Genomic DNA, 228133 nt, shown 5'->3' on the forward strand with positions numbered 1-228133 from the left:
TGTGTGGCGACATGCCACGGCACAAGCCTCGCACGTCAAACCGCGTATAGTGAGGGCGGCTACTACAGTACAAGCCTTCCAGTCAACGGCACAATATTATCGTGTTAAAGCGTGCAATGTCGTGTGGCATTGGTATGTTGCGTTCCGCCATGCGCGAGGGCCGGGATGGATGCAGGGGCTTTCGGCGGGGCTGCAGTCCCTGAGCCTTGGATTTTAAGGGCTCCCCACTAAAAAAAACAGTTCAGCTTTATAATGATTGCAACGCAGTGCCTTAATAGTACTATAATGAATTCAATTGTGTACTTTAGACATTTATGCCATAACATCAGTGTGTATTACGACCAGTTACAGTAAGTGCAGAATTTTAAAAAAATATCTGTCTTGGTTTGACTTTGATTTAGCTTAACAATTGGTATACATTTGTTAAGTGCTCTGACCATCGACAGGCCTGATGCACAATTCGTATATCATATTGTAAAATCGGAGCTGTCATAACCAAGGTGAATAACAAGAAAGTGTTTGGCAGTAATACGTACTGTACTAACAATTATAATTACTGTGCTTACAGTTTTAAGTACTATACTAACAGATATGTACAGACCTGAATGAAAGAGATGATTAACCCTAACTTTCGATGATGATTTGTTGTGCCATCTTTCCTAGTTTTCACCTGTTCCACTATTACTGTGCTATTATTACCTGTGCCACTATTACTGTGCCATTATTACCTGTGCCACTATTACTGTGCCATTATTACCTGTCCCACTATTACCGTGCCATTTTTACCTGTCCCACTATTACCGTGCCATTTTTACCTGTCCCACTATTACTGTGCCATTTTTACCTGTCCCACTATGACTGTGTCATTTTTACCTGTCCCACTATTACTGTGCCATTTTTACCTGTGCCACTATTTTGTGCTATTTTTACCTGTCCCACTATTACTGTGCCATTATTACCTGTCCCACTATTACTGTGCCATTTTTACCTGTGCCACTATTTTGTGCTATTTTTACCTGTCCCACTATTACTGTGCCATTATTACCTGTCCCACTATTACTGTGCCATTTTTACCTGTCCCACTATTACTGTGCCATTATTACCTGTGCCACTATTAACGTGCCATTTTTACCTGTGCCACTATTACTGTGCCATTTTTACCTCTGCCACTATTACTGTGCCATTTTTACCTGTGCCACTATTACTGTGCCATTTTTACCTGTCCCACTATTACTGTGCCATTTTTACCTGTCCCACTATTACTGTGCCATTTTTACCTGTCCCACTATTAACGTGCCATTATTACCTGTGCCACTATTACTGTGCCATTTTTACCTGTCCCACTATTACTGTGCCATTATTACCTGTCCCACTATTAATGTGCCATTTTTACCTGTCCCACTATTAATGTGCTATTATTACCTGTTCCATTTTTACCATGCGATTTTTTTTTTAGCTGTGCTCATTTTATTCGTGCCATTTTACTTTGCCATTTTGTACTGTACCATTTTATTTTCTGTGCCGTCTTTACCGGCCACCCTGCATCACCATGCAGGGTTGGAACCTACGCCGTTTGCTATCTGTGCCTGTGAGATGGTGTCCTCAGCACGGCCCTTTGAAGTTTCCCGAGTAACGTATTTCAAGTGCATAAATTAAGTTTCACGCTCTGTGAACACGTGTCGCCAGTAATTACAACTAGCTTCATCAGGCGACAGCCAGATTTGTGGAGAAGTCTTCCTGTTTCGTTCCTTATACAGAGGCATGGATGTGGTCACCACGCTTTCTGGCTGTCGCCTGATGAAGCTCGTTGTAATTACTGGCAAAACGTTGTTTGTAAATGTTGTGGCTTGGCTCTCCAACACACCGGTGTGCTGTACTCGTGACGAATTGGCCACGTTCTGTTTACCTGACAACCCTTACTAGTTGGCTTTGTCGGGCGGGGGCAGGTTTCAACGACACATTGTTACATTTACATGATCTAACCCAAAAAACTCAATTATGGAGCGCAGAATTGTTTTACGGTCGTTCAAGGACAAAACCAACCAATTCATATTACATCTATGCAATGCTCCATTTAGCCACATTGGCGACTGCAGTAATCGCTGTTAGGGAGCTCCTATTAAGACCAGCTTGGCACATCATGTGGCCAGCACCATGCCTGCCCGCTTCGACCTTGAGGAGATCCAGTAGCCTAGGTCATTCTAGATTTGCCCACTTCAGCAATTGTTTCTTGCTGTGGTTGACCCACCTGATGACGGACGCTTGTGTTGCGCCCGAAACGTTGTGATTTCATTTATTTTATACCTACGTGACTTTACCGAAAGAACCAAAGAGTATGGAGCCTAGGTCATGTTATGAAAACAATTCTACATAACTGGGCTGTTGTTCGGGTGTGCCTTTGGCGCCCCCCGAACAACCACAGCCTGCGGCACCCCCCAAAAACCACAGCCTGCGGCACTCCCCAACAACCACAGCATGCAGCACCCCCCAACAACCACAACCTGCAGCACCCCCCAACAACCACAGCCTGCAGCACCCCCCAACAACCACAGCCTGCGGCACCCCCCAACAACCACAGCCTGCAGCACCCCCCAACAACCACAGCGTGCGGCGCCCCCCAACAACCACAGCCTGCAGCACTCCCCAACAACCACAGCCTGCAGCACCCCCCAACAACCACAGCCTGCGGCACCCCCCAACAACCACAGCCTGCGGCACCCCCCAACAACCACAGCCTGCAGCACCCCCCAACAACCACAGCGTGCGGCACCCCCCAACAACCACAGCCTGTGGCACCCCCCAACAACCACAGCCTGCAGCACTCCCCAACAACCACAGCCTGTGGCACCCCCCAACAACCACAGCCTGCGGCACCCCCCAACAACCGCAGCCTGCAGCACCCCCCAACAACCACAGCCTGCAGCACCCCCCAACAACCACAGCCTGCAGCACCCCCCAACAACCACAGCCTGCAGCACCCCCCAACAACCACAGCCTGCGGCACCCCCCAACAACCACAGCCTGTGGCACCCCCCAACAACCACAGCCTGCAGCACTCCCCAACAACCACAACCTGCGGCACCCCCCAACAACCACAGCCTGCGGCAACCCCCAACAACCACAGCCTGCAGCACCCCCCAACAACCACAGCCTGCAGCACCCCCCAACAACCACAGCCTGTGGCACCCCCCAACAACCACAGCCTGTGGCACCCCCCAACAACCACAGCCTGCGGCACCCCCCAACAACCACAGCCTGCAGCACCCCCCAACAACCACAGCCTGCGGCACCCCCCAACAACCACAGCCTGCGGCACCCCCCAACAACCACAGCCTGCAGCACCCCCCAACAACCACAGCCTGTGGCGCCCCCCAACAACCACAGCCTGCGACACCCCCCAACAACCACAGCCTGCAGCACCCCCCAACAACCACAGCCTGCAGCACCCCCCAACAACCACAGCCTGCGGCGGCCCCCACCAGGCTGGTCAAGTAAATCCTTACGATTCACTCGCACAGCGTGCGGTGGGCCTTCATCCAGCAGTGGTTTTAAGCACTTAAAACCTTCACTCTACATACCTTTTTTGACGATCCCGCGATGTAACTTTAATGTGAATGAATGAAAATGTACTTAAACTTTAGTTGTGATATTTACATTCACTTCGAAGAGCTATGACTTATTAATCACTGATTATTTGGAAGGTCTTATCTTAAGGGGTCTGAGGAAGTGGTGGGGGGGGGGGGTCCCCCTCGCCCTCAACCCCCACCCCTGGGGGCTCTGGGGTGTCAACCTCCGGTCACGGGGGTGGGGTGGAAGGCCCCTGAGCGTGCTGGCAGATCAGCTGCCCACAGCGCCTTATTCCGGTGCAACATCACCTCGGGGACGTACATGTTTGTGAGGGGCGCACCTCTGGTTGGCTGCTTGCTCGCGGTCACGTGACGCACTTCAACCAATCCGTGCCGCGTTAATCACACAATGACAGAATCACAGAATGACAGAATGACCGACCTGGGTGTTTATATATATTTATATATATGCATGCATAATGGAGGTTTTTTTGGTTTGGATCGCGTAAATATATAAATGTCGTTAAAACCCGCCACTAACCCTACACAGCCAACTAGTAAGGGTTGTCACGTAAACAGAACGTGGCCAATTCGTCACTAGTACAGCAAACCGGTGTGTTGGAGAGCCAAGCCACAGCATTTACAAACTGAGTACGACATTTCGCCAGTAACTACAACTACAGTGAGGTAAAAAAGTATTTGATCCCCTGCTGATTTTGTACGTTTGCCCACTAACAAAGAAATGATTTGTCTATAATTTTAATGGTAGGTCTATTTGAACAGTGAGAGACAATAACAACAAAATCCAGAAAAACACATGTCAAAAATGTAATAAATTGATTTGCATTTTAATGAGGGAAATAAGAATTTGACCCCCTCTCAATCAGAAAGATTTTTGGCTCCCAGGTGTCTTTTATACAGGTAACAAGCTGAGATTAGGAGCACACTCTTAAAGGGAGTGCTCCTAATCTCAGCTTGTTACCTGTATAAAAGACACCTGTCCACAGAAGTAATCAATCAGATTCCAAACTCTCCACCATGGCCAAGACCAAAGAGCTCTCCAAGGATGTCAGGGACAAGATTGTAGACCTACACAAGGCTGGAATGGGCTACAAGACCATTGCCAAGCAGCTTGGTGAGAAGGTGACAACAGTTGGTGCGATTATTCGCAAATGGAAGAAACACAAAAGAACTGTCAATCTCCCTCGGCCTGGGGCTCCATGCAAGATCTCACCTCGTGGAGTTGCAATGATCATGAGAACGGTGAGGAATCAGCCCAGAACTACACGGGAGGATCTTGTCAATGATCTCAAGGCAGCTGGGACCATAGTGACCAAGAAAACAATTGGTAACACACTACCCCGTGAAGGACTGAAATCCTGCAGCGCCCGTAAGGTCCCCTGTTCAAGAAAGCACATATACATGCCCGTCTGAAGTTTGCCAATGACCATCTGAATGAGGACAACTGGGTGAAAGTGTTGTGGTCAGATGAGACCAAAAAATTGAGCTCTTTGGCATCAACTCAACTCGCCGTGTTTGGAGGAGGAGGGATGCTGCCTATGACCCCAAGAACACCATCCCCACCATCAAACATGGAGGTGGAAACATTATGCTTTGGTGATGTTTTTCTGCTAAGGGGACAGGACAACTTCACCGCATCAAAGGGACGATGGAAGGGGCCATGTACCGTCAAATCTTGGGTGAGAACCTCCTTCCCTCAGCTAGGGAATTGAAAATGGGTCGTGGATGGGTATTCCAGCATGACAATGACCCAAAACACACGGCCAAGGCAACAAAGGAGTGGCTCAAGAAGAAACACATTAAGGTCCTGGAGTGGCCTAGCCAGTCTCCAGACCTTAATCCCATAGAAAATCTGTGGAGGGAGCTGAAGGTTCGAGTTGCCAAACGTCAGCCTCGAAACCTTAATGACTTGGAGAAGATCTGCAAAGAGAAGTGGGACAAAATCCCTCCTGAGATGTGTGCAAACCTGGTAGCCAACTACAAGAAACGTCTAACCTCTGTGATTGCCAACAAGGGTTTTTCCACCAAGTACAAGTCATGTTTTGCAGAGGGTTTCAAATACTTATTTCCCTCATTAAAATGCAAATCAATTTATAATATTTTCGACATGCGTTTTTCTGGATTTTGTTGTTGTTATTCTCTCACTGTTCAAATCAACCTACCATTAAATTTATAGACTGATCATTTCTTTGTCAGTGGACAAACATACAAAATCAGCAGGGGATCAAATACTTTTTTTCCCTCACTGTAGCTTCATAACCCTTACTAGTTGGCTGTGTCATGTTGGTGGCAGGTTTTAACGACACATTTATATATTTACGCGATCTCACCCAAAAGACCTCTATTACGGATGACATTGGTCGTGAAAGCCCACGTGTTAAACTGGTTTGTACATGGATTAAACCTGAGTAAAGGATACACATATAAATATACTGAAATAGTTACATCCCTTTGTCAATCCACTGCTATGTCAGTCATGGGGGTTCAACCATACTTTGTCACGCTGGTCAGTGCGAGGAGTTTGTTAATGAGACATCCATGGCAGAATCAGATATCACTCACCATTGATGTCAGCTGTCTTCAGGAATCAACTCGTCGCCAGGTTAGTAGTGCAGTTGTACTAACCATTGTTCCATATATGTGTGTGTGCTTACGTTAACACAACAGTATTTGTGTAGAAAACAGCTGTTGATATTTTGTAAAAATTATATATATAATGCTGTGGACTAGAAATTACTGAATTCTGATTAACTGTTTGTACGAATAAAAAGGTCCGCTATATTGTTTTAATCAAACACGTTTTGTGAAATGTTTATGTTGCTGCACTTCACAAGATAATAAAAATAATAATACATTCATCTTTATTTTGTTAGCCCTGTTGTGGAAATGTGTATCCACCTATTCTTTCCAACCGTGGTATTTTAGATGAATACAGCTTGCCATTTCCACAGAATTAGAATGAAAGCTGAGTTTATTTTGAAATTGCGCCTTAATAGGCACTACTCACCGCTAGCCTATGAGCATGAGATATGAGTGTCCAAGAACGGAGAGCACTTACAACGAGCCGTGGAAAAGGTATTCTCCTACAATTTGTGGGGAAAGGCTATAAGGACACGCGCCATGTAGTCTATTTTTTCACCATCGTGAGTGGGCTACAGGAGATATGCGTTTGCAATGCGGTGTGCATGTCTGACCTTCCACGAAAAGGATAGTATTTCGTGTGAATTCATATTCAAAAGCAACACTCACTTCTGTGTTTTTTTTTTTATATTTCAGAATTGACAATCGTGTCATTGTGTGGAGCAGTAGTGCACAGTGGTAAAGTGCAACGCGAGTTTGATTCCCGACCACGGCCAACATCAGTGGCAAGCGACACGATCAGAACCGGTGCTGGTCTCGCTCCCCCTTAGCCAACCCGCACTTGACCAGCGTGGTAAAGTATGGTCAAAAAAAGATCCCCATGACTGATATGGTGTGCAAGAGACCTTCCATCCATTGGCTGGAATGAAATGGTGGAATAATCACGTACATCAGCGCAATGGTGGGTATTTTTTGTTGTTACACCATTTTGTAATTGTGCACAGAAGAAATGCGACGAAGATTTCAAACTATACATTTCACTCCTCGGCTTCACACAAGCAGCAGAATTCAGCTTAAATTAGATGTGGCCCAGCACCTCTGTGGGCAGACTTATTTAAACCGTATAATTTGTCAGGAGTGAATTCACGCCTTATCCACATTTTCAATCCGTGCAGCGGTAATGCCATTCTGTGTACATACCATTGGTAATGAAATGGAATTAATACGGATTTTGTTAAGCCCGATGAACTTTCTCTCTGGGCTACAGTTTATTAAATGTGCCATTTTTAAGCTATGCTGCTTTCTGCTTTGAAAATGGCTCTCTTTTTTGGAAATGCAAGACGTGTTATTAATGAAGAAATATGATTACAGGCTACTTGAATAAAACTGCATCTTCTCTGTTATTCATGTTAGGGATTATATAATGCCGCGTCTCAATCTACGTCAAAAGAAAATAAATTAATGATGAATAATGAACCTTATAATCACATTGAATTCAAGTACCCATGACATTCAATGAAACATCTAATGGCCATCTTTTTGGAAGCTGAATCGCCACCATGGCTCCATCGTAATGAGGACACCTTAGATGGCACACAAAAGCCCATTGAATCCCATTTTTTTAAGACATTTCGTTTTTTACCGTAAAAAATGCGTTTTATTGTTGCAATTTTTTTTTATCAAACATGGAACGTTAATATACCATCAGCGTTATACTTATCCGTGGGAGGCATTTAAGCATACTTCATCACCTTCGTCAATGCTGGTTGATGAAGACGGAAAGCATGTATGTGTAATAGTACGGTCCAACAAACAGTAGATTTTTCTGCACAGCCATCTGCTGTAGCCCACCGTGTAGCCCGCGGTAGCCTATACCAACGTGCTGTGCATGCTGGTTCGCCATCTAAGCATCGTTCAGGCTCAATATACCTGCTTAGCTTCTGAGATATTACACAACAGCGCTGCAGTACATCACATAGTAAAACTCAAAACAATAACCCTTTGCGCTTTGGTTCTTTCGTTAAAGTCATCGTAGGTAGAACCAAAAAGTTTGGATTCCTGCAGTCACGAAAGCTTCAAATCAGGAAATAACCCTTTAACATACTTTTTACATTCCAAATATAATTAACACATGCAACACTATATAAAAAACAAATCCAACATTTTTCCACTGCATTTTTTTTTAAACCAGTCGTTTAGTTTACTTGTTTTTTGGACCCAAAGCCTTGAAAGTGAACGCTCGGCATTGTCAATGGCATCTGAAATAATTCCCCTTGCCCAGGCGGACTTGGAAAATTTGCTTTCATGGACGTTCACAAGCGGGGATGCGAGGAAGGAGGGGAGGGCATGCACTTTGGCTGCGATAGCGGTCATCATTTGATCTTTATTTCCTCCCGCCTGTAAAAACCTCCAGCTACTGATCCCACAGTGATAATGGTTATAAACTAAATGGAACAATTCCTTGTTGAGGCCCAGACAAACACGTGTCTCGTATTACAATGCCACTAATGATTTACTCGAAGCTGAACTGAGCTCGAATGCAGTTGTTTGACAAACATGCCATCCCTGAGTGACACGTTAATTGCAAACAAGTCAGGCAGTGTTCATTTTTTAATTCCATTTTTGGAGCTGTTGTTCGATATTTTTTTATATTTTTCAGGCACTTAAGGAACCAGACGTACATTCGTCAAGTACAATCATCCATTATCAATCCACTGCTGGATGGAGACCTACTTCCTACAATCGAGTCAATCTCATTGCTTCTGCATTATATATAAAACATTTCCCCTTACTAAAATCTTTTTTCGAGCATTATTCCCACATTTAATGTGGGAAATAAATACATTTCTGTTTGCTTAATGGTCGTATTATTTTACTCTACACGGATAGTTTTTGACTATTTTACTAGGAGACGAGAACAAGTAATACTTTGGCGTAATTGTTGTCATTTAATGTGTTATAGTTGCGCGCAAGAAGCTGCAAATACTCTGATCTTGTATTTGACCTTCAAATAGTACAGGCTGCTTCCATGCAAGTCACTGTGGCTGCGTTTGTGATGAAGTGCAAAATAAGGATGAAAAAGCCAACGCATATGCCTGGCTTCTGTCGCACGTTTCAAATTTGTTTGTCTTCAAAAGGATTTACATTTTTCCGTATTAATGCCCATTCTTTGCTATGACGTGTGGATTACATGTAATGACATTGACGAAGAAAATTGAAAGTGTGTTGCTATAAGGTACTTGCCCTAAAAACAACTGGTACAAAATTGATCAAGAGGGTTGCCAAACCTTGGCAATACTCAAAATAGAGGAGTTTTTTTGGCTTCGATCACGTGATTATAACTGTGTCGTTAAACCTGCCACCATCTGACACAGCCTATTTGGTTAGGTTTGCCACGTAAAAAAAAAACGTGCCAATTCATTACTAGTTCAGCACACCGGTTGTGTGTTGGAGAGTAAAATAACCTACGAGAACATTTAGAAATCGAGTGTCGTGACGTTTCACCGGTAATTACAACCAGCCTCATCAGACGACAACAAGACTTGTGGATAAATCCTCCTCCTGATTCAGTCTTAAATAGAGGGATAAATGTGGTGCCGTCACTTGTGAGCCAATCAGGTGCGAAGCGGGGAGGGGATTAATGTATGCATATAAATTGCAATGGATATTGATTACCCGTTAGGTTATTCTTGGCAATACATTTACATTGTAAGAATTTCCCTCCCATGGCGATGACGTCACAGACGTGCAACGTTCAAGCGTTAACCTTTTAAACCTTTGTTGGAAAGCGTTAAAAAGGTGTTTGACCCACGGCCGCCAACAGGTTTGGAAAATGTTTGCCATGCTCATATATATATATCTGTTTGCCTTTGCTATGTGGCGTTCGCTTTGTATGAGGTCACATTTTAGTGAATGGTAAAGGAAAAGTAATGACTATACTCTTTGGTTCTATTGGGTAAAGTCACGTAGGTGAAAAAAAAATTAAAAAAAATCACGACGTTTCGGCCACAACACAAGCGGCCTTCATCAGGTGAAGGGACGAGACTGTCTGGAGGACAGCGCTGGAGTGGGAGCTGTCCTCCAGACAGTCTCGTCCCTTCACCTGATGAAGGCCGCTTGTGTTGTGGCCGAAACGTCGTGATTTTTTGTTATTTTATTTTCACCTACGTAACTTTACCCAATAGAACCAAAGAGTATGGATCCTAGCAGTCACGAAAGCTTTAAATCTAGAAAAGTAATGACTGCCTGTTTTCATACAAATTTTTCGTTGGTAAAGGGTGTAGCGATATTTCCTACAAGTCATAATTAGGTATTTCAATTGTAACTTGTTTTTTACCGAATACCAATATGTACAGCAATTCCACAAAGTGCTATGTTCTGTATGCATGTAGTTTTGTAATATAGGTCACATTGAAAAAACACAATTCCTCTAATGGTGTAATTAAGCTTACTTGCAGATTATTATTTTATTTCGCTATTTAATGATCGTACATATATGTCCCAGCTTTCCCATGAATGCTTTGATGATATGAACATCAATGCAGGGAAAAAAATGAATACATGATTTAACAGCCGGTGATGTCAAAATGCAGCACAGTATGTCTGTGCATTAATTTTCTTTCTGAAAATCATCTACTGCGAATGTATTTTTTTTATTCAGTGGCTTAAAATCAACTTCCGTCTTTTAAAAAAATATAATGAATGCGATGCACATGCAGGAGACGTGCTGTAAATTATAGACACGTTAGAGGGGCACGCACATAACCAATCCCTTCTCTGACAACGTAAACGGATGACCAGTGTTGCCGGTGTATTGCTAGGCAAGCCTCTTAGTGCTCAGGGAGATATAGTGTTTTAGCACAAGTTTGTAAATGGTTTTGTGGCTGAACTAAGGCTGTCGATCTGTAAGAACATGTCTTTCGCTGCGGCCACATTACGTGAAAGAAAATGAGAACAAATTTACTCCAGTCCTGAGTAAAACCTCACAATGCAGGTGTAGTTATTGATCTCTATACAGCTTTGCAACTTTAATGTTTTTTTTTTAATCTGGCGGTCCTTAATTGTAGCCTGCATCTGTGCATGTTAGATTGACTACAGTAACTGCATTGTTGAGAATGTTTGTGATAATAAAAAAATGGTGGTAAAATACACAAACGCATCGCCTATATGGAAGGGAACGCACCTGACACGATCTCCAATATGGAGATGGGGCGATGAAATTAGTTCGGGTGCAGGGGCTAGGTGGATTCTGAAATCACAGGAGCATGAGAGGTAGCAGCAGCTTGGGAGGCCTTCAACCAGCTGTGGATTAACCATGGCTGATGATAATGACGACGACAATTACATGAACATGTATCACAAGCATCTGTCATTACTGCGTAAATGCAAACGATGCTAGGTTTGCGTTGGGGTCTAGGGGCCAGGGAAATTGAATGTTTAGCTTACCTCCTGATTTTTATCAAATCGCCACAAGGAGACTTGCGGGCGATCCTGGTGTCTTTGTGCAGAACGTGAAAAGCCTTGTCCTGAAATTTAATCCATTAAAAGCAAATCTGATGCCCCTGTGTGTCGCTTACACCAGGAAACGCAATCTGTAAAGATTTTTGAATGCTACATTTAATTAAGAAAGACTTGGCCTTTGAAGAATAATATATTTAGACATTGGCTCAGCCGTCTACGGAATGACTTGTCTTATTCTTCTCCAACATCTTCAATTAATTCAGGAAATGCACCGACTGTAATTTTGAAGGCTGTCTCTTGATTTCATTTTTAAAAAGTAGAAAAAAATTGGTAAGCATTTCGATTTGCTTGTATTCCATAAAACTTAACCAAAATCGTATTACAACCCTTTGTCAAGCCACTGCTGTATAAAGGCCTATTCATGCCATTTTGGATATGGGGGGTATTTGGCCATACTTCACCATGTCAGAAGTGCATTGGTGAGTGAAAGATGGGGAGGAAGGGGGTTATGCCACTCCCCCCCCCCCCCCCCAGTATTCATGCATTAATTTAAAATACAAAAAAATTCAACTGCATTAGTGATCAACACTATCTTGTAACAGAAATACAAATGTAATAAAATTATATTTCAGACAACGGTCCTTCAGAATAATAAGTGGTACTTGTCTTATCAAATTGGAATATATTTATTGCCCTAAAAGAAGGGCTTCTGGCCGTCATAATAATAATGGCCTTAATTTATCGAGGAAAGCCTGCCTGAATTTCTAGACATTTTCACGAGGTTCCTGCATTGTGAGTGAAGCTTGGCCACTTGCATACAAAATCTATATGGCAAGTGGGAGAAGAGTACAGTACTCCGAGGCAGCAACTCAGATAAGCTTTGCACCGATAGATTCAGAGCCCACAGCCGTCCTGCCATCTCTTGGACATCTTGCAGCCAAATGCCTATAACACCTAGGGCATTGTGGCACTCCCCCCTCCAAGGCTCAATCGGTTTTCGGTGTCGAGAACTGATGAGATTTCACCAATTCTGGGAGATTTAATGTTTTCCCCATTTTAAAATGTTTCTGCTCTAAGGCAGTGTTCATGATGAACACTGTTTGTGTGTTTCTTTAAAGTAATTATGCTTTGTGGCTTTTGCACCACTTTCAGAGCTGTCCCTTAATTCCCTGCACTTTCCAGGCCCTCAAGCCACTGAAAAAAAAAGACTGCGTTCACGTCTAAACAGATCACATACAATTGTACGTGTTTATGTAATTCTATAAATTGTCATCGGATATGCACAATTACCGCGTTTGTGCCTTTGCATATACACTGTGTGAATTTTTAATTAAAAGTTTTTGAAGAGTCAAACAAATATATAATCTGTATGCGTGTTATCATCATTTGTTTTTTTTTTTAGCATGAACAGAGGGATGCTGCTGCTGGGGTGTAACGGTGAGCACACTGCACAGAGGTCGCCCGCGCGATTCCATATTCAGACGCGGCAGCTAAAAAGACAGGGGGTCATGGCCACCACATGTGTGGAGCGATTAAATCAGCTCAGGTGCAGGAAGTGCTAGATGTAATGTACATATGTTTGTTGAACTTCTTTCGCACTGTACGTAGCCAACCGTGCTCAATCGGAGGTGCGGATTGTTGCATCGCAAGACGTGTAACGTGATGATGGCACTTGGATAACTTCATCTAGCAGTGGATAGAAAAGAGAAGCTGATGATGATCATCATCATCATCATGTAACTTTACACATCATGCTACTTAATGGCCATCACATATGCCGTATGCGATGGTCACATACGGCTAACGTGACCAGGGCATTCTTGGGTGGTGAGAACCCGACGGGCATCCAGATTTTCATATCCCTGTGCCGCTGGTGTGTTTACTTTAAGAACCAAAAAGTGTGTTTACTATGTTTTGTTTATATGTCCCACGCTTAGCTATGCATGCATATGTGTGTGTGTGTAATGGGTGGGTGGTTTTTATTTGTAATGACTTGCATTCGAAATATGATTCAGAAACGAAATAAATAACCGACAGGTAATTTGGAGTACATTGTTGTTGTTGTTGCCGTGCGGATTCCGCATATGTCGCGAAAGGATCGCTGTTTGGATGGACAGCCCTGCCGAGATAGATTTCACGAAGGAATAAATAAACAAAACACAGTCGTCACATGGGGTAAACATGAGACACGATCTTCAAATAAGAACTGATGCGTTTCCGTTGAAGCTTTAAGTCTCAGGTCCCGCGTGGCCTGCGCGCTGTAATGACGATGCTGATGAGGATTTAACACGGGACTGAAACATTCAATAAGCACTCCCCTCAGATGCTGGAGGAGCACGCAATGAATTACCGTTGACAGAGAGGGCGGGGACTCTTTTTTTATTCGCAGAATTGTTGAGCCGCAGTGTTTATCCGTGCTCTTGAGAAAATGTTGACAAATGTGCTTTAAAAAAAAACAAATCGTCCCCAAATGAGTAAGGCATGCATCAATCGTGTCACCCTTTTACTGTGCCGTTCCTGATGAAAAAAAAAAGATCTAAAATCCGATCTCGATATTCAAATTGTAAAAATGGTGGCGGTATTTAGATGATTTTTTTTACTGGTCGCAGCGGCTTTGAATAGCTGTTGTCAAAAGCGTATCCGAAAAAAATGATGGTTTTGATTTCACGAGAATGGCTGAAGTCCTTATCTGAAATTGTTTTGGCTAATGTAAAATGGCTGTGTGGCTTTTCTTAACAATTTCTTCATAAATGGTGTTTAGGAGAGAGAGAGAGAGGAATGAGCTGACTTTTTTCAGTTAGAGGCTGAATCGAACAACATTCACGGACTCAAATGGTTTAATAAAGACAAAGCGTTGGCCGTTAGGCATTTAAGGTCACTAAGGGAGACAAATGGTCAAAGATGAGGCTGAGCAAACACACTTTACGGTGAGATCGAAACAGAAGAGATCTGGAACTTATTGATACAATGGAAATGTAACTTCACGTGAATATGATAAATGTCATACATTTAATTGAAAAATGTAAAATCGTTCGAAGGACAACCAGCCCAACCTCGACATTGTGCACACACACAATCTGTATTTCTCGACACGACATGCATTTCTGTATTTCAGCAAAGTTGCATGATCACGTAATCGCATATCCGTGCTGATGAACAGTGCTTCCACGAGTGCAGAAAATTATGGATAAGGGAAAGTTTTCAGTGTCGGTAGATGCATTTTGAAAGCTTCATAAGAAGCACGTTTTCATTCGTTACGCAAAAAAAAGTGTATGAGCAAGAGCGTGTCATCACAGGTAATGCCGGAGCAAATGTAATTGAAGCTCACGATGGTGGGAAACAAAGCGAGGTTGTTCGTGGAATCCGCTGATGAAATGCTGCGCGTCGAAACTGGTCCAGTGGTTGCTTGCCTTGAATCAATGCTGTTGAAATGACGCACTTGCAAAAGTCCGTGCGGTGCTGACGGGTTGTATAAGAGCATGTTAATAAAAAAATTAAACAAAAAATTATTTCTACCTACGTGACTTTACCGAAAGAACCAAAGAGTATGGATTCCTGCAAGTCACGAAGGCTTCAAATCAAGAGCATGTTTGTATCGTTTTTGTGGAGCAACGGAAATTGAATGGGGACATTGTCTGCTTATTTATTTGGTTTCGAATTTTAGGGTTATGTGGCGAGTGAGATTAATGTTCTTAAATAAATTTATCAGTGGTCATTTCTCATGAAATATTTTGCTTTTTAATTGGTGGGGAGGAGGGGGTAGACATGCATAGTGGTTTTCCACTCCAGCAATCACATGGTCGCATTCAGCCCTGAGTAAATGGTGGACATTCCACTTTCTTATTATCGGGGTGAGTCATCTTATAGGAGCTGAACACCGCCTCAACGCCTATTTTAGCAAGACAATCACTTCGCCTTGACGTTTTTACATTCCCATAAATTGGTACCAATTTTACCGACCTCCGAGGGATGAAGGGCTCAATCGATCCAAGGCCACAATTTGGAATCGAACACTTCCAGTTGTAAGCTGCGTGCTTTATCCACTGCTCCCAACACCTGGCTGGGTTGTTTATTCTTCTGATGACACAGGTAAAAGTGTCATTCATAACATAATTATCAAATCACGACTTAAAGAGCAGCAGCTGTTGTTGTGCTGTTGGTCGGTCACGTTTGCTCACCTTTATTTAGGATGGTGATCGAAGACAAGGTGACCACAATGCACTTCTTCGGGAAATGCTGCACAGAGGGTGTGTGTGCTTTTTAGCACACTTTTGTGTCTTGTTTGGAAAAAAAGAGACATACAGGGTTGACGTGAGGTTATTCGGCGGCTGGAAAGCAGCTCGTAGAGACGCGGTGGGTATTTGAAGACTGGAATGTCGCGGCACATTCCCAATGTCCCTTTGTTTGCTCTGAGTCCAGAGGCAAATTCCGTTAGGTATTGATAAATGAAGTGCAGCAGAGCAGTAAGAGTGGATTGCCGAGAAGAATAGAAATTTCAATGTGGAGAATTCTGGATTTTTTTTATTATTTATCCATAGCATCAGAAATTATGTGACCGTGTTATTTCATGAATTCAATGTACGGACGATGTCCACATTGGCTGTTAACAAATTAATTTATATAGAGCCGTTTGTATAGAAATGAAATACACTTGAGGTTATCGATAAGCCATGTTTTTAACAGTGCCATGTGAATGCAGTGACTACGTTATATGGGGCATTGTTTTATATATGTGTAGTGACTCAACTCAGAGACGATATGACTTGGAGGCACTTTTATTTAACGAGCACATTCAGTATAACACACGACACTACATGGGTACACACTATCACTGTTGCTAGCCTATACACAACACTACGTGGGTACACACTATTACTGTTGCTAGCCTATACACAACACCACGTGGGTACACACTATTACTGTTGCTAGCCTATACACAACTCCACGTGGGTACACACTATTACTGTTGCTAGCCTATACACAACACCACGTGGGTACACACTATTACTATTGCTAGCCTATACACAACACCACGTGGGTACACACTATTACTGTTGCTAGCCCATACACAACACCACGTGGGTACACACTATTACTGTTGCTAGCCCATACACAACACCACGTGGGTACACACTATTACTGTTGCTAGCCTACACACAACACCACGTGGGTACACACTATCACTGTTGCTAGGCTATACACAATTCTACGTGGGTACACACTATTACTGTTGCTAGCCTATACACAACACCACGTGGGTACACACTATTATTGTTGCTAGCCTATACACAACACTACGTGGGTACACACTATTACTGTTGCTAGCCCATACACAACACCACGTGGGTACACAATATTACTGTTGCTAGCCCATACACAACACGAACCGTCTAACACTGACGGCGCTGAACCGAGACAGCCGACAACAACTATCTAGCAGTGCAATGTCGAGTGAAGACGACAGCGACCTTGGCGACGATCTTGAGCAGCACGACGGGGATCCCACTCCAACAACAGCCACGAGGTCCATCTCTTATCCTCTCAGCGTGGCCTTGCTCCGCCCCGGCCACGCCCCCTTTCTGGAACCTACTAGTGGGTTCCCGAGGCTTCCCAATGGGCCCCCCTCTGTGACCTTTCCCCTCGATGCCCCCCTCTCGTGTCTATCATGGCCTGCTGACTTCAAAACAGGCCATATAACGCAGTTCCCATTTTTCGTCAGCAGCTGGCACTATGCCACTACATCTGTATAGAAGGCAGCAAAGCCGTAACAATGTAATAATTTAAACAGATGGCTATTAGAAATCTGGGATGTATGATAACCAATTTTGTTTGAAATACAAAAGTGGCAATGATATTAGTGACACTAAGTAACTGTCCTATATATTTCATCCACAATTGTCAACAAGTATTTAGGGTTCCTGCTGTGGATGTGGCCGGGTAGCTCAGAGGTCAGATTCCTGGGTCGACATGGATGAGAATCCTGGTTTTGAATCTGGGCAGCTGCACTTGATTCAACCGGATTCTCAAGTGTAGAGAGTTGATGGTCCAAACGCATTCAATGACTGCCCAAATGCCCCATAATGTAAACAAAATAATGTTTAGAATTAATTTTGGCCATATTCCACTTCTCAAAAAAATATTGCTCGACTGTTATGCGACCATCCCATTAATCAAATCTGTAAATGACGGGAAAACACTATCATAACAGCACGCAACAAAAACGTGGGGAAAAACACACAGCCTCTGGTCAAAAGTAAGTGCATTGTGGTCTCTTGTGTTCGTTCGCATTGAAAAGTGTATGGCAGAGCACAGCGCTTAGTGTGTAGAATATAAAGGCCACTTCAAGTATTGTTGGGAAGAGTCCTGTGAAACATTGGCCTGCGCTCTGACACATGGACGTGCTGGCGTTGCTCTGCGACATTTCTGAATTGATTATTTGTCTCAACCCGAGATCGTTGATAGCGCATCGGGGAATAAAATTTTGAAATAGACCAAGACATATTTGTAAGAATACACATCCACCACTCGGCCCTGTCACCACCATATCATCAGATCAAGCAGTTGGTCAAAGCTGCATCCCATATTGGTAGAAAGCTGTCGTCATTTCACCATTACACTTGCAGCACTGGGAGTGAGGGAGAATTGTTACAGCAGCGCAAACAAAAGCCAGAGCAGCGTAAGCCGGTGCCAGACCCAATCAGGCCAGTGAGGAGGAGTGTGGGAACACGTCGATCAGCAGAAGCGGGGCAGGGCGGAGGCGTCTTGCGTACAAGGAGAAGAGGCCTTAGAAGGTGATGTGAATTAGAGGAGGTGGTGTTTCTAAATAGGGTTCTGTCACGGTTTGCGAGTCGCGAGGGAGTGTTCTGAAAAAAGAATGCGGAATGAGCATTGGCTCTCAGCTTGGGCCAGAGATACTTATCTACGGGACTGTTTTGCCAGTAGCATAAATGATGAAAAACAAGAATAGAAATTATTGGTTCTTTCGGTAAAGTCACGTAGAAGGGAAACAATAAAATAATTTTAAAATGTATTATTGTTTTATATTTTTATGTTGTTTCCCTTCTACGTGACTTTACCGAAAGAACCAAGACTATGAATCCCTGCAGTCACGAAAGCTTTAAATCAAAATTTAACAAGAATAGATGTTACCCTTTCTGGCAATAAACAGGTCTTAAGATGTTCAAACACAAAATAGATACCTTTTGCAAGGCATCAAGTCTGCATGAAACACACATACGTGTGGCAAACGTGCAAACAAATATGCCTTGCAGGAGGTGTTTGAACAGCTTAAGACCTGTTTTATTGCCAGTATACTTATATCCTGACTAGGTCTTTGCGGGTGTGCTCTATCGCTCCCTGAATTATTTTCGGGTTTAAAGAAGCTTCCAGAAAGGTGGAGCGAAGCATCCTACATCGTCCCCCGAACAATGTGCGGTGACAACCCTAAAACAAATCGCAGAGCTAAGGGCAAAAGGGGATGTTGGCAAAACGGAAAGAGCAGCACGAAAATGATCAAGAGTAGCCAGAATCTTCTTCAAGCGGAGAAGAGGCGAGCGTGCACCGTCATTCTTGACTTGTTGGGTCAAGCACAGAGATTACTCTACAACCGACATGAATAAAAGTGTTGCAGTTTATTATATTCCTCACCCTCCCCCCCATGATTGGACTGAGCATTGCAGCCACTGTGGACATATTCCCAGTGGAGTCTGCAGTCTGCAGACCTCAATATATTTTTAGCAAATGTCAGCTTGCTACTCTAGAAATTAATAGTTTAAAGTAGAAGGATGTGGTTGAGCAACATTGTTTTACAAACACGAGTGTTCCACAATCACGAGTGTTCCACAAACACGAGTGTTCCACAATCACGAGTGTTCCACAAACAACAGTGTTTCACAAACACGAGTGTTCCACAATCACGAGTGTTCCACAATCACGAGTGTTTCACAAACACGAGTGTTCCACAATCACGAGTGTTCCACAATCACGAGTGTTCCACAAACACGAGTGTTTTACAAGAACGAGTGTTCCACAAACACGAGTGTTTTACAAGAACGAGTGTTGCACAATCACGAGTGTTCCACAATCACGAGTGTTCCACAAACAACAGTGTTTCACAAACACGAGTGTTCCACAATCACGAGTGTTCCACAATCACGAGTGTTTCACAAACACGAGTGTTCCACAATCACGAGTGTTCCACAATCACGAGTGTTCCACAAACACGAGTGTTTTACAAGAACGAGTGTTCCACAAACACGAGTGTTTTACAAGAACGAGTGTTCCACAATCACGAGTGTTCCACAATCACGAGTGTTCCACAATCACGAGTGTTCCACAAACAACAGTGTTCCACAATCACGAGTGTTCCACAATCACGAGTGTTCCACAATCACGAGTGTTCCACAATCACGAGTGTCCCACAATCACGAGTGTTCCACAATCACGAGTGTTCCACAAACACGAGTGTTCCACAATCACGAGTGTTCCACAAACACCACTGTTCCACAATCACGAGTGTTCCCTTTCAGGGGGTGCGAGACGTAAGCCAGATTTTATCTTTTTTAGAAGGTAAATCGTCAAAACACAAATTAAGCACGGCCACGTTACTTTGTTCCGTGAAACCCTCTGTGAACTTATTAGCATTATACTTGTTTAACGATTGAGAATCAAAGGAGTGCAAGGCTGCAGCTACGGTTAAGAACCACTGCTCTAGTCCATAATGCGTTCAACCGCCGCGTTACAAGACAAAACACGATTTATTCCTCCTTGTCACCCACCCCCGCTTGCAACTGCCCAGCTTTGGAACTCTCTCCCATCGCCTCTCTTCCCAAGTTTCCTTTAACCTCGCTCAATTCAAAATACGCATTACACCTTATCCACTGTACTGCCAATTTGCACTCTGCGATGCACGCTGATTTGCATCATAGGCCGTCAGTTGCTCAGCAACTGTGGTTTAAAGAGTCAGTCGATAGCATTGCATCACGCTAAGTGTATAGAATGCACAAGCAACGTGTGGTCGTCTGATTAATTTTAGTCTCCGTGAAATACGTTCTCCTTCCCCTGAAACATGCATGTTTATTAATGCCGATACCACATTATGTAGTTATTCAAATAAGATATCACCTTGTTAATTATTGTCATGATTGACACGGTCATATTTGCATAATATGAACTTCGATTCAAAGTCATTAATAATTAGCCGTTTGTATGGGCATTCCTGGTAATTATGCAAGAACATATGCAGAGTGCAACAAATTAATAACATCTGTGGTGTAAATTTGTACAATTGTGATCGTGGACTGCTTGAAGGCTGCTGCACCACAATGGGTTATACAAAATAAATGTGCGATTGAAGTTAAAACTTCAACCATCGCCTGTAAACCGTTCTTGAAAGTGTGTCCATTTAAGAAGTTGTCAGTGGCTAACAAAAGGTCTTGTCGATAAGAAATTACATTTTGTTTTGATGGGGGGGGGGGGGGGGAACATAAATCCCTTTATCGGTTTGGTCCATTCGTACCATTTGTAAATTGTCCCTTGTGGACGATAATCACGCCACCACTTCCCGTGGACTGATTACAAGAAGTTGGGAAGAAAACATAAGCTACTCTAAAATTATAAAATATTGCAGGTCGTTCACATTTTCAACACCCAACGTTTTTAAAACAGCAAGAATTCCAGAGTTTCTTTGATGAATTTGTTTCAAAGTAGACGTTCTTAATAAGAAAGTATATTTTAAACATGTGTTGTATTTTGGAAATAATGTACTTTTAGGGCGCTCATTAAACATTGTGCACATGACAATGGTAGAAAAACACGGCATTCTCCGACAATTGAAAGATACGTTCTGAAATTTCACATTTTTCGACAGCTGTACATCGCAAAACCAGAAAGGCGGTTGAGCGAGTAATAAATACGTTGTGCGTTGACAATCGCGTGAGGCTGCTATTATTTAGGGTTGGTTTAGGGCACACCAATTCTGACTCCACATTTTCAGAGGCCTATACAAATGACACAGAAGGTATTTTCATTCTCTGACATAAACCAATTATTATTAATAATCCACTGCAGTGAGGTGGAACAAGGTGTATGCTAATGAGTCTGCCTGTTTATATGTACAATTAATGACACGCATATATCAATTGCTGGAATTATTCAAGTAAAAAATATATATATTATACGGTTACGTGTAAGATATTTGTCTGCACATGGCGTGGTATTTTTTTAGATGGATTACTGCAGTTATGAAACTTGATGAGGTAGCAAACCTGTTCCAGATGCACCAGCAGGGTTAACGTGCAAGAGCTCCTTGCCCTGCAACCCAATTATGGAACACGGGGACAGCCAAGTGGCAGGTAGCGACCTTCCCCTAATACCCTGTGGGCGGTATTCCATGCACAAGAAGAACTCCGTTGGCAACGAGCCTTGTCCATTTTTTTTCTTCCAAAACTTTTCCTTTCCTCGGACGATTTTGTTGGAATTGTATCGCAGAGCAGTGCACCACTTCTGCATTTGCGCAGGTGGGTGGCTTACAGTGAGGGGAAAAAAGTATTTGATCCCCTGCTGATTTTGTACGTTTGCCCACTGACCAAGAAATGATCAGTCTATAATTTTAATAGTAGGTTTATTTGAACAGTGAGAGACAGAATAACAACAAGAAAATCCAGAAAAACGCATGTAAAAATGTTATAAATTGATTTGCATTTTAATGAGGGAAATAAATATTTGACCCCTTCTCAACAGAAAGATTTCTGGCTCCCAGGTGTCTTTTATACAGGTAACGAGCTGAGATTAGGAGCACACTCTTAAAGGGAGTGCTCCTAATCTCAGCTTGTTACCTGTATAAAAGACACCTGTCCACAGAAGCAATCAATCAATCAGATTCCAAACTCTCCACCATGGCTAAGACCAAAGAGCTCTCCAAGGATGTCAGGGACAAGATTGTAGACCTACACAAGGCTGGAATAGGCTACAAGACCATTGCCAAACAGCTTGGTGAGAAGGTGACAACAGTTGGTACGATTATTCGCAAATGGAAGAAACACAAAAGAACTGTCAATCTCCTTCGGCCTGGGGCTCCATGCAAGATCTCACCTCGTGGAGTTGCAATGATCATGAGAACGGTGAGGAATCCGCCCAGAACTGCACGAGAGGATCTTGTCAATGATCTCAAGGCAGCTGGGACCATAGTCACCAAGAAAACAATTGGTAACACACTACACCGTGAAGGACTGAAATCCTGCAGCACCCGCAAGGTCCCCCTGCTCAAGAAAGCACATATACATGCCCGTCTGAAGTTTGCCAATGAACATCTGAATGATTCAGAGGACAACTGGGTGAAAGTGTTGTGGTCAAATGAGACTAAAATGGAGCTCTTTGGCATCAACTCAACTCGCCGTGTTTGGAGGAGGAGGAATGCTGCCTATGACCCCAAGAACACCATCCCCACCATCAAACATGGAGGTGGAAACATTATGCTTTGGGGGTGTTTTTCTGCTAAGGGGACAGGACAACTTCACCGCATCAAAGGGACGATGGAGGGGGCCATGTACTGTCAAATCTTGGGTGAGAACCTCCTTCCCTCAGCCAGGGCATTGAAAATGGGTCGTGGATGGATATTCCAGCGTGACAATGAACCAAAACACACGGCCAAGGCAACAAAGGAGTGGCTCAAGAAGAAGCACATTAAGGTCCTGAAGTGGCCTAGCCAGTTTCCAGACCTTAATCCCATAGAAAATCTGTGGAGGGAGCTGAAGGTTCGAGTTGTCAAACGTCAGCCTCGAAACCTTAATGACTTGGAGAAGATCTGCAAAGAGGAGTGGGACAAAATCCCTCCTGAGATGTGTGCAAACCTGGTGGCCAACTACAAGAAACGTCTGACCTCTGTGATTGCAAACAAGGGTTTTGCCACCACGTACTAAATCATGTTTGCAAAGGGGTCAAATACTTATTTCCCTCATTAAAATGCAAATCAATTTATAACATTTTTGACATGCGTTTTTCTGGATTTTCTTGTTGTTATTCTGTCTCTCACTGTTCAAATAAACCTACCATTCAAATTATAGACTGATCATTTCTTTGTCAGTGGGCAAACGTACAAAATCAGCAGGGAATCAAATACTTTTTTCCCTCACTGTACGTGCATGTTTTTGTTTGTTGCGGTTGCACCCGATTCAAGAGCCGAATGGCTCACAGGGCTATACCAAATAAATGAAACTGAAAGAAACTGAAAAAAAATGTTGAAAGGACGCGGGCATGGATAAAATGCTGCCTGTAATGCGTGTCAAACAGGGATATGTTGTGCGCGATCAATTAAAAGGGACCCGTTGAGTATTGGTAGACACTAATTACCTTTTCAATCACGTCCGTATTGATCAAATTAATTGGGGTTTTGTTTCGGCTCATTCCAGCTTAAACCTAATGGAGCATAAGGTATTTGTGTGTAAATGTTTGTGTTTACCTTCTTTATGGTGCAGCATATTTTAAAATGAAAGTGATCTTGTTACTAAGCGTGTGAAAGCCTCTTCACGATTGCACATTGCCGTTGTTCAAAGGACGACACTTCATTGGTTGTGATGGCGAATTATTGTCTTGTTATATTCTTCAATTTAAAAGCAATGATTTGCCGATGCATTGAGTTAACCACAAATTCAAAATTAAATAAGTGCATTTAATTTAAAAGGACGAAACAAATTACAACGTAATATTAATTACAAAGAGGAATCACTTTTCCAAGTAATGGGAAGTGTATTGTCTAATCTAATTCAACGTTTTAATTTAACCCTTTCATAAAATATCATCTTCAACCATGGTCAATCTGCTGCTGGATGAAGGCATCCCCATCTGCCACCACCTCTCACAATCCCTGTAAAAATCCACACACAACATTTAGAAGAAGAAGAAACCCATGCCACTTAGCATTCGCCCACATCAAAACAGCAATGCCCACGTCCAATTTTGCTCACGGTAGCATCCGTGTATCAGACGAAAGCTAATTTTCAGCAGGGCATAGGTTTGTGTGTGTGTGTCTACGCGCAAGCGCCCATTTCAGCTGCCGCCTTCTTAATGTTTGATTTTCTGCTGCTGCTGCTGCTACATGCAGTGACGAGCAGGTGGAATTCATTCGACGTTGAAAATTGCTTTATGAAACGTCCCTCAGGGAGGTCTTTTTTTTCTTTCTCCCGCCAGTTTGTCAGAGGTTGGTGGGAGCGGTGGAGGCCCGGGAGGATGGCCGAGAATTCTGCTCGTGTCACTGGTGCTGCTGCCACTTGCTGCCACTGCTGCTGCTGCTTTCAGTGCAAACTCCTCAACCCTAAAGTAGGTGTCATGGCGAGGGACCATGGCTTTGCGATTCAAAATGGTACGCATTATTACAAGGCCGTAATTATAATATATATTGGGGGGGGGGAACACATCCCCCCCCCACACTATATTCAAATATGCTCAAAATGTCCCCCCAATATTTTGAAAAAAAAAATTGCTATGCTATGTAAATAAAAACAATTTGCTAAACCTTGGCCACAATATCTGGACTTGTCTTCATATAAATCAATGAATAGATTTATGTTCATATGATTGTGGTTATGGTTGTACTTTGTTAATCCCTAATCTCTGCCATTACATACAATGAAACAAGAAATGGCAAAAAAGTAAAAACAGCAATTTAATACAATAACGCTATCAGACAAAATTGAAAAAAAAAATAAAAGTCCATCCCATGTGTTAGTGAATATTTTAATATTTTAAGCAGGAAATGAGTTTTAAAATTTAGATATTTTTCTGAGTTGGGACCCCCAGACACCCTGGAAGATTTGGTCCCCCCCAATGTGGACTCCATGGCTACGGCCTTGCATGATTCTTTTTATTATTATTATTTAAAAGGTGGCTCAACGGCCGCAGAGCGGGCGTCTCGGAATCGGAAGGTTGCGGGTTAAATCTTCGTTTTGGGCGGTTGACTTGGCCCATTGTCGCTACGGGGTCAATGAATTGCACTTTTTTGCGAAGTCAACAGCAGTTGTCCTAGGGAGAGACTCGCCCCCCCCCACCCCCCCCCCCCCCCAAGTGGAACGCGTCATTTAAAACAGGGAAAGAAACAAAAGTGCCATTATGGGAACCATGGCTGCAGTGAATGTGCCGATTGGCTGGGTTTTAAGAACAATTCACTTCGGTCATCAGAATGGTCTACATCATAAACTCTGAAGTGGCACGGGGTAATTTTTTGGTGATTGCTGTGTAAGAGTAGTTTTCGGTATTAGCTTGCAAATAAAACAGAACATTGGAAAGGTATTCATCATCACCAATCATGGTCTATCAACCGCTGGATGAAGGCCTCTCCATGTCATCACCGTCCCTTATGATTTTGCAGTGCCAGTCCCATCATACTCGTGCAGATGAGCAGATATTATCACTCCATCTCCCCAGTGGTTGTACTCACAGGCGTGCTCTCACCTTTGGCTGCGATTCACAACACCAGCCTCGTCCAACAGTCAAGCTTCTCTTCTTAGCGATTTGTCCTTCCCAAATCTGCTTGGAAACTCTTTGCATTCAATCTAATTTCAATTATTTTCATTTGTTCTCTGATCCACGTATTCCTCTTTGTCTACGCCTGAGTTCCAAGCACACGCTTCTCCAGATTTTCCCATAATAATTTTCAGCTTTGTGTTCCATTTTCTTTGCCGTTGTACATAGTTCGTATCCATATCATAGCAGTGTAATATGCACCAATTTGTTACATTGGTATGTTGCTTTTCATTATGAAAGGTCATGCATGTGACAATTAAAAACAACGTGACATGTTTTGCCCTATTTGCAACACAACGCCTATCCATGCTGATGTCACTTGCCATGACCCTGATGCAGCGATCATTCTCACCATAAAAATGTGCCCTCGTTAAATCACTTCATCTCCTTGCTCCATGCGTGTCCTTTCTCTTGGCTGTCACTTCACTGCCGGTTTTGTCCATCGATTGTCATTCCACCTCCTAGCGATGTGTCGTGCGCAAGTCAATTTGTATCTCTTAATTATTGTAATGTCTCGGATTGTTATTTTTTTTGGTTTCCTAATCGCTGTGTTTCTCGGCCACGCTCTTGAGTAATTTCGGTCGTGCATCTTCCCGTTTGTTCCTTTGTGTGGTCGGGTTGTAGGATTTTTCTTGCCAGTGACTTTGCCTCCGATCCATACATAACTGCCGGCAGTACACATTGATCCAAAAATATTCTCTTCGAAAAATGTAATTGTTGTGACTGCATTCATTACATGCAACATGTCCCGTAATTATACATCCCATCAATAGGTGCACATGTCCATAGCAGTGTGTAGTTTGTATACGTTATAGAGCGTCATCGACATAATTAAAACAATTACACTTTCCAAAGTACATGAACACAATTGTCGGTTCAATTAACTTTTGCATTGACAATAGTGGACTTCATGTGGAACTATAGTAATGTGAGGATAACTACATTATTGCGTGTGCTGTTTATTTTTGTGTGTTTGGCGGGAGTGGGGGCACAGTTAGTTACCACACTGCACTATGAATCCGATAACCTGAATATCATTGCTGGCTACAGCTAACATCAGTAACAAGTGGTATCTGAACCAATCCTGGGCCTCCCATAAGTCTTTTAAGCCCTGGTCTCGGCTACACCAACCCCTCATGACATTGTTCAGACATTAATAGGTGCTCGCTAAGAGCTATTGCCACAAGTCTATGAAGTTAGACGGGGCATATTTGTACCCAGTACATTATGTGGGGAGCAGCTATGAACCTGGCAACCTTATTTCGATTCCCTGGCATGGCTAACGTCAGTGGCAAGCTGTGTCCGAACCTGTTCTGAGCTTACATTACATTTTGCTTATTCTTAGCTCTTTCGGTAAAGTCACGTTGAAGGGAAACAATAAAATAATAAAATATATATAAACCAATATATTAATTGTTTTTTATTGTTTTATATATCTTATTATTTTATTGCTTCCCTTCAACGTGACTTTACCGAAAGAGCTAATAATATGAATTACTGCAGTCACGAAAGCTTTAAATAAAAAAAATACATTTTGCTTGTTTTGTTTACCCAGAAAAGCGTCACTAAGTCTATTCAGGAGGAGCCTGCCAGATTTTTTCAGTAGGGTGGGGGGGGCGGCAATGTTGCTGTATAATCCCAATTGAGTATTTTGCAGGAAATGTTTGGCCAATACCAGTTACATATTTTTTTTAGCGATGGGAGGAAACCAGATAACCTGGCAGAAACCCATTACGAACAGAGGGAGAACACACAAACTCCACACAGAAAGATTCCCGAGTCGGGAATCGAACCCAGGTGATTCATGCTGTGAGACACAATTGTTACCACTGTGCGAAACCTACCGTAAAAAAATAGTACCTTGTATAGTGTGCAAACAAATGATAGCCACACCACTGTTTCATGCAACACTTAATGTTATGAACTATAGCACTTTCCCCAACAGTGTGTATGGACAATTAAGGAATATTTCAGTGTGCAGTACTTTGCATATGAAATTAATTCAAACAGAAATATTAACATTTTCATCCAGTCCATGCGGTTATACATTTCTCAAACAATTCACGAATATGAAAAACAAAACATACGTAATGCATTCGAGGGTATTTCCATAAGAGATGTAGTGATGCAATCAGCTCGTGTGCAGGCATTAAGTGGATTACTAAATCGCAGGATCGCAAGTGATGGTGACAATTCGGCAAGGCCTTTATCCAGCAGTGGATCGACCATGGCCTATTATGCCTATATGTCCGTTTGTAATGTAATGCATTTGGATTCTTCTATCTTGCGCTCCTGCACAACGTGAAATGTTGCATACTCTCACGAGTTTGATTGAACAGCGTGTGCATCCCAACGTGATGGATCGCGTGGGAGCCCCATCGATAGGATTGCGAGTCCTCCTTCTCAGCCACCAGCACTTTCATCTGTTCAATGAGATTGGGGGTGGAGGGGGGTGGGGAGTCAAATAAATAAATATATAAGGCATACATTCAAAACGTTCACTCAAACTTTCATACACACGTCTTATATTTAGATTGAGAATCTTCATGCATTGGTGGAGATGAGAATGGTTGTATTTAGATTGAGAATCTTCATGCATTGGTGGAGATGAGAATGGTTGTAAGTTCTTGTTTTCTATTATATTCGGATTGTCTTGTCACCTCCATGTTGCATTCCATTCATTCACGAAGACAAGTGGGCTTGTGCTGGAGACGTCACTCGACTGGATGGTGGCCAGTGGTCAAGACTAACGTCTGTGTGGCAGCCAAGCGAGGGGGAACACCCTTGAGAGTGAGTACAAACACCGGGGGGGGAGATGGAGCAATCAGATCAATTAAATCGGTTCCATGTGCAAGTGCGATATGAACCGCTGCATTAGCACGACCGTGACAGATAGCAGCAGCTTGTGGAGCCTTGCATCAAACAGTGGATTGATCATGGCTGATGTTAACATCTTGAGAAATACATACCGAAGGTAATGTACTTTTCACAAGTCTTTCTTTCAGCACGGTTTGGGACGTGACAGTGCCAAGCATTGTACCGGCGTGCCGCTGTTCGCCGGCACCAGCACGACACATTCACGTCCTTTGGTTAAGCATCAATAACGTTTGAGTAAACCGCATGGTGATGTTACGGGCCTATATTTCCAGTAATTGGATTGCATTGCATCAATGTTGCAAGCAATTTTCAGTTAAGCGTTTGAATTTCGGGAATCGTCAGCAGCAATGTCCTCAAGAAGGTGACCCCCCCCTCCCCCCCACCACCACCACCCACTTGCGATCGATAGCTAAATGTCACGGTTTATATTGTTCACTCGTGCGGAAATGTAAACCGTTTTTGATAAAATTGTACGAGAAAGTTCGAATTGCTCAGCTGTGCCCGTTCCCGCAATCGGTTTTGCTCTTGCACGTGAGCTGATCTCAAAATTCCATCTCACAATGGTGGACATCCTCGCGTTCAGCGATGTTCTGTAGAACAAGGGGAGCCCACAAACGGGTTCATATCTCACTCGCTACTCACGCCCAGGAATCAAACTTAGGCAGCCATGTGTAAAGTGCGATCCACCTAAACAATTTCCTGCTGCACTCACTCCCTTTGCAAATTATAGATTACTCTTTGGTTATTTCGGTAAATTTCTAGATTTGAAGCTTTCGTGACTGCAAGGATTCATACTCTTTGTTTTTTTTCGGTAAAGTCACGTAGGTAAAATAAAATAAATGAAAACAACTAAATTAAATCACGAAGTTTCGGAGGCTTGTGTTGCCTCCGAGGCTTGTGTTGCCTCCGAAACGTCGTGATTTAATTGAGTTGTTTTCATTTATTTTATTTTACCTACGCGACTTTACCGAAAAAAAACAAAGAGTATATTTCGGTAAAGTCACGTCGATAGAAAAATAACTAATAAATGACGACGTTTCGATAGCGACACAAGCCATCACCGTCTTCAGGTGAAACAACACAGCAGGCGGACTGCTGAGGCAGGAGGAAATGTAGCAGGAGAGAGCCATCGCAACAAGAGGCCACGTACGCCTGTGGTGGGCACAACCCAAGGGCAAGTGGGCGGGGCTAGGGATGGAATTTGCAAGTGAATGCAGGATCGCAGAGCTCGCACACCTCGGCCAATCCGAGGGGGGGGGGAGAGGGAGGGGAGGGGGAGGGGCCGCCGCAACGGGCGAGAGGGTGGGGGTGACATTTACAGAAGGAGAAATGTAATGCAACTCAGAGAGTCGACCAACACAACAGTGAACACTTTTCCTGGTTGATCAACGTCCTTACAAAGATTGCTCAATTTTGCATCCATCTTCTCCGTTGAAGTCATGTCTGAGTTGTGTGGAAATCCTCCCCGTATATGGGGAATTCTTGCAGTCACGAAAGCTTAGAATCAAGATTGAACCGCCTCTACGAAGAGGATTTCCACACAACTTAGACTTCACATCAACGGAGAAGATGGATGCAAAATGTGGCAATCTTTGTAAGGACGTTGATCAACCAGGTAAAGTGTTCACTGTTGTGTTGGCCGACTTTCTGAGTTGCATTACATTTCTCCTTCTGTAAATGTCACCCCCACCCTCTCGCCCGTTGCGGCGGCCCCTCCCCCTCCCCTCCCTCTCCCCCCCCTCGGATTGGCCGAGGTGTGCGAGCTCTGCGATCCTGCATTCACTTGCAAATTCCATCCCTAGCCCCACCCACTTGCCCTTGGGTTGTGCCCACCACAGGCGTATGTGGCCTCTGGTTGCGATGGCTCTCTCCTGCTACATTTCCTCCTGCCTCAGCAGTCCGCCTGCTGTGTTGTTTCACCTGAAGACGGTGATGGCTTGTGTTGCTATCAAAACGTCGTCATTTATTAGTTATTTTTCTATCTACGTGACTTTACCGAAATAACCAAAGAATATGAATTCCTGCAGTCACGAAAGCTTAAAATCAAAATTATAGATTGTCCAAAATTACCTTTTTTCTTTAAATGAAATATTAGATTATTTCTATTTCAGGTATTATATTTCGAAAAAAAATGTCATTAGTTTTTTTTTTATATATTATAAATGGAGAATGTCGTGAATTGTAGTTACGGTAAAAGGATTTGCTTGTCACCTTTAGTAATTATGATTAAAATAATGTCATCAGTGTTAATATATTGTTCTCATAGACAGAAAATTGTATGTACATTACATGCAATGCCTTTAGTAAATTACCTAATTACATCCTTTATACATAAAACATTGCAACATTTCAATGCGTAATTGCACGGTAAATACCAGTCTAGCAAATGAATGTCACCGATTTCTATATTATAATTTATATTTTACCACTACTAAGATCTGTGCCGATCAATGAGCAATTAGTGAAGTGTGCCATTTATCTCTCACTGTTGAACACCTTGCAAACCTAAGCAACGTAAAACTTCTGCAGAAACTAATTTCATACCATTGACCTGGCATCTTGTACTAAACAAAGATGTATACCGCCTTAGCTAATTGAATCCAAGCACTGAAGCACAGTTTTTTTATATATATACAAGTACTGTAGATGTGTTTTGTTCTCTCGTTAGTGACTAAATGAATTGTATAAATGTCAGCATCAGATGTTATTCATGGAGAAAAGATAATGTATTTGATCTTTTGCCTTGAAATTATAAATGTCCTGGCCCATTGCCGAGGGAATCTTGCATGCAATGAGAAAATATCAGCCTGCCATGACTCTAACCCATTGGATGCAGTTCTCTTAATTTCTATTTTTCTTTAAAACATTCCGTTTCTAAACTTGGCAGTGTCCTAAATGGAGCAATGCCACGTGCAGATTAACCTCTTATCAGGAGCCCTTCGGGGGTTTGCACTGTTACCATTGGGGGTGGCAAACAACAAAGCCCTAAGGGATGCCGGTTGCTTCATGGTCATCCGTTGACACCTTTGCAGATGGGGCTAGTTGACTTCAGGTGACAAACTTCACCGGATCACAGTTGCAACGTTAGCAAACGGGGCTAGGTTAGCAAAGTTAAGACTAATACTTATAATTATAGGTCTCACTACGTTACGCTTCCACATGTCGAGTTCGACTTACAATCCTGGGGCTCACTGATCACTGTCCTCCTCTATTACACCTTTAACTCTCGTTACCCGGATCACTGTCATTCTGTCTCTGTGTCTCTCTGTGTATCCCTGTAACCATGTCTCACTAGGTCTCTAGGTGTCTGTTTCGGTGTCCCTTACTCTGCCGCTATACCTCTGCCTCATTCTGTCGCTATTTCTCTATCTCACTCTGTCCCTGTCTCTTTGTGTCCAGGCCTCTCTGTTCAACAGCATTGGAACAACTAATGCTGCATCGCTAAACAATTCACGTCAACGCACACTCAAAAAAAGATTTCCGCAAGTCCCAGGGCCACAAGTCGGCAAGAAATTTTAGAAATTGAAACTCCAAAGAATCTATGCCCCGCATAGACTGGGTTGAGCAGCGCAGGGTTGAGAGAGGGTTATCCACAAAGACCAAGAGGGAGTATAGCTCTTGGTCGTTGTGGATACATCTTAGAGGCAGGGTGCCCAGGCAAGAGTAGGCTGGCCACGTGGCGAACAGGCCGCATCACAGCACGGTCAACGATTTCCTTTGGAGGGTCGGCTTCTTGATCGGCGGGCGAGGATCGCCTCCTCACTATTTTTTTGCAGATATCTTGAGGCACCTGCCTCACGTGTATGTACAGTAATATTTTAACTTGAACCTTTTGACCCACTTCATCAAGCCCCAGAATCAGCATGTGCTGCCTCCATGCTCTAGCCCCCCCCCCCCGTTCCATCTTAAGCATCAAGCGTCCTCCTTTAACTCCTCTCCGCCTCAATGGGGTGGAAGCGCTCGGCCCTGCCTGACTCTCCGTCCCTCTTCTTCTGGACTGTGGGGGACCCACTCGGCAGGGAAGGGAGGAAACGAGGGGGGCGGGTGGTCAGTTGAAGGAGGAAGGGAAAAAGGGCGATGAAGAGTCCTGGGGTCCAAGTGGCCAGCCCGCACGGCCGCCACAATTTTCTCATTTCATGACGTTGCAAGGGGTACCACTGACGTGTAACTTGAACGCAAATTAAATCGGCCTGCTGTATAGATAATGTCCGGCTAAAAGTCAGTAATTTTCAGCAGGTCTCTGTTCATAAACGGAGATGTTGCAAACACCTTTCACCACGCACCACCTTTCAACCAGGTCGCATATTGCCGTGGCCAAAACAAAATTTGCTGCTGCAATGAACATAACATTGTGTGGCATACACTTGAGGTGCGGTCGGCACGATGGTGCAATGGTTAGCGGGCTGCGCCATAAAACCTGCCACCTGAGCTTGATTCCCACCCAAGTCACGGCTGACATGAGTGACAAGTGATATCTGAAATGTGGTCCAGGGCACCCACTTTGCAAGTACGTATCAAGCATCAACCCCGAGAACCAACATGGCTTGCGGAGGCCTCCATCCAACAGTGGAATTTTAAATAGTAAACTTGCAATGTCATCTGACTTGGGGGCTCGTGCGGTCTCTTTGGTAGGAATCAGGCTTTTGCAACATTAACGTCCCATTGGTCTTGGTTTAGATGTTTGGACAAAGTTATAACAGGTCGGTATGGTCATGCCTACTCTTCAACATGAATAATGCTCTTGTACAGTGGTACTCAACTTTGTTTGGCTTCTTTGCCCCCTGATGAATTTTGTTTCAACCAAGTACCCCCTTGCCTGACCCCATATGGTTCTGAGAAATAAATGTATGAATAATGAACATGAATATTTTAACCAACTGGCCATTTTATGAGGTATCCTAACCAGCTAGTAATTACAAGTGAATACAACAAAATCAATGGACGCTGTGCATGCATGTTATAGTTCGCACTCGCTGGTTACTCTTGGAAACCACATTGTTTGCTATGAATGAGTTTAGAAAGGTATTTTATATCGTTCAAGGTTATCATTTGGATTAATATTTATCGTAGTGATTTTATATTGGCAGATTCATACGAGATTATTCACCAATGATTTATGTATAATATAATTTCACACATTTAAAAATCACCTCACTAACACCCTGGGAAATTGCCACGTTACCCTCAGGGGTTCAAGTAACACCAGTTGAGAGCCACTGATCTAGCACTTCACAGGCCTACAAACATAAGAATGTATATTCTACATGTGTTTAAATAGCTAAGCACAAGTGGAGCGCCGTTTCATTCATAAGTGGCTCGGTGGAATGTAAATGTCTTCAACATGATTTTGTGACATTTAGTGCTCGTGCAGTGACGCCAACACACGTTCTTGCTTTACTAAGGGCCTTTCTTTTGGACACAAACACTATTCCTAGTCCCGGGCTTCAGTTGAAGATGATTGGACTTCATCTTCTCTCCAACCGTCTCTTGCCCTTGTGCTCTCCCCTTTTACATTCCTGGAGCCCCCTGTCTCGAAGGTTTGCTCACCCCATTTCCCTCAGCCAATCCTCGCCCTCCTTCTCTAACGGTCGTCAGCCGTCCACCCCGACAGTCCACCCTCGTTTTCCCCGCCTTTTACGTTTGAATTTCTCAACCAATCAGTTCAATTCTCTGGCCCTAACCAATCCTCTTTGAGGCCCCTCTGCACCAATCAGAGGCTTGACACACTTTCCCGACTGTCCGTTTGTATGTGTACTGCGTCAGGTAAGCGGTCTGTTGTTTTAGGTCTTTTACACTTGTAAGAGTACGTCTCTCAATCCGTGTACTATTACAATTTGTATGTCGGAGTGAGTCTATTTAGTGGGTTGGTTTGCACAGCACAACACCTTGCGTGCAACACAGACGACAATGACACGATTCACTCTGTATATTGCTGCAGATATCCTAAAAGTTTAATTGAAAAGATCGTTTTATTGGTATTAAATAAAATAATTATTACCATAGCATTCGTAGTTCTGCAATATTAGCTCAATATCCTCCGTTTCAATGGCCTCGCCGGAACGATCCTTATTCATAACCTACAGCCCATTTAATAATAGGGTTTTTCCCCTTTTTTTCTGGCAACAAAACTGAAACCTTTTTTTTACAAGGATTCATGTCTGCATTAACCACAATACCTGCATTCAAAATGCAAACAAAAAACATACTATGATAATATATGCATTGTCCTTGAAACTGATTGGTCCATTGGTCCACACCAAGGGACGGCTTTCTTTTGAGCCTCGACCCAATTGGTGCTCGACCAGATGACGCCATTTGGCGTCAGCTGTACGCCTTTTGGGGAAAAACCCTATTATTATATTTTGGTACTGGCAAAGGAGGTCTAATGATACAGCCTATTTGTCAATCCACTGCTGAGATGAAGGTCTCTCTGTACTGTGTCGGTATTGGGGTTTGTTTGACCACCCCAATCAGCGGGGTCTGGTGAAGGTGCCGGGGTAGCATGATTTCGAGGGGGGTGGAGTTAGTCACTTTATTTCAGACTAGCAGGTGTACCCGTTCTTCGCACGGAAATTAATAGTTTAGTCCTAGTTTTAAGTTTATTCAATGAACGAATATAGATGATTATCCCCCCCCACCCCAGCCGTGCAGTTGTGCGGGATACACGGCCTACGCGGAGGGTGGCGGAGGGGATGCGTGACGTCAGCAGGTACACTGCGTGACGCTGCCGCATGCGGGTGACATCACAGATGTGACGTCACCGCTCACTTGCGCGCAAAATATATCCATTATTGCGCCCCCCACACCCCCCCCCCAAAAAAATATATATACTAAAGTGTATTTTTATACTTTTTGCATTGTGTACAGTCTGGAAACTACCCACATGCCAAATTTCAAGTTTGTTGCATGTCGGCAAGTATGCTAAACATTTCGAACAGACACACATTCACAAATTTCCATTTTATATATATATAGATAACACCAAATTGAGCTAAGAAGATATTCTTTCAATGAGTGTGACCGGTTCAGATATCATTCCATTTTTAGCTTTAGTCAGGAATCCAACTCAGGTTTTCTGACTTTTCGAGTGCAGTTCAATATAGACGTAAGCGGTCTCCATCCGCTCCTATGAAATAAAAATGTATTCTGTCCACTTTGGAAGACAGAAACATTGACTGTCACAAAGTCTCAACGTGAACCACGGTTAGAATATTGTTATTGAATCCTGAGAAGATATATTTAAAGAGATTACCCAAGTGTATGGATTTAATTTGGTTGTTTGCACTTTAATGGTCCTTTCGCCCAGCTTTCTACAGGGAAAAAAAACATCTGCAGCGATTTTCAAATCATTTTTTGTCATTTAATTTGGATTTGTATGCTGTGGTATACGGGTGGTTATTAGAGCAGTACATTTCAGAGTAAGCCATAATGCAGCAGACTTCTCATTGTGTATGCCTTTAATGCACTGTATAATGCAAAACAGATTTTTTAAAATATATATTCGTTTTAGAATTTGGACTAACATTTTTGGGGGGTTTTACGCATTAAACCACATTAGCACGCGTTGCAATCATGATTTGTCGATTCATGCAAATGATCAGACATTGATAAATGTCATAGCTTTTACTTATTAAAAAGTGTGGAATCACACAAATACTTCTCATATCAGCTTCTGTTTTTTTTTGTTATTCTCAGTTATAACTTGTTGATGTGGTCGTTTTATATGAACAGCACCGTCATTAATCATCGCTGGTGTATTCCTTCACATTTTAGACAAAAAGTTGCATAATCGCTGGATAATGAAGTGTCAGGCAGGGGAAAAATAGCATGAATAGTTAAAGTTACATCAAGCACCACCTATACATCAGCATCAGTCACGATCAATCTACTGCTGCATGAAGGTCTCCCCAAGCCACGACTGCCTCTCATGTTCCTGCGATGCAACAATCCGCCTGGCGTCAGTACACCATCCGATTTATGTGCTCCATCTCCTCGATGCCAAACCTCTCAACATCATTATTCTTCCATAATAACGATTATTTTTTTTAGTTACATCGCAAAAAATAGTCATGTGTCGTTAACCCACCACCACCCGACACAGCCAATCAATAAGGTTTGCCACGTAAACACATTTATTTTTATGCGATATCACCCAAAAAAACACGCTATTGTGGATATTGGTTGCGAAAGCCTACTTGTTAAACTGATCATTATTCCTGACATTCGGCCATCCTTCAAGCAATTATGTCCCGACCAAGACTACTTTTCTCGACTGGTATAATGATGTATTTAACCTGTCCATTTTTTTTAATCCACATGGTTGTCTGTCTCTCGGTCTAATTTTAACCTACTTTTCTCCATGCATCTTTGCACAACTTTTCAGTTTTTGTAAAATTTTCTCTGCCAATTATCATGTTTCATATCCGTATGTCATTGCAGACAATCTGCATTTATTAAAAAGTTTTCGTTTCGTCGCATGAATATATTACTCATAATACAGCTTGTAATGTGCACAGTTTTGTAAACCGAGGGTCATGACCCTTTACTTGAATGCGCAATCACCTGGTATTGAAAGGATTAAAATAAAACACAGCATTTATGTCACGATGTTTGAGTCATGCTGAATCTCATTTTTGCATGCAAGGATTTTATAATGGGGAGCAGCAATTATGATGCTTAAATTCTAGGCATGGTAACAATTCCCCCGACTGGTGATTCAAAGTTGAAATTAGATTTGAGTCAATAGTGACTTTTAAATCCTCATTGCGGTGAATGGTAGTGCCTGTAGTGGCTGCCGGGGTGATGTCAAACCATTGAAGTCCATGCGACGTTCTTATTCGATATTTCCCATCCACGAATCTCTAGTAGCAGTCCGTCACTGTTGGCAATCATATCCCATCCCTTGCTGGTGTACTGTGTCCTCCTTTTCACTCGGTTCTAAAGCATCCTCCACTCCCCTCAGTCCATATCTGCCTTAAGTCGTCCTCTCCCTTAGTTGCCATTGCTCTCTTTTCTGGATTCATTTTAGCTGGCATGCAACCCGTACAAATTGAAACGTGTGAAAGTTTTAACCCTGGGCACACCGCGGTATGGGGAGTAGAGTTAAGGATTTCGATTTAAAGCTTTCGTGACTGCAAGGATTCATCTTCTTTGGTTCTTTCGGTAAAGTTACGTAGAATGAGAATAAAATAATAAATTAGTAAAATATTAATTTTTAATAAAATATTCATTTTACTCATAGAAGAGTGAATCCACAACATTTACAATTTTTTGACTACGACGTTTCGCTGGTAATTACACCCAGCATCATCGGGCAATTTACCAGAATGGTGAATCCCTCCACTTGCTCCCGGTCTTAAATAAAGCAGCAGGGTGGCGTCATCATTTAACCCAAAAAACGTTTCTTATGAATAATATTGGTCGCGAAAGCCTACGTGTTAGTGTACATTTGTTTTAATTGACTTTAAGAAGGTGGGGGTGGTGGTGCCGCGTCTTCAGTGGAGGGGGGGGGGGCTCACCCCTGCCAAGCTCCCTGTCGCCCACAGGGCTGGCGTGTACAAACCGAACATCTAAAGTCTTGCCGATTCGCCCCCCCCCCCCCCTTTGGACCGTCACGCTTGGTTGTATAAAGCATTGCGTGTGTGGGTGTGCCACGTTAATAGTAGCCAAAGGCATTGTTGTGCATTTCATGTGTTTTATTGCATTTTTATGATATTTTTGTGTTTTATTCATTTAATAAATAAGACGTCAAACTAGTCGACGCTTGTAATTATACATCGCTGTGCATTGTGATTAAGAGTGGAATTTATGCAGCGTTACAAATTTCACTAAACAGGCACCAATTTGCTGTTTCACCAACTCGGTGGTTTAAATGTATTCTTTATTTTAATATATTTTGCCACAGCGCCTACATTGTACCGGGCTTTTTTGTAGACATGTTGCACGGACGATGCGATGCCTTTCATTTATATAAATGCATTTCTGAAACATTTTATGCAAACGTTATACGGGTAAATGGAAATGCAAGCATCCATTGTTTTCATCATAACAACAGCAACTCATAACGGCATCAGAGGGGATGGTGGTGGGAAGGGACATTTCATTGTCCCATATTCTCAGTCTCTGATGCGCTTCGTAAACATTTTGAACTGACAAAAGAGCTTACTGACAAAAAAACACAGTTTTATTCAGAGCGCTTTTTTTTAATCAACAGAAGCTTAGCATTTCAACAGATGGCAACAGCATCCAGGGAATTTGTAGGGCAAGGAATTTGGTTTTCTTGGCGGCATGAAGGTTAAGCACCGCATATAAATAAAATAAAACTCTTAAACGGTCAGCGAACACTTTGCCAGAAATAAAAAAAATAAGTGCGTCCAAACGGAATTGTTTTCCGAATTACTCTCGGAAGATAAGAGGCTTATCTTTTCAATTCCAACTAAATGGTGTTGAGGATCGTAATTTTGATGTCCAATATGTCTGTTGCACTGTGTGCGATCCTAAATTGTTATTGAAATTAGAATAAGGTTTGCGATATATGACATCATCGCTATGATGTTGTTGCAATGAGCTAGAATTGTGCTGAGCACCTTCTGAATGTGTTGAGAGCGAATATTCACTCTGATTCACTGATATGTGAATTGTGCTTAAAGTACATTAACAGTGAGCGTTTTGATATTCTGGAACGTCTGTTTTTTTGTGTTTTAGCTTCAAACATTACCAAATGTCACTTTTAAAATTCAAGAAACCCCTGGCCAACGTGTCGTTATCGAACACGCGGTATACCTCATGAGGTCTGTATTGCCGGAACACAAAGGGTGATGTTTAAAAAATAAAACAACAAAAATCACGACGTTTCGGCCTTAAAGGTCGCGGTCTGAGCGTGGCTGTGTTTCACTCCAGCGCTGTCCTCGAGACAGCCTGATACCTTCACCTGATGAAGGCTGCTTGTGTTGTGGCCGAAACGTCGTGATTTTTGTTGTTTTATTTTTTTTACCTACGTGACTTTACCGAATAGAACCGAAGAGTATGGATCCTTGCCGTAACGAAAGCTTTAAATCTAGAACCTACTCGGTTTGACGGTGCCATGATTGCCATCTTCGTGTCGAAAAATCGTGACGTCAGAGCGCTGCTTTCGTTGGAAGGTTTTGAATGAATTGACTGTGAGAACGATGTATTTGCCGTGTATGTTGTGTGTGTGTGTGCTAATAGAACACATTGATCAACACGCGCAGCTAACACAGGGCACACGTTCACCGATTGCCGCACGCATCGAATCATCCACTCGCCGAGGACGTCAGCCAGCAGACTGACGCCGAGATGACGAATCACTAAAGATCCAAGTGACAGTGTGGTGGAGGACGAGCGTTGGGCAGGGGAATTCAGTATCAGGGCGGTCAGGCATGGGGGAAGAGTAATGGAGACGGGGGTTCCATGTTGAGGCGATATTCAAAACTAGAGTACACACACACACACAAGAAATGTAGTGCGATGCAACATCCTTGAGTACAATAACAAGCGTGGAAATCATGTACATTTTAGTTAAACAAAGAGGTGGTGATAATTTTGGACCCAGGAACAAAACCCAATTTTGTTCATAAGGTCTATTATTTGTCGAATGCGGCTCTGCATACATTGATCAGAGTCTTTCATGAAAATTAAAAAATAACCAAGAGACAAGCAGACACGATGGTTTGTGTTTTTTTCTTTCCAATATTGTATTTATATTAAAACCAATGAAGGCCCATTGCCTTGAATGTGTGACTTATTTTCAATCAATGTTTGTTTTATTAATAATTTTACTCAATATCTAATAACCATCCTTTTCTACCGAATGGGGTAAATTTGATGTACCTGAACAGAATAAATCAGGTATAGCATGGCAATATTTTTGTATGACAATATATCTCCACTGCAACATTTTCACGGGATGAATTCCATTCAAAGATGGTAATTTGGCTTTTACACCGATTTCACTGACTTTTTTTGTCACGTTCAAATATCAACTCTGGCTGTCGCCTGATGACGCCGGTTGTAATTACCGGCGAAACGTCACGGTACTCGAATTGTAAATGTAGCCCAAATGTCGGCAGCATGGGCGGGGCAGCTAATGTTAATGTAGGTGATGAACGGCGACCGCGAAGGTGGTGGGTTTTCCACCAATTAAAGGGCTGCCAGGTAAAAATTAGCATGTACACCAAGATCGGTGAGCGGCCTCCAGGACGAGCGCGCTGAGGTGGCTATGTTAATGTGAGAGATTAGCGTGTTAATGTGAGATCGCAGAGCTGCCGCCACGTCTAGGTCAGCGCGCAGAGGTGGCTGTGTTGGTGTGAGAAATTTAACCTGTTAATGTAAATTCGGAGAGCCGAAAATAACATCGGAAGGTGGCAGGATGGGAACATCACAGCCAGTTATGACTTAAACTGGTTGATAACGTCCTTCCAATGATTGATAAGTTTGTACCCATCTTCTCTAGAGCTCGATGTATTTCCTACCATCATCACCGAGCCAGTGAACTGGAACATGTACACTAAGCTCTCAAGATGAATGGATATACAGACTACACAATCCGTAAAGCTATCACCCCAACCGTTGGGAAAGAACCATCTGAGGAGCCAATCAAAACCATCACCTTGCCATACATAGCAGGGGTTACCAAAAAGATTTCCAAAATCTTGAGCAAACACAAGATCCAGGTTTTATTTAACACAGTACATAAAATTCGTGATCTGGTCCCATCTGTGAAGGACGTGATCCCTGACATGCAATACCCCGACGTCTACAAACTAAGCTGTGTCTGCGGCTGTAGTGACATTGGGGAAACTAAGCGACATGTCTCGGACAGTGTTCGTGAACATAAGGCAGATCTGAAACACGGTAAGAGCAATACCTCGGCCATGGCTGATCATTGTTTTAATGCGGTCCACTCACGAAATTGATTTCTCTAAGACGAAGGTACTTTGCAAACCCACTGGCTATCAACAAAGATTCGTTCATGAAGCCATACACATATATACAGACACAGACACAATTTTAGCCGCCCCCACTCCGCTAATTGTTGAGCGCATCGCTCCTCTGCCCTCCATTGTTGTTGGAGGACGACTGCCTCCAACTGCCCATTAGCGTCATTCACGATCCTCCTCCATAGAGGCTGAGCTTGACACCGCTGTTATCAGTCGTCGGCAAGTCCACTCAGCTCTACAACCTCTTGTACTGCATCAGTCCATCTCTTTCCCAGCCCGTGTCGTGCCCATTTAGCCCCCTCTATCCAGTCAAACAAAAGCTGCTTGGGAATGCGGTGGCTGGGCATGCAGGCCACATGACCCAGCCTTGTCCGCCAGAGGAGCTCACTGATGGGAATGTGTCCAGATATTTAAATAATGTGAGCTCCTCACACAAACCAGGCTGGTTAAATTCAAAATGGATCGTAGGCAAGCCAACCTGAATGTTTCTAATCCACATTTCACAATTATAGATAAGGGTGAGCATGACTGTGGCTGAGAAGACCCAAAGCTTCGTGTGGAGCTACAGACCAGGTAACTTCTACAGCATTACACAACCGGTGAAAAGATCATCTTGCCCGACTGATTAGGAGTGAGACCTCTGCTTTCAAACCGGAGCTAATCATAAGCACACTGCCCAAGAATGGAAACCTCTCCACCCTCTCCACAACTGAACCGTCACCAATGGGGAGTTGAGGGGTGGAGTGTTTGATGGCACAAAATACCCAGTTTTGGTGGGGCTGATGGTAAGATCACAACACAAGCGGCCTTCATCAACTGATGAAGGCCGCTTGTGTTGTGGCCGAAACGTCGTGATTTTTTGTTGTTTTATCTTTTTTACCTACGTGACTTTACCGAATAGAACCAAAGAGTATGGATCCTTGCAGTCACGAAAGCTTCAAATCTAGAACTGATGGTAAGACCCTGCCGCTTAGTGGCACGATCCAAGTTCAGCAGCAGCTCCTCCAACTCCTCCTCTGAATGAGCAGCAATCACCAGATAATCAACATACATAATATCGTTGACCAATAGGGAGCCATCCTCTGACCGCACCCGTGCATCGATCAGCCTCATTGTATCTGTACCAGATGGAAATTCCTCCATTACAGCCATGAAAAGTTTCTCAAACTATGTGGTCGTAAATTATGTTAAATAATGTGGGATCCAGAGGACATGCCTGTTGCACCCCAAGGTGAACAGGGCTTTGACTTACGACCACACGGCACACACAGACAAATTGAAACAGAGACAAAGTTGAGACAAAGGAACAGGGACAGAGACACCGAGTCAGAATGAACCAGACTAATACTGAGACAGTATAAGACATAGAGACATGGAGACATGGTGAGGCAGAGAAAACAGAGACAGAGACATATTTAGACAGAGAGACATTGAGAAATAGTGTAACAAGCTATAACAGAGATACAAATGTAACAGAGAAGTGACCAGCGAGCATCGACTTACCTGTGTGACAGGTAAGTCTGCCAGGAAGTGTCTAACTGTGTTGTTGGCCTGACTGGATGTGCTTCACATAATGTTTTTTTCAGGTTTGTTGAATTCTCGTCTCTCATCTTTTTGTTGTATTTACCTCCGTGATTTGTTCTTGACACCTGATGAAGATCGCTTGCGTTGTGATCGAAACGTCGTGATTGTTTTTTGTTTTAATATAATTTTATTGTATTTCTACATATGTGACTTTACCGAAAAAAACAATGAGTAATTTTATGCAGTCACGAAAGCTTTAATACTTTATTGTGTGACAGCGATTCAGGGTCACAGTGACCAGTGAGCACCAGGACTACAAGTCAGACTCGACCTACCTTGTGACTGTGATCCAGAGACTCAGGGTGACAGCGAAACGCAGAGTAACAGTGAAGCGGTGACTTCAGCTAGAGGCTAACCGATTGCCCAATGCTACACCAACGGAAATTGCAATCCTTTCGCCTTTGTCCCAACGCGTCCACCCCCACTCGCCGACCCCACTAGCCAAACCCTTGCCCGCCCCCACCCCCAGACTCTCCGGAGTAAGGCCACCAGCCAAACTCCAGAAGCCCGACGTGAGAACAGCGGCATTTACTGGGGGGGGAGGGGGGGGAACAAGTTTTTTACCAAGGTACAAAACCTATTTTTTCCATTGCAATGTCATCGTCCTCAGTTATTATACACATTTAGCCACACGTGGCAAAGCTGGCGCGCCAACGGAAGAACAAAGAGAACTAATCCACCACCTTGCAGATTGCCTCTCAGGTTTTAGGGGGGCTGGTGGCCGACACCCCTGTATAGCAACGAGCGATGCAATCATTCAGCCAGAGGCTGGCTTTTCCCCAAACGAAGGAGAGGGGACAGTTAGAGGCAGAGAAAGAGACCAAGGGATAGGGTTGATGGTAAGGAAAATCCGATGACTGAGGAGGACCTTCTGGAAGGTTGCAGAAGGGATGGGGAGAAGGATATAAAATGGGCGGGGCAATGTGGGAAAATGGCTGAGTTGACAAGAGAGCTTGCTTTGAGTCTGTGTGTTGTGTTGCTGGAACAGTAAACTTCCTTGACCATTTTACCTGTAGAGTGACATTCATTTTTTGCCACTTACGCGGATGGCGAGCTTTCAAATACCATGAAGAAAATAGCTAACTCCCCAAATTGCAATTGGGCTGTACCGTACACTTTGTTAGCAGTAAAGTACGGATTGGGGAAGGGTGATTTTTCTCATTTCACAGCCGTCAGTTTCTGAAGTATAGTTATTGAGAATGTCGACGTGTATGCAACTTGGTTCAAAGCAAACGGGTAACTGAAATGGAACTTACAAGTCTTAGCAGTACCCATGACAAGTGTGAAGCCATTCACGATTCCCTAGACTTCTCAAGAGATGAAGTGTTGACATCTCTTTTGGGATTAATGTTTCGTAGTCATCACCCGTTCCAAAAATTATTTAGAGAATAAATGAAATGTGAAGCGACGATGCAAAACACGCACCGTTTTGTGACATATAAATATTCTGTAATTGTATTAAACCCTCTCTTCTTTGTGCTTGTGTTAGGGAAATTGCACCTGCTAATGCACTATTCTGGATTCTGCCGTAGCGTAATAGTTATAACACTGGACTTGCAATCCAGGGGTCTCCAATTATATTCCATCTCCAGGCGCGGCAATTGAAATCAACGGTGCACATTTATTAACCGCCTCTGCGCACCCAACAGTATACATGGCTACATCCGCAGTAAGTAGATTGGCAGATCCGCATGTGGTGGGATTTAAAGTGTGAATGTTGTCACCTCTGCTGAAGACGTATCGCCAGCGGTGAATGCCTTGAAGATTAAGAGGGAGCTCCCTCTAGCGGAGGCTCTTCCGCCCAAAGTGGCTCGAGGACGCAATGACAGCGCTGCTCCTTTACCCAACTAATATTGCACATACTCTTTGGTTCTATTGGGTAAAGTCACGTAGGTAAAAAATAAAATAACAAAAATCACGACGTTTCGGCCACAACACAAGCGGCCTTCATCAGGTGAAGGGATCAGGCTGTCTCGAGGACAGCGCTGGAGTGAAACACAGCCACGCTCAGACCGCGGACCTTTAAGCTGTGTGCGAGCAAACAAGGTGTCCTGACAAAGGAATTTACCTATTGATGGTGTGAAAAGGGAATTTATAAGAGCTGCGAAAGTTTGGGGTACCACTACTTGAAAAATATACTGTACCATTGAAATTAGTTTAATGTTTAGTTCGATTTAGAGCATCTTTCCAATGGTTGCTTAATTTGAAACCATCTTCTCGGTTGAAATTGTCTGATAAAAACCCGTGGGTTTGCAGAGAACCTTGGTATCGGAGAAAATTATATCGTGATCACCCACAGCGTTGTAACAGTGATCAGCCACGGCAGAAGAATTCGTTTTGCCGTGTTTCAAATCTGATTTGTGCTCGCGAATAGAATTAATATTGCACACCCCATTGCTGCCTGGTCACGTGTTCCATTGCTGCCTGGTCACGTGTGCCATTGCTGCCCGGTCACGTGTGCCATTGCTGCCTGGACACGTGTGCCATTGCTGCCTGGTCACGTGTTCCATTGCTGCCTGGTCACGTGTTCCATTGCTGCCTGGTCACGTGTACAATGAACGCCACCGTGCCAATTAGACAAAGTACCAAACAGCGGCGCTGGTCATGGATTGTGCGCCAAAACGTCAGTAGGTCATCCCATCAGCCCACGCCCGGCACACTTTATTTCCGTTGTACTCTAGGCACGGAGCCATTTCTTATTTCTTGTTGTTGTTTCATCTTATTAAGGCCGTTGCAGCATTCGGCAAACTTTTATTTTCTCCAAAGAAAATGTTTTAACCAGTTTTCTGCACAACAACGAGCTCATGGTTAAAAATAGAACGCGGTGATGCAACTGCTGAGATATTGCTTGTGTCCTGTAAAAGCGTGACAATATTGATCGTCCAAGCAGTATAAGTGCTTTGTTCTTGTCGCCTGCGAGCAATATAGAATTTTGTTTGAAGGCTTTTTTGCACATTTATAGATGAGAACAGTTGTACCATATCCAATGTTCTTTGCCGGTTTTATTCTCCATAATTATTCCCCAATTATGAGAATAGGGTTTCCCATATTTTTTCTGGCAACAAGACAGGTGTTAAGATGTTAAAACACCAAACTGAAATCTTTTACAAGGAATCATGTCTGCATTAACCACAATACTTGTGGTCAGAATGTAAACAAAAAACATACTCTGATAATATATGATTTTTTTTCGATTTAAAGCTTTCGTGACTGCAGGGATTCATCTTCTTGGTTCTTTTGGTAAAGTCACTTAGAAGGGAAATAATAAAATAATAAAAATTAAATATATGCATTGTCTTTGAAACTGATTGGTTCACACCAGAGACAGCTTCCTTTTGAGTCTAGTCTCAAAATGTTATCAGACCAGAGGACGCCAAAAGTTTCCATCACGTGTGAATGTTTTGTGCTCCTGTTGATTTCGTTCTTTGTATTGTCGCGCAACTTTAAATAGTCCAATTTGGCAATCTGTTAATATATAGAGTGATCCGTTTATAGCTACCCAACCGATGTGAAACGACCCTGGTCTTGTGTGGTACGTGATTTTTTTCATGAGGCATTCGTTAGTTGCATCGGCCGAGGTGGAACATCCTCCTCGCCCCCACGTTCTTCGCCAAACATAACCAAGGCCACGTATCTCGGCCTCGCTCTGCGTTGTGTTGCAGAGCTAGCTGAGTAGATAACCTCGCGTTTCCAATAAACCCTCAGAGCCAGGGTGAACATCTGCCTCCGAACGTCATTTATTGAAATTGAACGGTAGAGAGAGAGGTAAAAAGACAATGCTTCCCAAAGTCCCACAACGGTTGCTGCAGCTGTCTTCACGGAGCTGCGATGTGTGCCGCCATCTTGAATTCTGTTTTTTAATGGCCGACGCCCGCGTGGTTCAGCGGAAATCTAAAATCGCAACTTCCTGGTCACGTGACCACCCCCTATTTCAAAAACAGGAAATTCCTGTGTACACACGCCCCACATCTGCCGTGAGGCAAGACACTTGCCGTGAGGCAGAACACTCCCCGTCTGGTATCTAGGAGATACCACCATTTATTTCCTATCTCATAAACAAGTGTATAACAACTTCAACGGGTCAACTTATTTGTCCATATCTTTGCGAGAGAGAAGTAGTACTGTCTCGACTATGGGCCTGAAGAAAGTTCTTGCGACACCTTGCTTCGCAATCATAACCTCGACTTTTCAAACTTTTCCATCAGCACTTGGAATCGACTTGAGGATGCGGCCCATTGGCCACTCATTCCGTTTGGCTTGGTTGTCCTTCAGTAGGACGAGGTCGCCTTCTTGGATGTCTGGTCTGTTAGACTGCCACTTGTTGCGCACTTGGAGTGTCGCAAGGGACTCATTTTTCCAGCGACGCCAGAACGTGTTTGCAAAGCTCTGCACTTGTCTCCATTGACGTCTGTAGAGGTCTGCAGTGCTGGCCTCCTCGGTAGGTGCTGTGAGCACGTCTATCTTCTGGGTAAGAAGTGTAGCAGGAGTCAAGATGAATGGTGACTCCGGGTCAGTTGAGACGGGGATCAGGGGTCTTGAATTAATTATTGCTGAGACCTCGGCCATGAGAGTGGTCAAGACCTCGTGAGAGAGCTGTGTGGACCCGACATCACACAGCATGGAGTCGAGAATGCGTCGAGCAACCCCGATCATGCGTTCCCAGGCTCCACCCATATGCCAAGAGTGAGGAGGATTGAAGATCCATATGCAGCCTTGGTCACTAAGGTATTTCCTGACAGAATCATCTTCGACATTCTCTGTACTGATCTTAAGCTCTTTACATGCTCCAGTGAAATTGGTTCCACAATCAGAACGGAGTTGCTTGGCTGGCCCTCTGATGGCGAAGAATCTCCGGAGTGCATTTATAAAGCTCGAAGAGTCCATGGACTCGATGACTTCGATGTGCACTGCTCGTGTACTCATGCAGGTGAACAGCACTGCCCAACGTTTGCTGTTCGCGAGCCCTCCTCTGGTGCGGCGGGAGATGACTGTCCATGGTCCGAACACGTCAATCCCTACAGAGGTGAAGGGAGGTTCTACACTGAGTCGATCGGCTGGGAGGTCTGCCATTTTCTGTTCTTCCTGTTTTCCACGTAGCTTGCAACACCTGATACACTTGTGGATTATGCTGGCGACGCATCTCTTTGCTCCAACGATCCACAGCCCTGGAGATCGGATTGCTCCTTCTGTGAAGTGCCGACCTTGGTGCTTGACCTTCTCGTGAGAGTGGCGCACAAGTAAAATTGCAATGTGGCTCTGACTTGGGATTATGAGGGGGTTCCATTCGTTCTCATCTAATTTTGCATTCCCTAGCTGACCACCGATCCTGAGCAAGCCGTCTTCGTCCATCCTAGGGTTTAGCTTCCTGAGGGTGCTGACCCTAGGAAGGTCTTCTCCCTTGTTGATGGATCTGATCTCACTTGCATAAGCTGCCTGTTGCACACAGCGGAAGATTGATTTCCTTGCTCTGGAAAGCTCATCTTCAGTGCGTGGCACTGTGCAGTGATGCCATCCATTGCAGCTACCAGTGGTGCCTCTCATCGGGCGATGGAAGCAGTCTGCGTTATGCGTTAGACGTGCTATCGCTCGCACGACCGTCGTCCATTTCGAGAAATGTTCAAAATGGTGTGGACTCAGTGGACTTCTCGGTCGTACATCTGTTACGAAAGTTGTCACTTGAGGACGAATCTCCTTGTCGGACTCGGGCTCTATGAGTCCAAAGGTCTCTTTCGTAGTACATGGGCCACCGTCACGTCGTAAGAGGAACGCTGGACCCGTCAGCCAGATGGTTTGCTTCAGCAGAGATGCAGGGACGGACCTAGTTGCGAGATCTGCTGGATTCTGGTCAGTTGGAACATAATTCCATTGCTCCGGCTGCGTCGATCTCCTGATGCGTTCCACTCTATTGCTGATGTAGGTGTAGAACCTTCTGGTTTGGTTGTTAATGTAGCCTAGTACGACCTTACTGTCCGTGTGGAACTTGACTGCGTCCAGTTTGATGTCCAATTCGTCTAAGATCAGTTCCGCCACTTCCGTAGCTAGAACGGCTCCACACAGCGCGAGCCTTGGGATGGTATGTTTCGGTTGTGGGGCCAATTTGGCCTTGCCCAATATGAACCCAACATGCTGGATCCCTTCTGCGCTTGTGGTCTTTAGGTAAGCTACGGCTGCTACGGCCATCATAGAAGCATCTGCAAACACATGTAACTCCTTCCGTTGGGTTACGGAAAGGGATGTGGGCGTGTAGGAACGTGGAATCTGCAGCTGCTCAAGTGCCTGTAAGGAATTTCTCCAAGTTTCCCATTCTTGTCGCCGTTCCTCCGGCAACGGGCTATCCCAGTCTTGTGTATCAGCACAAAGGTCTCTGAGTATCCAACGGCCTTGAATGGTGACCGGTGCTACAAATCCTAGTGGATCGTACAGACTGTTTACCATCGACAAGATGCCATGTCGCGTGTAAGGTTTCTCTCCAATTGATACTCGGAATGTGAACGTATCCACTTTCAGGTCCCAACTCAGTCCGAGGCTGCGTTGGATTGGTGGTGTGTCAACGTTAAGGTCCAAGTCTTTCAAGTCTTTTGAACGATCGTCTGAAGGGAGCGCTTTTATTACTTCTGCGCTGCTGGATGCTATCTTGTGAAGTCTCAGGTTAGCAGTTGCTAACATTCCTTGCATCCTTTGGAGCAGATCGATGGCTTCTGAGGCCGTGGGCATTGATTTAAGTGCGTCGTCAACGTGGAAATCTCGCTCTACAAATCGCTTGGCGTCTTCCCCAAACTCCCCTTCTCCTGCCTGCGCGGTCCTCCTAAGTCCATAGGTGGCTACCGCTGGGGATGGGCTGTTGCCGAAGACATGCACCTTCATTCTGTATTCAACAATTCGATCATCGACATTGTTATTGCGGTACCACAGAAACCTGAGATAATTTCTGTCATCTTCTCGGACAATGAAGCAGTGGAACATTTGTTGAATGTCGGCTGTTACAGCGATTGACTCGTTTCTGAAACAGGTGAGTAACCCTAGGAGACTGTTGGTCAAGTCTGGTCCGGTGAGCATTACGTTGTTCAAGGAAATGCCCTTAAATTGAGCACTGGAATCGAACACCACTCTGATCTGATCCGGCTTCTTTGGGTGTTACACGCCAAAGATTGGTAAGTACCAGCATTCCTGTCCTTCTTCTAGAGGAGGGGCCACTTCAGCGTGACCACTGTCAAATATGTTTTTCATGAAGGACACAAAATTATTCTTCATCTCTGGTCTCTTGTCCAAGGTGCGGCGCAATGAGTTGAGCCGTGAGAGGGCTTGCTCTCTATTGTTGGGTAGCCGGCATCTGGGATTACGAAATGGCAGAGGGACAACCCAACTGTTTGACTCATCTTGGAAGAACTCTCTGTCCATTATTTTCAAGAATTCTTTATCCTCTAGCGATGGAGCAGGTTTGTCGTCGTCCTTCGTTGTTACGAACACCGTATGTCCAACATCATCTTTCAGCATAGAGGTTTCTTCGTCGGCCTGCATGGTACAGCCTTGACTTCTATCGTCGAATTTCTCTTTCAGCGTGAAGTGGTTGGGGCACGGTTTGAAGAGCGACGTGCGTCCATTCGTGAGCACACTCGTTCTGAATGTGCTTATGTGGTCTGGTTTGTGTGTTCCATCCAGACAGACATCACCTACAATGACCCATCCTAGGTCGAGTCTCTGGGCGTAGGGAGCGTCGTGAGGTCCGTTGCGTTGATCACGAACCTTGTGGACTCTCAGCATGTCCCTGCCAAGCAGAAGTAAAATCTGTGCCGCGTGATCCAATGGCGGGATGAACTCTGCTATGGGTTTCAGGTGTGGGTGGTGACGTGCGACTTCGGGCGTGGGAATCTCACTCCTGTCGTCCGGTATCTCATTGCACTCTGTCACCGTAGGAAGGGCTAGCTTCATGGTGCTATCCATGGTTTCCACCATGAGGCTGCTCCCTCTTCTTCCCGCTGTCTCCATCAGTCCTGAGCATGTTCTGAGCGTGTATGGAAAGGAATTCCCACCTACGCTTAGCTGATCAAAGAACTCTGACCTTGCCAAAGACTTGTTTCTCTGGTCGTCCATTATGGCGTACATCCTTACTGCCCTTTCAGGATGTCCTTTGGGATACACTCGGACGAGGCATATCTTTGAGCAAGATCTTCCTTTGAAGCCTTCTCCACAGACTTCTGTGCATTTGGTTGTGATTGACGAACTGAGTGCGGCGGTCTCGCCTTGCTCCCCGCCGTGCTCTGCTTCGGGATCGGAAGCCTTAGTGCCACTGGGTTTGTAGTAAAATGTGTGCAAAACAGTTGCGTGTTTGTCACTGCCACATTCCTCGCACTTGATATCTGCCTTGCAATTCCTTGCAAGGTGGTTTGTAGAAGCACAGCATTTGAAGCACACTCCAAATTCTTTCAGAATGTTCTTCCGCTCTTCCAATGGCTTCCTCCTGAACTCACGGCATTTCTGGAGGGAGTGAGGTTTATCATGCAATGGGCATTGCTTCTCTGGATCCTCTATCTTTTTCTTTCTGGTGGTTGTCTGGACGGAGTTTGCGAATGTCATAGGAGAGACCTCAGTCTTGTGTACAGAAATTGGCACTCTCGCTGTTCCTCGTTTTGCCATTGCTCTTTCCATTTTTGGGAGATCTGGACTGGAAATCCTCGTGGTGCCAAACATGAAACTCGGGTCATTTCTGGTCTTAGCCAGGTTGCGGATAAACTTTGAGAAAAAAGAGAATGGAGGGAATGCAACCTGATGCTCTGACTTGTATCTTGAACCTGCTGTTCTCCATTTTTCCTGCATGTCGAATGGCAATTTCTCTACTATGGGGTTCACGCCATGGTAGGTATTCAAGAAAATGAGACCTGGTAAATAGGGGTCAACCTGGGCTGATTCCAGCTCCATCAAAAGATCTCCAAGCTCTCGTAACCTTTTATTGTCCCTACCAGAGATTTTTGGAAAGTTCTGCAACTTCTTGAAGAGAGCCTTCTCAATAGTTTCTGGGCTACCGTAGCACTCCTCGAGCCTCTCCCACACCGCATGCAGGCTTGAGGCGGGGTCGTCAATGTTTGCTGCCCAGATCCTCTTTGCGTACTCTGTAGATTCGTTTCCTAACCATTTCACCAACAGGTCGAGTTCTTCACTTGCAGAGATGTCTGCATTTCGAATTGCATTCCTGAAGGTAGATCTCCAGGCTCGATAGTTCTCAGAGTGGTCATCAAACTTAACGAGTCCTGTGTTGATTAGTTCGCGGTGAGCCAGGTACCTAGCAAAGTCCCCTAATCCTGCTGATCCAGGGTGTGTCCATACTGGCGCTTGTGAGGTGCCATTATTGGCTGCATTGCCTTGCATGCCGTCATTCGCGATGGTGTTGGATTGTGGGCCCAAAAGGTTTCGATCACGTTGGTTTGATCCCCTTATGTGACTGTCTGGAATGTGGGTCTGACGTGATGCATTCATTTCTGATCCCACATGTGCGACGCTGAGTCGACGACTAGCTGCCAGGGCAGGATATGCATTTCCACCATTCCCGTAGACAGCATTCGTGTTCATTCGGTGTGGAGATGGCGATGCCTGAACGTCCACCATTTGTTCAGTATCGTTTGGTGGAGGAGCATTGATGCATTGTTCAGACCAGTCCAAAATATTTTTTCTGGTGAGTTGATCACGGTCCTTGACAGGTATCTGAGTGCCAAACTCACTCCAATTCTCTTCCTTATCCAGATTGGCTGCTGCTTGGAGCAACTCTGCTTGGGCCCTTGCAGCAGCTGCTTCTTTTTTGAGCTGTAGGGTACTTAACTTAGCATCCAGCTCAATTTTCTTCCGTGTGGCAGTAGCCACTAATATACTCTCTTGCTCTCGTGCGGCAGCAGTTGCTAATATACTCTCTTGCTCTGCGTGCTCTGCTTTCCTCCGTGCGGCAGCAGTTGCTATGCTTGCTTCTTCTTGTATGCGGGCCTTTTCAATTAGCATGGCTTCCTCTTCAGCCATGTAGGCAATACGGGCATTTGCTGCTTCTGCTGCTGCGCGTGCCTGAGCTGCTGCCATACTATTAGATGATGTCTTTGAGTGTGCTGAGCCTTTAGATCTTGTGGTGGACCTGGATGAGACAGAGTGCTGAGATCGGGTCTCTCTTAAGCCCTTCACACGGTCTATTGCATCTTGTATCACTGCCTGTACATTATCATCGAGCAGTTCGAGGAAGTTCTCTTGCGTGCGCACTCCCTCAAGGCCCTCATCTGTTTTCATCTTCATCAGGAGGGAGATGTATTTATTTGCCAGGAGCTTGTAGCTTGAGCTGCTCACCTTCACTCGCTGGATGGCCCGCTGAATTGAGGCCACTGTGTCTGAGGCATTTGCAGCTTCAGATATATCAGCTTCAACCCGGTCCTATGCCCTTTGTATCCTGGCATCAAGGTCTTGCTTCTCAGCATCATAGCTTTCCAAGGCCCGTTGTGTCAGCCTGACCTCTCTTTGGGGCCTTGAACTTCCTTGGTCCTCTTGTGGCTGGATGGGAGGTCCTGGATTGCCTAAATCACCTTCTTCAGCATCTCTCCCTGCTGAACTGTGGCTTTCCATGCTGAGATGCTTGCAACACAATTTTTAATGTAGACTCGTTGCGGAGCTCCTTGCTTGCTGCAGGCTGACTGCTTGAGAGCTCGTTGCTTGCTGCAGGCTGACTAGCTCCTTGCTTGCTGCAGGCTGACTGCTTGAGAGCTCCAAGAAGAATGTCTTTTTACTATCTCGGCCTCGCTCTGCGTTGCGTTGCAGAGCTAGCTGAGTAGATAACCTCGCGTTTCCAATAAACCCTCAGAGCCAGGGTGAACATCTGCCTCCGAACGTCATTTATTGAAATTGAACGGTAGAGAGAGAGGTAAAAAGACAATGCTTCCCAAAGTCCTACAACGGTTGCTGCAGCTGTCTTCACGGAGCTGCGATGTGTGCCGCCATCTTGAATTATGTTTTTTAATGGCCGACGCCCGCGTGGTTCAGCGGAAATCTAAAATCGCAACTTCCTGGTCACGTGACCACCCCCTATTTCAAAAACAGGAAATTCCTGTGTACACACGCCCCACATCTGCCGTGAGGCAAGACACTTGCCGTGAGGCAGAACACCACGTGTGTAGGTCCGTAACAAAACCTTGAGATATCAGACCTCAGCGTATGCATCATCATTGAATGCTGTAAGCAAATAACACCAACTGCATTGGACAAAGCGTATGTAAAGTGTTAAACGATGTAATACGTGAGATTGAAATAACATGTAGAGACTGAAATAAAATGTTTTCTTGATATTTTCTCCACTTTATGTTAGTGGCATGTCTACACATGAAGGGGAGCTGGCCACTCTGTAATGGTTTGAAAACTGCACCTGCAATGCAGAGCTTGCCGGCAGTTTAAACGAAAATACAGGTTTCCTAATTCGCACCACCGAAGTCCCACCCAGCAGTGTAAATGAGTGCACCGTAGTTGAAAAGTTGGCCAAAACTACCCTCCAGAGGGATTCTCTTGGAGGACCCTCTGTCAGCAGTGGTGTGGACAAGTAATTGCAAGGTTGCACCTTTACTTATAAATGGATCAGCCAAAAACACGGACTTGTTATAACGTTGGTCTAAAAAAAAAAATATTTTTACACAGCGGTCCACGATTCCTTGCCAATGAAACAACATGAACTTGAGAATCTAGACCTTCAAAACCTCCCTATTATGAAGATCACACGTAACTTGTTGCAGACGGTGTGAATACAAATGTAATGGTTCTCTTCTCTTGTGCTGTCGCCATGGTGAAATTTTGACTTAAAACGTTCGTGACTGCAGGAATTGATATTCTTTGGTTCTTTCGGTAAAGTCACGTAGATAGAAAATGTAATAAATAATAATAATAAAAAAAGTCAATCAAAATATCACGACGTTTCGATCGCAACACAAACGGTCGTCATCAGGGAAGAGGGACCGCTTGCGTTGCGATCAAAACGTCGTGATATTTTTATTTACTTAATTTGTATTCTTATTTTTTCTATCTACGTGACTTTACCGAAAGAACCAATGAATATTTCTACATGGTGCTTAAGTACTAGCCTGTTGCTGCCGTGCCTATTTTTTTTTACAGACGGTTCCAAGTTTCAACGATGCATAACTCAACTTTAACCACGTGTGAATGTTTAACGCATTACAAATGTTAAGTGTACCTTACCAGATATGAGGTTACAAAAAACAATCGCCTCCGCTTTATTTATTGTGAGTTTTGTCGCCTTAATGTTTGCTATGCGATGTTCGTATTTATGTCAGGTTTATGATGCTGGGTGATTTGGGCGTTTGTTAAACACCTTTCACTATGTTGCTTTGTGTCTCAGATCTCCCATGAAAAGGAATTTTGGTCTCAGTGGCTCTACGCCTGGTATAAAGGATAGAGTACATCAGGGATGTGAGGTCAGGGGAGGCAGGGGAGGCAGAGCCTCACCTGTCATACTCCAATAAAAATAGCTGTTGCGAAAAAAAGAATAATCAAATAAAATCAATATTAAGATTTGTCCACTGATCTGTGTTATAAATGTCATTTCTGTATGATTACAATCATTTTTATAATCAAAATCGCCAAATTTGAAAAGCTCCGCTGCAAATACAGGAAGAGACGAGAGGTGAGGCAGCGACGAGCTCAGCCTCCCCTCTGATTGTGCAACCCCTCAGTAACTGGATGGAGCGCGGGCAATAAGCGCGTGCCTGTTACTATCTCAGCATGTCACCAATGTCATGTTTGTAGACCCCTTCATTTCATGTCCTCGCCTTCCATACTCCAGGTAACTTACTTCATGTAAGTGTATAAAGATATTTAGGCTCGCTGGTCTCGTCATGAAACTGCAATGAAAAAGTACCAGGGGAGGCAGCTATCACATCTGCCTCACTGAGGGGGACGTGTCTAACACGCCCCCCTCCGTGAGGCCACGCCCCCCTCTGTGTGACTCTGGCTCTGACACTAGCCAGTGCCTCCCCAGCCATTGACCTCACCGCACATCACTGGAGTACAGACAGTCCCCGGGTTTTGGAAGGGTTGGGTTCCCGAGAACAATCCGTAACCCACATTTTCCGTATGTCGGAATCTGTAAATGTTTCCCCCAAAACCAAGATAATTTCGACTTATCTTAATCTGTGTGAAGCTCGAGTGAGGCGTAAGGCTGCCCGCATTACGCCTCCTCGCTCCACGGTATTCATCCACTACCTCACCGCTCCGCACTACTTGTGCTTACGTAACTAACGCAAAAATAATTCCGCATATTAAATTTTTGACATGATTTATGGGAGCATTTCCCTAAGTTGGATATTCCCCAACTCGGGGACTGTCTGTCCATACATTATTATTATACATACATAAAATCATATTTTTGAATGCATAGTGGATAAATATGCGAACACGTCAAAAGGGATTATGCACAACCTGTCTAAAAAATATTTTATTGCCAATGTTGCCCATATAATTTTTACAGATCTGGGCGTTTGGTATCGTTCAGCTGTGTTAAGTCTTTTAGCGATTGGTTGGGGGAGTTTATAGTTCCGTGAACTCTTGTGACGTGTGTCCCTGGCTGGACATAATATTTTGAAGAAAATTTAAAAGCTCACAATATTTCGACTCGTTTTAGAAGAAGGGACGATGCACATATCCAGCACAACAAGTACTCTGTGACACCTCAATACAAAGCATACAATGGCATCGCAATTAATTCCAAGTAATCTGCTAATTTTCAGGCACGCAAAGAAAACGAATACAATAGTCAGAAAATTCGAGATAATTACACATCAGCTGATAGCGGTTACCAAATGGTGTGCCTTGCACACCATTTTTTTTTATCATTGTTTACTGGGTATTCACCAGCTAAGGATGTAATAGAATGACCCTAACCCTTACCTCTGACCTTTAGCTTTATGCACTCACCAAGAATAACCTTTTGATGTTCAAATGTTTAATGGCATGCCCCATGGTATGTATAGCCGAGCATTAATTATTATTTGATATATTTAAATGTTAAGACGATGGTTTAAGCAAACGTTAATATGCAGTTACCAATTTATATGTAGTAAAATGACACTGTTAGTGGAAACACGTAAAAAATTGGTACTAAGACTAAATATACTGTACACACATTATATAGCGATGCTACCCGGGTGCGTTAGCACATTTGATTTGTTATCAAGTTGAAACAACGGGCACATTTATAAAATCCTTCTATGAATAAGTGGAATAGGAGGGCAAATACCATCAAGAGGGGCTTCTGTAGAGTTCCCTCTCTCGTGTTAGCAAGTAAATGCAAGGCTCCAAATTTACCTTTACACATTATGTATACACTACGCACAGTATGTGTTATTATAGCTTGGAGTACATGTTCGCATTTATACACTGCAATTAGTTGAACACATTGGCTTTCGATAATTGTTTTTTTACCCTTTTTATCTGGCAACAAAACTGACACCTTGTTTACAAGGAGTCATGTTTACATTGACCACAATACCTGCGGTCGGAACGCAAACAAAAACAACTCTGATAATGTATGTGGCACTGTCCTTGAAATTGATTGGTCCACACCCGAGACAGCTTTCTTTAGAGCCTCGTCTCACATGGTGTTGGACCAGAAGACGCCAAAAGGCGCACAACTCAAAGACAATGCACCATCAGAGTATGAGAGCTCGGGGTAAGCATTTACACCATTGGAAACCTCATTTGCCAGTAACAAAATATGATAATTGGTTTTTTACCCTTTTATCTGGCAACAAAACTGACACCTTTTTTACAAGGACAAACTAAGTATCATTTATATTGTGGTCAATGTAAACATGACTCCTTGTAAAAAAAGGTGTCAGTTTTGTTGCCAGATAAAAGGGTAAAAATAACAATTATCATATTTTGTTACTGGCAAATGAGGTTTCCAATGGTGTAAACATTGGCTTTCGTTAAAAATAGTATTCACAATGAAGGTTTTGGGGTTAGATCGCGTAAATATAAATGTGGCATTAATACACCACCACCCAACAACGAATTATTAAGGTTTGTCACGTAAACAAAACGTACCAATTATGTACTACTTTAGCACGCTGGTATGTTAGTTACTACTTCAGCACACTGACGTGTTGAAGTAGTACGTTTTGTTTACATAACCAACCTTATTAATTGGCTATGTCGGGTGGTGGTGGGTTACCGACATTTAAATTGACACTGCAATTAGATCATTTTGCATTTTCCATATTTGACAAACTAAGTATAATTTGTATATATTATTACTCTAATATCATTATTTTTAAGTTTCTGATATATATGACTGCCTTTCATGTATGCATTTCTTCTGCTCCGTAAGTGCTATGCTAATCGGAGGGCATGGTGATAAAGTAAGGAATTCCTATTGTCTAATGCACAGTACCATGAATTTTTCCTCTCTAATAGGAATATGTGTCCCAAATAAAATACTCAGTGGTCAGAACATTGAGCTTGCACCCCCAGATCCTGATCGAGTAGACTGGACTGGTTACTCCAATACTGTTAAAGAAAGTGAACAGGATCAGCCAATTACCGCACATAAAGACACATAACCTGAACTGAGAATATTGCAACTGTGTGACTTGGACATTTCAGTTATATATTTCATGAAGAATCTAATATTTGCAGGGGGTTGAAAGTTGTGTTCTCGTGTTAATAAGGAGGCCTATTGAAGTTATTTCAGAATCAAATGAAATCAAATAAAAGCGACCGATGCAATGTAAACAACAATAAGAATGATACATAAACAAATGGCGTAACATAATAAATTAAAAGTATAATAAGAAGCATAATGAACACACAATACGAGCATCGGAATTAAAATCCATTCTAATAAGGTATGTTTAAAATCTTCGTTCAAAAATTCAGATTCAGAAGTAGTCGTTACATCATCTTCCAGGGTGATTCTCTGACACAGGGTATTGCACTGCTAGCTGCAAGCTTCCAAATGGTAAAATATTCATGTCGTGACGTGAAGCTGAGCTGCGTTTTGAATTTAGCTTGTTCTTCCCCTGCACCTCCGATTGGCACGGTTGGCTATGTACGGTGCGAAAGACGTTCAACGTACAGTACAGACAAGCCCATAACCCCATGGGAATGTAATTTAGGGAAAGAAAAGAAATACGTGAATAATACATTACAGTACTTATAAAAAGAAAGATCATTTTCTCCGCATTTGTATAGGGAATTTTCTCAAGATGTGGACTCTTATTCCGGTCTAACCACCAGACGACACACAACTTCCACTGAGCCGCACCACAGAACCAAAGAGTATGGATCCTTGCAGTCACGAAAGCTTCAAATCTAGAAGTAAAGCACTGTTTACTCTCAGAGACCTCAGACTTTATTTCAGCCGGTAAGGCCCATTTGGTATCCATACATGTTGAACCTCTGTCACACCGTACGTAGCCAACCGTTCTAATCGGAGGTCGTTGTGGTGCTTAGCACTTTAACAGCTCTCTCACAAGGACGACCACAGCCCAAGAGACGTCTGCAGTGACCACAGTTGCAGGGCATTGCATACTGAGGTTAATGTGCGAATTATTACTTTTATTTTCGTTCGACAGTATCTCATTTTTCAAGATGGGTGGGGGAGAGGCGGGAATGTATAAAACACTGCGCATATCAGATAATTTGTATACTACATGACACATTCACGTGAAAAGTATATTCGTTGGTATCATAAAAAACACAATTCTAGGGTGTTCAATATCTAAACTTATCTTTCATTTTGGCTCGTGCCTTCACCCTTATCTCACCTTGATATGTACTCATTGACAGCAAGAGTTCATCATCTGCTCTCACGTGTGTTGCACCGTGATAAGGCGCTGTAGGCAGCTGAGCTGCCACCCCGCTCACGGGCCGACAGGGGGCAGCCGAGAGAGAGCGAGGTGGGTAGGGGTTGACCTAAGGTCAAGCCCCCGCACGTCCGTGACCGGAGATTGACACCCCGGACCCCCCCCAGGGGCTGGGAGCTAAAGGGGATGGGGGCCCCCCACCACTTCCTAAGGCCCCTTAAGAATTAAGACCCTCTAAGACCTTCCAGAACGTTCTGGAGATGGGGGGGTCATGAGGGGGAGGGGTGACCCCGACCTGGAGATAAAAGGCCGGCCCTCTGAACGGGCCGGGCAGTGTTCGTCAACTCAAGCCTGAAGACATCCGAGACCTGAAGACTGAAGCAGCACCCGGGGACCCTCAACCGAGGCTCTTGTTAGAGCCGGGTTGCAGCGGACCAGAGGTGGGACCCATACCCGGGCTGGGTCGGGTCGATCAAGCCTCCCTTAGCGGCCGTGGCAAGGGACGGGTGTGTAGCGTAGCCCGTAGTGTGTAGGGCGCGCTAGAAGGGAGGCTATCCTGTTAGAGTTGCTTGTTAGAGTAGAGTTGTTATAATAAACGCGTTGCTTCCAGAAGACGTCTCCGTGTGGTTTGTTATAGACACAACACATGGATTCCTCAGGAAGATAAACTTTGTGTGTATGTGGTTACAGGGTTATGGTGACCAACTTAAATAGTTTCATTTACATCCTTAGACATTTGTAGCTTTGGCATTACGCAAACTTGTTATATATCGAGCTGAAAAGTGTCCGTGAACGTTAAGGTACCAAAGGCATATGCTGTTATTTACGAAATCATTACAGCAGAATTTTCCAATTGTTTACTAGAATTGTTGGAATGCTGCACTAATGTCGGAGGTGTGTCCAATTATCAAGGTGACAGAGGTTTGGCTTTCTTTGCGGATCTAAGGGAACACACCACCGGGCTCGTCTTTAGTGCCCGGTGCTTTGAAGTCCGCAATGGAGTGTCGTGATGTCACGTTAGACATTTGCGGGTCCATGGTGGGTGGATTGTGAACGAGACCGTTGTTTGTGAATTGTCCGTGCTCATATTTCTCTGCACGTTAGAGTCAATCAGCATAAATGTGCTAGAACAGTTGCACAATCCAGGCAACCATATAGTTTTAATTGAAATAATACGCACATTGTGAAATTTCGAAGGTGATAACATTTTATTGTGGATTATTAAATCAATGGTTTTACAAACACATCAAACAGACCACAATTCTAATTGGTTAACATGCTATGCCCAGGTGAAAAAAATCCACTTCACTATACTTATGATTACCTGTTAGTATAACCACGATTTTTTTCACATTTCCCGATTCCCCACGGGATTTACGCACGGGAAATGAATTCATTTCCACAAGAAATGAACAGATGCCGAGCAGCAGCCATTACTCTCCACAGCGGCCACTGGGAGGGTGCCCTTCTACGTTTGAGATCTGATGTAAAAGCCACTGCTCGTGTGTAAAGAGCTCTGATGATGAGATGCTATATAAATATATAAATCACTTTTTTTACAACCTAGAGGAAAATTTATATAATTATCGAGCGATACATTATTGTCGGCGGACAGTTCAAGTGATCATGAAGTCTGTCCAATTATACATTCATAATATGGCATTGCCATCTGACTAGGAAGGTTGAAAGTCCAAATCCTGGTGAGTGGTTGACTCAGCCTATCATCTCTCCAGTCTTTAAAATCAGTACCACTTCGTGGGAAAGTCAAGTGGCTGCCCTATGGATAGCCTCTCCCTCAACGTATGGCCGTGCAATTTACGCACACTGGTTCAGAGCTGTGAGCAGGAAATTAGTACTCCCTCAATTCTCACGTGAGTATGTTTCAACATGGAATTGGAACGATATTTTACGATTTGAAGTTCAGTTCTGTTCATCGAAAGCACGAAACCTTGCATCCAAGCGGCTTGGTGAACTTCTACAGCGCCAGGGGCTTTCATGGGAGTGTGCATGGTATCTTTACAGATGTCACAATTTATGGTATCTGCAACCAAGGCACGACATGTCATTGACATGACAAATGGAATATTTTTTTTCCCATTTCGCTCTTGTCAAAAAGCCATATACTGTTGGAAACATTCCAGGCAAGGCATTGTATGGAGCTCTAATTATAATTCAGTTCAACAGGACCATAATCACAGGGTGCGAGATGAATCGCAGTAAATAACGTCACAATGGTTTTAACAAAAGAATGTGGCAAAATCGTGGGTAGTGGATTTAATATATCTGCAAAGGCTTTCCAAACAGAAGGTCATGTGAGCATAGATACAAATAGCTGTGTGTCTTACAATATAACGTGAGATTAGTGTTTTCGGTACATTATACTGAAGAGACCCAAGTAAAGTGTTTGGTTGTTTCAGAATAGAAGAAATTTCCCCCAAAAAATGTATAACTTTGTGCCAGTAACCACATCGGGTGAATAGCAAAATAAATACGCGGACAATACATTTCCTTCATATGTCCGTCTCTCCATGTAAAAAAAACAACAACGGTGTTTGTTACACAACCTGTCGGCCGCAGAGCCTTCTGGGAATGTTTTCTTTCAAGAGTGTCCATCCAATACAAGCAAACGATAGATGGGTTTTGACGTGCGGTGTCTCATCAGCAGTCAGGTTTGCTTAAATAAATGCTGGTAAATCTTGACTTAAAGCTTTCGGGGACTGCAGGAATTCAGACTCTTTGGGTCTTTCGGTAAAGTCACGTAGATAGGAAAATTAAATAAAAATCACGAAGTTTCAATCGCAACCCAAGCAATCGTCCTCAGGTGAAAACATAGATTAAGAGAACTGCTGAAGCAGGGTGTTATGTAGGCCTGAGATGAGTGCAGCCCAAGGGTAAGTGGGCGGTGTTAGAGAAGGAAGATCGAGGGCAACCCAAAGCTGTTGGGCTGGCCGTTGTATTGTGAGAGATTAGCTGTGGCTGCAGCAGTAGTTACATTGGGGAAACTAAGCGACATGTCTCGGATCGTGTTCGTGAACACAAGGCAGATCTAAAACACGGTAGGACCAATACCTCGGCCGTGGCTGATCATTGTTTTAACGCTGTGGGCACACACAAAATTGATTTCTCCAAGACGAAGGTAACTCTGCAAAACCTACTGGCTATCAACAAAGATTCGTTCATGAAGCCATCCAGATATATAAACACAGACACAATTTCAACCGAGAAGATGGGTACAAACTGAGCAATCATTGGAAGGACGTTATTAACCAGTTTAAGTCATAACTGGCGGTGATGTTTCCGTCCTACCTGCCGATGTTAGCAGTTACTTCGGACTCTCTGAGTTACATTGCTCGATGTGGGGGTGGCTACATTGACACGCTGCTAATCTCTCACCAATACAATGGCCAGCCCAACAGCTTTGGGGTGCCCTCGATCTTCCTTCTCTAACCCCGCCCACTTACCCTTGGGCTGCACCCATCTCAGGCCTACGTAACACCCTGCTTCAGCAGCTCTCTTGCTATATTTTTTCACCTGAGGACGATTGCTTGTGTTGCGATCGAAACTTCGTGATTTATTTTTAGTTTTCTATCTACGTCACTTTACCGAAGACCCAAAGAGTATGAAATGCTGGTAAACTACCGATTTTAATGGTAATGATCCTCTCTTTACGATAAGCGGCCTAGTTCGATGCAACATTATATAACACACAACTCAAAATAATCATGAGCATTGTGCGGTAAAAAATTTTAAATAAGCAGACTGCACGTTTTAAACTCTACAATAAATAAAATAAATTAAAAATAATAAATATGCAGGAAGAATTATTTTGTGATACTTAAAAAATTGCATTAACCATTCCTTATTGAGGCTTACATAATACTACCATTCTCTACTTTTTGGTTCTTTCGGTAAAGTCACGTAGGTATAAAATAAGATAAATCACGACGTTTCTGGCGCAACACAAGCGTCCGTCATCAGGTGGGACAACCACAGCAAGAAACAATTGCTGAAGTGGGCAAAAGGGCTGCTTTTGACAAGAGGCTATATAGGTAAGAGAGGGGGGAGGAGCCAGGGAGGAGAGATAGAGAGGGTTGGGGGTGTGGGGTAGGGGGAGTGGAGAGCTGCAAGCTCCGAAACAAGCACGACAAAATGCCGGGGCTGGGAAGTGAGCGGGGCTGGGGGTAGGAGCCTGAAGAAACTGGAGATGTTTCTATGAAGGCAAACTATAAAGCAGTTAAGGTTTTACCTGGTTCATAACATCCTTCCATCTTCTCGGCTGAAGTTATGTCTATGTTTATATATCTGGATGGCTTCATGAACAAACCTTTGATAGTAGCCCGAAGGTTTGCAGAGCACCTTGGTCTCGGAAAAAAACAATATGAGAGCCCACAGCGTTATAGCAGTGGTCAGCCACGGCGGAGGAATTGGTTCTGCCATGTTTCAGATCTGCCTTGTGCTTGCGAACACGCTCCGAGACATGTCGTTTCGTTTCCCCAATGTAACAATCACCACAGGTGCAACTTAGTTTGTAGACTCCAGGATATTACTACCATTATACGTATAAAACGTCGAGTGGTGTTAATTGTGTTTTTAAAGCCAAACCAGGTGTAATTATAATGATTTCTTTCTGGAAACATAACGTGAACTGAAAATGTTAAGCAATCTCATACAGTCTACTCGATCAAGATCGCACAGCTTTGCCATCTAATGTCATCATTAAATTTGATCTAGAATAATTAGATTCAGAATAAATTTGTGTCAACCACCATTCTTTATATTTCTTCTTGAATGAAGTAATACCTTGACGTGACAAAGTATCTTAAGAGCCTTTAAAGGACCCGAGTAGTTCTCCAAGATATGAGCACCCACACCACACGGATACTTGGTGAGAAGCGAGAAATAATGATCCCTTCATAATAAAGGTTTTTGGGTTAGATCGCGTTTATTTATAAATGTGTCGTAACCCTCCACCACCCGACACGGCCAATCAGCAAAAAAAGTGTCACGTTGACAAAAGACAAATAATTCACTACTTCAGCCCACCGGTGTGTTGAAGAGTTAATCCACATTTACAGTTTGAGCACGACGTTTCGCTGGTAAATACTTCCAGCATCATCGGGCAATTCGCCAGAATGGTAAAGCCCTCGCTTGCTCCCGGTTTTATATAGAGCAGCAGGGTGACGTCATCACTTAACTCATCAGGTGCAGTGATTAGAGGCGGAGGGGGGGGGGGTAATGTAATTATATAATCGATTAGTAATCAGTCATTGGTTATGATTAGTAATGAGTTGTAGATTAGTAATTCTTTAAATCAAAATGTAATGTGTATTATTTAATAATACGCTTCCAGGCCGCACTAAGCCGGTAGCTGTCAGAGCGATTAAAGTTATTCTTGTTCCTCTCAATTTCAATGGATTCTCTAATTAGTCTTTGCCAGTAATAATTAGTTTTACACACCACTGCAACATTGTCAAAATCAATTGAGTGTCCTTGTTGACAAGCATGTTCTGCCACTGCCGACAGTTGTGTTTGAGATAATTTAATATTTCTCTGATGTTCTTTTAGTCTTACGCTGATGTTACGTCCCGTCTGCCCAATGTAGCAGCTGCCACATGAACAATTAATCCGATATACACCTTCTGTTGATAGTTTAGGTAATGCGTCTTTAGTGCAAGATACTAGTTTTTGAATTTTGTGTACTGTACCAAATCTTACTGTAATGTTTTGCTTTTGCAAAACGCGGGCTAATTTGTCAGTTACTCCTGAGATATATGGAATTTTTATTGTTTTAACAATCTGGTCGCTTTCAGTAGTATTGCTTTGCGATCGTGATTTGGCATTCAGTGCTCTGTTAATTTGAGCATTATTGTAGCCATTCTGTCGTAGTGCATCTTTAACGTGTTTAATCTCTCTCACTAGACTCTCACCATCTGACACCGTTTTCGCCCGATGTACGAGCGTCTTGATAAGAGAGGATTTTTGAGCTGGATGATGATGTGATTCTGCATTCAGATAGGCATCAGTGTGCGTTTGCTTTCTGTAAACGCTGTGTGTTATTTTACCGTTTAGGCCATGTCCAAGCAAAATATCTAGGAATGGGAGTGTGTTATTCACCTCCATTTCCATGGTGAACTGGATGGCCGGGTTTTGTGCATTGAGATGATTTAGAAAATCATTAAGTGTATCTTTACCATGTGGCCAGACAACCAAAGTGTCATCCACATACCTAAACCAAAAGGATGGTTTTAATGTGCTCGAGGCAAGTGCTCTTATTTCAAAGTTTTCCATGTACAAATTTGCTATAGCAGGGGATAAAGGAGAACCCATTGCTGCTCCTTCCTTTAATTATTACTGGCAAAGACTAATTAGAGAATCCATTGAAATTGAGAGGAACAAGAATAACTTTAATCGCTCTGACAGCTACCGGCTTAGTGCGGCCTGGAAGCGTATTATTAAATAATACACATTACATTTTGATTTAAAGAATTACTAATCTACAACTCATTACTAATCATAACCACTGACTGATTACTAATCGATTATATAATTACATTACCCCCCCCCTCCGCCTCTAATCACTGCACCTGATGAGTTAAGTGATGACGTCACCCTGCTGCTCTATATAAAACCGGGAGCAAGCGAGGGCTTTACCATTCTGGCGAATTGCCCGATGATGCTGGAAGTATTTACCAGCGAAACGTCGTGCTCAAACTGTAAATGTGGATTAACTCTTCAACACACCGGTGGGCTGAAGTAGTGAATTATTTGTCTTTTGTCAACGTGACACTTTTTTTTGCTGATTGGCCGTGTCGGGTGGTGGAGGGTTACGACACATTTATAAATAAACGCGATCTAACCCAAAAACCTTTATTATGAATAATATTGGTCGCGAAAGCCTACGTGTTAAAATGATCCCTTCACTTACCCGCAAGTCAACACTCCTCATGACCAAGTTGCCTTACAGCACAGCCTCCAATCCCGGCTGCTATGGTTTTCACCAGGCTGCTATTGTTTTCACCAGGCTATGGAAGTGAAGATGTAGAGGGTGCTAAGCTTCACTGAATACATTCTGTTTTTGGCAATTGCTAAATCCCGCAATTGCCAATCAAGGCTTGTTGAATTGGAGACAAGAACTGAAATAAATAAATTGGGGCAGAGAGAGTTGGACTAAGTGATGTGAGAAAAGTCCATACGTTTAAATTGAGAATTTTTTTTTTATCCAGGAACGATGACAGTAATTACAGAGTAGTGAGGTATTGCCAGGTGGTGGTGGCCACACGCCTGCAATCCAGCGCTGTGGAGACGAGGGTTGGTGGATGACACAAATTTTGTTAACTCCCTTCCCGCTTGTCTGGCTCACCGTGCTTTCAAGTCGTTCTCTCTCTCCACGAGAGTAAACGAATAGTGAAGTTGAAATTATTGTCACTCTCTCTAGGAATCAAACATAAGAGTTGTAGGATTCAAGAGTACGCCTGAGAGTTTTCCCGGGCTAAAACTAAGGCAATTCAAATCAAAACCATCTATATATATAAAAAAGGAAATTTGTGAATATGTGTGTCTGTTCAAAATATTTAGCTTACTTTCCGACATGCAACAAACTTGAAATTTGCCATGTGGGTACTTTCCAGACTGTATACCATGCAAAAATTATAATAAAAAAAAACTTTTTTGGGGGGGGGGGGGTGGGGGGCACAATAATGAATATATTTGCACGGCAAGTGAGCTGTGACATCACATCTGTCATGTCACCCGTATGCGGAAGCGTCACGCACTGTGGCTTCTGATGTCACCTCCCCCCCCCAACCCTCCGCGGCTAAAGTGAAATACAAATGTGTTGCAGGTCTAAGGCGTTCTTCGCGCAGCATTGCTTTATTATTTCAGTCGTTTACTGCCGTACGCACCCTGAAAGTTGTGTGTCTGCAGCAAGCGCGTGTATGTGTACCTATGGACGTGCGCGCGTGTGTGTGTGTGTGGGAGGAGCGGTGGTGTAGTGGTTAGCGCGCTGCGCTACGAACCCGGCGACCCGAGTTCGATTCCCGCTCACGGCCAACACCGGTGACGATTATTTGAACTGGTCTTGGGCCTCTGCTAGGTCGACTTAGCCTCAAACGAGTAACTGGTGTGGTGTGAACATCGCCACTGGGGAGACAAAGGCGGCCGGGCGTGGTGAATCCAAGTCCTGGGCGAAGCCGGGTAGTAAAGCGAGTCGAGCAACGAAGTTCTCTCACAAATATATTTTCAGGAAATTGTAATCAGTATTCGCCGTCTCTGATTTGCTGACTACATTTACAATGAATGCAAATGAATGAAAAGCAATTATGAAAACCTTAACAAATAAGGCTGCAAAGTGGGACAAACTGTAAATGAGCAAGACACGTTCAAGTTCTCTAAACGATAGAACTGGAAAACTCAGCATGTGGGTAATAACCCTTAGCCAATCATTGAAGGTGAAAGGGGATAAAAATGATGTGCTTTTGACTTTTTTAAAATTTAATCATGAAAAGCAACATACCAGTGTCCCTGAATAAGATTTAGATCCATGCATTTTACCCACTTCAGTGTCATCGTGGACCAGAAACATGGACACTCGATAAGATAAATATAAAACAAAAAGCGTGCAGAGGTGCACTTGGAATTACATTGAGATACAAAACGAATAGTGCATGGTTCAGAGAAAAACAAATGCACGGTAGATACATTCTGTTGACAATGTAAAGCGGCGAGGGCAGCACAAAAGGGATGATGGCCAGTGGATGATACTAGTGACAGAATGATAGCCTAACAGAACATGCCAGAAAGGATGACCATGACTGAGATGGAGTGATGAGATCAGCTCAAGAGGGTGGTGGTGGTGGGGGGGGGGCGAGATGGTTTGTGATTGCGATTGTGTGGGAAGGCCTTCATTTAGAAGTGGATAGACCAATGGCTGACGCAGAGGTAAACATTGCTACTCCCTTACAATGCTTAACATTTGCAGGAAGCAGAATTTAATGAAAATGTACTTGTGTGTGCTTTCATGTGGGCGACTATATTACATTTGTGCACGAAATATAGACCTTAATTAATGATATTGTGGTCATACACTCATGCCCCGGCTTGTTTTCTAGCCATAGCGAGATGGGAGAGAGGTGGATGGCATGTCAAGTAACTCATCAACATGACGAGGCCTGCCCCAAACTGTTAGCTTTGTGAATCATTTAGTTTAAGCAAAGCTGTTCAATGCCCCTAGTTTAAATATATATCCGTATTCATATTTTCCACATTACTGTCAAGACCATTGTTTCACAGTGGTCATCTTTCCAGAAAAGAGGTTATTTTTATATACGTTTTTAGTAAACATATTTCCAGGATATTGGCATTGTGTATCTTTAGAAATGATAAAGTGAACTTGGACAACTGATATTTGTCCCCAATGTCTATCAAAATCAACAGGCTGCATTCTAATATTTTTGTAAAATTGAGTAAACTCTAATGGGCTTTATTAATATATATTACATACTTTGCATTGTTTATTCCAAGCTGTCGCTATTGAAAACAATAAAAAAAATTGATTTGCATGGCACGAATTGTTTCCTATATTACAGTTATCAGTGATGGATATAATATCCTATTCAGTATCGAAGCATCCCCACAGGCTATGTAGTGTGGCTAAATAAATTGAACTTCAAATAGCCGCAACCAATTATTAATGCTGGAAGCGTGGCCACTATCACTGCAAGATTCAAAGGTTGCAGAATTTATTGTGCTGAAAATACTATTTTAAAAAATCTAGTTAAATGTGTTCATAAACGAGCCAATATTGTAAAGCTCCACATTGCAAATTTAACAAAGTGTGAACGATTATCAAATCATCGGATATTAAAAGTATTCTGTGCATTAAAAGTTAATATAAATTTTTGAAAATTGGTCCACATTTTCCATAAAATGTAAACAAGTGAACGCATCATAAATTTTGATTTAAAGGTTTCGTGACTGCAGGGATTCATATTCTTGGTTCTTTCGGTAAAGTCACATAGAAGGGAAACAATAAAAAAAAAATTCTAAAGGGTTTTTTCAACAGGAAAATTAGCATTTCTGACTGAATTCGCGAACACGAATCAGATTTGAAACACGGCAGAACAAATTCTTCGGCCGTGGCTGATCATTGTTTCAACACAACAGGTTATCATGACATTATTTTCTCCGATACCAAAGTACTATGCAAACCTCCCGGTTATTACCAAAGATTTGTCCATGAAGCCATCCAGATATACAAACATAGACACAACTTCAACCGAGAGCATGGTTTCAAATTGAGCAACTTTTGGAAAGATGTCATCAACCAAGTTAAACGTTAGCTGGGTTATAATTGTACAGCCGTTTCCGTTTCTACCAGGATGGTGCTTGCTCTCTTGCAGCACGCCATCACCCTCCCCCCGAACCCCCTGCAGCATAACAAAAGGGGGTTTTATCCGCTTTCTTGCAGTGCACCACCGCTCCCCCCAAACCCCCGGCAGCATAACAAAAGGCGGCTTAACTTAGCCCCCCCAACATATATAATCTCGGGTATTCCAGAGCTGTTCATTTGTGGATACAGCGAATTTTGCTGTCTGTTCCACCTGAAGATGGAAGCTTGTGTTGCCTCAAAAACGTCGTGATTTAATTTAGTTTTTATTTTATTTTACCTACGTGACTTTACCGAAAAAAACAGAGTAAAAATGAGCATAGTTCTCTCACCATGCAATCGCAAAATTAACATTCCTGTACTCACCACGTGGTAAAGGATCATGGATAATCGATAATGAACAATTGGTAAATATAATTTAAATAAAAAAAATTACAGACTGGTCTCAACAGTGATATGTTGCCAGATGGCTCTAGGCAAGAGCCATAATATTCAGACCCATCAGCACACACTCCCATGCTGCAGGAAACTTGTTGGATTCATGACACTGTCAATTCCGAAATAACGAATTGTACAGTCTTCTGCATTTTGGAACTGTATTGAATGCAGATTTCAATGAATCTCTGTAAATTACAACATTCAAAATGCACTACCAACCTATTTTCTCGAGCCCTTGATAATGGTCCATCTGTTCTTTAAATATATATTTTTAAAAAATCCTTTTAAAAAGGAGAGTCATAATTGCACATTTCGCATTTATAAATAGATTTCAGACAATGCACCATTTGTAATCGGGGGGAGTGGTGGTGGAGTGATTAGCGCACTGCACTATGGTGTTGGCACCCCCCCCCCCCTTTAACCAACCTCCACCTGACCAACACGAGGTTAAGTATGGTCAAAAACACTTCCCATGACCATCCAACAGTGAAAGAATTCAGTACAATCACACAGAAAAGTTATGATAACCAAAGGCCTTTATTATGAAATCAGAAAAGAGTGCAATTTTTACAGCACACATTTCGTGGCGTCACCTAGTGGTTGCAAATTAAAAGTCAATTGGAAATGGTTCACAACCAAACAAAATCTAACTTTACCAGGAGATAATTTCGTAATTAGAAAAGGTAAGTCACAAATTCAAATGCATTTAATATTCTACACAAGAGAAATGATAGTAAGAAATATTCTAATATGTATTATCATGTATTAGCAAGCGATATATTTTTTTCTGATAAGCATTCAATCGGAATTCTACATTACCGTCATTAGTGTTGGTTAACGATAAACCTTGCCGTTATTCTTTCCAACATAATCACAAGCTCAAAAAGTTAAATTAAACATGTTAATCTTATGTGCTGGGTAGCTGATCAGCATGCAACTTTTGCACCACCTCATGCCACGGTAAAATTTCTTCGCACCTTACAACTTGGCATTCTGCTTCAAAATATCCTCCAACTTTTGACTCAACATTATGTTCCCTTTCACCTTCATCTTCCCAGAAAAGAAAGCCTGGTAAAAAAAAATTAAGTAAACGTTGTAACACTGTTATTCTACCAAGACATACAATGATATGAATAACAATGTAAAGACAAAGTATCTTAATAGGTGATGATTGCTTGTGTTGCAGTCGAAACGTCGTGATAATTTTATTGTTTTATATTTTTATTATTTTATTGTTTCCCTTCTACGTGACTTTACCGAAAGAACAAAGAATACCTTAATAGGGTTTTTCCCCTTTTTTCTGGCAACAAAACTGAAACCTTTTTACAAGGATTCATGTCTGCATTAACCACAATACCTGCAGTCAAAATGCAAATAAAAAAACATACTATGATAATATATGCATTGTCCTTGAAATTAATTGGTCCACACCAAAGTACCTTTTGTGGATTAAGCTTTCCCTGGACAATTTCAAGGAAGTCTTCGTCCGAGAGAGTGAAAGTGGTGTCAGCACGTCCCTTTCGAGGATTCCCTTTGTAGACTTCACCAGGGCCAGTCTTGAGGTCAATAGCTGCAGAACAACATGCACCATTGAATACTTTCACTTTACCCTAAAGTGAAAATTGCACAAAATCCATGGCGTGAATGAAAAAAATATTGAATTACACCAATCTTGCACATTGCCAAACTGGTATATAGTTTTAATATCTTGGATTTGTACTATACAAAAGCAAATGATTTTAAAATGGTGTGAAAATAAGAACTGCAGGACACTTTATTAAGCAAAGACTTGAATCTTAATTTATAATCATCATCATGGGACCTCCTTTGCCAGTACCAAAATATGATAATAGGTTTTTCCCCTTTTTTCTGGCAACAAAACAGGTGTTAAGATGTTAAAACACCAAACTGAAACCTTTTACAAGTAATCATGTCTGCATTAACCACAATGCTCGTGGTCAGAATGCAAACAAAAAACACACTCTGATAATACATAATATCAGAGTGTGTCAAATGCAACATTAAAGACAGTTGCATAGCTATCGAGTGTGCAGATGGTGCAGATGCAAAGGGGCCCAGATTCCGAGTTGGGAGGTGGGGGGTGGCATTTGTCAGGGGTCTCCACTTCATTCCTTGTCTCAGGGCCCATGCCAACCGCACTACGTGCCACTCACTGGTTAAAGAACATTAAACAACTAAGTAACTTACTCCACTGTGCCGCAGTCTTGCCATCCTTGGTGATTTCCCACTGAAAGATGGCATTTACTTTCTTCACAAAGTCTGAACCTTTTTCCTTTATCCGGTTTGCAATTTCAGAAAAGACAAGCTCACTCTGCAGCCCAGTGGCCTAAGTGCACACAAGAAAAGAAAGATCAATGTAGTATAAGTACAACAACAATAAATAAATGTTAGAAACTGTGGCCAATTAAAATTGGTCTCATCAGATATGTCGAGAATGTCAAACATTTTAACATGCCTACCAGGTAACTGTTAAAACAGTCTGATAAAGACACACAGGACACAAATTAACTTTTTTCCCATACCGGTCCACTTCCTATGGTCTTGCTTCAATATAAATCCAAGTAAGTATGTTATTATTCAAAATGTTCAAAATGACCAAAAGCAATGCTTTCAGAAAAGAGCAGTCTCTTGGAATGGTGCCACCGCAAACCCTGAGGTCTCCTTACTTCTTGAGGCTGTGGAGCAACAGTCGGAGTGTCATCACCTTTGAGGTCCACATAAGCATTGGCCAGAACCACTTCTCCGGTCTCAACCACCTGAGGACAAGGATAAACAATTATGAAAATAAACACAAACTGGAAGCACCAAGTAAGATTTACCTACCCAAAGCATGCTGATCATACTTTTTGACTTAAAACTTTCGTGACTGCAGGAATTGAAATTCTTGGTTCTTTCGGTAAAGTCACGGAGATACAAAATAAAAATAAATGAAAAATTAAACCAAAAAACCACGACGTTTCGATCACAACACAAGCGGTCTTCATAAGGTGGAGAGAAAAGAGGGGGCAAGCCTCCAAATGCAACTGCTTATAAGGGCTTTCAAAGTGAGCAAAGCTGTGCGGCATACACGGCATGGGCGGGGCAGCCAGCACCAATGTAGGAGTAAAGCACCCGAAGTAGGAGTAAAGCCAGTGTGTTAGCCAATGGGGGGAGGGAGGAGGCAGAGACAGGGGGAGAGAGAGAGGGGAGGGTAGAGATAGAGGTGGAGCTGAAGGCGAGGGCACAGTCCAAGTGTGTTAGCCAATGGGGGGAGGGGGGAGGGAGGAGGCAGAGACAGGGGGAGAGAGAGAGGGGGGTAGAGATAGAGGTGGAGCTGAAGGCGAGGGCACAGTCCAAGTGTGTTAGCCAATGGGCGGAGGAATAGGGTAGAGATAGGGGGGAGGAGGGGGGGGTAGAGATAGGGGGAGAGAGGGGGTAGACATGTGGGGGGGCATTGCACCTCGCTACACCCATCCACACTGCTGATCATACTTTCCACAAAACTTTAATATCTGATATCAGGGGAGGGAAAAAATAAATGTCACAGTACACATTGCATATTGCAATCTGTTACAAAGGTAACATTTTCAAATATACTTAGCTATACAACTTCAAATAAATATACAAACCCAAAATTACACAAACTTGTATATTTATTTTTCAGAACACCACAGACAGGCTTGTACATGTATATAAAAAAATGTATATTAAGTCTTACCATTAGTGATTTTATGACATGGTTAAGTAGGGGTGTAAACATTTAAAAGTTCATTGATTACTATCTAACCTTAACCTGATGCAACATTACCGAATATTGTTCGTAAGAATCTATGTTTTTAAATCCGAATATATTGCAGTCATTAGTTTACGTGACCCTGCAGCCACAAGAGGAGCTACCATCACCACAATGTTAATGGGTATCTTTTTGTAAGTTAATAATGTGACAGACAGGGTTATCTTTGCTTGACCCACCTTGGTTTGGAAGAAAACACGACTGCCTTCCTTCCACATATCTGTCTGCAAAGTCTGCCCTGGGAGAACCGGCTTGGCAAACCTTGCCTAAAGAGATGGGAATTCATTTTTCGTTCCATTAAAAATTCAGAAACGCTATCAAAAGTGTGGTCATCCAATGTTGAAACATGTTCAGATTTTACAAAATAAAAGTGTCACAATAACAATGTGCGCCAAAGCTGGCTTGAAAACTATAATGCAGATGTTTCAGTACGTGTTTTAAGGAATTAACGATCAGAACAATCAGACCAGTACCTTAATGGCCTTGAACTTGCTTGTGTCATTATTAGCATATTGCTTGAGCACGTGACGTGCTGAAAATCCAAATGAGCACAGCCCGTGCAAAATGGGCTGTTTGAAACCTGTGAATGCAATCCCGGTGGAAGTCACATCATGTCTTATCCATTAATTCATTGAAGAACAAACATAAACCAAAGCTTATTCATCTATTCTTTAGACTCCAAAAAAGTTAAACGACTTTAGTTCAAGGAAAATTAAATGGGTATGGGATATTTATTTCTACATTGGTCATTTAAAAGTAGTGCTTTCGCAAGTAAAATTTTGCAAGCAATGTAGATCACAATGATTCTTTGATAATTTGGCCCACAAACAACACTACATTTTTACATTCTGTGCGCTAATGTGATTCGTGAGTGACCCAACATAATTAATACTAGTTCCCTCTGCTGCTTTCCTTGTATAGACAGTGGAAGCACTTGCCTACAACGGCTGAAAATTCTGGATCAATGTGAAGGGGATTCCAGTCACCGCTCAACCGATACAGAGCAGCCTGAGAGGAAAAAATACATAACATACAAGAAATATATACACAAAAAGCACACAAAACAGAATACATTTTAAAATGCATGCGGATACATCTATATAAAGATTGAGATGTTAAAAATGTATTCTACAGTATTTTTTGTAACCAGTGGTTGAATCCACCCAAATAATTGTGCACATGCAACGTGTTAATTATATCAGATAGGATCACTTTACTTGGTCCAAGCTGGTCTTGTCTGTAACGGATGCATCTGGAGACCTCTTCGGAATAGCCACAGTGGGCTGTGGTGTAGAAACACAAAGGAAAGGGTTTAAAATTACTTTTGAATTCACTACTTAAAAAAAAACTGAACAAAGCACTATTAAATCAAGGATGCATAAACACAAACAACACTGCAATAACAAAGGAACCACTGCAAACGCACTAATTAACAATGTGACAACATCGCTTTCCAGTAATTAAGGCTTACCTTAACTTTGTCAGATGACCGCTTGCCACCAAAGCCCCCTGCACCGACCACGAACACCGAGAACTGGTTGAAGCAAATTGGCTCCTTGTTCTCGTTGTAGGTGTACACTGTCAATGCAGGAGGAAGGTCATCTGTACATTTGCTTGTCATCACACGGTAAAAAGAGAATCATTGATGCACATGTCAATCCACTGCTGGATGATGGCCTCCCTACATTCGACAGGTTGTGGGGATGATATGAGCATACTTCCCCATGCTGGCCAGTACCGGTTGGTATAAGGTGGAGAAGCGTAGGTATGGGAGCCAAGAAGTACAGGGGAAACAATATATTTTGTTGCACTTCCCTCTGCTACCCAGAACATAGTACAGCAGCAACTTGTAGCGCCCAGTTGTGCATGGCCGTGACCCATCCAAGCACTATCCAGGCTCAACTCTGCTTAGATATGGAGATTTGATGAGATCAGATGCATACCAGGTGATTTAGTCATAAGCAGGCATGAACTTATTCACTTTTAAATGACATTGCCTGAATATGCTATGCAAATAATTGGTAATGATATAAATAGTGCATGTCACCCTGTACACCATTTCCAAAAAGGTTTTTTTTTCCCTAAATTGTCTTAGAATATGATCCTACTCATATTGTTTTAACTGGGAAAAAAATACATTAACATTTACCATCAAGCAGGAGCAAGCAGCCAGATCCTTTGTCCAAAACGTCTGCAATGGTCGCTTCTACAATCATCTTCCCTAGAAAAGAGCACTCATATTTATGTGACACGTGCATGGGAAAGGCCATATTTGTCTGGCAAAAATGTACTATTAGTACAGACATTTAAAGCAGCATCTCGGAATATAATTACCTGATGTTGGCAAGGGCTTGAAGATTTCCAAATAATGTTCTCCATGTAAAGACTACACAACAAAAATAAGAAGTTTTCTGGTAAGTGTATCTTTTGACCCCAAATACTATTTTTTTGCAAAGTAGCAACTTAATATAGTAAAGTACTTTGATTTTTCCCCATTTAAAAAAGATAATTGGGCTCAGTTTGCCCAGGTCAAGAACTCTAGTAAACAATACAAACATGTCAGTGATTTATTTCACGTTATTTCCAGTTCATATAAGTGCTTCAAATTTAACAATAGGCATTTAAACAAGTTCCATCAATTCATCAGGATGACACATTCCAAGTTCGTGAAGACGACAGCGGTCACTCACTTTTTCTGGTTCGAATGAGAGACCTGGCACATTGCTCAGTTGCCCATTCATCAAGATGGCCTGGGCCGGGATCACCCCGAATGTGGGCAAACAGCTGAAATCCTGGTGTCCCTCGTAGAGGAAAACCCTGCCACCATCATAACTTGTGGACATCCCCACCCCCAGGGAGTACAAGATGGGCTGCAGCCAGGTGTACTCGTACACAAAGGGTGGCATCTTAAAGCCCACAGCTTGTCCCTTTAGGAGAGAAAACCCAACAATGTATGAATGTGATCAAAGTACACCTTTCCTGTCCGTGCACGAATCAATGTGGAGGATGAGCTAACTGAACAGTGAGATGCAAATGTGTTTCTGTAAATGCAATTTAGTGAATTCGTTTAATCTCAATTTCAAACATAAACAATCAAAGAAACAAGAATGTCAAGGTGTACATGGAGCAATGAGAAATTCGTTGTTGCTTTTGCTTTGTAAAAGTAAGTTTCAGTGTTTAAACAGCAAGGTTTCATATTTGCTACTGCCCTGGAATTAATTGCTGGATGGGTGTCCACACATCGCTGACTTGTATGCACTGAATTGTCACTAATTACATTGGATAACCTGGTGTATATCCCTTTGAAGACACAACTCATTAATCAAATCAAGCAATGTAAAAGTGACTCCGAGGACCAATTAATTTAGAAAAATCGTCTCTCATTATATGCAGCAGTGTTAAATTTTGCATTATTAAAAGCAAATGATAATGGAAATTAACACTTACACTTTATAAAAGTGTGTACTTTTGACTCCATATTTATCATACTACTCATGCATTATAACAATGTATCTATTTGAACAACCCAGATAAAACAAAGCACAACTACTTTCATATAAAACTGTAGAAAATATTGTTGATACCAGAAAGAATATTAACAAAAAACAGGGCAGTGTATTTTGGGTCATTACTCTGGAACCTTCCATAAAGATATTAGGGTTGTCATACAGGATCAATTGCCTTGCCAACTGAGGTCCCACTGGCAGGTACAGGGGAAATTCCTTGTTGCTCATCAATCTTCCGAAGCACATCCAAGTACATTATTGTAGATTCTGAAAAGGATAATCGAAATATAATATGCATTACAAAATAAATAAAAACAAACATCTAATATCACGTTATCTTTGCAAGTCTTTTTATTGAGTATGTGGAAAATGCACAATAAACCTGATATTAGAAACCAACGAAGAAATTAACCAGTTAATTACTTTAATAAACAATGACACATTAGTGCAAGAGTAAAGTGAAAGCACAATGTTTGTAGACCAACATTGATGGTACATGTTTCCATTAACGCTAATCCTGCAAGTGAAGACATAGCCAAAAATGCTTTTAAGCTATTAAGTCTCGGCTTCAACTGGGGTCAGACCCATTAGCTGCAAGCAAACTGCACAGCAGAGAAAAAAGGAAATAAGAGGTTTCTATAGGCACAAGCCCATAATTCAAAATGTAGACAATGGAATCAAGTAGACGAAGAGACATAAAACACGTACATTACCCTATTTACAGTGTGACATTAAATCAGTTGTGGTCAATGCATACATGACAAGAGAACTGCCATGCAATCCAAGTAATGGTAAAAATCAACGGCCTTTAATTTTATTAAAAGGTGTTCAAAAGCCAAAGTGTACACATCCCACATAATGCATGCACAAAGCAGAAAGTGCCCCTCCAGCAACTTAAATAATTAAATGGCTAACATGTATTCTAAGTGACACCATTTTACAGAATACTTTCTCCCAGGGGGGGGGGGCTGGGAAGGGGGGTTGGGGTGCTTAGGAAAGGGAAAAGGCAGCTTGACAGAAGACTCGGAGAGTGGGGAGTGTGATACACCAATATGGCTCTGAGTGACACCGTGTCCTCTCGTCTGAAACCTTTCCATGCCATGCCCTCCCTGGAGGACAATCACAGGTGACAGTGCTCATGACATAGTTCAAATTGCACAGCGATTTGTTATTTTGAAAGTAGTAGTGGGTAAAGGATTCACGGGTAATGTGGTGATAAACAAATATAAATATTCTTGATTTGAAGCTTTCGTGACTGCAGGAATCCATACTCTTTGGTTCTTTCGGTAAAGCCACATAGGGATAAAATAAAATAAATCACGACGTTTCGTTCGCAACACAAGCGGTATATATTGTGAAGCTGATTCAGTGCCCGCTTGTCTGCACCAAATTAAACGCTATTGTAGTTTCTTCCTCAGTGCTCAACAGATATAAATAAAAGTTAATTAAGATGGCATTTAAAAGGAAAGGGGTCAATGATTTGACCTGTGGAGGTTGATATGTAACCCGATAAGCACTTGATTATTATAATAGGTTTTTCCCCTTTTTTCTGGCAACAAAACAGGTATTTAGATGTTAAAACACCAAACTGATCCTTTAACAAGAAATCATGTCTGCATTAACCACAATGCTTGTGATCAGAATGCAAACAAAAAAACATCCTCTGATAATATATGCATTGTCCTTGAAACACCAGAGACACCTTTCTCTTGAGCCTCGTCTCAAACGGTGTTAGACCAGAGGACGCCAAAAGGCACTTTATTATTCTTCTTTGTCAAAATGTCAGCAATTGTTTGAGATACTCAAGACTATGAAAATAATGATTAGTGCACAGATTAACACTTGACCATAGTAGTGCCATTCTGAAAAATAAAGGGGATAGCTCGCTTGTTTTATACTAAGAAGGCATTTTATAAGAAGAATCTGATCATATTCACTGGGAATTTGGTTCACTTGCCAGTATGGATGTTGGTATAATTCGGAACTGTAATATAGTTGGCTGTTTCCAGGACAGCAGGCTTGTCCACAAACTGCCTTTAGAAAATTAATGCAACCGAGTGAGCAACACCACTTTTTCTGCCTTTAACATTGAATGTCACAATTAGATGTCACCTGGAAAATGTAGAATAGTTCAGTGCAAGTGAATGGGCAAGTACTTCAGTAGCAACGCATGCATGAATTTGCAATTAAATACCATCCCATTTGCTAACCTCATAAGTTTGCGAGTCGAATGGGTCACTGGGCTATACCAAATAAATGAAACTGAAAAATGAAAATCTGAGTCCTTACCCACCTACCCAGTGATATGTGCTTGGCTCCCTGGACAAAGTCCACAGAACACAACATGCCCCCTCTTGACATGTCATACCGCACTGGCAAAACATTACTGAATCCCTGAATGTCGCCAGTCAAAAGTGTTTAGCGTGTAATATAAAAGTGATTTCATGAATCTGAATAACAAATATAGACTTTCCCATGTATTATTTATGGTGGTTTAACATGAGGTTTTTTTAGAGTTGTCCAATATCACACTCAAAAAATGTACAGACCTTCCATAGGAGTGTAGGAGACCTAAGGTAATTTTGGGATCTTAAGCCAAAGCATTAAGAGACCAACACCTGCATGAATTACCAAAATCATATTCCTCTGCTTTGCCATCAAAAATTGCGGGAACCTTTAACTGCATCATTACCAATCAGGCGGTGGTTTCAAAAGCCAAATACACTCACATCAGTAGGCGGAATTTTTCAAAATTAAAATAATATGCATAATCCATGTTTGCTGTCTCATATCAACTAGTCAAATAGTGTTTTTAGATGCAATATGGTTTATTCTCATGCATGCAATGCTGCCCCCTGCCAGTCTTCTCATTATCGCTTTACCTTGAGATGACTTGGGATGTGTGCTATCAGTAAAGTCACAGACTTTACCCCAGTTGTCCCGCACTGCTTCGGGTGTCATGGGTTTGCCTTTCGTCCGCAGAATTGCACCGTTTGACCGCTCCCAACGCACTGAAAACAATGACGAATTATACAACGCAGCTTGCTCAATGATGCAGCTAAAAGATTCATTGAACTGTTCGTGCAAATAGAATTTGCCCTCATTTAGACAGCAGCACACCGTTATTATATTGTGACGTAAAATTACATCTAATACAATGTCACTTCAACATGTGATGAAACAAGTGTTACTTTGAATTCTTGAATGTTAATCAGTCTTAGCAGTGCACGACATTCCAGCATGTTGATAGTGCCACCGTGTGTCTTACTCTGTACACTGCAAATTACCTCGTCCATACGCATGGTATTTAAGAATGTCCTCTTTATTTTGCGGAATGTTAATAATATTAATCCTCTTAGCTTGTTTTACTGAATAGATTGGCTAGATGACCAAGGTCTAAAAATAAATCTTAATACGTTGAAAAATTAAAGCACTTACATTTTCCAACCCATCCAGCTCCAACCTGAAGTGACAGATAAAATAATACCAAATATTTAGTGCACACTTTATGTCAAAGTAGATAAAAGTCAAAACACTGGTGTGTAGAACTGATTTAAAAAAAAGAAAAACTAGCATGTAAGACGGTACATTTTTGTGTTTAGTTTTGTTGTCCTTCCCCCGCACCTCAGATTTGAATGGTTGATTACGTACGGTGCACAATATGTTCAACAAACATACAAGACAGCTAAATTAAGTCAGGTTGCCAACAAAACCAATACAATTCATGTAACCATAATTTTCTTCCTTCTACTATATCCTAGAGTAGGGAGGAAAATTCAACACCCAACGCACAAAATGCTATGACAGTATCCTATCTGAGTTTAGGGCTTCCCCAATGCTGGGCCTATTTACCAGTATTTTTCCAAAATCAACACCAAACATCCCAAATTGCAAACTTGAGTCACATTTAATAAATTCACCTCAAAGATGTTGCCGGTATCCTGACAGCTCTCATGGCAGAGCCACAGAATCAGTGGGGCCACAAACTCTGGCTTAAGGGCGTCCACAAGTTCTAGAGAAACAGAAGTGTCAGTTACCCCCTCAGATACACGTAACATTACAACATTTCCTAACACAATCACAAGCACGTGCATACAAAATTATTGAAATTCACAGTACAAGCACACTGGAAACTGGGTGCATGAAGGTTAAAAACTGCATATAAGTATACATGTGCACACTTACACGTTCGTATCAAGAATGTATCCAAAAACATGAATTCCATGATCAGTATGTTTGGCAAATCATTATAAAAACAGCAATTTGCTAGGTGGCTGGGGGACTAAAAAGCCCACTGCACTGAGCTGGCACCAGTGAAATTCTGGGTTTGAATCTAGGCAGCTACCGGTAATTAAAATGGGTTCTCAACCCAGTCACCAGGGAATGCACACAAAAACCCATCACGTAACATTTGCTTCTGAACTTAATTTGCACAAATGCCAACTCTGAGAACTAAAGTATTATCTGACAGTCATGCAATGAGAATCATAATCAATTTAAAGAGAGGGTGAGAAACGCTGCCCTCTACTGTGTGGATCAGAGGCCGATTAAAGGGATCTCAACGGTAGCCCTGATTATCCACTTCTTGAGCCCTTCTCTAACACAAACAGATACTTTCGTCTCCTGACATGACACAAATAGCATAAACAGTATACATTCTATTTATTAAAAAAAAATCAGATTTTTCAATATTACAGGGCTTTAGGCGATGAAGAAAAATGAGGCACGTGCAGTTTGGCAAGTCCCGTGCACACACCCTGAGGCATGACGGACTGGGTGAGTCGCGAGCCAGCGGTGGGCGCCACTGTGTTGCAGTGCACATTGTACTTCTGTCCCTCGATCGCGATGGTGTTGGACAAGCCCAGCAGGCCCATCTTAGCTGCACTGTAATTGGCCTGGCCAAAATTTCCATAGATTCCCGAAGATGAGGATGTCATTATGATTCTACAGACATATCAAAAGAGAAAATCCAGGTGGGAGAGGGGTGAAAGTTGTAAGCATTCAGCATGACTGTATTATGACCACGTGTTATCAACTTCATCAGCCAAAAATCAATCCAAGCCTGGATGAAGGCTTTCACAAGTTGTCTAAATCTCGGACGGTTCCGGGATGCAAAGGTATTATGACTCTTATGCTCATCATTTGTCTCCGTTGCAAAACTATTGCAAGACATGTTTAATTCATGTGTTATTTGTTTTAATTTTCAAATCATACATGTGCAAAATAAGAAAAGCATAGCCTTCGGTGCCAATTCCTTACCTGCCATATTTTTGGTTTTTCATGTGGTTCCATGCCGCTCTTGTCACCAGAAATGAACCCCTGAGGTGAACTCTCTGAATAATATCTAAAAATAAAGTGTAAATAAAAATATCAAGGGTACTTGTGCATATACACAACTATTAATCACGTTCATAATTAAGGTCATGATGGTCTCATTGTTTCTTACCCCAGTCCTGATCGCTAATTCGAGGAAAAGTGCGGTCCCGCAAAATTCTATTAAAAAAAAATACAATGTTATTTTTTGTCACACGGCATTGACACAAGAACCATACATATTTTTTTAGAATATGCGTGTAACTGAAGTTGGTGAATATATATGTGACTTACCCAGCATTATTGACAACTACATCTGTAAAAAAAAAATCACATCAATGTACAGCTTGCTGAAAATGGGAAATATATATCTTACAATTAAACTTCAGTAACCAAAAAAAACAGCGCAAACAAAAATTGTGACTTACCTATCCGCCCATATGCATCCAGGGCACTTTTAATCAGTTTTTCACCATCCTCCACAGAATCTGTTTGGTTTGAGAAGAATAATGAGATGGATCAGAAATGCAGCTTTTTTGTGACATACCAATCCATAATATTACTATACCACTGCTATGTACTACTTCAAGAGTAAATTTTGGCTAATCATTAGAGCATGCTAGCAAATTAAAGGGGCGGGCATGTTTGTGTAAGTAGTTCAAATACACACTTGAATGTTCTGTGGGTAAACACGTTGGAAGGCCTTTGCAATTGTAGACAAAATGCATTGCAATGGACACAACGATGAACACACCATACCGTGATTGGCAACAGCTTTGCCTCCTTTCGTCAGTATTTCCTGAACCACCTTGTTAGCTGCGCTTGTACTCTTTCCTTCACCTTTTATATCCCCACCCAAATCGTTCACTGTTAAAAAACAACAACAAAAGGATGATTACAGCATAGACATTACCAATTATCGTGATCAAAACGATGCGTAAATATATCTGTAACATTTGTCAAGGTAGCATTTAAATAGTTTTTATGTTTTACATGGTTTAATGATATTTCGTAAGTTAACTCGGTCTGAAATGTTTACTTTGCGATACATATCGACAGCAAAGAACAGATTGATGTCTGAACTAACCAATACCCCAATTCCCTGTTGGATCATTTAGCTCAGTAAATGCTCATAACATAGTATAAGGAGGATATAAAGTCAAATGAGGGAGGACGGTGCTTTGAAATTGTTTTCTATTCTTGGCTATGGGAGATATGGACCACATAGTAAAAACATTGTAGTCTGCACTCATTATAATTGTGCAATACATATGGATTTACTTTTCCCCCGGTAGTTTTTCGGTTTATACGTATGTGTGAACTTGCACATCCACAACTTAATTTAGGTTCCACTTTGTGGTATTTTGCCACTTTACTTACCAACCACAAGCGCGCCTCTTTCCGCAAATGCCAGTGCATATTCCTTTCCTAGTCCTGTAAAAGGAAATAAGACATATATTTAAAATAACAAACTGAATTTTAACACGGTGACATTGCAATGTGACTGCAAGATGCCATACATCACATGCCCGGTGTGAGCAAAGGTTCGCATTTTTTGTTTCAGTCAACATTTTTTTGAGGAAAGTTTGCTCATCTGTCATCACATACCGCCGACAATGTATAGAGCAGCAATGGCAATGCGGTAATAAGCCCTACGTACAGTCGAATGGTGCTTTAATCAATGTTATCATGAGTTACTTCACCGAGCAAACTTTAATGCAACCGCAGATTTTAGTTTTGAGCGACATTCAGGTTTTACATAACGCTCTAGATAAGGCTGTTTTCCCACTGTCACTGCCCTTCATATCTTCACTTGCTATCACTGAACTTTGTACCATATGCTTGTAGGTCAAAGCACCAATGTCCAAGTTTCCAAAAGCGGTAAAGGAACGTACACGTCCCAACTCCGGTGCAAGTTCAACTGCAGCATCTTACATAAGAACAAAAAAAATAACTCCACCACAAGCCCTGCTTTTTTAAAACTTTAATTTTTACTAAACTGTACTGTAGGTACAGTGCAATAAGCCCCAACACGATAGGCCCAAAGAGAAATAACGTTCAGGGCACAAACGAGCACGAAAGCATCGGCTACAACATTTACGCCTCGACACATATGATAGGGTTGCCGGCAATCGCATAAACGTTACATTCAATGTCAAATGAATCCGTTAAGACTCAAATCATTATACAAAACGCAAATAATAATAAAAAAAAACTTTTGATTCCTATGCCATACCTCCACCGGCTCCCGTCACCAGCACGACACGTCCGTCAAAACGCAATTGTGCCATGATTGCCTTTGTTCGGGCAGACTTTTATACGATAGACTTTTAGAGGCTGCAGCGTGGACTGCGTCGGTCTGCCGCCAGACGAACGCCGTCTGCCCGAAACGGAACGAGAGGTGGGCACAGGTCGAGCTGATCAGCTGGAGACGACGTCACAGGAACAACACACTTCGGAAAGAAAAGTGTGGGGGGGGTGTGTGTTTGAGAGTGAGGATTTTTTTATATTTAACATTTATAATTACGAACAAAAATCGGCCTGATTTTATTTTTTATAAATAAATTACGTGTAAGGCGTATACGTATTTTTTTTACGGTAAAGTTATATATGTGAGAGGTTGTAATGTCTCCACCGCCCCCCCCCCCCGTACCGTAAAATGGATTCGTCCGCCAGCCTGCACCATTACTCGGTGCAGAGTCCGGCGTTCAGTCAACGCGAGTTCACCGACACTGGAATCGGTGCAGAGATTAGTCTCCTATACCTACTCTGTTCATTATCATAATCGACCGTGGTCGGTCCACTGCTTGATAAATGTCTCCCCAAGCCGCCGCAACTCCTCACAACCCCTGCGATGTAAATAATCCACCTCGCAACCTGCACCCCAGCCCATTGAACCTCCACACCGGATTTCATGCAAAGTGCATGAACACCGGAATCGGTGTCGATGTCGCCTTGCACCGACACCGCAATGAGTGTAGCAACGGAGTTCACGCACATTTCAATATATGACAAGTGTTCCACAGAAAAATGAAAATAAATTTAATTTTTTTTAAACAATTATTTTGCTGGATGTATGTTGGACTTCTTTCGCACCGTCCTTAGCCAACCGTGCTAATCGGATGTGCAGGGTGGAGAACAAACTCATATCGAAACAATGGTCAAGTTTCTCTTGTCTACCCAATTAGTACTGTATCATGGGTAACACCAGTCGAACAGCAGGCAGGTTTAGATTTTAATGTGGGTTTATATTGGCACAGGTGTAAAGAAGCTCTTTCGAGACGTCCTTTTTGTGCAAGTAGAATCTTTATTTCTAAGGTCAACGTAATTACACAACTACGAGCGTAATAACAAGTTCACTCGTAATTTCTACTGCTGTCAGATCAGCCCCGATAGTTTCTTCCACCTAGTTGCTCCACGACCAGTCGGCCCCGATGGTTTCCCACCTTGTTCGTTGACAGCCCAGACCGCAGGCCTCGCTCCCCTTCTACAGGTAGTCCCCGACTTACGATGGAGACGCGTTACGACGACCCCGTCGTAAGTCAGAAAATATCGTAAGTCGAAGATGGCCTAGCCTGCCCAGGAGTCTTAAAGAATGGTGATAATTTAGCAAAAACAGAGCAATTTACAATATCGTACTGCATAAACTATATACTGTATGTATCTATTCATTACAATACGGTATTGCAGAGTAAAATGTAAAGTAAAAAAACAAGGTACAGTACACGCGCTAACACCGAGACAACTTAACTCCGTCGACCGCTGGGTGAGAGTGAGGCATCACCACACAAGGCGGTGAGACGCGTACATCCCGGCAGCGTCCCAACGCACAGTATCGTACCTCGTACGCTGCTGCGTTTGCCTGCCGCGCAAAATTTAAAATATTTTACAATTTTGTCGTATCGCTATCGCCATCGTAAGATCGAAATATCGTAAGTCGGACCATCGTAAGTCGGGGACTATCTGTATACCCGCTGGGCCCCACCCATATCGGAAAGTCTTTACAGTACCTTCCGGCCACCTGCTCCTAATTATCTGAACGTGTACCCTCTAGCACTTCGTCTTTACCGTCCCCTACACCTTCCCCTCGACGAAAAATAGCCATCCCGGCTATAACTCAAATTTTAACAATAGGGGACTTAACATTGTTGGACCATGGGATCTCACAAGGGAATTTCCATGGGAGTATGGAATTTTTTACATTTTCATCTAGTCCAACGCTTAAACATAGGCCCTCTAAACAAGGGGTGGAAGGCGTAATGACCAACAATGACCTCTGCCTACAGCAGGTATGGTCAATCAAGCTTACCCTTACATTTAATACTCTGTTAAAAGGGAACATTTCTACACATGGAAATACACAACCAAGAGGTACACTCTCCTCCACCATCGTTTAAATGTATGTTTATGTATGTGTAGTGGAGTAGATAATGCGCATAGGAATTGGCCATATACAGTACATACAGACAGACAAGGAGAACGGGTCACACGAGGTCGAACAGGTGGTCGAGTCGCGAGTGGCGTAAACAAACCAAAGTAATTAAGGGAGTCGTGGCACGAGGGCTGTGATTGGTCGAGAGGCTGATAGCGTTAAGTGGTGGCGTCTGAATGTCTGAGGAAGGGGACAGGTGCGGGCTGGCGGGAAACGGCCAGCGAGCCACGTGGCAATTAATTAAGGCTAATGCGAGAGGGGATAAAACGCGAGGTGGTTTGAACGGAGAGGGGTGGCTGCTGGCGAGTTGCTGCTGGCGAGTTGCTGCTGGCGAGTTGCTGCTGGCGAGTTGCTGCTGGCGAGTTGCTGCTGGCGAGTTGCTGCTGGCGAGTTGCTGCTGGCGAGTTGCTGCTGGCGAGAGGTGAAGAGATACGAAGAAGACAGCTGGAAATGTTAGGGAAGAATAGATAGAGAGCCGGACCCCAAAGACAGTAAATAGCGATAGGGAGAGTCAGCATTAGCGGAGATAGATAGAGTCACTGTGTGTGAATAGATGGAAGTCACTGTGTGTGAATAGATGGAAGTCACTGTGTGTGAATAGATCGAAGTCACTGCGTGTGAAGAGATAGCGGCGATACTGTGTGTGAGGAGATAGAAGACGAACCACTGTGTGTGGAAGGGAAGACACTGTGTGTGAAGAGATTTGCGAAGAAACACTGTGTGGAAGGGGATGCACGGACGATGCTGAAGTAAATCGGAGTGTACGAGTTGGCGGAGCACGGAGAGAATTACTGTGTGTACGGAACGATGGAATAAAAGTGACGGCGGAAAAAGAGACGGTTGTCGTCCGAGTGAATTCACGGCACTACATGTGTGGTCGAACGACACGCTCGTCCCAGCGATGCTCCTTCCTGGTGTTTGCTCGGATGACTCCATCAGCCTCCCCCATCCTCCTGATCTTCATTAGGGTCATGCCTGATTCTTTCTTGTGAAATTCCACGTTGTTGCTCGGACATGGCTTGCTTGTTTCGAGTCCACTTCAACCTGGCATCCTCTTGCGATGTGGCCTGGCCTCCCGCAGCAGTAGCAGTTGATCTCGGCTCGATTCCGGGTCGCTCCGCGGGTCTTCCATGGTCGCTGCTATTGTCGATCGTGCCTTGGACTGTAAAATTCACGGAATGCCGCTGCCATCTCCTCCAAGGTCATTTGAAGATCATTGCTCAGGCTGGGCCCGGCGGTGGCCGCCGTCGCCACTGCTCCTGTCAGTTCCGTTGGCCGTCTGGTTCCTCCGCTCTCCCGTACAATAGGTAGCACAAGGCCAGCACATTCCACGCCGCGTTATCTATCCGCGGGAATGCTACCTTAGCAAACGCCAACAAGGCGCTACGGTATGCCATCGGCGGTTCATTGTCTCCTCGCCACTGTAGGCCTAGTCAACGTCAGGTGATTTACCCTTTTTACCGGGTAAAAGGGTAAAGGTAAAAGGTAAAGGTGTCGACCATGCCAAGGGGTAAGGTAAAGGGTAGGGTAAAGGTAGCGTGGAAGAATTACCCAGTATGGTAAAGGTAGCTCGAAATATTACCCGGTATATACTGTGCCTTGTTTACCGCTCGCTAATAGCTCCGTGGCGCAGTCCGTGGCCTCCATTTGGAATTGGAATCATTGATGTCAGACCACATGGAGATTGACCTCGTTCTTGAGGTAGAGGATGAGGTCGAGAATGCCAGCAACGGCATTTCCAGGGTCACTGCGAACAGCAATCAAAAGAGACAGCGGCATGCGTTCCCGTGGGAGCACACGCATGATTGGATGGAGGGTGTTTCATGTGTGCAACAAGGAAAGTAGCAGTGCATGCACTGCCGCAAGTGGTTTTCCTCCCACACGAATGCATCGGAGTGCAAAGCCCACCTAAAAAAATACAATGTGCCCGCCACAGGCAGCGAGGTCGGGACGTCGGCTTCGGCGATCAAACGCTGAGCCGGCCAGCAATCCCCGATTGCCTACTGGTAAAGTTTGAGAACACGGTGGTTGATTTTGTTATCCAAGGTGCAATCTCTTTGCGAGCCGCTGGCAGCGACAAGTTCAAGACCTTGGTCCACACATTGACGCAGGGATACGAGGGCCCGTCGACCCGCATCATCATTCGCAGGATTGTCCAGCTTCACGCCATCATGCTGCCCATCGTCGGGGCGTTATTCTCCAACCCGGATGTCGCCATCTCGCTCACCATCAACGGGTGGTCGAACCGCAACCTGAAGGGATTTTGGATGGTCACGGCGCACTGGATCGACACCAAATCTGGTGCGTCTAAATCAATGCTGCTGACAATCCTTAATTTGCAGTCCAGAAGGGGTGTCGGCAAGTGCATTGGCACCGCTCTGTTTGAGCACCTCCAAAGCCTCGGGCACAATGTCTCGACCAAGCTGCTCGCTGTCAACAGCGACAATGGCTCCGATGCGATCAGTGCTGTCAAGACGCGGACGCCAGATATGAGCCGTTGCGGGCTTGCCACCATATTCACTGTACGGATCATTCGGTCCAGATTGGCGTCCAAGTTCTCAAACTGATCAAGTCGACCAATGCCGAACTGCACGAGGCGCTCGTCAATATCATGCGCAGCAAGGTCTTCCGGCAGTCGTACCGCCGCGAGGCCGAGATCGCCAAGCTCGTCAGCAAGGAGCTTTCGCACCAGGATTCGCCGACCAGGTGCAATTCAACGTTTGACATGGGCAACGACGCCATCAAGAAGCGTGTCCCATTGGACATTATCATGGCGCGCTTCCAGGATGTGATCGGCGTCGGTGCATTCTCTGAACAGCAGTGGGCAAACATCGAGTATAAAGAGGCCAGGAGATTGGCCAGGGGATTCAAAGGGAAAAGAGCGGAAAAGAATGGTCAGACAAAGGAAAAAACAACGGTAAGGGGTGGAGAAAGAGGTGAAGAGAAGTTTGGTGAAGAGGGGACTTGGGCGGAGGTTCGAGGAAGATGTTAGTAGGTGGGAGGGAGAGAGAGGAGATATACTGGTAGGAACGTCCTGGTTACACCAGCCCACAGGGGATTATTGTGTCCGTCCGTCGTGCATCCAAAAATGGGAGGGGTGGGGCTGTGTTGTATATATAGGCCTTTTTCCAAAATTGATATTAATGATTTTGCCAATATTTTTTTGAAATTATAATCGATAAAATAAATAAATAAAACACCCTCAAACCCACTACCTCCCACAAGCACCAAGCATCTGGAGGTCGTAAAAGGCCATTAAATAATAAACCCTGGGACAAAGAGAGGTTAACGACGATCAGCAAAATCTCCAGATTGCCAAAGGACCGCATGCCATGACCTGCTTGGCGCTTTGGACAGTTCACAAACAAATATGCAGAATCACAGGTACGGACACAGAGCACAGGGCAAACGGACAATATAATTTTTTTGTACAGAAAAAGTTGTTGAAGCTTGGCTATAAGAGTAAGTCGACATGATAGACTGCAGTCTATATTCGTGGCTTTATTGTTACTTATTTTATTTCACCCTTATTTAACTCATATTGTTTCTTATTGTATATTTCTATCTATGTAACTTCACCAAGAGAACCAAGGAATGTGAATTCTGGCAGTCAAGAAAGTGAGGGCTTGGTTATATCTCCAGCCTCGGGATATCAAAATATAACTCGAGAATAAAACACCGATCCCTTGTGACACAGACTTATAACAAAGCTTGGCAAACCCTTGAAATACCGGAGGTAACAACTAGTGGTCCATTACAAATCTTGGTTAAACATAAACCAAATAATAATCACTAGAGATTAGACCTGGGGTAACTCATTAGAGGTACAAGAAAATAGGTCAAACACACACGACCAGATAAATGTATTCCATGAAATCAGAGCCTCCCCGGCCGCCTTTGTCTTCCAACAATTTGACACAAGCAGACACCACGAAGAGAGGGTTTGGGAGTGCAAACAAACACCAATTTGATGTAAAGCAGCCCGCCTGCCCGCCCGGGGTCACCAAGAGAAGAGGGGAGGGGGGCAATCAGGCGCGGCCACGGGGGGAGAGCATGACGGAGTAAGCATCTGTTTTTTTTTTCGCAAGAGACGCACAGAGGGGAGACATTTTAAGATATAAACAGCAACACGACACACACATTTTAAGCTCGGCAAGGGACAGCTCGACACAGCAGCTCGGAAGAGGACGGCAAGCCAGCTCTGGGGCATGGCCTCAAGACATTAGCAATGGGTGCTGTGTCTCGCGGAGAAGAGGGGCGAGGTGATGTTAGGTGCTGAGTTCGGCATGGACCGACAGAGTATCGTTTTATTCTACATTCATCCTGATGTTTTGAGTCGCTCGCAGAATCGAGGATTGCGATAAGCTGTATCGTACTAAGCTATCAGAGTTGCGTAAGAGGTGTGCAAATACAATTTTCAAGTTTTTGAGAGCGAGTGATCCAGCCGGCGACGAGCAGCTCACAGCAAGAGCCCTCCTGGAACGAGGGTGAAGAGCACGAAAGTTGAGCAACGACAAAGCGCAGCCCTGATGTAAGGGGCGGGTGTCCGTGCGAAGCTGGCAGCTGCACGATCGAGGAGCAAGAGAAATGAGAGAGAAAGAGTGCCGAGCGACGACAAGCACTCGACCTGGAGAAAGGGCGGAAAGCGCCAAGCGTCGACCAGGCCAGCATCACAGAGAACCAGCTCCACCGAGCGAGGGTGTCTGCCACCAGCGAACGAGCTGCACGTGCAATCGAGCATCGCCAGAGAGAGAGAGACGGAGCAAGAGAGAGCGCGCAGCAGCGCCACCAGCGCCACCGAGCGAAGGGTGTCAGCTGCCAGCAGACAAGCGTTGTGCCGACTCGGCTCATCCAGCAGGGGAAAGAGCCTGACCAGCCGCCCGTGAGCGAGAGTGTCGGCGCCAGCGAGCGCGCCGTGGGTTCGGCCCACGCACACCGAGCGGCACCGGCCGGGAACCAAGACAAGAGTGAGGAACGGCGACCAGCGGATGAGCTGTGGGCGCTATCTGACGACGGATCATCGCGCACCGTCGGCGAGCGTCGTGCCGACTCTTCCAGCCAGCTGTGGACCGAAACTGTGGCCGCCCCCGAGCAAGAGAGAGAATGAAGCTAATTCGATTATCTCTATAATTAGCATAATTTATGCGCATAATTACATCGCTTAACATAATTTCGGACAATTGCGCATGTTCCCCAATTTCATTTAATTTTTATTATTTTCAGTAAAATTTCAATACCCGGCATATACAACGGCTGGGTGGAGAAGGAAGGGTGGGGAGGGGCTGGGTGGGGAGGGTGGGGCTGGGTGGGGAGGGGCTGGTCACCCCGTGGTGCCCTTATAAAACTCAACGTTTAACCTACTCACGCCGTCTCGTCCTTCACCTGATGAAGGCCGCTTGTGTTGTGGCCGAAACGTCGTGAGAATTGTGTTATTTTATTTTATCAATTTATTATTTTATTCTCATTCTACGTGACTTTACCGAAAGAACCAAAGAAGATGAATCCTTGCAGTCACGAAAGCTTTAAATCGAAATGTAACTGAACGTGTCAGTTTCCAAAGTGCTCACCGGAATTCTCGTTTTAATGCAATTCTGGTCAGGCCCACAGTGTACAGTTCAGTCTCCAACTCACAATCATCGTCTCTATCTGGCCTGTGTCCTTTCAAGAAGGGCCATTTCCCAAAACGTCGCCGATTATATCGTTTTTATTTTAATACCACGGTGTTATTGATGAATGTGTTGAGCTTATATAGATATATATCTGGTACCGTCGTGCCACTGTTGAGTTTTACATATACACAGGACGGAAACTGCGGTAAAACTTAAAAATTGCGTAAACACGCCACAGGGTGTCGATGAAGGAGACGTATGAACCAATGGAAATGCCTTTCGCTTGGTGGTTTGGTAACAGTTGACGTCAAAAGGGCATGGAATAAATTAGTATTACATTTATATCGTCTCACGGCCATTGGAAGATGGAACCCCCCTTTTAAATGCCTATTCTCGAAAACAAAATGGGAATCGATTCTCTCCTTCGCGATTTCTCATTTAGTGAAATCGATTCCTTCCGCGGGCGACTCCGCGCGGAACTTTCACGTTTCGCCGAAGCAATCGGATCGGCGAAAAGAAAAAAAAAGGAATCACGTCACCGCGGAATCGAATTGCGTCTCGGATCGATCGAGTGTGTGTGTGTGTGGTGGTGGTGGGGGGGGAGGCGCGCCTCCGTTTCAGATGCTTGTTGGGGCTTTTTGTTCGCGTTACCGAACACAAAGGGAGCGGGCGTTGTTGCAGCCGTCGTCCTCAGCCTTCCGGATTGATTTAATTGCAAAATCTTCAAGGTACCAGAATTGTCCCGGTCGCAAAAGAGTAGGGCCCCGTCTCGCAGCTGCGATCGTTGTGTGCGTGTGTGTTTGTGTGTGTGTGTGGAGGTCTTGCACGCGCCTCCTTAGCATTCTGCTCTGCACGGTGAGTACGTATTCCCCCGTGGAGATGTCATCGGCCGAAACGTCGCTCACTAGACCACGAGATTTTCGTTCTTAGGGCCGCGGTGTAACGAGCGAATGTGTTGAGCGTCTCGTTGTCTGTGCTTGCCCGCCGACTGCAAACGCAGTATCGACATAAAAAAAAACAACCACACACACACACGCGACTTAGGCGTTTAATTGTGGATGGTTGCATACGCACGACAATGCTCTTTGGTATGGGGGGGGGTGTGGTGTGGGGAGAGTGCGATGCGCTAACCACAGCGCCACCAACTCCGACCCCAGTGCAAGTGTAACGCGTCCCGAGTTTTGAGCCTTCGGGGGGTTTGGATTTGATCAATTTTTAACGTTTGGGCCGTGTCAATTCGCGACCGAGTAAGGGGGGTGGGGAAGGGGATCTGGCTATTCAGCCCAGGGTCAGGTTATTGTTGTACCGCATTTCTATGCTCCCATGTACTCCGCTCTTACTAACCAGCACTGACCAGCGTGGTGAAGTGTGTGAAAAATAAGCCCCAAATACCCACACTGCGTAGTCAAGCGCTCATCCAGCAGTGGATTGGCAAGAGGGCCCTACTCGTACATGGAGGTCAGGTTAGCTCATTAATTTCAGGGTCCGGTGTTACACGGTTGGGTCATTAATTATCCCACTATCAGGTGATTATTAATCCCAGGGGGTCTGCTCATTCACCCCCAGGAGTCGGTCGATGCATATTCGGGTCAGCTCATTAACCACTTGTAGTTGTTGCTCTGCACCTACACCAGCCATACGGAAGAAGACTTTAACTTTATAATACATCCAACTACAAGAGATAACAGTCCAAAAAAAAACGCGTACATTTTCTTAATTTAACTCGACGTGTGTAACATACAGCACTTGCCAATGTTGGAAGTATTTTTTTGTTTTAATATATATAAACTCTTCATGTGTTTTGCATATTTTCCCCATATTCAAGAGTTCGAACGGCTCACTGCCCACGATGGCCACCACCAGCAAGCAACCAATACCCACCAAGAAGACAGAGCCAGAGCTGTCCAATATCGGAGCGCTCCCAGAAACCAGTGGAGGTCCTCCGAGCAAGAAGCCCAAAGTCGGGGCTACGAGCAAGGAATCTGATGCGGGCACCACCGCTGCACCCACAGGTACGATTACTGAGCAGCCTCCGCTGAGCACAGTGACTTTACCGAAATAACCAAGAATATGGATCCCTGCAGTTATGAAAGCTTTAAATCAAAATTTAGACAAAAGGCGTTCACATAACGTTGCGTTTTTAACCAACCCGAAAGCCATTCTTTTCAGGGAACCTCTATTTTATTCGGGGATTCCTCCATATATCAACTGCTGTGGCCATGATAACATCTTGGTTCTTGATTCCTAGATTATCTTACAATAGCACCTACGATTAGCACGGTTGGCTACGTACGGTGTGAAAGAAGTTCAACATACATCATCACGCACATCCACGTAACTTTGGCTATGTATCGTCAGATATGGCCGATGATGGCTCTCCAGTGTCTGCAGATTGCACCGTATGTTCTTGGGAATTATGTCCGTCCAACGTTTCGCTCCATGTGCTTCACGTATTGGGAGCTTCTTTATTCAGTTCCTCAAGAAGATCCAAGCACGTGGAGCAATGTGCGTCGACATCATGCTGAATAACAGGGTTTCGACAACACCACGACAAAAACCTATGCAGCATTGCCAGCGAAGTTGTCATTAACGGAGATGATTGTACACTGCAGTGTGCACACAAACACGTAAAGCACATACAAATTGACACGACACACGTATTTTAAAACAAACATATGTGTATTATAGTTTCATTTATTTGGTATATCTCTGTGAGCCATTCGGCTCACAGGGCTATACCAACCGCAACAAACACAAAAACAAGAACAAGAAAACATCTTAAAGTGACTTTGTGCATGTGCAAACATTATAAGTGGATGTTATGCGTGTGCGCTTACACCTACAACAATAGCCGCCATTCACGACTGTGGCGGTGATGTCACCACACATGTGCATACGCACACATGTTGCTCGCATCAACGTACAAACCCCCTTCTAATGAATATATGCACTCTACACATTCTGGTACGAGTGTACGTCTACAATCGGGTTTTTTTTAAATTATTTTTTACAAGTAAATAGAGCTTGACATCTGGTATTGGTAGATTGTGAATGAAGTTTTTCTGCAGTTGGTTTTGAAGTTTTGCTTTTTTAAATGTGAAGTGTACCTAAAATAAACTCCTTAAAAAAAGTTTTTTTTAAAAACAACGGTTTTATTCACAAATTCGTTTAACTCACGGTCGAGAAGTACGTCAATGATGCGGCGCCTGCTCCCACATCAAGGCTTGAATTAATTTGTTATTTTATAAATTAATCTTCAATGTACAACTTTTGTTTGTGTGGAGTGGAGGGTGCCCGTAACTCGTTGACACGGAGCAGGCGCGCCTGAGACACGTGTCGCCTGCTTCTTGGGCGAGGCGATTCAAAAGTTTGGGAACTGCGGCATTTTTGACCTACACACAAAGATATATTAATAATAAGGCGTCCATACAAAATATTAATTGCTTTAAAGGAGCCAATTAATTAATTGATGCTGATTTTAATACAGGCATGCATTGTCACCGGATCTGAGTACTGTGCAAAATTTGGAATTGATTGCACAACAGGAAGTAGACTAAATTTTGATTACAAGATTTCACCACGACACAGGAGTCAAGTTAAGTAAAACCGTTGAAAAATGGATGGACATGTGTAATATTTCTTGACAATAAGTATCCTATGGGCTCATTTAATGAGCAATATTTCAGCAATTAAAAAATGCATTGATGAGACGATTGCACATCTCTAGAGTATCACCCCAATTAACCATTTGACTTGTCTTGTTTAGCCTTGTCAAGTCTTTTCTACCGTGACTTGCCAGAAATAAAATGTGATTTTTAACAGTCAGTGGGGGATAATGTGATAGCCAATTATATTTTGATCTATTGTGTGCAAGTGTGAAGGTGGTGTGAAATTATTTGTTTACTGGAACCAGGGATGCAGTGAACTGACATGAACCTGGGTGAATGTTTCAGCTGAACTAACTTTGAAAGTGAGTGAACTAATGTGACCGGAAACAATGTCCAAGGCCACCTAAGTGCACTGGAGATATGGCAACCATTAGTCGGTGTACTTTGAGCAATAGCACCTCTTTGCAATAGCTCTTCTTTACAGCACATAAGAGTAGCCTATTATATACTTTTTCTTTTTAAGGCAGCATTATTGATAATATATTTCTTCCTGCCTCAGCAGTCTGCCTGCTGTATTTTTTCACGTGAAGACGATTGCTTGTGTTGCGATCGAATTTGAGTGATTTTTATTATTTAATAGTTTTTCTATCTACGTGACTTTACCAAAAGACCCAAAGAGTAAGAGAGTATTATTGACAATGTAGATTTTTATTTATTTATGCTTGTGCATCACTTACAATAGTTTCACCAAATAATTTGTCCTAAATATGATGAATTGACATGTTTAAAATGAGCCACGTAAGCAAAAGGTTGAATTAAACTTCATACACACTTTAATAAATGCATTTAAGACACTAATTTCCGAATTGACGATGGGAAATCATGTGCTTATCGCGACTTACGATTGTGTTTAAATTGTCCTCGTGGTTGGTGAATGTGGTAGGAAGTGGAAATTTTGAAGAGCAGATTTCCAAAACACGTGCAGCTTTGGCGTCATCTGTATTGGAGTTCCGCTTCAACAAGAAAAGGGTACGCGCTGTGTCTAATGCTGATGATATGGCCGCTAACGCAAGTGGCATCTTATACTGGATGTCACGTGACCAGCGTGTTCAAGGTATGTCCTTTCGGCTTGCTTACCTTTTTACAGTACTTCAACATTGCATTTAAATAAATGGGTCACAAAATGCCAATAATTTGCTGACCAATATTAGGTATATTCATTACAGCTGTTTACATTAAATAAATGTTGGTTTTGTAAGTTACATTTGAATTGAAATATTTGGACGTGACATGCACAAGGCTGCAGATTAATTGGCTAACTGCATGTTCAGGAAGCCTAGTTGAGAACTATATATTAACACTTAAGGTATAGTGTCGGCAGGAGTGTACTGAACATGCACAAAAACTCACCATCATGAGTATACTGCTTTATGACAAAGCAATACATTCATAATAATTAAATACATTTAGTATTGCACCATTCTTATAGAAAATATGCTGTCATGAAGGCACTTTCACATGGATACAGTCGGCCGGTAGGGGGCGATAATTGCTGTCGATATAACCCAGTTACGTCACGATCACAACTGATATACGAGTGCTTTGGATTACAAACACGTTTCCGGAACGAATTATGCTCGCAATCCAAGGTTTTACTGGTATATGCTTGTGCACCACTTACAATCCAGTTATAACGACAGCTTTATCAATTAAGATACCTCCTTTGATTCTTCGGGGGGAAGTTGTTTTAAGTAAAGACCCTCTTCACTTGCCCAAAATGTGATTTTCTGTTATGAGACACTGTGAATGATAGATGTGAAAGGGTTTTTTTTAACGAAGAACCTTTCCTCTCACGAAGACAACTGGGCACTACTTTATGCCCAGCGGCTGGCCCTAAAGCAGAGGCTTCCACTCTACGTCTGCTTTTGTCTGGTGCCCAAGTTTATGGATGCGACTATTCGACACTTTGGCTTCATGCTTCGAGGCCTCCAAGAGGTTGAAAAGGTACACGCAAGTCATATTAATATGGCTTATGTATTACGTGTAATTGCATCTGACATTCTCAGTAATGTTAGTTTTTTATGATGAATAAAACTCAACTTTATCTGTGATGCCTATATTATTTAAACAACATTCGTCTTTTGTAAGTAGACTAATAAACTATACAAGTATTTTGCAATTCAATTGTCACGATTTGGGTTTACGATTCAATAATCTTTTTTTTTGTAGTTTTGTACTTTCCCTGTCTCTTTTTCAATGTCTTGTCTCGTTTGTACTCTCGTCCGTACTTTCACATTTTGTCTCCGTGTGACCATTAGCTTAAAGTGGAAATGTGCACAAAACTATTGTGAAAACAAATTAAGATTCTTACATGGACAATTCAATGCACGTCATGTGTAAAATTATTTATTATAATAGTTGATTTTCATGAACAGTTACATATGTATGAAAAGGCACTTTTTTTTTCCAGGAGTTCCGCTCCCTCGACATCTCTTTTCACCTCCTGAAAGGCTATGCCAAGGATGTGCTTCCTCCATTCGTAAATGAGAAGAATATTGGTGCTGTTGTGACAGACTTCCTTCCTCTCCGTGTGCCCAGGCAGTGGGTGAAAGACTTAAAGAAAGCTCTGCCAAAGAATGTACCTTTAGCACAGGCAAGTGTCTATACAATGAACTGTACTGGTTGTACTTTGTAATTGGCATACATTGTTAACTGTACCTTTAAATTCTATTAACAATATTATTGATTTATCCATGAAAATATCACTGAGTGTCAAGACACTTTTTTCAGTAGGGTTCTGTACCAGGATGTCCTGCCCACCATGTAGCCCTGTACCCTATAACAATCATAGTGAGCACATACCCACCCAAGCACCTTCCCTACGCTCGGCTATGAAGATTACTTTTTTGATTGAGACCGACCTAGCTTTGTGACAAATGTGTGTATACTCTGCAGGTGGATGCACACAACGTGGTGCCGTGCTGGGTCACGTCAGACAAACTAGAATACGGAGCGAGGACGATTCGCAGGAAAATACATGACAAGCTGCCACAGTTCTTCACTGAATTCCCTCCAGCGATTAAGCACACATATCCAGCCAAAAGCCTGCCAGAGGTAACTTGTCACATTCAGATATTGTCCATATTGACAATCTCAATTTGAACGCTTGCCAAACCGGTGGGGGGTTCATTTGTTATTGTGTATATATGTAAACATAATCGTAGCATAATTAATTTTACAGTGCAGCCCTGAAATTTCCTGCTCATGCCACTGCTGGAAGAGGGTATTTGGCTTACTCTTGCAAACTGACAAAAAGTCTTGGAAGAGGTGGAATACCACACTTTACACCACCACCTGCCGATGGTTTTTAGTATACTCACATTTATATTGCTGGGTGGACAGCGGTGGGGAGGATTTAAGAAAGTTTCCCTATTGTTTCTAATTCCATTCCGGAAATTTAACCAGCGACCTCTGCATTGCAATATTAAAATTACAGTTTGAAAGATGCAGATTGTGGGCCCAATTCTAATAATTAATCAAAGCACCTTTAACCAAGCACACAGTGCTTCGGTCATCTTTATTGGTGGTGCTGAGCCAGGAGTGGATATTCCACTTATTTCTGCAGTGCTTTGTTATAAATAGTCATAGCTTGAATATACTGCTCAGTACGACGCTCGTGTCGGTGCAAACATCTGTTTGGGAATTGTGCGCGGGGTGCGTAGCTGCCGCCAGATAACGTTAAAGCTACGTGCGGTGAGAGGTGTGCGACAGAGCTGCCAAGAACGTCATGTGCTGCTGTGTTGCAGGAGACAGACTGGGAGGCGGCATGGCAGTCGTTGGAGGTCGACCGGAGTGTGGGCGAAGTGGCGTGGGCTCAGCCCGGCACATCAGCGGGACTGGAGATGCTCAACTCCTTTATAAATGAGAGGCTGAAGCTGTTCAGCACAGATCGCAATAACCCCAACAGCAATGCACTCAGCAACCTCTCACCGTGGATTCACTTTGGTGCGCAGAGCAAGTCCCTCAGCAGCAGACTTAGTGTCATATGCATTCAAGTGAACAACTACATATTTTAGTAGCTTTTATGTGGCAGTTTGAACATTTCCCTCCCTCAACACATATTTGGCAACGAAATGACAGTCATTTTGTCTCGTCAGCCGAATGTCATTATACATTATTGCACAAAGGTGCTTCTAATGCTGCTAAACATTTTCAATAAAATCTTTACAAAAACAAATAATTGAAATAAAAAGTATCAAAATAAATAACTTTATGTATTCGTGGTGATGATGTGCAGCTTTCAACATGACTGCTTATTCATAATAAAATGCCTCCTTGTAACATTTTGTGTGTAGGTCAGATCTCCGTTCAGAGGTGTGCTCTTGAGGTCAGTAAATTGAAACCCAAGTACCGCGAGTCTGTTGACATGTACATTGAAGAGGCAATCGTGCGACGGGAACTTGGTGACAACTTCTGCTTCTACAACAAAAATTATGACAGTCTAGATGGTGTGTGCACTTCAGCTGTCACTGAAACATAATTTTACCTTCCATGTATTGCTTCAAATTCTGCATGTACCGTTTCGACGAATTTCTAACTTGTTCACCAACGATTGTAATTGTGTTTAGGGGCATATGACTGGGCTAAAAGGTCCCTGGATGCTCATACACAGGACAACAGAGAATACATTTATTCTCTGCAGCAACTGGAAGAAGCTAAAACTCACGACCCACTTTGGAATGCAGCGCAGGTACAGTTCAGTGTCTGAATGCCCATTTCTGTTTATTGGCACTTTTCTTTAATCCCGGTGCATCTGTAACTGGAGCAATCTGTTTTGTTTGATGGTAACAGCTGCAGATGGTAGTTGAAGGAAAGATGCATGGGTTTATGCGCATGTACTGGGCGAAGAAAATCCTGGAGTGGACGAGCTCCCCAGAGGAGGCCCTCCGCATTGCAATCTATCTCAACGACCGCTACCAGCTGGATGGAAGTGACCCAAACGGCTACGTTGGTAAATGCAAACACCTAATACCACTGTGTAGGTTTTATGGTTGCGCCGTTTATTTATCTGATGTCGAGTTGTACCACATGGTATTCGGCATGTCCATTTCTCTCCATGTGCTGTTAATGGACCTTTCACAGTGTGCTATCACCCTGGTATGGACGATGATGAGCTTTATGGTTTCACCACATTCACAAGTAATGAGCATGTAAGCACACCCGACGAAGTTCATAAATAACATAGGCCAGCCTAAATCAAACTTCCAGTAGCAGCTGCCAACTTTATATAAACGACGGAGAACCGAAGCTGCTCCATTTAGTTAATGTAGCTCCCAAAACATGGAAAGAAATATCACACCAAATGACACGTGACTTATCCTAAAAAAATATCAGCTTAGTGCTTTGTGTTGACACTTCCAGCTGTTCAATTTCGCCTTGTAACAGTTGGCTTGTGCACGTAATTTTCCGTATAAAAGGTACAATATAATCTGATTACGATGATCTTACAGCAGCATGGCAGTAACTTGTCGTGATATCATTGATGTCTGTTGAACTTCTTTCGCACTGTACGTAGCCAACCATGCTAATCGGAGGTGCGGGATGTGCATAAGTCTGATTTTCGTTTTTCCTAGTATTTAGCACACGTGCTTCTAATTTTTCCCAAACCTTTTATACCTGCTATTGTCACTAGAACTTGTATTTGTACATTATGCATGCAAGTGTCTCTTTCCTGGCTAGGTTTCGTGCAAGGCAAGTTTAACACGTTCATGATTTTGATTTTTTGCTAGGCTGCATGTGGTCCATCTGTGGCACACACGACCAGGGCTGGGCTGAGCGCGCAGTTTTCGGCAAGATCAGGTACATGAACTACGCAGGCTGCAAACGCAAGTTTGACGTGGGTGCATATGAAAGCCGTTACAGCTCGAAGAAGCTGGGCTTTCCAGCTCCAGCAGAGTAAGAGCCCACAGGTATAGAGACGCTGTTGATGAGACACTAACTGAATCGAAAATAGTATTTTAGATAAGTGACAATATCTTAGTTTATCATGGCCTTTACATGTTTACGTTTTACCCTGGTAAAGCGTTAAGCTTTTTATAACTATCACAACATGTTGATGTGCATGGTTTGTGTACAACTCATAATATATTATTTTGTGTATGCTTTTAGAACGTAATATCTTAACGACCGTTACATTAAGTGGTTACCACTTTTTAATGTTAGTTTCGTAATATTTAAAAAAAATATTAGAATGTGAGTGCATGTCGGTTTGGAGTGTTGAAAATAAACATGCACACAGTGCACAGCTTGTATGCTGAAACCGATGTCAAGTTTGATAACATCCCAATACATTGTATTGATATGATCACACAGGACGTCATTCGATATTGAATGGAGACGTTTTCATTTACCATTTTGAGATTAAATTTATTGATCAAACATATGTCACATTCAGCTAAATTCCTAACCATTAGTATGAAACTGGTAAAAAAAAGAAAAAGCATTCCTGTACAGCACATATAATAACATTACAAAAAAAATGATTAGTATATTGCTAATAAAAGCAATTCATTAAATTTATTGCTTAAAATGAAAAGGCCAAATGGGGAGACGATCCAGAAGTGATCGTTACAGACTAACTGGCTCCTGGTCAGAAGGGCTGCATATCATGCCGTATTTTGTCAAAGGCCAAGGCACCACTGCGTTACAGTGCATCTATTCCTCATGGGAGAAAGAGCATTATGCCAGGAGCTTGTGATTCTTGTAGACATCACACAAAATCGATGAAGAAATGGTGGTGGTCAACCACATACTGTGTACAAAACAGCACTGGGAATAATAACAATGTCATGAAAACATCAAGATGGTTTCTAAAATAAAACCTGGTTAGGCAGTAAAGTTCTTCCATGAGGTTTTCCAAATCATAGAGTAGTAGCCCTGTAACTATGAGGTCTGCATAACTTGTGCTTATAGCTGACCACTGGCCAAAACATTGCACTAAGTATTGTACGCCGAGGAATAAATCAACTCAGATAAAAATGTGATTTCATATTGTCACCTGGAAAGACATCTTACTTGCGCTATTCTGCGCTGCACCCTGAGAAGTTTGTGCGGAGCGGCGCGATGGTGCACTCGTAGCGAGCGTGCTCAGAACGCGAGCGAGCCGACCTCCGCAGCTGCTTGGCGGCGTGACTGAGCTGGAAGGCAGCATCAGGATGCGTCTTCTCGGGCAACAGCGAACACTCCCGCTCCAGCAGCTCCGCTACGCCGGTCAGCAGGTCCTGGAAGCCGAATGCCAGGGCAGCCTTGCGCAGCCGATTCAATTCCTGCACGTGCCACATTAGCACAAACGCCATGGTTTACTCAAGCGTCCTGGTAAGGAGAATTCCAACGGGATAGTAAATTGCCTCGTGTTATCCCCACCTTGTAGAAGGTTTGTGTTTTTTCTGGAAGTTTCCTGGCATTTCTCAGAATCTTTTGCACATCCGTCTGTTGGAAAAAAAATGATCAAACTTGACCTTATCCATGAACTTAATTGTATCCAACAATGACATTCTAATCTCCAATTTTCAATGCATTTAGTATGGTGACACCGATGCTAATGAAATGAATGTTAAATGTAGGCTCACCTGGAGGCCACCTTGCTTAATCCACACCACAACGTTTTGAGCATAGCTGCGCTTTGTGGCTGGGATCATGGGGAATGGTGTCCGAGTGTCATCCTCCCCATATGGGTTTTCTGCGAAATCTGAAAACAAGACACGTATCTAACCAGAGCCGTCACAGCAGTGAGGCAGTAATACTTATCTAATTATCCTGATACAATTTGTGTAAAAATGCACTGCACACCAGAGATGGGGCCCAGCTGTGTGAATTTCCCCAGCCATGGTAAGGTATCCAAGCCAGGTTCAAAAACGGACATCATCAGGTTTGACTTCTTTTTGCTGTCAGCTTGCGAGTATAGCATCCCGAACCATGCCGGCCTGGACAAACAAGCAATTAACACCACACAACATACAAGCATAATTTGGAAAATACGGTTGGTTGTTGAACCTAAATCCTAACCATCCAAAGCTGTGACATTTTAGCCATTAGACTATGTATTGATAATCCTTTGAAAGTTTTAAAAAATGTTCATTCAACCATCTAAGGACAATTGTTTTTAGAAAAAAATTAAATAAGCCCAAAACAATTATCTACAAATCTTAACATTCAGCATACAAATGCCTAGTGTAAATATTTTAGGCAAAATTATCCATGAAATACATTAAAAAGGGAACTTTTACGTGGCACATTAGGAATGGACCACTCTTTTAATAAGTCCTTATGTGCTGTGCAGTACATCAATGCACGTGTGTACACCAGCATGTGATGACTGAGTTGGGCCTGTGGGGGGCTGGCAGGGTTAATGGTTAACCAGACGTGTACACCAGTCACGTGGTTAATGGCGACTCGGTGACGATTGCTGTGTGTGACACGTGCTGTTGCATTCTACAGGCAAAGGACCCAACGTTTGTTTTTGATCGTTATAGAAATGTTCTAGACTTCAAGCTTGGCTTTGAATTGTTAGTTTGTGATGTATTCAATTGGAGGGGTTTTAGCACTGTGCATCGTAAAGGATGACGTACTGTAGTTAATACTTGTAATTCTTAATTCTCTAACGCTAATACTGTTTATTATATAACCATGCCCATGCACCCAGAGTATGACTACTTGCAATCTAATTGAGAATAGAACACATGTAAAGTAGTAAGTTGTACAATGGTGACAAATACAGTATGTATACTGTACACATACAGTAAATATAATGGGTGTAAGATGCCGATATAAGTGGATGGTATAGATAGACATACAGCTTAGGTTTAAGGTAATATTCGAATAGTTAAGTGCAAATGTTATTGTCAAAGACAAGGATGGTTTATTAGTAGTAGAAGTGTGTTTAAGAGAAAACTGTTAATGATTAACCGGACGTGTACACCAGTCACGTGGTTAATGGCGACTCGGTGAAGATTGCTGTGTGTGACACACGTGCTGTTGCATTCTACAGATTAACCACAATAAATGTGTTTGCCCTCGATTTGGAGCACCTGCCCAACGTCCTTCATTTCGAGTGTGCAACATTTATATTTGTAAAAAAATGTCATGGAGGCCCTCTTAATAGACTGGCTTTCCAGCTTGTTTTTGACTTGACAACTCACCCAAGTTGCACCAAGGCCACCATGCCTTCCACCTTGAGGCTACCGTGCAGGAGGACACAGAAAGACGGCCTCTTGCCAGCGTTCTGAGCACTTGGGTCTTCATCAGTTTCCTCTACGCCACCTGCCCCACCATCCTCTGACTCTGCAGTTTGGAGAATTTCAGTTTGTCCTCTGTAAATGCTGAATCAAATACTGTTGCAGTTTACCACAATTTTAAATTTAAAACACCATATGTATCAAACTAAAACCTAAAATGTATTACGAAATGTGACTCCATATTGCACACGCTGATTACAGTACCACATTTAATGTGTGTGTATGTTATAAACAGCAATGCATATCTTCCTATAATTTCATAGTTTTGAAAAATGCCTTCAATGCCATACATTTAACCACAGAAGTGGTTATAACTGGTCTGCATTACTTTTAATCCAATAATATTTATGTATTCTGTAATTGCCAAGTGCATCAGCAGCCCAAGTCCAGACGGCCCACCTTTACTGTGTCCAATTGGCAGCACCAGGTGGCGAGAGATAACGGGAGGGCTGCACACATCGTTAATGTCCAGGAAGCCCACAATCTGTATTTCTGAAAGAAAAAGAAACACAATGGAACGCAGTTACATTGCCATGAAAACCATGAAGAAACTAAATGGCGAGATCACTTGTATACAGTTGATCATCGATTATCTGGCTTCCGACGTTATCCGGCGGTCCCGAGCTGAACCGGTAAAACCGCGGCGATCTGCACCATGCGAGACCAGAAAAAAAATAGCTATGCTTGACTTGTGTGTCAAATATTACATGCAGTACATTATACACTGCATACAACTTGATGAAAACACTGCACGTATATACATTTTTCATGTCTAATAACTGCAGTATTACAAACAATATGCAGTGCAATCCAGCGAAAAGTGCGTGTAAATCGGCGTTCGCATCAGTCCTGCGATCGTCCAACATGTTGAGACAAGAGCGTAGTACGAACATCGCCCCATGCAGAGTCTTCGAGATTGGAGTGGTAAGTACGGTACAGTAAATACAGTAGCTTATTACAGAAGGAGTTTTATTGTTCGTCTATTTGTATGTTTATGCAAATTTCACATAGTAAACAAATTTAAAACAAAAAAAATATAGACGCCTAAAAACATGTGATGCAAGAATGTGCAAACATAAGCTATTTTAAATCATGATGCGATAATCCGGCACCCCCCTTCCCCCCCGAAGCCGCCAGATAATCGATGATCTACGATCAACTCAAGAAAAATAGGCATAGTTTTATATATATTGAGAATGATCTCTTTTTGCACTCAATTTGCCATGCAACTTTTCTTAAACTGCTCAAGTATTTATTGACTGAAATAAGCCATTTGTAGAAAAGATAAACGTGAAGAAGATAATGTTTGTAACACGTGAATAATAAAATCAGCTGGCTCACCAGGCAGGATGTTCCTTGTATCTCCCTCTTCTTCCTGAAGGACTGGCTCTGGGCGTGGAAAAATCTGCGCTTCTGATGCCAGGTGACCGCACTTCAGGACCGTGTGGAATGATGAATATCCCTGCTCTATCAATTTGCTGTCAGCACACAGATGTTCATGTTTGTACAATAGTATTTTTTTCCCCCTGGAAAACGTTAGGGACCTCCTTTATTTGAGTAAGGTCCTCAAAAATGGAAGTGGACTACATTTTGAAATAACCTAATTTATAACCGTATAGATTATCTCCGGGTGTCAATTAAAATAGATGAACAGTCAATTCAATATAACTCTATGCACAGAATACAAGCAATCTACAGTTACAAATTAATTCAACCATTTTATAACAAAAATATAATTCGATGGACTCATTGAATATTAGAGCTTTAGAACTTTGTTTTAAAAGTTCCCTTTTGTATGCCAATTTTTTTCACAATTGTTTGTGTAATTTCTCTTTTTTTAAATAAAAATATGCTTTTGGTACAGGATATCCATGTACTCAATACATTCAAGCAGTAAAATGGCAGGCTGCCTTTGGATGCTGTTATTTTTGCATTTTCACAAAAAAGTATTCATCACTGAAAACATTTCCAAAAAACACATCTGCTTAAATAAATTGATCCAATGATTCTGCAGCGTCTAATGTCAGTGGCAGTAAGAGTGCAGGCCATTCGTATATCAGCCAACATGTCGAGTAATGGCTGCACCAAAAATATAACAGCCTATTCTATCACACCTTTGTAAATTAAAAAACATGAGGTCCCAGGCATTTTACAGCCAATTATGGAGGAGTTTAAGTACCTCGGGGTCTCTTTTGCGAGTGATGGTAAGTGGGAGCAGGAGATCGGCCGGCGGATCACCGCGGCGGCTGCAGTGTGGCAGGCAATACCGTTCCATGGTAATGAAGCGGGAGCTGAATTTTCAAAACAAAACTCCCGGTTTACAGGTCGATCTACGTTCCCACCCTCCTCACCTATGGTCATAATCTTTGGGTAATGACCGAAAGGATGAGATCGCGGATACAAGGGGCCAAAATGAGGTTTCTCCGTAGGGTTGCCGGGTTCACCCTCTGTGATCGGGTGAGGAGCTCGGTAATCCGGGAGAGCCTCAGTCGAGCCGCTGCTCCTCCGCATCGAGAGGAGCCAGCTGAGGTGGTTCGGGCACCAGGTAAGGATGACCCCCGGTAGACTTCCCCTGGAACTCTACCGTGCACGTCCCACTGGGTGAAGACCCCGGGGCCGGCCCAGGACACGCTGGCAGAACTATGTCGCTCAGCTGGCCTGCGAACGCCTAGGAATTCCCCATGAAGAGCTAGAGTCTTTCGCCAGGGAAAGGGAGGTCTATACTGCCCTTCTCAACGCGCAGCCACCGCGCGACCCTCACCAGGACAAGCGGACTGAGAAACGAACGAACTATAATAAACGTAATGCTTACCTGAACATGACCTGCATATTTTTGGTGGAAAGGGGACCCTCCATATAAAACACTTTGCCGTGCCCACCATTCCGGTCCACCAACCATTGTAGGTTTTCCAGAGAGCCCTGGGCCAGCTGCACAAAATAAAAGATGAGATCAGAATCTAAGAGGTGATGTCTTATTATGATGGCGCCCACCTGTACTACAGCACTTTTGAGTGAAACTGCCAACCCAAGGACATTCAGTACATTAAGCTAATTTATAATATCTGCATTTCATCGGCATGCACGGGTTTTCTCCTGCATGCATAAACACTCATGAATGCAGTTGGCCAAACATCCCGATATAGGACCACAGAGCTTGGGAAGTTGTTAGGACCAATTCTGGCTCCTTCCCGCTTGTCTGTAGCTTCACGCGCCTTTGCAAAAACTGTGCGTGACATATACGACAGCGCTGAGACGCAGTTTGCATGAACATTGATATTTTATCGTAACTACATTTGTTTACCTAGAAAAGTCTCACCGAGGCTCAAGATTATCTTTTAAGGGAGTAATGTTGATATTTATGTAATCCTAATGGAATAATTTAAGGTAATATTTCAGCATTTAGATGTTTGGCCAATACCAGATATATTGTATGTTTATTTTAGCAATGGAAGGAAACCTGAGAACCCGGAGCAAAACCCATGCAGAACAGGGGAGAGAATATACAAACTCCACACATAAAGGCACCCGAATCAGGAATAGAACTTAGGAACTACTTGCTGTGAGACACAAGTGTTAGCACTGCAGCACCCTGCCACCGATATAATTACCTTGGGTAAAATGTGTCCACCTTATAGTAAAATAATTCTAACTAATACAGTGCTAATTACATCATAAAACAAGGTTGCTACTCTATCCCAATGGAAATCATTTTCACAGCATTTACATAACTGGCGCATTTTTTTTGCAGATGACGATGGTGACAAAAAAAAAAAACTTCAGCTGCACATGGTTTTACCACTTGATTTTAGAGACAAGTGTTAGCCTACGCATCCAATAAGATTCACTTTTGTTCTTACATGGTCTATATACTGCTCACCTCCTCCAGGGTGGCAATACACATTATGTATAGCTTAGAGGGGAAGGGGAATGGGAGGGGGAAGGCACGATCGTCACCACGCTGTCCCAGAGAGGCCAATGACTGCCTCAGGGAGCCCTTGCCAATACCCATGCAGCCATCTGTCACCAACACCACCTGTTCACCACACACAATAGCATAATCTCATACACTGCATATTTGGGCACTTCACATGAAATATTTTCATGCTGAAAACGAAATGAATTAACTCGAGCAGGGCAACATTTAGCTTGCAGTTTAATCTTCAATAACAAATTAATAGATACCAGATAAAAGGGGAAAAACCTATTCTCAAATTAATAGAGTTTAACAAAAACACAACCCCAAAATTAACCTTGATGCATGTCACAAAAATGTCACCAAATGTTATCATCACCTGGCAGATGCTACCAACTCCCCACTCTTCCTGCACGATTGTGCTCACGGTTTTAAGTGCAGCCTCTAAACATGTTTTGTCTTGGTCTTCGACTGTGCTCAGTCCCTCCTGAAAAGTGTCACACGCATAGTTATTTCACAGCTGCAATCAAGGGTACTTTTCACTCACCTCATACATTAGTAATGTTCCGTACCAAGCATGTAGACCAATATTGCAACAACAACAACAAAAGCCAGAATTAAAGCATCCAAACGTACTTGCAGGGAGCTGTAGTCTCGTGTAAAGGGTACAATCATTCTGCAGACGGAGGAAAAGGCGAGGAGGGAGGTAAACTCAAGCCGGTAGTGTGTGGCCAGGTGATCCAGCAGAATGCGGACACCGTGGGCTGCCAGATGCTTCCTCTGCTGCTCTTCCTCGGCACCTACACCAGACCCGTTGGTGCCACCGGAGGGCCGCACCATCGACAGTGATGCATCCAGGAGCACCGTGGTCGGCATTTTGACTCAGCTGTGGCAAGTGCACAAAGACAATTAGCACGGCTGCCTATGTACGGTGCGAAAGACATTCAACATACACACATATAAGGATGAATATCCACCGTATAGCCTTAGACATTGGGGCAAGTGCTGTTGGCAAGCACCTATGAAGCTGGCACGGCACATGAGAGGGTAGGTGGCCAGCACCACACACGGCCGCCCTCGTTTCCCGAGTGGAATTATTTACACACTGCACCAGGTACTCATTTGAGGCAGAGTATACCTAGGGGAGGCCCAGGACGGTTCAGAATAATCGTCACTGGTGCTGGCTGTGAGTGGGTATCGAACTTGGGTCGCCGGGTTCGTAGTGCAGCGCACTAAGCGCGACACTACTGGCAAGTCAACAATACACCAACTGAGTTTAACACGTAGGCTTTTGCGACCAATATTATTCATAATAAAGGTTTTATACACCAACTGACACACGAAATTGCAATGTGGAGCACTGTAGAATTATCCAACTTATATATAACATCCCATGGTCTGCAGTGCTTAATGCCATCGAAAGATGATCATACATGAGTTAATATCAAGTATCCTGCATGCTGCATATATAATGCAGTATGTACATATATAAACATTAATACCGAGAAGCATTTGATCTATTTGTTGACCCAAGTGACCCATAAACCTCAAAGGCCATACTATCAAGTCCGTTCAGCCGGAGACAGTGCGTACCCTCTTTGCGTTATTGCTCTGAGACTGCGTTCCCCGCCCGGACCAATTGTAATCGGTTAAAGACGCCACACTGCTCGTCGTGATTTAATTATACATTTACATTGCTCACGTGGGGACTGCGACACTCCTAATTCACCCACCCTCTTGCATGAGGCCAGTCCATAATTTTTTTGGAATGTGCAATGCACAAGGATGATGCCGTGCTTGTAAATGGATGTAACAAGGGAACATCTTTGTCTCGTCTAAACAGCAGAGCAGTGAAGCCTTCTCCCCACCGAACTACTTTTCCCATCCCACACAAATACACGGGGGGTTTCAAGTGGCATGTTTATCACAGTGGAAGTGATGTGTTATAATGATGCTGGTCCTCACACACAAGTGCAAATTTCGCATTCGCCGACTTATTTGTACCACGGACGGCACTCTCCAGCTGGTGCTCAATACACCGCTCACGGTGTTGACAGGAACGTTTCATTCCCACAATGATATCGATGCTCAAGATCCTTGACATCACCATATTGACGATGATGAAAACGCTCTTTGACGATCATATTCCGGTGACCAAGGTTATTATGACCGTGGTCATGGTGAATTTGATCACAATGGTGAGCAATGCTGTTGATCACATATTAAGAATAATTCTAACGTCTTTAATATGTATTTTACAAAAGAGGCTGTCTATATTTTAAGTGACACCACGGATTAACCAAGCGGCCTGACGTATGTGAATGTTCAATGTTGTATTTCATTTGGCAATCTATCTTGGTGTTTAATTCAACTGTCTTGGTGTTTAATTCAGCCCTCGGTGTTTAATTCAACTCTCTTGGCGTTTAATTCAAATCTTGGTGTTTAATTAAACCATCTTGGTGTTTAATTCAACTCAACTCTATTGGCGTTTAATTCAACTATCTTGGTGTTTAATTCAACTCTATTGGTGTTTAATTCAACTATCTTGGTGTTTAATTCAACTATCTTGGTGTTTAATTTCATTTGGCAAGTTTTCTTGTGGTTGTTGTTTTGACTTGCATCCCACTGGGATTTTTTGCACACAGCGTTGGTGTACGGTGCTTTTTTCAGGAATATTTTGCTGGGTTTTTTTCCATGGATTTTCTGTTTGCACAGTCACATAGTCACTTTAAGATGTTTTTTCTTGTTCATGTTTTTTTGTTTGTTGTGGTTGCACCCGATTCAAGAGCCGAATGGCTCACAGGGCTATACCAAAATAAATAAACTGAAACTGAACCTGAAAATATGGTCAGGAGTTAGACGCCAATGTCGAGGTCCGCTCGCCACGACGAGAGGGCTTCAAGGATGGAATTCGTCGAGTTTTGCTGTTCCTCTTCCGTTGGAGGAGCGTGGACTACAGTGGTTTTACCCTATGGCCCAACGTTCGGATTGAATGGCCACAATCGCACGAGTGTGGCTCGTCTTCCAATTGTGTCTATGTATCTCTATGAGTCTTTCGTATCGCTACGAGCCTCTATCTATGTGTGTTGAACTTCGTTCGCACCGTACGTAACCAAACCGTGCTAATCGGGGGTGCGGGCGAAAGGCAACTACACATAAAAATCAGTTGGAAAGAAATGAGTGAATGTATCTCTATGGTATCCCTATGGGTTTCCTTTATGATCCATAGTTTGGGTTGCATGGCCACAATCGCACCCCAGTGCCTTGTCTTTTAATATTTCAATTTATGAAGATGTACCTGTGAATAATGCATCAATTTATTTCGCGACCAATATCCATAAGAGGTACTCAGATTGTAAATGTTGTGGCTTGGCTCTCCAACACACCGGTGTGCTGTACTAGTGACGAATTGGCCACGTTCCGTTTACGTGACAACCCTCACTAGTTGGCTGTGTCGGGCGGTGGCGGGTTTTAACGACACATTTATACATTTACGCGATCTAATCCAAAAAAGCCCTCTTATCAATAATGCATCAGTACGTAAATACTAGCAATTTAATTAAACACCATAAGGGTTTCATGAGGGTTTAATTACACACCAGGAGAAAGTTGAATTCAGTACCAAGATAGTTAAATTAAGCACCAAGATAGTTTAATTAAACACCGAGGGCTGAATTAAGCACTAAGAGCGAGTTGAATTAAGCACATAGATGGTTTAATTAATCACCAAGAGAGTTTAATTAAACACCAATAGAGTTGAATTAAACACCAAGATAGTTTAATTAATCACCAAGATAGTTGAATTAAACACCAAGAGAGTTGAATTAAACACCAAGATAGTTTAATTAAACACCAAGAGAGTTTAATCACCAAGATAGTTGAATTAAACACCAAGAGAGTTTAATTAAACACCAAGAGAGTTTAATTAAACTCCAAGATTTGAATTAAACACCAAGAGAGTTGAATTAAACACCAAGAGAGTTGAATTAAACACCAAGATAGTTTAATTAAACACCAAGAGAGTTGAATTAAACACCAAGAGAGTTGAATTAAACACCAAGAGAGTTGAATTAAACACCAAGAGAGTTGAATTAAACACCAAGAGAGTTGAATTAAACACCAAGATAGTTTAATTAAACACAAAGATAGTTTAATTAAACACCAAGATAGTTTAATTAAACACCAAGATAGTTGAATTAAACACCAAGATAGTTGAATTAAACACCAAGATAGTTGAATTAAACACCAAGATAGTTGAATTAAACACCAAGATAGTTGAATTAAACACCAAGAGAGTTTAATTAAACACCAAGAGAGTTTAATTAAACACCAAGAGAGTTTAATTAAACACCAAGATAGTTTAATTAAACACCAAGATAGTTGAATTAAACACCAAGAGAGTTGATGTAAACACCAAGAGAGTTTAATTCAACACCAAGAGAGAGTTTAATTAAGCACCAAGAGAGTTTAATTAAACACTAAGAGAGTTTAATTAAACACTAAGAGAGAGTTTAAACACTAAGAGAGAGATAATTAAACACTAAGAGAGATAATTAAACACTAAGAGAGATAATTAAACACTAAGAGAGAGTTTAAACACTAAGAGAGAGATAATTAAACACTAAGAGAGAGTTTAAACACTAAGAGAGAGATAATTAAACACTAAGAGAGATAATTAAACACTAAGAGAGATAATTAAACACTAAGAGAGAGATAATTAAACACTAAGAGAGAGATAATTAAACACTAAGAGAGAGTTTAAACACTAAGAGAGAGATAATTAAACACTAAGAGAGAGTTAATTGAACACTAAGAGAGTTTAAACACTAAGAGAGATAATTTAATACTAAGAGAGAGTTTAAACACTAAGAGAGAGAGATAATAAAACACTAAGAGAGAGATAATAAAACACTAAGAGAGAGATAATTAAACACTAAGAGAGAGATAATTAAACACTAAGAGAGAGTTTAAACACTAAGAGAGATAATTAAACACTAAGAGAGAGAGATAATTAAACACTAAGAGAGAGAGATAATTAAACACTAAGAGAGAGATAATTAAACACTAAGAGAGATAATTAAACACTAAGAGAGAGATAATTAAACACTAAGAGAGAGATAATTAAACACTAAGAGAGAGATAATTAAACACTAAGAGAGATAATTAAACACTAAGAGAGAGATAATTAAACACTAAGAGAGAGATAATTAAACACTAAGAGAGATAATTAAACACTAAGAGAGAGTTTAAACACTAAGAGAGAGATAATTAAACACTAGGAGAGATAATTAAACACTAAGAGAGAGATAATTAAACACTAAGAGAGAGATAATTAAACACTAAGAGAGATAATTAAACACTAAGAGAGAGATAATTAAACACTAAGAGAGAGATAATTAAACACTAAGAGAGAGATAATTAAACACTAAGAGAGATAATTAAACACTAGGAGAGAGATAATTAAACACTAAGAGAGATAATTAAACACTAAGAGAGAGATAATTAAACAGAGATAATTAAACACTAAGAGAGAGATAATTAAACACTAAGAGAGAGATAATTAAACACTAAGAGAGTTTAAACACTAAGAGAGAGATAATTGAACACTAAGAGAGTTTAAACACTAAGAGAGAGATAATTAAACACTAAGAGAGATAATTAAACACTAAGAGAGATAATTAAACACTAAGAGAGAGTTTAAACACTAAGAGAGAGATAATTAAACACTAAGAGAGAGTTAATTGAACACTAAGAGAGTTTAAACACTAAGAGAGATAATTTAATACTAAGAGAGAGTTTAAACACTAAGAGAGAGAGATAATAAAACACTAAGAGAGAGATAATTAAACACTAAGAGAGAGATAATTAAACACTAAGAGAGAGTTTAAACACTAAGAGAGAGATAATTAAACACTAAGAGAGTTTAAACACTAAGAGAGAGATAATTGAACACTAAGAGAGTTTAAACACTAAGAGAGAGATAATTAAACACTAAGAGAGATAATTAAACACTAAGAGAGATAATTAAACACTAAGAGAGAGATAATTAAACACTAAGAGAGATAATTAAACACTAAGAGAGATAATTAAACACTAAGAGAGAGATAATTAAACACTAAGAGAGTTTAAACACTAAGAGAGATAATTGAACACTAAGAGAGTTTAAACACTAAGAGAGAGATAATTAAACACTAAGAGAGAGATAATTAAACACTAAGAGAGAGATAACTAAACACTAAGAGAGAGATAATTAAACACTAAGAGAGAGATAATTAAACACTAAGAGATAATTAAACACTAAGAGAGATAATTAAACACTAAGAGAGAGATAATTAAACACTAAGAGAGATAATTAAACACTAAGAGAGAGATAATTAAACACTAAGATAGTTTAAACACTAAGAGACAGATAATTAAACACTAAGAGAGAGATAATTAAACACTAAGAGAGATAATTAAACACTAAGAGAGAGTTAATTAAACACTAAGATAGTTTAAACACTAAGAGACAGATAATTAAACACTAAGAGACAGATAATTAAACACTAAGAGACAGATAATTAAACACTAAGAGAGAGAGTTAATTAAACACTAAGAGAGATAATTAAACACTAAGAGAGAGAGATAATTAAACACCAAGAGAGATAATTAAACACTAAGAGAGATAATTAAACACTGAGAGATAATTAAACACTAAGAGAGAGATAATTAAACAGAGAGATAATTAAACACTGAGAGAGATAATTAAACACTGAGATAATTAAACACTAAGAGAGATAATTAAACAGAGATAATTAAACACTAAGAGAGATAATTAAACACTGAGAGAGTTTAAACACTAAGAGAGAGATAATTAAACACTAAGAGAGATAATTAAACACTAAGAGAGAGATAATTAAACACTAAGAGAGAGATAATTGAACACGAGGAGACTGCTCCAGCCCCCTTGACGCGCCATCAGCCACCAACTCACCAACTCATCAGCCACCAACTCACCGCGCTGCACTTGGTCTGCGCTCTCTCGCGCCGCGGCTAAGTCGAGGGGGAAACTGCGACCATCTTCATCACGAACAAAACGAGACGAGACGCGACGCGCAACTTTCGCTGTCGTTTAAGGCGACTTTCGCACCACAGAAGGTTCGCCCGCTGCCGTGGTCGTAGTGGGCCTGTGGCTGGTGGCTACAGGCCGCGTGACCTCTCACCCCGCCCCCTCCCCCAGCCCCCGCCCTCTCACCCCGCCCCCTCCCCCACCCCTCCCTCCCCCACCCCCCCGCCCGCCCCCTCCCCCACCCCCCGCCCCCCGCCCTCCCCCATCCCGCAACGCACCACGTGGGGCATCCCCCGGCGGTTGAAGGCGCGGACGCGATGCCAGTCACAGAGGTTTTTTTAAAATTTAACCTCCAGATGGTCGCGTGGCATTATCAAGCAACTTGCTTGTCGATTTGTGAATCTTATGTGCATTGGTGGTGTCATCACGTGCGGTGGGGGGGGGGGTGTTAATACGGCAAAGCCCCTCACCGAGTTGAATGTCTCCTTTTTGTTGTTGTTGTTTTTAAAGAGGGTCATGTTTTTGTTTTGTGTTTGGGCCAGCTGTTTGTTTTTGTTTCAGTGCGTGCGAGTGCACCGTTGTGGGAGGGCATTGGGGTCGACTCGGCCTCAAATGAGTACCTGGTGCGATGTGTGTAGTCGACATCGCCACTGGGGAGACAAAGGCGGCCGGGAGTGGTGCTGGCCACCCACCACCCTCGTGTACCCTTACCGGCCTTCATAGGTGCTCGCTAACAGCACTTGCCCCTACAGTCTGTTAAGGCTACACGGGGGATCTTTGTCTTTGGAGAAATCCCACTCCGAGATGAGGTCACTCAAATTCCCGCACAGATGGATTCATTAATTTATCTCCTGGACAACTTTAGCTTCGCGGGCTAATGATATTGCAAGCGTGAACCTGCACTGGTAATTAATACGGAATTCGCGAAAGTGTTTATTAATTTACAAACCGCTGTTATCGACTCCCCGGCACGCGTTATTCCATAGGAACGTGGAATTTTTCATTTAAAAAGAAACCAGTACACATTCCGTAACCTCAATGGCACACCGTGTCACATATCTCTGTTTTTCAACGTGTTGCCACCGGATTTTACACCAATGTTGCCCTTGCTTCGTGCGAGACTTGCTGCTGCTGGTGCTGCAACACAGAGCGACTACAACAAAACATCGCCGATTCGTGTTGTGCCTCGTCTGTTCGGTCGATAGGGGGCACTCGAACTCCGCTGTGCAGTGTCGCTCTGTGTCCATGGCTCCAGGCTGCGTTTGTGAAAGACTTAATGTTCTACGGGTTTAAAGCGTGTTTGCGTGAATCGATATAACTATTTCCCGCCCAATTTTTAAATCGTGAAGCGAACACGCCGGACATTATCGTGCCCTTGTGTAAGGGCACACAGGCGGCGACTTGACACACTTTTTTTTATGGACTTAGATGTTAATATGCGAATGAAAACTTACAAAAACAGAAGATTCTGTATTTTCAGATGAAAGGGGATGCTTGTTCATGACAAACGAATGTGAAAGCAAAGGGAGAGCATGTTTTAATCATTTACCTTACTCGCAATGGATGAATTTTGATGAAAAATTGCTAATTTGAAAGGTGCGATTGAAAATACACGTTTATGTTGACCTATCCTTGACCCCAAAAACATACACACGGCCTGCATACATGTTTTCAGTGTTCCTGTGGAAATTTGAGGACGCACAAATATAACTTGAAGCCTTTTGTCCATCCACCGCTGGACGAAGGCCACCCCACGCCACGTAAAATTGACAACCGTGACCCCAATAATAATAATGAGTATTATTGAAAACTGCGTTGTGCGTGTTTATATTCTACAATAACCAGTCAAGTCCATAAAATAAAGCAAAAGCACTTTAATATATCCGTTTATAGGCGTTGTGGACGAATGCGTTTCGAAAGCATTGTATTTCTAGGCAAACCTTGGACGGGTTTCTACTTTCTTCGTCTCATCAGCAGTCAGGCCTCTTAAACAAATGCTGCTGGATTGCAAGATGCTGGGGAAGAAATACATTTCCTAACAGTGGGGGTCTGTTTAGTAGCAAATTGTACATTTGTGGAAATATTCATGAACCCATTATATTCCATCTATGAGCCTATATAAAACCGAATAACATATAAATGAGCAGTGCAAATTACAAAAAAAGTATTTGCTTGCTTCATGAAAGAGTATGTGAAGGTGGGATGCGGTAAAGCTTGTGTGTGTGTATTTATTCTTAGCATATTCATTGTCGTTTTGTTTCCTCTTAAGTCAATAACAGCTCACCAGCTAAAGTAGCCGGGAAGATGCCTCATCATCATCCATCCGTGCAGACAAGAGGCCAGTAAATCCGCCCATTAATTTATGGGGCACGAATGCAGTCATCACATCACAGTGCGCTGCGGCAGCATCCCACTGTCTCGCTCCCGCACTCCTAACAGCGGCAGTACCAGCATCATCATGATCATCCCAACCACCCCACCCACCAACTCCTCCTCCTCCTACCCCACCACCAGCAGCAGCACCACCACCACCCAGCCGTCCCCCATCCCTCGCCCCCGTGTGATGAAGTGATGATGATGAATCGGCAGGCAGCACGCATCCCACCCGCTATGCATCACGCGCAGACGGAGCGCGTGGAGGAGCAGCACGCCGGGGTGGCGGCACGGGAGGAGACCGCGTGCGGGCGGCTCGGAGCTCCCTGCTGTTCCTGCGCCCTGCTCGCTCCGTCGTGCGGAGCGGCGCACTCCCCGCCCGCGACCGTCGGCCAGTGCGGACCATCGTGCACGCGGCGCTAAAGAGAAGACGCTTCCTTCTTCATACATATGGAGCATTAATATTCCGGGCGGGTCTCACTGCAGTCGGGAAGGCATCGGGAGCTGTAAGGCAGCGCCCCTCGGTATTCATCTGCGCTCTGGACTTTCCCACCCACCCACCTCGCCACCACCCCCTGGCGCAAAAACCCCAACAGCCTTGTGCGGTCCCCGTCCGTCTGTCAGTCTTTAGCCAGCAGCAATACCAGCAGCTCCAGCCAGCGCAGCAGCCACAGCCCAGCAGAGCCCGTCCTCCTACCCCAGTCCGTCCGTCCGTCCTGCCGAGGGACCACAGGCATCGATCTGTCGCCGGGAAGGGCGAGTCAAGGGCGTCTACGTCGCCGCGCGGCTTCTCCATCCCGACCGCTCATCATCATCGTCCCCTCCTCATCGCAGGAGGACGGAGGGGAGACACCAGAAGCCACGCACAGCCACGCCGAGGAGGCACCCCACAGGTACGTACGTACGCGTGCGTGCGTGCAGGCGACGAGCCGCACTCACCTTGGGGCTGGGGGGGGGGGGTCTCCGACCGGCACGCCGGCACGCACGCAGCCACAAATGCGTAATTGCGCATGGGAGGATGGCGCGGGCATTTTAATGCGTAATCGTGATAAAGGGCGTCCTGTTAATTGGGCGTGCGTGAGCGTGTTGTGTGAGTGTGTGCGCGTGCATACGTGTGAGTGTGTGCACGTGCATACGTGTGTGTGAGTGTGTGTGCCACGCAGCCCGGTCGGTGTGAGTGTGCAGCGGTTAGCGCGCTGCGCTACGAACTCAGCGAGCTGATTTCTATTCCCGCTCACAGCCAACATGGGTGACAAATACCTGTACCGGTCCTGGGCCTCCCCTGGGTCGACTCAGCCTCAAATTAGTGCCTGGTGCGGTGTGTAAACATCGCCACTGGGAAGACAAAGGCGGTCGGGCGTGGTACTGGCCACCCACCGCCATGCGTACCGTGCCGGCCTTCAACAGTTGCTCGCTAACAGCACTTGCCCCAACACTCTGTTAAGGCTACACGGGGGATCTTTGCCTTTGTGTCACGCAGTCCGGCCGGGGCTACGCGAGACGCCTTATCGGTTTGCATGCGATCACCTTCGCGGTCTCGATTGAAGGGTATCTCGTGGATGCTTTGGGTTCGGGGTTGGCACAAGCCAAGGGGTGCCGTGCGTGTGCTCTCCCACCGACCTAGGGTGCCCTTGCTTTGTACTGCTGTGTGTGTGTGTGATGGTGTTCGTGTAGTTCGTGGGGGTTTTACGCAGTGACTCTGTGCGTACGTGTGTGTGTTTGCCATCGGCTCTGTGTACATATCACTATAGATGATGATCATGACAATGATGATGACGTACTAATGGCTCGCAGTGTTTCATGTTTAATTATGATGATAATTATGACGTTATATAAACGACTATGCTATAGAAATGCATTCGAGTATTTTAAGAATAATTCGTATGATTTCACTGTATAGATGATATCAAAATGCACGATGGTGTATTAAGAATAATGGTGGTGGTGATGATGATGACTGTATAGATGATGATGGTGATACTCAAAAGTATGACAGTATCATTCATGATGTCGCGGGATGGTACCACTGTGTATTAATGATGATGGAAATGTAAGTATTGTGATAATATGGAACACACTGTCTGACATTGAACATGACGCTGTGCTTACACACAGCTCAACGTATATATGTAGCACTATAGGTTGATGATGCTTGCATGAAGGTGCATTATTCTGAGCCTACATTGTAGACGAAAAATTGTATACGAATTTACGTACAACTGCGCGCGATCCAATTATATTACTAAAACGCATATGCCCGCTTTCCCCGGCCTGCTCACTCAACAACATCAACGGCAAAGAGTAAGCTAATAAATAACTACAATTTGACAACGCAAGGAAGAGCACGCGCGCTAACGCGCACACACAAAAAAACAATTCCGGGGGTACCCTAATGTGATGTGACTTTTTCAGAGATGGCAATGCATATGCAGAAAGCGCCCTCTGTCCGGGAATGCGGTGCTCACGGTAGAGACTGTGTCGTGTTGGGGGGGGGAGGGGTATGCCATGCCAATTCGCCGTAGATTTGTGTTTGTTAATGACTGCATTAACTTTCTATGGGTGTTTTTTGTTGTTGTTGTTCATTTTAATAAAAAAAAGTGCAATGTGAAAATTGTGACGGCAAAAGGTGGGATAACACAGTAGTAATGTAAGACCACAATTTGCCCCAAAACATGTCCATGCTTACAACGTATTTATTGATTTCTGCACATTATTCACGCTTGTGCCTGATAAAAGAATAATGATTGGCGTGATTATTATTGTTATTAATTACCAGCAATAAAACGTTAACGACACAGCAAAGTGCTCGGTAAATATCAATGATAATAATCTTTGTTTAAAGCTAGAGGGGATGGGGGGGGCTGTATTCTGAGAGCAATCTCGAGATGGAAAATGTATTGCAAATGATGAAGGGGAAACTTGAAAATATTTTCTTTACCTTGACCTTGACGAACGAGCAACTAACTTTTTTTTTTCTAAAATTGAGTGTCGATTTTGAGTTGAAAGTAGAGAAGTTTTTGGTTTCATCTGGGTTATTTTTATTACGCTTCGTAACGAACAGCAGAACCAAATAGACTCCCAAATCAATACAACACCGTGAAGAACAAAAACTAATTAAGATTCTCAAATTTAATGTCCGTGCCCTTATTTTTACGGTGTGATTTTTTATTGTTTTCATTATCTGATTTTGTTTTAATTATTAAAACCGCACTGATTGATGTTTGTCTCAGACAAATGTCGGTGCAGTCACACAGTATACATCACCATCACCCTGCAGGTGCAACTTTAGGATAACCATCTTAACACAAAAATATAACGTGACTACACAAACTAGAACAGCCCTTAATGAATACCTTTGTGTCTACACTGTATATTACCATTAAGTCTATTTGGAATTATTTATCTGCATGATAAAATACCCATCAGTTTTAACACTTTAAATTTCTACCCAAAAAATATACACACACACGCACACCTGTGCTAAGCCTGACCACCCTCAATGTTTTACCCTCGTGTCTTCCAAAGGGATAATTGATTGCTCATTGTGAGATTAGCTGCCCATGGCTTCCTTACCCAAGAGACCACTTAATACCATTCAATTGAAAGTGTGTGTAAATGTCATTGTGAATGTAGAGAACCGGCTACCAGAGCAGGTGGCTCTAAACCACTCCAGGTGGCCACACAGATAGGCAGCACCGTGCACACTGTACCGCTTGCCAGAGCGCTAAATTACACGTTAGAAAAGTGCACTGTGCAACTTTGGCCTCCCCTGCCAATTACTTACATTTATTGCTCATTCGACATTGCTAAATGTGTTACTAATGTTTTAGTCAATTTACTTTGACGTTATTCTTTTTCCTTGGCAGTTTGACAGCGACAGTGTATGCTACAAATGCCTGCTAATTAAAGTGATGGTCCTGTCCTGCTAAGCTGGGTATTGCCAAGAGATCTTATAGGGTTCTGTCTGGAGGAGTGGAAATTCAAGTGAATCCCATCATTAGTCATCAATCACCCTCGTGTTCCTTCTTGACATCAGACGTGGGCACAGAGTAATTATATTTACGGGTCCTGAAGGATCTGAACCACCGATGGGAGCCATCCTCCGGCGAGCATTTCTGACATTTTCGCCCGGCAAATGAGTGGAAGGGCTGACCAACACCGCTGTCTCGCCGATTTGTGCTGCGTGTGGATTGCATATATTTTGTTCAGGCAGTTTCACGCGGTCGCTGGTGGAATTCCGGAGGTGATGGCGCACGGGAGGAGGAGGCGGCTGCGGCTGTGCAGGGTGCTTGGCCTCGTGGCAACCCTGCTGGTGGCCACCGTGCTCTCGCTGGCGTACAAGGCGGCCGGCCCACCCGCCACCGTGCCCCTCGACTCCAGAGGCAACGGCATTTTCCGCACTCGAGCCCTGCAGAGTTACGAGGGCAAGGCGGCTCCACGCGAAGTTCTAAAACCGACGGACGCCTCGTTGAAAAGCAAAAGTGCGAACGTGGTTAAACTCGACGAAAGTGGGAGAAACTCGATAGACGAAGGCGGAAAGGTGTCAAAGAGCGAGGACGGGACTCCTTATTCCAAACTGCACAGTGACGGATGGGACAGGAAGCCCGCCAGCATGACATCGGACAATAAAGATCCTCTAAACTCCACGCAGTCGACCAAGGAGATGAACCAAACGGACTCGCACGAGCAACTCGATTACCCGAGGGACTTATTCACCCTGGAGCAGCGGAAGCGCGGTGCCGTGGTGCTGCACATGCTGGGCATGATCTACATGTTCATCGCGCTTGCCATCGTGTGCGACGAGTTCTTCGTGCCGGCGCTCGGTGTCATCACCGAAAAACTCGCCATCTCCGATGACGTCGCCGGGGCCACCTTCATGGCGGCCGGAGGCTCGGCACCTGAGCTATTCACGTCCCTGATCGGCGTCTTCATCTCGCACAGCAACGTAGGCATCGGCACCATCGTGGGCTCGGCCGTCTTCAACATCCTGTTCGTGATCGGCATGTGCGCCGTGTTCTCGCGCGAGATCCTCGTGCTCACCTGGTGGCCGCTCTTCCGCGACGTCTCCTTCTACATCGTGGGGCTCAGCATGCTCATCATCTTTTTCCTCGACAACCTCATTCAATGGTGGGAGAGCATGCTGCTGCTCAGCTGCTATGTGAGCTACGTGGTGTTCATGAAGTTCAACGCGAAAGTCGAGTCCTTCGTGAAGCAGCGCCTGAGCATGGACCCTCCGGCCAAGATCCCCGGAGGCATCGACGAGGGGGACAAGGTCAGCCCAGCCAAGCCACACACGTGACCCCCCTCACTGCCATCCCTCTCTTCTTCTGGTTCATTGAAATTTTTCGGCCCATTTTCTCACGAACCGTTTATTTTCATTTGCGACGGCAATTCCGCTTCTTTCTGTCCATTGCTGCATCTATCAACTGATGTAGCTTCCATCTCATCCAGCACCTGATGTATCCCTCTCATATCACTGCTTATTCACGCGCGAGCATACGTGCAAATCCCACTCCATTCTATTTAATGGGATTTACTAAAAAAAAATTAGTAAACTAAAAACCCGCACATTCTTTTAACATTTTTAACATCCGTCCTTCCGTCCCAGCCAGCCAGCAAAATGTTTGTGATATCATACTTTATTGGTAGAGAGCCTGTTACTCTGTCATTTCCATACTCTTCTCACAATCCTGTACTCGGGGCACCAAAATGTATCAGATTTTTTTACGTAATACATTGCAAGGTAATAGGTATTGTGAGTTAAAAAAAATATTATTTAGGATTTAAAGAATATTTTGGCGAAAGGGTAACATTAATAGGAGCACACATTGAAACGTTCCAGCAAATTGAAATGAACCGTGTCAGTCTTCTGTATTTGTTCCTCGCAGCTATTTGGTGTCGCTGTATATCACGTCCTGTGAACTTCTTCTGCTGTTTCAAATTTAATGCAATGTTTATTTGCTGCACAGATAATCCCGTTTAGCCAGTTGCCCAGCTAGTTTCGGTGACAGCCACTAGCAATAGAGTTCCCGTTCGGGTGGAGAGGAGCCCGGCCAATCCTATCTCTCTCTCTCTCTGCCACCTCTCACCCTCGCTCTCATTATTCCCACCTCTCCACTTTCCCATCACAATCTCCCTTGCCTCTCCATAATCCTCAACCTCCCACTGCGTGTCGCTTTCCTTCACTTTTTGCTCTCTTTCCTCTCCGTTGCATGCCCTTTCACCCTCTCGCCGCCCCTCTCTTCTCTCTTCCTCTCCATCTGTTCCTTCCTCCTCTACCTCCTTCGCTCCCCTCTCTCCTCCGTCGCATTTGTGCGGGATACACGATGCATGCACCCAGCTCAACACTGTGGAATACGGGTGACGTCATCACGCATATGTGCGTGGTGAAGTCATGCACTGCGCACGCGCACTTGCGAGCCAGCCTGCCAGGAAGACAGGAATCCAGGCAGGAAGCCAGCCAGCAAAGCTTTTTTTTCTGATATACGGTAGTATGACGATACGAAGGTGCAGCCCTGCAATAGCTTGCCGAAATGACTGCTGGCAGAAGATCCTCGACTCGAGGGAGCTCTCGAGAGTTGTTCTCCAGAGGGTAATTTTGGCCTACTCTTCCATACTGGCCAGATGCCTTAGAAGGAGTGGGGGTACCCACACTTGATCCCACCACACGCGACCTGCCAGGCGACTGTTTTGTACCTCTTTGTACTGCTGGATGGACAGAGTCAGCGGGGGGATTTGAAACCAAATTCTTTCAACTGCCCCCCATTAGGGGAACGAATCAAACCAGGTGACCTCTGGTTTGCAAGTCCAGCACGCAAAAACCATTACACCAAATCGAGTCTGTGTTCGTATAATGCTTGAGATTAGATATTTACTTTAGTCGCAGAGCTCCGAGGCTTCGGTCAGGGTTGCAGGTGAGACCGTTGACAGAGGAGCGGTGTCTCGTCCACTTTGCAATGCTTGATATTGAAGTGTAAGTAACTGGTTTCAAGTTTAGGAATACTATATATTTTTTTATATATATAAAATATGAAACGTCAAATAAGTTCCATCTGAATCTAATGGCCACGAAGTACCAATACACATTGAACATGCATTTCTATTGGGTTCTTTTACGGGTAAAACATAGGAAAGGGATAAAGAGAATAACTAAATGCAGTGGTTAGCACAACTGTGTTGTGATCCTGGAGTTAAATTCTGGGCCACAGCTAACACCAGTGGAAAGTGATATCTCAAATGATCCTAATGCAGAATCAGAATCTTTGTTTACCCTGGGGAAATCCGATGAGCTATGAAGCTCTTTTTCACAGATGTCCAGTAGGGGTGGGGTCAGGAAATTATAACAATAATACAAAAATCGATAGGGGTGTAAAGTATAGGAAACGTAAGCAAATCAATAAATATGAATACATAAAATAAAAAGTATATAAAGTCAAATTCAGGAAGTGCACTAATTCCCAATCTTGGGCAAGGCAGCAAAACAACATACAAAACAGTCCCTCTATAAAATTAAAAGTCTATAAAATTGCACATACAAATGTAACTATCGATACATGAGTAAGGATGAAAGTTACAAATCACATTTGCAAATGCAGTTGTATCCAGCACTAATCTCCTTTTCCAGCATATTTTTAAAAGGAAAATTTACGATTTTAAGGGAGGAAATAGGGTTGTTCTAAAACATTGGTGCTTCAACGGCAAAGGCTTTGTCACCTTTTCCTCTTCTTGCTCTTGGGATAGTTAAAAGGCAATTAGATGGACGGCTTACGTTTCTTGGGTATGACAATGAGGCTAATGATTTACTAAGTCTAGCACCAACCTGTACTGACTAGCATGGTGAAGTTTGGTCAAACTGCCTCCACGGCTGACTTTACAAATGATTGTTACGTTTAAGCATTCATTGTGGTACAAAAAAGAGTTATGTAGAAAACAGTATTAAAACGACTCACAAGTACCTATTAATTTTTGTATAGCAGTCCAATCAGCACCTACCGTTACATTTCTTATGATAAAATTACGTTGCAGAGATGGAGCTAAACAAAAGTGTATTATTACGTAAATTTGTATGATTCTTGCAGGACTGTTTTTATTATTATAATCACCAGACCACACTAACCAGCATGGCGAAGTATGGTTAAACACCCCCCCCAACCCCCCATGGTAAACACAGCATCAGGGGAGGCCTCCGTCCAGCAGTGGATTGACAGAGGACTGAACATTTATGTTTAATTGTATTACTATTATCTTCTCGTCGCATTATTACCTCCACTTACATATCAACGTTAGGCTTACCATCATCCTCATACTGGATCTTTATTAACTCCAACTCTGTGATCAAAGAAACTAGCCCTTGTGCAAATTACTCCGGTGAACTGCGTCTGTCCTGTATGCAATAGACTCGAGCTTCGTGCGTGACACTCGCATATAATGGGCCGCCTGTATAAATCATGCATGCAATATTGGGAATTTATGTCAGGCATTGCTCATAAAAAATGAATAAAGAAGTAAAACAATATTGTAGCGTTATGACGGCAATATAAATTATACCAAAATATATTCACTGCTCGTTTAATTTGTTGAAAATGGCTGATAAATCACGTGAGCATTTAGCCTGCCACTGGTCTGGGCGGCTGAGCAGTCGTGTTCTGCATCTGGTACTTCTGACATCTGTTCTGGCCCAGACGGGGGATTTTACAACTTCCCCTACCCTGAGGAACAATATTTACAGTTATTAATAGGTATCAGCTCTCTTCGTAAACGCATCGTTTTTTTTTTAAATATTCCTATTCAAACTCGATTTGGCTTTCTTGATGCCTTTAATATTTAAAGCAGAATGAGCAACACTTGCCAGATTATCCACAGGAGGATAACAAACATTTGTGATACAGTAAAGGCAGAGGTAGTCAAGGACAAATAACAACTCAATACATTCGTCAATAACACTGCTCTGAAGAGGGACACATTTCGGCCACGCTTTGGCATTGTCCTGTCTTCATAACGGAGAGATTTTCAACGCATTTATTTCAAAACATATATTTGGTTTTATAACAAAGACAGCCCAAACATCCACAACAAGGCATAGCACAGAAACACATCTGGGAGTCCATCTTTCAATGTTCCGTATTGTGTGCCGGCATTTGTCAGCGATGTCCCAAGCAATGCACTGAGAACAAAAGGAAAAGGCAGGGAGAAAGATGGAGAGAAGTAGTTTGCTGGCCCACAGAGGTAATTCATGTGGCCTTGTCCTGGCATCCCCTTGTATTTGCAGGTGAGGTCGAATAGGAATTGAATTGAAATCATATTTGATAATATCAATAATCTTGCTTATTCAAGTTGCTCTTACTAAGTGTCCAATTAATGCCAATATATACAACCTACAAGTCCACGAGGGCACTTATGGCAGTTTGTGGTTCCTCCAAGTGTCAATATTAGTCATGCAGGCCATTGTGTTAAATTTACATAAAAATAACTTTCTGGTGCCAGGGCAGATCCGAAAGGCATGATGGCATCATTGAAGAGAGAGTCGTGGCATTTATAAAATAAAATAAAAGTATTGTCCCTTTGGAAAATCGGCACATCCAGATGGGATTAAAATGCACATCCATACGTTTGAGCCATACTATAAGGGCATCTTTACAAATTAGGAGATTTCACCAACTCGAATGTTACTCTGCACTGATTCATGAGACATGCCGTATGCAGAATTTTTTTACTGAGAAAGTCTTAAGGGAGCAGATGTGAAACCTCAATATGCATCTCTGTAAATAGTGTTTCCAGTGCGTCAGAATAAGAGAGCACCAAAGGGCCTCTGTGTCCAGCCTTGCAGGTCTATTGAGTGCCTATCTATTATTATATTGCTCTAAGAGGGATTTTGATCGTTGGCGGGAAGACGCCCCACCTACACTACATCCACCCCTATAAGCCCAACCCCATGTCCAGAGGAAGGGACGGATCCTAAAGCGGAAGGGACAGGTCCTAAAGAAGCAGGGGCAGATCCTAAAGAATAAGGGATGGGTTCAAAAGAGGCAGGGGCAGATCCTAAAGAATAAGGGGCAAAGGCCTACAGAAGTTGAATGTTTGAATTTGCTCTTGATTTAAGGTAACAGAAGCGTACAGTCAAATATGTGCAGAAGGCTGCGTTTCTTTAGAGCCGCAGATGTGGCCACAGGCCAACTAGTTTCATTTTATTTCTGCAGAACCTGAACCCATAGTAAGACTGATGGGGTTCAGTTCTATGAAGGCACACCTAGAGGTCCCCAGGGTACTGCAAGTCTGGAGGCACTTATAGAAACATTTGCCGTGAATGTGGCCGAAACGGTTATTTAGGTCTTGGAAAGGTTGTGTCGGCTAACGTAAACACATTTAAAAAAACACGTTATTGGTGTTCCTCTTTGAGGGTCAGCTAACGCTGACTCCATCAAACTACGAAAGGAGGAGTTGTGCAAGATAAATTTATAACATCCTAGTGACACTAAAGTCGAGATATAGAAAAAAATATATATAGATGTAGTGAGATAAGAGAAATATAGACAAAGAACAGCATTGTCGTGAGATGAGATGACAGAAATATAGACAGGATAATGATGACAGAGATTAATTCGATATTTTTGTTAATTAGCTTATTATGTTTTTTTTTATTTGTATTTGAGATGATAATTGATGCACCCCTGTTATTGTCATGAATCAAGGGCCCCTTGAGCTGCTTGGGCCCGATGGGTTTTTTCTTAGTTTGCTTGTGCATAGTGCCCCAACAGCTTGTGCACCTCCACAGGACATCCCGTGCACCCAAAAAGGTACATGCCCCCATCCATAGCGGCCGAAGTAGGTTGGTCTTTAGAGTGGGAATTGATTATATAAAGCTTTCCGAGGACTGTCGCAAGATCCATCCTTTCTTCCCAGGATTTCTAAGTGGAATGGCAGCTGTTGTCCGATCAGAAGCGAATCGTGCCATGCCACCATAGCCAGGAACTATTTATAGAAGTCACGGAGAGCTCGGCACCCCATAACCTTGGGGGAGGTCAATGAAGCGTAATCACTCTCGGGGACCTTATGACACCAAATAGCAGAAGAATGATTGGAGTGCAATTGCAACATAAATTAAGAAATAGGTTGCAATCATTGAAAAGAGATGGAGTCATTGGAAGTATATTAATTTTCTCGACTGGTTAAAGGAATAGGGAATGAATTCCAAAACATTGAGAGAGGAGCGAATTTCCTCAAATAATTGAGTGGGGATGATTAGCGGATCAAGCTGTTTAAGAATATTCGATATTAGGACCCCACGTTATATTCAATGTTATGGATTTGGCAGGGATTTTATTTTTTACTGCTTTGAGGTTCTTTTCCCTCATGCTTTTCCCAACAATTGAGTAGAGGGTGAATGTTCAACACGTTTCATAATGATGATTGTTTTTTTACCCTTTTATCTGGCAACAAACTGACACCTTTTTTACAAGGAGTCATGTTTGCATTGACCAAAATACCTGCGGTCGGAATGCAAACAAAAAACATAACTCTGATAATGTATGCATTGTCCTTGAAATTGATTGGTCCACACCCGAGACAGCTTTCCTTAGAGCCTAGTCCCACATGGTATTGGACGCCTTTTGGCGTCATCTGGTCCAACACCATGTGAGACTAGGCTCTAAGGAAAGCTGTCTCGGGTGTGAACCAATCAATTTCAAGGACAATGCATACATTATCAGAGTTATGTTTTTTGTTTGCATTCCGACCGCAGGTATTGTGGTCAATGCAAACATGACTCCTTGTAAAAAAAGGTGTCAGTTTGTTGCCAGATAAAAGGGTAAAAAAAAACAATTATCATATTTTGCTACTGGCAAAGGAGGTTCCAATGGTGATGACGTTTCATAATGTCTATGTTTAAATGTCATAGTCATGTTAATTGCTGCAGTATATTTAATAATATAGTGCTATGGCTGAAATTGTAATTATGCACAGAGAAAACATTGTGGAGGCTTTTATCCAGTAGTAGATATATCAAGCTCTTGCTTGACACTGTAGAGTTTTTTATATTTATTTTTTAGTCTTTTTTGCAAGTTGCGAAATAATCGCACGCATCAGCAGAAAATTGCTGAAAATAACATTCAAATTTCATACACAACCTGTCACAAAACAAACAGGGGAAAACTGAGATGTGCGCAAAATCACGGAGAAGTGCACATTAGGAATTACATTAAAGGACAAAAAAATAAACACATCTATTATAGAACGTACGCAGGTAATGGACGTCATATTGACTGTTAATAAAACTAAGTGGGCTTGAGTCGGACATAATGACAAGAAGGAATGGTGGCCAACAGTCAAAAATAGTTACAGAGTGGCATTTAATGGGCTTAACAGCTCCAAGAGTACCTGCACCGAGGAGATGGAGCAATGAAATCAGCCCTATATTGGTGGGAAGTGGATAACTACATCCGCAGGGTCGTCATAGACACCGACGGCTTGGGGAGGGGCCCTTATCCAGCAGTGGATTGGTCATGGCTGATAATAATGATGAGCATGTCACACTGATAACGCAGCAATAAATAATGCTTATGATAATTTACACTAGATGGTGCCCAGTGTGTGCGTACTGCACACAAATGCCGCTCGAAAACATTAAATCAATACGGAATTTAGGATTTCCGCATGCTCGACTGCTTCGCTGGACTGTTTGGATACAGCTTGCGCTGTTGTTTATTGAAGCTGGCTGTCAGTATCGGTTGAGGCTGACTCAGCCAGGTCCTCGCAACAGCCTGCGGGCAGGTAGCGATGCTCAAAGCACACAAAAGACAAATACGGGCACGCGTGTTCGTCCTCCGCTCGCGATCGGTGGGGACATCGTTGTGGGAGTTTGTGGCGCCAGTAGAAGAGGCTGTGGGTTGTACGTCCACCGCTGTCCTCGGCGTGCTTCCAGCATCCTATCGCTGATCTAACCACACTTTGATTTTCACACGCGTCATCTGTTTTCTTGCCTATCTGCAAGACCCGGGCCACTTTCTCAAGTACAGCCAATGCTGTACACCAAATCTGACGCATCGGGGACTGAGGGAGTGAGATTAATTCACACCCTGCTGTTTCGGGGGATTTTCTGCTGACCTTCCGAGGAAGGTGATATTATTAGGACAGTTTTTTTTTAAAGAAACCCTGTCTCTGTCATGCCGTATGATTTGTCCACGTCCTGGGTGTTTGAGTGCAGTGCGCACACTGACTCACGGTCCGCGCCACGGAGGAATTCTGTAAATTGGTGTTGAATGAAGTGTGATAGCAATTGTAAGGTTCAGTTTTGTGTTGGACCGCTTAGTATTTTTATTTTACCAGGTAAGGCCTACTGAGCTATATAGCGACCTGGCCACAAATCAAATCTCAACTAAGTGGCTTTTCACGTGGACATTTATAGTAGCCAAATACTCTAAACGCATGTTTCTAAGTGTGGAGGAAAAATCCGCAGGACCCGGAGAAAAAAAACCACACGACCACGGGGAAAACGTGCAAACTCCAAATATACAGACGTCAGTGTTGGGATTGAACCCATGCCTTCTGGATACCAGGCGAGAGAGGTAACGGGATAGAATATGCTGTGATGCTATTTATTATCTAAAATCATTATAACCGGCCTGGTGGCTTGACAATTGAGTGAACTCACGTGTTGGAATGCTGCGAGTTCAAATCCTAGTTGGTCGATAAACCAAGTAACACTTTGTAGGGAAGTCATGTGGAATTACTTGCCCCCGCCATTGGAATGTGTAGCATCCATCACTGGCTCAGGACTGTAAACCAGAGATGAGCACAGCCGCAATGCTCATTGAGCAGGAATTCACTTTGGTTAATATACGTACATATATACACTGCATAACTCAATCAATCATTAAAAAAAAAATTGTCCCGTCGTTGTGCACTTACATTTCCAGTTGAATTGGATGTGCTTCATCAAAGCAAATTGGAATTGAAGCGTTCAGGTTTGTAATGGAAACACAGGAGCTTCCATCTAAAAAAATTAAAATCACAAGCCTTCTCAATAAGATAAATTACATTTCAACTGTATTTGTCGCTGCAATAGCATGAACTAGGGTGACCTTCCCGTTTATTCACGGGACAATGACTGAACACACGATGCTGCCCCACTCGCATGTCACAGTCACGTGCACCGAACGCTTACGGAACCTTTGATTCATGTGAAGTCACTTCTCTGCAATTGGTTTCTTACGCCACTGCTGGCAGAAATGACTCCACTAGAGGGAGCGCTTAAGAGCCCCTCTATTGGGTATTTGGTCTACTCTTCCACGCTAGCTAGCAAGGCATCTTGGAAGGAGTACCCACATGCGACGTGCCGATTGACAAACTGTGGTACGTCCATTTACCTTAAACTGCTGGGTGGAGAGACGCGGACAAGGGATTTCAGAAACTTGCACCATTGCTGCAACTCCCACATCGCGAGAACGACCCCGTGGATTGCAAGTCCAATGCATTAACGATGACACCACGGGGCAGCTGCTTAGACCATGCAGGCCGTAAAGAAATGGCAATGGTACTTTGCAGGTCACCTCAGTTCTCTGCATATATTCTTTGTGATGAGGGTTTCACATTATCACACGTGCTGGGAGGTTGCATATTTAGATTTAAAGCTTTCGTGACTGCTAGGATCCATACTCTTTGGTTCTATTGGGTAAAGTCACGTAGGTAAAAAAATAAAATAACAAAAATCACGACGTTTCGGCCACAACACAAGCGGCCTTCATCAGGTGAAGGGACGAGACTGTCTGGAGGACAGCGCTGGAGTGAAAAAAGCCACGTTCAGATCACGACCTTTAAGCTGTGTGAGAAGAAACAAAGCGCCTTGACAAAGGAATTAGCATATAATTTAGCATTGAAATGGCTCATTGAAATAGCTAAGTTAAAGTATACACATCCGCAGAGGCACCCCTTGACAAAGGAATTAGCATAGAATTTAGCATTGAAATAGCTGAGTGATTAGCTTGTAACTGGTCACAGAAATAGCTATGTTAAAGTCAGAGCATATACATTCACCGAGGCACCTAGTACAAATCAAACAGGAGAATTTAGCGAAACACAACCACGCTCAGACCGTGGACCTTTAAACTGTGTGCGAGCAAACAAGGTATCCTGACAAAGAAATTAGCATAAAAATTAGCATTTGATTGGCCGATTTTAGAAAAGAGGTGGTGTACGTGCCGGTGGACTTGCCGTTTGGCGCGGGGGGGGGGGGGAGTTTACCTATAGATGGTGTGAAAAGGGAATTTATAAGAGCTGCGAAAGTTTGGGGTACCACTACTTGAAAAATATACTGTACCATTGAAATTAGTTTAATGTTTAGTTCGATTTAGAACATCTTTCCAATGGTTGCTTAATTTGAAACCATCTTCTCGGTTGAAATTGTGTCTGTGTTTGTAGATCTGAATTGCCTCGTGAACAAATCGCTGATAAAAACCCGTGGGTTTGCAAAGAACCTTGGTATCGGAGAAAATTATATCGTGATCACCCACAGCGTTGTAACAGTGATCAGCCACGGCAGAAGAATTCGTTTTGCCGTGTTTCAAATCTGATTTGTGCTCGCGAATTCGGTCAGAGACATGTCGTTTTGTCTCCCCGATATAGCAATCACCGCAGGTACAACTCAATTTGTAAACCCCGGGGTACTGTAAGTCCAGCGCTGTCCTCCAGACAGTCTTGTCCCTTCACCTGATGAAGGCTGCTTGTGTTGTGGCCGAAACGTCGTGATTTTTGTTATTTTATTTTTTACCGATGTGACTTTACCCAATAGAACCAAAGAGTATGGGTTGCATATCGCCCATCGCCATTCAGCAAAGCCCCATTGGCTCGGCCTCTTGTAGCTCATTCATGGTCGTGATCATCATCATCATTACAGACATCACGGTAGGGACCATCACCTGAACGTGACCAATCGTGTTACATCTCAGAAGCTAAGCAAAGTGGAGCCTGGTGAGTATTGTACGTGGCTGGCTGCCTGCCTGGGAATTAACCGGGTGGTGTAAGGTGGTAAGAATATGGTGGTGCTGAGCGCCACCCCAAAGCATGCATAGATAAAGGTGTCTTGGGTTAGATCACGTAAATATACAACATTTACACGTATTCTTGGTTCTTTCGGTAAAGTCACGTGACTTCACCGAAAGAAGTCCCGTGACTTTACCGAAAGCACCAAGAATATGAATCCCTGCAGTCACGAAAGCTTTAAATCGAAAATGTAACATTTACACGATCAAACACCAGTTTAAACATGTTAGATCGCGTAATTATTTTTTAAAAAATGTTTAAATATTTACGCTATCTAACCCAGAAAATCTTTATGATAATGCTAGTCGCGAAAGCCTACGTGTTAAACTGACTGCAAGTAGGGTGACTAAGTGTGTCAAGCGTTGTAGACCTTGGTTGTGAGATGACCAGGAGATGGCGGCAGAGCAATCTGTTCGATCTGCGAATAGATTCAATGGATGTGGTCTATGTGCAGATTGAATTGCTCTTTGCGGCGCTTTTTTCATTTCATTTATTTGGTATAGCCCTGTGAGCCATTCGGCTCTTGAATCGGGTGCAACCGTAACAAACAAAAACATGAACAAGAAAACATCTTAAAGTGAGTATGCGCAAACAGAAAAATCCAGGAAAAAACAGCAAAGTCTCCCAGAAAAAGCACCGTACACCAACGCTGTGTGCAAAAATCCCAGTGGGATGCAAGTCAAACAACAACAACAACAACCACAAGACAACTTAAGAGTTATCCCGACAGATGCGTGAGGTTTCTCCTGGGACTCAGATTTCCTTCCACATGCCACTCACAAAGTAAATTGGCCAAACATCTAAATGTCAAGACCCCCTCTCTTACGTATATATTTGCCTCGTGTCACAAGCAGCCTCCCTTTGCCCGCTTCAGCAATATTGCTTATTGCTGTGGTTCTTTCCACCTGATGACGGGCACGTGTGTTGCGCCCGAAACGTCGTGATTTAATTTATTTTGTTTTATACTCACGTGACTTTACCGAAAGAACCAAAGAGTATATCAGGATCCTACTGAAAAAGAGTCTTTAAACTCAGTAAACCGGGTAAAGGATCATTATAATTGCATGGTCAGAGTCAGGATAATAATGTTAATAATTATCAAAATCGTTATCAAAGCTTTAGAACTAGGCAATAATCCATTCAGATAACTTCATCTATATTTTAAAGGGGCATCCTGAATCCATTCATTCTCCTGAAGGATGCTGTCCCATGAGCCCTCCACTCATTAAGACCATTTAAGGGGAATTCACGTCGAGAGAGAGAGAGAGATCTGGTGATTATGAATTCAGCAAATGTATGGATTTATTGATTGCATAAATGGGCCGACAGGAAGACAGAGCACATAAGTGCACACATTAAATTTTGTCGGAAATAATATTGCAAATTATATGGCGAACGTAGGTTGGTGTAGATTAATTGTGTCATGTAGCACTATAGGCATTTACCAGGTATTTGACCATGTATTGATTAATTAATTACTCGGGTTGGGCTATCCGTTATTTTAGTCATCGATTACTCTACCAAGCATTTCCTCGACTACTCGGCAAATCGGATATCACAAAACAGTTGTAAAATTATTCTCTCACCCGTGTTCTCACGTGTGCCGCTGGACGGGAGGTGATAGGTGGGACTTGGTGACGTCATGTGCATCGTCAGGCACGTCATGCTGGCCGTGGCTTGTAGGGGGCCTGAATAATCAACGAGAAAAAAAGAGTAGTTGATTCCAATTTTTTATCAATAAAATTAATCGACGAATAATTTTAGCGCTGATTGATACTTTTGCTCATCATACGTGCATAAAATCGTGCGGGTGAGAATGGATTATCTATCGTCCGTGCAAAGTATATGAACATGACACCCCGAGGTTACATATTGGCGAATGAAGCGAACAAATAAGAAAGACATTTTTTTAAACAATGCAAACGAGACAGTATAAAAGATACAACGAAAAAAAAACATCCTTAAATCGATTCACGTCAATTCATGAAATCGTCGGAACGGTTTGGGGGTGGCAGGAATCATGACACACCAAGCATATTCAAAAGGTGAAACATGTTCCTGAAATGTGGCTTACACCGACATTGTTTTATAATAGAGAGAAAGACAAATAATGTGACGCCATACAGAGTATTATTACAGCATAGGGTAGGAAGCGTTTGCAATGCGTGGTGGGGTCGACGGCCTTTGGGCAAGGTGACATTCCGATATTTTGATCTTTGAATGCTCACCGTACGGTTGCCGTATTAATAGCGAGCCTCGTAAGTGTCGCCCATTGTAACGAAACAAATGACATCAAACCGAACGCTTGCAATGGACTTCATTCGCACCAGAAATCGGCTGCTCGGCGAACTCAGTCGAGGACCAGCAGCAGCAGCAGGGCTGTACAGACTGCGGAGAGAGGGAGAGAGCCTACCATCTGTCGCGAAGCCGCTGTGCGAACGCGCACCGTGGAAACTCCTACAGCGCAGTGCAGCACGCGGCGGGAGAAACTAACAGCAGGCGTCGTGAATAACAATCGCTCGATGTTTAATGATCCTCCTCGCCCTCGGCAAAGTGCTGAGGCTTGCAGCGAATGCAAATCCCATTCCTCATACTCAAAAGATGCCCCCTTACCTGGCATCTAGGGATGTCAATTATTTATGTGGCTGTAAAATTAGTGCACTCACAGACGCCGGCGTCGTCATTATGATGATCTGTTTCAGAAATCTGAGCCCAAAAAGAGAGCACGTTTTTGTTTTTGTTCTCACGCAGGGAGATAGTTTTGGTGTTTGTGAAAGAGGTTTTTTTTACGTTTTTTTTATGTTTGATGGGCAATTTCTGTTGCTGAGCACAGGCTAAGGGTCCAAAGGCAGGAGACGTCATGCAGCCTGCAACAAACAGCACTGTCGAAGGTGTAATAGACAAGCGTTCTTGCGTGGAGTTTTTTTTTACTTATTGAGCAAGGTTATTATATGAACTTGGGAAAAATTGAGAAGTGGGAGGGAATTCCAAAGTCGAGCAGTTTGAGGCGAGAAACAGAAAAGGAAATGCAGTCATAACTCGGTATACGACCGCTTTGGAATACGTCGAATTTGGTACACGTCGTGTTTTGACGAGAAAAAAATGTCTTGTGATACGCCGTCTTGCTTGGGATACGAGGCGCTGCTTGGGATACGCCGTCTTGCTTGGGGTACGACGTCTCGCTTGGGGTACGACGTCTCGCTTGGGATACGACGTCTCGCTTGGGGTACGACGTCTTGCTTGGGATACGAGGCGCTGCTTGCTAGAACTTGTCTGGGTCGGGATGAGTCCCCGCGTCCCCGCGTAGACCCCGTTCACGACTGAGACAAAGCGCCACTCCTCAGTCTGCCTGTAGATCTCGTTCAGTGCACGACCCTTGCTGTAACTCTCCGTGAATTTTCACGTGTTTTTTGACATTTTAATGTATGTATGCATTTTAGTAATAAGTAGTGTCTAAATTATGTTATACAACCCCATTCATGTATAATATGCCATAAAAAATATAATTTCTTATACTCTGGAACGGATTATTTCCTTTCTCTTTATTTCTTATTGGAAAAATTCGTGTGGTATTCACGTCATTTTCGGTACAAGTCCTCCTACCTTCTGGAACGCAATTAACGATGTACACCGAGGTACCACTGTGTTTTGACTTGCAAGTGTGGTGGTTGAACACGGTCTGGTAGGCCGAGTCCTCAACATGCGCGGATGAATCATGGGAACTGAAACCATTGTATGTACATACGTATGTTGAACTTCTTTCGCACCGTACGTAGTCAACTGTGCGAAACGGTAGTAACGAGACGAGAGTTATGAGTAAGCGACTGACCGCCAATGGCTAGAGTAAATCGTATTTTTGTTTTTTGTGAACACGTTTGATACAATTTGTCAGGAAAGCCAAGACGATGTTCAAGTTCACTTCAGTTTCAGTTTATTTTGGTATAGCCCTGTGAGCCATTCGGCTCTTGAATCGGGTGCAACCACAACAAACAAAAAAACAAAAACACGAACAAGAAAAACATCTTAAAGTGACTATGTGACTGTGCAAACAGAAAATCCATGGGAAAAAACAGCAAAAATATTCCTGAAAAAAGCACCGTACACCAACGCTGTGTGCAAAAAAATCCCAGTGGGATGCAAGTCAAACAACAACAACAACCACAAAAACTTAGATTAAGGCCATCAGTCTAACTCCGTACTACAACAAAACAAACATATCCAAACCAAAAAACGTTTTCCAAATCACCAAAAAATAAAGCCATAATTGCAACGTAACAGTGATCACAAGGACTGTGACCGAATTTTTACAATAAACTACATAAAAAACATGTAACACCAAATCCTAGAGCCATATCTGGCTGCATGAGTTACTCCACAACAACAGAAGCATCGGTCGGAGTATCAAATTTTTCAATGTTGGACTTAAGAACGTTGTATGTTTTTATAGGGAGGCAGAAGCAAGTGCACTTTTACATTTTATTACCCATAATGCTTCATAGTATTACCCATAATGCTTCATACGCAACTTTAAGCCATCGTATTGACCGTGAAGTAAAGTAAGTGGGCTCAGCTAGGACACGTCGCTGGAAGGGATAATGGCCAGCGATCGATACAAATATTGGAGTGGCACCGAAGGGAAAGATGACTCCCGAGTGCACGTCCACCGTGGAGATGGAGTGATTAAATACGTTCGTGTGCAGGAGATAAATTGAGTATTGCATCGCAAGACCCTGAGAGATGGTGATTGGCTTGAGGAGCACTTCATCCAGCGGTGGATAGGTCATGTCTGAAAATGATTAATGCTCCATTGCAGAGTATCATGAGGATTTAATTGAGGTTGTGCTGCACTCGATAGGAGTGTAACAAGGGACAATAACCACTGGTTAGGAGCAAGACGCTTTCTGAGTTTGACCTTTGCAACATGCAGCATGGAGAATTCTGCATACGGCGATTAGGGGCCGTCCATAAATGACGTCACGCACCTGGGGGAGGGGGGGGTCAGACATTTGTGACGATGTGTGACGAGGGGAGGGGGTTTGAGAATTATGACGTCACATCAAAATGCACAACTTTAAATAAATATAGACACCACGTTCTACTTTATTAAATATACGTTTTAATAAATGTTTTCTCCTACAACATCAGAGTGCAGCGGCACATTAAATACGCACTACAGTGACAAAAGTTTAAAGCGATTTGAAGCATGTTTTATTTTTTTTGGGGGGGGGACAGAGCTTTGTGACGTCATATTTGAGGGGAGGTCTGACTTTTTGTGACGCCATGTGACGAGAGGGGGGGGGGTGGGGTCAAAAATCGCGTGACGTAATTTATGGGCGGCCCCTTAGTCCGCTCGCTGTACCGCCTTCTCCTGGCGAACGATGGTATGGCAGCTCCTCGAAACCCAGGGGAAGGGCGTTTCACTACATTGCGTGCGATCCACAAACTCTCCACTATCCACAGCGCTGGATCTCAGGCCACGTGCAGAGCCATCACCGACGCCAGGCTTGTTTATATCGTCTTTAAGCATATGCGAGTAGACCATTTGGACCCAATGTTTGAATGTTGATCCGATGAACGTGAACAAATCGAAGCATTTACATAATGTTCGCCTGCACGAAATCATTGCATTTGTGACCGTGCGTGGTTTGGTTCGCGCTGCCCTGAGCTCCCATTTTAATTGTACGTCAGACACAATCACTGAAAAAAATATACTTTTCGTAAAAGAACGGGAACTTTCTCCCAAGAAAACAAAACACATTGGCTCAGAAACATGTTTTCTTGTCCAAGGCAGACGCCAGCATTCTCCGCCAAAACAAAAAGTGGATCTGCTGACGAGCGTAGTAAATACAGTGGCCATTGACATTGTAGAGGTTAATACATGCACGTACGTATCAGACTCGGATCAAATAACCGCTCCAGCGGAGCTCATGCTAAGGCTGACCTCGCTTCGTCCTTTGAGCATAAATCATTAAAGAGGTGGCCGTGTGTAAAGAGAGAGTGGGGGGGGGGGAGAGATGGGGGGGGGGAAGAGAAAATAAGTGGGCGAGCAACTAATAAATAAATAACATGTGGTCACACAGAATTCCGTGCTCTGCCCTTCAAGTGCACGTCCCTGCCTCTCGTGTCTGCACGTACACACCGCTTGTGGGATGCCCACAGTGTGTGCGCGTGCGTGCATGGACACGTGTGAGTCCGTGGCCAAAGTCAGAAAATAATAAATGCCTCCTGGTGCGGTGTCGACATCAGCGCAAGACCCACGACCAGGTTCCAAGCCGTGCTCGTGTGTAGCGGCGTTGCCACCCGTTCCGGTTTTCCCAGGACGTCTTCAGTTGGATGCAGTTGCCCTGGGGAATCCTGGGTAAAACCAGTCTTTGTGGGACATTCAATCTCCCAGGTTTTGTCATTTGCTGAATAACACACCAGCCAAAACATGCATATCGCGTGCAGTTCTCCCCTCTACCAATACTATCAGATATTCTTCTCTCCAAAATGTCACGGTTTTTTTTTTGCGCCTCAAAAGGTGGCACCTCCTCACATGCCTGCCTCAAAAGCATTTTCTGCGATAGCTCACCACAGAAAAAGCGACAGCCAGCATATTTAGGCTTTAAGGGGGGGACCTTTGCGAATGTGTACAGAAATTGGGAGCGGTTGCCCAGCGGTGAACGTGCTGCAGTACGAACGCGACAACCCAAGTTCAATGCCCGCTCATGGCCAACACTAGTGACGATTATGTGAATCGGTCGTGGGCCTCTCCTAGATCGACTCAGCCTGAAATGAGGACCTGGTACGATGTGTAAATATTACCACTCGGCAGACAAACGCGGCCGGGCGTGTTGCTGGCCACCCACCCTCACGTGTATGTGCAAGAACAATATAAATATTATTTACTTGTGTTCCATCACACAGCCCAATGTAAGCTCTAATATAATGCATGATGTTAGAGCTTACATTGCTAATTTCTGACTTTAACACCCTGCTAATCCAACACTTTAACACAGCTATTTCAATGCTAAATTCTTCTGTTGATATGTAAACTCCTTCGTCAAGGCGCTCTGCTCCTCCCACCCAGCTTAAAAGACGCTGCCAAGCTTAGCAGTGTTCATTGAAGCGCTGTCGTCCCGACAGTTCTGTTCCTTCACCTGAAGAAGGCTACTTGTGTTGTGGCCGAAACGTCGTGAGAATTTTATTTTATTATGTTTTATTTTTATTATTTTATTTCCATTCTACGTGACTTTACCGAAAGAACCAAGAAGAGAAATATCGGATTTATAATGCAAAAACATTTCGTGTAGTGGATTAGGACATTCCATTCATCATTATTTCTTATACTAAATTTAGTGCTAAAGTAGTGTCGAGTGTTAGAGAGCCACTGAAATGACTTTAGAATGTCCTGGCTCTGAATAGTTTACCCGTGAGAGGGGAAACAGGGCAGAGGGTTCACTTAAACTCACCTCTGTTTCCCCACATTAACCATAGAACCCACAACAAAACAACGTCATTAATCAGCGACACTCACATCATTACCATGCCCCTTAAGGGATTTCAATTAATATCGGCAATGAGGGAGCCCGAGTGTCCTGATACACTCGAGCAACGTTAAGGGCAAACCGTTACAGGCAACATTCACTCGCGACACATTGACCGTGAGCCACTTACTTTGATCGTAAGCAGCCGTGAATGTATCCACTGCTGGATGAAGGCCTCACCCCGTGACCGTGATCACGTGTCTTGGTCTCGCGGCGTGACGATCCGCCCGCCCCGGCGCCTGCTGCGCACGAGCGCGTCTAGTTGCCGGTCAATGCGAAGTCTCCTCCACCTTGAACGTGTTTACCTGGCGCACGTGTACCTCTTAATGTCTCTCAGTATGAGTGTTGGGGAGGGGGGAGGGTCACAGCTGGTGCATCTGCCAGTCATCTCAGTCAAGTCAACCCCGTGGCTCCTGCTGGGTCACCGTCCCTTGGCCCTTCCGCCAGCAGCGAGCCTGCGACGCTTCACGTGGCCTCAACGTGCACCTGGCCTGGCACGGGCGTCGTCGTGACGTCGCCGCCACTCGGCGTGGCGAATGGCGCTCGCCGTTGTCTCCCAGTGTAATGTCAAGCACGCACCCCCTCCGTGCTTTGCGTACTTTTCAGCTTTTGTTCCGTTGTCTTTGTCAGCGTCCATGTTTATGATTCATATATAATAGTCGGTGAATTTTTTGTTTCTTTATTTAAAACCTTCTTTATACACATTGATGTGTTGCTTTTGATGAAAGAGTTCAGTTTTCCAGAAGTACCCTAACCTTCTCTTGTCGGCTTAAAGAATATCATAATTTTTTATCCTGGGCTGCTTTCAGCAGCTGTCCTAGGTATGTGTACTCTGATAAACCACTGATAAATTATATAACTGGCAAACACCTCCAAGTAGAAGAACCTACGATAAGGGGCCGTCCATAAATGACGTCACGCGATTTTGGACGATTTTTGACCCCCTCGTCACACGGCGTCACAAAAAGTCAGACCCCCCCTCAAATATGACGTCACAAAGCTCTGCCCCCCCCCCCCCCCCCAAAACCATTTTTCCATTTTCAAAATAAAACTTGCTTCACATCGCTTTAAACTATCGTCATTGTCGTGCGTATTATAAGTGGCGCTGCACTCTGATGTTGTAGGAGAAAACATTTATTAAAAAGGAGGCGTTGGAAAGCTTAAATTTTACATAAAATTCGCTTGAAAATATTAAACGTCTAACTAAAACTGCAGATGTTCAGAATATTATATTGAAATTATCTTATAATGATAAAATATTAAAAGTAATTTTAACTATAAAAAATACTTGGAACTTTGTAGTAGAACGAAGCAAAATGGAGAGTACAATTATAACAATCATATATTAATTTCACAGAATGAAAAGCCCTGATAGAAACATTAGAATCAAAATGTTTAATAACAATCATTAAAAAAATGTTCAAAATGTATGCTTCTCCATTCTCTCATGGAGAAGCAAAATGCTCCTTCATGGAATAAATAAAAGGTGACCTTAGTGAATTTAAATAATCAAATAGTTAATAATGAAAATTTATCAAAATTAGTATTGTTATAACAATTCTATATTTATTTAAAGTTGCGCATTTTGATGTGACGTCACATTTCTCACCCCCTCCCCCCTCGTCACACATCGTCACAAATGTCTGACCCCCCCCCCCCCCCCCAGGTGCGTGACGTCATTTATGGACGGCCCCTAACGTTTATGGACGGAACTCTGTATCGAAATCAATAGAAAACGATGCAGCATGTATTCCCATTTGCGATGCAATTGAGGATTTTGCGATGCATTGCCCTATTGTGTAATGCACTGGGTTTTCCATCTCCATATATATAAAAGGCAAAGTTGTGATTATGTGTGTCTGTTCAAAATGTTTAGCGTACTTCCCGACACGCAACAAACTTGAAATATGCCATGTGGGTACTTTCCAGACTGTATACCATGCAAAAATTTAAAAATACACTTTTGTATATTTTTTGGAGGGCGGGGGGGGCTCAATAATGCATTTTTTTGCACGCCAAGTGAGCTGTGACGTCAAATCTGTCATGTGATCCGCGCACGTGGAAGCGTAACGCATTGTAGTGTAGAGGTTAGCGCGCTATGTATGTGTTTGTGTGTGTCTGTCTGTGTGTGTGTCTGTGTGTGTGGAAGCGTAACGCATTGCAGTGTAGTGGTTAGCGTGCTGTGTGTGTGTCTGTGTGTAATCTGTGTGTGTGTGGAAGCGTAACGCATTGTAGTGTAGTGGTTAGCGCGCCGCGCTACAAACCCGCTCACGGCCACCACCGGTGACCGTTATTTTAACCGGGTCCTGGGCCTCCCCTAGGTCGACTCAGCCTCAAACGAGTAACTGGTGTGCTGTGTGAACATCGCCACTGGAGAGACAAAAGCGGCCGGGCGTGGTGAAGTCCCTGGCGAAGCCGGCTAGTCAAGCTAGTTCAGTAATATTAATAATAAAAAACACTCGGCTTAAAAAATAAAAGGTGCAGCACCGCAATTGATTGCTCAAGTAACTGCTGGCGGAATTGCCTTCATTATACGGAGCTCTAGAGAGCCCCTTCCAGAGTGTATGTTGGCCTACTCTTCCAAGCTGGCCAGAAATATTGGAAGAAGTGGGAGCACCCACAATTTTACCCCACCATACGTTGCCTGCCGATCGACGAGCGTGTACCCATTTATACTACGGCGTGGGCAGAGGTGGTGGGAAGGAGGTGGGGCGAGTGGGAGGGCAGTACATTTAAGAAAACGTGCACCGCTTGCTTCAACTGCCGCTCCTGGAGATTAAACCAGCGGGGCACTCTTCTGCATTGGAAGTCGAGTGCACTAACCACTAACACCCCCGTAAAGTTGTGTCGGGAGTAAAGAGGAAAAAAAAAGACAACCCATCAACTGAAGGCAAATTGGGCTGAGTGCAATATAGCTGCGGGAATGGTGGTCATACAAACATTTACAGTGCAGGGCCAGGGAACGTTTTGGCATCTTTTATGTGGGCAATAGAGAAATAAATAAATAAATATGCCGCGGAAAGAGAGAGAGAGAGGCACCTTTATTTATGGACTCGCATTAATAGTTAATGGCTCGTGAGGCGCCGCTTGCAGTAGTACACAGTCTAAGGCCACTTTGTTGAAGACTGCACACCAGTGAGTTATTTAACCTTTGGGGGTGTTTTATTCCGCATAAGTTGTGGGACAAAAAAAAACATTTCTGTCAGGTATTTCTTTGTTGATGCGAAGATGAAATATCGGCGATTAGATTATCGCCTCTTGTATGTTGGTTATTAAAAAAAAGAGTTAACGTGGAGGAGATAACCTTGCTGTGAGACGTGTACGACTATTTATTTTTCTATATTTTTGTACACGTGTATGCGTGTTACAAAATATATTTATTGCTCATCTCCTCGCCTTCTGATGGCATAAACGCAACAATCTTGCACATCACTGTCATAGATTAGGCCCGCAGAGGTTTACGCAAATATAAAAAAAAACAAAATCTGTCGGCATCGCTCACCATCGTGATGGCACGGCTGCTTTTATAATTAAATATTCATCGAGGGGGTGAAAATGCCAAAAATAAAAATGAGCAGCCTCCTGCTTGATGAAGCTGTCTTCTCTGCCTTGGCTTCAGGAAAGTGTAAGCATCGTCACGGTCTGAATGTACCCCCCCCTCCTCCCCGATGCATGTGAAGTAGCAGTGTTTGTCCCAGCACGGGTCAAAGGCCCTGCCACAACCCATGGTAGGCGTGTGGTTCAGGGGTCAAGATGTGTTTGGGACAGCACGTTCAAGTCCTCTGCTTGCAAACCTGTCCAGTCGAACCAAACTAATGTCAGGCACTAAAAAAAAACACGTTTCCACACCACCTCCGATTAGCACGGTTGGCTACGTACGGTGCGAAAGAAGTTCAACAAACATCATCAACACGACCCATGGGCAGATATTCCGTAGATATATCCACTGCACATTTCGTAATTTGTTTCCATTTTCCTCTGTCTTGTGCGAATGTGTTCAAGTAGCGGCCACATCTTTCTGACACCAATCTCTGATGTCGTCGTCAAGCTCTGTTAGGTCATCCTCCCTCTCCGGTTCCTTCCATTGTTTTCCGACCAACGCGCATACAAACAACACAACCCTCGCGCTCTTAATTTTCCTCACCACTTTGCAACGTCGTTGTAAAAAAAAATATATACAAAATGCGATACCTCGAGGTGAGCAGAGGTGCTCAAGAGATATCACAGCATCGAGGTGCCACTGCTGAGATCCTGGGGTTGAACCTGAGGTTCTGCCACCCGTGATTCAACCAAGTTCTCAAATGCACGGAGTTGATGGAGTAGTCCCAGTCATGGATGACTAAATAACTGCAAATATCTCTCATAGCAGGACATGCGTTAAAGTGTCCCCCATATGTTGTGGATAAAAGGATAATTGGAAGGATCCTCAGAAGAAGTTACGTGAAAACATCCGTGGGTCCTACTCCAAAATCAGGGTGGCACCTGCGCTGAGGATTCTGAATGGATTCTGCATCTCATTACAAAATCACAATTCGATGAAAACTGGGACACAATGAATGAAAATGTACTTTGATAAGGGAAAAAAAATGATGCATTGAGATATCAGTCGATCGTTGTTTTGATGCGTGTGACGGGCATGAGCCATATGCGCAAAGATAGAAACGTTTATCTACCTTAGGTAACAACATTGTTGAACTTAAAGCTATGGAAAGATGTCTAGCCAGTGTAGAACAGTGGATTCGATAGCCCTCTAGAGGCTCCCTCTATAGCGGAGGCCCGTCCACCCGTAATGGTGTGAGCAAGCAATTGCAGGGCCGCACCTTTACCTTATTGTATAGCTGCTGGAGCATCTGATGCAATGGAACATTACGTGGAACGGTTCCAGCCGGCTCGTGTTGGGCTTTTCAAACTAAGATTGAAAGGATTCATGTGTTAGCTATCTCCATCCGTCTCCGACTCTCATAAAGTTTATCCAATAATAAGTTAAACTTTAGTATAAGGTTGTGTTTCTCTAAAGGAATATACTCCATGGAGAAACCGGCCAAATTGATGGACGTGTTTACACGCCAGACAACAAAAAAGAAATGCGTTCCAGGAATTAACAAAAACTATTATCGCCGCATGACGCTAGAGGGCGAAACTGAGCCAGTTTTACAACAAACTTGAGAGAGTTTCGATTTCAAGCTTTCGTGACTGCAGGGATTAATCTTGTTGGTTCTTTCGGTAAAGTCGCCGCCACGTAGAATGGAAATAAAATAATAAAAATGAAACATAATAAAATAGAATTCTCACGACGTTTCGGCCACAACACAAGTAGCCTTCTTCAGGTGAAGAAACAGGACTGTCCAGAAGACAGCGCTTGAGTGAACACTGCCAAGCATGAACCGCGTCTTTTAAGCTGTGGGCGGAATTAACATAAATTAACATAAATTAACATGAATTAGCATGTTACCCAGCACCACCACCGGAGCAGATGAGGGGAGCGGCTGGGGACACAGAAAGAGAAAGAAGAAGAACAGCCAAGGTGCGCTGCTCTGTCCTGTGTTGCGCTATAACTATGCTGTAAACTGGACTACTACACAATACAATATTATACCTTCCAATCTAAACTACATGGTATAATATCATATCCATAGACAAATTCCACCTTTGAATTATACAATGCGTTACTATACACGACCCTATACTTTAGACCATAAAATATTAGAATTGCAATATTACACTGTCTTATTCTATCAACCCTACTGTATACCACGCTGCTGTATATTCACTATACAATTACGATACTATATACTGCCTTATGAATTATGTTAAACATTACAATGTTATACTATTTATTATTATACCACATGCTATAAACCATACCATTGACCGTCGTGTGAAAGGTATTAAGACGCAGTGCCAGCGAATGGACTGCGGTCTGAAGGTCACCGTAAAATACAATCAATTAAGAACCGAAAAAATAAGAAGAGACCCCACCAACAGCCTGGTTACTAAAACCAACGAAATCATTTCTGATTCAACAGCATTCATTTATCAAACCAAACAGTTCTCGTTGAAACCTTCTGCGGCCAGACCACCAAGATTATATGGCCTTCCAAAGATACATAAAGAAGATACACCCCTTCGTCCCATCGTCTCCACTATCAACTCCCCCACCTACAAACTGGCTCGTTTTCTATCTGATATCCTGCGACCTTTTACTGGAAAAACCACCTCTGCGGTACTAAACTCTACTCACCTGGTATCGACAATCAAGGGTATTTCCCTGTCCCCAGACGACCTGAGTGTTGTGTGATCAGTGCGCATTCGTAATGGGCTAGACTTGTAGCATGTGCTATAATACGTTTTTATACTTAACACATGACTAGTCGAGCACGTACACAACATACTTTTGCAATGTAAGTGTATGCCGAAGTACAACACGTCATTTATTTAGCAAACTTTTTTTTTTTTTCCCAGGGTACCATGAAACAAGGAATTTGATTGCTTTAGTTAGTATCGTAAACAGAGCCGGTTCAGTGTATAAAAGAGCGCCTTTGCTTATAATTGCCCTTTAATTGCATTTGGGGGGAAAGTATGAAAGACACAAACAGCATAAGATGCTGCTCAAATAAAGTACGAACAATATTCTCCAGTCCTTTGTCAACAATCCAGCGCTTGGACGGAGGCCCCTTCCCATGCCGGGTGGGTTGTTGGACCATCACTTCGGTGGTCACAGTAGGGGTTGGTGACCTGAACTCAGGTCCCTTGGGTATGTAAGGACCCATCGATGGGGCCTTTTTGCCAGTATCAAAATTCTGAAGGAAACATACGGTGCATGCCAATCATTTTCAAAGACAATGCGTATATTATCAGAGCATGTTCGTTTGCATTTGTTGCCACAGGTGTGTGTGTGTGTGTGATTAAAGCAGACTTGATGCCTTGAAATAGGTATACATTTGGTGTTTGAACATCTTAACATGTTTTTTTTATTGCCAAAAAGGTTAAAGCCTATTTTTTTTAAACGACTCATTGCGTCATCTATCGAACCGATTGTTTCCATCACATTACTGTACGCATGAAAATCACGAGCGTGAGAGCAATCATTAATTCACAATTTGTGCACATTATTTGCAAATCATATCCTGATGGAGCAAACAAAACTATCCAACGAAGTAAAACCGTAGAAACAATACAGCTTGATGTAAACGTTATAGACCAGTGGTTCTTAACCTGGGTTCGATCGAACCCCAGGGGTTCGGTGAGTCGATCTCAGGGGTTCGGCAGAGCCCCCGCCACGGAGGTCCGGACACACTTGAATTATTGTGTAAATTTGTGATGACACACACGGCCCGCTTGGCCATCACTGGCTGCAGATGATCATGCTACACTGCTTGGCCAATCAGCGCTGCGGGGAATTTAGTGCGTACTCAGTAGTCAACGTGTGACTGTTGTTGTCGTACGTCGTGTGATTTCTTTAATATTTTATCCATACTAACTATGTCGGGCAAAAGAAGAAAGTGGTCGGACGAATATGTACAACATGGATTCCCATGTATCACGGAACGTGATGGGAGTGAGCGTCCTATCTGCATGATTTGCAACGCCAAGTTGAGCAACTCTAGTCTTGCACCGGCAAAACTAAAGGAACACTTCTTGAAGCTGCATGGAGACGGGGAATACAAGAACACAACACTTGCTGAATTCAGGGTGAAAAGAGCCAGATTCGATGAAAGGGCCACTCTGCCTGCTCTTGGATTTGTACCTGTTAACAAACCGATCCTGACAGCATCGTACGAAGTTGCTTACCTGATCGCAAAGCAGGGCAAGCCACACACCATTGGTGAAACACTTGTGAAACCAGCTGCATTAAAGATGGCGAATCTGATACTCGGAACAGCGGCCGAAGGTAAATTATCCCAAATTCCCTTTTCAAATGACACCGTCAGTGACAGAATAGAAGACATGAGTAAAGACATCTTGGCTCAAGTAGTCGCGGATCTGATTTCAAGCCCGGCAAAATTCAGCCTTCAACTCGACGAAACCACAGACGTTTCTGATCTAAGCCAGCTTGCTGTTTTTGTACGCTATGTGAAAGACGACATGATAAAAGAAGAGTTTTTATTTTGTAAGCCTCTTACAACAACAACGAAGGCAGCCGATGTGAAGAAGCTTGTGGATGACTTCTTCAGAGACAACAATCTTTCATGGGATATGGTTTCTGCAGTTTGTACGGACGGAGCTCCAGTCATGCTGGGAAGAAAGTCTGGTTTTGGTGCGCTAGTAAAGGCCGATGCACCACACATCATTGTGGCGCATTGTATTCTGCACAGGCATGCGTTGGCAACAAAAACCTTACCTCCAAAAATGGCAGAAGTATTAAAAACTGTGGTGGAATGTGTGAACTATGTGCGAAAAAGTGCTCTGAGGCACCGCATCTTCAGTGAGCTGTGTAAAGAAATGGGCTCTGAATTTGAGGTACTTCTGCTCCATTCTAATATTCGGTGGTTATCCCGGGGACAGGTGCTGAATCGTGTTTTTGCCATGCGTGTGGAATTAGCCCTGTTTTTGCAAGAGCACCAATACTGCCATGCAGATTGCTTCAAAAATCCTGAGTTCATTCTCATTTTAGCGTACATGGCTGATATATTCGCAGCTCTCAATCATCTCAATCAGCAGATGCAGGGTAGGGTGGTGGAGTCAATATCATGGAAGCGGAAGAACACCTGAAGGCTTTTCAAAAAAAGCTACCGTTATGGAAACGACGAACAGAGAACAATAACTTCGCAAACTTCCCGCTTCTGGACGACTGTGCAAGTAAGATCGAAGATGTGTCTGGAATCGGAGATATTTCTGTATCCACGGAACTGAAGCAAACAATTGCCACGCACTTAGATGAGCTTGCAAAGTCTCTCGACGGATATTTCCCTACAAGAGAGTCATATCCAGCATGGGTGAGACATTTGCTGTTGAAACAGCAGATGTCAATGATGAATTCCTCGACGAAATCATTGAAATTCAGCAGAGCCAGGTTCAACAGCAACTCTTCAGAACAACAACGCTCTCAACGTTTTGGTGTCGACAAATGAACAAGTATCCAGTTATTGCTAAGAAAGCCCTGGATTTTTTTATACCATTTGTTACAACATATCTTTGTGAGCAATCCTTTTCGAGGATGCTGGACATAAAAACGAAGAAAAGGAACAGACTTTGCTGTGAAAATGACATGAGAGTGGCACTTGCCAAGGTGAAGCCACGCATATCTGAACTGATCTCTCAAAGGCAACAGCAGAAGTCACATTGATTTCCAGGTATGTAATTTGTTGTGAGTTTATGCATTGTGTTGGTTTTATTCTTTGAACAAGGTAATGTTCATGCACGGCTCATTTTGTGTACCAGTAAAAAACATATCTATGTCTTGAATTTGAAAAAAATCACATTTTATTTTTCACTAAAGAGGGGTTCGGTGAATGCGCATATGAAACTGGTGGGGTTCGGTACCTCCAACAAGGTTAAGAACCACTGTTATAGACGAAACAGAATTACATCTTAAGCGAATTCAACCCTGCGGTGACCTTTTGAGAGTTGGGGTTCATAAAAAAACTCAGCAGCGGGGGAGGGGACACAACATTAAACAAACTGAACCCTTGACGATAAGAGTTTGGAAAGAGGGGGGAAGGGGTCCGAACTTACAGCACCCCCCTTCAGCCCTTCCCCCAATGTTAGGCGGTTCAATTAAATTGCCACCGTGATCGTGAAAATTCATCAAAACGCTGGCGGGGATGGGGTGAGGGGCATGTGGGCAGCAGTAGTTAACTACCTCGCCTGGTATACAGGAGGTCGTAGGTTCAATCGTTACCCTGAGGATGCCTCCTGTATATTTGGAGTTTGCGTCTCTCTCTCTCCCCGTGGTCGCGTGTTCCGCTGCTTTTGTTCCTTCACATTTAGAATCACCGTGCGTTTCGAGTATTTGCGCTGCTGTACATTTCTACATGATAAGCCACTTCGTTGAGCTATCATTTGTGGCCAGATCGCCACTTGAAAAAGAACTACATAGCTCAGTGGACCTTACCTGGGGAAAGATAGAGTATCATAGTCGTAGTTACATAATTGCGAGCCCAAAATTCAATTTTTAGGCGCAATCTCCAAAACACGAAATGGCGAGCACGATGTGTACCGCGACGCATTTACTGCCACGACTGGCACTGCCCACTGCACAAGTGTGCCTTCCTCACTCGGGGACTTTAGGAATGGCCATCTCTCTTGCACTTAAACGCAGAACGTTTTGCTCGACTGTGCGTAAACCACTGTGTGCCGCTCGCTGTTGTGCGAGGTCGGGTTGACTAGCCCTGGAGGGCAATGTTTTTGCTTGCAAGAGACACCAAACATTCCTTTAAACCAGCTTTCATCTTGCCAATCATCGTAGCCTTTTCTGTCATAAATAGTGAAGAGGAATAAAGCATTACATGTCTTCCACACCCTTTCCCCCCCACCCACACCCACCAATTTCCATTTAATCAGCAAGACATAATACATTTATAATTTCTCTCTTTACGTTTATTAGTTTTGTTATTTATTTATTTAACCTCATGTAACATTCTTTAGCGATTTATATATTACCTTGTATAAAACTAATTATAGTCCTGAGTGGGTTGAGACTGGGTTTAAGTGATATTACATGCTAATATTATTTGACTGTCTTCAAAATGGATTACTCGGTCTAAGGGTGAGTCAATACATTCGAACATGCGATATTTTTTTAAGCCCTCATCATTCTCAGGCCCCAATTCCACAAACTCAATTTTAGCTCAATACCTCTTACTCAGTTCAGTTTACAAACGTCATATTCTTCGTGTGTGTGTGTCGGCGCGCTTGCCTGTGCATATGGGAGCGATATTGCAGTGGCGAGCGCACTGCGTTATGAACCCAGCGACCCGAGTTCGATTCCCGCCTAAGACCACCAACACCAGTGACGATTATCTGAACATGTGTTGGGCCTCCCCTAGAACAACTACGCCTCAAATGAGTGCCTGGTGCGATGTGTAAACATTGCCACGAGGGAGACAAAGGCGTCCGGGTGTAGTGCTGTGTCGGCCTTCAGATGTGCTTGCTAACAGCACTTGCCCCAATAGCCTGTTAAATTTATGCGGGGGATTTTTTTTTGTCGTTGAGTGTGCACAGAGTGAGTTGTGGAGGATTTTTTTGGTCGCTTAAAAGTTGGGGAAACTGTTTGGTCGCTGTGGTGTGATGTTTCATTAAAAAATAAACTTTGGGTGAATTTATTGCAAATTCTCCATATTCTGAAAGCTATGGTTTTCAAATCACCGGCTCATATTGTCTTGCACTATACTTCGTCATCATTATCATCAGCAGCCACTGAATAAAGGTCTCCCCACACCGTCGCCATACCTTAAAGTCCTGCAATGCTACAATCCATCTCACTCCTGCGTGTAAGCTGATCTCCATCTCTGAGGCAGTAATCCTTTTGGGCACGCTCCCTCCTTTGGCTGTTATTCTGTCACCAGTCTTGCCCATCGGCCATCAACTTTTTCGCGATATGCCCTGCCCAAGCCCCCATACTGGTTACGAACATTCCATTGTGCTTTTTAAGGTACTTTACAATGTTTACTCCCGCCGAAACAACACAATAATATGACACGGATTAGCATTTTAAGCAGCAGTCATTGAGCAGCATTAAATGAAAATTTGTTTTTGGGGTTGTCCAGCTATCAGTTGTATGCACAGAGGCACTGAAGTACGGAAATATATTGGCAGACATCATGGGGAGATTTCTCAGATGAAGCAAAACCCAGGACCTCTACCAACCACAGAGCATCTTGTTATCCACTCATGTGTGCGTGGTTTCATATTAATCCTTTTTTTAATAGAGTGATTAATGGCGCAATAAAAGTATGCGTGTGTGCTTTGGCATGCGCGTGTGCGTGTGTGCCTGCATGCACGTGGGTGTTTGTGGTCCATGCTAACAGGCCAGTGGCTGCTCATCGGACCCTCTTTCCGAGCCCACAGACACCACTCGTCTCAAGGTGAGGCGTCCATCACGAGCCTGTGGAACGAACAAGAATCTGTAACTACGGTAACAGCTCCTGTGTTTTGTAGGGGTCCTTTTTTAAATCTGTGGGATATTTGTAAATACGCCCACATGTGAAGCGAGTTAATATTTGCCCTTGAGGATCTTGTGCGCCGTACTTTAATGTCATCGTGGTGAACCTGAACATCAACATCGCAATTTAAAATTAACTTGGTACCCATTGTGGACGTCGGGAGATGTCACTCAACTGAGCCTGAGACGCACACAGTGACACCAACAGCCCTGGAAGAGTAAAGGTGATTGGGTGCGGTCTCATGATACTGTGAGTGCATCACCACCACCCCAAAAAAAGAAACGACCTTGCACTCGGTGCTTGCAATTATATTTACCCAAACAAATCATGAAAAATGCTGAACATGCCGTTTCTATAATTCTACGCGGCAGTTAAAGCAGTCGACATTCTGTATGCCTGAACTTTTAATGGCGCCTTTTAAAAAATTGCCTTCCGAGTCATTCGTAGCATTATACTAAGGCAGGATGGTGAGCAATCGTTACACAATCACTCAGTTTAACACGCAGGCTTTCGTAACCAATATCCATAATAAATGTTTTTTTTGGGTTAGATCACATAAAGCTAAATGTGTCGTTAAACCCACCACCACCCGACACAGCCAATGATTAAGGTTTGTCACGTAAACAAAATGTGCCAATTTGTTACTACGTCAGCACATTTACAATTTGAGTGTGCCGTTTCACTGGTGATTACAACCAGCTTCATCAGGCGATAGCCATAATTGTGAAGAAGTCTTCCTGTTTCGGTCTTAAACAGAGTAAAGGTGATATCATCACGTAAACATATCAGGTGCAAATGCCAGATCATGTTAATCTGAGAATATGCGGTATCTATTATTGGTTGGGTTATTCACAGTTAATCAACATACATAATGTGTGTACATTGATCTGAGAATAAGCAGATAATATGCAGTACCTATTATTGGCTGCTCACAGCCAATCATCACTCCTTTTGCTCGTAACTGTCCCCTGAGCTAGATTAGCTCATTAATTCTAAAACACTCAAAAAACATTTGGTCATAAAACTCAAGCAGAACCTTACGAGATAAAAACGAAATCTCTACTGCTCAGTTGGACTTTTACGGGTAAATATTTGAACTTCCTGCATAACGAGTGGCAGCGATATAATTTAGTAAATACACGTGGCTTTTACAAGGTGAGAGATGGTCACTGGTGTTTTCAAGGTCCCTCCATGGGTAAATTATTTTAATTAATCTGTGCATAACAAATAAGAGTGACCGTTTAACACTGAAATTGTACGTAGGCGGATAATGACCACTTGCGGAGCCAGTGGGGGTGGGGTGGCACGTGCCCCCCCAATGATCCGTTCGAAATCCCTAATTTAGATCGGATCATTGGGGTTTATTAGTGATAAATCGCCATTTTGCGACCCCCACTGCCACTGTGTAGCATATTATTACGTGCCAGGGACGCTATGAGATGATAGGACAATAGTCTGAGTCCATAATTGGCAATAAGTAACGGCAAAGCAGTTATAAGTGACTCAGAATTGTGCGCAGTTGCGTATACAGTCCACGACTTCCCTGAAGACATTCACTTTCAGCGAGCGTGATGCCAATCACACGTGGTTCGAATTCGACCCTCGATCGATGGCTGCGCCATCGCCGCACACGCGTCGAATAAAAAGCAAGGGACAAGTCCTTACTACTAACAACTCCTCTATCATTTTTCATTGCTGGAGGGTTTGCCCCCCCCCCCCCACCTGAAAATCCTGGCTCCGCCACCGATAATGACCACTATATTTGGGGGAGGGGCAGGGGTTCGCTTTGTCCCTCACATTAGGAATTACGGGTGCATATAATAAATTAATTAATTTGTAATCTTTATTGTAAACTGTTGAAAATAAATTAATAAATGCGCCCGGTTGGTGGGGGGCATTGCCCCCCTTCCCCTCAGGGACGACCCCCCCCCAAACTCCACCCATGCGTACACGCTGGAGGTCCAAGCAAAGCCACCACCTTTCTACTTATAGTTCCGAGTGAGAAGACAGAAGTGATATTGAGTTGATTTTATTTGTTACGCAGATGATCCCATTTAGCCAGTTTTCTGGAACTTTTACATGGCAGACCCGTGGTGTTGTGAGCACAGCAGCAGCAGCAACAAGACAAAAAGGTCAATATTGCAGAGAACGATTACAAAGTCCTTGAGGGATATGGCACAAGAAAGGAGGTATTTAAAGGTCGTAAACAAAACGCACGCGAGTCAAAAGCCAGTGCGAATGTAATAAGCGCAAGAGGCGCCAGAATAAGTGAGGTACAGGTGCAAGTAAGCTCTTTGTTTTGGTTTAATAGGAAATAAGATGGGGGGGTGGGAGAGGTAACCAAGCTGCAGATGAGTGGCCCTTAAGGTGTTACAGAAACGTGGAGCAGCAATGCAGAAATGTTTTTTTTTTTTAACCAAACTAAGTTTTAGCAAATGGGATTTTTAGTGGGAATGAGGAGGCATTTCTGAGGCTATGCGAGGGCGTTAGAGGAACTAAGTGGGCCTTTAGGTAATTGGCAGATTTGTTTAAGAGAACCTTTAGGATGAAGACAGCCAAGTGACGGTCCCTCTGGATATCCATGGGCGACAGATTTGAGTTAGTGTACCAGTTGTAACGATGAGTTCTATGGGGGGCAACGTCAAGGGAAAAACGAAGAGTGGAGTGGTACAATGGAACGAGACGTTTTAAGGTTAAGATGCTAGGCGGTAGATGGTGTCACTATCATCAAATATGGGCAAAATTGTGGCAGCATTTGTTTCTGTATTGGCTTTTCATGTCTATGGGAAACTGAAATTTGAGCTGACATTTGGTGCACCCCAAATCTTTCATGAATACAGGGTCACTTGGAGCTGATTAGTCCCTTTAGATTTTTTTCTTTATTCTGGTAACGCCTAACGCCACTGCTGTGTGCGACTGTCGTTGTTATAGTTTAGGAATGGCTCGGGGTCACACAAAAAAACAGCCACCGTCTCTTATTTGAAACGTGGGGTGGTGGTTGGCCTGGCTGCCGCTCTCCCCGCCTCGTGAATATACAAGTTGAACCCCACCAGGTGTTTGATTTTTGCAATAAGCGTCGCTCAATTGATTTATACCCCAAACGATTTATAGCCGAACTAAATAAACCTTGCCAACTTAAATGTGGGTAAGTAGGAAATAAACCGGAAGCCCATTATTACTGAATTAAATCATGGGCACGGATATTCACTTGCAATGTAATTAACAGAGTGGCTGGTAAGGCAGCCACATAGTCTTGCGGCTGCAGTAGAATTATGGTAAAGCTTGGGCATATCCTCACCAAAACATCACTCTTTAGGGAACCCAAAAACAATTTGTTTAGTCTCAGTTTGAAAGTAGTTATGCTCTGCTAAATGTCCAGCCTCCCCGTGGGGATGTCTTTCATTTCGAAAGATTTTGTTATTTTAAAATATGGCATATTTATGGGTCTCTCAAAGATTTATACATGTGGAAGATTATAAGATGGTCGTTAATGACCACTCTCGGGAAAGAAGGAGCACTCTGGCAATATCCGAAGGGTATTACTGTGTGTGTGGCTCAAAAAGACTTCCCATTGCGAAGTCACTCAGAGATACATGCACTTGCCTCTGCGCAATGTACCTACCCTAGAGCTCAATGCTTGCTGCGAGTTACTGTGGAGCATTATGGTCAAAAGCATATATAAGCAAAACTCAATTCTCAGTCTCCACATATACAGTGAGGGAAAAAAGTATTTGATCCCCTACTGATTTTGTACGTTTGCCCACTGACCAAGAAATGATCAATCTATAATTTGAATGATAGGTTTATTTGAACAGTGAGAGACAGAATAACAACAACAAAATGCAGAAAAACGCATGTCAAAAATGTTATAAATTGATTTGCATTTAAATGAGGGAAATAAGTATTTGACCCCCTCTCAATCAGAATGATTTCTGGCTCCCAGGTGTCTTTTATACAGATAACGAGCTGAGATTAGGAGCACACTCTTAAAGGGAGTGCTCCTAATCTCAGCTTGTTACCTGTATAAAAGGCACCTGTCCACAGAAGCAATCAATCAATCAGATTCCAAACTCTCCACCATGGTCAAGACCAAAGAGCTCTCCAAGGATGTCAGGGACAAGATTGTAGACCTACACAAGGCTGTAATGGGCTACAAGACCATTGCCAAGCAGCTTGGTGAGAAGGTGACAACAGTGCGATTATTCGCAAATGGAAGAAACACAAAAGAACTGTCAATCTCCCTCGGCCTGGGGCTCCATGCAAGATCTCACCTCGTGGAGTTGCAATGATCATGAGAACGGTGAGGAATCAGCCCAGAACTACACGGGAGGATCTTGTCAATGATCTCAAGGCAACTGGGACCATAGTCACCAAGAAAACAATTGGTAACACACTACGCCGTGAAGGACTGAAATCCTGCAGCGCCCGCAAGGTCCCCCTGCTCAAGAAAGCACATATACATGCCCGTCTGAAGTTTGCCAATGAACATCTGAATGATTCAGAGGACAACTGGGTGAAAATGTTGTGGTAAGATGAGACCAAAATGGAGCTCTTTGGCATCAACTCAACTCGCCGTGTTTGGAGGAGGAGGAGGAATGCTGCCTATGACCCCAAGAACACCATCCCCACCGTCAAACATGGAGGTGGAAACATTATGCTTTGGGGGTGTTTTTCTGCTAAGGGGACAGGGCAACTTCACCGCATCAAAGGGACGATGGACAGGGCCATGTACTGTCAAATCTTGGGTGAGAACCTCCTTCCCTCAGCCAGGGCATTGAAATTGAGTCGTGGATGGGTATTCCAGCATGACAATGACCCAAAACACACGGCCAAGGCAACAAAGGAGTGGCTCAAGAAGAAGCACATTAAGGTCCTGGAGTGGCCTAGCCAGTCTCCAGACCTTAATCCCATAGAAAATTTGTGGAAGGAGCTGAAGGTTCGAGTTGCCAAACGTCAGCCTCGGAACCTTAATGACTTGGAGAAGATCTGCAAAGAGGAGTGGGACAAAATTCCTCCTGAGATGTGTGCAAACCTGGTGGCCAATTACAAGAAACGTCTGACCTCTGTGATTGCCAACAAGGGTTTTGCCACCAAGCACTGAGTCATGTTTTGCAGAGGGGTCAAATACTTATTTCCCTCATTAAAATGCAAATCAATTTATAACATTTTTGACATGCGTTTTTCTGGATTTTGTTGTTGTTATTCTGTCTCTCACTGTTCAAATAAACCTACCATTAAAATTATAGACTGATCATTTCTTTGTCAGTGGGCAAACGTACAAAATCAGCAGGGGATCAAATACTTTTTTTCCCTCACTGTATGTAAATAAAACATGTCTTCAGTCCATCGTCCTCTTGGCTTTCTAGACTAAAATTATCCATCTATATACATTTAACAATCCTGGCTCTGCTGATGAGACCCAGACGGTTAAAACAGGCCCAGAGTTTGCTTGCTGATATATGAATTTACCTATAATGCTCCAAAGCCACTCACAGCGAGTGTTTATAAAATTGCTTTTTGAGCTGAACAGGGCCCCATAGTTTAGATGGAATATTGTTTCCAAAAACATTTGGTAACCCAACATTTGTTTAATTAGCCATATCTGTTTTGAGGTGTTGCTTTTGTCTTCAGTATTATTATGATTCATCAATGTGGGGAGTAGAACAGTTGTGCAGCGACACAAGCACTGTGCTATGAACTCGCTCGAACCCGAGTTGGATTCCCAGCCATGGCTAACATCAGTGGCGATATCTGAACCGGTCCTGAGCACCTCCCTTTACCATCCTGCACTGACCAGCATGGTGAAGTATGGTCAACACAACCCCCATGACTACTCACACAGCATTGGAGGAGGCCTTCATACAGCAGTGGATGAACCCTAATTCTGATTTACCGTTAAACAATAATGCATTACCATTAAACTCTCTGTCGTACCCAGCAGTAGAAATGGGTGGACCACAGTCAGTCGATCTGCAGGTCACGTGTTGTGAGGTTACAGCGTGGTGGATACTCCCATCTCTTCCAGGATGTCTGGCCAGCGTGGAAGAGTAGACCAAATACACTCTAGAGAGCAGCTCTCCAGAGCTCCCTCTTCATGGAGGGCCTTCTGCCAGCAGAGGCAGGGCTTGCATCTTTATGTTAGCAAACAGACGACTGACTTCATTCTGAATGACGTGCGCGCGCGTTGTGTGTGGATGTGCAGCAGGGGAAGAGCCGAAAGAAGCGCAGCGACGAGGCAAACACGGTGCGCTACAGCAAGATGATGAGGAACAGCCTCTTCCAGCTCATGATGTACACGCTGGACCCTCTGGGCGATGGTGAGGTGCCCAAGCGGGCCACGACGACAGCTCGCACACACTTCGCCCTCAGAGCGTCCGTGGCCGTGCCGGGCTAACTTCACGGAGTGGCTAGACACACACACACAAAAACACACAGACCGGACGCACGTCGTGTGTGTGTGTTCTCGCTTCTCAAATCCCCCCGCAAGCACAAAATACGCAGGTTCAAGAGTGCAAGCCGACAAAGAAGCTCGTGTGTTAAAAATTAGCAGTGTGTACCGAAGTATAAAAACTACGCAAGTTGCCACGTTGACATGTCATTACTTTTTTTTTTAGGTGCTTCAGCCAACAGAGGACTTGTGTTCTATGTGTCTGTCACGCTTCACCCCATCCATGCATTCGGTCACCCTTTGTCTGTGCGTTTCCCTGTCTGTCTGTCTGTTCGACAAAGCTTTAGGATTACGTCTGTATGCATGTATGTTGAACTTCTTTCGCACCCGTACGTAGCCAACCGTGCTACGCACGCAAAGACGGGGGGTTAATACTGTGCCGACCCTCGATGCACAACCGCAGCCGTGAACGTGGCCTCGGGCCAAGCTGTGTTACGTGCCGGGAGCGCACGTGCCCTTTGAGAACCTTTAGCTTTGCCATGTGTCATCGTTACAGAAATCCGAGGGACCGCCGCCAATGAGAAGTTCTATGACTCAATCGCAAAAGAAGGTAATTGCAGGCGCATTCTGCCAGCTGCATGACATTCGGAAGGTCCATTAAAGATCAGCCCCCCCCCCCTTCCATCACGGTGCCAGTACCTACCTCCTAAATAGGCACAGCATGTGCGCAAATGTCACTGTAAATACTCAAATAGACTTAACAAATGTGTTTTTGAGTCGGATGTGCCCCCACCTTTGCATGAACATGCTATTTTTTTTACCGATTTTGGACAGGGATCCGCTTTTTGTGCGCGTCCATAGCTTACCGCAACTTAGCGCAAATGTTTTTTGCCGAACTTAACAAATCAAAAGGTTCGTCTCCTCGTTGCCTACTATATGCATACACGCATGTGTGTGTGTCTATATACACACACGTGTATGCTGCATTCATGTCCTTGTGGTGGACAACTGTACATGTGTACGTGTAAAAATTATGACTTCTTGTTGCCATTCACTGTGATGATGTTTCTGAGCATCCTCGGGTTTAATTTCACTCCTTTCCAACGCTGCAGGGTTTCCGCCTGTTCCCACTCATTCACGTGAACGCGTTTGACATTTTTTTTGCCCCATTAGGTTCTGTATGGAAATGTCTAAAAATGTGCTCTGCCTGCGTTTGATCCCCCCAGTGAGTGTTCACGTGCAGAGGTGTGAATAGTTGTGCGCTTTTGGAGGGCTTTTGCTTTATGTTCCCAAATCTCCCGTCTTTCCATCTTATTCCTATTATTTGCTATTACAAATATTATTATTATTACGATTTGAGCGGTTGGAAATGTCTTCCTGGTATGTTTATTTTATGCATTGTGTTTATGAGTTTCACGTTCATGTCTTTCATTTGTTTCATTTTCTTTTTAGATTTCTGTTTATGTTTTTCAAAACCACTAACATCAAACATTACCAAAAGGTATGTGTTATCTTCTAACGTTTTCATGGAATTTTGGAAATCCTTATTGCAGCTCTGTGCAACATCGTTGATTGTATTTAAACGTGACTTTAAATTGTCTTGAAACTGGAATATGATTATTATCGCCATGTAATTCTAAACACAGTATTTTTTTTATAATCTTTTAAAACCTAAGCTTTGCGAGAAAAAAAAAGTGATTTCAAACATATGCTTTTAAATGTGTATATGCCTATATATATTTTTAAGCTTGACTCTGTACTATACTATTCTTGTCACGAACAAGCATCTACATATAACTTAAATACATAGTGCCATGGTATGATGGTCAGCACATGAGACTTTACAATCCAGAGGTCTCGTGTTCGATTCCAGAAGTCCTCGGTTGAGGCACGGCAGTTGAAAGAACTGGCGGGTCAGATGTGGTCCAGTAAAGTACACTCAACGTATTTCAACATTTCTAGTCAACGTGGAAGAGCAGGTCAAATACCCAATAGAGTTTGCTCGAGTGGAGGCGCTTCCACCAACAGTGGTACGAGCAAGCAATTACAGGGCCGCACATGTTGCCATGTTTAATGCGGCAAAGCGCTTTACAGCATGGAAGAGCGACCGTCAAGTTTTTGGTAAGGGAAGTGTCGAGTGGCAGCACAAGTGGTTTACGTGGTACAAACTTCCGGCTGGACATTTCCGATGTATTGTGACACGCTGCTCAATGAAATACACAAGAGTTGTGTAAGTGGAGATAATACCACGTGAGAAAAATAGAAATACCTTACATTGCGACCAAATGTGCGCCCGGAGTTATCTGCAACATTTGTAGCACATGACTTTTTAAAATCACGTAGTTGCACATAAATACTTCACGCTGAAATTTGACACAATTTTGACAGAATGACGTGAAAAATTGCGCCATTGATGGTGTAGGGGCAAGATGGCGGCGGCGGGGTGTGTAGCAGCGTGTGAGTTGTTTTGCGTGAGTGTAAACTGTGCGTGAGTGTGTGAAAATTTGAGTGAGAATGAGCTGTGTGTGAGCTGCGTGTGAGTGTGTGAGTGAGCCGTGTGTGTGAGTGAGCCGTGTGAGGGTGAGCCGTGTGAGAGTGGCCGTGACGAGAGGGACTTCTGCGTTCGTGTGTGTGATGGTGTGGTGATGTGCTCTCTGTGTGTGTGATGGTGTGGTGATGTGCACTCGTGTGTGTGTGATGGTGTACACTCGTGTGTGTGTGTGATGGTGTGGTGATGTGGACCCCCCTAATGGAACATCTTCGCCGGTTAGAAACATTTAGGCTGGCCTGCCTACGATCCATCCTGGGTTTAACCAGACTGGATTGTGTGAGGAGTTCACAAATCCTTGAAAGATCTGGGCAAGGTCCCATCGGTGAGCTCCTCCGGCGGGCAAGGCTGCGATGGCTGGGTCATGTAGCCTGCATGCCCAGCCACCGCATGCCGAAACAGCTTTTGTTCGGCCGGATCGAGGGGGCTAAGCGGGCGCAGCACGGGCTAGAGAAGAGATGGAGTGATGTGGTACAGGAGGACGTGGAGCTGAGTGGACTTGCCAATGACTGGTACCAGCGGTGTCAAGATCGGCCTCTGTGGAGGAGGCTCGTGAAGGACGCTACTGGGCAGTTGGAGGTAGTCGCCCTCCAACAACAACGGAGGGCGGAGGAGCGACGCTCACAACAACGAGCGGAGCACCGGGTGGCTAAAGCACAGCAGGTTGGCACAGTAGGGGGCACAGGTGGTGCATCAGCCACTCATCTCAGTCGACCCATGGCATCTGGGTCTGCCCCGTGACCTCCTGCCAGTGGGCGTTCGACACTCCACGTGGCCTTAAGGTGCACATGTTCTGGCACAAGCGTCGTGGTGACGTCACTGCCACTTAGTGGCGAATGGCGGTTGTTGTTGTTGGTGATGTGCGCTCGTGTATGTACCTGGCGCAGCCTGAGCGAGGCCTAGTTAATCGTGCACGTGGCGCAGCCTGAGTGAGGCCTAGCTGATCGTACACCTGGCACAACCTGAGTGAGGCCTGGTTGATCGTGCACAAGGTGCAGCCTGAGTGACGCCTGGTTGACAGTGCACCTGGCGCAACCTGAGTGAGGCCTGGTTGATCGTGCCCATGGAGCAGCCTGAGTGAGGCCTAGTTAATAGTGCGACGGACCACAAGCTGTGTTCCTGCCAAGGCGGCATTGCCACGGACCCCAAGCTGTGTTCCTGCCAAGGCAACATTGCCACGGACTCCAAGCTGTGTTCCTGCTAAGGCAACATTGCCGTGGACCCCAACCTGTGTTCCTGCCAAGGCAACACTGCCACGGACTCCAAGCTGTGTTCCTGCCAAGGCAACATTGCCACAGACTTCAAGCTGTGTTCCTGCCAAGGCAACATTGCCACGGACCCCAGGCTGTGTTCCTGCCAAGGCAACATTGCCACGGACTCCAAGCTGTGTTCCGGCCAAGGCAGCATTGCCACGGACTCCAAGCTGTGTTCCTGCCAAGGCAACATTGCCACGGACCCCAAGCTGTGTTCCTGCCAAGGCAACATTGCCACGGACCCCAAGCTGTGTTCCTGCCAAGGCAACATTGCCACGGACCCCAAGCTGTGTTCCTGCCAAGGCAACATTGCCACGGACCCCAAGCTGTGTTCCTGCCAAGGCAACATTGCCACGGACCCCAAGCTGTGTTCCTGCCAAGGAAACATTGCCACGGACCTCAAGCTGTGTTCCTGCCAAGGAAACATTGCCACGGACCCCAAGCTATGTTCCTGCCAAGGCAACATTGCCATGGACCCCAAGCTGTGTAAATGCCAAGGCAACATTGCCACGGACCCCAAGCTATGTTCCTGGAAAACTTCACGGAGATCGTCAAGGCGGCCAAGGGTCGTGAATGAAGAGTCCCCTGTGTGGGCTTCAGTGGGGCCGTCTGGTCGGGCAGCAGAGACACGAGAGGCCAAGAAACGACATTCCAGTCGTGGGCTGAGCTCAAGGAGGGCTAGCTCGAGCACCATCCTGCGGCGGGGAAAGGAGGTGGTGCAAGCGGTTCAGCCGAGCCCACAACAGCCAAAAATCTGCTGTCCCTGTCTGGGGAGGGGGGGGGGGCCGGTGGGTGCTGTTCAACCCTAGCACATGGGCGAGAAGCCGTGCATGTGTGACGAGTGCGGCAAGACGTTTTTCTCGCGCTCGGCCTACAAGTATATATTTTTTTTCTTTTCCACTTGTGTGTTAATCCGTGTTTACCCCGGATATTTTAGAGATGGCAATTCTCCTGCTGTGTATCCTACTGCTATCCCTCCCGGCCATATCTAGCGCCACACTCAACTCTACAAACAGCTACCCTCGTTACTTTGCGTCCATACTTGTTGCTCCATTTGCCACTACACCTGCTAATGAAACAGCTCATAGACACTTCTACACTCCATCATTGTATCCTTTTAAACCCTATCTTTGTCCCATTACTTCACCAGCACTCCTTCCAAACTTCATTCTGCTCTTTAAAATAACACCATCTGCAAGCTACTGCTATTCGTCCAAGGTTCGCCACTCTTCATCCTTTCACAGAAAATTATTGTGCAAACTATTAATTCTACTTTTCTTATTTCTGGGTGGTATTGAGCTTCATCCTGGCTCAAATGAAAATAACTCGTATAATTCTGTAGATTTTTCTGGCAGGAAAGGTGTTGGTGTTCTACATGTCAACGTTAGAGGGCTTGTGATTAAATTAAGTCAACTAAAACTAGAAGTGGCAAATCTTGACCCGGACATTTTTTGCCTAACAGAAACATTTCTCACTCCTGCCATCAATGACTTGCAGATTGCAATTGACAACTACAACCTTTTTCGGCTTGACCGAGGATCTAAAGGAGGTGAAATTGCCATCTATGTTTGTAATACTATTGCATGTTCACTAGCTCATTCATTGTTTAAAAAATGTTGCTTTGAAGGTCTGGCTCTCAAAATAACTCTCCCCAATAATCAACAGATATTGGTAGTGTGCTGCTATCGACCACCTAGTGGAAAGGATATTGAAGCTGCATCTGCACTGAGAGAGCTTTTTGGGGGCCTCCTTAAAGGTGAAATCGTTTCAGTGGGTGATCTAAATTGGAATTGGCTAAACCCGCTGGCCGTGGCCACAAATTTTGCAGATGAATTTAATCTGTTTCAATTAATAAATGTCCCCACAAGACCCAACCTAAAAAATCCGGGACAGTCATCTCTGCTTGACTTCCTATTGACAAATGCCCCTCACAATTTCACACTGACTGGTGTTCTGGGTAATAACATTAGTGATCACTCCTTCATTTTTGGGGTGAGATCATCAGCCAGACCCAGAAGCACTCTATGAGACACTTCAGCACTCAAGCATTTACTAATGATGTGTTTCACTCGGATATTGACAAGGTCTGTGATATCCCCAACCTGACTACGGCTAGGGAGACCTTCAGGTACACGTTTCTCCAAATTCTTAACAAACATGTTCCGTTGGTTAGATTTAAAACTAAAGGCAACCGCCCACCCTGGTTTAATCCTTTGATTACAAAGCTCATGAAAACTAGGGACAAGGCTTGGGCATGTGCTCAGAAAAGTAATTTGGTCAATGACTGGCTAGAATACAGGATTTTAAGGAATAGATGCGTCAAAAAAATACGGCATGCAAAAAATGCCTACTTTTCCTCCACTCTCCTGGAATCACATGGAATTGCCAGGATTTTCTGGAAAACAATCAAATGTATCGAAAAGGCATCCAAAACAGACAATCTGCCCGCTGAGCTTAACCGAAATGGGGAATATTTTTCAGATCCCAAAAAAATAGTTGACAATTTTAACCTTCATTTTTCTGAAGCTGGTAATCTTTTTGATAATGTATTGGGAGTCACCCCTGCTCATGCTAATTCCTACACCCCTGTCCAAACATTAAACAAATTTAGTTTCCAGCCAATCCACGAAAGTAATGTTCTGAAACAACTGTCACACCTCAAAGGGTCCTCCTCTACCAGAGCAGATAGTATTCCCGTCTTTGCTCTACTAACTGTTGGTCACCTAATATACAAACCTATAGCCCACATTTTCAACCTGTCCATCAAAGAAGCATCAGTTCCTCTAGAATGGAAACATTCCTATGTCCGTCCACTTCACAAAGGGGGCCCTAAAGATGATCCAAATAACTACCGACCAAAGATGATCCAAATAACTACCAACCTATCTCAATTTTGTCCCCGTTGATGAAAATTTTTGAAAAATTATTGACCTTCCAAATTAGCAGTTTCCTGTCCACCAACAATCTACTACATCTAAAACAATCTGGGTTCTGAAAAAAAATACAGCACATCTGCTGCATTAGACTCTCTGAATCACATTTACAGTAGCCTTGATAATAAGCAGTACTGTGCCTGTCTTTTTCTAGACCTGTCCAAAGCTTTTGATACAGTAGACCACAACACCCTGCTTAGTAAACTAAGTTGCCTCGGTTTTTCTGAAAACGCAGTAAAATGCTTACAAAATTACCTCTTTTCTCGCACCCAAACTGTATTCACAGATGGTTGGAGGTCAAACAATGTTAAGATAACAAAAGGGGTTCCACAGGGTTCCATCCTCGGCCCCCTCTTGTTCTCTCTTTATGTCAATGACTTGGGCACTGACCTGGATCATTCCAGGGTAAATCTTTTTGCAGATGACACGATACTGATTACTGCTGGCCGCTCTCCGGATGACGTGATTGCTAAGCTACAGGTTGATTTCAACAAACTACAACATCAGCTAGTTGCTCTTAAACTAGTCCTGAATACCTCCAAAACCAAGGTGCTATGCTTCTCACTTGGACTAAAGCAGGAAGTTATTTTTCTCCAATTACATTCCTTAAATAATTATCAAATAGAGCAAGTCAAGATCTATAAGTATCTTGGGGTCATCCTGGATTCAAAACTGAATTTTGAAGATCACATTGATTATATTGGTAAAAAGACAAAAGTAAAAATTGGTTTTATGTATCGACACAAGCACTGCTTCCCCCACTGTTCCGTTTGGAATTGATAAAAGCTACCATACTGCCTCTACTTGACTACCGTGACATCGTGTATAAATCATCCCCATGTACTGTACTGAAGAAGCTTGATTCAATCTATCACTTGGCCTTAAGATTTACATTGAACTGCCCATATAGGACTCACCACTGTGATCTCTACAGTGGGTCAAATTTAACATCTCTTAATGTTCGATGGCTTGTGCACCAGATCTTATTTATTCACTATGTACTTACAAAAAAATCCGCAGACTACCTGCTGGATCTCCTCTCCGTTTCAAAGAACAAATTTGACCTCAGGTCTTCGCTCATTTACCAGCTTCACATTCCCTATTGCCGTACAAACCTGGAGGAAGGACCTTTGCTATTGATGCCCCCAGGGTCTGGAATGCTACTGCCAATAAACTGCAACTTGAATCGCTACCAATGAGATCTTCTCTCAAAACTGCTCTAGAGGAGTTGTACACCCCTAGCTGCCACTGCTATTCATTGGCGTAAAATAAAATAAAATGTTTCGCTCCGGATGACGCTGCAAAGTATTATCTGTATTTTGATTTAGCGTGCTGATCTTAAAGGTGCATTGAAAAATTTGATACTCCGACTGATGCTTCTGTTGTTGTGGAGTAACTCATGCAGCCAGCTATGGCTCTAGGATTTGGTGTTACATGTTATTTATGTAGTTTATTGTAAAATTTCGGTCACAGTCCCTGTGATCACTGTTACGTTGCAATTATGGCTTTATTTTTTGGTGATTTCGAAAATGTTTTTTGGTTTGGACATGTTTGTTTTGTTGTAGTACGGAGTTAGACTGATGGCCTTAATCTAAGTTTTCTTGTGGTGGTTGTTGTTGTTTGACTTGCATCCCACTGGGATTTTTGCACATAGCGTTGGTGTACGGTGCTATTTTAGGAATATTTTGCTGGTTTTTTTTCATGGATTTTCTGTTTGCACAGTCACATAGTCACTTTAAGATGTTTTTCTTGTTCGTGTTTTAGTTTTGTTTGTTTGTTGTGGTTTCACCCGATTCAAGAGCCGAATGGCTCACAGGGCTATACCAAAATAAATAAACTGAATCTGAAGGTCATTCATCGATGGGGCGGTGAACTGGCGGTAGCGCGTTCGCCGCTTGTTGCAGAGGTTCGTGGTTCGGATAAAGTGGCCGCCCCGCCAATTACTTGTGGGTATTGTAACCGTGTCATCTGCTTCACGGTGGATGTTAAAGATCCCAAGACGCAATTCACAAGAGTAGACCATTGGGCGCTGGCAGCAACAGACCAAATTCGCCAGATTTGAAAGAATACCAGCAAATGACTCAATTTGAATATACATTGTAATCATCACTCCTGATTTAAAGCTTTCGTGACTGCAGGTATTCATATTCTTGGTTCTTTCGGTAAAGTCATGCTCTGGTTTTCACACCTGATGATGATTGCTTGTGTTGCAGTCTAAACGTCGTGAGAATTTTATTGTTTCATATTTTTATTATTTTATTTTTTTCCCTTCTACGTGACTTTACCGAAAGAACCAAGAATATCATCACTCCTCTTAAGTGAAAAGTTGGCAGGACCCTCCTGAAAATGACTCATTACACTTAGTGAAGCTATCCTGGTTGAACATAATTATTTACATTTTCTGCCCAAAATAATCGTAATCGTCAGAAGCCCGGCAAAAAATGAATTCCATATAAAACGAAAAGTGAAAACGCACTGATCATCTGTGACTGAGCGAGTCATGTTGTGCCATAATAGTTTGCTCTCCTCCTCCTCCTCTACGTGCATGTGGAAAGGTGTCGTAAAAATGTCACATGTCCTCAGGCTTCAAAGCGGGCTACACGAAGTTCATCACGTACACCGGAGTTGTATGAATATGGGTGCAACTTCCGTCACGGACTTTTCATGTAAAAAAAACTATTCAAGAAGGAAAGAGAAATATTATTATTCCTTTATGTTTGGTTAGCTCACTTTTTCCAGTTGCTCTTGAACAAGAATTACGAGATGCTTTTTGGAAATGTATTTCGTATCAACGTTCTGTTGTATTGGCTGCGCAAAAAAATCTTCGCCAGCCTTGAACTATGACTTTTTTGGGTCAATGTCTGTCTCACAATACCTATTGGCTGATCTCATGTCTAACTCTCTGGCTGTCTTTATTCTCCTGCTATATTGTCTCCTCTCTCGGGCCTTTCACTCAATTGCATTTGAATTGGGATATGAGATGTATCTGTCAATACAGCACTATCAGCTCAATGACTTCCTGTTTAGCAACATAAATTACCAATGGTGCAAGTTCAGTCTTTTTGTAAATGTTCCTTTTGTACAAACGTATGCATTAACAATTCAAGGACACGGAGGTGCGGTGTATTACTTAGTGCTTTATATGTAAGCCCATCGATGGACACATTTTACCGTAGAGTATTGACATTAAAAATTATAATAGCCGATGGCATTTTTTACACATCTTCGAGGTGATGCCAACTCAGCCACTCTCTCTCACTGCCAACTCAGTACGGCGTATCGACTGTTCCCGCAAATCGTAGCCCATTGTTATATTTTAAATCAAAAGGTACTTGAAAATAACTTGTGGTTTACGAACCTGGAGAACGTTTTAACAGCGTGTGCACTGCATGTATTACCAAAAGTATATATTTGAAAACTAAATATAAAGGATGTGTTGTTTATTTTCTTGGTTCTTTCTGTAAAGTCACGTAGAAGGGAAACAATAAAATAATAAAAATATAAAACAATATTTTATTTAATATTTTATATATAAAACAATATTTTATTTTATATTTTTATTATTGTATTGTTTCCCTTCTACGTGACTTTCACGAAAGAACCAAGAATATGAATCCCTGCAGTCACGAAAGCTTTAAATCAAGATGTGTTGTTTATTGAAAGGAACAGAAACACCATCAACACAAAATTATTGTACGAATTATGACTCGGCAAACGTCTTGCTTCTGTAGTATATGTTGTACCTTTCCTACAGTACAGTTAAATACAGTCGAATTCCTCTTATCCATGGTGATGTGGAGGACGAACATCGTGGACACTTATTTACTATGTCAACTGCACTTTTATCCCATTTATCCATGACAGAAAATCGTGGAAAACAATATTTGAGATGCAAAATTGTCGGAGTTTTTCAGAAATCCTACAGCTGCTGTGGATAATAGGAGTTGCGGGCAATGAAATAGATCAACCGTATTCCTCTTTAGTCAAGTTTTCTTTCCCCGATACAGCTTTCTCCCCAACTCAGAGAAGCCCAAAGCCATTAAGCGTCACAGCATCGCTCTCCCCTCTCTTTTTCCCACGTGCCTGTCTGTCCAAGTGCGGGAGCGGTGGCGCAGAGGTTAGTGCGCCGCGTGACGAACCCGGCGACCCGAGTTCGATTCTCACTCACGGCCACCAACAACAGTGGCGATTATCCGCACCAGACCCAGTCCTGGGCCTTCATCCCCTAGGTCGACTCAGCCTCAAATGAGTACTTGGTGCAGTGTGTAAACATCGCCACTGGGGAGACAAAAGCGGTCGGGCGTGGTGCTGGCCACCCACCCCCTCGTGTGCCGTGCTGGCTTTGTATGTATATTGAACTTCTTTCGCAACGTACATAGCCAACCGTGCTAATCGGAGGGTCATGGATGATCGCTAACATCACTTTCCCCAAAAGTCCATTCAGGCTATGCGAGGGATATTTGTGCCAGTGTGCCCGTGCGCTGGCCGACTGTTGCTGCTGTGTGTGTGTGTCCCCAGCACGCATGCAGGAGCAGCAGCAGACAGCAGCGGTCGTCGCTGTAGCGAAGAAAGAGGCCAAGAAGAAGAATAAGAGGCTGTCCACCAGCCCCGCTGAACCGACACCAATCACACGTGAGCCACAGCTCAGTTGTCTTGACAGCTACTCCCACGTGGTTTTCGGTTCGTTCGGCACCATACCCAACGTTTTGCCCCGCTTGCTGTGAGCATCCCTTTATAAGGAGCTGAATTTTCAATTTCTGCAGAGGCCTTCAGGCCCACAAGCACGTGGTGCTCTGAAGCTGAATTTTGGCTTCTTCAGGAAATGTCGGTGACGCTCGTCCGGTAACACGTCGACAACGAAGTGCAATGGCGCTTTTTTTGTTATCCAGCAGGCGGATGACCATTCACAAGAGCAGCCAACTCGTATTGTGACGCTAATTAAATCACTCACAATTGATCAACGGCCATGATTCACTGACACCAGGGGGGCATTTGGACAGATCAGAGATGATGGATGGACACCGCAGAGACAACGGCAATTTTAATCACCATGCTGGATGAAAGCCTCGCCAATGCCGTTACCATCTCTCACGATCCAACTACCACCAGCACACCATCTGATTTCATCGCTCCGTCTCTCATATTTGACCTCTGAGACGCATTCAATTCCTTGGCTGCCAGAAATGTAAATTATATTGTCGCTATTTTATTTGGAACATAATCATAACACATCCATAATAGTTTTTTTGGGTGAGATCACGTAAATATAAATGTGTCGTTTAACCCGCCACCACCCGACAGCCAATTAGTAAGGTTTGTCACAAAAACAAAACATGGCAATTATGGATAATATTGGGTCGCGAAAGCCTACGTGTTGAAATAACATTTATGTTGAACAGCATCTTTAATCCCCAGCCCCCTCGCCCCTCTTCCCCATCCCCTCTCTCCCCTTTCATGTTAGTTATCTCCCCCCTCACCTTTCACCCCATAACAACTTTCGCTTCTCTGCTAAGATGCCCCCCACTTGGGTGTAGCAGTCATCCCAATCTACCCCCACTCCCCTTTACGTGATAAGCCGCTGCGTTGAGCTATATATTTGAGGCCAGGTCACTTCGGGCCTTACCTGGTGAAAAAAAAACGTGTTTTGAAAAATATAAACTTAACCCTGGGGAGCACACCGATAGACAGTCGTTATCAAATGCATCGTCTGCGTCTGGTTTATCAGCAGGGGAGAATGAAGCCAACGTGGACAGCCCGGGCCTGACCTCGCCTGCCCAAGAGACAATCTCTCCGAGCAACAAACCCAACGGCAGGGCTGCCCCACAGAAGACCGACGCTGCCAATGGTGCAAGCCAGGTGGGTTCAAGAGGAACCTGCGCACGCGGTGCACAAGTAGGGATGCCACCACCACAGGTTTTTTGCCAGCATTGGCCTATTTTTTTTGTGGTAGCTATCCTAGGCAATCCATTTTTCGAGGACGTTAAAAGACCCATCCTTTGGCAACTGTGAAATAACGTATCACTCGAAACATTGCATCCTAAACTATAACTAGACTTCTTATTTTGCCAGATAAGTCCTGCTGAACTATATACATGTAGATCTTTTTTTTAGAATCTACCTGGCCACAATTGATAGCTCAACGAAGTGGCTTATCACGTGGAAAGTTATAGCAGCCAAATACTCTGGAGAAAAATCCACGTGATCATGGGGAAAACATGGAAATTCCAAATATACAACAGGCATCAGGGTCGAGATCGACCCCATAACCTCCTGCATACCAGTTGACACCTCGTCACCCTACTTTAGATTGAAAACTGTCTTTACAACTGCTTTTGGTATTTGGTTTGTTGTACTTCCTCGCACCTCTGGTTAGCACCGTTGGCTACTTACAATGCGAAAAAAGTTCAACATCCATACCTACATGATTGGCGGTCTGCCATGAATCGCTTCACAGCACTGACCGCTGCTTTTCTCTGACAACAGTCGGTGGATGACGCGAGTGACGAAAAGGAAGAGGAGGAGGAGGAGAAGCCCTTGAGCATGCGGTGGCCGGAGTCGACCAAGAAGCAAATCTCTTACGTCTTCTTACTGCCGCTGGTTCTGCCTCTCTGGATCACCCTGCCTGATGTCCGCAATCACGTACGTTTCCCTCAATCACAACGAACGGTTCGAATAGATACAGCATAGCGCGGGTGGTCCCACGAGCCACAAACTAAAACATTAGTATCGTTAAGAGCTGTACAAGACGCTACGGTGGCGAGATATTAATTACCTCGTCTGGTATATAGTAGGTTGTGGGTTTGATCCCGACGCCTGCATATTTGGAGTTTGCATGTACTCCCTATGGTTGCATGGATTTTTCTCCGGGTCCTCCGGTTTTTCCCTCCATATTTAGAAACATGCGTTTAAAGTGTTGTATTTGGCTGCTTTAAATGTCCACGTGGTGAGCCACTTCGTTAAGCTATAATTTTGGCCTGGTCGCTTCTGAAACATTACCTGTATTGCTCAGTGGGCCTTACCTGGTAAAATAAAAAAAAACATTGTTTAGTTTAATAGTTTAGTATGTATGTATGCTGAACTTCTTTTTCGCGCCGTATGTAGCCAACCGTGATAATTGGAGGAGCGGGGTGATCAGACGGCCAGTTGGCTCAAACTGGTCAGTTCTGAAGTATTGAACTTAGACGTCTGTGAGAGAGCAGCCCCACCATGAGTGCTCATGTCTGGCTCCGCTGCCAGAAGCGACTGTTCCAGGCCGTTGCCACTTCCGCATTTTTTTTTCATGAGAAGTCAAATATGAGCTGCATCTTCTTTTTCTTCAGAGGCCCATATGGCCCGGGAGCCCCGTGTGTGGCTCTCAATGTGGTTTGTCCACTCCTCGTTAATAGCATTGAAATATATGAGTATCTTAACTGACGTGGCTGCCGTCGCTTCTTACCCACAAGGCCAATAGATCGAGTGAAATAGATGGAGAATAATCAGATGAACGACTGAAAATTAATGTCCTATGTTGTGTCTCGGAGCGAGTGAGATGACTCGACGTCTGTCATTGTATTTCTGCCAGCGCTCCAGAAAGTTCTTCATGGTCACCTTCTTCGGCTCCATCCTTTGGATCGCCATTTTCTCCTACCTCATGGTGTGGTGGGCTCACCAGGTGACTTCACAGCAGCCACGAGTGCTAGATCTTCCACGTCTCCAAGTTCACGGCGCAAACAATAATTTGTCGGTAAAGTCACGTTGAAGGGAAACAACAAAATAATATTTTGTTGTTTACCTTCAACGTGACTTTACCGAAAAAACTAAGAATATGAATTACTGCAGTCACGAAAGCTTTAAATAAAAACAATAATTTGTCGGTTTTCTGAGATCTTGCGAGCTACAAATTGTTATTTTTCGTATTTATTTATTGAAATTAATACTTATTTATTTTCCCAGCTAGCAGAATATAAATTCCTCATTGTCTGCACAAATAGGCATTCTTATTATGAATGCCATAGGCTCATCAATTTAGACTTAAATGTATTATTTTGCTCATAATACATGCAATGGAATCATGCGTGTGAGAACAGATTTACTACTTATGCAAATCACATGTTAAACTAAAATTTCGATTAATGGGGTGAAGGAGAGCAATACACAGAAAGAGCAAATGAGAAACAATACAAATGAGACAAAATGAGACAGAGAGAGAATTGCATGGAATCACAATCATGAAATTGTGATCATTCCATACCGAATGGTAATGTTCCAGGTCTGTGCCAGTGCAGGTTTTACTTTAAAACAAGACATTTGTTTGGAACAACATGTGCGAGTCCTCTGCTTACAAACCTCTCCAGTGGACCCAGCTGATGTCACGCACTCATGGACGCCATGAAACCACAATGTAGCTATTGTGATTTTACCTTTCCATACAACGTTGTGACGCCATGCATAAGGGGCCGTCCATAAATGACGTCACGCACCTGGGGGGGGGGGGTCAGACATTTATGACGAAGTGTGACGAGGGGGGGGGGGTTGAGAAATGTGACGTCACATCAACATGGGCAACTTTGAATAAATATAGACAACACGTTCTACTTAATTAAATAGACTTTTTTAATAAATGCTTTCTCCTACAACGCACTACAATGACAATAGTTTAAAGTGATGTGAAGCATGTTTTATTTTCAAAATGGAAATATGGTTTTGGGGGGAGGGGGGCAGAGCTTTGTGACGTCATATTTGAGGGGGGGTCTGACTTTTCGTGACGCCGTGTGACGAGAGGGGGGGGGGTCAAAAATCGTCCAAAATCGCGTGACGTCATTTATAGACGGCCCCTAACATCACAAACTTCCTTTGCTTCAAGGTGACCAAGTGGCTAAGAGGTGACAGTAACCAGTGATATTTCAACGTTACGCATTATGGACATTGCAGTGTGGGCTGTATCGTACGAAGCAGAGTTTGGCATCTTAAAAGCATACCTTGGCGGTGGGAGTGACCGAGGCAGAGCTTGGACGATGCCGTGTGCCTCCGACTGATGCCGTGAACGTCCCCCATTACGAGCGCAGGTTGGGGAGACCATTGGCATCACGGAGGAGATCATGGGGCTGACGATCCTGGCGGCCGGCACCTCCATCCCTGACCTCATCACCAGCGTCATCGTCGCTCGCAAGGGACTGGGCGACATGGCCGTCTCCAGCTCCGTGGGGAGCAACATCTTTGACATCACCGTGGGGTGAGAGAGTATCACACCGCATTGCCACTTTCATCAAAACATACCACCGCCTTCATTACACCCTCTCCGATGGGTTTCGTGATTGTATCACGTGTTGTTCAGCACAATGCACAATGTTGTTCTTCACACACTGGGAACGGAACTTCAGTTTCTGAACAAGAAGCCAGCAGCATGTGGAGCGAAACGTCGGACATGGTGGTGAAAAGCACGTGGAGTAACCCGTAAACCCATGGGAGAGAGCTACACAGCACAACTGAAAAAAACCTACCCAGTATTATTTACTAAATACTGTGAACAGTTGCCTAAGATGCTGAAGTTATGTTTACAGCTTGATGATATTGTAAATTCGTTTTGGTCTTTTTGTTACTTCAAAATGTAGTGAACAAGTTTGTTTGGTGCTTAGGATTCAAAGCCGAGCTGTCACTTTATAATTAATTTTGGTTCTGAAGTGTCGTGGGTTTTATGGGCTCAACCTGGTCACTAGTTGTTGCAAAAAACCCATCACGTAATTTTTACACTTAATTTGACTAAATTACATGTCTGAGACGTCAATTCACACGTGATGAAAATTATATTCAGAATTTTTATTTGAAGCTGTCGTGACTGCAAGGATTCATCTTCTTTGGTTCTTTCGGTAAAGTCACATAGAATGAGAATAAAATAATAAATTGATAAAATAAAATAACACAATCAAATTTTCACGACGTTTCGGCCACAACGCAAGCGGCCGTCTTCAGGTGAAAGGTACAGAACTGTCGGGACGACAGAGCTTGCGTTGTGGCCGAAACGTCGTGAGAATTTTATTGTGTTATTTATTATTTTATTCTCATTCTACGTGACTTTACCGAAAGAACCAAAGAAGATATATTCGGAATGTTACGAGGCGTGTTCCCCAAATCTCGATAAATAGGCCTTTTGAAGTGTCTCGAGAACAAGTGATGTGATGTCATCATCTCGGGGCCGTTCTCTGACACGGGGTACTGTGGTGCTACAACAATATACAACGGCAAGGTTTCCTAGGTGCTCTCATGTATTAGCTAATTCATTTTCGTAGGGTGGGAGCCCCCTTTTGAATGTTAATTTGAAATAAAATATAACTGATTGGGAAGACAGAAATAATGTGTTTTGAGAAATATTCCAAGGGAGTTGCAGATTCAATGCCACGTATGGATCTCTGTTCAACTTTGTTTAAAACGCACAAACGCAGAGATATAGCTGCACCGATATTAAAGGCTGCTGTCCTGTTGGTTTTTATTAATCATATTGGGCATCAGAGGTAAAATACTACAGGCAGGCAGAGAACATGCTCTTGTCACAGACCCGGATTTTCAGTGTTCCATCAATCGATTTCAGTCAGCAAAGAGCTAACTTATTGTACATATATAAATCTGACCATGTCAGGCTCTTATGATCTAAATATCCGGGTATCATCTGTTTTTCAAAATGAATGTATCGTATAAACTGTACTTGTAAGCACCCTAGAACTTCCGCATCGCACACTGTCAGCGGTCTTGAAGTTGCAAACACGTTGCCTTTGTCTAGAAGACCATAAATTCAACCAACATTGTTGGATATTGGGAAATAAGCAGGTTTGAGCCTTACTCTTTGGTTCTATTGGGTAAAATCACGTAGGTGAAAATAAAATAACAAAAAATCACGACGTTTCGGCCAAAAAGTCACCTACGTGACTTTACCCAATAGAACCAAAGAGTATGGATCCTAGCAGTCACGAAAGCTTTAAATCTAGAAGGTTTGAGCCTGGTTAGTTCTTAAGTGGGTGACCACCAGGGCTTGTCAAGTGTTGTAGGTGCCCGTGGTATGGCAGTGCTAATTGCCAGAGGTGCCACGGTGGCTAGGAGATGTTAACTGCCTCATCTGGTATACAGGAGGTCGTGGGTTCGATCCCGACCCAAACCCCGATGCCTGTTGTATATTTAGAGCTTGCGTGTTCTCTCCCTGGTCACGTGGATTTTTTTTCCGGGTCCTCCGGTTTTCCCCTCCACATTTAGAATGAACATGCATTTAGATTACTTGGCTGCCATAAACTTCCACATGATAATCCAATTCGGTCAGCTACCATTTGTGGCCAGGTTGCTTCTGAAAAAGAGCTGTTTAACTCATGTGGGCCTTACCTGATAAAGTAAAAAGTTTAATTTTAGTTTGAAGTGTTAACCCTCATATATGTAGGGTTTCTCCAGGTTATTTGGTATCTTCCCACATGCTGAACATGAAAGAATTGGCCAAACATCCCAGTGCATGACGCTCCTTAAAATAACTCTTGGAGACTCCAAGAGTTACTTTTTCCTGTGTAAATAATTTGCAATAATTAGCATAATAGTCCTGCAACAGACTTTCGCTTTGTAAGTGCAACATTGGAGCAAGGCATTCAGAACAGTATTATCCATAACAGAGGTTTTTGGGTTAGATCTTATGAATATAAATGCGTCGTTAAACCCGCCACCACCCGACACAGCCAATTAGTAAGGTTTGTCACGGTAAAAAAAAACATGCCAAGTTGTTACTGTCTTCTTTGGTTATTTCCGTAAAGTCACGTAGAATGAGAATAAAATAATAAAATAAAACAATTAAATTCCCACGACGTTTCGGCCACCAGGTTTGTTCCTTCACCTGAAGAAGGCCACTTGTGTTGTGGCCGAAACGTCGTGGGAATTTTATTGTTTTATTTTATTATTTTATTCTCATTCTACGTGACTTTACCGAAAGAACCAAAGAAGATGAATCCTTGCAGTCACGAAAGCTTTAAATCGAAATTTAAGTTGTTACTAGTACAGCACACCGGTGTGCTGGAGAGTAAATCCACAATATTTACTATTCGAATACTCGAGGTTTACTCTCCAACACACCGGTGTGCTGTCCTAGCAACAACTGGGCATGTTTTGTTTCCGTGAAAAACCTTACAAATTGGCTGTGCCGGGTGGCGGCGGGTTTAACGACACATTTACGTTTACGCGATCTAACCCAAAAAACCTTTATTACGGATGATATTGGTCGTAAGAGCCTACGTGTTAATTACGGCATTGTCAGTCATCGCATTGGGTATCGTCTCCGTCATCCATTGTGCTAATACTGGTGGTGCCGGTGTGTTTGGGCCACGTGGTGCACAGGCTGCCAATGCCCTGGCTCATGTTCTCGCTGGTGAAGGGCTTTGCGCCGGTGCAGGTGAGCAGCAACGGGCTCTTCTGCGCTATCGTGCTGCTCTTCCTCATGCTGCTCTTCGTGATCCTCACCATCGCCGCGTGCCGCTGGCACATGAACAAGCTGCTGGGATTCTGCATGTTCCTGCTTTACTTTGTGTTCCTCATCATAAGCGTCATGCTGGAGACTCGAACCCTGCACTGCCCGGTTACCATATGAGCTCCCCAGGCATCCCAGCCTCTGTGCCCGCCTTGAGGAGGTAAAAAACCTCCGGCCGGTGTTCCGGTGATTCCTTTCTCAACCCGATCTTTGAAAAGGTCTCGTCATGTGAAGGTGTTCAGAGTGCATCGCTGCTGAATGATCCACGCGGTGCGTCTGCGTCCATCAAAACACCAGAGAAATAAGACCTCTGCTTCAAGAATTACCTTCCGAGCAACATCATTTGTCACCGATTGACAACCTGGATGTCCCATCTTGATTTCAGTTGCCACCAGCTATCATCACCAAATCAACCTCCATCACCAATGGCACGGACTGGGAGTGAATGGAGAGCAGAAGAAACAAGAAATGCATGAAGGCAAAAAGGATCAAATGAGGTGTACAAATGTCAAAACGTGAAACTGATTGACCAACGCTGTTTGCTTTTGTCTGCTGCTGCTGCTGCTGAGGTAGTTGAACACGGGGAGCTTTTGCAATTGCTTCATGTTGCACAAGACGATGTTTTTAAATCAACTTACAAACTATCGGAGAGAGAGAGAACATGCGCACTGAGACGGCGTTATGCTATGATACGAGCTCACACAGCATGGATCGTTGGAGCTCGAACTGATCTGTTTCCATTATGACCCGAAACCTCATCAAGCCCATTGGTGTTCAACGTGCAATGATTGGTAACATGCTAATAATTCATCTTGTAGTTTCAGGGGCATCACAATACAATGCAGCTGGCAGCACTTATTATCAGTACGTAGTCACGAAGGTTAAGGGAAACAGTGCCCAACCGTGTATCAAACGTCACACTCCCAGCTCTTACGTTAACACAGGAATGGAATGCACGTGTTTTTTTGAAGTGGCATAAACCACCGATGATGCTAAGGTTTCTCTTGCGGGTCGAGGCACAGTTGCATGAGGAATCGTACCCGGGTATTCCGACAGCGTTAGCTCATAAGTCCCGCACACATTGCAACTCGCTGTTGATGTTGATGCAAGTGTCGGCACACAGAGCCTGTGCACACAAACGCATTCTGCAGCATCCCCAGAAAAAAAAGCAAAATTCGCTCGGAGGGGCAACGCCACTTGAGTGTCTCAAAGCTGGCGACGTGCCGCAGTGCGTGGCAATAACACACAAACACCTTGCCGAGTCCACAGTTCTATGGTAAAGGATGACAATCGATGTGGACAAAACCGAAACGGCTAACGGGTTGTCTTTCACTTTGTTTCAAATTAACACACTTGCACTCCAAAGAGATGTGGGAATGTCTTGCGGTGTTTACAGCATGTTGGCGACAGCGTTTCCTTTGAAAGGCGATCTTTGTCAGTTTCAACCACGACTGCGCGCATTGGTCCCGCTGGGATGGGAGTGTCGTGTCAGAACGCCACCAGCGGCACGGACTCTGTGCACAGGATCTCGTTTCGTCGCCGTCGACACCCAGGGCGAAATTGAAATTTGCATGTGCGCTGGGCCTAGGGAGACAAAATTCTGCGCATACGAAGCGTGTCAAAAAATAGATGACATTGCATGCCAGCTTTCTATTCCTACTTTAGTGTAATGGGACTTAAAGAGAGTTAGCATCTTCGGACATTGTATTCATCAGAAGGCTTAATTGAAAAATCAATCAACACTATATATGCATGATAGTTGCCTTGCTGTGGGCCAGTGAACATTCATATAAATGTTTATTGTTGATGGTTCCTTTTTTTTCTCTCTTCAAAATGTAACATGTCCCTGTTGTTGTTGTTGTTGTGGGAGTGTGCTGTCCATGCCTGCTGATGTCACCTAAGGGTGATTGTAGGCGTCCATCGTGGGTGACTCTTAGGCGTCAATTCGACACGAAGTTGCTCACGGCACTCTCCTTCGCGGTGAATGACCTTGCGTGTGTCACGTTGTCCCTGTGTTCCTTCGCGAGACTCAATCTTGAAGTCGGAGCATCGTCATTGAATCACCTGCTTGTTTATGTGGAGGTTGTCTTGATTCGTCTCCTTTACCCCAAAGCGCCAAAATGTTTTCAACCAAAAAAGAAATACCACACACATGACAAGTCAAGATGCAGAAGAGTTATCACATTGTCTTTAATGTTTAGAACGGACTATTATTATTATTATTGCAGTCACATGTTAGATTTTAAAAGTCACATTGCACTTTTTGAATGTAGATTCAACTCCTGTATTTAGCTCGACGTTTTTTTTACTCATGCTATACTTTCAGAAGACACTGCTGTATTCTGCCCACGATGAATGTAAGGAGTCTGCATGGGGAAGGCTGGAGGGGAACGGTGGGGGGGGGGTTGTCGTTATCTGCTGAGAGAAAATTCACCTTCTTTCCATCATTTACAAAAGTTAGCAACTTTTATTTACACTCCACAGCTTGTTTGCCTCACATCACAGTTCACAGAGGCAACCATAAAATGTCCTTATATATCGCTGCAAAGACTTGAACATCCTATATCTGCTTGGCTCGTTGCTCCACCATAACCTGTGCTTGAAGTCTTGTATGGTGCGAGGCCTACTTGTCCTAGTGCGGTCACGTTTAATGTGGTATGCCAGACAAAGTTGCGTGAGTGTGCAATTGTGCATGTTTTTGCTTTACATGTAAATCTCCCTCTACCACAACGGGGGAGGGGGCGGGTGGTGAAATGCTATTTAACTCAGAAATGTAAAACGATATGCTGCGTAGCGCAAAGTACAATTTGCAGTTGTTGTAGTAGTAACCATCCTTATTTGTTTAACGGACCACCTCCAATAATATATCAGTCAGTATCGCCATGAAAAATATACATACTATACCATCTTCAACATACAATGTTTGTGTGTAACAAATATCCCCCCCCGCCCCGCCCGCCTCCAGCAAAATAATTGCGTCAAAATGTGTTCAGACAGTGGTGTCTCTCTAACCCCGGTGTCATAGTACATGAGCGAGAGCAGATATGAAATATGAATAAAAGAAGACGTTCCAACGTGTGAAAACACGTTCCAAGATAAGTTGGAAGCATGATTAATCCACTCCGCAATTCAGGTTACAACTCAACGTCGCCCGTGTGTTGGCTGCATGTAAACATCCGAAAGGCGTTTCCTGGCCTGCTAGCTAACTAACTAGTTAACTAGCTAGCTAATTAGCTAGCTGGCTGTCTGCAAACAGAACAGTTCCAGCGTTGCACGTTTACTGGGGCATCAGCCGTCCCCGCAATGAGGTGTTGTTTCTGCTCCACTTCTTGTCAAGTACTCCGCAGGATACGGCAATAACCCAAGCATCAGTGGGATTGTTTCTCTATTGTTGGTTTTGGTCATTGCTGCTTCTTGCTGCTGCTGCTTATTGTTGCTGTGCAGGTTCCAGTGTGCGTCGCAGGCATGTTTGGTACACGAGGTGACCAGAATGTGACCGGCGTTTGTCGGGATAAAGAGTCTGAAAGGGGCCTCTTGGCCAATGCACGTCATACATCTTGAACGTACCACGACCCGGTAGCATGGAACGGTGGACCAACGTCGGGTCCCCCCCCCCGCCCCCCCCCAGAGTGGCCGAGCCTCGTGTAACCAAATGGTGCATTCTTGGGTGTGCGCAAAGCGTTTTGCTTTGCAACAAAAAGACTCTTAGGGTACATACATTTAAAGCCTTAAGTTTGTAACTTTTAGGATAATCGCCTAACTAGTTTAAGTTAATTTCGAAATGAGCGTCAGAGTTCAAGTAAAGCCGAATTCATGTTCACAGCATGGTGTTCTTAACGGTTCACGGACATCAACAAAATCCGACCGCGGAAAGATGTGCTCATCGAAGACATCCTTCAAAGACTTGCAGAAGCAAATTAAACCACTGTTTTATATGCGGCTACCCTTGCTTGTATCTTATACTATTTGGCACAGATAATGACCCAGCAAACATGGAAACGTCGAGCTAACGTTGGCCAAATACTCCCAACCGCATTCTCACGTTGGCCCAACGTTCCACGTTCACTGGGGAGACGGCTGATGTCGCCCATAGGGGGTTTAAGACACCATGTATGACAGTAACATGTCAGTGGTGTTGTATATACACATTGTAGATTGACCGATACCTTTGACCAATTGACACGGCATGCAATGAGCATTCAAAGTCCCTGAGAAAGGTCAATGCAGAAACAAATGTTTGGTGCACAACGGAATTTAATTTAGCCAGTGGTGGTTGTTTTAGTCATCCAGGCAAGGTATTGGTCAATTGCAAAATACGTTATACTGTACTTAATTGTATTGCACTGTATACATTAGAGAATAGAGTATTAGCCCGTGTAGTTAGCCGTTTGAAGACAAATACTTAAATATATAATGTATGTATGTATACACAATGATATTTTTACCAGATTCTAAGCAATATGGTTGTATTTATAGCAAAGTTATCTGTTGTGTGTTCGTTCAGTTTCGAGTCAATGGAAAAATAGATCGTATTGGACGCATTATCTTGAGCCCAAGGAATGTTTAAAAATCACCGGACCCAAAATGACGTTGCTGGTCTCATCCATTGTGCGAGGAACATTTGTGACGGGTTCATGCCCACGTTGATACCATCAGTGGCGGCTGGTGGGAATGTATGTTGGTGGGACGAGGAAGGGTCAAAGAGTTAGGTGCTGCGGGGTGCATTGTGTCTTATTTAATAAGTTAAACCAAGATTGTTGCCCAGCAAGGCTCTGGCAGGCAAGTGACTCGGGCTGGTGTTCCCCGTTGTTGGCCAGAAGAAGAAGAAAAAAAACATCAACCGATAAATCATCCCGATCTGCTCTGTTAATGCAAAGCTGCGTACGGTGCTGAAAGACGTTCAACATACAAACAAAGCGCAGTTTAACACAGCACATGGCGTTAAAAAAAATCGCACACAAACAATAATTAAATCTGTAAATTACAAAAAGAACCCCCGATCGAAATCGGATAATAGTACAGGCCCAAAAACCATACGTTTCCAAGAACAGATACAAAAAAAAGTACTGAAAGTGCGGTGTGAACACGTCGGTGCACGGTGTAGGGCCGCGAGCCCATGGAAAACGTGAACAATTACTCCCCACGTGTTTGTCAAGGTGGAGCGAGTTACGAGCAGCCGCCTTTACAGACGTGTACCTTGCCCAGTGTAAACCTTATTAAATAGCGTCGCAGTAAATATGGGACGACGTCGGGCCAAGGTTGGTCCAACGGTTCCAACCACATGTCAACGTTGGCCCAACGTTGACAATGTTTACCAGGACGCAGGTGATAACGCTTGGACATGTAGGCACAGGTGAGTAGTATAAGGCTATTTTATTTCCTTCATTTTTTTTATTTTATTGCAGGCCCCTAGTGACCCGGCGCACGCCACTGATTGATACGACTCACAACGCCTCATTCTCCTGGAATTCAGCAACTTCCATTCCCCAGACACGCTGTGACCACTGCATTAGCTGAACCACCGCCTATACTGGGAAACGTTATCGCGTGTTGTTGGACTATTAACAAACAAAAAACACCGCGTCAGTTTTCCCATGAGAACAATTATTGTCACGGAAAAATGGGGTAGCTGCAACGTTCACAAAATCCATCTGGAACGCCCCCCACGGCCCCCCTTGAAATGCTATGCATTTAATATTTAATGAGCCATGGAAGCGGTTAGAGTGAATATATTATTAGAGGGGAGGGTGTTAATGCTTCTAAGTTTTTTAACGAATGAAGCATCAGATTGCGTAAAAAAACACATTTACGCGACAACAATATAGCTGTTAGACTGATGTAAACTCCCACGTCAGCCTCACTCGACGTTGCACATTGAATGATGAATGATCCGTGGCGGGCCCATACGCAAACGCAGCGAAACAAACTCCCCTTTACAAAACTATACTCAGTGTGCCCCACAGGTGACACCCCAAGCATCGAACAATTTGAAGTATTCGAGAAAGCCGTTCCGACCCGAGATAAAACAATGGAACACATTTTGACCCCGTTGCTGGGCTTTGCGAGGGACTCGTTGGCCGAGAGATGTCTGTTGTGACGCATCTTTGTATTGCTTCACCCTTCTCCCCCCTGTTTAATGTGCACTGCAGTACACACTAGGGTTGCCACCTCTGAGGTATACACCGGGGCATAACATGGCAATATGAATATCTCACAATACCGGAAGAGGGGGAATTCCGCGTGAATGCATTGTCTTGAGCGGCGTATGTTTGTGCAGCTGACAAAAACCGGGTCTCGGGAACACATAGATACCCCATAGCGGGTGATTTGGCCTACTCTACTTTCAAGCAATGCCTTCCAGACGCCTTGTCAAAGAGTGGGAGTACTCAAACTTTACTCCAGCCACCGCGTGCGGTCTGTAGATAGACTAACGGTAGCGGTACAGAAGCGGGGGGTGGGGGAATTGATCAATGTGTTTTCAACTGACCCCAAATTTTATTTTTGACAGAAGTCCTTTATAAAGAGGACGTTCCTAGAAGAAAATAAACCGGGCAGGTGGCAACTCTAGTAATGTACACGGCATTGGGTATTTCTTTGACAAAGAGCACTTGCTGAGGACAGCAACTGTGGACAATAAGCCGCTGAGATCAACCTCACCGCTGGTGCTGTTTGCTGTTGAGAGCTCTCCGTCTGTCTGGTGCTGGTGGGTCCCTGTTCTACATGTCTCGGCGTAGCGCGCGTGCGCTTGTGCCGATGAAACCTTTTTATTCAGGCTCCTTGACAGAACCCTTGAACAGGGGCCACGATTCACGGACACTCTTGAACAGTCTTTAAGGTACTTCACCTTCATCTTAAAATCAAATTTGCGTTTTTTTTTTAACTTTGAAAGTATTTTTTTGTACATGCCACATACACTGTTAATAATGGCAAAGATTTATAAAAGCTAATTTTTTTTACACCGATAGATCACATTTAATTAATTGAATCCTTTTTAATTATAATGTAATGTTTTCTCTACATAATCGTAAATATTCAGATGGGTAGAATCACAAGCTTTGCAGAATATAAATGTTTGTTTACAATTGCATTTACTTTTATTCAACAATTGCATCACAGCGCAACCGTTACCATGGAAACTGTCGTGTGGTTTTTATTTCTGTATTTCTTTCACCAGTGAGGTATTGGCAAAAATAAGCTTGTAGAGTGCATACAATCCAACGATCGACTAAACGGACTAGAACGTTACTTTTAGCATGTGTAGAAATACAAACGTTGGTATGCCCTTTATTTTAGGTACGTATAGAACCAAATAAATCGTTGGAGAATGTTAATGTTTTCATCTGAATTTTGGCCAAAACGTGCCAATGTCTCCATAAGCAGCAATGGAGAAAAACCATCCAGTTAATGTTTCAGCCATTTCGTCAACATGTGGATATACATGGACTCCTCTACTTACGAACTAGTTGGGTTCCAGAGGTCTGTTCGTAAGTCGATTTGTTCGTAAATCAAACTTTACTCCTTTCCATTCCAAACATGTTGTACGGCATTTACACTAAACACGGGGAATTGCTTTGAAAGTTGTATAATCTCATGCAGATTTAGAAGCCACCACTGCCATCTATTGCGCGACAAGTTCGTAAGTCGAGTGTTCGTAAGTAGAGGAGTCACTGTAACCCACTCAGTTGCAACCACACTAACTTAAAATTGTCGGTGCAGCCCTGCAATTGCTCGCCCATGCCACTGCTGATTAAAAGGCCTCCACCGATGAAAGGCCTCTTATACGCAGCTCTATCTAGAGAGGTCATCTAAAGGATATCTAGTCTACTCTTCTAAGATGTCCAGACTACACGAGACCTGACGATTGACTGCAGTGCACCCATTAACCCATTCCGATGACGTACGTACGCGTACGTCATCAGTTTTTATCCCGATTCCGTTCTGACGACGTATGTGAAAAACAAAAATAACGTTATCAGTGCCGAGGCTTCCACAAGGCCATGCGGGAGGGCGTGTGGCACAGTTTGGTGCCAGCTATTACCGAGTGCGGTCGTGTCGCTACAGTTCTCTGCGGTGAGTACAATATCTTTAAAAACAAAGGTGCTATGCCTCTCTAAATAAAATTAACGCTAACCGCTTGCGCGTTCAGAGATTCAGCGGTAAACGGGACACCCACCTTGCAGCTTGCAGACGTCTCGGAACGGGAAAGGGTTAATACTGCTAGATAGACACACGTGGGAGGATTTAAGAAGCTTTCCCAATGTTTCAACAGCCACGACGGGAGTTTGAAACGTCGACTTCTGGAAGTTCAGTGTGCTAACCATTTCACCTCGGCAGCATCCCTACTGTTACATAAATGGTGCAGTAAATGAGAAAAAACACGTTTTATTATTATTAATGTCGTGTCATAGTTTCAATATCAAAACCACATGTACGATGGTAATGCCATTCTAATGTTTCAGACAATTGTTCTTCAAGCTCTTACTTTGAAATGAGAAAGTTGGTCTTAAACATCGATACTGTTTGGCTTAATTTGATTATTTTTGGCATTTTGACACGTTATATTATAACTTACAATTTCTCTAAAGCAAGGCATGATGTTCTTGTCATATAACTGAAATGACTGATAATTAATATACAGAAACTTTGTTGATGAAATATGGCTGACCAGGTACATTATTTCATTAGGTTTGTACTGCTGTGTATGCCTGAAGCTTTGCTATTGACTTCTGCAAACATTAAAAAAAATACATCTCTTATTATGGAAAGTCATATAATCCACAGATTAAAATATCCTGGATAAAATAGAAGTAGATAATTGCTATTATTTAGTTTGCCAATGGTATGCGATCAATTTGTTATGAGTTCACTGAAAATTCCCAAGAATGCTGAAGTATATTACAGTGGAATCGTTTAAACTGTGGAACAGAAAGGCGATCCAAATGTATGCAAAGCTGAAAACACCTTCCTGGCCACAGGAAGACGAAGAGTCCATCTGGAGACCCAATTGTCCTCTTTCCAGGTTTGCCGGTCACTGGGTACTGGTGTTGTCAATTGTTTTTCTCTCAACACGGTATAGTATTAATGTGTGGGGGTCGGGGTGTACAGAGCTGTATTTAATCATACATGAATGTAAAACCTGCATGTAAAGGAAGAAAACCTATTAAACAATCTCAGAGTCTGTACGAGTTATTTTTCGCATTGATTCACTGTGATATTGTTGTGCAAGTCAGAATTGGTGTCCGTGTCCTCGGTTTTTCTTGTAACTTTAAGACCCACAGCTCCACCTGTGTTTCCTATCGAAGAAAAAAGCCATTACATTTGTTTTATAGTGTGCATCTACTGTACATATGTGTGTAAATCATGTAAGTCACGTGACTTCGGTATGGCCATTCCCACTCTGAATCCCTGTCCTGTCCCCACCGCCCTCTGTGAAACGCTGCTCGTCCATGCAAGCAGCATGGATGCCCTCATGTAGCCTCTCCCTCCCCCTCCTCATCTTTTCTGACCTTCTGCTCCCGTTTCTCCGTTCCTTTTAAAAACCGTTTCCTCTTTTTTGCCATTCTTTTTTTTTATTTCCCACTCATTACTGTCTATCCTTGACTCCACTTGCCCTTCACGGGTAAGCAGTCACTAGGTACGTTAAATGTAACAATTGAAGACGTGCCTGGATGTATTGGTGCTGCATTTTTAGCTGCTTGCGCCATGTCTTGTCTTCATATAATTTGTACAATTTAAAAACAGCTTTTGTTACAGGGGTGCTTGACTTAGCATTGTATCAGACTACTAAAAATTAAAAAAAGAATGAGGCTTGTTGAATCCTTCATGATACCTTTTGGATATACAGTATATATATTTTAGTCACTCAAGGATAATCGTTTGGATTTACTCTTTGGTTCTTTCGGTAAAGTCACGTCGAAATGAAATAAAATGAATAATAGAAAACGACGTTTCGATTGCAACACAAGCAACCGTCATCAGGTATGAATGAAAGAAAAACAAACCTAGTAAACTTATAAATGTAATGCAATGCAACACAGAGAGTCGGCTAACACAACAGTTAACACTTTACCTGGTTGATTACGTTCTTCCAAATATTGCTAAATTTGAAGTTAAGTGTGATAGAGAGACAAACACAGACACGGAGAGAGACATACGTACACAGAGAGAGAGACAGAGAGAGAAAGAGAGAAACACAGAGAGAGAGACACACATGGGAGAGAGACACACATGGGAGAGAGACACAGAGAGACACACAAGCAGACACAGAGAGACGCAGAAACAGCGACTCTGTGACGAGGCACCCACCCCCCTTCTCTCTATATAATGCCTCGTCACAGAGTCGTTGTTTCTCTGTGTCTCTCTCTGCTTGTGTCTCTCTATGTGTCTCTCTCCCATGTGTGTGTCTCACTCTCTATGTGTCTCTCTCCCATGTATGTCTCTCTCTGTGCGTCTCTCTCTGTGTATGTGTTTGTCTCTCACATGTTTACTGGTGACGGTTGCTTGTGTTGCAATCGAAACGTCGTATTCTATTATATATTCTTTCGACGTGACTTTACCGAAAGAACCAAAGAGTAATAATTCCTGCAGTCACGAAAGCTTCCAATCAGATTTGCATTTATACGACACTTGAATGGCCATACATCTCACAGTGTCTAACGGAAATGCAGGATACGACGTAAGAACCGGAATAATTTGTGTTTAATTGGGAGAAAAAAAATAAACGCCACCAAACAGAGCAACAGTGGAGAGAAACTGGAGACCTACCAGAAATCTCCGCACACAGCCAGTCGATTGTCAATGCTCTGGTGCCTCTGATCACATTTTAAATAGGGGAGGTTATTCTTACCACTGTCCCCGCCAATGCACAAGAGGAAAATCAGTCGGAGGCACGACAGCCTCTAATAACCCGAAACCCGCGGTTGTCAATCCGTGGGTTCATACCCCATGCAAAAAAAACACAACAGTGAAACTGATCATTGTTTTTACCCTTTTATCTGGCAACAAAACTGACACCTTTTTTACAAGGAGTCATGTTTACATTGACCACAATACCTGCGGTCGGAACGCAAAAAAAAACACAACTCTGATAATGTATGCACTGTCCTTGAAATTAATTGGTCCACACCCGAGACAGCTTTCTTTAGAGCCTCGTCTCACATGGTGTGGACCAGAAGACGCCTAAAAGGCGCACAACTCAAAGACAATGCACCATCAGAGTATGAGAGCTGGGGGTAAGCAAAACAAAATTATCATATTTTGTTACTGGCAAATGAGGTTTCCAATGGTGTAAAGAGTGAAACTCCCTACCCACGGATGTTGAGGTTCTCATACCCTGGCTCGCCAGAATGTGGCAGTACAGCAAGCGGAGTAATATCCACCTGTTTCAATCTGTGCGTGGATTGGGCTTTGCCTGCCTTGCATGCGTGGGGTTGTCTCCGCATGCTCCGGTTTCCTAACCTCATGCGTAATCACTCGTGAATAGAGTTGACCATGCGTCCCAATTTAGGGCCACAGAGCTTGGGCAATTGTTGGCAGCACCAGGCCTGGTTTAAATTTTGATTTAAAGCTTTCGTGACTGCAGGTATTCATATTCTTGGTTCTTTCGGTAAAGTCACGTGGAAGGGAAACAATAAAATAATAAAAATATAAAACAATACAAATTATCACGACGTTTCGACTGCAACACAAGCAAGCAATCATCATCAGGTGTGATTAATTATCTGTGGTTTCCCACGCCTAAGGATCGGACGGAAACTGCGCGCGTTACAAATGTGTTCCTTTATTTTTCAATACCATTGTGCGACAGTGTTGCATGCTCATGGTATTTTCCTTCTCCTCCGACATGCTGCCTCTGAACCGCTTGGGGTTCAGGCTGCTGGCGCCTGCTATCCTTAGTGGGATGGGGTCAGCTTCAGGCTTCGTGCAACACCGCCGTTCCCTCTACACTACGGGAACCCCACAAGCCACATACTCATGCATCTCACAAGGGAGAAGTGTATGGGCTCTCGCAAGCCGATCCAGCCCCTTGGGCGTTGTAGGTGAGGGCTGTGAACGTGCTCGTGTGACACGGACGTACCAAAATATGGTGCGATTGTTTTTCTTGTTGTTGTTCCAAGTATATGATCAGTAAAAGACGGGTTGTGGAAAAGCTCCAACATATATGGTAGTACAAACACGAATTTATATAATAAACAAAACATTAAGTCAAATGTAAAACAAATTGAATTTCCACAGCATTGAGTGTGCGTGTGTGCATGTGGCACTTGGGCCTGTTCCATAACCTCCTGCCAACGAGCCTTCGACATATCACGTGGTTTTACTCATTTAATTCATGATTTTAATACAGTATAATTAATTTAGTTCCAGGGGCGGTGGCACATGCCTGAAATCGGGTACTTTGGAGGCAAGGGCTGATAGGTTGGTCAATCCAACAAATTCGTGAATCTCTCAAACCCCCGCTGGACTGTGAGGTGGTCAGGGAATGGCAGCACAGCAAGTAGGCTGAACCGATGTACGCAGAACTTTTGGTGTTATCCCCAATTACGCATCGGTGTGTTTTCCCCAGTCACTTAAGTTTCCTCCCACAGCCCACCTTGAATGGAATTGGCCAAACATCCGAGTCTAACAGGACCTTCCTGCAAAATGAGTCTTGAGAAATATATCGGCGGCTTCCCTGGCTAAACAAAGGGCATTATTGCACGGGGAGAAAAAAAAACATACAGTACAAGCATCACACATTCAAATACAGTATGCGATACTGACATTCATTAAAATTGACATTTCTGTGAATGTTACTAGGTGCGTTTTGTCCCTCGGGCAAGGCATTTCAAAGAAATAGTGCCATTTCTTTACCCTACCTAAAACATCATTATAGATTAACCAAAAATAACTCAAGAAACACCAAAGTGCAGCCAACTCCTCGCAGGTATGTAAAGTACTGCAGGCAAGGTGTAAAATATCACAGAAGGTGGCTCAAAGGGGCGAGTCACGTCATGCCACCTGACATAGCAGATCCAGATTTCAGACCCTCCAGACGCCAATACAATTAACGCCACAGGTTACCTTAACGGAGGGCTTTGATCTGTGAAAATGCTGTCGTAGACAGAACGTGTTGTGCGTATTCTGGCCATACGTATAGTAACTTCATCGTGTGCAAGCTGAAAAAAACCCCACTACATTGACACATTTTCTTGTTACCGCCATTGGGGCTTAATTCTGGAGAGGGGTAAAAACGAATTTGACTCATGGCATTTACTTTGCGCTCGCCGACAGAGACAGCCGCATCATCTTTGTTTGCCGATTACTGCTGTAGCGTTGCCAGCCAGCACCTCGGCAGAGATTGGCTGAAACAAAGCTCACCTATAGTGGTGGCTCCAACGTCATGGTGGCTCCATCTGCTCTGAGAGAGGACCCCCAGTAAAGCGATTTTTTTTCTACAGGGCGGTAGCCTCAGAGCACAAACCAAATGGGGTCGTATGTTGAGCTTCTTTTGCGCCGTACGTACTATTCGGAGGTGCGGAGAAAGGACAACGGACTAAACACAAAAAAAGCAGTTCTAAAGAAATTCGTTTCAGATCCAGATTCAAAAGTTCATAGCTCCAGCGGCTTTCTTCTAATATCGAAAGGGAGAGCGTTCCAGACGGCCGCAGAAGTCGCATCGTGAACGAGCGCGATGCGGTGGGGCGTCTTTTTGTCGACGGCTGGCTAAAAGCTGCTGCTGCTCGGATGGTAACGCTTCGGGTTGGCTGCCTGACCAGCAGGTGTGTGTGGGTAATGTGGCGTTGTTGGTCGCTGCGCCAGTTGCGCGACCAGAGGGAGCTCCGAGTGGATGATTTCTGGGGGCCAATTGGTGAGGCCACACCCAGGTGAAAAGTACTTCTCTTTTTATTCTCCGAAGATAATGTGTCAAAATAAATGTGCGTGCTGGGAAACATCGCACGTAATTCATATTAATAAAAAAAACCGGTCGTTCTACTTTTCATGGATGAGAAATAAGCAAAATGTATTTATTTAAATCCCCGTTTTCTAAATTAAACTTTGCTCGATGAGAAGTTGTGACCTGACTTTGAGAGCAGACAATAATCATGTCGCGATTGGTTGAATATGATTGCCTGCTCGAGATGCCTATTGGTGGACCGGTTGGATTACGACGCATTTTTTTTTTAATCATTGCGCTGCTATTCATCGGTTCAAAGTTTGGCTGTTTTCCTTTGTTGGCATCATCACCTTTGTACATTTCGTCGTTAACATTTTACATGACAACCAAACCGAGTACGAACATGAACCCTTGCGTGCACGCCGCCTTCTCGTCGACGCCTTTTCCTGCGTCTGTCCTCGCACTGCTCCGCTTTGGAATTCCAACCCAAATTTCGTGTCGTAGTTTCATAGTTTCATTTATTTTGGTACAGCCCTGTGAGCCATTCGGCTCTTGAATCTCGGGTGCAACCGCAACAAACAAAAAAAAACATGAACAAGAAAACATCTTAAAGTGACTTTGTGCATGTGCAAACAGAAAATCCAGGAAAAAAACATCTAAATTTTCCTGAAATAGCACCGTACACCAACGCTGTGTCACCTCACTCAATTAAAGAAACATATCTTCTCTTGATCGATTTACCGTGTCGCTCCAACCTGTGTTGTTTGATGCTGGCCACTTGACATGTTTGGGCCCGTGCTCAGCAACTGATTTAATGGCAAAAAATAAATACCTGACAGCCACTCTGCTGAGGTGGCACCAGAAGCACCGTCGAAGGTTATTTGATGGAACATAATTCAATCTAGATTTGAAGTTTTCGTGACTGCAGGGATCCATACTCTTTGGTTCTTTCGGTAAAGTCACGTGGGTATAAAATTAAATCAATTAAATCACGACGTTTCGCTCGCAACAGACGGACCCTTGTGTTGCGCCCGAAACGTCGTGATTTAACTTATTTTATACCTACGTGACTTTGCCGAAAGAACCAAAGAGTAAGAATTCAAAGTGTTCGCTGGAGGTCTCGTGTTATTTAACAAGGAGCGTGATTTTACTGCTGGGCAGTGATCCAGCTTTGTGGAGGCGAGGGTTGGTGGTTCGCACAAAATTTTGCGAAACTCCCTTCCCGTGGGCTTTGCAGAAGGTAGTACAGCAAAAATGACTCCACCTGTTCGCTCTGTATGGGATAAAGTGTTGCCACCTTGCACGCGGGGATTTTCTCCACCTGCTCCGGTTTCCTCCCACATGTAAACACTCATAAATTGACCAATAACCCCTTGATATGTTGAGGACCACTGAGCTCGGGAAATCGTTGGTTCCAGCTCACCGCCTGACTGCCTTCTCGCGTGTCTGTGGTTCCTCGCGCCTCTGAGTCGTCATCCCTTCGAGATTGCGTGACTACCGTGCCCGTTGCAAGTACAATAATTCATTAACGTAACAGGATGTTACGTTAATGAATGTATTAGACATTAAGAGGGCAACAGTGGTCCCTTGTTTATTTTAAAAATGTTTACATCCAATTTGATATCGACGTGTTGCACAAACCAGTCGTCGATCATCCTGGAGCTCTGTCTCTGGTTCACGGTGAGCTCCGGTCTTCTTCGGCGGAACAGTTTCTTATTCCATCCATTCACACCAATTATACCTCACCACCGGTCACTTTTCTCCGTTTCCTTTCTCTTCTTCATTTGGGCGCCACGGTGGTGTGATGTTAACTGCCTCGCCTAGTATATGGGAGATTGTGGGTTCGATCCCGACCCTGACATCTGTATACTTGGAGTCTGCATCTCTCTCTCTCTCCCCATGGTCACGTGGGTTTTCTCTAGGTCCTCCGGTTTTTCCCCTCCACAATTAGAAACGTGCGTTTAGACTTTAGAGTATTTGGCTGCTATACATTTCCACGTGATAGGTCACTTTGTTGAGCTATCATTTGTTGTCAGGTCGCTTCTGAAACATAACTATAGAGCTTAGTGGACCTTATCTGGTCAAATAAATAGTTTATAATTTTAGTCTTAGCTATTCATATTTTCACTTTCCCTCTCCCTTTTCTGCCTCTTCTCTCTCTCTCTCTATTATTTCCAAGATCACAGCTAGAGGCAGACAGTGTTAAATGTGTTCACAAGGCCCGTTTTGATCTTCACATACTGTGGTGGCTCCTGTGCTTTCCTGCATTTGCTGTAATTGCACTACATACAAAGCTATATATATATTTTTAAAAGTCATGGTTTATGACGCCACCAGAAGACACTGAAATATTGAGACATGTTCAATTTGTCTACATGTCCCCATGTAGGCGAGGCGTGTGCCAATTACAATCACAGCCGTCACAATTCATTTGATGACGCAGAGCAGCTGCAACCAAGCCTAAGGGCGCACAGGTAAAATGTGAGTGTGTTGGTTGGCTGGTGCGTACGGTATATAAATATCCCTTCCTTGTTGTAACATTCATTTTTGGGCAGCTCTCATTTTGTGAAACCGGGCCGAGCTTGTGCGTTTCAGATTTTGCTTGGAGGTCAAGACAAGTCCAGGACAATGTTGAAGACTGTGGCTGCTCATCTTTGCCTTTGCATTATGTTCGTAATTTACCCCACAGGTATGTGTCATCTTCCCATTACTTTACTTTATTGAAATGTTAATCAAACACATATGCTCATGAGGACTACATCTAAAAAGGCAGTGATACCTTTAAAAAAATAACACATGAGAATGAATGCAGTACGAACATTTATTTAAAAAAAAAACATTTTTATGATTAATTTCCCTGAGTGTCATAATCTTTAAACACAGTTCTGCAAATGTCATGGTTAATACATTCAGCTTTACCACTGAAAGCTAGATAGTTGATGTAAAGTATAATAAGTTTTTTTTTTTTAAATCCCATCACCTCTGTCCATCCAGCATCATAAATGGGTACAACACAGTTCGTCGATCGGCATGGTCGTGTGTGGAGGGGTAAAGTGTGGGTACTCCCAACTCTTGGAAGACGTCTGGTCAGCGTGGAAGAGTAGGCCAAAATATACACTCAAGAGGGCGTTCTCAAGAGCCTCCCTCTAGTGGAAGCCCTGTCCCCACCATTAGCGCGAACATGGCTGTTGGGCTGCAACGATCTTTTTTTTTTAAATACGGTATTTTGATGATGGTAATGATTAATGTGACTGCGTGCGCGTGTCTGTGTGTGTGCAGTGAAAGGCGATACGTGCCTAGGTTCGCCCCTGGTCTGTTCGTCGACCACTACTTCCTGCTATGCGCAATGTAGTGCAACAAATGCTTGGTATAAAGTCACATTTCTGGAGCTGAGGACACAATGTAACGCTGCCAAGAAAGTTAGTTTTTACTGCACGGACAGCACATATGAAATGAACATTTGCACGAATGTGACAAGCAGCCAGGACGTCATCACAGCCGTGTGCAAAGAATTTGTGTACTTCTCCTACTCCTACCTGGGAATCAACGACTCCTTGAAAGTGCTCATCGAGCCAGTGACCGACGGTAAGGACTACATTTTTGTTTCGTCTATCACCTAATTGTGGCGTGGCGGTGGCGAGATGTAAATGATCTCGCCTGGTACACCGGGGTCATGGGGTCGATCCCGACCGTGATGGCTGTATGTTTGGGGGTTGCATTTTCACCCGACTCGTCCGGGAGTGAAATTTCTTTTTTGGGGAGAATCAACTTTTTAACCCCACCATCTGGCAGATGGGGTTCGATTTCTATAACTTTTTCATTCAGGCCTTCTGAAAGACTCTTCTAATTTAATTTACGGACAAACGGACAAACGGAACGTCTGGCTTTTATATGGCTGCACTAAATTTGGACGTGATAAGCCACTTCACTGGACTTTCATTTGTGGCCATGTCGCTTCTGAAAAAAATATCTATATAGCTCAGTGGGCCTTACTTCGTGAAAAAAAATAGTTTCGTTTTAACTTCAGAGTCATGATTGCAGATGAATGTCGTACACCCTCTTCCACCTGGCACGGTCAATCAATAAAGTCTTCACATGAATAAACGTGCAGTAATACATTGGCATTGGTGTACGCAGTGGCGACACAAGGGGGTGCGAACCGCACGGGGTGACACCAAAATGACTGTCGATACAATTTTTGTGCAGTGTTTCAGCAGAAATGTATTATTTTTCATTATAAAAGGCAAAGTTGTGATTATGTGTGTGTCTGTTCAAAATGTTTAGCGTACTTCCCGACATGCAACAAACTTGAAATTTGCCATGTGGGTACTTTCCAGACTGTACACCATGCGAAAATTATTTTAAAAAAAATGACTTTTTGGGGGGGGGGGGGAGCTCAATAAACATCGCCACTGGGGAGACAAAGGCGGCCGGGCGTGGTGTATCCAAGTACCGGGTAGTCAAGCTAGTTTTTCATAAAAAAAAATCCCTGTAGTTAGTTATAACAACAAAAACATTTTTTGTAAGCCCGGCTTACGTGTTAAAAAGGCTAAAACTCTATGCTAATTTACTTTTCGAACCTTCTAATACGCTCCCAATTACAATGACGCTTCGAGTCACGTGGTTTCGTCTGCACGCGCTACAAGCACGCGCTGTTGTGTTCGTCGCTGCTCGTGTTTTTATAGTCGCTGATTTTGTCAAATTTTCTGGTGTTTTAGTTACAATATTGTGATGATTAGTATTTGTGAACCTATAGCTATCACTTTTTTGAGAATTAAGTAGTAATTCAAGGAAAATTTGTCATTTAAAGGTTTGATTTTAATGTTGCTAGCTGTTTATATCACTTACTATTGCCATTACATTCAGTGACATACGGGAATTACGATTTACGAGTAATATTAGTGCAAAAAACATTACTAAGGATTCTGTATGGTCTAGTACGGGCGGAGGTCCATGAGTTACCGCACTGGGTGATACCAACCCGAGTGACGCCACTGGGTTTACGGCACACATTTTACTCACGCAACTGTGACTCAAACATCAAATGTGAATCATGATAATCGTAATTTTATTGTCCATGGCGATAACTTCAGGAGCTAGATGCCAATGTCGAGATCTGCTGGCCACGACGAGAGGGCTTCAGGAGAGAGTTTGTGTGGTTTTGCTGTTTCCCCTCCGCCACGGAAGGAGCACAGGCTATAGTGGTTAACAAGGTCCATAGTTTGGGTTACATGGCCACAATCGCACGCCTGTGGCTCGTCTTTAATGTTACGTTCATGAACGAGATATGCGCATCGGCCTGTTAGCGTTCTGATGGGGTTGATGGTTACACCAGTGTCTTCGAGGAATGTCAAAGCCGGAAGGTGCGATATTTGGGTCTCTAATGAAGTGTTTATTCTGGACGCCCGCGTTGTTCCACTGTTAGCTCGCGTTAATATTACAGCGACAGCCTATGTGTCCGATTGCTTCTGTTTTTCTAAGCCAAATGTGTCCGCAATTCAATTTGTGTTTTTAAATCGTACATGTGAGCACTTGAATTGACTGGCCGTTTGTTAAATACCGTTTAAAAATATGTATATCAGGTACATGTAAATCCAATGCTGGATGTATCATGTTTTACTGCTGACTAACATGTAACACATTTATCCTGTTTCGGCTTCACCCGTCAACGTGTTGCTACATTAAAATCCCTTTCTCGTCATAATTTTCACATGCTGAATGCCACAACTTAAAACCCTAATGCAAAAGGATGTGGGTCGAAAACTAGTTTCCATTTTGTGATTCCCATCACAGTGTTACCCATCGGTGCCTCTGAGTGGGACTCCAACTCCCACACTACGTTCAATGAAAATAACTGGAAAACTACAACTGCGGTTATAAACTTCACCGGTCCGGCCACCATAAACGCCATCAACCTGATGTCGGAAGCACTCTCAGGCACAGCTGGAGCTCTCAAGATCTTCTATATACAATACTGCTACAATGGAGTTTGCAGAAGAACACAGGTATGCGATGTTCTCTTGTGACCAATGGTTGCCACCAATAGGTACAGCTTAAACAGGACATATCATGGGCAGAATAATATATCAGAACACCGAAAGTGGGGTGAAGTACGTGGAAATGCATCCCCTCGAGTGGTGTACTATCATGCAACTGGTAAATACTGAGACGTCTTGATGTTCTTGGAGCTACTCTAAAAAGAGGACAATCCTGGTGGGGGGGGGTGGGGGGGGGAAATTTATGACATTTCCCTCCAAGCAGAGATGGTTGAGGGGGCTCGGAAGGGCTCCAAAAGTTGCCTGCTACCTGACCTGGCATGGCTGAGATGCTCTACTTGAGCGTGAAAACACATTGAAATGTGACGTTATTTTAACAAACAAAAAATTCTAATGCCTTTCTTTATACGACAAAATGCTTTTGACCAAAATGACCCGGTAAGAATTGCACCCCATATTAGTCGATCTCAGAAGCTAAGCGGTAGTTTGAGCCTGGACATTGCTTGGGTTGGTGGCCTCCGGGATTTGATTGGCTGCTGTGTGGTGGGCAGCAGTGGGCAGGTGCAGCAAAATCCATTGTTGTACAGTACTGCTGAGAGGTATGCTTCCGTATCTATCCCACCGTGCCTTCAAGTGCCGTGAACTATGGTCAAATAATCCCCATGAGCCGCACGGCATCGTGAGGCCCTTATCCAACAAGTGGATTTACATTTATTTTCACATGTGTATAATAACATAGCCAAGTCGTTTAGCATGCGTGCCACCGAGTTTGCATTGCTCCGTATATGTTTTTAAAGGAAATTCTAGATTTGAAGCTTTCGTGACTGCAAGGATCCATACTCTTTGGTTCTATTCGGTAAAGTCACGTAGGTAAAAAATTAAAACAACAAAAATCACGACGTTTCGGCCACAATACAAGCGGCCTTCATCAGGTGAAGGGACCAACGCTGTCCGCTGGACAGGTTGTGTTGTGGCCGAAACGTCGTGATTTTTGTTGTTTTAAAGGAAATGTTTAACAGCCCGTCCCAAAAATATATTTGTAACTCATGAATCAAATAACGAAGCTCTTATATATTTATATGATGTATAATTGTTTACGGGTTAGAAGACACACTTTTTTTCGCAATATGTTTATATTATGGTAAGATTTGTGTGACCAGATATTTATAACTTTATTTCCACTGAGCACAAATTTGAGGTGCGTCTTTCAGGAGCATTGTATAATCTGGGGAACATGGTACATAGTCTATGGAAATCATTCCTCCAACATATATTCTCATACTTTTCCCCGTATAGTTTCCATTATAGTAGTATATAAAAAAAACTGATGTGTACTCTACATGTAAAATGTCTATTATTTGCTCTCTCCACAGAATTATGTTGGAAACAATGAATGGGATTCATACAACAAACGCTATCATATGGTGTACCTGACGGAACCTTTTACAGCCGACAGTTTTGAAATTGTCCCAGTGGAATCTGTTGGGACTTACAATCTCAACTTTAACGTGGCAGGCAACAACATTCCAGGTATGACAGCGAGGGAGCAGAGTGTGTGGCTGGCATTGGGTCTTGTGTGTCGAAGACGCGCTTGTGAGCTGGCCAAATGTGAATTGGGATTTGTTTGACACTAAAAGCTTACAACATCATCCCAGTAAACATGGAACGTTGGGTCATTAGCTCCAACCACATACCAACGCTGGCATGTTTACTGGGATATATAATACACACAAAGTGCTTGCCACAGATGAACCATAATATCTTGCTGATATCGTCAAAGAGCACAAACCATCACGCGAACTGCGGTCATCATCGCAGCGTTTTTTTTGGCTAGCCATCGAACATAGACGAACAATCTTTCAAACACGAATTATCTTAAAATAAATTAAATCTACAAATTAGCGTTTTAGCGGTATGCCGCCACGCATGAGTCTGATTTTTTTTTTGCCGTCACGCGACCTCTGTGCAGAAAAATAGCTGTGCTTATAACTACACGGGCAATGTAAATACAATCATCCTCATTCAAAATCATCATCATTATCTTAATTGGTGTTGGCCCAGCGGTAGCGGGGAGTTGCGCGGTGCGAATCCAATGGCCGCCCTAGGCCATGGTGGACATTACGTGCTGACCCTTACAGCTGCTCCGGATAATAAGTGGTTACGCGGGTAATAAGGCCGTGGGTGGATTTGAGCTCTGCAGTACACAGTACGTACTGTAGAGCAATACACAGCAGTGGCGCTGAATCCTGCCTTACTGGTGCAAAGCCTCCCGTGGGAAAACTCATACGTTGCCCATATTTCAACAGATGTCTGTAACTACAACGCGGCGTTCCCTCGTGATTCGCATAATGACATTGGCCTATCGAAACCAATTTTTGTCGTGAATTACCTTCAATAAACACTGTACGTATATAAGCTATCTCATCACTTTATGTCACCGTTTTCCCGTATCACGTTCAATCTCATCACTTTATCTCGTCACTTTCTCTCCCACTCTCGATGCAGTAGTCGTGCAGAGTTCCAGATGCGAGGCACAGATAGACACAGTCGCAGGTGTCAAGCTCTTGAATAACAAGGGAATACTCTGCTGTATTTAACACCAGTGACTATAAAAACACAACCGTACGCCCAATTTGTGTGCATGCTGTATGTATATGTTTGCGTGGCGCATGTGACTGTGTGTGGGGAGCGGTAGTGGAGCGGTTAGCGCTACGCTGCCCTATGAACCCGGCGGACCCCAGTTCGGTTCCCGCTCACAGCCGACACACGATGCCCTATGAACCCGGCGGACCCCAGTTCGGTTCCCGCTCACGGCCGACACTGGTGACGATTATCTGAACCGGTCCTAGGCATCCCCTAGGTCGACTCAGCCTCAAATGAGTCCCTGGTGCGGTGCAAACATTGCCACTGGGGAGACAAAGGCGGTCGGGCGTGGTGCTGGCCACCCACTTTCTCGTGTGCCGTTCCCGCCTTCATAGGTGCTCACTAACAGCACTTGCCCCAACAGTCTGTTAAGGCTATACGGGGGATCTTTGTGTGCGGGGAGCGGTGGGTGTAGTGGTTTGCGTGCTGTTTTTTTTGTGAGCCCGATCAAATCGCCTGAGTTTTGGCTGATGACCACAATAAAAAAAGATAGCGGCGTGTAAAGTCTGAACCTGACTTACCTAGGTCAACTCGGCCTTAAATTAGGACCCAATGCGGTGTGTAAATCGGACGTAAACATCAGCACTGCGGAGACGAATGCGAGATTTGCATGCCGAACCACCACTCAGTTGACGTGCTGGCCTCCATAGGTGCGCCGGAGTGTCATCACAACCTGGCAATTATTTACCCGTGGCTCACCGTGGGAAGGGGAACGGAGTCGGGGGTGTGGGGGGTGAAAAGGGAGAGAAAAGAGAATGAGAATGGGACGAGAGAAGGGAAGGAAATGAGAAGTAGTAAAAGCAATGGGAAAAGGGTGGAAATGGGACTGAGAATGAGAACCTAGGGGTCAGGGGAGATGAGGAGAGGAAGGAAAAGACTGAATTTGGGTCCGTTTTCATAGCGGGGGTGGCCACAGAGAAATCACGTCGTTTACGGGAGGCTTCATCTGATTATGTAGATTGTTCATGAATGATGAAGCAGACTATGAGGTGATGTTCATTTATTCTTTTGTTCTTACAAATTCTGCGATGTCTTTTTTATCCATTGTGTTGTGTTTGTCCAGCTCCTCAAAGCAGCAGCAGCAGCGCAACTCAACCTTCAACGATTATTCCGGAATCCTCATTGCTCTCATCCAGTTGGATGCTGCCCTCCCTGAGCATCTCAGCACCTCAGACCATGCAGCTCTCCACCATTGGAGTGACAACGGAAAGTTTAATTTCAAGCTCATCAGCCCCAATTCAAGGGACTCAAACGATCTCCATTTCAATGCAGACAAGTCTTGAAGAAAAGAGACTTTCAATGAACACAACATCATTATCGGAACTGGTGACAATCAGTCAGCCATCAACCAGCACTGCAGTTGAATCCACCTTCTCAACTTCTACAATCCCAATTTCAATATCAAGTTCATTCTCAACAGAAACAATTTCCACTGCCACAGCGACTCCATCCAACCTGATCATGAGCACACAGCCACCAGCAAGTTCAGCAGTGGAATCCACCTTCTCATCTTCCACAATCCCCATTTCAATATCAAGTTCCGTCTCAACAGAAACTATTTCCACCATCACAGCTACTCCATCCAGCCTGATCATGAGCACACAGCCACCAGCAAGTTCAGCAGTTGAATCCACCTTCTCATCTTCCACAATCCCCATTTCAATATCAAGTTCAGTCTCAACAGGAACAACAGAAATTTCCACCAGCATAGCGACTCCATCCAGCCGGATCATGAGCACACAGCCACCCGCAAATTCAGTAGTTGAATCCTTCTCATCTTCCACAATCCCCATTTCAATATCAAGTTCAGTCTCAACAGAAACTATTTCCACCATCACAGCTACTCCATCCAGCCTGATCATGAGCACACAGCCACCCACAAGTTCAGCAGTTGAATCCACCTTCTCATCATCCACAATCCCCATATCATTATCAAGCTCAGTCTCAACAGAAACAATTTCCACTACCACAGCGACTCCATCCAGCCTGATCATGAGCACACAGCCACCCACAAGTTCAGCAGTTGAATCGACCTTCTCATCTTCCACAATCCCCATATCATTATCAAGTTCAGTCTCAACAGAAACAATTTCCACCATTACAGCTACTCCATCCAGCCTGATCATGAGCACACAGCCACCAGCAAGTTCAGCAGTTGAATCCACCTTCTCATCTTCCACAATCCCCATTTCAATTTCAAGTTCAGGCTCAACAGGAACAGCAGAAATTTCCACCAGCATAGCGACTCCATCCAGCCTGATCATGAGCACACAGCCACCAGCAAGTTCAGCAGTTGAATCCACCTTCTCATCTTCTACAATCCCCATTTCAATATCAAGTTCAGTCTCAAGAGAAACAATTTCCACCAACACAGCTACTCCATCTAACGTGATCATGAGCACACATACACCCACAAGTTCAGCAGTTGAATCCACCTTCTCATCTTCCACAGTCCCCATTTCCACATCCAGTTCAGTCTCAATAGGAACAATTTCCACCAACACAGCTACTCCATCTATCGTGATCATGAGCACACAGCCACCCACAAGTTCAGCAGTTGAATCCACCTTCCCATCGTCCACAATCCCCATTTCAATATCAAGTTCAGTCTCAACAGAAACTATTTCCACTGCCACAGCGACTCCATCCAGCCTGATCATGAGCACACAGCCAACAGCAAGTTCAGCAGTTGAATCCACCTTCTCATCTTCCACAATCCCCATTTCAATATCAAGTTCAGTCTCAACAGAAACAATTTTCACCAACACAGCTACTCCATCTAACGTGATCATGAGCACACATACACCCAAAAGTTCAGCAGTTGAATCCACCTTCTCATCTTCCACAGTCCCCATTTCCACATCAAGTTCAGTCTCAATAGGAACAATTTCCACCAACACAGCTACTCCATCTATCGTGATCATGAGCACACAGCCACCCACAAGTTCAGCAGTTGAATCCACCTTCCCATCTTCCACAATCCCCATTTCAATATCAAGTTCAGTCTCAACAGAAACTATTTCCACTGCCACAGCGACTCCATCCAGCCTGATCACGAGCACACAGCCACCCACAAGTTCAGCAGTTGAATCCACCTCATCATCCACAATCCCCATATCATTATCAAGTTCAGTCTCAACAGAAACAATTTCTACTACCACAGCGACTCCATCCAGCCTGATCATGAGCACACAGCCACCCACAAGTTCAGCAGTTGAATCCACCTCATCTTCCACAATCCCCATATCATTATCAAGTTCAGTCTCAACAGAAACAATTTCCACCATTACAGCTACTCCATCTATCGTGATCATGAGCACACAGCCACCCACAAGTTCAGCAGTTGAATCCACCTTCCCATCTTCCACAATCCCCGTTTCAATATCAAGTTCAGTCTCAACAGAAACTATTTCCACTACCACAGCGACTCCATCTAGCCTGATCATGAGTACACAGCCACCCGCAAGTTCAGCAGTTGAATCCACCTTCCCATCTTCCACAATCCCCATATCAATATCAAGTTCAGTCTCAACAGAAACAATTTCCACCATCACAGCTACTCCATCCAGCCTGATCATGAGCACACAGCCACCTGCAAGTTCAGCAATTGAATCCACCTTCTCATCTTCCACAATCCCCATTTCAATATCAAATTCAGTCTCAACAGAAACTATTTCCACCATCACAGCTACTCCATCCAGCCTGATCATGAGCACACAGCCACCCGCAAGTTCAGCAGTTGATTTTCTCTTCTCATCTTCCACAATCCCCATTTCAATATCAAGTTCAGGCTCAACAGGAACAGCAGAAATTTCCACTAGCATAGCGACTCTATCCAGCCTGATCATGAGCACACAACCACCCGCAAGTTCAGCAGTTGAATCCACCTTCTCATCTTCCACAATCCCCATTTCAATATCAAGTTCAGTCTCAACAGAAACAATTTCTACTACCACAGCGACTCCATCCAGCCTGATCATGAGCACACAGCCACCCACAAGTTCAGCAGTTGAATCCACCTCATCTTCCACAATCCCCATATCATTATCAAGTTCAGTCTCAACAGAAACAATTTCCACCATTACAGCTACTCCATCTATCGTGATCATGAGCACACAGCCACCCACAAGTTCAGCAGTTGAATCCACCTTCCCATCTTCCACAATCCCCGTTTCAATATCAAGTTCAGTCTCAACAGAAACTATTTCCACTACCACAGCGACTCCATCTAGCCTGATCATGAGTACACAGCCACCCGCAAGTTCAGCAGTTGAATCCACCTTCTCATCTTCCACAATCCCCATATCAATATCAAGTTCAGTCTCAACAGAAACAATTTCCACCATCACAGCTACTCCATCCAGCCTGATCATGAGCACACAGCCACCCGCAAGTTCAGCAATTGAATCCACCTTCTCATCTTCCACAATCCCCATTTCAATATCAAATTCAGTCTCAACAGAAACTATTTCCACCATCACAGCTACTCCATCCAGCCTGATCATGAGCACACAGCCACCCGCAAGTTCAGCAGTTGATTTTCTCTTCTCATCTTCCACAATCCCCATTTCAATATCAAGTTCAGGCTCAACAGGAACAGCAGAAATTTCCACTAGCATAGCGACTCTATCCAGCCTGATCATGAGCACACAACCACCCGCAAGTTCAGCAGTTGAATCCACCTTCTCATCTTCCACAATCCCCATTTCAATATCAAGTTCAGTCTCAACAGAAACTATTTCCACTGCCACAGCGACTCCATCCAGCCTGATCACGAGCACACAGCCACCCACAAGTTCAGCAGTTGAATCCACCTCATCATCCACAATCCCCATATCATTATCAAGTTCAGTCTCAACAGAAACAATTTCTACTACCACAGCGACTCCATCCAGCCTGATCATGAGCACACAGCCACCCACAAGTTCAGCAGTTGAATCCACCTCATCTTCCACAATCCCCATATCATTATCAAGTTCAGTCTCAACAGAAACAATTTCCACCATTACAGCTACTCCATCTATCGTGATCATGAGCACACAGCCACCCACAAGTTCAGCAGTTGAATCCACCTTCCCATCTTCCACAATCCCCGTTTCAATATCAAGTTCAGTCTCAACAGAAACTATTTCCACTACCACAGCGACTCCATCTAGCCTGATCATGAGTACACAGCCACCCGCAAGTTCAGCAGTTGAATCCACCTTCTCATCTTCCACAATCCCCATATCAATATCAAGTTCAGTCTCAACAGAAACAATTTCTACTACCACAGCGACTCCATCCAGCCTGATCATGAGCACACAGCCACCCACAAGTTCAGCAGTTGAATCCACCTCACCTTCCACAATCCCCATATCATTATCAAGTTCAGTCTCAACAGAAACAATTTCCACCATCACAGCTACTCCATCCAGCCTGATCATGAGCACACAGCCACCCGCAAGTTCAGCAATTGAATCCACCTCATCTTCCACAATCCCCATTTCAATATCAAATTCAGTCTCAACAGAAACTATTTCCACCATCACAGCTACTCCATCCAGCCTGATCATGAGCACACAGCCACCCGCAAGTTCAGCAGTTGATTTTCTCTTCTCATCTTCCACAATCCCCATTTCAATTTCAAGTTCAGGCTCAACAGGAACAGCAGAAATTTCCACCAGCATAGCGACTCTATCCAGCCTGATCATGAGCACACAACCACCCGCAAGTTCAGCAGTTGAATCCACCTTCTCATCTTCCACAATCCCCATTTCAATATCAAGTTCAGTCTCAACAGAAACTATTTCCACTGCCACAGCGACTCCATCCAGCCTGATCACGAGCACACAGCCACCCACAAGTTCAGCAGTTGAATCCACCTCATCATCCACAATCCCCATATCATTATCAAGTTCAGTCTCAACAGAAACAATTTCCACCATTACAGCTACTCCATCTATCGTGATCATGAGCACACAGCCACCCACAAGTTCAGCAGTTGAATCCACCTTCCCATCTTCCACAATCCCCGTTTCAATATCAAGTTCAGTCTCAACAGAAACTATTTCCACTACCACAGCGACTCCATCTAGCCTGATCATGAGTACACAGCCACCCGCAAGTTCAGCAGTTGAATCCACCTTCTCATCTTCCACAATCCCCATATCAATATCAAGTTCAGTCTCAACAGAAACAATTTCCACCATCACAGCTACTCCATCCAGCCTGATCATGAGCACACAGCCACCCGCAAGTTCAGCAATTGAATCCACCTTCTCATCTTCCACAATCCCCATTTCAATATCAAATTCAGTCTCAACAGAAACTATTTCCACCATCACAGCTACTCCATCCAGCCTGCTCATGAGCACACAGCCACCCGCAAGTTCAGCAGTTGATTTTCTCTTCTCATCTTCCACAATCCCCATTTCAATATCAAGTTCAGGCTCAACAGGAACAGCAGAAATTTCCACTAGCATAGCGACTCTATCCAGCCTGATCATGAGCACACAACCACCCGCAAGTTCAGCAGTTGAATCCACCTTCTCATCTTCCACAATCCCCATTTCAATATCAAGTTCAGTCTCAACAGAAACTATTTCCACTACCACAGCGACTCCATCCAGCCTGATCATGAGCACACAGCCACCAGCAATTTCAGCATTTGAATTGCTCTTCTTGTCTTCCACAATTCCTAGTTCAATATCAAGTTCCACCTCAACAGAAACTGTTTCTACCAACACAGCTACTCCATCCAGCCTGATCATGAGCACACAGCCACCAGCAAGTTCAGCAGTTGAATCCACCTTCTCATCTTCCACAATCCCCATTTCCATATCAAGTTCAGTCTCAACAGAAACAATTTCCACCAACACAGCTACTCCATCTATCGTGATCATGAGCACACATACACCCACAAGTTCAGCAGTTGAATCCACCTCATCTTCCACAGTCCCCATTTCCACATCAAGTTCAGTCTCAATAGGAACAATTTCCACCAACACAGCTACTCCATCTATCGTGATCGTGAGCACACAGCCACCCACAAGTTCAGCAGTTGAATCCACCTTCCCTTCTTCCACAATCCCCGTTTCAATATCAAGTTCAGTCTCAACAGAAACTATTTCCACTACCACAGCGACTCCATCTAGCCTGATCATGAGTACACAGCCACCCGCAAGTTCAGCAGTTGAATCCACCTTCTCATCTTCCACAATCCCCATTTCCATATCAAGTTCAGTCTCAACAGAAACAATTTCCACCAACACAGCTACTCCATCTATCGTGATCATGAGCACACATACACCCACAAGTTCAGCAGTTGAATCCACCTTCTCATCTTCCACAATCCCCATTTCCATATCAAGTTCAGTCTCAACAGAAACAATTTCCACCAACACAGCTACTCCATCTATCGTGATCGTGAGCACACAGCCACCCACAAGTTCAGCAGTTGAATCCACCTTCCCTTCTTCCACAATCCCCGTTTCAATATCAAGTTCAGTCTCAACAGAAACTATTTCCACTACCACAGCGACTCCATCTAGCCTGATCATGAGTACACAGCCACCCGCAAGTTCAGCAGTTGAATCCACCTTCTCATCTTCCACAATCCCCATATCAATATCAAGTTCAGTCTCAACAGAAACAATTTCCACCATCACAGCTACTCCATCCAGCCTGATCATGAGCACACAGCCACCCGCAAGTTCAGCAATTGAATCCACCTCATCTTCCACAATCCCCATTTCAATATCAAATTCAGTCTCAACAGAAACTATTTCCACCATCACAGCGACTCCATCCAGCCTGATCATGAGCACACAACCACCAGCAAGTTCAGCAGTTGAATCCACCTCATCTTCCACAATCCCCATTTCAATATCAAGTTCAGTCTCAACAGAAACTATTTCCACTACCACAGCGACTCCATCCAGCCTGATCATGAGCACACAGCCACAAGCAATTTCAGCATTTGAATTGCTCTTCTTGTCTTCCACAATCCCTAGTTCAATATCAAGTTCCACCTCAACAGAAACTGTTTCTACCAACACAGCTACTCCATCCAGCCTGATCGTGAGCACACAGCCACCCACAAGTTCAGCAGTTGAATCCACCTTCCCTTCTTCCACAATCCCCGTTTCAATATCAAGTTCAGTCTCAACAGAAACTATTTCCACTACCACAGCGACTCCATCTAGCCTGATCATGAGTACACAGCCACCCGCAAGTTCAGCAGTTGAATCCACCTTCTCATCTTCCACAATCCCCATATCAATATCAAGTTCAGTCTCAACAGAAACAATTTCCACCATCACAGCTACTCCATCCAGCCTGATCATGAGCACACAGCCACCCGCAAGTTCAGCAATTGAATCCACCTCATCTTCCACAATCCCCATTTCAATATCAAATTCAGTCTCAACAGAAACTATTTCCACTACCACAGCGACTCCATCCAGCCTGATCATGAGCACACAGCCACAAGCAATTTCAGCATTTGAATTGCTCTTCTTGTCTTCCACAATCCCTAGTTCAATATCAAGTTCCACCTCAACAGAAACTGTTTCTACCAACACAGCTACTCCATCCAGCCTGATCGTGAGCACACAGCCACCCACAAGTTCAGCAGTTGAATCCACCTTCCCTTCTTCCACAATCCCCGTTTCAATATCAAGTTCAGTCTCAACAGAAACTATTTCCACTACCACAGCGACTCCATCTAGCCTGATCATGAGTACACAGCCACCCGCAAGTTCAGCAGTTGAATCCACCTTCTCATCTTCCACAATCCCCATATCAATATCAAGTTCAGTCTCAACAGAAACAATTTCCACCATCACAGCTACTCCATCCAGCCTGATCATGAGCACACAGCCACCCGCAAGTTCAGCAATTGAATCCACCTCATCTTCCACAATCCCCATTTCAATATCAAATTCAGTCTCAACAGAAACTATTTCCACCATCACAGCGACTCCATCCAGCCTGATCATGAGCACACAACCACCAGCAAGTTCAGCAGTTGAATCCACCTTCTCATCTTCCACAATCCCCATTTCAATATCAAGTTCAGTCTCAACAGAAACTATTTCCACTACCACAGCGACTCCATCCAGCCTGATCATGAGCACACAGCCACAAGCAATTTCAGCATTTGAATTGCTCTTCTTGTCTTCCACAATCCCTAGTTCAATATCAAGTTCCACCTCAACAGAAACTGTTTCTACCAACACAGCTACTCCATCCAGCCTGATCATGAGCACACAGCCACCAGCAAGTTCAGCAGTTGAATCCACCTTCTCATCTTCCACAATCCCCATTTCCATATCAAGTTCAGTCTCAACAGAAACTGTTTCCACTGCCACAGTGACTCCATCCAGCCTGATCATGAGCACACAGCCACCAGCAAGTTCAGCAGTTGAATCCACCTTCCCATCTTCCACAATCCCCGTTTCAATATCAAGTTCAGGCTCAACAGGAACAGCGGAAATTTCCACCAGCATAGCGACTCCATCCAGCCTGATCATGAGCACACAGCCACCCGCAAGTTCAGCAGTTGAATCCACCTTCTCATCTTCCACAATCCCCATATCATTATCAAGTTCAGTCTCAACAGAAACAATTTCCACCATTACAGCTACTCCATCCAGCCTGATCATGAGCACACAGCCACCCGCAAGTTCAGCAGTTGAATCCACCTTCTCATCTTCCACATTCCCCATTTCAATATCAAGTTCAGGCTCAACAGGAACAGCGGAAATTTCCACCAGCATAGCGACTCCATCCAGCCTGATCATGAGCACCCAGCCACCCGCAAGTTCAGCAGTTGAATCCACCTCATCTTCCACAATCCCCATTTCCATATCAAGTTCAGTCTCAACAGAAACTATTTCCACCATCACAGCTACTCCATCCAGCCTGATCATGAGCACACAGCCACCCGCAAGTTCAGTAGTTGAATCCACCTTCTCATCTTCCACAGTCCCCATTTCAATATCAAGTTCAGGCTCAACAGGAACAGCAGAAATTTCCACCAGCATAGCGACTCCATCCAGCCTGATCATGAGCACTCAGCCACCCACAAGTTCAGCAGATGAATCCAGCTTCTCATCTTCCACAGTCCCCATTTCCATATCAAGTTCAGTCTCAATGGGAACAATTTCCACCAACACAGCTACTCCATCTATCGTGATCATGAGCACACAGACACCCACAAGTTCAGCAGTTGAATCCACCTTCTCATCTTCCATAATCCCCAGTTCAATATCAAGTTCAATCTCAACAGAAACTGTTTCTACCAACACAGCTACTCTATCCAGCCTGATCATGAGCACACAGCCACACGCAAGTTCAGCAATTGAATCCACCTTTTCATCTTCCACAATCCCCATTTCCATATCAAGTTCAGTCTCGTCGTCGTACCCCCCGGCGTCGAGCACGGTGAAGCCCAATGTGGACGTGTCCATCTCCCCAAACTCCAGCGTCACCGTGTTGGGTCAACAGTCGGACTTCAGCCCCAACACTCGCCGTAAGTATCATTCACTCCGCGACCCTGCCGTGTGTTCTCGGGCTGTACCACCGCGTTCTTCGGCACGATGTCAGACTCCGTGGCTCCAATTAGCATGCATTTAGTCACTCGAGAACCTCCCAGCCTGTCGGATATCGTGACGAACAACACACGCTGCCATCCGAATTCACCATCGGAGCAGCTGTGCAGCGCAACCGTGACAAGCTGCACAATCACTCTGACACGTTCCAAGATCAGCTGTGAATCACGTGGCGGGGAAGCCATCGGTGAATTAAGCAATGGGGTGAGACTGGCTAACAAAAACATGTATTTCCCCCTGAAGACGGTTCAGTTTGGCCATATATTTATTTGCTTGGAGCAATTGAATCGCTATCAGAGTCAACCAGCAAATGATCACAATAGTAATGTTGTTAATTTATCCAGGAAAATATCAGTGAGTCTCAAGTTTCCTAATCATTTGGGTCTTACATTGGGATGGTGAGCCAATTATATTACACGTACTGAGAGTTTGGGTAACTCTCAGAGCTCTGCACATATTTATTTCATCCATTGCTTTGTTGCCATCTCCTGGATACCTCAAAGCCCAAGTCTACCGCATCTGATTAACTGAGGTGACATTCTCTCCATGTACTAACCAGCCTTCTAAGCTTGTGCGATCTGATGTGACCAGGTGCATTCAGGGTAGTTCGGTCATACACAAGTTAGGTCACGTGTAGGTGGCAGCCCACCTCTAGGTCAGTCGCTTAGTAGCACAGTCCCACCTTGGAGCCAGTTAATTTGAGGTGACATTCAAGCCCTTTATGAAACACAGATGCACGCACACGCAAATAACCGTCTTCATTAAAATAGGTGTAATGCGTACACTTCACATTGGGAATTCATACCACAGGGTTGCTCTATTACGTAACAATGATATCAATTTATAGACACAGGCACCCCTCATTTTAACCCTTTAAACATAGTGATGCTTTAATATTTACTACTATAATGAGCCAAGAATGTCTGTGTGTCCCGCGCGTGACGTCAATCCACGTTGACCAGTCCCCCTCATTAATAATCATGAACAGGTGACGTTCTCCAAGACGATTGGTTGATTGTTTCACTCGAAACGTCGTGATATTTTTGATTATTTTTCTATCTACGTGGCTTTACCGAAAGACCCAAAGAATATAATGCTGTTGTATTTTACAGAACAATCTGCAGCACAGCTAAGTGCTTCCAATATGTAGTTCAATAGGGCATGGTGGTGCCGTGGTAACAATACTTCACAGCAAGAAGGTTCTGGTTTCGATTCCCCGACTTGGCCGCCTTTCTGTGTGATACCTCTCACAGCTAACAAAAAAAGATATTCCTGATATTGCTCAAATATGTAAATGCTGCAGTTATGTGGAAATTACCAGATTTGGATTTCAAATAACAACATCTCCCCCCCCCCCCTACTGCAAAGAGCTTGGTAGGGCCCTCCTGAAAAAGAGCTATAAGACTCAGGGAAATCATCCTGGCTAAACAAGTCTAATAATAATAAGCACATGGCTCTTTTGTATTCCACTTTCAGGAAATGCAACTATTGCCGCATCAGTGGTGTGCGGGAGCCTGCTGCTGATGCTGCTGCTGCTGGCGGTGCACTACTTATGCAGGTGAGTACTCTGCAGCTCATTTCATACAAGCGTGATATTTTGAACACTGTCACTTTTTGAATACGATCTTAACGTGACTTAAATCATGGCATGTTTTTTTATTGTTTTTTTTGCATACCATTTTAACAATGCTACATTGATTAAAACCTTGCATTAACAGTTAATTAACAAATATATTGTGTGTGTCTTTGATGGATGCGTGACTTAGAAAAAGGAATGTAATTTACCACATCGCCTAAGGAGTGCCGGTGAAGACACTGAACAATTACTGCTGTCAGAGATCAAGAACCCATAATTGCATGGTAGTTGTTAAGCATTATCCAATGCATGCTTGTGCCATGACGATCTTCTATAGGTCAATTTCCCAATTTAACCACGAGTTGACTTCTTTATATATATTAAAAAAAAACTTTCTTGTGAAGTCATTAATGTTATAAATTCAACGCGTGGCGATCTGCGATGTCGGTCTGTACCACTTGTGTTGCCTTCAGTGTGAGCTTCCAAGGCACTAATTCAACACATTGAATAATAATAATCAGTATCACACCAACTGACATCCAGTAGGTCCAGGACTTTGGCTGTAATCATTTATACCATAAGATGTTGTGTTAAGGAAGTTTATACTTCATCGCTTATATCATAATAAGAGTGAGAATTTACATTTGTAAGGAGCGCTTCACATAGATCCAAATACGTGGTAGCAATTTCCTACTTTGATGTTTCACGAGGGTTTTTATATCCAGGTCGCCAATGTAATTCCATGAAGGCTTTTATTTACACTTTCATTTTAACCGTATATGAAAGTGTATGCTAAATAAGTATGATACATGTAAAATACTGTTCAATGCAATGTGGATTTATAAAAGCGCCTAAATGCAAACGCATTTCAAGGCCCTGCAACACAACCAGGGGATGGTGACAGTGACAGCAAAGGAGGACTATTTGACCTATGTAGTAAGAGAGAGATGGTCATTCATTGGAGGAGTAGGCAGGCGAGTTTGGTGAGCGGAGGATAGAGGATGGAAGAATGATTATTTTTTAGGATGTAAATGATTGTAGCGAGGTTAGCGGTGACACACGGAAAGTTCTCCGGATGTGTGGTGGCGGGGAGACACAGGTAGAGACAGGGCGGGAGGAGACGCAGAGTCGATATCGGAAATTACATTCCTGATGATCTCCACCTGTGAGAGAGAAATATGTCACTGCAGTGGTTCACACTGGGCGGCTGATGGGAGTTATGGAGGAAGTTACTATGTGCCCATGCAGGAGCGAGTTGTCAGTGCTGAAAGGGGATTTAAGGTTTTCAGCTCCATTAGCACTAAGAGCAGAAAGTGTAATTTGATCCTTGCCAGAGCTTAATAGATTGGGGATTCCTCTTTGTTTTAATGTAAGTATTGCACATTCAGTGTCGGCTTCACATAAACTAAAAATACTGCACCAGCTCAGTGTGTTATTAATTCGACTCTGTATTTATCGGATGAGTTAATATGTATAAATCTGTTTGAACCTCGGTTATTATTTTAAAACGCTCTCTTTAATTTACCCATGAAAACCTCAATGAATCTCAAGACTCCTTTTCATTAGCGACCTGTATAGGGATATTTTGGTCCTGTATTGGGATGTTTGGCCAATTCCATTCATGTTTGTTTGCCATGTGGCAAGAAACCGAGGTATTGTAGATAATCCATGCATATAAGTGGATGGCACTCAAGGCTCTGCCTATTAAAATAAATGTCATAATTACCTGACCTGGTATTGCTGGTAAATTCAAAAGGGATCCTGGATTCCTTCTAAATAAACAGGCATTCATCAACTGTTCCTTATTAAGTGTTAATTTATTATATTGATATTAAAGCACTACTGTAGTAACACATTTCTTTTTTGCTGATCTGTCTTAAAGTTATTTATGTATTTTTTTAAAAAAAATCTGAATTTTATTTTTTGTAACAACTTGTTTTACTTGGTGGACGTGCTATAAACCCTGCATAAATAAATTACATCTCTTCCGAATAAATCTTTAAAAAGCACAATGTATACTGTGTCACAATACACTGCATCATCATCATGAGCCAATACATATCCATTGCTGGATGAAGGCCTCCTCCGGAAGTTGTCATCATTCTAGTTCAGGGGTGGGCACATTTTTTGACTCGCGGGCCACAAATGGGTTCTAAAATTTGACAGAGGGGCCGGGCCAGGAACAGATGGATGGAGTGTTTGTGTGAACTAATATAAATGACATGTTAAAAATCATTACATGAAAGGATTTGGCCTTTAACAGGTAGCAAAGCATTTATTTGCAAGGCAATGTAACAAATTGCACGAACATGAACAATAGAAAAACATGTCGTAACTCCCGGTCAAAGTGCGCCATCTAATGGGGAAATGGGGGCATTATAGGGAGAAAGGTAAAATTTAATTTAATAATATTTGAACAAGTTCGGCGGACCGGATTAAAAAGCCAAACGGGCCGTATATGGCCCAGGGGCCGTACTTTCGCCATGTCTGTTCTAGATATTGCGATTCAGTGATCCATCTAATAAAGATGGTGGTCACTGCATCGGGCGCTTTCAGATGTGCTTCTGCGGCCGTCTGGAATGCTCTTCCTTCCGATATTAGGAACCAACTTTTCAATTTAGATCGAAAATTAATTTCTTTATGACCGCTTTTTGTGTTTAGTTTTTTGTCCTTCCCCCACAACTCCGATTAGCACGGTTGGCTATGTATGGTGCGAAAGAAGTTTAGCATACATACATACATTTAGCTGCTACACACGAGGTGATCACATCACTCCATCTCCGTGGTGAACGTTCTCTACGGCAAGCTCTCTCCTTTGGCTGCCGCTCCATCATTAGTCTCGACCACCGGCCATTGCTACTTTCAGCGATGAGTCCTGATCAATGCCATTGACTTAACAGTCAATATGATGTATTGAACTTGTGCATGTTCCTTAATCCACATGCTCCTCTGTCTCGTTTAATCTCAAGTGTGCATCTTCTACATGCTTTTTTCGCACACATTAAGATGTTGTTCCATCTTCTTCATCAGAATCCATTTTTCTCATCCACATGTCACAACAGTTAGGCACTTGTAGTGGAGCAGGAAGGTGCGTAGTACAAACAGCGTGATTACATGATCACACAGACAGTACGCGTTATCTTGGGTCAGCCTGTAGTGAAGGCAAATACAGTGCAGGTTATGTTAGGGCAAATTAAGCTGGGAGAGCCGTGGACGGCTGTGATTGGTTGGAGCTGTTGCCAAGGCTAGAGTGGCGCCTAAAGGTCTGGAGGAGACACAGGTGCACGGTCACGCGGAGTGCCGTTGGGACGCGGACTAATTAATTGGGGTGTGATGAGAGCGGGGATAAATTGGGGGGTCGGCAATTGGAGCCGGGGAGTTGGAGTTTGGAGAGCTTCGAGACGGAGGTGGTTGAAGTTGGGGAGCTTGGAGTGAACAGCGAGGGGAATTGAAGTTGGAGTCAACAGCGGGGAATTGAAGAGTGGAGAGCTTGGAGAGAGCGTAGCGATAGCGGAGCTGAAGACGAGAATAGCCAGCAGTGGAGTGAGCATAGTGACGGTGATAGCGGAGAGCGGAGACGAAGTAGTTAGCGGCGGAGTAAGCGAAGTAATCGTGGGGGAGTGGAGAGACAAAGGTGGCGAGCCGTGGCGACCAGGATACTGTGGAATGTGGAGGACATGCGGAGAGTTGTAAATAAAGCGGTGTTCGGAGAAAGACAAGTTGTCCGAGTGAAATCGAACACTACACACTAATAAAAAACGTTGTTCATTCGTCACATTGGCATATTTATACGCACTGTGTTTGATGTCCTGTATTATACCCAACTTAGCAATATCAGTTTGCGTGTAAGAACAAATTAAAATTAAAGCCAGCACACTGCATCTACATTTAGTTTATACCGTGTGTTGTTCCAAGTCACGTAACGATGTAAATGATTAATTGTTATCAATCAATGACTACAGTGATGATGAATGCATAGATATGTGTATGTGAGGAGTTATGAATACAAATTGGACAGTAACTTGGCATTTAAGTTAATGGAGCAAACAAAACTGTAAAATAAATGAAAATGAGATGGTTAAATTAAGATAAAAAAAACTGTTTTGGAATCTAATTATGCCCATTGCAAATTAAGTAATTGACTAGCTTGAGGGGTAAATTGCTTCAGTGAGAGTAAATATTGGTTTCAGCTTAGTTATTCAACCAAATAATGTAGGGATTAACCAACCACATGAGCAAGCTGCATTTTAGAAAAGGCATTTCGATCAGCAACTACAAACTATCAATCAGACTTGATAGAAGACATGGAGATAAAATACCGTACTATTATGGTTGAGCCTTTTGAGAGAATAATAAACTCCTTTTAAAAAGTTTTTTTTTTTTAAACAACGGCTTTATTAACAACTTCGTTTAACTCAGGGTATTTGAGAAGTGCGTCATTGGCGCCTGAGACACGCAGCGCCTGCGTCTTGTGCGAGCCGATTCCACAGTTTAGGGACCGCGGAGTTTTTGACCTACACACAAATATATAAATAATAAGGCGTCCATACAAAAAGTGAATTGCTTTAAAGTAGGGAATTAATTGATTAATCGATGCCGATTTCGATACGGGCATGCATTGTCACCGGATCTGAGTACGTGTGCAAAATGTGGAATTGATTGGACAACGGGAAGTGGACGAAATTTTGATTACAAGATTTGACCACGACAGAGAAATCAAGTTAAGTAAAACAGACTCGACTTTACCGAAAGAACCACAAGAGTATTGAGTAAAAGCGTTGAGGAAGGTATTTGATTTAGTGGAATCTTAGGCAGTCATCCAAGCTCTCCCAAACCAAACCTTAATCGCTTTATGTGCCTGTTATCCATTCCAATGATGGAACAGCTACAGCAAGATTTGCCTGTCATAGGTGACAAAGTACAAATCAAATTGATTACGTAAAGCGTGAGACTCACCGTGAGAGACAGCAGCTCGGGGACTATTTTGTAAAACTGGATTTGATGATGAAAAGCAACATACAGCACCAGTATGCCTAGGGGACCGTCCATAAATGACGTCACGGTCCTGGGGGAGGGGGGGGGGGTCAGACATTTGTGACGATGCGTGACGAGGGGGGGTGTGGTGTTGAGAAATGTGACGTCACATCAAAATGCGCAACTTTAAATAAATATAGACAACACGTTATACTTAAATAGACTTTTTAAATAAATGTTTTCTCCTACAACATCAGAGTGCAGCGCCACATTAAATACGCACTATAATGACAATAGTTTAAAGCGATTTGAAGCATATTATTGGTTCTTTCGGTAAAGTCACGTAGAAGGGAAACAATAAAATGAAAAAATATAAAACAAAAAAATTATCACTACGTTTCGACTGCAACACAAGCAATCATCATCAGGTGTGAAAACCACAGCAAAAAAATTTGCAAAATTTGAAAAATTGAGAAATGTGAAAAATGTTCTTGCTGTGGTTTTCACACCTGATGATGATTGCTTGTAATGCAGTCGAAACGTCGTGAGAATTGTATTGTTATATATATATTAATTGTTTTATTGTTTCCCTTCTACGTGACTTTACCGAAAGAACCAAGAATATGAATCCCTGCAGTCACGAAAGCTTTAAATCAAAATTTGAAGCACGTTTTATTTTATGGGGGGGGGGGGGCAGAGTTTTGTGACGTCATATTTGAGGGGGAGTCTGACTTTTTGTGAGGCCGTGTGACGAGGAGGGGGGAGGGGTCCAAAATCGTCCAAAATCGCGTGACGTCATTGCATATTGCCTGCTATGATATATGGATCAAAAATATGGTGGCGGGTTTAACCGCACATTTATATTTATACGATTTAACCCAAAACAAACTCTATTATGGATTCAACTCTAAAGTAAAAGCACGCACACAAGCATGCTGTGAAGTAGACTGAGAGACAGAAATATGAGCACATGGATCAGAGAAACAGCACATATTAGAGACATCGTATTGACTGTTTAGAAAAATGGGCTTGGGCAGGACTCATCATTATAAGGATGGAGGCCAATGAATGAGGCCCGTGATGGAATCCCAGCCAAAAGGGGAGACGGAGCGATTAAACTATCTCATGTTCAGCAGTGAGGCCGGTGTGAGCTCGCCTGTGATAAATAACGCGTATAATTGTGCACTCTGCTAGTTGCAGAGTGACCCTGATTTATACCTTCATTCCGACGAAGACAGCTGATGAACAAACGGCAGCCCTGAGCCCAGTTCGTTTTCTCAACAAAATTCAAAGCACTGCATGCTGAAACCGTTCTGTTTGCGATGGGCGTGCAATTACATAATATATTCACGCACGAAATTCACAATTTAAATTTTAAAAAGCATGCACATTTTCATTCGCCACTGGGTGGAGGATTAAGCAGTGGTTCACGCACACCGCCGTGGGTCTCGTATGGGACAAGGTGAGGCACTGAGGCTGCTCCACATCTCCCCACCTCTATGGCTCTAAACAGTGGTAGTGCTAGCCAGAGCTGTCGCTTGGGTAACGGCGAATCGGGGCGACTGCCCGGGGCCCCGCGCTTTGGGCGGGGGGGGGGCCGCGCTTCGACGTCACGGTGTCAAATGTAATACCCCCTGCTGGAGCTAGCCCAGCAGGGGCATAAGCAGAAATATTTTTGGGGGGTACCCAGAATGGCAATGACAGGTGAGATATAGACGAGAGAAACATATGTAATGAGAGAATATAAGTGTAGACCAAAGGTAGAGATGTAGTGACGTAACAGAGGAGAGATGAATTAGGATTTAAATTAAAGCTGATATTTGAGACACCCACTTTTGTTGTCAATCTGGAGCCCCTTGAGCTGTTTGGGGCCCTAAGATTTTGCTTGGCTGATGATGCCTCGTGCTGCCACTGGCCCTAATTAGTAGCCTGCACGAGAGCAATTTAAATATCTCACGAAACTCCGGAACATACCCCCATCTGCTTTGCGTGTTGCCTCACACAGATGAGCGTCATTTGATGTTCATCTGTATGAGGCAACATTTATCACAGATAATTTTGTGGCATTCTCCCCTCAAGACTTTAATGTAAAGCCATGCGTTATCTAATAACTTAGGCACAACCGCCGCTGAGGAGCAGTGTGACTGATAAGCCATTACACGTACGCCACACATGATGCAGGAGAAGATGTGGAAGGCTTTATGTAGTCTCACGTGGTCTGCTCTATATTCTGTCACACTGTCTGACAGGTGAGTGTAAAATGCATACGATTCTATCAACTTAACAGTAAATGTATTAAATTCATATTATTGGTTCTTTCGGTAAAGTCACGTAGAAGGGAAACAATAAAATAATAAAAAATTATGTATAAAACAATAAAATTCTCACGACGTTTCGACTGCAACACAAGCAATCATCATCAGGTGTGAAAACTACAGCAAGAAAATTTGAAAAAAGTGGCGTTTTTTAACGTTAGCACCACGGAGAGCGATTTGGCAGGAGGGGGGAGACGAAAATATTGGATACGGTCTGAAAGCCACCGTAAGCGTGAACAATCAATTAAGACGCAAAATGGTTTATCAAATCTTTCCAATGATTGCTAAGCCAGAATCCATCTTCTCGGTTGAAATTGTCTCCTTGTTTGTATATGTGGATCACCTCATGAACGAATCTCTCATGGTAGCCAGATGGCTTGCAAAGAACCTCTGTCTTGGAGAAGTCAATGTCATGTGAGCCTACTGAATTATAACAGTGATCTTCCACGGCCGAGGTGTAGTTCCTACCGTGTTTTAGGTCTGCTTTGTGTTCACGAATGTGGTCCGAGACATGTCGTTTGGTTTCTCCAATGTAACTACTACCATTGAGGCAACTTAGTTTGTAGACGCCAGGGTACTGTATGTCCGGAATCACATCTTTTACAGATGAAACCAGATCACGGATTTTATGTAATGTTTTGAATCGGACCTGGATCTTGTGTTTATTCAAGATTTTGGAGATCTTTTTTGTGATCCCTGCAATGTAGGGTAAAGTGATGGTTTTGAAAGGCTCCTCAAGAGGGTCCTTCTTCATGGTTGAAGTGATAGCTTTGCGGATTGTGCAGTCGGAGTAACCATTAGCCTTAAGAGCTTGGTGTACGTGCTTGAGTTCACTGGCTATGTGTTCCTAGTCGGATATGCATTGGGCTCTATGGTGCAGAGTCTTGATGAGGGAATTCTTCTGGGATGGATGGTGGTGAGAATCCGGTTTCAGGTAAGCATCCGTATGGGTAGCTTTCCTGTAGACAGTGGCTCATTGAACCATCAGGTCTCTTTTTTATTAGGACATCCAAAAAAGGTAGCTTGCAATTGTTTTCGACTTCCATGGTAAATCTGATGGCTGGGTGTATGGAATTGATGTGGTCGAGGAATTGGTCTAGAGCAGGCCGGCCATGTGGCCAGATGACAAAAGTGTCATCCACGTACCTCTTCCATAAGGTTGGGTGCAGAGTGGCAGTCTGGATGGTGTCAGTCTCAAATTTCTCCATGAAATGTTGGCTACAACCGGAGATAGGGGGAGCCCATTGGGGTGCCCTCAGTTTGTTTGTAGAAAGTTCCATTCCAAGTGAAGTATGTATTGGTAAGCAGTGTCTCACCAGGGGAGGTACCTCAGTGTTTAGTCCTTGATGAACCAAGTCTTCAATGATTGCGATGGTGTCAGGTATAGGAACCTTGGTGAATAAGGAAACTACATCAAAACTGACAAGCAGGTCGTCTGAGGATAGGGAAATACCCTTGATTGTCGATACCAGCTGAGTTGAATTTTGTACCGCAGAGGTGTTTTTCCAGTGAAAGGCCGCAGGATTTCAGACAGAAAACGAGCCAGTTTGTAGGTGGGGGAGTTGATAGTAGAAACGATGGGACGAAGGCGTGTATCTACTTTATGTATTTTTGGTAAGCCGTATAATCTTGGTGGCCTGGCAGCAGAAGGTTTCAATGAGAACTGTTTGGTTCGATCAATTAATGCGGTTGAATGAGAAATGATTTTGTTGGTTTGTATGACGAGGCTGTTGGTGGGATCTCTTTTTATTTTTGTATAGCTGCCATCGTTGAGTAATTCTTGAATTTTGTTGTTATATTCTATTTTATCCATGATGACAGTGGCATTGCCCTTGTCAGCTGAGAGGATGACAATGTCATCCCTCTTTTTTAATTTGTATAATTCAAAACGCTCATCTTTGCTGAGGTTGCTAGCTGGCATCTTAGCGTTTTTGAGGGTTGCAGCGATTTCAGATCTTGCTACGTCTGCAGCGATGTGACCCAGGCCCTTGAGAGCCACGTCTACTTGGGCAATGATATCATTAGCTGGTATGTGTTTAGGTGTGACTGCAAAGTTTAGCCCTTTAGCTAAAACGGATTTCAGACCATCGGAAATAGAACTGTTACTGCGATCAATTACGACTTTGTTAACGTCTAGCTTTTTGGTGTGTGGGTCCGGTCTTTTGTTGGAGAGGAGGTTAAATTTGGAAATCAGGTTGTCCTTACATTTGGTCGACATAATGGCAGCTGAAGAGGCAGTCATATTGTCTATATGTTCCCAATCCGATGTGGACATTGTTGCCGTCAATGATAAGTGTGATTTGTAGAGTGTCTTGTCTAACTGATCTAGTTCAGTGCGTATAAGTCTCATTTTCTCTGAGATAAAAGCTAAGCTAGTTCTGGAAACAATTCGTTTCGCATTAGAAGAAGTTACAGCAGCAGAGGTCAGTGTAAATGCGATTGGTATTACCCCAGAGTCGCGGCATCTCTTCAGAAAGGTGAGAGACTCGATCATCTGAGCCTTCTTATACCGGAGTTTGTTGAAGGATCTCAACGTTGTGTGGAAACCCTCCCCGTAGAGGCGGTAAAATTTTGATTTAAAGCTTTCGTGACTGCAGGGATCATATGCATGGTTCTTTCGGTAAAGTCACGTAGAAGGGAAACAATAAAATAATAAAAATATAAAACAATAAAATTCTCACGACGTTTTGACTGCAACACAAGCAATCATCATCAGGTGTGAAAACCACAGCAAGAAAATTACCGAAAGAACCAAGAATATGAATCCCTGCAGTCACGAAAGCTTTAAATCGAAATGTATTAAATTCCTCATACAGAATGTTCTGCTTTCAGCAAGATTATGATGAAAAGCGTAATCGTTTCTGAACTGTTAAGGTCACTTACGTAGTCAGACAGTATCGCTGTCAGGGTTGGTATCTCATGTTAATTCAATCTGCTGTCCTATAATAAATAGTTCAACTGTTTACACGTATAGGTTTATAAAATATATATCTTACATTTCCCATACAAGTTCTTGATTTAAATGTAATATTTTGGTGAGAGACGGTATTTTAATACATTCCTTATACAAGAGGCTTGAGACTGAGTGAGGCTCTGCTGGGAAAATAAGTATAAATAATAAAGTTTAACTTTTATCTTGATTTGAAGCTTTCGTCACTGCAGCAATCCATACTCTTTGGTGCTTTTGGTAAAGTCACGTAGGTATAAAATAAATCACGACGTTTCGGGCGCAACACAAGCTTTTATTTTATTCTATACCTACGTGACTTTCCCGAAAGAACCAAAGAGTATAAATTTGAGAATTACACTTTTTTCGTTTGACCGCCACGCTATGGGCATCTCTATAGCAGGGTGCACGAGGAACTGCAGCTCATCGAGGTGTGGTCAAGAGATTGACTGAAGTGATCTTAAAAGTAGTTCTGTAATATCACCTTTCACGAGCCAGCGGGTCTTTCTCCAACATGAGTAGTCCGCGGCAAGGTAAGGTAAAAAGTAAAAAGCAACGAGCCAACCTTTACCCTACCTTTAACCCTTACTCCATACAAATTACCCGATTACAGGGTAATTACCAGGGTACTACACATGAAAAAGGTTTATAACAAGTAAATCCTAGGAAGAGTGCTTTATTCGTATAGAATACTCTCGAATCGGGCGTTGAGGCTGTCAACGACACCGTCCTCCATAACCTCCTCATCCCAGTCATCTTGGTCGATGACGATCTCATCAACAACCTGATCAAGTTCGTCAATGCCGTCGTCCTCGGACGAACGACGGGCAATAAGATCCTACACCGCTCCGGCCCAGTTAGAAGGGACCTTCAGGCAGCCGGCCACAATCCACGAGTGCAAGTGCATGGACTGGATGAAGAGCATCGACGACAGCGACTGGCGAACGCATGTGAACTCCCGCCCGGCTCCGCTATTCGCGCGTTCCCAGGGAGTTGACGTCGCTGGCACTTACAAGTAGTCGCAGGCCATCTTGTAGTGGGAGGGGAGCAGCTCTTCGCAGGGTGACCACCACTGCATTACGTCAATGAAGGCACTAGCGGTCGTGATGCCCATGCTCAGAAAACGATCGACTTCATTGCCGTCGTTCGATGGAGCTGCCGACATTGCTGCATAGGGTGCTGAACAGCGACCCCTCTTCCATATGGGCAGCGACTGCCGTTGGTGGGATCGCGAGCACGTCCGAGTAGCGATGCTGCAGGACAGAGCGGATCGTGGCCTTGAGTGTAGCCAGCTCGTCTTGGTCTGTTGTTTTCGGCAGCTGTGGATTCAAGTAGGATGCCACAAGGGCGAGTTCCTGAACAAGGAAGTCACGGTATCGCACCAGCTCGGCCTTCATCCCCGTCGCGGTCAAGGACGCATCGATCGCTCGAAGAGCGGCTTCACCGCAATCGCAATGATGGATCAGGTGCTCCATTGTTACCGGCACCAGATCCAATGTCGACTTTCAGTCCGCCGACAACGAGGACGTGACCTGGCGCGGCATTCGCAGGAATGCTATCACGCCCTCGATGTTTGCCCACTGCAGTTCAGAGAAAGCACTGATGCTGATCACATCCTGGAAGCGCACCATGATAATGTCCAATGGGACACGCTTCTTGATGGCGTCGTCGTCCATGTCAAATGTCGAATTGCACCTGGTCGGCGAATCCTGGTGCGTCGGCTCCTTGCTGGTGAGCTTGGCGATCTCGGCCTTGCAGCGGTACGACTGCCGGAAGACCTTGCTGCGCATGATATTGACGAGTGCCTTGCGCAGTTCGGCGTTGGTCGACTTGATCAGTTTGAGAACTTGGACGATGC

At 43.6% G+C, this 228133-nt stretch overlaps 7 protein-coding genes and 1 long non-coding RNA gene across 15 annotated transcripts; 5 read left to right on the forward strand and 3 right to left on the reverse strand.

The window, feature by feature from the left end:
* Positions 1–25873: 25873 nt before the first annotated feature.
* On the reverse strand, positions 25874–45738 carry LOC116942015 (uncharacterized). The gene is made up of 3 exons (XR_004402750.2): positions 43840–45738; positions 28805–28927; positions 25874–28567 (listed from the first exon to the last, which is right to left on the reverse strand). It is a non-coding gene; the product is annotated as an uncharacterized LOC116942015 (long non-coding RNA).
* Positions 45739–71733: 25995 nt separating this feature from the next.
* Positions 71734–86276, reverse strand: HSD17B4 (hydroxysteroid 17-beta dehydrogenase 4). The gene is made up of 24 exons (XM_032945253.2): positions 86064–86276; positions 85208–85261; positions 84587–84694; positions 84256–84315; positions 84122–84143; positions 83961–84007; positions 83774–83858; positions 83271–83458; positions 82435–82526; positions 81953–81977; positions 81397–81525; positions 78678–78781; positions 77699–77935; positions 77343–77394; positions 77158–77229; positions 76480–76586; positions 76226–76291; positions 75947–76016; positions 75482–75588; positions 75188–75274; positions 73903–73992; positions 73424–73562; positions 72655–72785; positions 71734–72283 (listed from the first exon to the last, which is right to left on the reverse strand). Exons 1-24 carry the CDS (start codon positions 86116–86118, stop codon positions 72194–72196), a joined length of 2217 nt encoding a protein of 738 aa, XP_032801144.1. The 5' UTR covers positions 86119–86276; the 3' UTR covers positions 71734–72193.
* An 8138-nt stretch (positions 86277–94414) lies between these two features.
* Positions 94415–106552, forward strand: LOC116938082 (deoxyribodipyrimidine photo-lyase-like). 2 transcript variants are annotated; one of them, XM_032945255.2, is made up of 11 exons: positions 94415–94723; positions 95694–95880; positions 98420–98590; positions 99335–99480; positions 99947–100129; positions 100432–100590; positions 101283–101481; positions 101832–101984; positions 102105–102226; positions 102328–102487; positions 103266–106552. In XM_032945255.2, the coding sequence occupies exons 1-11, from the start codon at positions 94490–94492 to the stop codon at positions 103433–103435; spliced, it is 1884 nt and encodes a 627-aa protein (XP_032801146.1). In that variant the 5' UTR covers positions 94415–94489; the 3' UTR covers positions 103436–106552. The 2 variants fall into 2 exon arrangements, with proteins under 2 accessions (XP_032801146.1, XP_032801149.1); XM_032945258.2 differs by having other exon boundaries at positions 94415–94596.
* Positions 103876–117890, reverse strand: LOC116938084 (integrator complex subunit 14-like). Of its 2 annotated transcripts, none has more exons than XM_032945259.2 (12): positions 117679–117890; positions 111319–111568; positions 111062–111169; positions 110647–110802; positions 109582–109697; positions 108111–108247; positions 107169–107261; positions 106674–106815; positions 105325–105458; positions 105105–105223; positions 104899–104964; positions 103876–104801 (listed from the first exon to the last, which is right to left on the reverse strand). In XM_032945259.2, the coding sequence occupies exons 2-12, from the start codon at positions 111556–111558 to the stop codon at positions 104556–104558; spliced, it is 1557 nt and encodes a 518-aa protein (XP_032801150.1). In that variant the 5' UTR covers positions 111559–111568; positions 117679–117890; the 3' UTR covers positions 103876–104555. The 2 variants fall into 2 exon arrangements, with proteins under 2 accessions (XP_032801150.1, XP_032801152.1); XM_032945261.2 differs by having other exon boundaries at positions 117656–117890.
* A 928-nt stretch (positions 117891–118818) lies between these two features.
* On the forward strand, positions 118819–190535 carry LOC116942017 (sodium/potassium/calcium exchanger 2-like). Of its 5 annotated transcripts, none has more exons than XM_076066866.1 (11): positions 118821–120996; positions 124313–125375; positions 155631–155687; positions 161968–162082; positions 162710–162763; positions 173406–173519; positions 174616–174743; positions 175371–175526; positions 176449–176538; positions 177932–178098; positions 181224–190535. In XM_076066866.1, exons 2-11 carry the CDS (start codon positions 124350–124352, stop codon positions 181471–181473), a joined length of 2157 nt encoding a protein of 718 aa, XP_075922981.1. In that variant the 5' UTR covers positions 118821–120996; positions 124313–124349; the 3' UTR covers positions 181474–190535. The 5 variants fall into 5 exon arrangements, with proteins under 5 accessions (XP_075922984.1, XP_075922981.1, XP_075922982.1 ...); XM_076066865.1 differs by having other exon boundaries at positions 118887–120996; positions 174613–174743; XM_076066869.1 differs by lacking the exon at positions 162710–162763 and having other exon boundaries at positions 118819–120996.
* A 1249-nt stretch (positions 190536–191784) lies between these two features.
* Positions 191785–207457, forward strand: LOC116942018 (uncharacterized). Of its 2 annotated transcripts, XR_012941654.1 has the most exons (5): positions 191785–197918; positions 198509–198814; positions 201023–201234; positions 202599–202755; positions 204932–207457. XR_012941654.1 is itself a non-coding variant. In XM_076066870.1 (4 exons), exons 1-4 carry the CDS (start codon positions 197858–197860, stop codon positions 202851–202853), a joined length of 834 nt encoding a protein of 277 aa, XP_075922985.1. In that variant the 5' UTR covers positions 191785–197857; the 3' UTR covers positions 202854–203174. The 2 variants fall into 2 exon arrangements, 1 of the variants encoding a protein (XP_075922985.1); XM_076066870.1 differs by lacking the exon at positions 204932–207457 and having other exon boundaries at positions 202599–203174.
* A 6-nt stretch (positions 207458–207463) lies between these two features.
* Positions 207464–208676, forward strand: LOC142924446 (uncharacterized). Its single transcript, XM_076066941.1, has 2 exons — positions 207464–208389; positions 208587–208676. Exons 1-2 carry the CDS (start codon positions 207577–207579, stop codon positions 208674–208676), a joined length of 903 nt encoding a protein of 300 aa, XP_075923056.1. The 5' UTR covers positions 207464–207576.
* LOC142924432 (uncharacterized) lies at positions 208577–218639 on the forward strand. Its single transcript, XM_076066864.1, has 3 exons — positions 208577–214384; positions 215940–216021; positions 216230–218639. Exons 1-3 carry the CDS (start codon positions 208771–208773, stop codon positions 216258–216260), a joined length of 5727 nt encoding a protein of 1908 aa, XP_075922979.1. The 5' UTR covers positions 208577–208770; the 3' UTR covers positions 216261–218639.
* Positions 218640–228133: the final 9494 nt, after the last annotated feature.

This window comes from Petromyzon marinus, chromosome 13 (genome assembly GCF_048934315.1).
Source record: "Petromyzon marinus isolate PM22_M1 ecotype Great Lakes invasive population chromosome 13, UKy_Petmar_22M1.pri1.0, whole genome shotgun sequence".
Lineage (NCBI taxonomy): Eukaryota > Metazoa > Chordata > Hyperoartia > Petromyzontiformes > Petromyzontidae > Petromyzon > Petromyzon marinus.

What these genes read in the sequence shown, in the direction of transcription:
- LOC116938084 (XM_032945259.2), bottom strand. Translation starts at nt 111,558, where the DNA reads ATGCCGACCACGGTGCTCCTGGATGCATCACTGTCGATGGTGCGGCCC. An exon ending in AATATGCAGGTCATGTTCAG is followed by an intron (nt 108,248 to 109,581) that starts GTAAGCATTACG and finishes GTGTGCTGACAG; the next exon opens with CAAATTGATAGAGCAGGGAT. An exon ending in ACAGCTGGGCCCCATCTCTG is followed by an intron (nt 105,224 to 105,324) that starts GTGTGCAGTGCA and finishes TCTTGTTTTCAG; the next exon opens with ATTTCGCAGAAAACCCATAT.
- LOC116942017 (XM_076066865.1), top strand. Translation starts at nt 124,350, where the DNA reads ATGGCGCACGGGAGGAGGAGGCGGCTGCGGCTGTGCAGGGTGCTTGGC. An exon ending in GCTGGACCCTCTGGGCGATG is followed by an intron (nt 162,083 to 162,709) that starts GTGAGGTGCCCA and finishes TCATCGTTACAG; the next exon opens with AAATCCGAGGGACCGCCGCC. An exon ending in CTGCCAATGGTGCAAGCCAG is followed by an intron (nt 174,744 to 175,370) that starts GTGGGTTCAAGA and finishes CTCTGACAACAG; the next exon opens with TCGGTGGATGACGCGAGTGA.
- LOC142924446 (XM_076066941.1), top strand. Translation starts at nt 207,577, where the DNA reads ATGAGCACACAGCCACCCGCAAGTTCAGCAGTTGATTTTCTCTTCTCA. An exon ending in TCATGAGCACACAGCCACCC is followed by an intron (nt 208,390 to 208,586) that starts GCAAGTTCAGCA and finishes TTCAATATCAAG; the next exon opens with TTCAGTCTCAACAGAAACTA.
- LOC116938082 (XM_032945255.2), top strand. Translation starts at nt 94,490, where the DNA reads ATGCTTGTTGGGGCTTTTTGTTCGCGTTACCGAACACAAAGGGAGCGG. An exon ending in AGAATGTACCTTTAGCACAG is followed by an intron (nt 100,130 to 100,431) that starts GCAAGTGTCTAT and finishes TATACTCTGCAG; the next exon opens with GTGGATGCACACAACGTGGT. An exon ending in TGACCCAAACGGCTACGTTG is followed by an intron (nt 102,488 to 103,265) that starts GTAAATGCAAAC and finishes ATTTTTTGCTAG; the next exon opens with GCTGCATGTGGTCCATCTGT.
- HSD17B4 (XM_032945253.2), bottom strand. Translation starts at nt 86,118, where the DNA reads ATGGCACAATTGCGTTTTGACGGACGTGTCGTGCTGGTGACGGGAGCC. An exon ending in ATACCGGCAACATCTTTGAG is followed by an intron (nt 81,978 to 82,434) that starts GTGAATTTATTA and finishes CTGTCACTTCAG; the next exon opens with GTTGGAGCTGGATGGGTTGG. An exon ending in GTGTTTTCTTCCAAACCAAG is followed by an intron (nt 73,993 to 75,187) that starts GTGGGTCAAGCA and finishes CCTTGTCCTCAG; the next exon opens with GTGGTTGAGACCGGAGAAGT.
- LOC142924432 (XM_076066864.1), top strand. Translation starts at nt 208,771, where the DNA reads ATGAGCACACAGCCACCCACAAGTTCAGCAGTTGAATCCACCTCATCT. An exon ending in CTTCAGCCCCAACACTCGCC is followed by an intron (nt 214,385 to 215,939) that starts GTAAGTATCATT and finishes TTCCACTTTCAG; the next exon opens with GAAATGCAACTATTGCCGCA. An exon ending in GCGGTGCACTACTTATGCAG is followed by an intron (nt 216,022 to 216,229) that starts GTGAGTACTCTG and finishes TGCGTGACTTAG; the next exon opens with AAAAAGGAATGTAATTTACC.
- LOC116942018 (XM_076066870.1), top strand. Translation starts at nt 197,858, where the DNA reads ATGTTGAAGACTGTGGCTGCTCATCTTTGCCTTTGCATTATGTTCGTA. An exon ending in CATCGAGCCAGTGACCGACG is followed by an intron (nt 198,815 to 201,022) that starts GTAAGGACTACA and finishes TTCCCATCACAG; the next exon opens with TGTTACCCATCGGTGCCTCT. An exon ending in GAGTTTGCAGAAGAACACAG is followed by an intron (nt 201,235 to 202,598) that starts GTATGCGATGTT and finishes CTCTCTCCACAG; the next exon opens with AATTATGTTGGAAACAATGA.